This window comes from Myotis myotis, unplaced genomic scaffold (genome assembly GCF_014108235.1).
Source record: "Myotis myotis isolate mMyoMyo1 unplaced genomic scaffold, mMyoMyo1.p scaffold_m19_p_1, whole genome shotgun sequence".
Taxonomy (NCBI): Eukaryota; Metazoa; Chordata; class Mammalia; order Chiroptera; family Vespertilionidae; genus Myotis; species Myotis myotis.
This window is the reverse complement of record NW_023416313.1, coordinates 15,590,791-15,854,485: the sequence shown is the minus strand read 5'-3', so window position 1 is coordinate 15,854,485 and position 263,695 is coordinate 15,590,791. Positions and strand designations below refer to the sequence as shown.

The 263,695-nt window shown below is 42.7% G+C and overlaps 3 protein-coding genes across 4 annotated transcripts; 1 reads left to right on the top strand and 2 right to left on the bottom strand.

Moving 5' to 3' along the window:
- Positions 1-30,592: 30,592 nt before the first annotated feature.
- On the bottom strand, positions 30,593-149,687 carry TBC1D19 (TBC1 domain family member 19). 2 transcript variants are annotated; one of them, XM_036330711.1, is made up of 21 exons: positions 149,465-149,687; positions 119,694-119,766; positions 118,438-118,483; positions 114,192-114,267; positions 104,724-104,798; positions 103,500-103,563; positions 100,506-100,552; positions 98,117-98,227; positions 92,937-93,009; positions 87,300-87,338; positions 85,633-85,745; positions 84,127-84,201; positions 80,230-80,292; positions 65,851-65,935; positions 63,603-63,647; positions 45,657-45,689; positions 44,291-44,400; positions 42,032-42,123; positions 37,977-38,092; positions 32,896-32,966; positions 30,594-31,918 (listed from the first exon to the last, which is right to left on the bottom strand). In XM_036330711.1, the coding sequence occupies exons 1-21, from the start codon at positions 149,561-149,563 to the stop codon at positions 31,844-31,846; spliced, it is 1,581 nt and encodes a 526-aa protein (XP_036186604.1). In that variant the 5' UTR covers positions 149,564-149,687; the 3' UTR covers positions 30,594-31,843. The 2 variants fall into 2 exon arrangements, with proteins under 2 accessions (XP_036186614.1, XP_036186604.1); XM_036330721.1 differs by lacking the exon at positions 32,896-32,966 and having other exon boundaries at positions 30,593-31,918.
- LOC118665060 (F-box only protein 31-like) lies at positions 128,451-132,327 on the bottom strand. The gene is made up of 2 exons (XM_036325981.1): positions 130,829-132,327; positions 128,451-128,499 (listed from the first exon to the last, which is right to left on the bottom strand). The coding sequence occupies exons 1-2, from the start codon at positions 132,325-132,327 to the stop codon at positions 128,451-128,453; spliced, it is 1,548 nt and encodes a 515-aa protein (XP_036181874.1).
- Positions 149,688-226,979: 77,292 nt separating the features above from the next.
- CCKAR (cholecystokinin A receptor) lies at positions 226,980-235,535 on the top strand. The gene is made up of 5 exons (XM_036299382.1): positions 226,980-227,235; positions 227,948-228,199; positions 230,902-231,163; positions 232,873-233,000; positions 234,097-235,535. The coding sequence occupies exons 1-5, from the start codon at positions 227,124-227,126 to the stop codon at positions 234,621-234,623; spliced, it is 1,281 nt and encodes a 426-aa protein (XP_036155275.1). The 5' UTR covers positions 226,980-227,123; the 3' UTR covers positions 234,624-235,535.
- Positions 235,536-263,695: the final 28,160 nt, after the last annotated feature.

The window sequence follows — 263,695 nt, the reverse complement described above, 5'->3', positions numbered from 1 at the left end:
ATCATGTGCGTGTAGGTTCCCCTAAGCCTAACCTGCTATCAGGGCAATGTCTGCCACCCTGCGAAGCCTCAGACACTGCCGGCACCCCGAGATGCTCCAGAAGTCCCACCCACCGTGGGACCTATCAATGCACCTCATGGTGAGTCCAGTAGTTGGTCGGGATGCCATGACAGCATCACGACCACAGGCCTTTTATGATATAGACAATGTTAGATTTTTGTTTTCATTAATTTTATCTTCCTAGTTTTATTTTTTACTTTTTAAGGTTTGTCTTTTTAATTTTTAAAAACTTGATTTCAAGTTCCGAAGAATTAACAACAAAAAAAGCCCCCCACATAGGAATAGCTAAGCATAATAATTCTTGACTAAAATAGGAATTTTTTTTCAAAAGTAAATTGAAATTATTAGTGTAAAATTAACATCTACTCCTATGTAGATGCTATTGTTGCTCCTATAATATGAATCCCTCTTCTTTTTGTCAACAGAACATTAATTTCCTTCTGGGGACAATCTCTTCTCAACCTCAATCTATAAGATCCAAGCTCCAAGCTCAAGGTGGAGGCATATGACTCAGGCCTAACTAAGCAGAGTTCTACATCTTCTTGGCCACAGTCATTGGTCCAGGAATGGGCACATGACTCAAGATGGACCAATCAAATCTCTTTCCCAGCTGTGTTAGAACTATTGGGAAAGACACTCTGCCCTGAGATTTCAGGTGAAGCAAGAGCGTCTGGAGGGGCTAGAGGCTATCTTTGTTAGCACTTGAAAGAGCCTGTCAGAGAATGAAGTCAACACAGAGGAAGAACACAGAGATAAAGAGATGGATTCTTAATGACATCAGTTGAACCCTTGATCATCCTGTCTGCAGCTGAGTCACCCCCTTTGAACATTCTAGTTATGTGCACAAATTCCCACTTCTGTTTAGTGTGTCTGAATTGGGCTTCTGTCACACACCATAAGAGGAATTCTGATAGATACACTCCACGTCATGGCATTTTCCACAAGAAACAGGTTCCTGCAGGTCTCTTGGCAGAATGGGATCAAGTTACCACTGGCATAGTCACTCCACACACTTCAGGCCACGAATCTCTGGCTTTGCCAGCTGCAACCCTCACCGTTCCTGACCCCCTCCTTCTGGGAAACGCTCTTGCCCTCGGGCTCTTCAGCAGGCAACTTCCACATTATATGGTTCTCCAAGTCTCCCAGCTTCTCTGGATGGAACATGCATACATATCCTGTGTAGCATTTGCAGGGCAATAGGACAAATACAGCATTTTTTTAGGAGTGGTGGTGTCAATTTTACTCAAAGATTTAGGGAGGATAGATTACTTGTAAAGTAAAACATATTCTTCAGAATAAAAGGAAAAATTGATGTGAATCTAGAAGATTTCAACGAAATTTTATGCTTATGGCAGGTTCCTTTGTCCAGTGAGCCCTCAATTATCTGGTGACATATACTTATGAAGTAATTTCTCCCATTTTAAGGAAAACCCTCTCCTGACTGCATAGTCTCCTCCAGCTATGGCCTCTTTAATCAACTTCCCTTATAGCAAAACTCATTCAAAGAGTTGTGTCTAAATTGACTGTGTCTCCTTCTCTCCTGAACACACCCCAATCAGTCTTCTGCTCCCACTTTGCTCTCGTGGAGTCCGCAGTAGCTTCCATGTTGCTAAACCCAATGGTCAATTCCCTGCCTTCGGCTTATGTGACTACTCAAGAATCGAATGTAATTTATCAGCCTCTCCTCCTGGAAACACTCTTCCAAGACCTAAATTCTGCTCCTTGTCTCTCACAGTGGCCACTCCTTTTCCACCTCCTTTTCTGGTTCTTCTCATTTCCCAGATCACTTAGTATGGGGTGGGAGCTCCTAGGTCTCAGCCCTTTAATGTCTGCCCTATCCACGTGTCTGATGGGGTGATCTCATCCAGTGTCGTGGCTTTATATACCGTCCATATGCTGACAACTGCCAAATTCATGTCTGTGGGCCTTTCCCCTGAATTCCAGCTGCATGCTTGTCATCCCCACTTGGATATCTAATATGCATCTTGGACTTAACACACTGAATAAGGAAACACCTAATCTTCCCACCACCATCCTGCTCCTCTCCCATCTCATTGAATGACAATTCTACATTTTATTCTTTTAGGCTTCGTGCTATGGAGACATCATTGATTTCTCTTATACTCTTATACCCTACATCCAACCAGTCAGAAAACATCTTAGCTCTATGCCCAGAATTTCCACTGGTACCACCCTGGTCTAAGTTGTCACCACCCACCATCTCTTGCTTATATTACTATCTCAGGCTCCTTACTGGTCTCCTGGCTTCCATCTTTTCACACTCTAGGTGAGTCTCTACCTAGCAACTAGAGCAGTGATGGCGAACCTATGACACGCGTGTCAGAGGTGACACGCGAACTCATTTTTTTGGTTGATTTTTCTTTGTTAAATGGCATTTAAATATATAAAATAAATATCAAAAATATAAATCTTTGTTTTACTATGGTTGAAAATAGCAAAAAAATGTCTATATGTGACATGGCACCAGAGTTAAGTTAGGGTTTTTCAAAATGCTGGCACGCCGAGCTCAAAAGGTTCGCCATCACTGAACTAGAGAGATCATTTCAATACTTGTCAGATTATGCTATTCCTCTGCTTCCCATTTCATGCAGGGTAAAAGCCAAACTCCATCTGATGGTCTTCAGGTCTTCATTTGATCTAGCCGCTTTTTTTCTCCTCACTCATTCCATTTCAGCCACATTGGATTACTTACTGCCCCTCAAACACAACCGACCTGCAGTTGGCCCAAATTTCTTCCTTCTGCAATGCTCTTCCTCAGCTTTGCTCCCTCGCCTTCTTAGCTCTTGGTTTAAATATCACTTTTTAGCAAGTCCTTCACTGATTACCTTATTTTAAATGGCATTCTTCTACCCCACTCCTGGTACCTATGATTTAGTCATCCCCGACTTTTTAATTTATGCTTATCACCATTTAATGCACCATGACCTAACTTATTTATTCATTTAGTCTCTATCTTCCCAAACTCTACAGCAAGCTCCATGAAGCCAGAAATTTTTGGCCTGTTTTGCCCACTGTTATATCCCTGGTTAATAGCAAGTACTCAAAATGTTATTTGAATGAAATGAATCAATGATTAAAGAATGAATGACACCAGCTAGTTATCCTCTATCATGATGACTCTTCTCCAGAAAAATCTGAAGTTCTCTTCAGAATCAGCCCAGAGTAATGCAGGGTTAGGAGCAAGAGAGAAAGAGGTGATAGAAGAGGATTTAGGGCAATTGTCCTGGGGAGGGTATGCTGGATGGATTTGGGGCTGGACGGGGAGGCATGGAGAGGAAACCAGGGTAGACTGGCCAGTAGAAGGACATTTTAATAGCCAAGAAAAGAACTGATGATGACTTTGGGGTTTAAGCTTTATAACTGGGACAAAAAGAGAAATAACTAACATGTGGAGAGGAAGCTACCTCTGAGGCAGGATCAATTATGACTTCCCAAATCCCTCCCTCCCTCCCTTCTCACCCTTCTTTCCACTTTCCTTCTTATTCCCCATATAAGCAAATAATTTTAATAATTATTTGAGTAGAAAAGCAAAAATACTACTTTTGCTTTTGCATAAATACCATATTTAGTTGAAAAAATATTTGTCTGTCTCATCCAGGCTTGTCTCTTTGAGGGAAGGGGTAGTCTTTTGTTTTTCAAGAACCATAGGAATGTGCTAATAAATGTCTCAATGCAATGCCATCTTTTACCCCCAAATGCAAACTCTACAGCTGTATAGTAAGAGTGTATTTTTAATATTATCTTGGCAATAATCTAAGGAATAAAACTTTGGCCTAAGTGAAGTACTATATGATCTCACTTATATGTGGAATCTAAAACAAAATTCATAGAAAAAGAAATCCGATTTGTGGTTACCAGAGGTGGGGTTGGGGGTGGAAAGAGAATTGGAAGAAGGTGGTAAAAATATAGACTTCCAGTTATAAGGTCAGTAAGTACAATGATGTAATATATAGCATGATGATTACGGTTAACATTGCTGTGTGATATATTTGAAAGTTAAGAGTAGATCCCAGGAGTTCTCAAGAAAAAAAGCACACATTAAAAAAAATTTTCTATCTAAATGAGATGATGGATGTTAACTAAACTTATTGTGGTAATCATTTCACAGTGGAGGTAAGTGGAATTATTAGGCTATACACCTTAAACTTATACAGTGCTGTATGTCCATTATAGCTCAATAAGATGGGGGTGGGTGGGCTTCTGTGGCCAACTACCTTAGCAATCCTAAAGATAATTCTCATAGTCTCTCTCTCTCTTTCTCCATATCTATTTATCTTTCCACCCATCCATCTATCATGACAATAGCAATTGTGTATATAGCTCAGCTCATTTACATATATATGTGAATCCATGCACTGGACCGGAGGGGTGGGGTGGGGGGGGTGGTGACCCTCAGCCCAGCCTACACCCTCGGGGATCGGGCCTAAACTGGCAGTTGGACATCCTTCTCACAATCCAAGACTGCTGGCTCCCAACCGCTCTCCTGCCTGCCTGCCTGATTGCCCCTAATCGCTTCTGCCTGCCAGCCTGATTACCCCCTAACCACTCCCCTGCCATCCTGATCGACGCCTAACTGCTCCCCTGCTGACCCGATCGCCCCCAACTGCCCTCCCCAGCTGGACTGGTCGCCCCCAACTGCCCTCCTCTGCTGGCCTGGTTGCCCACAACTGCCTTCCCCTGCCAGCCATCTTGTGACCACATGGGGGTGGCCATCTTGTGTGGAGGGGCATGACAGTCAATTTGAATATTATTTCTTTATTATATAGGATATATTCTAGGACCTGTTTTAGGAGCTTTGCATTTGTTAATTCATTTAATTCTTACAACAGGCTTGTGAAGTAGACTAACCGCTGGCTGGAAACCCATCCTGGCAATAGTTCCATGCAGGTGCCTGGCAGGCGGCCTTCCACAGGGTGACTCAGGGTCTAGACTTCTTCTTTGGGTGGTTCCATCATCCCCCAGGACTTCAGAGTCCTCTGAGGCACCCTCAGCCAGCCGGTGGGATAAGAGAGGATGAGGAGAATCACTGGGGAAGTTTTTATGGCCAGGCCTGGAATTACTGCACATCACTTCCCCTCCCATTCCATTTGCTAGAGAATTCAACCACCCAGCAGACCTGAGAACAAGGGAGGCTGGGCTGGTGAGAACAGCCCAGATGTGTGTGAAGAGTTGGCACATATTCGTCTTTGCTGAACGTGGGTACTAGTATGCTATTTTACACACAGGAAAACGAAGGTCTAGAAGGTTAAAAAAACTTGCCCAAAAGTATGTCAGTAGTAAGTTATGAAGCAGGATTCAAACTCAAGCTCAGCCACCAGAATACGGGCTCCTTATTACCACAACTGTGACACTGTTCCATGGAAATTAGGCCAAAGCGACAACTGATCATCCAAATAAATGAAAAAAGAAAGTAGTAACGACTCCCAGGCCCCTAGAATGCTCCTATTTTCCTTCTTGCTCTCAACCTGCTGCTTCCCTGAGTGTACAGCCAAGAGGGCCAGAAACTCGGCCACAATCCTGCCGCCCGCCCTCAGGTGCGTTCTAATCAGGGAGCCATCCTCAGCCATCCTCCCATAGCCAATGCCTGCCACCCAGAGCACGTCCTCTTCACAGGAAGCCAGCCTGACGGGTAGGGGGCTGCGCAGGAAGGGGTTAACTGGAGGGGGGAGACGGGCTGGTGGCACAAAGTCTTTCCAAGTAGTCCTTTCTTCACACATTTTATTTCTGTCTGGGTGATCGTATTGAGAATACCACCGAATGGCGCCGTTTTTAAGGCTCTCTCATGGGCCAGGGCAGGGGAAAGGGCCCTGGCGACTGCTTCCACTCTCTTCTTGGCCACCCATTGGTGCAGTGAGTTCAGGCAAATCACTCAATCATGCTTTTTGGGCAAAGTAAGGAGGTTTGGGTGTGATGGAGACAGGTAGGGGGTCTTAGAACCCAAAGTATCTGATTAAAGCTATGGGTCCACTCCCACGAAATGTACACGCCCACCTAATTTTACAGGAGTTGACAGACTTCCTGAAGGGCATCCCTGAACCACTAGGTAGGGTCGGCTGGACCAGAGGCACCTTTTAGCTCTAATGCTCATTTGTTCCCGAAGGGCAGCACAGCAAAGAAAGAACTGCTTCCCTGGACTCTGCTGCCTCCTCTGGAAGGAAACCTTGTGGGCACCATCTAGGTTCCTGGTTCAGCCTCCGGAAGGTCTGCTCAGCCCTCCCCACAACCCGCCCCCAGACCTGCTGGCAGAAGGCCTTCCCCACAGCCTTATGAAAGCATGAGTCACGGCAGATCCCTCTTCTGACTCAGAGGCAGCTTGTATTTGACAAAGGAGGTTTAGGGCCTTGTTTCCCTCGGTGCCAGCTAATCTTTAAAACCATGTGCTCCTTAGTTCTGGGGGGAGTTTGTGTGCACAGCCTGCTGCTCAGCTGCTCCCGGGATGGAGGGAGGATGGAGGGGAGAGCCCTGAAGCTGTCCTGGGCACTGGAAACCCAGCGGCTATTGTCAAAGGTACGGGAAGGACAAATACTGTAAAAAAAGCAGAGCTTCCAAGTTCAAAGGAAATCCGGATGTTGTCAAGGTCGGGCTGAGGAAGGAAGGGGCCCCGAGGGAAACTTTCTGCTTCCTTCTGAACCTTGAGTATTCCCTCCACAGAAAAGCCAGGACTCCTTCGCCTTTCAGATCCTCAGAAGTCAGGCTCTGACTTGCCTTTCCAACCCCGCTGGCCTCAGGCTTCCGTTAGCCTCCCATAGGGACCCCAAGTGTGTCCCCAGCTTTTCTGGGTTCATGCTCCCATTATGCTGCTCTGTCAGAATGCCCTTTCCCTCCCTCCATCCGCCTCAGTTTCATCCTGCCTCAGGCCTGCTTCCAGCTCCACAGTCCTCCTGGAAACTCCTCTAGATCATGGCTAATATCAATAAGCATAATTGCTCCTTTAGTGCCTGCCACATGCCAGGTGTTTCACAAGCCCTAACACATTTCATTCCTTCAATGAGCTTGCAAGGCAAGTACTACCATCAGCATTTTACAGGAGAGGAAATTGGCTTTGAAGGGGTTAAGGAAATCCCCTGAGGTCATGCAGCCAGCAAAAGACACAACAGCAACTCTTGGCTTCAAACCCGCCAAGGCTTACCCTGTTTTTACCGATGGGCAGGCTGGGAAGCTGAAGGCCACGATCCGATCCGGAGGACCAGGAGCCAGGATGCCGTGTCTTTAGGAGACCAGGGGCAGGGGAGGCCTTTCAGGAAAAGGTCAACAGACGAAGGGCCTCTTTTCAGCGTCTTCAGCCAGAGTCTCCTAGAACCCAAAAGAGCCATGAAGATAATGATAATCATCATCACAATTCATTAAACAACTGCTTTGGGTCAGAATTCTTTCGAAACCTTTGGACAGGTACACACCGCTGTCAAGAAAACCCTGCGGCAAGCATGGAACTTCAGCCCTGAGATCATAATCACAGGAAACACAGTGTTCCGTTTCCTAAGCAACCGTCATTCTCTCTCTCCATCCTGCCCGGCCCTTTCTATTACAGTGGGACCCTTGATGGCTGGAGTACAAACCCAAAATGCTCTTCAGTAGCATCCAAAGTTGAGGGGCTATTTAATAATACCCCTGGCGGCCCTGGCCCTCTGTAGCATGAGCGGCAGGGAAGGGCCCAAGCAGCAGTTGTCTGAACCTGCTTCTGTTCCTGTTGACACTGCTGGGTGAGCAGGCCAGCTCATCCCATAGTCGCCCATCCATATGCGCACACGGACATCTGCGTGGTGACTGTGGTCCCACCCGCACCCCTGCCCCCTTCTAGGCTGAGGTCTCCTCTCTCCAGTCCTGGTCACTTTGTGCATTATTCTTACCTTGCCGCACTATGACCATCTGCTCACTTGAGTGCTTTGTCCACTAGACTGTGAACTCCTGCAGGGCGATAACCATGCCGTCACGGCCATCCTCATCGCGGTGATAGTTCACATTCTTCAGCACTGACTGTGTGATGGACCCCGTGTTAAGGCTCCACATGCATTGTCGGAATCCCGTCAGAACAACCCTGTGAGGTAGGTGCTCTTAGAGTTCCCTGGGGCCAGTTGATGCTCCGCAGTCCCAACAGGCATGCTCAGCAAGGTCTCTCTTATTATAAAAGCTCTTTGAAAAAAGCTATTTAGAAGAATTATTTTCTTCCTTTAGCAAAGGGACTTGTCTTCCTGAGATAGAAACTTTTTGAGAGGAATTTTTAAAGAGCTCCAGTGCAATGTCAAAATAATACTTAGGGAGTGTGTGGAGATAAAAGACAGGCAGATCTAGATACGAAATGGCCTCTTATGGGCTGCATGACCTTGGGCACGTTCCCTCACCACTCTGACCCTCAGTTTTAACAAAGGTGAAGTGGGGGCGATAAAACCTGTCTTATGGTGTTGGGAAAACTAGGGAGAATGTAGGCACAGTGTCTCAGTGTCTAACATGGTGCATGACCCATGGTAGATGTTTAATACATTGAGATTATCATCATCATGATTTTCAGGGTCGATACTCACCCTTTAATATTAGAGAGTAATTCAAGCTGGTGTTGAGACTGAATTTATGTCAAGGCAGTTTTCAGTTCTCTACAAATAATTAGCCAATGTTCCCTAAGGCAGAAAACTACTTCTCCCCTCATAAATTCAGAAATGGCTTAGTATTAGAACATGAACTTGCCATAATAGACAGATGAGGATGTTGGGGTCTAGGGTTAAGATCTTTTACGCCTTCAGAAGATTCACGGCACCCACTTTAGATTAGGGTCACCGTGAAAATTCCTGCTGTGGGTCGGGAGTTCTACAACCACGTGGAGCTCTTGGTCCACAGTGGCTGGGAGGCCTTAGGAGCTGCATGGAGGGAATCAGAGGTGGGCAGAGAGCCCTTGGGAATGTTTCCTGGGTAAATCAAAAGGCAAACTTTGGGAATGCTCATAAATAACTCCTGTTGTGTTTTAGGTTGCATCTGGCTGGTCAGCCTAGTCATTCCCGAGCCCAGGCATCTGCCTGTCGCCCGCAGGATGAACCCAGCCCCTGCCTAGGATTCCAGGCTGGGCTCCTGGACTCCTGCCAAGTGCCTTGGGCAGTCACAAGATGACTTGGGGGCTGAGAGATAAGAGGCTTAGACAAATGTCTTTAACCTCTCCCTGGCTTTCCCATATCAGATTAAAGATGCTAGCAAAGACACAGCCTCCAAGATTCTTTGCTGGGGGGACCACTTTGGGCTACAGGACTCCTGGGATTCTTGGAGATCCTTCTCTCCAGCTGGCAGTCACCACGCCCTGGGTCTTGGCCTGGGCAGAGGAGAAGGGAGAAGGTTAGTCTCCCTACCCCCACTTTAGGGGGAACAAGTTTACTCACGTTGCTTTCTATACCTGGTAAGGATGATGTAAGAGTTCTTACTGAGGGTGGAAAACAGGAGAGACAATTTGAAGCCCAAACCGTTGAAGAGCTTAACCTCTCAGTCAGGTTAGCAGCTGGGACTCCCAGGGGCAGGAGTGTGAGCTCTGACCTGGCTCCCAAGGACAGTGGTTGGGGAGCTTCCTGGAGATGGCAGCCCCCAGCAGGCACGCTCCAGGCACAGTTCAGCCATGGCACCTGGGCCAGGCCTCTCAGGCCAGGTCTGAGGAGCACCAATGTGTCTAAATTAAAATCTGTGAAGCGTGTTCCTTCTGTTTAATCACTCTACCTCCACCCTCCCTCCCATCTTATCTCTCACCCATCTAGCTATTATTTTGACATTGTATTGCCAATCTTTACACTTCAGTTCAAAAAGCATACCCACCTGATTTCTCAGGAATGACAAGTTCTTTTGCATTAAAGGGAAAAAATAGGATTGGTTGGTGTTTCTACCAAATAGGGTGTTTTTTTAAGTGCTTTAAAAAAAATCTCAGAATAAGATGTTCCAATTTGTTCTGATCTTCCTCGTCCATTCAAAATGTTTTTCAGACCCGGCCAGTGTTGCTGGGCGGTTGAGCATTGACCCACGAACCAAGAGGTCCCTGGTTCTATTCCTGGTCAGGACATATGCCTGAGTTGCAGACTTGGTCCCCAGTAGGAGGTGTACAGGAGGCAACCAATCCATGCCTCTCTCTCATTGATGTTTCTGTCTCTCTATTCCATCTCCCTTCCTCTCTCTCTTAAAACAAAACAAAACAAAACAATAAAAACATTTTTAAAAAAATGTTTTTCAGGGGCCCTTCATTCTGAAACCAGATTTTCTTTCCCCTCATACATTCAATAGAAGGTGTTTCTCTAATACGTGGCAAGTCATCTTCGCCTCTAGAATCAATCACTCCTCGTGCCCTTAATTAAATCTTCAAGTTGGAAACTATGCAGTGAGATCCCTTATTCAAAATACCAACAGAAAACGCAAGCGGGCTTCATTGCTCCTTGTGGTGATGCCAGCTTCCCACGACCTGACCCGCGCTGGACATCCGTGGGCCAGGACCTTTCTTCAAAGCCCTGCATATACGTTTATAGCCTGGATGCACCGGATGAGGACAGAGGACTGTCTCCGGTCATGAAAGATGTTGGAACATTCTTTATACAGATGGCAGTGAGCTCCGATTCCTGTTGGAGTCTGACTTGAGTTGTCTTTTGTTATCACAAGGTGTGGACTCCAACTGCAGGATTACAAGTAGCCCTGTTATTTACAATATTTGAAAGGAGATTAGCTGGTGACTCACGCGTCCTGCAGTCATATTTGGCAGAAGAGTGAGAGTCATGTGTGGTCATACAAAATGCAAATATTCTCACAAATAAGACTAACATCTGTACTCTCTTCCCTGAGCAAGCTGTGTTCATTTTCAGGGAAAACTTACCAATGCATTGCTTTCAGAATATATGCTATGCTTTTTCTTCCAGGACCTTTTTTTTTTGGTTTTAGAAGGGGAAAATATCAATTTATTTGTAATCAACACAGACTTCTGGAGTATAAACAAATAAGTGATAAGTTACAGGGAAAGCTGGTACTGCCACAAGATGCCTGTGAAAAGAAATTTGATAATGCCTTTGGGCCATCCTTACACATAGAACATGCAGTGCAAAATTTAAGACAAAGATGGGAAACGGTGCAAGTGATAGAGAGTCTAACTCCAGTTTTGGTGCTTGGCTGCAGACAGCTCTCAAGCCCACCGCTCCGCCTTCCCTGTCTGCCCCACATCTGGACCAGCCGATGGGAGAGCCCAGTGCCTCCTCCTTGGCACCACTGGGGCATCCAAACCATGTGAGGCTGGGTCAGTGTCCAGGAGGCCTTACCCAGCCCCACTGCTAGTCACAGTAACACCCCAAGCCCGCCTCCTTTCCCTGCTCTTTCCAGACTTTTAGGGAGCTCCTTGGAAGCCTGCCTTGGACTCCCCGGGAGCCTGGGAATGTGAGGAATCAACCTGTTCATAGCCTCTTGGCCTGTGTGGCATCATCGGTTTTGTGTGTGTGTGTGGGGCGGGGGGGGGGGGGAGAGGGTGTAGTCCACCCGCCTCTGAGGGGTGATCATAATACAGTATGATCCTATTAAAAAGTTTTTACACATGTGCACATATTAATAATTACAATTGTGAGCAGAAAACAAAACCACAGAGAAACACACTGGAACACTGACAGTGATTATCTCTGAGCAGTAGGAGGATATGGGTAGTTTTTTTCCCTCTTCATATGTCTCTGTATTTTCTAAAATTCCTGCTATAAATATGTACTATTTTATATGTAAGAAAAAAGTAGTAGCATGCAATCAAGGGCCAGGAATATCCTGCCTTGCTCTGGCCAGGTGGCTCAGTTAGTTGGAGTGTCGTCTTCTACACCCAAATGTTTCGGGTTCGAATTCCTGGTCAGGGCACATACCTAGCTTTCCAGTTCTCTCTCTCAAATTAATAAAAATATATCCTCAGTGAGGATTAAAAAAAAAAAAAAAGTCTGCCTTAAGTAAGAGAAAAGAAGAAAAATGCTCAGATCATTTTGATTAGTTTTGTTAACTTTACTAAATCCTGAAGAACATACACAGAAAAACCAAATCAAGCCTCCCATGATCAATTCTTCCCCTCTGTCTTAAAAAGAAAAAAAAGAAGCATAACTGCATGAAGTTAAGTTTCACCTTTTAAGAAAGTTTGAGTTTAATCTCTGAAACTATTTGGATGAAAATCAGCACATGAAACACCTTTCTGCTAACACACACACACACACACACACACACACACACACACACACACAAACAAGAACCCTTATCCTCAGCACTCAAAGGCTGAACTGAACCTTTGAACCCAGAATCAGTTGAGAATGTTAATTAAAAAGGTATTAACATTAGCATCCTGTACGTGTGTGGCCATTCCCTGGGAGACAGAGGCTGATCCTGAGAGAACTCGTCCAGTTACCACCTGGGACAGGGTCTTGGGGAGATTGTTGAACTACCGCCCCCCCCCCTTCCCCCCAACCCCTAACCCCGGGGGAGAGAAGCATTCCCTTGGCCATCTATCCTTTGGGGAACAAGGAGTTAATTGTGCTACCAGCAGAGAGGAGAACCCTGCAGTAGTAGATTTTGAACTACATTAACTCTTTGAGGTGCCAGACTGGATTTCTCTGAATCCCTGGTAACTGGCAGGAAATCAAAGAGTCTCAAGAACTGGGGAGGGGGAGGGAAAGGGGTGTTACTCCAACAGGCCAGATTCTGATGACTAGCTTTACATGGCTCGCGGTAAAATGCCTTGTAAGTGTGCTTAGGAAGTGTCAGCGCACAAGACCTGAATAAAAACCACGGTGATCCCAATGCAAAACTGAGACTTAAAGAACCGCCTACCTGCTGCCTTTGCATGGGATGTCCTCAGGTCTTCCTTTACCCTTCCCTTCCCAGGGTTCTTTTCTTCCTGCCCAACCTAGAGAAAGGTGAGTTCGTTTGCTCTGCTGTAGAGGTAAACTTTCACCTACTGGATTTCTGTGTGTTTCAACGTCTCAGAAACAGGGCCGGGTAAGGCTGTGGGGCAGGGGGATTCCCCCGCCTCCGGGCACCCAGAGGGAAGCCCTCGCTCAGCCTTTGCTTCACAAACAACCATCCCCACTCAGCCACAGGCCCCGGGGTTTTGAGTCAGAAATCTGGGCACCAGCTGAACCCAATACGAGCTGCCTCCCATTCGGCAAGGCCCACACAACCTGCTGATGGCAGTGGCTTGGCTCTTGCCAAGGAGAAAATTATGTAAATTAGAAGCTCGAGTGAGAACAGTGCGTGTTAAGTCCTGTCAAGCTACAGTTGTCAGACCAAGTCTTGCATGTCACCAATGGAGCCAGGGCGAAAACCAAGTCAGGTCCCGTCACGCCATGTCTCCTAGGCACTCATCCCAGTCCCCATTCTCCTGGCGGACGCTCCTCCGTGTTAGGGCCTGAGCTTTGCAGCTTTGGCTTAGTCCACAGCCCAAGTGAAAACACGGGGGACCGAGCAGTGCTCCAGGGACTGCTGGGGTGCAAGACTCAGGGCCCCAGGGACACGGGAGAGCAGGATAGAGTAGGGAAAGAAAGGGAGACAGGCAGCGGTGAAGGCACCGGCACCCATAGAGAAGAGTGTTCCTGCGAAAGCTCTTGTCCTGGGCCTGCAGTACAGCAGTCGAGCTGGCTGGCCCCTCAGCCCAGGACCCATAGGCCCACTCAGCTAATGGGGCCATGCAGCCCAGCACCAGGTGTGACGTGACCTGGGAGGCCTGGGAGAGTCTGCAGCGCCGCCTGGCTTCCCGCAGGCCAGGACTGTGCCTTCGGGAAGTTTGGGGAGTTTGCCTTGATTCTGCACTCTTTGTACTTGTTAGTATTAAAACGACCCCAAGTAGTTCATTTCACTTCAGAAACTCCCCAGGCCAGCAGCATCTGTCACTGGGAACTTGGCAGAAATACAGAACGCCAGGCCCCACCCCAGATGCACTGAATCAACATCTGCAACTTATGATGCTCCCAGGTGACTCCTGGGCACATTAAGGACTGAGCCAGGGCCTCAATCATTGGTTCTCAACTTGGCTGTACTTTGGGGGAAGTTTAAAATCTATGGATGCCTGGGCTCTGTCTCCAGAGATTCTGACTTCATAACAGGGGTTGTGGCCTGGGTATCAGGATTTTTAAATGATTCCAAGGTGATTCTAGCTGTATATTTTGAGAACCAATACCTACAGTATTTTCAGATCTTTCTCCTAGACCAGTGCTTTCCAAATTTTAATCAGCACAGGAATCACCAGGGGATTTTGTAAAAATTCAGATTTTCATCCCATCGTCCTGAAGGAACGGAGCTTCTGCAGTTCTGTGAGCCCCAAGGGGACACCAATGCTGAGAGTCTAGTCCAAGGACCTTATTTTGAGAAGCAAGATTTTAAGACATATAAGAGTGATCATTTGGAAAGAAACACAGTGAAATGAACACAGAAAAAAAAAAATCCAATTGTGCAATACCTGGGCCCAAACAGTAGGGTAGTGTGGGAGAAAGAACTTAGGTTCAGAAAAAATAAACAAATGGGACTATATCAAACTAGTTTTTTATAACAAAAGAAACCACCAAAAAAATAACAAGACAACCTACTGAGTGGGAAAACATATTCGCCAATGATACATCTGATAGGGATTAATATCCAAAATTTATAAAGAACTCAACACCAAAAAAACAATCCAATTAAAAAGGGGGCAAAGGACCTAAATAGATACTTCTCCAATGAAGACATACAGATGGCCAATATGAAAAGATGCTTAATGTCACTAAGGCAAACCATAATGAGGTCTTGCCTCAAACCTGTCAAATGGCTATCATTAATAAATCAATAAACAAGAGTCAGCAAGAAGGTGGAACAAGGGAACCCTCATGCACAGTTGGAGGGAATGCAGATTAGTGCAGGCACTATGGAAAACAGTATGGAGTTTCCTAAAAAACTGCCCTATGACCCAGTAATTCCATTTCTGGGTTCTTATCCAAAGAAACTCAAAACACTCATTTGAAAGAATATAAGTACCTGTATGTTCATTGCAGCATAATTTATGATAGCCGAGATATGGAAGCAACCCAGTGCCCATGAATAGATGAGTGGGTAAAAATATGCTGGTGCAACCCTGGCCTGTGTGGATCAGTGGGTCAAACATTGGCATTAAAATGATTATGTCTGTGAAAGAACTCAGGGTCATGGGTTTGATTCCCCATCAAGAACATGTACCAGGGTTGCAGGTTGATCCCTGGTAAGGACATGTGTGGGAAGCAAACAATCCATGGGTCTCTCTCTCTCCCTCTCTCTTTACACTCCCTCCCTCCCTCCCTTCTACTCTCTTTAAAAACCAATGGAAAAAATATTCCCAGGTTAGGATTAACAAAAAAATAACGGTGGTACATATATACAATGGACTATTACTCAGCCATAAAAAAAGAATGAAATCTTACCATTTGCAATAGCATGAATGGTAGGTGAAATAAGTTAGCCAGAGAAAGACAAATTCCATATAATGTCACTTATATGTGGAATCTAAAGAACAAAATAAATAAGCAAACAAAATTAAAACAGACTCATAGGCAGAGAGAGTGGACTGGTGGTTGCCAGAGGAATGGGGCATTGGGGACTGGGTAAAAGAGGTGAAGGGATTAAGAAATACAAATTGGTAGTTACAATATAGTCACAGGTTGTAAAGTACAACATAGGGAATATAGTTAATAATATTGCAAAAACCATGTATAGTGCCAGGTGGGTTCTGGAAATATCAGGAGGAACACTTTGTAAATTATATGATTGTCTAAGCACTATGCTGAGACTAATAAAAAATAATATTGGCCCTAACTGGTTTGGCTTAGTGGATAGAGCGTTGGCCTGCGGACTGAAGGGTCACAGGTTCGATTCTGATCAAGGGCATGTACCTTGGTTGCAGGCACATCCCCAATAGGGGGTGTGCAGGAGGCAGCTGATTGATGGTTCTCTCTCATCGATGTTTCTAACTCTCTATCCCTCTCCCTTCCTCTCTGTAAAAAATCAATAAAATATATATTTCAAAAAATAATATTGAAACTAAACTGTAATTGAAAATTAAAAGTTAAAAATTATACTACAAGAAAATGTTCTTGAAATCAAAAAAGATTTGAAATTATACGTTGAAAGAGTGCACCACAAACCTTAGAAGATCAACACAAAACAACCAATACCAAGACAAGTTTTAGTTAATTACTTGGCTTTAACGAAAAAGAAAAAATCCTTAGGAAATATAAACAAAAACAGCCAGTGACTTAAAAGGGAAAGACAATTAGATTATCATTTTATTTTTTTTTGACAAGAGAAAATAGTTACATATTTAAGATATTCAAAGAAAGAAAAGTGAACCAAGGATTTTATATCCAGCCAAACTTACTTTCAAGTAAGAATGATACCTATAAGCTGTTATCAACATGCAGACTTTGGATATTGTTTCTCCCATGAGCCCTTCTTCAAGAATCTACTAGAAAACAAGCATTGGACATCAAATGCTTGGGTTAAGTAAATAAATGATTATAGATATTTTATTTCATCATATCTGTGTCCTTGAGGTTATCCACCTATATAAAAGCCTAATATGCTGTGTCTGATAAATTAGTTGACTGCTCAACCAGTCACTATAACACACACTGACCATTAGGGGCAGACACTTTGACCAGTAGGTTAGCTTGCTGCTGGGGTCCAGCCAATCAGGACTGGGAGAGACCAACCGGACATGTCCTGGAGGTCTCCCGCGGTCCCTCCCCAGCCTGGCTGAGGGACCCCACTGGTGCATGAATCCGTGCACTGCGCCTCTAGTATAGATATTATATAAAAGAGCTAAAGTAAAAGCACTGTAGTCTGTATTTGAATTGGAAATCACCTCTGAACACTTGAAAGGCCAAGTAACAATGACAAAGCTAGTAGCAATGAATAGCCCTAACAGCCAGATGGTGGCTTTGAAATATTGCTTTCCATTAAATGATACCAGAACCTTTTGGAAAATTGGCTGATTTCGGGTTTGGTGTGGGAAATATACATAGTGCACCTGGAACATACCTAATAGCAAGCAGGCTTCCAATGATGACTAGAATCATGTCAAAAGTACATAGTAGCCTCCTTGAAGGGGTTCTCATTGACCAAAGATAGGTAACCTGAGCTAAAATAAGGATAAAAATGGCGATGGATTGAGATCCATAAAATACCGTATTTAAACCCATGATGTTCATAATGATATGTACAAAACAACTGACCATCTTTGAAGAATGATAAGGAACCAACCCATTGTCTTGATAACCGATAAAGATTAAAACTCACATATTACCTGGCTTTCCTATATACACTATCCAAAATGATTCAAATACGATTTGCCATATTACTCACTAAAAAAGCAAAACCATATGATTATTTCAATAGATGCACAAAAGGCATTTTATAAAACTCAACATCAATTCCTAATAAAAATTATCAGCAAACTTGAGCTAGAAGATAACTTCCTTAACTAGACAAAAAGCATCCATAAAAAAACCTACTGTAACATCATACTCGGAGCAATAGTGAAGCTTTCTTCCTAAAATTAGGAACAAGGGGATATCCACTCTTACAACTTATACTCAACATTTTATTGGAACTTTTTACTAATGCAAAAAGGCCAGCAGTAGAAACAGAGGCATCCATATTGGAAAGGAAGAAGTAAAACTGTCTTCTTTCATAGACAGCATCATTTACATGCAAAATCATAGGGAATCTACAAAAAAGCTATGAGAACTAATCAATGAGTTTAGCAAGATCACTATATAAAAATCAATTGTATTTCTGTAAACTTACAGCAACCGGTAATTGAAATGAAACAATAGCATTTATGATAGCGGTAAAAACTATGAGACTTAGAAAAAACTCTGACAAGGGATGTGGGAGACCTGTATACTGACAACAAATGCAGAGCTATACTGTGACAGCATTACTGAGCGAAATTTAAAAATCAGCACACTAAATAAATGGAGACATATATCATGTTCAAGGATTGGAAGATTAAATATTGATGTCAATTCTACCCAAATTGATCTATGGATTCAATGACATCTTGATCCAAATCCCTGAAGTCTCTTTTGTAGAATCTGACAAACTGATTCTATAATTTATATGTGTGAAGAGCTGAACTGAGCTGAGAGTACAGAGCTGCCAGGTGTCGAGTAGTGGATTAAGGTAACAAGCCAAAACCAAAGTAACAGTCCCTTACTGCAACAGGAATCAAGCAACTAAACTGGAAAAGTGTCACCTTCCTCTTCCATTTCCCCCATGAAACAGCTCCGGTTGAAGGGCAGGTGGATCAGCACAGATGTGGGGAATTGTCTGAATGCTCTGGGAGCCCCAACCAAAAGGCTTAGTATTGTGGGCCAGGAGGAGAGAGAGGGGGAAGAGATGGGAGTGGGAGAGTACTGAGTGCTGTGTCAGAGTGGAGACAAGTGTCTTCAGGTCCTCCGTACCACCGCCATCCTGAGGAAGACCTCTGTGGAAGGCCCGGGTGGAGCCCTCTCAATGGAGGGGCCTGGGATAGGAATGCAGAGACCTGTCAGCAGGGCCAACCCATCCGGGACTGCCACTCCTTTAAGGCTGCAATGCACTGGCTGTGCACCAAGTCGGGTGTGGAGAGGGCAGCTTTTCCCCATGAGGCCTGTCAGGTCAAGCCTTTGTAATCACGGATGGTCAGGCCTACAAATAAAAATTACAGGTAGGTTTTCAGCCAGGAGCCAGACTCCACAGTGAAAAGATGCAGAGATACCAGAATAGCCAAAACAACTTTGAAAGAGAACCAAGTTGGAAGGCTAAAACTACCTGACGTCAAATTTATGGACATAAAATGGTTTGTAACATTTCCTGTAATTAGCTAGAACATCTCTCTCATTTCTGATGTTGATAATTTTTGTGTTTTTTTCTTTTTTCCCTCATCAGCCTGGATAGAGGTTTATCGATTTTATTGATATTGTCAAAGAGCAAGCTTTTTGTTTTATTGCTTTTTCTCTACTGCTTTGCTTTCTATTTTCTTGATATCTGCTCTAATCTTTATTATTTCCCTTTTTCCACTTACTTTCGGTTGAATTTTCTCATATTTTTCTAGTTTTTAATAGAAGCTAAAACCATTGATTTGAGACCTTTCTCCTTTTCTAATCTAAGCATTGATATATAAATTTCCCACTAACTGCTACTTTAGCTACATTCCAAAAATTTCAATATGTTATGTTTTAATTCAGCTCAAATACTTTCCAATTTTCCTCTTCACTTATTTTTTGATCCATGGCTTATTTATCAGCCTGTTAGTTTCCAAATACTTCAAGGTTTTCCCAGGTAGCTTTGTTATTGATTTCTAATATAATTCCATTATAGTCAGAGAACATACTTTACATGGCTTGAATCTTTTTAAATTCATTGAGACTTGCTTTATGGCCCAAAATATGTCCTATATTTATAAAAGTTCTGTGTGCACTTATGAATGTAAATTTTGCTGTTGTTGGAGTATTATATAAATGTAATTAAATTTGGTTAATAATGTTGTCTTACTAGTATATTCTTACTGATATTTCTGCCTATCTTTTTTATAAATAATGGTAGAAAGGTGTTGAAATTGCTATGATTTTATATTTGTCTGTTTTTCCTTGCACTTCTATCAGTTTTGCTTCCTATATTTAGAAACTGTTATGAGTATAAACGTTTAGGTGTCAGGTGGATCCTTGGGAGTAGAGTCCGGAGGGTAATGTGCAAGGTGTCCCACACAGTGGCTGAGTGTTTATGTTGGTGGTAGAAGTCTGGAAGGTTAGGAAGGATGCTGTTCCTCCCCTTTGGATTATGGCACTGACCTTGTCCGAGGGCTGCCGTCCTGGGTCAGACTTCTGTGTTGGGGAGTCACTGTATCTCAGAGTGCCCCTTACAACACTTCTGTACTTAGCCACCAGCCTAACAATTTCCAGCCTCTGACAGAGTTGGGACCTCTCTCAAGATGGTAATCTATCAGTCTGGCCAGAGACCTAACTCTTTCCATACATGTATTCAGGTATTTTTGTTTTATTCTTTCTTTTTTTAAAAAAATATGTTTTTATTGATTTCAGAGAGGAATGGATAGGGAAAGAGAGATAGAAATATCAATGATGAGAGAGAATCACTGGAGTGCCTGGTATGTTGTGCCTTGTTGTGTTGTATTATGTGCCCTTAAATCAACGCAGCAGATCCAAGCAACAGCAGCCTCCTGATCACCACACCCTCTGAGGATCAACAGCTGTACGTGAAGCCTCCCCCCACCAGCCAGAAGAGCCACCAAAGCTGTGAACAGCACCCACCAGAGGAGCTGCTGCCAACTGAGGAGCAGCTGCTACTGCAACCGCCCGAGGAGCAACCACAGCCCAAGGAGCCACTGCCACCCAGGGAGCAGCCACCAAATGACTCAATGTCTACATATGTCAGTGAGATCAAACATGGGTAGACAAAGAAACCCCCAAAGGAAAGAAAAGGAGGATTCGCCAGAAAAGCAGCTAAGTAATACAGAGGCATGCAACATGACAGAAAAAGAATTCAGAATAAGGGTCCTAGAGTGCATAAACTGGATGGAGGAAAAAATCAACAACATATACAAGAAGCAAGAAGAAACAGATGAAAAAATCAACAACTTAAGTAAGACCCAAGAAGAAATGAAGAGCGATATAGCTGCAATAAAAAACACCATTGAAAGTATCAACAGTAGACTAGGAGAAGTGGAGGACCGAATTCGTGAATTAGAAGACAAGGAAGCAAAACACACCCAAACTGTACTGCAATTGGAGAAAAAAATTAAAAGACAGGAGGAGAGCCTAAGGGAGCTTTGGGACAACATGAAATGAAACAACATACGAATAATAGGAGTGCCAGAACAATAGAAAGAGGAACAAGGATTAGAAAACCTATTCGAAGAAATAATATCAGAAAACTTCCCTGAGGTGGGGAAGAAAAAAGTCACACAAGCACAGAAAGTCCCAAACAAGGTGAACCCGAAAAGACCCACACCAAGACACATCATAATTACCATGGCAAATGTTCAGGACAAAGAGAGAATCTTACAGGCTGCAAGAGAGAGACGGAAAGTTACATACAAGGGATCTCCCATTAGATTATCAAATGATTTCTCAACAGAAACACATCAGGCCAGAAAAGAATGGATGGAAATTTACAAAGTGATGCAAAGCAAAGGACTGAACCAAGAATACTCTATCTAGCCAGGCTATCATTCAAAATTGAAGGGGAAATAAGAAGCTTCACAGACAAAAAAAGGCTAAGGGAGTTTATCACCACCAAGCCAGCAATGCAAGAAATGCTAAAGGGACTGGTGTAAAAAGAAGAAACAAAAAGCTCAGAAAGAAAACAGCCACACACACAAAAAAAGAAATGGCTACAAACAAGTACCTTTCAATAATAACTTTAAACGTAAACGGACGAAATGCTCCAACCAAAAGACATCGACTGGCTGAATGGATAAAAAAACATGACCCATACATTTGCTGTCTACAAGAGACCCACCTCATTAGAAGGGACTCACACAGACTGAAAGTGAAGGGATGGAAAAATATCTTTCAGGCAAATGGAAAGGAAAAGAAAGCTGGGGTAGCAATACTTATATCAGACAAAATAGACCTCAAAGTGAAGGCCATAACAAGAGATAAGGAAGGCCACTTCATAATACTAAAGGGATCAATACAACAAGAAGATATAACCCTGGTAAACATATATGCACCCAATGCAGGAGCACCCAAATACATAAAAAAACTCCTGGAAGATATCAAAGGAGAAATCAACAACAATACAATCATAGTAGGGGACTTTAATACACCACTGACATCACTGGATAAATCCTCTAGACCAGGGGTGGGCAAACTTTTTGACTCGAGGGCCACAATGGGTTCTTAAACTGTACCAGAGGGCCGGAACAAAAGCATGGATGGAGTGTTTGTGTGAACTAATATAAATTCAAAGTAAACATCATTACATAAAAGGGTACGGTCTTTTTTTTTTTAGTTTTATTCATTTCAAACGGGCCGGATCCGGCCCGCGGGCCGTAGTTTGCCCACGGCTGCTCTAGACAATGATGAGAGAGAATCACTGATTGGCTGCCTCCTGCACACCCCCCACTGGGGATCGAGCCCACAACCTGGCCATGTGCCCTGATGGGGAGTCGAACTGGGACCTCCTGGTTCATAGGTCAATGCTCAACCACTGAGCCATGCCAGACAGGCTCTTTCCATTTTCTTGAGGCTCTCACACATGAAATACCTAATCAGTCAGCACTTTTCTCCTACACGAGGAGAGGAAGCCCACTAACACCAAAAATAGAAAGCCCTTCGTTGAGGGTGAGGCAGACACAGTCCTGACGAAAGGTGACTGAGAAAGAGGAAAACCTGCCTATTTCTTTCCATAGAATCTTAGCACTGACATCCCAACCCACTCATTCAAACGCATTCTTCCCCCCACTTCCCCCTCAGGGGTCAGGCCCTCACTGGGCCTGCCATGGGTACAAGCTAAATTGTATACTGGAGATAATTTTTTGCTTTCTAGTTCATGAAAACTTTGCAATGATTCCATTTATAAAGGAGGGATTCCCCCCCCTCCTTTTTTTTTGGGGGGGGGGGGCGGTCTGTAATTAAAATATTCTCCATCTAAGCCCTGAGTCAATTGAAACAATGAACCAATGAATAGGCAGAAGCCAAAAAGAGGGAGAGAGGAGAACCAAATTAATGTGAAAGAAAGAAAAAAAGCTAAGTCACCACACGAGTGCGGTGCTAGAGCAGAGACAGCCACAAGTCTGGGTGTCTGAGCAGCAGCTGATCTGTTAGATCAGACCCACCTCAGGCTGCCTGAGGGAGGCATGGGCCACCCTGGCAGCAGCACTGACTGCTCAGTCACCTCTGAGAGGCTCAGCCCGTAAATCCCTGTCTATCCCACTCTCCTCAGAATTCCCTGCTTCCAGTCATCAATTTCCTAAACTGGCTTCCCTTAATCTGACCTAATTCCCAGCCTCCCCCTCAACCCCCTCCCTAGAAAGCCATTCCCTTCTGCTGCTGGCCTTCCCACTTCCCAGTGAGAGGTCAATAAACCCCTGTATTTCCCCTCTCTTCTCTGAAGGGTCTAGTCACCTTCCCACTTACCTAAAAGCTGGCTGCGCCCCGGGGACTGGGTTTCTCAGCAGTCCTCTCCAATGGACAACTTCCTTTCTCCTGTGCCCGTGGTGCTCAGCAGCCTTACCTTACCCTCAATGCCAAGTTTAGAGTGTTACTCCCTCTCCCCTCTTGTGAACCTTCTGCTCCTTTTAGGCTCACACCATCTGGTTGCACCACTCTTCCTCCTCCAAGGTACGGCCCCCTCCTGGATTCAGGGACTGGGACATGAACATCAGTGGGGGGCCATTACTTTTCTTTCCTCCTCATTCTCAGTGAAACGAACTTTTATAAGCAACTCAGTTTTCTTCTTCATCCTCCTCCTATAGTCTGGGTTTGCTGTCCTTCTTGGTGGCTTCAACATGCACGCTGGCGGTTCACCCACCACAGTGGACTCTGGGTGTTTTGACTTCCCTGTATTTTCAGTGATGTTTCCTTCTGCTTTACCTGAGTTATCCACCAGGCCTTAGATCGTGGCATCCACAAAAACGGCACCACATTTTCGAATGCTAGTATCTCATTCTGACGGCAAATATGCTTCCAAGTTACTTGCAGAAGTATCCTTCCTTCAAAAGTGCTTCCACCTTTGTGTTGTGACCTTCAATCCATCCATTCTTCTTTACTCAAATCCATCATGACCCCTCATTACCCTCCGTTTCTCTTGTTTCTATCTTATATTCTATGACTCATCATGATAGTTTGTTCCTTGTAGCCCTAACGTCTTTGCCACTGAATGAGGCTTAGAGGTCTAATAAACAGCACCCTCCTTCCTGCCTGAGTTCTGAGTTGAGAAATGGAAATCTCGGCAGACGGAAGCAGGTGATGTCATCTCTCTTACTGGTAGATAATGACAGGGAATATGACTCAAGCATGGGCTTTTCGAAATCAAGTCTCCGACAAGTCACCCCCGTTACCTCCCACCCCATGGGGTCCAGACTTTCTAAAGCTCAGGGTGTAGAGGAGCAGTACACACCCTGCATGCTGTGAGCTGCTGCATCCCAAGAGAAAGATGAGAGAAAGGGGTTGGCTTTGCATGCTGCACACAGATCCCAACCTCACCAGGAGTATCATTCACTCCTCCAGGGAGGAGGGGGAGGAGCATGGCATCAGTGACCCCCTCTACATGGGAGGAAACATTAGGCTTGGTGATACATTTCCCCAATAACCCTCTTTCTTCATTATACTCGCCGTATAAAAAAGCCCAACTTTCTGGGGTCATTTTTCTATCAGCACCAGAGCCGTAGAAGGTAGTTTTCACAATACTTTTACAGATGTTCTCTTATTTAATCATTATAAAAACCACAGGAGAGAAACTGGACAGGTAGAATCACCTATTTAATAGGTAAGAGAGTTGAAACAATGTGAACTTACTGTCATATGTTACAGTTGATATGCCAAACGCAATGTATCTGAGAGGAGGTTAATTAACATATTCTTAGGATTCAGGGACTGGGACATGAACACCAGTGGGGGACCATTATTTTTCTTACCATTGGACATATGATGCCATTACTTCAAAAAAAAAAAGAGGTGTTAGTATTCTATTTCCATAAAAAGTCTCTTACCACATTTGTTACTGAAAAAGCAAACACACAAATATATATATAAACTATGAATTCCCAGCACACTATCTTGCCCAAAGAAAGCATTTGATGTTTGTTGAATATACATGTATACCACACACCTAAAAAAAAGTTTTAAGAGTAGAGAAGTAATACATAAACAATTACCTAATTAACATGATAAAGGCACTGATAGTACCTGAAGCCAAATGGTTAAATTACAAGAGTAATTTGAAGAAGCCCTTTGGATAATCAGCAACAAAAAAAATTACACAATTTATCTTGTGTATCAGTATCTCTCTGCACCTCATTCTGCATCTGCCCATCTCCTTTCCTCCCACTGTTTTATCCCTAAATTGGCCAAACTATTAAACTGCTAACTTTTAAAATATTTGTTGTACTTACTAAAAAAAGAAGTATATTTAATGGAAAATTAGCTGAACTGCAGCACTTCTGTATATTCTATTGTAGGTTCTAGTCAGTGAATTAAGGGGGGGAAAAAGGCGTATAGATTTGAAAAAAAAGTAAAATTGTCTTTATTTGTAGTTAACATTTTATGTGTAGGAAATCCTAGGGAAGCTACAAAAAAGTTTAACAAGGTCTCAGGACACAAAATCAGTATAAAAAAACCCATTATATTTCTACATATTAATAAACCATAAAAAAATTAAAAATACCATTTATAAGAACATAAATATGTAAACAATTAGGAATAATTTTAACAAAATATGTGCAAGACCTATACATGGAGAACTATAAAATATTGCTGAGTAAAATTTAAAAAGACCTAAAGAAATGGAGTGAGATACTATGTTCATGTATTGGAAAACTCAATATTGTTAAGGTATCAATTGCCCCCAAACTGATCTTTAGATTCAATACTATCTCAATAAGAATCACAGCAGCTTTTTTCTTTTAGTACAAATGGAAAATCTGATTGCAAAAATTATTTAGAAATGCAAAGAACTTAGAATAGTCAAAATACTTTTTACATAGGTAAAGAAAATCACTTGATTTCCAGATTTATTCTAAAACTATAAAAATCAAGACTATGTGGTATTGGAATCAGGATAGACATATAACCATGAAACAGAATGGAATCAAGAAATAAGCCCACAAATATGTGATGAATTGATTTTATAGAGGTGCTATTATAAAAGGGAAAAGACAGGGTGTGCTTTTTTCTTCTTCAGCAAATGGTGTCGGAATAATCATATATCTATAATGCAAAAACAGGATCCTCAACCTTTAACTTATATCACACACAAAAATTAACTAAAAAATGAAAGGATCAGAGGCCTAAAAGTAAGAGCTAAATGATAAAGTTTCTAGAAGAAAACGGGGGGTGTGGGGGGGGAAATCTGTGACTGAGTTATGCAAAGATTTCTTAGAGAGGACACACAATGTGAATCATTAAAAAAAAAAAAGGATAAACTGAACTCAACAAAATGAAAATGTTTGCTCTTTAAAAATAGTTGAGAAAATGAAGAGACTAGCCTATAGGCTGGGAGAAAAATTTACAACCTGGCAGTGTACCCAGAATAAAGAATTGGGCAAAAGATTTGAGCACTTTACAAAAGAATAATGTGTAAGTGGAAAATAAGTATGAAAAGATGCCCAACATCATTAGTAATTAAGGAAATGCAAATTGAAATCACCTATTGGAATGGCTAACATAATAGTGAGAGTCGGTGAGGACTTGGAGCAACTAGCGCTCTTTTGCACTGTGAGTGGGGATGTAAAATGGTAGAACTACTTCAGAACAAGTTTGGAGATCTCTTAGAAAGGTTAAACTTATGCTGAGATATGACCCAGCAAATTCACTCCTAGGTATTTACCCCAAATAAATGAAGATATATGTCCACATGAAGGCTTGTGCACAAATGTTTATAGTAGCTGTATCCATAATACACTGAAACACAAGAACAACATGGATGTCTATTAACAATAACATATAAACCAATTGTGAAATAGTCATACAATGAAATATTACTCAGTGATAAAAAGAAATGGACTACTAATTACACAACAACATGGATGAATCTTGAAACATTATGCTGAGTAAAGGAAGCCAAAAACAAAAGAAAAAAATATATAGATATATGTGATTCCATGTACATGAACCTCTAGCAAAGACCAATCTAATCTTTAGGGACAGAAGCATATCAGTGGTTGTGTGGAGTGAATGTGTATATGGGGGACTGAATGGGAAGGGGCATAACGGGAATTGATTTAGGTGATGAAAGTTCTGTGCCTTATTGTGATAGTGGTGGTGTGGGAATATACATTTGTCAAACCTTAGAGAACTGTATACTTAAAGTACATACATTTTATTCTCCATAGGCTATACCTTAGTGAAGTTGATAGAAATGAGAAATATTGCATGAGCTTAAGCATTTACATGTGTTTTGTTTTTTCACTCAAAATATTTTTCCCTTTTGGACCTTCCCAGACAACTCACAAATCTTTGTTGGTAAAAATAGTTGTGTGATATTGGACAAGTATGTTATTATTCGGAACTGAGCAAGTTTCCTCATCAGTAGAGTGAGTGGATTATGCTACTGGATGATTTCATCCATTCATTCAGAAAACATTAAAGCCCACCATGAGGCAAGCACTACACCAGGCTCTAGAGACATAAAGTTGAGAAAGGAACCATTTTTGCCTTAAGGAGTCACAGTCCAGTAGAAGAGAAAGACAATCACATAGTATAAGATTATGGTACAACTATGTATATTTAGGGTATGAGGGGAATTCATAAGAGAAGCAGTGTTCCCTGATGCAACACCTGAGTTGGGTTTTGAGGTACAAGTAAGAGTTAAGAGGAAAGAGAAGGCGTTCCACGCACAAGGTGCTGTATGGGCGCAGGGCCAACGCAGAGAGACCTACTATGTGTTCAGGGTACTTCAGGTAGCTTAGTAGGTGTGGAACATAGAATTTATGCTTGTAAGGTCAGGCTGGGTCTTGATTTAAAAAGTTAAAAAAGATTCCTCTTGCTTAAAATATATAGACATGGGTGCTACCAAATAATGATTCTCATGATACAATGAATCAAATAACTGTACTTCAGTTAGGATCCTCTCTGCTGCAAAGAGAATCTTTTGGCTCCTGTGATGAAACAGTCCAGGGTAGACTGGTGGAGTGTGACCTGGACATCAACAGGTCAACAGAACAGCTTTTCACCCTTTCCATTCCTAGGCTGCAGCAGATCCAGATCCTATATCCAGCTTCCCTGAATGATTAAACCAAAGCCTCATAATCAAGTTTCATTGGTCCTCATTGGTCTTAGATTTTGCACTGATCCTGAAGCAATCCCGGTGGCTAGAAGGATAGCATATGGTGACTGGCGTGGCGAGGACCCAGAGTCCTGGGGGTAGGAGTCAGCCTCACCTGAAATTCATGGGGCAGGGGTTAGATTACCAAATAAAAAATAGAGGAAAAATGATGTTTTAAGAAAAACAGATGCCGATAATTTTCAGAACAAGTCCTCGGATACAAACGCATAGGATAATTTTCTTCTTTCATATTCCATACTAGAGCTAGTCCATGAAAACTGACTTGAGAAAAAAGTGATGTGAGAATTAGAACATGTATACAAAAAGCGATCACTCAATATTCCAAGCACCACATGAGTGGGTGAATAGTTTTATGAGAACAAAGAGAAGGGCCTAATTAATTCTAATTGACAGCTCTGGGGTGTCATCACAATAGAGAAGGTGTTTGAGTGGGGCCTTGACAAAGGGAGTTCCTGACGAGACAAAGTGGATGGGCTTGGCTGGTTGAGGATCAGCGTGTAATCTGTGAGGCTGAAGTACAGGATCGTAGCAGTGTGGGAGCACAGCAACGGATCGACCGAGCTGTAGAGCATTTCCCTGCCTTGCTACAGGGTCTGGACTTTATCTGTTAAGCAGTGGGATCATTTAACTTACGCATGTAAGTGGCCCGTTGAATCTGCATAAACTAGTAGAGAGCTGCGGGAATAGAGTAGACATTTCCTGAGATAAGAAGGAAGGAGGTGAGTATAAGGGGGATAAAGCTAAGTTGTGAAGTGGAGGGCTGCGAGGGAGTTAAGGCTGAAGGGCTCTCTTTTCTCTACGAAATAGAAAGAAAGAGTACTTGCTGAGTGTCCGGGGGTCTGTGCAGCTATGATAAGCGGGAAATTTCAACTAGCCAGAATGCTGCATTACCAAGTGTTCTGATCAAGGAGACTGTTCAATAAACTCTTCTAAAAGGTCACACGTATTACATTAGTGGGGGAACTGAAATCCAGAAGAACCAAATATAACTTAGTCTCTTAGTCTATTTCACCATCAGTGCAATGCCGTAGGCAGAATGATTACATAAGCATCCCTGATCCCTCAGATCCTCCTGAGCTCTGGCAGAGCAGATGTGGGAGGTGTTCGAGGATGGCAGGAGACGGTGAGGAGAATGCAGAAGGAAGGAAGCCAACAGAGGTAGTGCAGGAGGTGCAGTTAGAGATGGAGTGGGCAAGACAGCCGACTGCCCTGAATGCGGTATTCTAACAGGCATCCGAGAGCAGCGCAGGGCTGAGGGGTTTGCCACAGCAGCAGAATGCCTGCAGCCTCCAGGACTGGCTGGAGTCACCTGTCCCAAATGCAAGGACCTGACTATGCCCTGATACGTTTGTTTTCTGTAGACATAGTCTCACATTATCAAATAAAGCCATCCAGAGGCTAATGAGGATGGACAGTCTTCACATATTAGCTTCTACCACTTGACCTCAAAATGCCATAGTTAAAATTAATTACCAACATTTTATATTTGCTTGGTGCTTTGCAGTTTAAAAAGTCCCTTTCAAATATATTTTCTCATTTGCTCTTACTTAATCCTGGAAGGTACACAGAGCAAATATGATAATTTCCTTCTGTCTGTCCTCCCTGCCTGCCCCTAATTGCAGATAAGAGAGTAAAATATTGAGGGACTTATAGGTAGAAACAAAACTATCCAGCCTAGTGTTTTTCTGCTAGACCATGAGACTGCTGCTTTGAAAAAGGCTTATGAACGTTCTCCTAAAGAAAGAGGCCAATGAAGGGAGTCTCTGTATAAATTTGACCATAGTCGTTTAAAATTCTCTCTCTTCCTTACATGTTATTTCTCATTTTCCCAGAGAGAGAAGGAGGGAGATAAGAGTCATAGGTGTGCGCATCATTATCCTCAGGGAGAGTGTGCATTTGCACACACAGAATGGCAAAGCATATGACCTAACTGCATCACCTGCAAAAACAATACAATGGGTTTATTAGGAATCAGCCGCTGAATAAATTATTTAGTCCTTAGTAAGTCAGTAAGTACCTGATGAATAAAAGCACATAATATTTTCAAATACCTAGCTATACCAAACTCCACCACACTTGCAGTATTGTGCTAAGCCTCATGTATTTCTTAATATATACTATATAAATAAATGTTTCATGAATACATTTGGATAAAACAATACAATTCTAGGCATTCAGTAAGAGTGTTGATATACAGTGAAACCTCGTTTCTCGAACTTAATTCATTCTGGCAGGTTGTTTGAAAACCAAATCATTTTTTTCCCATTAGAAATCATGTAAATTGAATTAATCCATTCAAGACCCCAAAATGATTCTGTTTTAACCTTTCTTATATACAGTACACATCTATGATACTGTTTATTCTATAAATAAGCACTTTAAAAACAAAAAAAGACATGAAGTGTAAATGAAAATTTAACAAAAAGGAAAGGAAATGTACAGTAAAAAATGAAATTTAACAATAATATGAGCAGCAACAAAAGCCAAAAAAAAAAAAACCCCAAAATATTCACAGCACAATATCCTGAGATTTTAACAGTGGTAAACTGACTCATTCGTGCATTCTCTCTTTTGCTTGTCACCCGAGAGATGTGTGACTGACCATACAGTATCAGCATGAAAGGGATGCCGGGTTGAGAAGCAAATGGTTCGAGAAACAAGGTTCCACTATATTGATTTAGAGTTTTGTTAAAATGATCAGCATCTTGAATTTGATCTGCAGTCAAATGCTCTACCCCTGAGCTATACCCCCTCTGCTAGCAGCATCTTGAATTTGAGCCTAAAATCAAAAGAATGGTTTTGGACTTCTTTTTTTCATACTATTATTCCAAATTACAGAAATGGTAGGCCTTTGGGAAGTAATATACAATAAGACCCTCCACTTATAATAAAGACCAACATAAGATTGAGCCTTGCATGACGTCAGTTCTGGAAGGAATGTCTAGTATCTATTGCTGGTCTTGCAGCTGCTCCTCCCTAGAAGTAAATCTCATTAAACCAACCATCAGCAAAAGCGAATATGGTTTTGATATTTCATTCCCTTCATTGAATCCTTAGGTATCCTCCAAAGTAACAGAATCTGGCAACAGGCCTCAGCAGTGTCATCTTCTAATCGCTGTGATATGGAAGGTTGAGAAGTTTGAACAGATCATGTCATAATTTTGACTTTCTCCCCCACCCCAGGAAATAATGAATACAATACTGGCAGGTGGACACAACTGTATTTGACCTCCCCTAGTACAAAACATTAAGTGAGAAATAAAGTGGAGAGAGATCTAGAAAATCTCTGGGGAAGGGAACATTGTTAAAAACACCAAAGCACATGTGAATTTCTACTTAAAAGCGTTATCTTTTTCAAGTCTTCCCACATCCTACCCCGCCCCCGGTTCTGGGTGAAGAGCAATTTATAAGATAAAACAATACATTATCTAGAGATAAATTTACAAACTGACATAAGAGAATTGTCCCAGAGGCTGCATTACCTCTTCAAGTTTATTACAGCATCTTTAGTTCTTATTGCATATGTTGTCGCATGCTTTTTACAGGTCAGGATTGTACCTATAGAACACTCAAGTCGCCAGAAGTTCAGTCTATTGCTTCTCTCTTGAAAATCAGCAGCATGCAGTGCAATATTTGGTGTGCTGAGTTCTTTTTTCAAAAAGCAAAAAATGACTTAGGTTTGTTTAACTGAGGAGGGAACATGATCGTTATTGGATTTTGGTTTTATGCAGTTTGCATAGTTCATGATTAGCTTCTAATGAAAAACTTTATGTGTTGTCAGTGACCTTGAAGAAGATCAGGTGACAGTAGCAAACAAAAAAATCTGAAGAAGAGGCATAACTTTTAAAGTAGAAAGGTCAGCAAGAACTGCCTGAAACAAAAAAACAAAAAGAATTATTACTGTCAGTATTCTCATCAGCAAAGAGAAGCCTATGAAATAAGGGGCAACAGAAACGCCATCACAATGTTATGCTGGCATCGACGCACCCTCTAAATTCTCCAGATGTGTCCTAACCTCTGTAATAAAGCTACAATGGTCCTTTTCTTTTCTGTGTAGCTTAATGTTAGAACATGTGCAAAATGCTAGCATGGACTTTAGCCTTGAGCCTTCTTCAAATATACAAGGTAGCATGAGTTTATAAGAGGTCTAACATTTCAACTTGCTTCTATAAATAAACGTACATTAGGATTCCTCATTCTGTTGTAGTAGTATAAGAAGTAACTGACTTCAGGAAATAATTTCGAGATGGGACTAATGTTTATTCAGTTGCAAGATGCATAAACATCCTCTTCCCTTTAAACAAAGAATGTAGGCGGCTATTTTAAGGATAAAACGTATAACAAATAGAGTAATATGGCAAGCCACTGTTTAACCATGTTTCAGGTATACTATTGGAAAGAAACCAGCTTTAAGTAATTAACTCACAATTAAAAACAACCAAGAAAGCTCATTTATCATTAGTATGTCGTCCAAACACATGCCCTTTAACTATCTCAGCTAGTTTTTCTTTGTTTTATGAACTTCACACATGGATGTAAACACTACTAAGGAAACACAACATAAGACCCAATAGTTTTTATTAAAATTACTAGGTATATTGTTTCCCATAATGATTACAATGGCTTTCTACAATAATCTTGTTTATGACTCTCTCACAAGATTATTTTCAAGTCATTAAGAAATTTTGAATACCTAATACTACTTAGCTCAGAACTTACAGGTTTTACCCACGTTAAAAAAACTAGGCTATGAGTAAAGTGTGTCTCAGGCATCTGAGACTCGAGTGCCCGAGGCTGGCAGGCCCTCAGGAGCTATTTCCATCCCTTCGGAGTGAAACTTATCCTTACTTCAGCTGCAGCCAGTGATGTCACCTCCATCAGGTTGACTGCTCGGAAGGCAAATACGGCAGCTGCCAGGACTGGAAGAGAATGCACACTATTTCAACTGCTGGCCACTCATCAGCCCCACCAGTCTACTGCTGTGCCCACAACCCAGCACGAGAGCTCAGAAAGGGCGCTTTGCACAAGCACACGCCTGCACTGAGCGAAGGTCCTGCGATGAATCTCCTGAGATTGTCTCTGGAGAACGGTGCCTGGTGGTTGATAAACTGTATCTCACAGTTTTGGGGAAAAGAAATAGTCAAAGGCCCTAAAAAGCCATTTTATAAATTGCTTCTTTCATACTTACAACTTAAATTATAACAGCTTTTAAATGGCATGAAGATCTAATGACTGTCTTGTAAATTAAGGTTTATTTGGATGCAGGTGTTTCTTACTAATGCAATAGAGAGGCTTCTAAAAAGTTACAAGGAGACTGGATTTTTTAATGTATCACATCGTGTTTCATATGTACTGAGGTGGCATCATGATCAAAATGTGGCAATAACACCTTTTCTTAAAAGTATCTTTACAATGTTTTGTTGTATTCGTATTGTTATACTGAGCATTGCACTTTCTTAGGTCACAAATGGACATGCCTATGGGGAGAGCTGCTGGGAGGCTGAGCCTGCAATTGGCTACAGGAAAAAGCTGAAACTGAAAAAACCATTATAGGACATCCTGAAGGTTAATGTTCTACTTTGAATAGAAAACAACCTTTGGGTTTTTGTTTTCATTAAACATAAGCATATGAAAAACGAGCAATGCTAACATGCACCACTTCTTATGTAACCTCCCATAGAACTCCATGTGAGAGAATGAGTCATCATGAACAACAGAAGGGCCCGTGGAAGAGGAAGGCAACCCGATAAGGAGACAGTACTCCCTGGAGATGATACTTGACTTCTCCCTCGCCCTTGTTTATTCCATCACCTGTGGTGGTAATGCATTCACTGTCCAACAAGTACTGAAGTTTAGGAAATGAAATCTACAAAATTATGGTGAATTGTGCTGCTATGAATATAGGGGTGCATATATCCTTTCTGATTGGTGTTTCTGGTTTCTTGGGATATATTCCTAGAAGTGGGATCACAGGGTCAAATGGGAGTTCCATTTTTAGTTTTTTGAGGAAACTCCATACTGTCTTCCATAGTGGCTGCACCAGTCTGCATTCCCACCAGCAGTGCACAAGTGTTCCTTTTTCTCCACGTCCTCTCCAGCACTTGTCGTTTGTTGATTTGTTGATGATAGCCAGTCTGACAGGTGTGAGATGGTACCTCATTGTTGTTTTGATTTGCATCTCTCGGATGATTAGCGACTTTGAGCATGTTTTCATATGTCTCTTGGCTTTCTGAATGTCCTCTTTTAAAAGGTGTCTATTTAGGTCCTTTGCCTATTTTTTGATTGGATTGTTTATCTTCCTTTTGTTGAGTTGTATGAGTTCCCTATAAATGTTGGAAACAGCCTAAGTGCCCATCAGTAGATGAATGGATTAGAAAACTGTGGTACATCTACACGATGGAATACTATGCTGCTGTAAAAAAGAAGGAAATCTTACCATTTGCAACAGCATGGATGGAACTGGAGAGCATTATGCTAAGTAAAATAAGCCAGTCAATGAAGGAAAAATACCACATGATCTCACTCATTCATGGATAATAGAGACCATTATAAACTTTTGAACAATAATAGATACAGAGGCAGAGCTGCCTCGAACAGACTGTCAAACTACAGCAGGAAGGACGGGGAGGGTGGGTGGGGAGGAGGGAGGGGTAAGAGATCAACCGAAGGACTAGTATGCATGCATATAAGCATAACCAATGGACATAAGACACTGGGGGGGTAGGGGAGGCCAGGGGATTGTCAAGGGCGGGGGGAAAAAAAAGGAGACATATGTAATACTCTTTGTAATACTTTAAGCAATAAAAAAAAAAGAGAAATCTACAAAATTATTGGAAGACTGGTTCCTAAGTACATTGCATAACTAGAATACACACACACACACACACACACACACACACACACACACACACACATTTTTACTATGGGAATAATGATAATAGTAATTAATTATTACACTAACTCTATGAGTAAAATACTACTATTGCCCCATTTTACTAATGTGGAACCTGAAGCACAGTGAGTTTGGGTGACTGTTTAAATCACACAGATATAAAACAGTAGCCTGAATACACCTGGGCTCTGGCCAGAGCATCTAATCACCATGTGATGACATTACTGACATGAGGGTTAGCAGTATCGACTTATTCAGTACTGTAAAGTCACTGAGCTTCTTTGTTTACAAGAATATCAAAGAAAACCATGTACGTGGACCAGCAACGTCTTCATGGTTTCCCAGTACCTGGAACCATGTTTGGCCAGGAAGACATTCAGAAGCTAAGGCGTGTGAGTATGCCTTCCCCTTCTGTGCATAATTTAACAGTCAGTGAGAGTTTGGCAGGAGGGTCAGATCTGCTGTACAGGAAAGAGTTTGCATGGCGGGAAATTGTTTTTCCAAATGCAGAGGAGGGAAGAAAGCGCAGGTCACTAAGTAAGTGACCTTAGCACCCAGAATGCTCATGTGCTCATAACCTTTATTTATCTTGGTGTCGCATCACAGGAGTTCCTCTCTGCCTGCTCTTGTTTGCTCTGCCCAGCCCTTCCACAGCACGGCTTTGTTTGCCCGGGAGAAAAGGTCTATACTTTAGGGTGTTTTCAACTGAAATCATGTTTCATCTGATATACAGAAATGCTAATATTTACTTTGGTCTTTTAAACTATTCTCATTACTGTAATTTTAAGCAATTCTATCATGAACATTAAGGCACCTTTGCTTTAAACTGTTCTACAAAAGGCTCTAATTAATTCACAACTAAAGCCAGTAAGTATTTACTTACTAAATACTTTAGTAAGTATTAACTTACTAAAATATCTCTAAGGACTATATTTAATAACTCATTTGAGCAAAAAAAAGGTGGATCCCAAATATTCATAACAAAAAAAATAAGAAAATATTTTAAATAATCAAAACTAATTTGATCCATCTACCTGAAATTATCTGCCCCATGGCTCTTGATTGGCATTCCATGGTGGGAGCACCCCTCAGTGTAGTGCCATTCTACATGGTCTATAATTCTTCCCTGTTGATTTTTAAAAACCACGCAGGAAGAGTAGATGGCTGCAACAGTGTGGACTGAATTTCTACCTATTCATCAGTAACTTTTTACTTAAGGTACTGAGTTCATAGCATGTGCCTGCTTAGAGCAAATGCAGTATTCAATATTAATTTATGCCGCTTTTACTTCAGCTTCCTGAAGGGCGATAAGTCACAAAAAGAGAAAATTTAAATTGGAAGAGACCTTGAAGGCCTTCTAATTCAGCATTTCTTTCATAGTAGAAATTTCAACCCTTCAGGTGACAATTAAAAAGCCCATTCTACTTTTGGAAAGTCCTAATTATTAGAGAGTACTTTCTTATACTGAACCCCTTTCATTAACACACTCTAATATCTTTTTGAAATGAGACAAAAAGCTATATACAATACTTTCCAAACTTAGGACCCAAACTGAGGAGAGTTATTTGGTGGAAAGACTAAAATCCTGATGCCTGAGCAAGAGGAGCAGAAAACAAGTCCATTTAGCCGGGAAAACAAGTCCATTTAGCTGGGAAAACAGAAGACTTTGGGGAAAGGAGGGGTTTCTGAGAGTAGAAAAACCATGCCGATGACTCTGGTTTACTGGTCGTACATTTTAGCAAGTCGTAACATCCAGAAATGAAATGGGCGACCTGGTAAGACAGGGACTACCCTGCACCAAAGTGTTCAGGGGATGAGGACTGCCGGAGAGAAACGCGTGAAAGAGGTGATACCTGAGGACTTCTGAGACCTCTTCTATCTTTAGTTTATATGTGTCCCTTCATTCAGCCAAAGGAGACGAGGGCAGACCATTCTTTCCTCCTCATATTTAGATGGGCTTTAAAAACCATTGAGATAGGAAACATCAGTGATATCTCTGAATACACTGGGGTAATATTTCTCCTTATGACATTTTATTATTACTCTAATTTTCCTTTTCAAAATGCCACCCAATTACTCTAGACCTCTCAGCAGTCAATAATATGTTAATATGGTCCCTAGAGAATCTTTGACAAGAAAAACATCTTCACTTAAGCATTATTTCCACAGTAGCCCAGAAAGGTGTCTTACTATCCTAGCGATATAATATACGGAAACAAAGCCTTACACAGGTTAAATAGTTTATTCAATATCACACAACTGGAGAAGGTTGGACCCAATACTCCGCCTACTTTTCTGCTTTCCATCCATTATTATAAAAACCTTGTAATATTTATTTGAATTTTCTGATAATACCAATGATAAAAATAACTGAGTCTACTTTGTACAAGAGAAGCAAAATAATATAATCAGTAAGAACCTGTGCTCTATGTGTTAAACAGCTGCCTTGTGTAATATCTGTTGTAAGAACTGCTAAATTATTAAATGAGAGGTGAATCTGACTTCCTGAAAAAAAACAACCATAAAATATTTTTGGTTTAAGAGAATACCTAAAAGGAAATTCTGCCACCAGGGCAGGAGTCAGAGACCATTAGCAAAAAGGAAAAGGTTTTGAATTCAGTGTAAGTTGAAGTCCAGAAGCGCAGGGACGCTCAGTGTCAGTTAGGATTTCAGGCAGGAGTTGAGATGGAGCACAGAACAACACTAAGACAGTCAGAGGAATCCAGGGTGGAGTGTGTACCTACACTGCTGCACAGGTCTGCCAGGTGCTGAGACGGTAAGCCCTGGTTGGACTGATAGTGGTGGAGGGGGAGAAACGGACTTTCCTGGGAGCCAAAAAGAAAGACTAGGAACAGACTGGTGTTGGGCAGTTACACAGAAGTATCTAGATCACAGAACCTCAGTACTTGCCTTCCATGAATTAACAATGACAGATAAGTGTAGACTTAAACTCGAATGACAGATGGTGAATGTTAGAAAGGAAAGGGGCTTTACTATATAAACAGCATGTATTTTACAAATAAGCACTTCCTCTTACCAGCAAGAATTTCTAGAGAGTTGTATCCTAGGATTCTATCCCACAAAAGCAAGAGTTGATCTGTAGCTAAGTATCCGGAGAAAGCTCGAACCATCCATTTAAATGATATGCGAAGTCTGTAAGCAAAGAAAAAATAAATAAATTTTACCAGTGGTTTTTTTCCTTTCTTTCGAAAAGGCGCTATCTTACAAAAGGTTAGAAGAGCCCAACCACTTCTGTTGTTAAATGAATCTCAGAAATCGCCTGGGCATTTATAACACCACGAGTCTTAAAATGATTGGTCTCAAAGTATTGAGAGGAAGAATTATATCTGCTTGATCCTCCTTTGTGCTACAGTTCAGCCTTTCGAAGACTCATGTCTACCTTCTATTTTTCAGGGTATGTACTAATTAGCTATCAGTGAATTGATCTTGGAGTATTGACAGTTTCAGGCAAGCCATGATCATTGGAATTTTTTTTTTCAAAATACTTGAAAGGGTGCTTGATAGCTGCATAATTTTCCTACTCAATAAATTACACTCCTACATCTCAGTCAAATGGCTACATAGGATGAATAAAAGGAATTGTTAAAGACAAAGAAAAATAGTTTTAAAGTTATAAGGGAATTGAGAAATAGATTTCTAATTTCAAACACTTCATTTTAAAGAGGAAGGGTTGTCAGAACTCTGAAAGATCGATCAGAAAACACAGTTAAATTCCACCGCCCCCCCCCACCCCCCGCAAAAAAAAAACAACACCCTAAGAGGATGAGAGCCCACTATTTATAAGCAGGTTATGTTACAACAATTTATCTCTGGAATCAGGAAATGAACTCTTTGGCTTGATCCCTTCTGTACTATCCATTACTATATAAACCTCATTTTTCTGCCCCTGAGAGGTGCTAGACAAACTCTTTGATGGAACTGTTATACTATTATGTAGGTAAATATCTGTGCTATTTTCTTAAAGCAAGAGAAAGGGACCCAGATATTGTCTTTGTTGGTGTCATATTAATTCTTGTAAGACTGAAAAAGACCCAAAGTTTCAGAAATTTCTCAATATGAAAGAGAAAACTATTGTTCTAATAGAATAAAATACAAAGTACAAAATAATATTGACAAATTAGGTGTTTTGGTTGGTTTTAAAATACTCTTTAGAGATGCCAAAGAAACTTCTGGCCACTGGATATTTAAAATTTTTAAATTCATTTGATTTTTAAGTCTAAATTATTAACTTCAACTAATCTCATTTTACTGGATCTCTCATAGCATCTTCTTAGAACTACCACATTGTGTTCTCCCCTCCCCCCAGCCCGCCCTGACCCTGATCGCCTCCCCCAACCTGATGGGGGCAGGGCCGGCTGGCCAACCACTTACAGCCCCCCCCCCCCCACCGCTGACTGGACCCCACCCGTGCATGAATTAGTGCACCAGGCCTCTAATCTATACAATAAAAGCCTAAGCGACCATTATGGCGGAACTACCAGAATGACCAGTCACTATGATGCACACTGACCATAAGGGGGCAGATGCTCAATGCAGGAGCTGCCCTCTGGTGGTCAGTGTCCTCCCACAGGGGGAACACCGCTCAGCCAGAAGCCAGGCAGTGCTCAGGAGCAGTAAGCTGAGCTGTAAGAGCAAGGGGTCCCAGACTGCAAGAGGGATGTCCGACTGCTAGAGGGTGCAGGTTGGGCTGAAGGACACCCCACCCCCGCCCCCCCCCCGCCCCCGTGCACGAACTTTGTGCACCGGGCCTCTGGTCAATAAAAAGATGATAGATTTTTATAAATATTTTGAAATTAAACAACACACTCTATATAACCCATAGTCAAAGAGAAAGTCACAAGAGAAATTAAGAAATATTTTGAATTAAATGACAATGAAAGCACAAAAATTTGTTGGACAGAGGTAAAGCAGTCTTTTGAGGGCAATTGATAACATTATTAGAAAAGAAAAAAGCTCTCAAACCACTGATCTAACTTTCATCTTAAACAAGTAGCAAGGCAAGAGCAAAATAAACCTAAAGCAATCATAAGGAAGAAAATAATAAGTAGAAGAGTGTGTGCTATGATATTTAAAGCAGAAAAACAATAGAGAAAATCAATAAAACCCAAAACCGGCTCTTTCAAAAAATAATAAAATTAATAAACCTCTAGGCCAGCGGTTCTCAACCTGTGGGTTGCGACCCCTTTGGGGGTTGAACAACCCTTTCACAGAGGTCACCTAAGACCATCCTGCATATCAGATATTTACATTATGATTCATAATAGTAGCAAAATTACAGTTATGAAGTAGCAAGAAAAATAATTTTATGGTTGGGGTCACAAGATGAGTAACTGTATTTAAAGGGCCAGAAGGTTGAGAACCATTGCTCTAGGCAGGATAAAAAAGAGAGAGAAGATATAAATATCAATCTCAGGATTGGGAGAGGTGAAGTCACTCTTAGTCTATAGATACCAAAAGGCTAATTGGGAATAATTAGGGAATATTATAAGTAACTTTATGTCCATAAATAAGATAACAGATAAAATGAACCAAATACCAAAGCTTAATCAAGAAAAAATAGGTAACTTGAATAGTTCTATATCTATTAAAGACATTAAATACTGAATTAAAAGCCTTCCAACACTATCAGTTTTAATTCATGAAAGCCTTTAAATAATTTATTTCTAGCTTGACAAATGAATTTTTATACTTTTTCCTGCATAAGTATTTTAATGTTTATCCTAAGTCACTAAAATAAATTTACTTTTAATGATTAAAGTGTATAAATAGGCTAGAAAAAATATCAAATATCAGAATTTTAGTTTCTAGCAATCAACTGTCTTCATTCTAGTAAAGTCTAGTTATATTCAATATACAATATTTCTATCACATTCTTGTTTTATAATCTTTATCATTAACAGATTCCTGTTTTTTAATGGCTACCAAGGAAAGAATATCAACCTAGTATTATCAGTGTATGATATGAGATGTTGTTTTTATAAATGGCAGTCCTAAGGTCTAAGAAGTCTGAAATTCAGTGGTGCTTTATAGAAAAAAACAGAGAGACAAAGAAAGAGATCTATATATTATCTATTTAGCTAGCGAGCTAGCTATCTAATCATTCAATCATGAAACAACTGCATGAGGTAAAAATTCTCTTGATTTAAAAAATGAGGAATATAAACTATCTTGATTTAAAGAAAGAAATTGAGACTTAGATAATTTAAATAACTTTACCAGGATTATATAATTTAGCAGAGTTAGAATTTGAATCTGGGTCTGTCTCTTAAACCCACCCACTCATCCATCCATCTGCTGTGGATTTAAGTGTGGAGAAGATAAACACTAAACTGTCCCATTTCTCATTAACGCCTTTTGTGGCCTCAGAGAGTTAATGCTCCTTTCAAATATGCCCTCTTGAATAGGGGGAAATAGTTGCACAGAGAATATAGTTAACAAAACATTGTAAAGTCATTTAGAAATTTCTGTTGCCTTATATACACTGTTATTTAAGAGAGAGAGAGAGAGAGAGAGAGAGAGAGAGAGAGAGAGAGAGAGAGAGAGAGAGAGAAGAGAACCAATAAAATTTAGGTACAGAGGTATCCTGCATATTCACTGATAACTCATATTGAGAAATATGAACAAATATTCCAACTTTTGGAAGGAAAAATCACAGTGTACAACCATTGATAGGTAACTGACTTAGTTTCCTTTAACAAGACAGCAAATTTTAAACTTACATAGCTCTCATAAAGTGCTCTCTGATCAATTTAGCCTGAACTGACTTAATTTTAGTATTTGCCCCATAAACTTTTGCTTTAGTTTTGGCCAACACCTTTCATTAGGAATAGAAATTAGTTCATTTTAGTGATTCTTGTACCAGGCACAAAAATCCTAGCAAATAATCCTTCCAAGAATTTTTGGTACAATGCAGACTTACAATTTACTACTTCATAATTGTTTTATAGGGAAAAATTGTTAGTTTAATTTCTCTGAAAAATTACTTCATCTTTGCAAGTGATTTACAATGATGAAAAGGAACCTTCTAATGTCAACTAATCTATTCTTCAATTAGGAGAGAAAAATACTCACGGTTGAGCCCCAATTTCTCGTAGATGATAAAAGAGTTGGGGGAGGTAAGTTTGAAGAAGAGTCTCAAATAGCAAACAGAGTGACACAATACCCTGCAAACAATAATAAGTCACAAGAGGAATACATATTTTAGTATTTAAAAATTAACTCTGCTGATAAATTATTCAAATGAAAACGAGAAAACCAGTATCAACATAAATATTTTTGTCAACATATTCTTTATATTGTTTAAGAGTCAAAAACAGGACATACACTAATGATTTCCAACATTGTATTTAAAGATACATTTTATCCCTCTTTACGGAAACCTACTCTTACAGATATGCAATGGAGCCTCCTTTTAACACAATAGGCTCCCACATAACTTGGGATGTAATATTCAGAGTCCAAAGAAAACATCATTTTATAGAAAAGCTGCCACTTTGTAAGCCATGCATTATCACTTAGGCCCAGCAAATTAGTTTTTTCTGGAAGCATGCCAGTTTCCAGGTATTTCTCTGGTGCCACGGCCACACCCTTTACTTTCTCCCCCCACACAGCTCTTCCCTGCCAGCTGCCTCACCCATCAGGGAAAGAATTTCCTGATTTTTTCCACTTTCTTTGAAATCCATCCACAGGGAAAGACTGATTGCTGACTGCTTGAGATTTGCACCAGAAAGTTATCAAACAAGATTTTTTATTTCATATAAAGATTATTTTTTACTGAAATCTACTTTCCTAAAAGGGCATTATTTGTAGAGTACGGGAAGTAACCAATTTAAGCAGATGGTCTTGCAAGTGCATTTTTTACTTGACAACTCTGAATAAAGTCTTTCTTGCAGCTCAGCATTCCTCAGGGTTGATTTTAGTAAGGAACTTTTAATCCTCTTTTTGAATTTCTAAAGAAAAAGGGCTGTAATGGTTCCAAATAATTCAGTCTAGCTGCAAGCCAGAAAAGGAGCCGGCCACTTCTAAGTCTTTATTTCATGGAATAAAGAAAGGGCAGAGGCAGGGCTGGCCCAATCAATTAGCTGAAAAAGGACACCTCCGGGTCAGTGTGGAGACAGAGGAATACCCAGACGGCTCAGTGTTGAGCTTCGGAGCTCTGCAGGGGAAAACCCATGGGTGTGTACTGAGCAGCCAGGTCAAAACTCTGAAGCATAAAATGGTATAGAATCTGAGTGGAAGAAATCTGATGCTAAGAATGAAGCATTAGAAAAGAGAATTCTTCATATATTTCAGAGGATTCTAGATTAAGCATTCATGTAAGATAAGCGCTAAGTCAAGGTGTCTCAGAGAGAAGAAACTAGGGTAACTGTGGTGCCTCCTTTGTGCATCGGTGACGCCCTGGTTTCTGTTATTTGCCAGCTGTCACTAGTGATGCATGAGAGCAAACTGGAGGTGGAGGAAGGGGATAAGAATACAGAGTTTGCTGGGGGGATAAAGGACAACCATGTAGTTTAGCAGCGGTGATGGTTGCCTCTTTGGGGAAATCTGGTAGCCCCGACACATTCCAATCTAATGTTTCTTCCGGAGAGTAAGTCAGGTTGTTCAAAACAGGCCCAGAGGTGGGAAAAAGTGGAACTGAAAATAAGCACTGCTTTTACTCAGGCTCATGGCAGGGAGAAGATACAACAAAGGACCAGCCAAAATAAGACAGGTAAAAATGCCCAATCTGCATCTCCTTGATTTTCATACTGAGGCCAAAGGAGCTACCTATTGAATAAATACAAGAAAAATATCTAGTATGATAACTGAGAATTAGCCAAACATGAAACTGAAAAATAAGTGACAAATACATTTTTTGATTTTCATTAACAACAAAGAAGAGGTGATGACGATAATCATAGCAATAAAAACAGCGGCATTTATTGGGCACCTGCCATGAGCCAGTGCCACCCGGTGCTCTGTCGGCTTCGCTGCAGCTCTGCAGGCTACAGAAACACAACTCCATAGGTGAACCTCATTCCACAGCTGAGGAAATCAGTCTTCAAGAAAGGTGGGCATTTTTGCCAAAGAGGATAATACAGACATTTCTATGTTTTTCTTTTAACACAGAAAAGATCATTTAAAAGCAATTGATAAAGGACTTTTCCCATTTTAATTATTACCAAAATATTTAAATATCGGTTTCTTCTTCTCTTTTGTTTATTTGATAGAACCTTGTTGGTGACATCAGAAGTGAAAATTTGTTGTTTTATAGTTTAATTGAGTAAGAGACTTTTTCTTGAATAAAAAACAGATTAGAGTCTGATTTGACCCAGTTTTTTATGAACTTACAGAAGGATGAGAAGAGATGGAATGAAGTCTGAAGAAAAAACGCACATACATCTCACGGAATATCTGATACAATTTGGAAGGTTCATTGTATAGAAAACAAAGTGGTGCAACTGAAAGAATAAAAAAAATCACTGGTAATATTGCAGAACTACTAAAATTTAAAAGATAAACTCATGAAAATGAAAGAGTAAGTCCATCTCTTATAGTAATATTCATTCATAGACAAGTTTAAATTAGAGGAAAGTTTTAATCAAATTTTAAAAGACATACATATTATAATTTGAAAGAAAGACAGTAACTAAAACTGAAGTGGTAAGGGACTAACTAGAGTTCCTGAGGGGGGCTGAATTTTGATTATTCTATTCTACTGGTTCTAACTAAATAAGTGCTGCGGCTCAAATATTTGTGGATGCTTAACATATTTTTCTAAAGTAGTATACTTAAAATCTATAGCATCATCTATTTCCTTAGCAAACATTTTCTCCCTGTGTGTATAAACCTTAGACTATTTCAATGACTAGAAATGTGAACAATCAGGAGTTGATGCATTTTGTGCTCTGAGAAGTGTTAGAAGATTTAAACTTTCTGACATCATTAATTTGCCTCCAAATCATTCAAGTACAAGCTTACAGCTGAAATTATTAAAATAGGACAAAAGGGCTAGCATTTTTTATTATTAGAAGTAAAATTTATGTCCTTAGCCTTTGTAGGTTTTCTATTTTACGTTCCTCACATATTTATCAGAGATAAAGCAGAGCGCCTTATAATCCACAATTTCCCCAGCCTACTGGTGTGCACAGCAACATTACATTACGGCATCAGTCACCCCAGCCACACCACCAAGGAGAGCATAAGGCAAAGGTCCTAGGCCCCTTGGCTCCGTTTCACTGAAGGCTAGTTTTCAACGTTTTGTGTTACATCATTCACCATGATTATCTGATGTAGGACTGAGGGCCTTTTTACAAAGAAAAGTATTAATTTACTGCTGATTCTTTTTACAACAGTAAAGCATTAAGGTATTTCTGTTTAGCTTAAAGGTTGGGGGCAGCAATAGTGGGGACAACAATCTTCTGTCACCATATATTTGGCCCCCTGTATCCTTTACTACCCTCCTTCCCTCTGGTAACCACCACACTGTTGTCTGTGTCTATGAGTCTCAGTTTGTTTTAATTCTAGTTTGTCAAGCAATCACCATCTGAGCAATTATGACGACATTGTTTTTTCCATTGGACATATAAACAAATACGAAACTCAATGTTTAAAATGTTCATGATCACTTGTGTGTGGTGATGTGCTATAAAGTGTGATCTTCATGTTTAATTTTCTAAAGTGTAATAAACAGTGAATATTTTTAAGCCCAACTTACCATACATTGAAAATCCATGAAAAGGGATTACACCTAAAAAAAAAAAAAGTATTTCTTTTCAATTAGTATGCCCACTGAATTATTAGGTAAACTTTAGAGGATTAAAACTGAAAATAGAAAGTTTTCCTATTTTTTATTTCTACTTTGTTCATGAATGTCAGAAAGACTTAGTGATGGTAACTAACAAAAATAAATGCTTTTTAATATCTTTAAAATAGCAAACTAGAGGTTTGCAATATATATCCAGTTAATTTTCTATTGATGATGTTGAAAAATTAAAACTTTGAATATGTACTACAAAAACAGGGCAAAAATAGAAGGCAGTTCTCAGAACTAAGTTAAAGAACTAATTATATGGTCTCAGAAAGTGAATAGATTATATCCTTCCTGAAACAAATTTATGCTGTAAATTTGAGTACAATCTGTTAAAAGAAAAGGGAGCATTCCAAGGTACCCTTGTATAGATACATTCCTCTGTAAACTTATCAAAAATTTTTATCGTAGAATGTGGTTTAGAAAAAGTATTGGCAGGAATATAGTACAAATTCAGTGTAATCTTTGGCAAGTATTATACACAAGTAAATGACATCCACTTCAGAGAAATACTCAAAGCCTAACTTGGTGTGCTAAACATCTTGTCACATTGTAAGTGAAAAATCAGAATTTGTACAACTTAGGTTCAAAACAGAAGTTCTGCAATATACACACCATTGAATATCTATCACTGTACCAAGTCAGGCTGCAAAAACAGTACAGGAGAAAGCTGAGAAGTTTACTGTTTTGAAAAATAGTCTAGAAATGCTTTAATCATCGACATGCTCAGAGGCAGGGCCTTCTGAGGTCATCTAAAGTGAGTTATAATACACTAGAGGCCCGGTGCACAAAAATTTGTGCACTCGGGGGAAGGGGGGTTCCTCAGCCTGGCCTGTGCCCTCTCGCAGTCTGGGACCCCTTGGGAGATAACGCCCTGCTGGCTTAGGCCTGCTCCCGGGTGGCAGAGGGCAGGCCCAATCCCTAGGTGCAGCCCCTGGTCGGGCTCAGAGCAGGGCCGATTGGGGAGTTGGGGCGCCGCCCCCTGTCATGCACAGAGCAGGGCGGATTGGGAGGTTGCGATGCCACCCTCAGTCACGCTCAGGGTAGGGCCGATTGGGGGGTTGGGGCACCGCCCCCTGTCACACTCAAGGCAGGGTCGATGGGGAAGTTGCGGCGCCACACCCTGGCACAGAGCAGGGCCAATCCGGGTGTTGGGGCGCTGCCCTGTCACGCACAGAGCAGGGCCCATCAGGGGGGTTGGGGCTCTGTACCCTGTCACGCACAGAGCAGGGCCAATCAGGGGGTTGGGGCGTTGCCCCCTGTCACGCACAGAGCAGGGCCGATCAGAGGGTTGAGGAGCTCCCCCCTGTCACTCACAGAGTAGGGCCAATAGGGGAGTTGGGGCACCACCTCCTGTCACACACAGAGCAGGGCGGATCAGGGGGTTGGGGTGCCGCCACTCTCACACTCAGGGCAGGGCCGATGGGGAGGTTATGCCTCTACCCTGTCACACACAGAGCAGGGCCAATCAGGGGGTTGGGGCGCCGCACCCTGTCACACACAGAGCCAGCCGCAGGGCGATCAGGGGGTTTGGGCGCTGCCCCCTGTCACGCTGATCCTGGTGCTGGGAGGCCTCGCGGCTCCACTGATCCCGGTGCTGGGAGGCATATTACCCTTTTACTATATAGGATAGAGGCCTGGTGCACGGGTGTGTGCCAGCTGGTTTGCCCTGAAGGGTGTCCTGGATCAGTGTGGGGGTCCCCACTTGCCGGGGTCCAACCCCAGCAGGTCCAGGGGTCCCCAAAGGCGTAGACGGAGTCGGCGAAGAAGGAATGACATGGAGACAGCGTTCAGTTGATCAGCAGGCTAGCCAGGATCTCCAGCCAAGTTCTGGTCTGGATCTCCAGAGAGGTTCTGCTTAGGATCTCCTGCCAGGGTCTGTGTCCATGTTCTCTTGCTAGGTTCTCCAGGTCCTCCAGCCAGGTTCTGTAGCCATGTTCCCTCGCTAGGTTCTCCAGCCAGGTTCTGTCCAGGTTATCCAGCCAGGTTCAGTCACCAGGTTCTAGTCAGGTTCTCTTGCCAATTTCTGTAGTCAGGTTCAGTCCAGGATCTTTTGCCATGTTCTCTCGCTAGGTTCTGTCTCTAGGTTCTGAGGCCAGTTTCTGTCCAGTATCTTTTGCCATGTTCTCTCCAGCGAAGTTCTTCTGTCTCTAGAGAACGTTCTGTGTAGGTTCTGTGCCTAGGTTCTGTCTCTCTTGGTTCCGTATTCTAAGTTCTGTGTCTAGCTGTCTTATTACATCTGTATTTATACCAGTTGATTCAATCCTATCAATCTCTATTACAAAGGTTAGGGCGTTTCTTATCTTCATTCCAGGGAGTAAAGATTATGTAGCTTAAGCATGATTGTTCGTAGTTAAAGTGATTAATTACCCACCTGGCACTAGTTAAGAGGTTTTATTCCCTCCCTAACTTCAGGGGAAAATCCCTACCTGGGGAAACAACCTTTCTCAGAGAGGAGACCTTGGTTAAAACACATAGTGCCAAGAAGGTGAGCAAACATATTAAGAACAATATGCCATATATGCCAGGTCCTTTGAAACAGCAAGGATGGACTGGCTCCCGGCAAATTCCCCCTTTTTTATTTTTTAAAAGCAGGCATTAAAAAGAAAAACCCCAAATGCTCTCTTGTATCCATTTTAAGAGTAGGAGTGGCGCTTTCCGCTATTACCTGAGTCCTGATCTATCACCCCAGGGAGAGCTTGCCAATCCTGCACTTTCCTGGGGTGGAAAGGCTGCAGTGGGGTTAAGGATAAGGCTCCTTGGGCCTACCCTCTCCCATGCCTTTACATTTACCTTTCCTTCCTCAGAAAAGCATGGACATACTTCTTGTATAAAATGTTCTGTCTGACTGGGAGTAACCTTAATTCCTCTGCTAGCAAGCATATGTGTTAAAAGATCAATACAGAGTCTTTTTTCTTTAGACTCAGTATGGCACATCTTCTTAGTCTAAAGATCAATACAGAGTCTTCTTTCTTTGGACTCAGTATGGCACATCTTCTCAATCTAAGTTCTGTACTATCCACCTTCTTACCCTACTTATCCTCTATAGGGGGGTCTGCAGTACCCTGGTGGAGTCCTATCCGTCCCGAATGTGGGGGTTCTCAGTGGGGGGGGCTTACCTAGGGGAATCCTGTTCCAGGGCTTCCCAAAGGTGTGGACGGAGTCGGCGAAGACTATCCACCCTCTTCCTACGGTGGAGTCCTATCCATCCCGAGAGTGGGGCTTACCTAAGGGGTCCCTGTTCGGGCGCCAGATGCCGGGGTCCAACCCCAGCAGGTCCAGGGGTCCCCAAAGGTGTGGACGGAGTCGGCGAAGAAGGAAGGGCACGGAGGCAGCATTCAGTTCATCAGCAGCCTAGCCAGGATCTCTAGCCAGGATCTCCAGCCAAATTCTGGTCTGGATCTCCAGCAAAGTTCTGGTTAGGATCTCCAGACAGGTTCTGTGTCCATGTTGTCTTGCTAGGTTCTCCAGCCAGGTTCTCCAGGTTCTCCAGCCAGGTTCTGTAGCCAAGTTCCCTCACTAGGTTCTCCAGCCAGGTTCAGTCATCAGGTTCTAGTCAGGTTCTCTTGCCCATTTCTGTAGTCAGGTTCAGTCCAGGATCTTTTGCCATGTTCTCTCCAGCGAAGTTCTTCTGTCTCTAGTTCTGTGTGTTCTGTCTTCTTCATTCTGTCTTCTGAGTTCTGTGTTCTAAGCTCTGTATTCTAAGTTCTGAGTTCTAAGTTCTGTGTTCTAAGTTCTGTCTCTCTTGGTTCCGTATTCTAAGTTCTGTGTCTTGCTGTCTTATGACATCTGTATTTATACCAGTTGATTCAATCCTATCAATCTCTATTACAAAGGTTAGGGCGTTTCTTATCTCCATTCCAGGGAGTAAAGATTATGTAGCTTAAGCATGATTGTTCATAGTTAAAGTGATTAATTACCCACCTGGCACTAGTTAAGAGGTTTTATTCCCTCCCTAACTTCAGGGGAAAATCCCTACCTGGGGAAACAACCTTTCTCAGAGACCTTGGTTAAAACACATAGTGCCAAGAAGGTGAGCAAACATATTAAGAACAATATGCCATATATGCCAGGTCCTTTGAAACAGCAAGGATGGACTGGCTCCCGGCACCCACTGGGGTGCCTGGCCAGCCTGGGTGAGGGGATGATGGCTGTTTGCAGCTGATCACACACCATTCAGGGTGGGGGTCCCCACTGGGGTGCCTGGCCAGTCTGGGTGAGGGGCTGAGGGCTGAAGCTCCCAACTGCTCCTTTTTTTCTTTTTTTTTTATTCTGGGCCAGCTTTAGCTCTGGCTCCAGCTCTGGGGCCTCTGCTGCTGAAAGCAGGTATCTGGTTTGTTTGGGTTCTATAATCGAAACAATGTATAACTCCAGCTCTGAGATCCCAGCTCGCTTAAATCAGGTTTCTGGGGTTTTGTTTAGCTTCTATATTTGTTACAATGTTTCAAACTGCAGGCTCAGAGGCCGGCAGCGGCAGGCGGGGAACACTGGTTTCCTCCGTCACTGAAGCAAGCAAGCTTCATGTTAGTTTCAAGCTGCCTGGCTGCCGGCCGCCATCTTGTCTGGCAGTTAATTTGCATATCTCCCTGATTAGCCAATGGGAAGGGTAGCGGTGGTACGTTAATTACCATGTTTCTCTTTTATTAGATAGGATGCTTGTTCAGTCTCCCTTTAAAACACATCCAGCAGCAGGGCATGCATGAGTTCCCGATGCAACCGGTTACAAATGTTGAACAGGTTTAACTCGGGGGAGTTATTCCTCATGCTGGGTTGAGCTCTGGCTTCATGGAAGCCTCACTTGTTATTCCCAGGTCTGACCACAGAGGTCACACAGAACAAGTCTAACTTGTCCTCTTTGAAAACGTTCAGAAATATTGAGGACTTTGTTCTACTCCCCTCTGCCCCCGCTCCCAACCCCCATTACCACCAGGTTTTTGTTTTTTGTTCTAAGACTTTATGAGTTTCTTTTTAAATTTTATTTTTCAAGCACAGAAGGCTTTATGGGTCTCGTTAGTGGTTCCCGACACAGTGGCCCTGAAGAGCTTCCTTACTCTATTTCCCCTGTAGCTCACCACAGTCCTTAAAGTGAGGTGACTGAAACCGCCAAGCATTTTCCCTCCCTGCGCACCACACAGCTAAGACACTGCACTTGTGCAGTTGTTTCTGACCTAGGTAAAGGATTATACTCTCTCCTCTGTCACATCTGTTCTTCAGTGAGCCATGCCAATTTGGGACAATCCTGTATTCCCTACTCTTCTGGACCCATAGTACTGAGGTATTCTAAGTATACCATCTACGTCCTCATCTAAAAGTCTGAACAAGGCAGAGTGACGATAGGACTTGTCACTAGAGACGCCTTCCACACTGATAGTAATTCATTAATTAGCACCTTATCATGGTAAGTTAAGAGCACAGACTGAGTGTCAGGCAGATTCGATTGGGTTCATCTAGCTCTATCATTTAACAACTTTATGCCTTTGGGTGAGATTCTTAACTTCTCTAAGCTTCAGTTTCCTCATCTGTCAATCAGAGATAATGCTAGAGCTTCAGGATATGATTAATGAGATATGGCTGTAACTTAGCCATTAATAAATAATCATCATAGGCCCTTAATAAAAGTTAATATTGATATGGTCATTCACAAATAAGCTCATATCCCTTTGTTTTTTCTAGAAGTAATTCTATCAAAGAAGAATATGAGGAAAATCCAATATTATCGGGAACAAGTGTGCCACCAACCACCTTTGGATTTTTACAGCATCACAAGCTGTAAAATGACACCCATTTCCTCTCATCTTCCAGAACACACCCCGTTCGTGTTGTCCATCTGTGGCTGAATCCTGGGCTGCTTATCAATGTTCTCTTCCCATCCGTTCTTCTAACCTCTCCTGCTCTTCACACCCAATGCCAGGCCTCGCTTTGCTCCTCAGAGGAGGGGGACGCGAGGGGGGATGCCATGAGCCCCCCGCTGCCTGTTCATTACCCCAGTGCCCCTCACATGTTTCAGGTTTTCTCACTTCCCTGAGGAGCTGACAGCTTCACTTGTACCCCAGGCCTGGTTCCCTGACTTCCCCGCGGCGGGCAAGCTAGTCAGGTCCCTGGCTTGTTTCTGTACAGCTCATGAGCTAAAAATGGCTTTTACATTTTAAGGGATTATTTTTTAAACGCAACAAAGAAGAATGTGTGATGGAGACTGTTTGTGGCCAGAAAATGTAAGATATTTCCCACCTGGCCCTTTTCAGAAAGAATTGGCCAACCTCGGCTTTGGAATCCTGCCCATCCATTCTCCCCTCCTCCCCTCATGTGCAACACTCGGCAAATATGTTTGAGCCTCTACATGTGCCGGACACGGTCCTGACAGTTAGAGCTTCCTTTTTATTGGGGATAGAAATATAATGAAATAGTGAGTAGATGCTGGACAGTGGTAAGTGCTATGAAGGGAAACCAAGGAGGGAAGGGGGAGGCCTCACTGACAAAAGAGCCACAGAGGCCATGGAGGTGAGAGCCCCAGGGTGGGGGTGGCCTGGAAGCCCGGGCTTCCGGTGGTGACAGACTGGGATCAGTCAGTGCAGATTAGCAGGGCTCCAGGCAGAGAGCGGGGCAGCTGATCTCTCTCCCCCTAATGGAGGGAGGCAGGGGTGGGTGGGTCCTAGCAAAGTACTCACAGCTCCAGTCTCTCCTATTCCACTGCAGCCTTTCAGCCAAGGATGTCATATGATATTAGAAATATCCTTAACACTGTCATCATTAAACATCCATTTTTTTCCCCGGGCCCCACTTTCCCATCAAACAAATCTCTAGTCTCTCTCCTTCCCATGAAGCCGGGCTTAATTTTCTGAAAATTAGCTAAGTTAACTTCCTTTATGTTCTCATTATATGTCCTCAACTCTTTGTAAACTGGTTTCTAGCCCTATAACCCCAACTTATACTGCTAAACCCAGGGATCTCCTCTCTGTGTGTCTTGGCCCAGAGCAACTAAAAGTTCCTTCTCCAGTTGGAGCCTTCCAGGCATTGATGCCCCTGGCCGATCAGGCTCCCTGCCTCCCAGAAACTCCTGCTGCTGTGCGTGTACACATGTGTGCGTGTGTGCATGTGTGCGTGTGTGCATGTGTGCGTGTGTGCGTGTGTGCATGTGCACATGCTTGTGGCTGGTTCTCTCTTCAGCCCACTCCTTGCCTGTAGCTACTTTCCCAGACATTCTGTCGTATTTGTTTTCTCTCTCCTTCCGCCAGTATGTCTTTATTGACCTGCAAGTCAAACTGGGAAAGCCCAGTATCACGTGCCTCATTCTGGATTCTCTGTTTCTGTAAAGGACTCCTTACCCCTTGGTCTTCAGGGAAGAAAGCTGTGAGCCATCTTTGCCTTCTAGTTCTCCCTCAGCTCTCAGCCCAAAATGTGACTGTGTTCCTCTCTGTCCCTCTGGGAAAGGACACTTCACTGTTCAGGCTTTGGCCAGAATTTAACATCAGCAGCCTCCTCTCTCTTCCCTAACCCTCAAGTACAACTCTAATCCTACTGACTTGATTGCCACCCCCTCCTTCAGCCTCGGTGGGTGCAGGACAAGGGCTGCAGGCAATGCTCTCCTCTACCTCCAGCCCCGTGCTGGACCCGCCCCTTCAAGGTTTTAAAATCAACACTCCTCCGCAGGTCTCCCTGAGAGTCCCTGCTCCTTACCCCCAGCCAATTCACTAATCATACCCTTGTATCAGCTCACTTGCCCTGGCTGATTGAGGTGTCCCTTCTCCTCTATGCACACAGAAGTCGGCATGATCTTGGCTACCCCACTTTCCACCACGTACGCTTGTACCAGTTCATCAACCTGTTTCCTCCTCGGGTACTACTCAGACCAAGGCAGGAGCAGGGGAGGGGGCATGGAGTAAAGGTGGGCCTGCTCTGGCCCACTTCTAACTGTACCCCTCAGCCAGAGTCCATGTCCCTCCTTTCAGAACACAACCCAGGTGCCCAAGCCTGAAATTCCCAGCCCAAAGGCCCCTGGCCAGCTTCCAGGCTCTGCCTGGCCTCTTCGGTGGAGCTGCCCTCTGGGTGGAGAGGTGGCCAAAGGGGGCTATTTGTGGAAGGTGTGAACAGAGTGTGCACCTGCAGGCTGGGAGGTCCACGTGCACAAGCATGAAGTCTGTCCAGGTGTGGGATGGAGCCATGCCTGGGAAGGGGTGGGGATACCACAGCTAGGGACTGCTGAGGAGCCTGGGAATCTGAATTTGAACCTGATTTCCAAATTGCTATGAAGGAATACAGAGATGGGCAAAGTAGGTTTACAGTTATAATACAAATAAATAATACAATAATTAATAAATAATAATGTAAGAATAAACTCTTTTGTGTACTCACAACTCTACACCTACTTTTGCCCAGCCCTTTATCTGTTAAGACAAGAAAACAGAGTAGACTTTATCAGTTTATTAGTTTGACGTATAATGTTTAAATATCTAGACTTATGGTAGGTGGGCCTCTGTTTGCACTCCTGCCCTGAGCCCTACAAAGGTTAGGAATAGACCCGTCTTCACCTTTAATTCTTCAACCTTATTGGATAATACCAGTGAGGTTGTGAGGATTAAATAAGGTCATGTATGTAATGTGCTCAGCATCACACTTGATGATGCAAAGTCTATACTTAACTGTTTCCTTCTCTTATCATAGTGTACTGTAATCACTTTTTTTTTTGTTTTTCTCTCTCCCAACAGAATAACTCTCAAAGCAGATTGCTATTACTGTATACAAAACTCCTATAATCTTACTGCAAAAATGTTTTCCTTTCACTAAGTTATTGTAGAAACATTTGCAAAAGCAGATCAAGGTAGTCAGAGATGAAGATCTTACTATTATGATTTTCATCTTCTACAAATATTTATTAAGAGTCTGCTAAGTGTAAGAACACCTTAGTCAGGACAAGGCACTTTTAATTAGAAACTTACAGTGAATGAAGTGGTGAACTGCCAAGCAGCAGAAAGGGATGCATGTATTAAGACAACTCGCAGTTAATCACACTTTCATTACATATCCCCCAAGTTCTGAAATCGATAATTGCTCTTTAAGCACATAAGGTATAAGCTATATGAGGCAATGGCCACAATTCACCATGCAACACAGTATCTTCTACGAGTAAGATGCTCAATTTGTGTTGTTAATGATAGAAAACTGAGCAATTATAAATATAATCAAGGCTTATAAATAAAATATTAAAGTATAAGAATAATTTATGAATGAGCAATCACCATATAGAACAGGAAACTCTCAGTAGCTAAGTGTTGCTTCGAAATGGCCAATGAAGTCACATGGAGATGGAATTTGTGACTCTGGGCAAACTACCAACACTCCGCGTCTCCATTTTTATTCCTGAAAATCACTGGCCAATAAGACCAACTTCACTGGGTTGTACTAAACACCAATGAGTTAATATATTTAAAGTACACAAGTATAGTGTTTAATACACAGCAGATGCGTCAATAACTGTAGCTATTTTATGCTCTCAGATTGGAGAGTACCACATTTCAGCATCAGCTTAAATGTAAGAAAATCTTGTTCTGTGTTAGATAAGGATTCGTTTCAGCTTAATCAAGATTAACCAGGGCTTAAGACTCTAAGAAAAGGTACACAGTCCACTCTGTTGAAGAAGGACAAAGTCAAGATTCTGGCAAACAGAAGTAGGAGGCACAAGAAGCACTGAAGAATCCATTAACACTCTAGGGCACATACCACCTAGAACATGTCTTTGATCTTAGAGGCTGTCATGTTCTTGGCCAGTGTTTTAAAATACTTTCCTTTGGCTCTCATTGCTTCAATGTTTCAAGGGTTGAGTTTCACCCACCTGGCCATCGTCCAGGAGTATTACTTCTAGCAGACATTGGGATGTGAGACACCATCTCTTATCTAGCCTAAGAGTCTGCTATGAATGATTATTTTAAGATCCTAGCCTTCCCTTATCAATCTGAAGAAAGTCTTAAATATTAATTGCCTACTCCATTCAATAGGAATAATGTCACAAAGTACAGATTTAATGGGCTTTTGACAAAACTCAGAAAGGTAAACATTGTCAACAAAAATAAATCCTTAACTAGATGAGATATAAATAGTAAATATGACTCAGAGATACCCCAAATATTAACATGCTTTGCACTTTTTAAATATTTTCCCTTCATTTCCTCCCTGTCTCAATACTTAAACATTTATAGTTGTACCATAACTCTCACAGCTGATTCATTTTACCATCACTCCAGTTAAAAGCAAATTTTAACACTCTTTCATTTGGGATTACGTAGTACAGTTTATTTAATTCATTTGTTGAAATAATCATTTCCTCTGTTTATCCTCATTCCACATGAACCTACTGGTCAGGAAGAATAGGGATTAGGACAGTAGATAAATTGTGTTCTAAGTATTTCCATGATCTTCCTGAATTCGAAATTCAGAATATGACTTTGTTACTTTTAGTACTTAAAATTTCCCTAAACATCAGAACATATCTGTATTTAAATATCGATCTAAAAGTCATACTTGATATAACCTTTTAATTAGGTTTACAACTTATGTCTCAAGGTACACATCAAATGAATGTTAGATTATGAGATGTTTTGAATTTATTTAATTAATATAGATGATAAAGTGCATTGCTATTTATCAACTGGACACTTGCAAGCAGATTTAAAATGACCTATTTTCATGATTTCTTCCAAAAACCTTCCCTATTCTTTACTGCAAGGAGCTGTCCTGTGCACTGTAGGACATTTAGCAGCATCATGAGATACGGGTGGTACCTTCTTCCCCCTGGTTGTGATAATGAGAAGCATCTTCAGACATTGCTAAATGTTCTCGGAGGGTTGGAAAGTGGGGTTAGAATTGCCCTTGGTTGAGAACCACTGCTCCAGAGTCTTAAAACTCTTCTACTTGGAGAAAACCAAGACGGCAGCATAGGTAAACACTGGATATTGCTGCCTCCCACAACAACTTCAAAAATACAACTAAAAGACAAAACGGACATCATCCAGAACCACAGGAAGGCTGGCTGAGTGGAAATTCTACAACTAGAAGGAAAGAGAAAAGCACTGAGACTCAGAGGAGATGCGGAAGTAAAGTTCAGAGGTACAGAGGCGCACGGAAAGGGCTGACAATTGAGGACGCGGCTGTCTTTTTGAATTGGGAGGGAGTCTCAAGCCCCCGACTGCTCTGAACTCCAGTTCTGGGAAGTCTCTGGGGACCCAGACTCATACGGGGAGAAACTGGACTGTCTGGCAGCAGTACTGGGACACTGAGACGCTCGTCCCCTTAGGGCAGGGCTGAGGATCAGCCATAGCTGCTTGCTCTGCCCTGTTGATCCCCTGAAACCCCCGCCCCACCCAAGCTGTGGCAGAGGCTTTTGCATATGAATGCCCTGGCCCTTTGCAATCTGAAAATTACCTAATAAACTGCAGCTGGGTCAGACAGACCCAGAACTTCCAAGAGAAGGCCCAAGGCCCCACAGCAGCTTGCATTGCTTCACAGCTTGGCCTCATCTGGGCACCTCCAAACCCCAAACAAGGAAGGGGAATCTGCAGATCTCTTCGTAGCTCCTGCTGGGTAGCCTCAGGCAGAGGCTAAATTAACATCTCCTTAGATCCAAGAGCCAGATTACAACTCCTCAGATCCATAAGGGACACACTCAGGGGGCAGACTCAGTGAGCACCAAAGCCCCACTGAAGCAAGTCTTGCCCCAGAAGGGTGTCTTCAGCACAGAAGTTCTCCCACCGCAGACACAGCTGATTCTCACAGCCAACTGGCCTGGAGGTCAATTCCTTCCAGTGATACCTACAACAATCAAGGCTTAACTACAACAAGACTCTGCACAAAGCCCACAAAGGGGTGCACCAAGAGTGTCCACCTCAGGTAATTGGAGAGGCTGAGTCACTGGGTCCTATAGGACACCTAGCACAGAAAGCCACTCTATCAACACAGGGAGGCATAAAAAAATGCAGAGACAAAGAAACAGGACACAAATGACAGAAATGGAGGAAAGAAAACGACTGGATATAGAGTTCAAAACCACACTTGTAAGGTTTTTCAAGAACTTTCTAGAAACCGCCGATAAATTTAGTAAGACCCTCAAAAAGTCTGGTGAGACCACCAATAAATGTAGTGAGATCCTTAAGAAATCTAGTGAGACACTCGAGGTTATGAAAAAGGACCAACTAGAAATTAAGCATACACTAACTGAAATAAAGGATATTATGCAGAGTTCCAACAGCAGACTAGAGGATCGCAAGAATCAAGTCAAAGATTTGAAATACGAAGAAGCAAAAAAACACCCAACCGGAAAAGCAAAATGAAAAAAGAATCCAAAAATACGAAGATAGTGAAAGGAGCCTCTGGGACAGCTTCAAGCATACCAACATCTGAATTATAAGGGTGCCAGAAGAAGAGAGAGAGCAAGATATCGAAAACCTATTTAAAGAAATAATGACAGAAAACTTCCCCTACCTGGTGAAAGAAATAGACTTACAAGTCCAGGAAGCGCAGAGAACCCCAAACAAAAGGAACCCAAGAGGACCACACCAAGACACATCATAATTAAAATGCCAAGAGCAAAAGACAAAGAGAGAATCTTAAAAGCAGCAAGAGAAAGAAAGTCAGTTACCTATAAGGGAGTACCCATATGACTGTCAGCTGATTTCTCAACAGAAACTTTGCAGGCCTGAAGGGAGTGGCAAGAAATATTCAAAGTGATGAATAGCAAGAACCTACAACCAAGATTACTTTATCCAGCAAAGCTATCATTCAGAATTGAAGGTCAGATAAAGAGCTTCACAGATAAGGAAAAGCTAAAGGAGTTCATCACCACCAAACCAGTATTATATGAAATGCTGAAAGGTATCCTTTAAGAAGAGGAAGAAGAAGAAAAAGGTAAAGATACAAATTATGAACAACAAATACACATCTATCAACAAGTGAATCTAAAAATCAAGTGAATAAATAATCTGATGAACAGAATGAACTGGTGATTATAATAGAATCAGGGGCATAGAAAGGGAGTGGATTGACTATTCTCGGGAGGGAAAGTGGTGTGGGAGATGCGGGAAGAGACTGGACAAAAATCGTGCCCCTATGGATGAGGACAGTGGGGGCGGGTGAGGGCGGAGGGTGGGGTGGGAACAGGGTGGAGGGGAGCTATGGGGAAAAAAAGAGGAACAACTGTAATAATCTGAACAATAAAGATTTAATAAAAAAAAAAAACCAACTCCTCTACTTAATGTCCCCTGGTAATGAATGACCTTCTCTGTCTTATAGGAATCAAATGGTACAGCAGATTGGGAAGTTTGCTTCGGTCTCAGCCAGCACTGTGTGTCAGTGCAACTCTTGCCTTCTTGCTTCTGTTCCTGCTCGTCCATATTCTTCTACCTTCATTCCCTCATTCATGTGTGAATGCTGACTGACCAGGGACCCTCTGCCATGCATGACTCCAGGTGCTGGATACCTGCTGGGCACCAGAACTATTCCGGTCCTTGTCCGCTTGGAGCTTACATTAGAGTGACAGGAGGCTCCTTTCCTGACCATCTTCCCTAAAATACCCATGCCCCCCCACTCCCTACCTATAATCAATTTCTTTGCCCTTTTCTTGCTCACGGCTCCCTGAAATTATTTTCGTGAGCTATTTATTTACATGTTTACTATGTCTTCCTCATTAGAATGTAAGCTCCTTAGCAGCAGGCACTTTTACTGCGGGTCACTCACCTCGAAGAGGGAGCCAGAGCAGTACCTATTTATTAAATGAATAAATACAGACAAGTTATACATGTTGAACAAAGAATAAAAACAAGAAAAGCATATAAAATTCCTGTGCGGAATCTCCCTCAGCTCAAAATGTTGCTCACCAGCTGTTTAATGAACCTGCAGTTCCATGGAAACCTGCACATTGACAAGGCCTCTCATGAAGTAAAGAGGTGACATTTGACACCACGGTGGCCTGTCATGTCCACGTGGGAAAGGGGGTCATGGGTGGGTGGGCAAGTGAGCAAATATCCACCCTCTTTGAGCACCTGCCTGGCCAGGAATGGAGTGTCAGTGAGCTGCAGGCACACCCTCTGTGTGGGCCACTGAGGCCAGGTGAGCAAGGCTGCCGGGGTTCTTGTTCTGGCATTAAGAAGGGTTCAGCAATCTGGAGAAGGGCTGTGTGTAACTTAATAAAGAGTCCAGGGACGAAACATAATTTTGAAAGGCATTTGGGGGTCAGAGGAGCCTAGCTAAAGAAACTAAGATTTCCTTGTCTCAGGACCCCATGTTTTTTATTAACACAAATTGTCCTGAGGGGAGGCAGGACATCAAAGGGTCAGGTTTCATATTACAGAAACATTGTCAGAATTGGGAAAATGCCTACAGCTGTTCAGGTATTTGGCCAGTAGGAGGCAATAATATGTAGATTAAGATGCCCTGAGCTGTCTGGCAGCCAAGCAATCATCCCTTTTCAGGTTTAGGGAAATGCCGTCAGCCATTCCAGATGATTCAGTCCTTGCTGACATGCTGGAATTGGCTTCCGGCACAAGGCCAGTTTTGGAGGTGGTGGTAGGAGAAGTGTCCTTGAGATTTCAAAGTACTCCTGTCTTTGGCAGAGGTTGAGAAATGTTAGATAATATAACAACGTTGCGGATTATCATCTTGAGTAAAAACTAAAGGGATAACAGACCAACTGGTCTTTGCCTCTTCCTCTTCGGCCGCTGTGTACTCACTGCCCAGAGAAGCGTCCTCCCTGAGTCTGGGAAGGTTCTAAAACAACCCAAGAGAAGAAAGATCCTGAAGAACTGGCTTAGGAACAGCTGTGGGGCTACCCCACTGAGCATTAAACTATTTTTATTCTGGATGAAAGTCTTCCTAGAACCTAGTATATACATATTTTACTTTTCAATACGTTAACTGCTTTCTTTTCTTCTAAAAGACGCTGTAACAAACTCAGTAATGCTTTCTGAGGCATTAAGGATGTTGTCAGAGAGCTTGGGTTCAGAGCCTGGCACTACCCCTCACCAGCTGGCGAGTTAACACTCTGTGCCTCGGCTTCTTTATAAATAGGGATAATAGATAATATTAGCACCTGCCTCAGATGGTTCTTGTAAGGATTAAATGAATTAATACATGTAATGGATGCAGCACTCTGCATGGTGCGTAGTATTGCTTGGAAAATGTTAGCTACTGCTGCAACTACTATTACTGCTACTATAGCAATATTTTTTTTCTGGGTACTTTGTGCTCATTATACATGTCTTAACTTACTATAACATGCTCCAACCCAGAGATACCTTTTTAAAGGCACAGTTACTGTCTCTTACATGAAACAGTCCTGGACTGACTCACTGCAATGTTCTAACGTGCTGTTTTATAGTTTCCTATTTTCCTTTGTAAGGTCTCTGATTTTCCACTTCTACTATTGCCAGTCATTTCTTCTATCTCTGTCAGCCTCTTTCCATGCTTCCATTTTTACAAGGGGGCATAAAACCAGTAAACCAGGTTTGTTAGTCCTGTGTGTTAGTAAGAGCTGTATGTTCTAAACTAGGTTGGCAAAGCTCTCCGAGGAACAGAAGTAACCTCACTCCACAGACATCTCTTTTGGCTCTTCAGAGGTGTTTTATCTCCTGATTAGACAAATATAAAAAGTCATATGAAAATTAAGTCTCTGGTGAGACAGATATAACTATGGTTATATAGACATGTTAAAATTAAAAAGCCTCTAATTAGTTCAAATAAATGATCATTAAACTCTTTCTAGAGCTAGATACTGGGGGGAAAAAAAATGAATGATATAGTCCTGAACCCCATGAAATTTGCAATCTAGAGGGGAGATAGAGCATAAACAAACACTGTCAAGCTAATACAGCACAAGACACCCAGGCTTTGTACACTGGGTGCTGTGGGCGCCCAGAGAAGGGCCCTGGGTGATCCTGGGGTGCAGGGCAGCTTCCTGAGGAGGAGGTGCTGAGCTGAGACGTGGCAGCCCAGTGAGCAGAGGCTGAAGGGGCTGTTCCAAGCCTGGGAACTGAGGCGGGAACCAGGTAGGAAGCAGCGTGGTGCTTCTGTGAGAGAAGGTGTGTGTGTGTGTGTGATTAATAGTTTGATATTGATATGATAAGAAAATGCCCTCATGTGCCATGCCAAGAGGCTTGGATATTACTTATGAAGAGATGAGGAGCCATTAAGACACATCTAAGGAAAAAATAGCCATTTTCCTTTCAGATGTGTAAAAGGAGAGCATTGTGAAAGCTAGAGCAAGGCAAGGAAAGACTGGGAGAAGAGAGGCCAATGGGGTGTCTGGAGCAGTTAAGGCCCTGAGGAGGACAAACAGCAGTGTAGTGAGGAAGCGAGGGGTCCTGCATGTATTTTGAAGATAAAAGTGGACGTTTCTGGTGAATTACCAGATGAGGGGTCCAAGACTGAGAGGACGACTGCCGGGCTTTCGGCTTGAATTAGTGGTTGGATGAGAGGACAATTAACTGAGAGAGAAACAGCAGTTCTTTGTTTTGTTTTAAAATTTAATTTTGTTTTTCTCTTTTGAATAGTGGGCATAGGAAGATAAAATAATGAGTTCAGGTTCAGTTTGAGTTAATTATTATAGAGATCAGAACTGAAGATATAAATGTTAGAGTAATTAACAAATAGAGCCAAGAGAGCAGATCAGAAGGCCCTGAAACCGTGTGAAAGGAGGGCAGCAGAACCAGGTAGGGTGGGCCCAGAGGACACCAGTGCTGAAGGGGGAGCAGGACGGTGGCCGTGAGCGGACCGGGGACACACACGGAGAGGTGCAGAGACCAGTGAGTTGTACATGGAGTGGGCAATAAAGAAGCTAAACACACTGGTAACAGCTGCATTTTCTGAGGACTCACTACATATGCATCAGGCACTGTGCTGTGTTATACCTTGTACCATCTATTACACTCTACATGGCGAATCTGAAGTTCAGCGAAGTCATGTCACTTACCCAAGGTCACAGGGGGAGCTGGCAGAATTGGGATCTGAACCCAGGTCAGATGGATTACAAAGCCCATGTTCTTAACTTGGAGCAAAGACCTTCTTCAAGATGCAGCTTAATATTATCATAATGAGGACTGCTGTATATTGCTTTTCGAGAAGCGTAACTTAAAAACTATTTAATCATCTCAAATAAATATTTAATAGGTAATGAGGTCATTATACAGTTGATCATTTTGTATAATGAAAATATATTATTTCAGTGATATATTTCTTCATAATCTTTTTATTTCGTAAACACTATACTTATCAAATTGTGAGGACATGCCCTAACCGGTTTGGCTTGATGGATAGAGTGTTGGCCTGCAGACTGAAGGATCTTGGGTTCAATTCCAGTCAAGGGCATATACCTTGGTTGCGGGCACATCCCCTGTGGGAGGTGTGCAGGAGGCAGCTGATCGACATTTCTCTCTCATCGATGTTTCTAACTCTCTATCCCTCTCCCTTCCTCTCTGTAAAAAATCAATAAAATATATTTTTAAAAAATTGTGAGGACAATAAAGTGCAATACAAGGCAACTTCTCATTAGAGCCCTGCTCCCGTAAAGCAAAGGGGAGCTCCTGGGTGGACTAGTCATGTTCTTCAGAGAAAAACTCAGTGCCCTGGGCTTAGACACCTGTCTGCTGAGTTTCCCCACAAATATTACCTCTGGTCTCAAGGAAGACCAGAAAGGGTATCACAGTGTGCGCAAACCTGCTACAAACATGGAAAAGCTCATTAAAAGCGGTATCCTGCAGAAAGTATGCTTTAGATGATAATTATCTATTTAAAGATAGAGAATAAGAAAGTCATTCCTATTATAAAAGTTGTAATCTTCCTATTTCCCACTAGAGGAAGCAACAGCATTACTCTTACCATTTGGTGGGTAAAAGACAGCATATTCTTCTATTCCTAGTTTTCCTAGAAGAGAAAGCCATAGAGGATTTTAGTCTGATTAAATAAACAAAACAAAAAAATTAACTCACTTTGTGAATGTACTAATAATTAGTGGAATTTTAAAAAACTACAATAGTAACACTGACAATAGGGTGGTGAAGGCCTGGGGTGGGGAGTAGAGGTGGGCTAGAAGGGGTCAATGGGGAAAAAAGAGGGACATATGTAATACTTTCAACTATAAAGATTAAAAAAACAAAACTACAATAGTAAAATCTCATTTCATTTTATGGTATGAAATTAATTTGAAAATATGCCAGTCAACCTGTTGATATTATAAATCCTTTCATCAATTGAAATCAACAGTATAAACTTAAGTAGAAGGCAAGTGATACAAAATAATTAAAAGAACAAATGCTTTCAAGCTTCTTGAGCTTAGAATTGTTTTTGCTAACTAGAAACAGCTCTAATCTATTCATTAAAGCAAGTCTTAAGCTTTGCAACGCCTCATTAGTTTACATTTTTATAGAATGTGTTGAAAAGTTAAAAATTAAATGTCTTTAACTATATGGTGGTAATACTTTCTGAATCCCAAAACAGTTCATATGTTCCAAGGCTAAATATTTGAAATCAAAATTGTCTCAAAATATTAAAGTATATGCATCATATTCAAATGTTTAAAAGAGTCTTTAAAAATAGCTTTTCCTCAAAACTTTTAAGGTTCTGAGTTTTCCCCCACCTTCTGAATATCTTTAGGAAGTTTTTATGTTTATATTGATAGTCTTTCTAACACTTTGAGTCTATGGAAAAGTCACATGCAATCTTGCTCTAAACTTTAAGGTAGTATTTTTAATTAATTCTAAAAAAAATTTTTTATTCTTGTAGGGGGTGGTGGCAAAGAGAAAATGAAGATTAAGAACCATGACTAGTTTAAGTGAAGGTGGAGACAACAGGATGGATCGTGTGTATAAGGAGAGAATGGAATAAGGAAAAATAGATGATTGACAGATAAGAAAGAAAGAAAAGACCACCTGGTGGACGCTCAATACTGGGTTAGATGTCAAGAGGCAAACAAAATAAAAATATAAGGCCAGTCCCTCCATCATGTGGCCTATAATCCAGGCTGGAACATGAAACACTGAGGATATGTTTGCGAAATTTTCTGGCACAGGCTTTAAGTGTTTTAGAGGTTGAGAGGAGAGAGAAATTGATGATGGATTGATGGCTCAGTGGGATACAGGCTAGTTCTTCAAGGACATATGATTTTGGGGGAGGAACAGTGGAAATCCTTCCAAATGAGGGGAGCATCTGGAATATGGGGTAATGTGGGGTAATCAGGAAAGCAAAATTAGCTAGGTTAAGACAGGAGCAACTGATGGACGGCCTTAAAACTTGGCTGAGTTAAGAGGTGATTCCATTAGACAATTAAGTTGTACAATCAGGTTTTTAGCAAATAATGTTAAAGAAACAAGCAAACAAAAGGCTTCTATAAGTTCAAGGTAGGAGCAATGGAACAGAGAGAGCCCCCAACTTGGGTGGGGTAGCCTGATCCCAGCATGTGATGGGGCTTGTCCTAGGGCAGGGGTTGGAGGAATCAGGCAGACACTCAGACTTAGTAGGTACAGGAGAAACTGTTTCTTTATGGGGACAGCAGAGGGGCCACACAATAGCTTTTAAGTGCTGGGTGTTTACCACTTAACAAAAGGAGAAGTTGGGAAAGGGTTCCAGGTGAAATTAGTTCAGTTGTCAGGTGATGCAGGATTTTGAAATAGTGATACTATCTTGTAGGCAGCTAGTGATAAAGAGGAGAAAAAAGCACTAAGAATTACTAGCATACAACTTATACCAAAATTTTAAGTGTTGTAGAACATTTTGAGAGAAGAAATATAGAAAATTAAAAAATTAGAAAAGCAAATTCATGTGGTAAACTTATAAAAGGGAAAATAGAAGTCAACAGGTAAGACAAAAACAGCAATAGAGAGAGCAAATAGTCTTGCTATGATAATGTAAGTGTTAAAAAATATGTCCTTGCCCTGGCCAGTGTGGCTCAGTTGGTTGGAGTGTCATCCCATACACTGAAAGGTGGCAGGTTTGATTCTGGTCAGGGCACATACTCAGGTTGCAGGTTTGATCCCTGGTTGGGGTGTATGTGGGAGGCAACGGATCAATGTCTATCAAAAAATAAAATAAAGCCATTAAAAATACTTCCTTTATGTTACTAAGATTTTACCTCTTATGTATGATCTTGGTGGTGAAGCACTGTTGTATGCAAAGTGACCCAACACAGACGTATCCCGGGAAAAACAAAGTAAAACCTGGGTATAACAATAGATAAAACAAACAATTAAGCACTGTTTAATTTCTTGCTATTTCCTGGTTGGGAGGCACTGAGGTAGAGTCTTTCAAGTTCAGTACCATGCTTAGCAATGGGAGGAGTGCCCTCTATTGGTATATCCACGGTAAGTGCAACCAAAAATGCAAGTTGCTGACTACCAGTTGATTCTTTTATTGTGTTTTGTAGTTGCAAATAGAAAAACATGGGGAAAAATTAACATGAGAAGTGTATGAAGACCTAAGGAACTGCAGTGATATAGAGCAGCTTGGAAAGTGCAGGAAACTAGGATTGCTGGGACGCAGCAGCAGGCGGCTGGGCATGTCAGGGTGGGAGGGAAGGCAACTCAAGATATTTAGAAGGAATGGCAGGTGCAGTGGAACAAGAGGCAGCCCAATGCATGTTAGAAGCTGACCATCCTACCAGTAGGTAGAGGGTGGGAGTACACCTGAATCAAGAATGTCTATTGGGAGGGACCGGGTTGCTGACACCAGCCTGGGATTTTGGGGCAGGGGGCCAATCTTCAGGAAGGCAATTAGTGACAGGAAATCTGGGTCTTCGTATTAGAAGACCTGGGGTTCAAGATGTTACTAAGAAAATAAGTTGAAAATGACTGGAAAAGGCAAGGCCAGTTCACAGAACAGGAACACAGAGTCAGGGCTGGACCAGAGCAGGAGTGAGTAAACAGGGGAACTATGGGTTCAAGATACAAGAAAAGGGTCAGCTTTAGAAAAATGATAAATATGAAGATTGAGCAGCAGTCAGGCCTAAGGGTGAAATGTGTACCAACCATTGCCACTGATTAATTTTATTATATTTTAAAATACTAAGAAATATAGATAATCAAAATAGGAAAAGCACTGATAATCCAAGCATTGTTAATATTTTTATGTATATTCTTTCAGACTCTTTTTATACACACATATAAAATTTTCAAAAATAGGATTATAATACTGTTCTAGAACCTCTTTTCTATCCATCCTATAAAATAAATATTTCCTACCCATATTTTAATGTGTATAATATTCCACTATATGGATCAACAAGCTTACTTAACCTATCTTTTTTATTGATCATTTAATTATCTCCAGTTTCCCCACATTATAAACAATGTCACAGTGAACTTCCTTATATCTAAACTAGAGGCCCGGTGCACAAAAATTTGTGCACTCAGGGCGATCCCTCAGCCCGGCCTCTGCCCTCTCGCAGTCTGGGACCCCTCGGGGGATGTCCACCTGCTGGCTTAAGCCCACTCCCCAGAGGATCAGGCCTAAGCTAGCAGTCAGACATCCCTCTGGCAGCCTGGGAGCCCTTGGGGAATGTCCACTTGCCAGTGGGGAGCAGTCCTAAGCTGCAGTCGGACATCCTTAGCACTGCTGAGGAGGCAGGAGAGGCTCCCACCACCACCGCTGTACCGGCAGCCATCAGCCTGGCTTGTGGCTGAGCAGAGCTCCCCCTGTGGTAGTGCACTGACCACCAGGGGGCAGCTCCTGCATTGAGTGTCTGCCCCCTGGTGGTCAGTGTGTGTCATAGTGACCAGTCATTCCCAGTCGTTCTGCTGTTAGGGTCAATTTGCATATTACCCTTTTATTATATAGGATACTTATGTACACATTAAACTCCTAAACCCAGACTAGATGTCTTGTCAAGTGATGGACATTTTAAATCTAAAGTTTTTGATACACATTGCCATATTGCCCTCCAGAAACCAACAGTAAGATAATACTAATTTTCTTTTATTCTCATCAAAATGGGTTATCATCATCTTATAGGTAAAATATGGCCTCCTGCTTTAATTACACTCTTCCATTTGCATTTCTTTTATTTTACAACTAGAGGCCCGGTGCACAAAATTCATGCGGGGGGGTGGGGTGCGGGTGGCGGGGGGGCATCCCCTCAGCCCAGCCTGCAACCTCTCCAATCCAGGACCCCTCGGGGATGTCTGACTGCTGGTTTAGGTCTGATCCCCGTGTCTGACTGCTGGTTTAGGCCCAATCCCCAGGATCGGGCCTAAACCAGCAGTTGGACATCCCTCTCACAATCCTGGACTACTGGCTCCTAATCGCTCACCTGCCTGCCTGCCTGCCTGGTTGCCCCTAACTGCCACCCCACCCCCCCCAGCCTGATCACTCCTCACTGCCTCTGCATACTGGCCTAGTTGCCCCTAACTGCCCTCGGCTGCTGGCCAGGTCACCCCCAACTGTCCCCTCCCTGCCGGCCTGGTCGCTCTTAACTGCCCCCCCCACTGGCCTGGTCACCCCTCACTGCCCCCCCTGCCAGCCTAATTGCCCAAATTGCCCCCCCTGCTGGCCTGGTCACCCCCAACTGCACCACCCCCACCGACCTGGTTGCCCCTAACTGCCCTCCCCCCCCCCCCACCGGCCTGGTTGCCTCTTACTGCTCACCCTGCCGGCCTGGTCACCCCACACAGCCTGCTGTTCAGTCATTTGGTCATCCCTCACTAACCCCCCCTGCCAGCCTGGTGATAGGCAGCCATTTTGTGAAGGTGTGAGGGTTAATTTGCCTATTACCTCTTTATTATATAGGATTTGTCATCTTAGTCCATTTTAAAATGGATGCTTTTTAAATTATTGATTTGTTTAAATTATTTGTATTTTAATGGTTCTAATATTTCATTTAATTATATATTACAAATGGCTTTGTTCAAATAGTTTATTTTTGACAGAGATATTTTTAATACTTATATGTTCAAGTCCATCAATACTTTTTTTTCACACTTAAAAATTCCTTACCCACATTTATAACACTCTCTACATGTCCACCTAAATTATGAAAGTGGTTGGTGATGTTTATCAAATATTTCAGGTTCTTCCCCTTTGGGAACATATATCAGCTTATCTTTTCTGGCATGCAAATTTCCATCTGAGTCTACTCCCCTGGGAACCCATATTGCAACATAGTAGAACTGGGTGGAAATGGTCAATTCTAAATACAATGTAAAGGCAGGACCAGTAGAATTTACTAACAGATTGGATGGTGTGTGCAAGAGAAAGACAGGAATCAAGGGTGAAGCCATGTAGAAGGATGCTTGATCTGAATAAATGAAAAGATGGAGTGCCCTCAACTGAGACAAGGAATGTTGAGTGGACCAATTTTGGGAGTAAGATCAGAGGTTCAGTTTTCAACATTCTAAGTTTCAGATATTTACAAAATATCTAAATAGAAATGTTGAGTAGGTAATTGGAGATACTAGTCTGAAGTACAAGAGAAAGGTTTGGACTGAAGATGTGAATTTGAGAGTTCTCAACATATAAATAGTAATGAAAGCCACAAGATAGATGAGCTTGGTGAAATCACCAAGTGAGTTTAACTAGAGAAAAGAAGGCTAAGAACTGAGATCTGGACTACTTTACCATTAAGATCTTGGGAAGAAGAGAAGGAACCAGTTTAGGAGACTGAGGAGTAACCAAGAGAGGTGATTGCACCTTATGTGTCCCTGTGAGTGCTGTGAGTTACTGGGAGATGTAGTGTGCTTCTAAGTAAGAAGGGGAAGTCAGGTTGTAATAAAAAGCGTTTCTATGTATGCATTTCTAGTAAACTGCCTGATAAGAGTTAAAAAAAAAAAAAGAACCTGAGAACCTGTATCTCCATGGTTCTAATAAGTTATTATTTTTCCTCTTACTCTAAACAAGTATACATCAGTTCTTTTTTTTTTTTTTTAAAATATATTTTATTGATTTTTTACAGAGAGGAAGGGAGAGAGACAGAGAGTTAGAAACATCGATGAGAGAGAATCATCGATCAGCTGCCTCCTGCACATCTCCCACTGGGGATATGCCCGCAACCCAGGTACATGCCCTCGACCGGAATCGAACCTGGGACCTCTCAGTCCGCAGGCCGACGCTCTATCCACTGAGCCAAACCGGTTTCGGCACATCAGTTCTTAACTGAATTTATATTTGTAACATTATATTCTTTTTCTTAAAGAGAGCCCCCCAAATTGTATAAGCTTTAGGTCCCCAAAATGTTGAATTTTCCTCTGGTGACCAATAAAGTAAGAGAGAAAACAAAGAGTGTGGTGTCTTGAAAGCCAAGTGAAGCAAGGGCACAACTGGATCAAATTCTACTGAGACATTAGTTAAGATGAGGATTGAGCATTGGTCATTAGATAAATGGTAGGACACCATATGCAATGTTCAGTACCTTATTATTTTTTAACAATGTATTTTAGCAATCTTTTAATACCGGTATCTATACCAGTGATGGTGAACCTATGACACGCGTGTCAGAGGTGACACGCGAACTCATTTTTTTGGTTGATTTTTCTTTGTTACATGGCATTTAAATATATAAAATAAATGTCAAAAATATAAATCTTTGTTTTACTATGGTTGCAAATATCAAAAAATTTCTATATGTGACACAGCACCAGAGTTAAGTTAGGGTTTTTCAAAATGCTGGCACGCAAGCTCAAAAGGTTAGCCATCACTGATCTATACTAATAAAAGGGTAATATTCTAATTAGACCAGGTTGACCGGACATCTTCTGGATGGCCGACTTCCTTCCAGACAAAGCCACAGTGGAGGGGGCTGAGGCAGAGGCGGTTAGGGGCGAGATCAGGCCAGCACGGAGGAGCAAGCAGTTAGAGGGCGATCAGGCCGGCAGGGGAGGGCAATTGGGGGAGATGAGGCCGGCAGGGGAGCAGTTAGGCGGTGATCAGGCAGGCAGGCAGAGGCATGATCGGGCCTAAACTGGCAGTAGGACAGCCCCCGAGGGGTCCCAGATTGGAGAGGGCACAGGCCGGGCTGAGGGACATTCCCCCCATGTGTGAATTTCGTGCACCAGGCCTCTAGTCCTATCTAATAAAAGAGAAACATAGTAATTAGCGTACATCCGCTACCCTTCCCATTGGCTAATCAGGGCGATATGCAAATTAACTGCCAGCCAAGATGGCGGCCGGCAGCCAGGCAGCTTGAAGCGAACATGAGGCTTGCTTGCTTCAGTGACGGATGCTTGCAACGTTCTCCACCTGCCGCTGCCGGCCTCTGAGCTTGCAGTTTGAAACATTGTTACAAATATAGAAGCTAAACAAAACCCCAGAAACCTGCTTTCAGCCAGCCAGAATCTCAGAGCTGGAGTTGATACAGTGTTTCGATTATAGAACCCAAACAAACTAGATACCTGCTTCCAGCAGCAAAGGCCTAAGAGCTGGAGCCAGGGCTAAAGCTGGCCCAGAATAAAAAAAAAAGAAAAAAAGGAGCAGTTGGGAGCTTCAGTCACCGCCAGCCTGAAAACAGCCATCAGCCCCTCATCCAAACTGGCCAGGCACCCCAGTGGGGATCCCCACCCTGAAGGGTGTGTGACCAGCTGCAAACAGCCATCATCCCCTCACCCAGGCTGGCCAGGCACTCCAGTGGGGACCCCCACACTGATCCAGGACACCCTTCAGGGCAAACCAGCAAGCCCCCACCCATGCACCAGGCCTCTATCCTATATAGTAAAAGGGTAATATGCCTCCCAGCACTGGGATCAGCGGAGCCGCGAGGCCTCCTGGCACTGGGATCAGCGTGACAGGGGGCAGCGCCCAAACCCCGATTGCCCTGTGGCTCTGTGTGTGACAGGGGGTGGGGCCACAACCTCCCTATCCGCCCTGCTCTGTTCGTGACAGGGGAAGGCGCCCCAACCCCCTGATCGGCCCTGCTCTGTGTGTGACAGGGGGTAGCTCCCCAACCCCCTGATCGGTCCTGCTCTGTGCGTGACAGGGGGCAGCGCCCCAACCCCCTGATTGGCCCTGCCTTGTGTGTGACAGGGGCTGGCACCGCAACCTCCTCATTGACCCTGCCTTGAGTGTGACAGGGAGCGGTGCCCCAACCCCCCAATCGGCCCTACCCTGAGCGTGACTGAGGGTGGCATCGCAACCTCCCGATCTGCCCTGCTCTGTGCATGACAGGGGGCAGTGCCCCAACTCCCCAATCGGCCCTGCTCTGAGCCTAACCAGGGGCTGCACCTAGGGATTGGGCCTACCCTCTTCCACCCGGGAGCAGGCCTAAGCCAGCAGGGCGTTATCTCCCGAGGGGTCCCAGACTGCGAGAGGGCACAGGCCAGGCTGAGGGACCCCTCCTCCCCCCCCGAGTGCACAAATTTTTGTGCACCGGGCCTCTAGTCTATATAATAAAAGCCTAAGTGACTGTTATGGCAGAATAACCAGAATGACCAGTCGCTATGATGCACACTGACCACCAGGCGGCAGACGTTCAATGCAGGAGCTTCCCCCTGGTGGTCAGTGCGCTCCCACAGGGGGAGTGCCTCTCAGCATGAAGCCAGGCTCACAGTTGGTAAGCACAGTGGCAGTGGCAGGAGCCTCTCCCATCTCCACAGCAGCACTAAGAAGCAGTAAGCAGGTAGGCAGTAAGGAGCGAGGGCGTCCCAGACTGCAACAGGGCACAGGCCAGGCTGAGGGACCCCTCCCCCCAGTGTATGAATTTTGTGCACCAGGCCTCTAGTATACTAATATACTACAGCTTCATATAGAGCTGCTTCATTTTAAGGGCTGTATCGTATTTCATAATTTATTTAATAGGTTAGTCCCCTCAAAGTGAACATTTTAATGATTTCAACTTTATGCTATTTCTGACAATGCCAAAAAGTGAGCCTTTTACTGTATCATTTCACACATATATGAATATCTCTGTAGGAAAAATATATAGAAATAGAATAGCCAAGTCAATGGGTATATGCATTGAAAATGTGATGAATATTTGGCTAATCGACTAAATTCTTTGTTATCTTCCCAATATCTACCCAATATTTCTTTATGTTTACAGTGGAAAGGGGGCTATTGAGTGAGCTCAGTCTCTTATGTTTCCTGGCTCTTTATTTTCCATTATATATTCTAAATGATTATTGCTCATATTTAAAACAGTAAGTTATTTTAATATTTTATTTGGTAAACAGGCATTTAACTGAATTATCTATTAGTTCTAATGGTTTTCAGTTAATTTCCTTGAATTTTTATAGATCTATACTTGATAATTTCTGATATCTATAACTCTGATTTATTTTTCTCATCTTATGCATTAGTGAGAAATTAAGAAATGACTCATATTCACATTTTTGTGCTTTAGTGGGAATATCTGTAGTATTCCTATATTTAGTAACATTAAGTTACATTAAGATAGCAAATATTGGTTTTATAGAAATATTATTTATATGTCAAGAAAGTATACTTCCATTCTAGTGTATAGAGTTAGTAAAAAATAGGATGCTAGGTTGCATACAATGTGAATATACTCAGAACAACTAAACTGTACACTTACAAATGGTTAAGATAGTAAACTTCATAGTGTTTTTTACCACAGTTTTAAAAAGTAGATACTATCAAATACAGTCTCAAATATGTTTTGGGCATCTATTGACAATCATATCATTTTAAAACAGATATAATTGACATATAATAGATTAGTTTCAAGTATACAATATAATGATTTGATACTTGAATATATTGTGAGATGATCATATCATTTTTATTTTTAGACCTGTGATGAATATTTGCCAATAATTTAGTAAAATAAAATCATTAGGCTCTAAAATATTCTATATCTATAAAATGTTATCAAGCCAGTAAATAATAATATTCTCTTCTCTTGGGAAACTTCCCTGTATCACCATGGTAGGTAGAATAATGCCCCCCTCTCTCTCCAGCCAAGATATACATCTGAATCCCTAGAACCTGAGGACATTGTACCTTACATGACAAAAGGAGTTTTGCAGAGGTGATTAAATTGAAGTTAGTTAGTTCAGAAGATTATCCTGAATTTCTTGCTAGGCCCAATGTAATAACAAGGGTCCTTATCAATAAAAGAGACAACAGGGCAGAGTCAGGGAGAGATCTGAAGATGCTGCCTGGCACTTCAAAGACGGAGGAAGGGGCTGCGAGCCACGGATGCAGGTAAACTTCAGAAGCTGGAAAGGTAAGAGAAGGAATTCTCCTCCAGAGCCTCTGTAGCAGCGGTTCTCAACCTGTGGGTCGTGACCCCTTTGGGAGTCGAATGACCCTTTTACAGGGGTCGCCTAAGACCATCAGAAAACACATATATAACTACATATTGTTTTTTTGGTTAATCACTATGCTTTAATTATGTTCAATTTGTAACAATGAAATTGGGGGTCACCCACAATATTAAAGGGTCTTATATTATAGGAACTATATTAAAGGGTCGTGGCATTAGGAAGGTTGAGAACCACTGCTCTATAGTAACACAGACCTGGCAACCCCTGGGTTAGCCCAGTGAAACTCAATGCAGACTTCTGACCTTCAGAACTACAAGAGAATATATTTATTTTGTGGTAATTTGTTATAGCAACAATAAGTAACTAATACAATTAATACAACTAATAAAGTAATACAACTAGTACAGTAATAACTAATACAATTCAAGTAAAATAATGCAAAAGGAAAATTTACTTACAAATATCTTTCTACTGTTGCCTAGAGAGAAAACAATTCCTAAAGAAATGTTTGTATTAACTGTCCCTTAGCAGGCTGTTGAGAACACAGTAATGTTAGGAGAAATTCTGTGCTGAAATATATCCCTCTAGACTCCCTGATGCCCTGGAGAAGACTAGATATCTGAGACTGCTCTACAGAGAATACTTGTGCCTGTAAGGTGATAATGCCAGAGGTGATATGTGAGACATTACATATTGAAATGTAAGCAAAGAGCTGCCAACTCTTATTAGGATGACAATTTCAATCAAATGAACTAGAAAATTTAACTTTGATTACTTACTAATAAATAAAAATTAAACTGTATGAGGATGAGGCTATACATGGTAATGATTTACTTTATTTAGAAGAGCTATAAGAAACTGGACATGTAAGTCTGAACTACGCTTGCGATAGCAGAATCATTTCTAAATTGTCCACATACAGCTGCAAACGATTTATTTGGGCTGATGGTTTTCTCTAGTCTCTTGAATATATATTTATGGTGAATGTTTCAGAGAATAAGTTACTTATGTAATAAAAGGCACGTAAGAAAGGATGGAGGCCAAATGGAGAGTCACTTTAATTTACAACTCTGAGACAAGTTTTTCATTGTAGTGCCCTTGAATTTTTATCCAAATTTGGAGAACTCCAAATGACAAATTTTCAAGGATGACTTTTTTAAACACTCTGCCATAATTCACATTTTCATAAATTAAAGGGTACTGGGGCTTACGGGGCTTTGAAACGGAACAGACTCGGCCTGGCCTTGGCAGCTGTGTGAGCTTGGGCTCAGCCTCTGCTTCTCCATCTGTAAAATGGGAATAAAGTTACCTCACAGGGTGTGGTAAGAATTAGTGATAAAGTACGTGAAGTGTCTGGAGCAGATCCTGGCACCTAATAAGCACTCTCTAAATACCTGATGAAAATAGTGCTGACAATCTCACTCGCAATGACTGGAAAATACTGGGAGAAAAATTAAAAAGAAAGGCTTTTATTTCTGTTCCAGTTTCGTGCTTAGGCATGGACTCTCAGATATTTTTCTTATCACATTTTTATCAGGAAAAATACACTTGTAAAATTTGTCCCTTTTCTGTCCCCCTGACTTCCAAACTATACATCTTTCATGTGTTTCTAATCTTAATTCCCAGATCACCATGCCTGGAGCTATCCAAAGCCTGAAAACTCATTCTTGATTCTTCCATCTCTCTCCACTTGCATATTTATCCAGCCACCAAAATCCCCCTGGCGCTGCTCTGCCTTTGATAGCTCCCTCCTTCTGTCTTTCCTTCCAACAGTATTTACCGAACACTTACTTTGTGGCAGCCACTGTTCTGCAAACTAAAAATACAGCCATGAGTAACAACAACAACAAAACCCCAAATCCCTATCTTCATAGTGATTATGTTTTTATGAAGGGATACAGGATAAAAAGCACAATGTATTATATGTCATTTGGTGTTCAGTGCCATGGAGAAAAATAATGCAGACAAGAGGGATAATGCATGCGCGCGCGCGCGCGCGCGCACACACACACACACACACACACACATATATATATATATTGGGAGAAGTTTGCTATATCAGTTAGGGTCAGGCAATCAGCTTAGGTTAAAAGAACAGCTCCCCAGGAGCAGGCAGGTAAGCCTGGAGTTGAAGGGAGAGGTCCACAAAGAGATAGAAAAGTGAGAATTGTTGGTGTATAGGTGGTATTTAGAGCCATGAGAATAGATGAGATCACTAAGGGCAAGGACATAAAAATTGAAAGAGGTCCAAGGACTTATCCTTGGGGCACTCCAACGCAGGACAGGGAGGTGAGGAAAAGCCAGCAAAGGTGAATGAATCAGAAGGAAACCCGAAATCATGATGTCCTGGAAGCCATGTGAAGAAATCAAGGAGAATCAAGGAGAGGGTATGATTAATTGAATGACCAAATAGATAAAGTAAGGTCAGAAAGTGGGGACGGACTATTGGATTCCGCAATATGAAGTCACTAATGACCTTTGGTAGAGCCATTGAGAAAAAGAAAAAAAAGAAGAAAAAAGATAAGAAAAAAGGATTGCTTTGGAGGGTTCAAGAGAGAATAGGAGGATGGAAATTGAAAACAGTATCTATAGATTTTTAAAAAGGAGTTGTGTTGAATAAGGAAACAGAGGGTGGGACAGTATTTGGAAAGGATATAGGATCAAGAAAAATTTTTGTTTCATTTTATCTTGCTTTGATTTTCAGATAAGAAGATTAATGGCCTATCTGTATGAGAGGAGAAATCTGAAGATAGGGAAATTGACAATGGAAAAACTACAATTGCACTGCCTATGAATACCAAGGGGAGATGAGTTTTGGAGTCCAAATGCAGGGACTGGCTTTATCAAACATAAAAGCAAGGGCAGTGCCTCCATAATAACAGGGAAAGCTGAGTAGACAGTGCAGACGCGGGTAGGTGGAGTACCTGCAGTGGTGGGAGTACATGTGGGTTCTTTGTTGAAAGCTTTTATTTTTTTCAGAACCAGACATTTCTTACAACATTTCTATTCTGAAGCCTAAACTGCACTATTCCCAGAATTTATTTCCCCTTTAACTGTGTTTGTATGGAACATTACAAATTACAGAGCTGTCAGAATAATTATCAAATTATAACTATGTATTTGCCTTTCCCCTCATTTTCCACTATAATGTGAGCTTAATCTTCTTATGCAGCACCTGATACAGTGTCTGTATCAAAACAGACACTCACTAATTTGACTAAATGGATACATGAATAAAGCATATCTGCTTGCATCTGGTTCTTTCTTAAACTCCATTAAATGGCATTAAAATATTTGTAATCAGGGCATACTCTAAATGTCAGTACTATTATTAAGCATATGCAACATAAGCCAAGCATATGATAGAGGATTTGTCATACAACAGAAAGAGTAAAGAAATTCTTCCCCATGAATATTTTATACACTTTGGACAAAAAGTTAACTTGCAGGTTGTCATGATGCCATTAAGTATGGAACCTGAAAATGACAGTCCCACTACCCACTGTACTTCCATGGCATAAGGGGCATGTTCTATTTGAACACATTTTAAAACTCTCACATCATTTAGGGCTTTCAGCACCAGGAAGTATTTTTAAGAATTTCAAGCAAAATAAAAACTAACTGAAATTTGGAATGATAAAAAGTTGACTTATTACTCAAAACATTATTTCTATATGCCCTACCTAGTTTAGCTCAGTGGATAGAGCATCAGCCTGCAGGCTAAAGGGTCATGGGTTTGATTGCAGTCAAGGGCACATATCTCAGCTGCAGGTTTGATCCCCAGCCCTGGTTGGGGCAAGTGTGGGAAGCAACTGATGAATTTTTCTCTCTCACATGGAAGTTTCTCTCTCTCCATCTCTCCCTCTTCCTTCCACCCTCTCTAAAAATCAATGGAAAAATATCTTTGGGTGAGGATTAACAAAAAATATATATAATTTGTATACTGTTCAGTGTTGTTACCTATAAAATTTAGGTAACTACCATGAGCCATTCAGAAACAATATCTGTGCATCCTTGTAACATAGGCCCAGATTTTCCTTAAAGAGGGATTGCTGAATTTTTCTCATCTGTATACAGACACGGCTGTGCCACATGCCGTGGCACATCTAATTCTGTAATCTAGTCACAAACCCAATAAATGGGTTAGACCCAGAACATGACCAGAAACATTAAATTCACTCCATTATCACCAACTATTTTCCCACAGAGCACTTATGTTGCTAGGCAGTTCTGCCAAAGGAAAGCTTGTAATTAATGATAAAAATAAGGCTTTCTTTGGTCTTATCTCACATATACACACGCACACACACAAATACATGCATATATGAATAATTTTCCCAAGACAAACTAGAACTCAATTTTTGATAATAAAATATTGTTTTTAATGTGTACATTTTTATTATTTAAAATCAACTTCTCTCCAATAATTCATATAAATAATTAAGTTATGATCATGGAGTGTATTCTTAGTAACTATCCACATGAGGAAAATTTAATTCTGCATAATTCCCAAATACAGAGCTTAGATGATATAATTATCCTTTTTCTTATGTTACAGGGATAAATATCCACAGTAAAGCTTATTTAGTGCCATTCCAAAGTACTATAAGCAGCAAAGGCCATGAGATTGTGACTGAAAAAATTATATAACATTTAAAATTAATACAAGGTAGATTAAAATATTGATAAAAATGAAAAATAAAGTTAAATCACACTCCTATAGTATTTACTGTCTATGATATTAATTTCTCTAATATCCAATGCTTGACATAAATACTTTCAATTTTAAAAATATTTTAATGCCCATGTCTTGTCTCCTTAGCTAGAATAGAATGTAAACCCATAAAATGTGGTATATAAATACAAAGGAATATTATTCAGCCATCAAAAAGGAGATTCTGCCATTTGTGATGTGACAACCTGAATGAATCTTGAGGGCATTATGCTAAGTTAAGTAAGTCAGACAGAGAAAGAAATAATGTATGATATCACTTACATATGGAATCTTAAAAAAGAAAAAGAAAAGGCCAAGTCAGAGAGACAGAAAGAGTGATGAATAACAGGGATTGCAGGCTGGGGGAAATGAGGAGATATTGGTCAAAGGGTACAAAGTTAAAAGATTATAAGTTATATGATTAACAAATTCTGGAGATATAATGTATAGCATGATGATTATAGCTAATAACACTACTATATACATGAGTGTTGCTTAGAGAGATCTTAAATGTTCTTGCTACAAAAAAGAAATGGTAATTATATGACAGATTAGAGGTTTAGCTAATGCTGTGGTGATAATCATTTTGTAATAATTAAATGTATCAAACCAACATATTGTTCACCTTAAATTTACCCAGTGTTATATGTCAATTATATCTCAATAAAGTTGGGGGGGGGGGTGGAGAAAAAGAATTTTCCTTCAGCAACTATTTGTCTATCCTAGAAAAAAATGTGTACAGAAAAAGCAAGATATATAGGATATAGAATATCTGCTTGATGTTTTCCTTTATTTATCAACTAGAGGCCCGGTGCATGAAATTCATGCAGGGGGGCGGTGTGTCCCTCAGCCCGGCCTGCACCCTCTCCAATCTGGGACCCCTTGGCGGATGTCCACTACAGGCAGTCAGACATCCCTCTCACAATCCGGGACTTCTGGCTCCTAACTGCTCACCTGCCTATCTGCCTGATTGCCCCTAACCGCTTCTGCCTGCCGTCTGATCGTCCCCAATTGCCCTCCCCTGCTGGCCATCTTGTGGTGGCCGTGTTGTGGTGGCCGTGTTGTGGCGGCCATCTGGTGATGACATTGCGTGAGGGCACTGCACTGGGGCGTGATGCCACCTAGGCTTTTATTATATGGGATTTTTAGAATAAGTTGGTGCTCTAGAAAATTCTAAAAGTGACAAATGAGATTTTGAAAAAGATATCAGTAATGAGTTTTGGATTTTAATGTAGTTGATGTGTATGGAGCCAGTCATTATACTTTTTGATGCTCAAATTGTTGCATCTTTGGCCAACGGAATCTGTTTCAGTTTCTATTACTATATAACAAACCACCCTAAAGTATAACTGGTTAAAGTAACAAACAAACAAAAAGACCATTCTGACTTCATTGTGCAAAATATTGTTCTCCCATCTAATCCCACATGAGAACAAAGCTAACCTTATCCCAAATTTAGAACATTTAATTTGAGATAAAATAAACATGGCTTGGATTTCAGGAGGATTCATTTAACAACAGAGATATCCCCCAAAGTATCCGAATTAGAGAACTTAACAAGAACATTATATATTTTAATTTTTCAACTTACCTGATATAAATAATCTTCAAATACAAAATAATAATCATCATTGCTTGCCGTCAACTTCACATCCTAAAATTAAAAGTAGAGACTACTGAAAACAACCTAAATAAATATGTCTATAGTGCTAAGACATAAATGTAATATCTGGAAAGAATACTAAAATGACTTTACTACTTTATGTATGACTAGAGGTCTGGTGTACGAATTCATGCACTAGTGGGGTCCCTCAGCCTGGCCTGCGGGATTAGGCTGAAACCGGCTCTCCGACATCCCCTGAGGGGTCCCAGATTGTGAGAGGGTGCAGGCCAGGTTGAGAGACTACACTGGTACACGACTGGGGCTAGGGAGGGACGCGGGAGGTTGGCCAGCAGAGGAAGGACCACAGGAGGGCTCCAAGGTGTGTCGGGCCCATCTTGCTCAGTCCTGATTGGCTGGACTCCAGCAGCAAGCTAACCTACCAGTCAGAGCATCTGTCCCCTGGTGGTCAGTGCACATCATAGCGAGCAGTTGAGCAGCCTTAGCATATCATTAGCATATTATGCTTTGATTGGTTGAACGGATGGCCAGACACTTAGCATATTAGGCTTTTATTATATAGGATTATAAACTTCTCCTTTAAATTTTATCACTGCTCTAAGTTTACTTGACTAATATAGAATGTGATATATTATTTGACATTAAATTGCTGACACTTTTAAGGTTTCATTAGTAATTCCTTAGTATTTATTTCAATTCTATCTCCTTTTAACCCGATATTTAGGCATCTTAAACAGTGGAAAAACAGATGTCATCATAATATCCAAAAATAATCATAACAATTTGGCCCCAAATTACTGCTCCAATCTCACCCTCCACTGTTCAGGTCCACATTCTTGCCATACTCTCAATATACAAAAAATCTTCCATGCCTTTGCAATCATTCACTTGCAAGGCATCACTTATTACAAAAATCAAAGTTAGACAATGTTTATCTTTAAGAAGTCTACAACCTCATCAGCAAGAAAACATACAGAGTAGAAGAATGGGAACAATTACAAAGAAGTACTGAAGAAATCCTTGATAATATTGGTCAGTCTATAAAATTCAAGTGAGCTGTTGAGCAAAGCAGCAAAAAGAAGATGAAATGAGTATGGATGACGCTGGAAGTGGCTGAAAGTGTGCTAGGTCTGGAAAAACTTAAATACACCAATTAAGAGAGAAGAAAGGGTCCAGTCTGCTATATCAGAAGACAACATGGGCAGAGAGGGAGATCCACATTCTCCACAGGGTGACATGCCCTCAGGGGGTGACAATTGGTTCTTGGGGGCCAAAAAGTTTACATATTACAATGGTTTGTGGACCTCCAAAGCTCATCCTTATGCAACGAAATCTTTTCTTTGGTATTTAATTTTTACATTAGAGAAAAATTAGTTATCTTAGGGGATAATAAGGGAAAGGTTGGCAAACACTGCTATAAGCTGTCAGGTCATAGTAAGTGATGAGAAACTGTAGACGATGTGGATAAAACATACATTTGTAAAAAAAATTCAGTCCAGAGAGAAACATTTAGTAATTTAGCTTAGTGAGGGTTTGATGATGTTCTATATTTAATATTGCCTTGTTCCATTCATTCCTTTAACCACTAAAATAATTGACTTTATTTTCAGTTAAATTAAAAATGAGTCTTTGCCAATGGGAGCTGTAATGAAACTTCAAATAATTTTTTAAAATGCTCATTCCCTCAAGGAATGATTTTAATAACATTTGGAGTTGTTTCAACAAGATCAGCAGAGATCAACTAACACAAATAAGGATTAATCAGTGACAGATTTCTTCCTAAAAACACTCATGTTGTGGACAGTCAGGATTGATTCTGCCAAAACTTATATTCAATTTGTCAGACACAAATTGTTTACCTCTTTCTCACAGCAGATTTTATTTACTGATTCAAACTGAAATTCATCCTGGCAGTAAAGGCAACTCTCCCTGATTTTCTGAACTCCTCTTGTGAGTCTTCTCTTATTTGAATAGGAAAGGGGTTGAAGGTCTTAGAGCCAAAAGATCTCTTGCACTCTTGCTAAAATAAATCGCCTGAGCACAATCATAACCTCAAAATTAACAGTGGTATCTCTGATCCAAATCTATGTAAAAACTCTGAGAATTGAGACTTTTCATCAAAAGACTCTCCCTCTTAACTCTGCTCATCTTTGCTCCCTGAGAGCCTAGTGGTTAAAAGTGTGGCCAAGAAGTCAATTTATCCAGATTCAGATGTTGTTTTTGCTACGTAATATGTAAATTAAAACAAGTTTCTTTACTCTCCCTTTACCTTGGTTCCCTCAGTTGTAAAATGCTAAAAATAATAGTACTTCCTGTTTTGTTATAACCCGTGCCACTATTGGCTGGTGAGTAAGGGAATGAGGTCAGTATAATATGGAAATTGTGCTGGTCCATATGCAATTTTTCTTTCAAAAAGGGGAGCTAAAACAGCAGGAGTAGAATTGCAGTCATGAAAGGATGATCCCTATTACTGTATTTAAGAATGTTAAAGATGAATGACTGCACTGGGTGCTCCCTCTCCAGAAAGGCACACCCAGCCTTCGTTGCTTTACTTCCTCTCATGCCCACCTTGCAGCAGCCTCTATAGCCCAGCCTACCACTTCAATCTACATTATTTCAGCATTTCTACTTTATTATTTTTGTACATTTTTAATAGCTCCTGAAGGAGCAGCCTGCCTGAGCTATCCAATTCATCTGCCAAGCTACCAATCATTGTCCTTGTTAGTACTCTGGTTAAAAAATGCAAAAGCTACCCAACCCTCTTTTTCCCATAAGCTCTATTTTTAAAAAAAAATATATTTTATTGATTTTTTATGGAGAGGAAGGGAGAGGGACAGAGTTAGAAACATCGATGAGAGAGAAACATCCATCAGCTGCCTCCTGCACACCCCCTACTGGGGACGTGCCCGCAACCCAGGTACATGCCCTTGACTGGAATCGAACCCGGGACTCTTCAGTCCACAGGCCGACGCTCTACCCACTGAGCCGAACCAGTCAGGGCAGCTCTATTTTTTTAATGCATGATTTTGTAGAATGCAATTTTTCCCAAGAAAAAAAAATACATTTATAACCTAAGTGCTGGTATCTGCTACTCTTAAGGTAGCTGTCAGAATCAAATGACAATCTATGTAAAGAGTTTGGAACACTCTATGGCACATAGTAAGCAGTCATTACTCATAGTTGTCATGTTCTCCCAGACAAATCTTCAGGTCCTCACTGTGTAATCTTCTCTTCCCCATTTCTGAGACCTGAAATAATATACCCTTCTCTTCTATCTTACAAGTTCTAAATTTAAAATACAACTGTTTTAAATAGCCTAATTATTAATTCAGAGTTAGTCATACTCTCTATCATGCTTGTAGCATCTACATCTCAACTTCTTATCAGATACCTGGAGACAAAAACTCAATGCATCCCTATTATAACACTTGAGACGTGCTTATCCATGTCTAGAAGCTAAAAGAAATAAAAAATAAAAAATGACTTCAATACAAGATAATAAACAAGTAGATCCACAAGAATGAGATAAATAAGATAAAAATATCATAGTCTGATATTTCTTTCAGTTGCTTTTTAAGTTTGTGCCATAAACTTGAAATTTTAAGGATAAAAAATGGCTATCATTCTCTTAATTAAAAAAACTGGGAGGACCAGGAAAGGCTCATGAGGACAGGTTCAAAAGGAAAGAAGATAACATTGGATAGATACTGCGAAATTTGAAGGTCAACCTTAATTTTATAAGTATAATGATCACTTAGAATTATTTTTCAAGGTTAATGTGTATCATTATACATAGTGCAGGCCCTGCATGTTAAAGACTCTCAAAAAAAATTTAATGACAATAATGAAATGAAAACTTTTACTTACTTTATAAATTAGACTGTCCACCAAAAGGTCATGTTGTATCACATTGGTCTTAAGCTGTTCATAATACAAGATATCCTAGAGTTAAAAATAAAACAAAAAAGTTAAAGGCCAATCACATTTACAAAGTCAGCCTCAAACTTTAATAATAATCATTAATCTATATATATATAAAAGCCGAAGCGATTGTTATGACGTAACAACCGGAATGATTGGAACAACCAGTCACTATGATGTGCATTGACCATCAGGGAGCAGACACTCAATGCAGGAGCTGCCCCCTGGTGGTCAGTGTGCTCCTACAGCAGGAGTGCCACTCAGCCAGAAGCCAGGCTCACAGCTGTAGAGCGCAGTGGCAGTGGTGGAAGCCTCTCCCGCCTCAGTGGCAGCGCTAAGGAGCAGTGAGCCAAGCAGTGAGGAATAAGCAGGTGGGTGGTAAGGAGTGAACAGGCGGGTGGTAAGAAGCAAGCAGGTAGGTGGTTAGGAGCAAGCAGTTGGGCAGTTAGGAGTGAGCAGGTGAGCGGTTAGGAGTGAGGGGTCCTGGATTGTGAGAGAGATGTCTGGCTGCAATATGTCCAACTGCAGGTATCGGGCATAAACTGGCAGTTGGACATCCCCCTGAGGGGTTCTGGATTACGAGAGGGCACAGGCTGGGCTGGGGGACCCTCCCCCCCCCCCGGGGCACAAATTTCATGCACCAGGCCTCTAGTCTATCTATATAAAACCCTAATATGCAAATTGACCAAACAATGAAACAACCGATGGAATGACCAGTCGCTATGACATGCACTGATCACCAGGGGCAGATGCTCAACGCAGGAGCTGCCCCCAGCCCGCAGGCCCCGACTGGCAGTGGCAGTGGGGGCAAGGCTGGTGAGCAGGCAGCGCCAGGCCAGCTAAGGCAGGTGTGAGCAAGGGCCCCCTCGATTGCCCCGCGGGTCACCCCACAGATTGGCCCTGATCGCCAGTCAGGCCTAGGGACCCTACCTGTGCATGAATTTCATGCACCATGCCTCTAGTAGTAGTATAAACACTAAGAGGATAGGGGCTATAATTTACTCACAACTACATTTTCTACACCTGGCCAATACCAGAGTCTCAATAAATATATCTCATTTACTTACACTGAGTTGCCATCTTTATTTTTCCTACTGTAACAACCCATTTCTACCACACATCTTCATGAACTAAATTGACAGATGCCATTTCTTAAAAATTTACTGATTGTTCTGTTGTATGGATAAGTACACATTATCTAATTATTAATAACAAAGACTTCTATGTTAAGAACAATGATTAAATTATATAGGGTGTCCCAAAATTCACCCCATATTGGGTGAATTTTGGGACACCCTATATTAATCTTGTCAGATAACTCAAAACTACAGTGTTTTAAAATAAAAAAGAAGGTAAATAATAGACAAAGAACAAAAGTATTTCCATTTTGAATAACTGGTCTGAAAAATAAAAATCAATAGTTCAAATTTGGCTTATCCTTTTCCTTCTTACCTCAGGTTGACTGGAAATATTCAAAATGAGAGCCCATAATTCAGCCCTCAGTGCTGTGGGGCTTCCTTGTCTGACATACTGTTGAGCAGCAGCACTATCTTGTTCTGCTAGAACTGGCAAAAGTAATATAGTTAATTAAAGTTTCATTAGAAATTTCATAATTTAAAAAATAATAGTGGAATCTTTAATTAAAAATCTTTTGGGAAGCCAACATCTAATCTTTATGTCCAATATATTTATATCACATCATGACAACCTTCTTTTGGTCTCTGTATTTTGATGTGGCCCTATTTACAGCCCTACAAGTTTTAAGCCTTCAGCTCCTCCACCTCCTACCCTGCCTGGTAAAAACTGTTAATGAAGTTACCTTGAGATAGCTTTGCTTTAATTATAAGCATGGATCTGAAACTAGTGTTGCATATATACAATAATTTTGAGGTTCCATGATCAGGTAAAGTCATATCTATAGAAACCCTAAGTTTCTTATGCACATTCTACTAAGTCATAAATGTTCTAGTATTTGGAGTTAGTATGATTTTTGAAGTATTTGGCTAAAAATTGTAAAGGATATAAGATAACCATTCTATTAGGTGACTTTTTAGTTACTTTCCAAAAACAACAGAAAAGAGGGTTTTTAAAAGAAAATACCCCAAAAATGTGCTAACCTTTTAAGGAAGCCAAAATTTTTCATAAGCAGCCAAGTTCACAAAATTGATATATTATACTTTTGCTTTTTTTTCTTCATTTTTGTGTGTGGGTCTTTTTAAATAAAAATACCAGCTATTAAGTCTGGAAATAAAGCCCCCCCGCCCAAACAAAACAAAACAAAAATAAAAAGAGATATTAGATAACTGCTGACATTTATCTAACAGTACTGTTTCCTTATATTTTCTTCTTAAGAGAAATCATATGCTAAATGAAAATGACAAAACCAAACCAAACAAAGAAGTATGAAATTAAAAAATAAAATTTTAAATTTGCAATTGTGTTTAATAAAAATGTCAACTCATACAAATGAAGTTTTAAAAATAAATATGATTTTGAACAATTATACCAGGGAGTTTAGAATATGACTATATAATTGCCATAGAAGGGTCATTCTGACACAAAGACTTATTTGTAGTTCATATTTCAAAGATAAAACAGGATTTACAAAAACAAAGAACTAATCTTCAGAAGATGGGAACATTGCTTCCCAGAACACTAGGCGCCGCTCCAGCTATTAAGTCTCAGCATTATGAACAGTCCCGGTAAGTGTGATGGTTACATTTTCTCCTGATGCCAGAGCATATTCCCATTAACATTAATGGGAAGTGTGTGGGCGCATCAGAGAGAGAACCTACCTCTTTGATTTTGAAATTAAATTCTATTGCTGAATGGATTAAGCTAACATCCTTGAAGAATATGTGTCTGCATTTATTTCCTTTTTAGTGAACCATCTGTGTATGTCTTTATCTGACATTTATTGGTGAAGCCAAAATGATGCATTTCCCTTCTTTAGAAAGATTCTCATTATAGTATCTATGCAGTTAAATATTACTCCTTTTTAGGGTGTTAGCTCTTTAGAGATTAAAATTCAGTTGGGGGTGGGGGGTATATGACACAGACATTTACTTAGGATTGTGTCTCATTTTCAGAAATTATCATAAGTATAATCAAAAGCTTACCTTTTTGCCCAATACGTACATGCTCATTTTCAAAAAGTTCTAAAAAAAAAGATAAAATAAAATAATTAAACATAAATATGATCAGCCACATTTAAAATAATTATGGGTATATTTTTCTGGTATTAATACTTTTAATTATTTTAAAGTTGAATGGCTCTATAGAAAAGTATAAGAATATTTATATTTATATGCATAAAATCATTTTTCTAAATTTTTTAAAGTTTGTAGAAATTAAGAGTCAAGTGCATTTAATTAGAATAAAAAAATGACAAAACTACTTTCCTTTTGTTAAAAGAGAATATCTTCTAAAAACACAAAAATGTTTCTGCTCATTCATCTTTGATTTTATCCTTAAAAAAGCAAAATTTTGCGTGATTGCCAGAGGTTGGGGTGGAGGTGGGGGCGAAATGGGTAAATGGAGCCAAAAGATAAAAATTTCCAGTTATAAAATAAGTCATGGCATGTAGTATACTCCATGGTACCTATAGTTAATAATACTGTATTGCATATTTGAAAGTTGCTAAGAGAGTAAAATCTTAAAAGTTCTTATCACAAGAAAAAAATTCTGTAACTATGTATGGTAAATGATGTTAACTAGACTTATGGTAATCATTCTGTAATATATAATAATACTGAATCATTATTTTATACTCCTGAAATTAATATAAAGTTGTATGTAATTATACTTCAATTAAAAACCATGTTGATGTATCATTGGCAATTATATTCTCCCATACAGTGGGTTTCCTTTTCGATTTAATGCTGGTTTCTTTTCTGTGCATAAGCTTTTTCTTTTTATATAGTCCCATTTGTTTATTTTTTCCTGTTTCTCTTGCCTTAGGTGTTGTATCAGTGAAAATTCTGCTACGTGAGATGTCTGATATTTTATGCCTTCATTTTCTTCTAGGATTTTCATGGTCCACAACTTACATTCAAGTCTGTTATCTATTTTGAATTTATTCTTCTATATGGTGTAAGTTGGTGGTCTAGTTTCATTTTTTTGCATGGACCTGTCCAATTACCTCAACGCCATTTATTGAAGAAACTGTTTTTACTCCACTGTATGCTCTTGCCTCCTTTGTCAAATATTAATTGAGCATAATGGCTGGGGTTGATTTCTGGATTCTCTGTTCTATTCCATTGATCTATATGCCTGTTCTTGTGCCAGTACCAGGTTGTTTTTATTACAATGGCTTTGTAGTATAGTTTCATATCTGGTATTGTTAGCCCTACAACTTTGTTGTTTTTTTCTCAAGATTGCTGTGGCTATTCATGGTCTTTTTTGGTTCCATATAAATTTTTGGAGTATTTGTTTTAGATCTGTGAACTATGCCATTGGTATTTTAATAGGGATTGCATTGAATCATAGATTGGTTTAGGTAGTATGGATATTTTGATGATGTTAATTCTACCAATCCATGAACACGGTATATTCTTCACTTGTTTATATCTTCCTCTATCTCTTTTTTCAACGTTCTGCAGTTTTCTGAGTATAGGTCTTTTACCTCCTTGGTTAAGTTAATCCTAAGTATCTTAATTTATTGTTTAATTTTAATTAGCTATTATTGCTGAGACTTAGTAACCAAAGAATCAAAGGTTGTCAGCCAATTCTTGTCTCTATAAAAGTGGATGATACTACCAGGTGATACACTGAAAGTAGTACAAAATAAAAATAAAAAGACTTTAGAGAAATTATTTGATTATATAAAATACAATAATTTTTCTTTCCAAGTACCATACTCTGGTCTAAGAATAAGAGCCCAAAGAAGTCAGAACCAGAATTTCCAATCTGTAATCTGTGTTTCTCAAGGAATGCTCTGAGGATCACTATGTTAACAGATGCATCTACATTAGGAGATCTTGATTGGGGAAAAAAGGTTCTCTGGTGAAATGTAATTAGAAGATGCTAAGATCTAAGTTTACTTAGGACTTCTCACAGTGTTTAAGATGGTAACACACACTGTAACTGTATATCTTAAAATATGGCCTAGCCTTTCCCAAACCTTATTTGAAAACAAGATCCTCTTTTTCACAGGGCATATGGTGAATGTTTCATGTAACACACTCGGGAAATGCTGTGCCAAATGAAGATGCTTTTTTGTTTCCGAAATAACAACCTGAAAAAATGTCTATTTAGCAGAACCCCCACCTAATAAGATTCATTATTATGTATATTCAGACAATAATATCAGAAATATGAGCCCCCTTTTTCATGAAAGAATGCTGGTTCTGCTCATCCTTTCCCCTCATCGCATAGGTCTTATCAATGGTTTCCATAGAAAGTATGTGTGTGTATATTTAAAATAAATGCATATTTATGAGAATTTACAGAAATAATAAATGTCTGATTTATGTTATTATTATTAAATACGGATTCTACATTACAGTGATAAGGACTCTTCTATCAACTCTTATATAAACCTGATAAGTTAGTGAGAAATGCACTTCAAATATAAAGATGGAAAAACAGTATGGGTAAAACATAGGTAATTCATGATTTTAAAGATAAGTAGGAAATGAGGGGACCACTATGTAAATTATATGATTGTCTAACTACTTAGCTGTACACCTGAAACCAATACATAATAAAAAAGTAAAATAAAATTAATTATATATTTTTAAAAGATGAGTAGGAAGGATATCGTTTCTGTAAATCACACATAAACTTAATCCTAAATATGAAACTTGCCTCTAGCCCAGTAGTTCTCAACCTTCTTAATGCTGAGACACTTTAATATAGTTCCTCATGTTGTGGTGACCCCTCAACCATAAAATTATTTTTGTTGCTACTTCATAACTGTAATGTTGCTACTGTTATGAATCATAATGTAAATATCTGATATGCAGGATGGTCTTAGGCGACCCCTGTGAAAGGGTCGTTCGACCGCCAAAGGGGTCGCGACCCACAGGTTGAGAACCGCTGCTCTAGCCAAATACTATTAGCAATATTTTCAAAATATTTAGCATTACATTTCCAATTTAACCAAAGCCATATACATATACTAAAAAATAAAAAACTATTTTTCACTCAGGCAAGAGTAGTTTTATATGACCTCATTTTTCTTTCCAAGTAATTCTGTTGCCTAGCAATTCTCAACACAGGCAAAAATTTTAGTACTATACCACTAAAAACAAGCTCATTGGATGAACACTAATTCAACCCCCCTTTCAGCAGTCCTGCTTTGAAAAGACAAGGGAGCAAAAATAACTGCATCAACTAACAAGATTTTCAACTCCTCCAGCCGACTTAGGTGCTCTCTCTTCTGCTCCAACTACCCCTTGTATATAATAATAGCCAAAGCCAGGTGAGTCTTATCTCAATCTTATATCTTCCCTGAAAACAAAAATTATGTCAAATTATGTATTCACTAGTCACTGGCCCTTATCAGGATCTCACCCACATTTGTTGTATTCTGAGTGAATCAAAGAACTATACTCTAGATTAAGAGAAAAATTAGGTTTTCTAAAGCATAGCTATTATAAGTTTAGAATGATTTAAAACAATTCTTAGGGATTTTTTTTTCAAAAGTGAAAAACATAGATATCATTCAAGGTTATATTACTAGTTCTTTCCCCTTTTGTTAGTTATATATATATGACTAGAGGCCGGATGCATGAAATTTGTGCAAGAATAGGCCTTTGCAGCCATGGGCGGCTGCCTGGATCCCTCCCTTGCAGCCATGGCGGCTGCAGCCCTGGCTTAGTCCAGAAGGACGTCCAGAAGGACATCTGGTCTAATAGCATATTATGCTTTTATAGATTATCATTTTCATGAACAGAAGTATAAGTTAAGATATCTGTCTCAGTCTGTTCAAGCTACTAAAACAAAACTAAGTAGTTTATAAATAACAGAAAATCATTTCTCACAGTTCTGGAGGCTACAAGTGTAAGATCAGGATGCCAGGATAGTCAGTTCTGGTGGGGATCCTCTTCCACGTTGTAGTGTACCGACTTTTCACTGTGGAAGAGGCTGGGGAGCTCTGTTGGGCATCTTTTACAAAGAAACCAATTCCCATTCAGGAGGGCAGACTTCTTAGTTTTGAATCTTGGTTCTACCACTCACTAGTATTTGTGACTTTAGGCAAGTTACTTCACATTTGCACTTCTTCAACTTTAAAATGGTGGCATTACTTCTATCTCACATCACGGAAAAAAATTAAAACCATCATACAATACCACTATTTACCATCAGGATGACTAACACAAGAAGAGGGAATCCACCCAGCATAAGCAAGCATACAGAGCAACTACTGTTCTCACACATTGTTGATGGAAGTGTAAACTGGTACTGCCACTTTTAAAAATTTCTTTGGCAGTTATCTACTGAAGCTGAACTTATGCCAACCCTAGGACCGAGAACTTGCATTCCCAGGTGTATACTCAACATATATTCACCAAAAGACACACATTAGGATGTTCATAGCAGCCTTATTTGTAATAATCCCACACTTGAAACTTCCCAAATACCCATCAACAGTAGACTGCATAAATAAATGTGTATGGTATGTTGATACAATGGACACTATAATGCAAAAAGCCCAAAATATTTATAAATACACAGCAATTTGGCTGAATCTCACAAACACAACAGTGAACAAAAGAAGTCAAATATCAAAGAGTACATAACAAAACTTTATATGTTTTAATTCATATAAAGTTCAAGAACTGGCAAAAACAATCTATGCTGGGAGGAATTAAATAGTGGTCTTTGACATGGAGGGTAAAGATTGAAGGAGGTTAAGAGGGGGATTCAATTTATTAATCTGTATTTGTCCAATTAATAAAAATTCCCTGAACCATTTTCTTATGATATACACTTTCCCCAAGGCATTAAAAACTAGTAATTTTAAAGGAGGTAATAAACACACCTTGTAGATTGCTGAGAGCGTAAAATGAGACAATATACATATAACACATGGTATATGCTCAATAACTGTTTGTTATTATTATTAAGAATAATAACTATCCAACTTCCTTATTTTATAGAGGAAGAAACAAGTGCAAAGATGTAAAGCGATTTGTCCAGGACACACAGCGAGCCAGTGGCAGATGAGGGTCTACAATAGTTCCCTGACACCTGTCTAGTATTATTTCCACTACAATACAGGCCTCCCGCATTTAAAGCAATTTTTACTTCCTTTTATTATAGCTAAATATGAATCAGGGCTTTTATAAAAACCATATTGTACTTATACACAAAAAGAGAAAAGTTAGGGAAATTTTCTAGATGATTAAGGTTTAAGAGATAGTAATTTTAAAGCCTGAGTTTATTCAAGGTGGAATGTCTGTGTTTGTGTAATTTGGTGCTATGAAAAATAATAAAAATAAATAGTGAGGGCCAGTAAAGGGAAATATGAGTGCTGCCAATGAAGATTTTGCCAACAAAATAACTTGTGTATGTCCAGTGACTTAACAAAATTATATTGGGCTTCAAATAAAAAGACAACATCAAGTTGTACTCTGATCATTACAATATACAGAATTCTATTCAATAGTTAGTAGAAACAAAGGAGAGGAAAAAGCATGCTTTGTTTTCAGATATAAAAATGTTACTAGATTCATTTGGAAATAACATGATAAATTTTTACCTCGTTCTCATTTATCATTGATCAAATGCCATATGGGAGAAATACTAACCAGGAGGCACTTGTGTAGAATCATCTATACCTAGTTGTCCTGTAGTTAAGCCGAGTTCTACAAATAATTCTTTCTGAAAAACAACACACACACTGAATTAACATACATCTCAGACTTTGCTACATGTAAAAAAATAATAATTTTCACCTAAACATCAGTGTAAATAAAAATCACAATACAAAACGAATCTTTGCTTCCTTCAAACATCTAAAGAAGAAAAGGCCTGCCCTAGCCGGTTTGGCTCAGTGGATAGAGCGGACAAAGGGTCCCGGGTTCAATTCTGGTCAAGGGCACATACCTGGTTTGCAGGCTCCTCCCAGCCGGGGCCCTGGTCAGGGCTCCTGCAGGAGGCAACTAGTCGATGTGTTTCTCTAACACTGATATTTCTCTCTGTCTTTCCCTCTCTCTTCACTCTCTCTTTAAAAATCAATGGAAAAATATCCTCAGGTGAGGATTAAAAAAAAAAAAGAAGAAGAAAAAGAAAAAGCCATTATTTTTTTTTTAATACTTAATGGGAACTTATATTTTTATTTATTTATTTTTTAAAATATATTTTATCGATTTTTTTTGACAGAGAGGGAGGGAGAGGAATAGAGAGTTAGAAATATCCATCAGAGAGAAACATCGACTAGCTGCCTCCTGCACGCCCCCTATTGGGGATGTGCCCGCAACCAAGGTACGTGCCCTTGACTGGAATCGAACCTGGGACCCTTGAGTCCGCAGGCCAACACTCTATCCACTGAGCCAAACCGGTTAGGGCGAGAAAAAGCCATTATTGAACCTTTAAATAGTAATTCACTGATTCAATATTAAGGACAACCATGATTTTTTTTTTACTACAGTATTGCTATATAACATTTACATTTTTTATTTTCATGAGAAAAAAGCATGAATAGAAACGGTAAAAGCTGTTAGGAAATATCAATATGTAATGAGAAAAAACTTAAATATATAATATTTCTCCAAAGGTAGAGCTTTTAGTAGTATTTTTCTTTCTCCTAATTTCTTTTACCTAAGAAAATTTTTTCCTTTGATGCCAATGTTTTAAAAAACTATTTTAAAAATAGTTCTTGATTTTTTGTCTTTTTAGGTAATAGGCTAATCAGTAAAGTAAGAAATGAATTATCCTTTGAAAAAAGAAATATTAACATTCAATTCTTTCCTGAAACACACATCTGCACACACTATATGCAACAATTATCAACTTTAATGTCATTGTCTAAAATTAGCAATATAATTCTGTATCTATGCTTTCTATGGTACTGTACTTCACTCAGCTCTTAATCAACTAAGCAATGAAAATATCCAAAACAACTTAAATTAATTTTTAAGTAAGATTAAACTATCAAGTGCTCTGCTAAAAGAAGAATAAATTAGATTTATTCTCCAGACTTCCTCTACTTATCTAGTAATGTCTAAGGAAAGTAATCATGTTTGTCTGTTATTTTTAAAATATATAATAATCCCATGTTATTTGTATTATTTTTCTTCCCTAAGTAATTAAATATTTCTATTAATATTTAATTGACTCAGTGTTTTGTTACTATTCAATTGCTAAAACCAAACTTCCTTCTTCTTTAAAAAATAAAATTAATTTTAATACTTCCCAATTATCCATTATTATTTAAGTTCATAATTACTAGTGTCCCTCACAAGACAGTTATTGCACCTAATATGCACACACATTTCATTTTTGTATTAATTTTAAATAACTACCATTATATTTCAATTCTTAACTAAACTTGATTTTCATCTGTACTTTAAAATAGTACTGCATCGTTACCAATTTTTCAGAGTAAAGAGGTAAAAATTTAATGTTATTCTTCCATTTTCAACCATTGTCTTACATTTATTTTAAATTCTTCCTTCATTAAAATCATTACAATTAATGATAATGTATTTGATTTTTTTAAAAATAAATTTGATCTTCATATTACAGAGGGACTTAAGTCCAATAAACATTTCAGTATTAGGTTCTATAGTCACAATGGGGAATTATACTTAAGCTAAGACATGTGAGGAGCATAAAAAAAACTCTGGACATCGTTTTCTATTTCACTGCTCTGGACTATTTTTTATTCAACATCAGTACACCTGGCCCCTAATCTCAGATTTCCTTCAAAAACTCCCCTAAAATATTGTGCCTTCTGGGATACCTTCTTTGATATTCCAGGCTGATTTGGGTAACTCTATGCATATGGATTACCTTTTTCAACCTCTACCAAACCAAATAATCACATCCTATTAAAATTATTTTTTTACTTGTCCATCTTCCCACTACCCCGAAGTTCTTGGAAGACAGAGTGGCTCATACACATCTGCACTCCCAGAACTTGGATGGTGCTAAGTGAGCCATAGCGGGGCTCAGTAACATTAAACCACACCACGGAGCTCTAGTTCCACCCTGCTGCCTCCATCTGGCTGAATTAGTAAACAGAAGTTAGTGTCCGCAACTTTACTTTACAGGAATTTCCTTTTAACACGGATGAGTCTACAAAACATGGTGACCTAGATTTAAGGGCCATCCAGTATGTACCTCATGACTCACTGAGTCTCACCAAGTTCAATACTCATACAGACAGACCCGGGACACAGATAAACCATGCATCCTGCAGTCAGAATCATTACACATCCAGGCCATGTGATTCAGGAAAGGCAGAGACAACTATCCCTAATGACCACAGGAGGAGAAGGACTAACATATTGTCAGCAGGTATAGCCACAATTTCTGAAAAAATTAGTCACAGGCTTTTGTTCTTCAGTAACTAAGAATGAATCCACATCAGTTCCAGGTCTCTTCAGACAGACAGATGACATAATTAGTCCCCCTCACACACATGCTAAACCTTTACATACATGATCAACTTTCCCTGCTTCTTTCTAGCAAACTCCTTCAAACTTGTTCAAATGGTAGCACCTCTGAGAAGACTTCCCACCACGTCCAGAAAAATCTGCCACTTTTTCTTCTGTATAGCCATCTCATTTTGTACAAACCACTACCAATATAAAGCTTTTAACACTTTTTAAAAATTACCTCTTAAAATTTAATTTTTTATCAAAGTTGTAGTATTTGTAGTAAATAGTTATATATTGCTTTCCATTTTCCACTAATTGGGTGGCTTTAAACAACAGACATATATCTCACAGTTCTGAAGGCTAGAAGTCCAAAATCAATGGGTTAACTGATGCTCTCCCTGGAGGCTCTGGGGGAGAATCGTCGCATGCCTTTCTCCTGGCTCCTGATGCTGCCAGCAATCTTTGTGTTCTTTGGCTTATAAATACATCACCCCATTCTCTGCATTCATGTCATATGACATTCTTCTTGAGTCTCTCCCTTCTGTGTCTCTTCTCATCTTCCAATAAGGACACTAGTCATATTGGATTTAGGGCCCACCTGACTCCAATAATCATCTTCTTAACTTGATTGCATCTGTAAGGCTCTATTTCCAAATGAGGTCACATTCACAGATACTGGAGGTTCGGACTTCAACATACCTTTCGGAGGGCTCAATTTAACCCATAACTTCTATTTTAACTTATTGATCTGCACACCACTCCTATGAGAGATTATCATCACTATCCTATATAATAAAAGCCTAATGTGCAAATCGACCGAACAGCTGAACGACTGGTGGAATGACCAGTCACTATGATGCACAGTGACCACCAGGGGGCAGATGCTCAATGCAGGAGCTGTCCCCAGACCGCAGGCCCCAGGCCAGCCAAGATGGGTGCAGCGGGGCCCCCCGATCGCCCCACTAGTCACCCCACAGATTGGCCCTGATCACTGGCCAGGCCTAGGAACCCTACCCGTGCATGAATTCTGTTCTCCAACCGGCCTCTAGTTTTACAAATAAGAAAACTAAAGCTCAAGGTAAAAAAAACTTGCTCAAGATCACACAGCTAGTTAGTTAGCTTCAGAATCTAATCACCTACACTGTCTCTACATGCAGCAAATAGTTTAAGAGGTGAAATCCACTAAAAGATTTATTACAACAACAGCATAGCAGTTCTCTATCTTATACACTCCTCCACATACACACACACTCATACTGGCCCACTATCCAGGGACAGCTGCTTTTTTTCTGGTATATATCTCCATATTTCAAGTAATAAGTGTATACTTCTATTTTTAATTTACCAGTTTCAGACATTTACTGGGTTTGTTTGTTTTTATGGAAAGTGGGGATTTTTCGCTCATGTACTTCTCACCATCATCCTATATAATAAAAGGCTAATATGCAAATCAACTGAACAGCAGAACAGGCACTGGACGCTATGACACGCACTGACCACCAAGGGGCAGACACTCAACACAGGAGCTGCCCCTGTGGTCAGTGCATGTCATAGCAACCAGTAGTCCTGCCGTTCAGTCGATTTGCATATTAGCCTTTTATTATATAGGATGATGCAAGAGCTGCCCCCTGGTGGTTAGTGCACTCCCACAGAGGGGAGCGCCGCTCAGCCAGAAGCTGGGCTCATGGCTAGTGAGCACAGCAGTGGTGGTGGGAGCCTCTCCCACCTCTGCAGCAGTGCTAAGGATGTCCCCCGAGAGCTCCCGGACTGTGAGAGGGCACAGGCCGGGCTGAGGGAACTCCATGAGTGTATGAATTTCATGCACTGGGCTTCTAATTTCAATATAATTATACATAAACTAGAGGCCTGGTGCACAAATTCGTGCATGGGTAGGGTCTGGCTGCCCCCCCCCAATGGGGGCCAATTGGTCCAGGCAGACAGGAGGTTGGCCGGCCAGTTCCGCCCCCGATTAGGTGTGGGGGGTCAATAGGGGGCAGGGCTAGCTGGGGGGAGGGGCCAACCCCCAATTGGGCTGGTGGGCCAGCCGCAGTGCACATCATAGCGACAGGTCATTCCAGTCATTCCGGCATTCCCGTCACTTGTTTACTTGTCTTTTCTATATATATATATATATATATATATATATATATATATATATTCTTGATTAAATCTATATTGTTTGCATTACTATGACAATTTAAATGTAACTCACTGCTGAGCCACATAACATATGTTATAAATGTGTTTCCTTTCTTATACTTTTAAAATTAAATTCATTTACCTCTTCCTATACCCTTGAACAATCTGAAAAGATCTTTCTCAATACAATTTTGCATGTGGCCAAGCCTGTACTTGCAGTGTTTTTCTTGGAGGCCTATACTTACCAATTCAGGGATGTCTTTTACTTTCAGAGGAATTTGGATTAAACCCAAATGAGTCCTGAAACTAGGAGAATCACCATTTTCATAATTTGGGTTGCGAAGATTAATTAATACCTTTAAAAACAAACCCAGCAAAATTGATTAGTTTTTTATAGAATGTTTACACTTCTAAAATTGGCAGTGATATTCTTGCTGTATCACCACAAAATTAAAAACTATTTGGGGTTAATCATATACTTCAATAACATTCTAAAATACTGTAAAATTGTACTAAAATGTTAAAATACCATAAACATACTTTTAATTAGGATGGCTTAATATTCCAACTAATGATCTATCATTTAATTATAAAAATTTAAGAATTTAATTATAAAGAAAACTTTTTGATGGTTGAAAAAATAAAAAATTGTTTGATTATAACTATTTACCAGGAAAGGTGATAGAAAAATAAAAATTACTCGACTAATATTCACCAAGGAAAATTTTAGAACCAACTCTAACCCTTTTAAAAAACAAATATTGACAATGTTTTTTAGAAAGATACTAAGGCAATATTGGAAGGTCTCGCCTCTAAATCAAACCCACATGGAAAAACAAAAAAATTTTTCAGAAGCCAAGCTAACAAAAAAGACTTTACATACTTTTCAAAATAAGCATATAAAATAATTCATAGATATTTTCATATCCTTTAATCTAGGAATCTCATTTCTATGAGTATAGTTGTGGAAATAATATAAAATATTTTCAAAAATAGTGCAGGAAGAATGTTAATGAAATGCTGTTTATAATGGAAAAACATATGACAACTTACACAACCCACTCGAGGGAATTACTTAAATAAATTATGATCAATTCACATAATACAACACAGTATAATAAGTAATTTATGTAGATAATAACATGAAAAATATAATATATTACATTTTAAAAATTATGATAATTGTGTCTATTGCTATATGATGGTATTATGAGTAATTTTTATTTAAAATTTTCTTCTTATGTATGTTTTCTTATTTTCTATCAACATTCATTTGGGGGGAAAGAATTATCATAGTTTTTAAAATATTTTAAAGTTGAAACTCTTGAAGGAAATCAACAATCAAGAATCCAGGGAAGGAAATGATGATGACAGAAATGCTATCGTATCTGAGGAAGGCATTGAACTGATAACTAATAGTTGATAAAACGGAATGTGCTATAATGCTCAAAGTTTCATAATATTGCAAACACTAAATTGAAACTGAAAAAAATCAATGACATTTGTTTAAAAAATAAAAGATTTAGCAAAGAATCAACCATGTTAAATACAGACTAATAGAGACCAGCACAATTTCAGACTAATTACACAAATACTGCATGGGGAACTCACTAACACAGACTGGGAAAGAAAAAGAATCTATGAATACATGGGTGATAGGAAAGAGAAAATATTAAAAATGCAGACACTATATTAGTAACTAAGGAAATAACTATAGGAAGTGTTCTTAAATTAAAGAAGAATCCCAGCATAAATAAGAAAAGCATCAATTCGGCAACAGTTCCTAAGGAAATGGAATATATGACTATTAGGGAGAAAACATAGTTAAAAATAACCATATAAAAATTACATGAAATTTCAGCCCTTAGTGCAAGAAAAGGAAAGGGTTTAGAGGAAACCTTTACTAAGCTAAGAGAAACAATACCATCGCTATAAAGGCGGTTTCTGACCAACCTAACTTCTCTTTAAATTTAAAAAGAGACTATTTATACTCCAAACAACCTGATAACATTTCTAACAATGTTTAATGCTGGTAAACTGGTATCAGAGACTACAGGTTCAGAAAAGAAATAAAAATAAAATGTGAAAGATTCATTCGTTCATGTGACAACTATTTATTGAGCAAGAATATGCTAAGCCTTGTTCTACCTGTTGGAGATAGAGCAGTTAAAGATAGGAAGAGCTTGCAGCTGGTTTTCTATCTATGCCTATCTCCAGGGATACCTGGGAGTGTGGTCAAGATGGGATGGAATGTACTAACTTGTCATTTATAATGTGCTATGTAATAGCCCCTGTGTTTACACTGTTTATTGGTTGGACTAGAACAAGGAGGGAATAAAAAGGGAAAAGATTCCCTGACACCTATACCATGGTATGTGCCAGGCAGCAGGCAACATGACTTAGAGTCGTTATTTTTTATGAAAAAATCTTCCTAATGGATTTACTTGCCTCTAATCTTTCCATATTCCAATATATTTTCCAATAGCAATATCCAAACACAAATCTGATCATGTGCTTCATTGACTTGGGGGCTGTTTACATGGTGATTTCCTCTGCCTAGAGATATTCCTGTATCATCATTTCTTTCATACTTTCCCCTCATTATCATACATATATTTAACCAATAGAACGTACCTCAAGAAAATCTTTAGGTGCATAAACAGGTCTGAAATGGCTTAAATCTAGAATTAAGAAGACAGATTACAAACAAAATTTCAGTTAATAGTAGTACATGTTTATTAATAATAAATATTAATGATTCCTGCATTCATTACTGTGCAGCTAGATTAATTAAACATTTGTAGAGTGTTGGTTATTTGCCATACATTGTGTTAAGTATTGGTAAAAAAATAAAAAGGCAGTCCCTCCCCCTTGACAGCCTAGATGGCATATTCTGAAAGAAACTGAGAGTCTCCCACTCATATATTTGAATAGATTATAACTGAATAAACAATGTCAATATAATATAAAAGTTCTATATGAGAATTCTCAAAGTGCATAGAATACAAACAATACATTCTCAGTGAATTCCTCTAGTTGTACTGAACTGTCCTCTCTTTTGAACTTCTGTGACACACTGCTTCCTATGTTATTTCTTGCCCAGGCCCCCACACTTATTTTTTTTTAAATACATTTTATTGATTTTTAACAGAGAGGAAGGGAGAGGGATAGAGAGTCAGAAACATCGATGAGAGAGAAACATCGATCAGCTGCCTCCTGCACACTCCCCACTGGGGATGTGCCCGCAACCAAGGTACATGCCCTTGGCCAGAATCAAACCTGGGACCCTTGAGTCCCCAGGCTGACACTCTATCCACTGAGCCAAACTGGTTAGGGCCCCCACACTTATTTTTAAGGAGGATAGTGAGTAATTATGTAGGTGTGCACTTAAGCCATTATATATATTATCATAGTAAAGTATATATAGTTGTGACTAATTATCCTGTATATAATAAAGAGGTAATATGCAAATTGACTATCACTCCAACACACAAGATGGCTGCCCCCATGTGGTCAAAGATGGCCGGCAGGGGAGGGCAGTTGGTGGGGGCGGGGGGGCCAGGTCAGCAGGGGAGGGCAGTTGGGGAGGGGACCAGGCCAGCAGGGGAGGGCAGTTAGGGGTGACCAGCCCAGCAGGGGAGGGCAGTTAGGGGTAATCGGGCCTGCAGGGGAGCAGTTAGGAGTTGATCAGGCTGGCAGGAGAGTGCTTAGGGGATGATCAGGATGGCAGGCAGAAGCGGTTAGGGCAGCCGTGGGCAAACTATGGCCCGCCGGGCCGGATCCGGCCCGTTTGAAATGAATAAAACTAAAAAAAAAAAGACCGTACCCTTTTATGTAATGATGTTTACTTTGAATTTATATTAGTTCACACAAACACTCCATCCATGCTTTTGTTCCGGCCCTCCGGTCCAGTTTAAGAACCCATTGTGGTCCTCGAGTCAAAAAGTTTGCCCACCCCTGGGTTAGGGGCAATCAGGCAGGCAGGCAGGTGAGCGGTTGGGAGCCAGCAGTCCTGGATTGTGAGTGGGATTACAGATTGGAGAGGGTGCAGGCTGGGCTGAGGGACACACACACACAGACACACATACACAACCATGCACAAACTTCATGCACCAGGCCTTTAGTATGTTTATAAAATTGATTGACTCAGTTTTAAACATTAAAATTACCCCACAATAAGTTCTTAAAAACATTTTAGAAGTCTTAGAACTTTACACCAGTTGACCTATCTTTAACATCTCAACAGAAGTAAAGCTTGAAAAATATTTGCCTTAACTATGAGTCTAATAAATTCAAGAATGATTTAATTTACTTTTTTATAAAAATGTTTTCAAATGCTGCTTTAAAAAAGGATAATTGCCTTAAATTGCCGGGAGCCGGTCCATCCTTGCTGTTTCAAGGGACCTGGCATATATGGCATACTGTTCTTAATATGTTTGCTCACCTTCTTGGCACTATGTGTTTTAACCAAGGTCTCCTCTCTGAGAAAGGTTGTTTCCCCAGGTAGGGATTTTCCCCTGAAGTTAGGGAGGGAATAAAACCCCTCAACTAAGTGCCAGGCGGGTAATTAATCACTTTAACTATGACCAATCATGTTTAAGCTACATAATCTTTACTCCCTGGAATGGAGATAAGAAACGCCCTAACCTTTGTAATAGAGATTGATAGGATTGAATCAACTGGTCTAAATACAGATGTAACAAGACAGCAAGAGACAGAACTTAGAAGACAGAACCTAGACACAGAACCTAGACACAGAACCTACACAGAACCTAGAGACAGAAGAACTTCACTGGAGAGAACATGGCAAAAGATCCTAGACAGAAACTGGAGACAGAACCTAGAGACAGAACCTAGCGAGAGAACATGGCAAAAGATCCTGGACCCAACCTGGCTACAGAAATTGGCAAGAGAACCTGATTAGAACCTGGTGACTGAACCTGGCTGGAGAACCTGGAGAGAACCTGGCTGGAGAACCTATCGAGAGAACATGGCAAAAGATCCTGGACAGAAACTGGCCACAGAACCTAGAGACAGAACCTAGACACAGAACCTAGACACAGAACCTAGAGACAGAACATGGCAAAAGATCCTGGACAGAAACTGGCAACAGAACCTAGCGAGAGAACCTGGCTGAAGATCCTAGAGACAGGACCTGGCTACAGAACTTGGTTGGAGAACCTAGCCAGAACCTGGCTGAAGAACCTGGCTACAGAATCTGGTGTCCGAACCTGGCTGGGGAACCTGGGGAACCTGGCTGGAGAACCTAGCAAGAGAACATGGACACAGAACCTGGCAATAGAACCAGGCAAAGAACCCAACCATGCCGATCAACTGAACGCTGCCTCTGAGTCTTTCCCTCTTCGCCTACTCCATCCACACCTTTGGGGACCCCTCGACCTGCTGGGGTTGGACCCCAGCATTAAATGTTCTCAAAATAAGAGAGAACACTGACCAAAGTTAGGAATTTTCAAACTGCAAAGCAAACAAAACAAATGATAGAAAATTAGTGGGAAAGGAAAGTTGCTATCTGTCCAAAAGTACTGTTAATATTGTTACTTAGGGTCCACAATGACCAAGAATGCAATTTCCCCCACTACCACATTTTGGAAAAAGCTATTCTTGTACCTGGTTCATCAGTTCCCATTTCATTCCATTTATTGAGAAGTTCTTTCTGATCTCCAACTGGCCTCTAGAAAAGACAATTTAAAAATTGGTTTCATTTTGTGAAGTTTAGCAATGCAGCTGAAAAATAAGAATCAATAACTCATCTGAAAGTTTAAATAAGGTACTATAACATAAGAAAAAATAATTTCATTACACACAAACTTTTTTAGAATTACACTTAAATTATTATTTAACTATTGTATCTAGTTTCAGTGGCTCAGTTAATGAGTCCAAGAAAAGAAGGTAAATAATCTGTACTGGCCAGTAAATTTTACACACAAACACTGCTGCTCAGCCCACATACTACACCTCTTACCCCCTCCAGCAATCTCAGAAATGCACTGCAAAGGGGACTGGCCAAGAGAGTGTGACTGAGTCAGTGGCATCATCTTCCTATACAAAAGATAGTAGTATTACACAATACTACCTATTTAGACAGCTTTTAGTATAAATTTATCTTTTTTAGCACCATCCTCTGGTGTCTTCAGTGACTTGTCCTTGGATATTATCCAAAGTACATCCACTATATTCTGTTCAACAGCAGGGAACAAATAGCAGGTAAAAAGAACGAAGTGAAGAGAAACTTAATTCTCTCCTACTTGGGAGCAGCTAGAAAGAATCCAGAACATTCCTCATGTGGCTTTTCTCTCCTTTTTCATCTCTCCCCGCTCAAAGCCCCAACTGACAGATAAATGTTGAGTACTAGATCTAAGTAAAGCTAATACTATTCCATCTAAATAGTTCTGTAGAGAGATAACAAATCATTCTTTTCATTGCCTATGTTAACACTGAAAGATGGCATCATATTTGCTATTACAAGATGATAGTATGCCTGAACTCCATGTCTAATTAAAAAATATGGCAATTTTGCTAATTAACCAGAAAATAATGAGTCAACACGTTAATGTCCACCTATAACCTTTACAGCCAAATCGCTAAATAATCTATAATATAGATTCTATACTTTATTTCTACTTATTCTCAAGTTATAGGTTTATTATAAAAAACATTACAGCATATATAACAGAAATCTATATAGAATACACCCACATAATTAATATTTTATATATTTTTTGTTTTAAAAAAATTGATATACTAGTAAAAAAGATAAATCTGCCTAAGTTATAAATTCATGATACTTTCCAGTGCTTGATTTACAATAAAATATTTAAATATTAAAAGTACCTTTCGTGCCAATGGGATACTCAGTTCAGTGCACATACTATTTAAACTCTTCAAAATCCTTTTTTCCCAACTTCCCTGAAACATAAAGAACAATCTATTATTGTTTCTGGTTAACAATACTGAAACTGATTTTTAAAGTAAGTAAAAAAAAAAATTAAAGATATTATGAGTTATACAGAAATGGTGAGGATGGTTGAGATTGGTTATCTTCATACCTTAGTTCAGTCAAAAAATATGGATTACAGCCTACTATGTGCCAGCTTTTCCACTTGCAAGAATTTCAACCAGATGGTTAAAGAAGTCATTTCCATAGACACCAGAAACAGAAATAGAATTTCCTGACAATGAAGGGAAATCCAAGAAGAAAGTGGCTGCTTTCAAGCTGGGTCAACCTTTAGGTTCCCTCAAGAACTCTAATCTCAATTAATTGGTATTTATTCATTCCTTTGTTTACTCGCTGGCTCACTGACTAACATATATTGAATGCTTTCTATATATATATATATGCTATGCACAAAACTAGGACCAGTGTGTAAAGGTAATAAGGAGCCTTTGACTAGGAATTATAAGAAAGAAACTCCCCCAACAAGTGGAATGACTTAACCAAATGGCTTAAATCCATGACACTGTGAGTTCTGTTTCCAGAAGTACTTGAGCAAAAGGCGATAAACTCCAGAGGTTGCACTGGGTAAACCGGAAGGTCTATTTCAGCTCCAGTTTTATAGATACTTAATTTTTCTCAGGTTGTATTTGTAAAAGTGACTAAACCAGGGGTGGGCAAACTTTTTGACTCGAGGGCCACAATGGGTTCTTAAACTGGACCGGAGGGCCAGAACAAAAGCATGGATGGAGTGTCTGTGTGAACTAATATAAATTCAAAGTAAACATCATTACATAAAAGGGTACGGTCTTTTTTTTTTTAGTTTTATTCATTTCAAACCGGCTGGATCCGGCCCGCGGGCCGTAGTTTGCCCACAGCTGGACTAAACCCTAACTCTGAAAAATAAAAGCTCAAAAAAATCATAGTTATTTGTGTGCTATTAAATTAAAATTTTAATATACACTTAGCATTCCCAAAAAAGCAAATAAGCTCTTGAAAAATGATAGTTCATTAATACAAAATAAAAAGAAAGTAATGTTTTCTACCCAAAAGACTTATAAAATAAATAAAGCTTTAAAATGTTATTTAGAAGGACAATAAATGGCCTTTTACATTTAAAATGTTTAAATAGGAAGACATTACCTCTTACCCAAACTCATATCCTCGCCAAATGAAATTATTGTTGGCTTCAAATCAGTTTCCCTAATAATTGGAATGTATGATATTAACTCAAAGGATTTCAAGAGTTTTATAAATAAGGCAATTTCTAAGCCATGATAGGCAAAAAAATTAATAAAAGAATCATAATTGTATAAAAATCTTTAAATGGGTATTAGCTATCACCATGCTATATTTTTATAACAATGTAAGTAAATAAAAAGTCTTTTCAAATTGTATAATATTTTGTTTTTAAAGATTTTAATGTTGACATTATTACAGGAGTCCCACTCCCCCTACTGTATAATAAATGTGCAGCATGTATAAATAAATGACTTTGAAACTATGAAATTAAAAAATTATTTTCTTTATGTTGACAAAAAATAAAGTAAAACAAAACAGTAATAGCTCAGGTACTTAATAAAAATATTTTAGTAATTCTTTGATTACAAATATAACACATTTATTTAAGATAATTTGGAAAACAGAATATGTAAAGAATAAAATAATAAATACATATCAACAAATTTCCATCATCCAAAAATAACCATTGTTAACATTTTATTCTCTTTTATTTTTTCTATGTATGTATATATAATTGATATATATATGTATGTATACACATATATACTCATGTACATTCTTAAAGTGGAATTATATTGTCATATCTTTTTATTTTTCCATTTAAGATTATATTCTATGCACTTTCCTATTTTGTAATTTCCTCAAAAATGATATTTTTGATGCCTGTATAATATTATCTTTTGGAAATGCCATGCTATATTTCAGCAAGCCCTATTGCTATTCATTTAGATTCTTTTAAAGTTTTTACTCTTATCACGAACATAAATTTCTGTGTTTCTCTGATTCCTTTAGATAAGATTCTAGATGTGGAATTATACTAGGAAAAGAGGTATAGATATTTTTAGGAGGGAACATTTTCTTTTTTTGTTTATTCAATTCATTCAACATTTTAAGTAATATGTATTGAGCATCTACCGTGGGACAGACACTGTGCCAGATGTTGGAGATACAGCTGGGAAAGAGAGACTGATGCTGTTTCACAAGGACTTCAGAACCTAGTAATAATACAAACGACCCAAGTATTTCACAAGGACTTCGGAACCCAGTAATAATACAAACGACCCAAGTATTGTGGTAGGAAGTACAGGGTGCTTCCCATGTGGAGGACTACAGACATGAAGAGTTAACTGAGCATCTGATAACTGGGAGGTCAGAGAGCCTTTCAAAAGAAACTACCATCTAACCTGATCCCTGAAGAATATGCATAAGTCGGCTAGAAATAGATGGGGAGTTTCAGGTAGAAGCAGCAGCATAAGCAATGGTTCTGCTGGAACAACTGGGAGAGGTCAAGTATGATTAGACAGAGAGAATGTACATGTGTGTGGAAGTGGGGAGGGGAGTGGGAACATGGGGAGGGGCAGTGTGAGTAGGCAAGAGATGAGACTTGAATCATAAAAAGGGGCAAGACCAGTTACAGCCTGATAAGCTAAAGTAAAGGGTTGAAATTATATCCTAAAAGTCTTAGAAGTTTTAAGAGGTGGAGTGACAATAAGACAAAAAGACCAACTAGATAGGGAATGAGAATTGAAATAATATAAAACTAACAAACTTCCTATTTTTGCTTAGGTTACTAGATTGATAGAAAACAGAGTAAATTCAGCCACATAGCATACCTTAAGTTTGCCTGAAGGTTTCTGGACTGTACAGAGAAACAGTCTGAATACCATCTGGAACCAGAATTCCAGGTTCAAATCCCAACTCTTTCACCTACTAGTTTTGTGACGTTGAATGAAAGATCATAAGAATAACTCACCTCAAAAGCTTGCCATGATGATTAAGTGAGTGAATACTTGTAAAGCCCTAGAATGGCACCCGCCACACGATTAGAGCTCCATGTGCTTACTAATATTATTTCACAAGAAAACTCCGGAACTTGTATTTATCATGCTGTGTATTCTTTTCTTCATAATGCTTTCTCTGAAGGATGTAGCAAAGTAGTTCCCAAGGTATTTTACATGGAAATGGGGTTCCATGGTCATGTAAGTTTGAACAACACTGGACTAAATCAAAGTGAACAGTTTCTTTACTGAAGAAGTTTTTGAGCCTTTAACATTCAGAACAGATTGTAAGAAACAAAATTAAGAAGTTTTCAATTAAAACCCAAAGTATAAAGTGAATATCCATGAGTTTATACTGATATAAATAATTAAATAAACAGAGTGTGTGTGTGTGTGTGTGTGGGGGGGAGAGAGAGAGAGAGAGAGAGAGAGAGAGAGAGAGAGAGAGAGAGAGAGAACTCTTCCATAAGGAAAAATTCAAAATAATTTGTTGATACTCCCTCCTCAAGGAAGTAAGAGCATAACTACCCCTCCTTAAGTGTGGACTACACACAGTAACTTCCTTCTAAAGAGTAAATTATACAGAGGGGGGAGGGAGTAACTTTACAGTGATGAAACCTCACAAATAGTACCTCTGCCAGATGATCAAGGTCAATATTAACAACACTTCCTAGCCACCTCCCCTAGAGCACACAACCTTACATTACAACTACCTATGTCCAAATCTTCTTAAACCATGAAGTTATCTAAAGGCAGAATCTAAGTTATTTCTGAATCTCCATAGCACATAGCAGAGTGTCTTCTCCTACTAGGTATTTATTTAGTAAATATGTTTTAAATGAATATTGTAATCATTGGTAGAAGAGATTGCAAATGCCTTTACTATTCATTCAACATAAACTTACTAAGATCCTGCTATATAAAAGTTAGCATACTAGATATAATGGGCATACAAAATGTTTTTACAGCATTACTGCTTTCAAAAGACATAAATTTCAGAATAATATGTACAGAAATTACTATAATGGAATGCAATTGGTGAAAAGGGCCATGAAATGATCGGGTGCTACAAGAGTGCAAAGAGGGAGCGACACTTTTCAACAGTGGTGTAAATCAGAGATGTCATCTGAGCTGATCCTCACAAAGCAAATAGGATTTTCATAATGCAAATCAGACAGAAAGGGCTTTCCATGATGATAAAAAAATAAGAAAGGTATTAAAGATGCAAGAGGGAAAGACAAAATAATTCACTTGGATGGGCACACAGGACAGTTATAAGACAGCAAATACTGATAAAGTGAAAGGGGACACTAGAACAAATAGTAAAAATTCTTAAATGTTGGGCTTTGGAATAGGAAATTAATTTGTTAGGCAATTGGGTGGGAGTCACTAAAAGTTTGTTAGAAGGCAGTGAGATACATTATAAGGGTTCATCTGCTTGTAGTTCAAGTTCATTGTGTTGAGATTACATAGGGTGATAGACTCATTGAAAGGTAAGTGGTGTAAGAATAAGGCAAGGATGCTAATTAATGTCTGAAGCCAAGTAAGCACTCAACAAGAGATAGTCATCATGGTCATCATCATGATCATTGTGATCACTATGGTAATAATGACGAAAAAGAATAGAAGGCTCTCTAAGACTATGGAAAGAAATCATTTATAGAACTTAGTGAGTATTTGGATTTGGAAAAATGAGGTCGAAGATATTTCATGTCTACATTAGTATAATAATGATGGAAACCAATCATCAGAACTTGGGAAGGCAGAAGATATACTCATTTTAGAAAAAACATCAGAAACTCGGTTTTAGACATGCTGAGTTTGATCTAACAGAAGAAATGTACAGTAAACAGTTGATCATAGAGGAATGGATCCAAAAATGGTGTAGCAGCAAAGCAGGAAGCTATGGAAGCTTGAATGAGATGACCTAAATATTCTCAACAAAATAATTGGCAAATGTTCAAAATGAGTGAGATAGAGGTAGAATTTCAGGCTACATACGCATGGCAAAACTTTGGGAAAATCTAACCAGAAACCAGGTAATAAATAATCTAATATAATAAAAGAGAAACATGGTAATTGGCGTACGACCGCTACCCTTCCCATTGGCTAATCAGGGAGATATGCAAATTAACTGTCAGCCAAGATGGCGGCCGGCAGCCAGGCAGCTTGAAACTAACATGAGGCTTGCTTGCTTCAGTGATGGAGGATTCCAACGTTCCCCACCTGCCTTGCCGGCCTCTGAGCCTGCAGTTTGAAACATTTTAACAAATATAGAAGCTAAACAAAACCCCAGAAACCAGCTTTCAGCAAGCTGGGATCTCAGAGCTGGAGTCAGAGCTGGAGTTATACATTGTTTCGATTACCTACTTTCAGCAGCGGAGGCCTAAGAGCTGGAGCCTCAGAGCTAAAGCTGGCCCAGAATTAAAAAAAAAAAAAAGAAAAAAAACGAGCGTTGGGAGCTTCCGTCACCCCCAGCCTGAAAACAGCCCTCAGCCCCTCACCCAGACTGGCCAGGCACCCCAGTGGGGACCCCCACCCTGAAGGGTGTGTGACCAGCTGCAAACAGCCATCATCCCCTCACCCAGGCTGGCCAGGCACCCCAGTAGGGACCCCCACCATGATCCAGAACACCCTTCAGGGCAAACCAGCCAGCCCCACCCATGCACCAGGCCCCTATCCTATATAGTAAAAGGGTAATATGCCTCCCGGCACCGGGATCAGCATGACAGGGGGCAGCGCCCAAACCCCCAGATCGCCCTGCGGCTCTGTGTGTGACAGGGTAGAGCCATAACCTCTCCATCAGCCCTGCCCTGAGTGTGAGAGTGGCGGCGCCCCAACCCCCTGATCGGCCCTGCTCTGTGGGTGATAGAGGGCGGCACCACAACCCCCACCCCTCCCACGGGCCCTGCTCTGTGTGTGATGGGGTAGAGCCATAACCTCCCCATCGGCCCTGCCCTGAGTGTGAGAGTGGTGGCATCCCAACCCCCTGATCAGCCCTGCTCTGTGGGTGATAGAGGGTGGTGCCCCAACCCCCTGATCCGCCCTGCTCTGTGTGTGACAGGGGGCGGTGCCCCAACTCCCCTATCGGCCCTACTCTCTGAGTGACAGGGGGGAGCTCCTCAACCCCCTGATGGGCCCTGCTCTGTGTGTGACAGGGGGCAGCGCCCCAACCCCCGGATTGGCCCTGCTCTGTGCGTGACAGGGGGCGGTGCCCCAACCCCCCAATCGGCCCTACCCTGAGCGTGACTGGGGGTGGCATCGCAACCTCCCGATCCGCCCTGCTCTGTGCATGATGGGGGCGGCGCCCCAACTCCCCAATCGGCCCTGCTCTGAGCCTGACCAGGGGCTGCACCTAGGGATTGGGCCTGCCCTCTGCCACCTGGGAGCAGGCCTAAGCCAGCAGGGCGTTATCTCCCGAGGGGTCCCAGACTGCGAGAGGGCACAGGCCAGGCTGAGGGGCCACCCCTCCCCCCCGAGTGCACAAATTTTTGTGCACTGGGCCTCTAGTGAATTATAAAAGGATTGACAGGCAGCAAAATGAATCCACTGGAAGATGAATAAGTGGATTTAGTCAAAATTAATGGTCAGGCCAAAACCAGTTTGGCTCAGTGGATAGAGCGTTGGCTTGCGGACTGAAAGGTCCCAGGTTCGATTCCGGTTGCGGGCACATCCCCAGTAGGAGATGTGCAGGAGGCAGCTGATCGATGTTTCTCTCTCATCGATGTTTCTAACTCTCTATCCCTCTTCCTTCCTCTTTGTAAAAAATCAATAAAATATATTTTTAAAAAAATTAATGGTCAACACATATGATTTTCCTCCTAAGTGTTCAGCAGTTGGGAGAAGAGAACGAGTAGACAGTAGAGGTAGCCTATGCTGAAGGACATGTGACAGGAGTTATTTTCTTTTTTAACTGCTTTTTGCAATTTTTCTGCTTGAATTATTTTATTCTTTTAAAGTGATTTTTAGTTGTTTTCAGCCCATTTATAGTGTATATTCACTTGAGTTCTGCAACAGAACACAGTGAGTACATAACAGTCTGCTATGAGAACAAATATATTTCAAATATATTCTGCTTCAAAAGCCAAAATTTTAAGGGGACAGTGCATCAGTTCATCCCCATTTCATTCCTTTAATATCACAGAGCAAGGGGAACTTCTATCATATTTTAAATTTCAGACCTGTATGGTACATAGTATTTTTTTTCTACGCAGTGTTTTCAGGATTAGTTTAAGTATGTGTGATCCTTGGTTACTGAAAGTAAAAAGAAGAGTCTACAAGGAGAACCAAGATGGCGGCATAGGTTAACGCCGGAGTTTGCTGCTTTGACAACTACTTCAAAAGTGAAACCAAAAAACGGAAGGGACAGCACCCAGAACCACAGAACGCCGGCTGAGTGGAAGTCCTACAACTAGGAGGAAAGAGAAACGCATACGGACACTCAGAGGAGGCACAGTGCTGAAGTCAAATTCTGAGGTGCGGAGTGCGCGCAGCGGGCTGGCGGCGGAGGGCGCGGTTGGCGTTTTCAATCGGGAGGGAGTCGCAGACTCTGAGCTCCAGATACGGGAGAGTCTTTACGGACCCAGACTCAAACGGGAGAAGCGGGACTGTCTGGCTTCGGTCAGAGCGAGTGCAGCTTTCTCTCTGAGCTTTGCAGCGGGTGCTGGGACTCAGAGAGGCAGAGCCCCTGGGGACAGGACTGAGAGCCGCCATAACTGCTCTCTCCGGCCCACCCTGTTGATCCTGTTCGACCTGCCCCGCCCAAGCCCTGCACACAGGCATTTGCCGGATAGCCTCAGGCAAAGGCTAGATTAGCACCTCCCTAGAGGACAAAAGTTCTCTCACTGCTGACACAGCTGATTCTCATAGCCACTTGGCCTGGAGGTCAAACCCTCCCTGGAATTAGCTACAACAATCAAGATTTAACTATAAGGCTGCGAACAAAGACCACTAGGGGGTGCACCAAGGAAGCATAACAAAATGCAGAGACAAAGAAACAGGACAAAATTGTCAATGGAAGATATAGAGTTCAGAACCACACTTTTAAGGTCTCTCAAGAACTATTTAGAAGCCGCCGATAAACTTAATGAGATCTACAAGAAAACTAATGAGACCCTCGATCTTATATTGGGGAACCAACTAGAAATTAAGCATACACGGACTGAAATAACGAATATTATACAGACTCCCGACAGCAGACCAGAGGAGCGCAAGAATCAAGTCAATGATTTGAAATGCGAGGAAGCAAAAAACACCCAACCGGAAAAGCAAAATGAAAAAAGAATCCAAAAATGCGAGGATAGTGTAAGGAGCCTCTGGGACAGCTTCAAGCGTACCAACATCAGAATTATAGGGGTGCCAGAAGATGAGAGAGAGCAAGATATTGAAAACCTATTTGAATAAATAATGACAGAAAACTTCCCCCACCTGGTGAAAGAAATGGACTTACAGGTCCAAGAAGCGCGGAGAACCCCAAACAAAAGGAATCCAAAGAGGACCACACCAAGACACATCATAATTAAAATGCCAAGAGCAAAAGATAAAGAGAGAATCTTAAAAACAGCAAGAGAAAGAAACCCAGTTACCTACAAGAGAATACCCATACGACTGTCAGCTGATTTCTCAACAGAAACTTTGCAGGCCAGAAGGGAGTGGCAAGAAATATTCAAAGTGATGAATACCAAGAACCTACAACCAAGATTACTTTATCCAGCAAAGCTATCATTCAGAATTGAAGGTCAGATAAAGAGCTTCACAGATAAGGAAAAGCTAAAGCACCAAACCAGGATTATATGAAATGCTAAAAGGTATCCTTTAAGAAGAGGAAGAGGAAGAAAAAGGTAAAGATACAAATTATGAACAACAAATATGCATCTATCAACAAGTGAATCTAAGAATCAAGTGAATAAATAATCTGATGAACAGAATGAACTGTTGATTATAATAGAATCAGGGACATAGAAAGGGAATGGACTGACTATTCCTGGGTGTGGGAGATTCGGGAAGAGACTGGACAAAAATTGTGCACCTATAGATGAGGACAGTGGGTGGGGAGTGAGGGCGGAGGGTGGGGCGGGAACTGGGAGGAGGGGAGTTATGGGGGGAAAAAAAGAGGAACAAATGTAATAATCTGAACAATAAAGATTTAATTAAAAAAAAAAAAAGACCAGATAGTAAATATCTCCCAAAAAAAAAAAAAAAAGAGTATACAAATACTATTCACATCACTTTATTGGTTCTTACCCAGTTTTTCATACAGTGAATAACATATACTCCTGACATCAATAAGGACCTTTCATTCTGCATTATATAACCTGACATGGAAAATAAAAGTAAGCAATAGCCAACCTGTGCTTTCCTCATGTATACCAAAGGCTCTTTAAGATGTTCCGGAGGCACTGCAGGGTGACTAGGTAGAGGAAACCTAGGAACAAGAAGAGGCAGCTTAATATTGTACCTTACTCTTGATAATTAACTAATTCTCTTGGTTAGAAATTACTTACCTCTGTAGCCCATGTTATGAATGAAACAGACTACTTATTAGCAGTGTATGTGTTGACACAAGGTGCAACAGCCTGACAAACTTCAACTCTTACCCGACCAGTACTGTAGTTTTAGATTAGTAATTTAATTACTTGTTAAACTGCATAATTATCTGGGTTCATAAATTGAGGTAATTTAAAATATTATTTGGCTCTGTAAATGCTTATGATAATTGTCCTATTAATTTTAACACAGAAATATAAACATTTAGAGGAATCTTTTAAGAAAAAAAATCCATTGACATATTAACATATCAACTCTTATCCTTTTTCACATGATTATATATTTTTATACAGTTGAAATAATAATAGAAATATTTATTTGAATACACAGGTTTTACTATATAATACATTCATTTAAAAATTTAATAAAATTTTAAAGTTTTATGAATTCTTTCTGTTTTCTAAGTCACTTTACATTTTATATTCAAAATGTATTGTTTTTATTAAGAAAACATTTATTTAGTCAATAGATTTTTGAGCCATTCTAGGTACTAAATATATGATAGTGATTAAAACAATATCCCCTGTTCTCATATATCTGACATTCTAGTAAAGAAAGTGAATAATTATAAAAACAAATAAATGCATAGAATAACACCAGATAGTAATAGGTGTCATGAGAAAATGAGAGCAGGTAATGGGATAAAAGTGCTTTGGAAGGGTAGAGAAAGCATCTAGGGGAGCTAATATTCTAAGACATAAGTGGGAAGAAGCAGCCTATCATACAAAGATCTGGGGCAAAGGGAAAGCAAGCATAAGACCCTGAGGTGGAAACATTTGGAATGTTTAAAAATCCTTAAAAAACAACAACAAAAAAAACAATAAACAGAATGGTTGGGATATAATGATCAAGGCACAGAGTGATGTGAAATCACATAGAAGGCAATGGGATAACATGATACTCCAATCGTTTACGCCAATCTCTTTCACACACAAAAAAGGTTATTTATAGGACCTGTACCTACAGCAAAGCAACTATGTTGCATAGTCAAGAACCATACACCGAATTCTCAAGAAATTCCTCATCTGAAGTGGGACATCAGCATGTGAAGGGTTAATGACATACGAAGCCACCAGTACCTATCCCAGAACCTAAATGCGAGAGGCTCAAATGTCCATAACAAATGTTTCTAGAATAGAAAAGAGTACCCTATCCTACCTCATTTAAAGAAAGCTTCACTTACTGATTATTTCTAGCTCATTGCTTTTCCCACTAAAATCTACATTCCATATACCTGAATAAATCACCTTTCACAAAGGAAAACATGATAACCTCTAGATACCTCAGTATTTCTTATATGCAAGATCATTTTAAAAACCATTATTTCATGGTGCTCAATGTGTCATTTGTAAAGGGACATGTGGTTTAGAATTAAATATCACTCTAAAATCCTTCCACTTTAATAATAATTACAGTACTTCTAAATGCAATAAAACTTAGAAATTTAGGATTGAAACTGGGTGCACTTACTGCAGAGAGAGGGTTGTAAGATAGAAACCTGTGCATCATTCTTGACTCCTTCCTCTTCCGATCCCCTGAGCCCCCACAAATAGTTCTCAGCTTTTTCCTCCCCACAGACACTGTTTCAGGGAACCAGCATCTCTGGTCTGCATTCACCCGTCAGACTGTCCCTGCTTCCATGCCATTTTCAACCTATTTGCCAATTTGCCTGGCTGCTAGCCAGGAGCGATGTCTCCCATGTTCACCAGTGCTTGCAATCCCAGTGTCTAGCTAGCGTAATGCCTGGTGCACACTAGATAACCAGCACATTGTTGAATGAATAAAATGCAAATATGGTCATGTCGCTACTCTGCTTAAACTTTTAAATTGACACCCAAATGCTATTAGGATCCAGTCTACAACGCCTTGAGTATGAGGCACATACGTGGCTAATATCATCCTTTACCATGGCCCTTCCCCTATACCAGTGGTCGGCAAACTGCAGCTCGGCAAACCGCGGCTCGCGAGCCACATGCGGCTCTTTGGCCTCTTCAGTGTGGCTCTTCCACAAAATACCACATGTGGGCGCGTACGTACAGTGTGATTTAAACTTTGTGGCCTGCCGGAAGCCGGTCCATCCTTGCTGCTTGACACAGTCGCTGCAGGAAAGAAACATCTGCACAGCATATGTTTCAAGGGACCTGGCGTATATAGCATACTGTTCTTAATATGTTTGCTCCCCTTAGCGCTGTGTGTTTTAACCAAGGTCACCTCTCCGAGAAAGGTTGTTTCCCCAGGTAGGGATTTTTCCCTGAAGTCAGGGAGGGGATGAAACTCCTTAACTAAGTGCCAGGCGGGTAGTTAATCACTACAAACAATCATGCTTAAGCTACATAATCTTTACTCCTTGGAATGGAGATAAGAAACGCCCTAACCTTTGTAATAGAAATTGACAGGATTAAAATCAACTGGGATAAATACGGATGTAACAAGACAATAAACAGCAGAACTTCGCTGGAGATCCAAACCAGAACTTGGCTGGAGATCCTGGCTAGAGATCCTGGCTAGGCTGCTGATCAACTGAATGCTGTCTCTGTGTCATTCCTTCTTCGCCGACTCCATCCACACCTTTGGGGACCCCTGGACCTGCTGGGGTTGGACTCCGGCAGTGGCCCATGCGCAGAAGTTGGTATTTTGTGGAAGAGCCGGTATTTTGCGGAAGAGCCACACTGAAGGGGCCAAAGAGCCGCATGTGGCTCGCGAGCCGCGGTTTGCCAACCATGGCCCTATACCACCCAGCCATTCAACTTCTGTTCCTTCACTGAGCCACAGTTCCCCCTCCAAGTCTCTGAGCCCACTGTTCCCTTCTGCCTACAGCACGTCTCTTCGCATGCTGCACTGTATTCCCAGTGCCCAGAGCAGTGCTGGCACATGGCAGGGACTCAGTAAATACCTGAGGAATGATGAAATAGTAAATAAACTACAAACGCTAACATTCTAGATCTACATTTTTTGTAATGACAAATAGTTCTATAAATCTCAATGGATGCTGAGGGCAAGTCCACATACACAAAGAAGTTAATTTTTTGTATGATGTTCTTAATAATATTAATAAAGAGAAAAAGGGTAATATCCCAAATGGTAACAATAAATAGAACGTTGGTAAGCTTCAGTTTTCTGAAATAGTAACTTACAAGAAGCCCTAATTACACTGAATAAATAAATTTGTAATATAAATTTTGGTTGTTGTGCCCAGATTTCATGATTCCCAAGAACCCACAGGGAGCCAGCGAGTCCGATGCAAAAGCAAAGAGTCATTCATTTCAAACCTAGGTTTGGCTCCCCTGCCACACTCACCGATGCAACGGTAAGCTCCAGTGGCCGGAGAGAGAGAAAACTCTGTGTGGAGAGAGCTTTTATAGGGGGTTGGGGTAAGGGGAGGAGAAAAGACTGTGGGCCCTGCCGATTGGCCAGGCGCGAGTCGGTGTCTCATTACACAGGATGTGGTCATAGTGATGGCGTGCACTTCCCTTGACTATCTTCCGGGAAGAAGCTTGCTGAGCACATGGCCAAGTTAAGATGGAGGGCATAGCCCTTACCCTGGGGCAAGGTGGAGGGCGTAGCCCTTATCCTGGGGCAAGGTGGAGGGCGTAGTCCTCGCCCTTTCATGGTGACATATGAAAACTCTATATAGTTACAGCAGGAAGGCTGGGGAGGGTTGGGGGGCTGAAGGGGGTGGGTGAGAGATCAACCGAAGGACTTGTATGCATGAATATAAGCATAACCAATGGACATAAGACATTGGGGGATAGGGGAGACCGGGGGAATGTCAAGAAGGGGGAAAAAAAGGAGACATATATAATACTCTTTGTAATACTTTAAGCAATAAAACAAAATTTTTTTAAAAAAAGGAAACATTCAAAAAAAACTATATATAGTTAATATTCTCAGGCAAAACTGTAATTTTTAAAAGTATTAACTAATTTTAAATGCTATATTAATATTAATAAGAAATAATACAATGAGTATACATAACAATACTGTATTCAGCAGTTACAAAGTAAATATAGCTAAACATAGTATTTCATCATAGGTAGGAAAAACTCACACACTCAGTTCACTATAAACAGCATTCTGAAGTTTCTTCTCCCAACCTGTTTTAAAAAAAACAAAATATATAAACATATTAGTTTCAAAGATAGATATACATTATAATTAATGTATCTCACTGTAACATTATACTCATTTGTGAAAGCACTTTATCAGCTGCCAATTGCTGTGTAGTGTTATTAAGGATTAGTTCCTATGCATTCATTATATCCCTTGGCAAACACTGAGTAGCCAAGTTGTCAACATTATATTATTTTTTAAGTAAAACTATTGCACCATTTCTCAAGATGGGAGAAAAAGTTCCTTCTTCTACCATTAAGTTGCTCAACAAATGCTGAAATCTCTAGCCATTGCACTACTAGTTCAATGATGACTGTGCCTAGAGAAAAGCAAGAAAGAGCCAGGCAGCCCGGCCGGTGTGGCTCAATGGTTGAGCATTGACCTATGACCCAGGAGGTCATGGTTTGATTCCTGGTCAGGGTACATGCCTGGGTTGCAGGCTTGATCCCCAGTGTAGTGCATGCAGGAGGCAGCCGATCAATGATTCTCTCTCATTATTGATGTATCTACATCTCTCTTCCACTCCCTTCCTCTCTGAAATCAATAAAAATACTTTTTTTAAAAAAAAAGAAGAAGAAAGAGCCAGACACTTGGAAAATGCAGACCACAAGTAATCAGTTACATGAACTAGTCAGTAAACGCCTACCAGCAGAAGTGGATTATTATAAGGTACCTACCACAAGTCAGATCAGTTATCTTGGCTGATAACTACTTGAACTTTTCTGGATAAGTAAACCACTTAATATCTCAGTTTCCATGTACAAAGGTTAGAATAGGGAACCTCTCTTCTTGCTCTAAAAAGGGGGGGAGGGGGATTTTTGTTGTTGTTTGTTGAAAGGGTAGAAAGAGGAGGGAAAATAATTGTAGAAGGAAAAAAATATATACCAAAAAAAAAAGGAAAAGACAAGTTCCTGAACGAGGAGGATTTTTCATATATTCAGGATGTATTTGATCAGGAAGGTAAACAGTATTTAAAACTAACTGATGTAAAGCAGTCATTTCCTTAGTGACCCTAAATTTTTACAGCATTTATTGAAATGTTTGAAAGTTCTAATTCTACCCAAATAGAAATATATCCAGCCACTGTTTCACAAGTTTGAATGAGTAATTAGATGGGGATGAAATATTTCCTTCAAATACAGTATTTCCTTATTTTGCCTTAAAGAATTAGGGGGGGGAAAACAACTTACAAACCTGATGTTTTAAAGAATCTCTTGATATCTTCTTTTAGAGATTCAAGTTTAATATCAGTTCTCTGAAGACTGGCCTAATTTTAGAAAAAAGAAAAAGAGGTCAAGATAAGTCATTGGGTTGATATTTAATGTTAACGGAAATTTTTAAAAAGTGTGTCCAAATACACAGACTATTTAAAAACCTCGCTCTGAGGTCAGAACACCTGGGAATTAACTAGATGAGCTCAAAAGACAGAACTCTTTTTCAACTACTCTGAAATAGAGGATCTGTGATATTAAACATTTCTACTCAAAATGTAAAAACTTGTAGCTCATAGCTATCTAACATCATCTAGTGTTTTTATCTTTATGAATACTTAACATCATTTTTCCAGTAGAAAAAATACTCAGACTTCATAAGTTCATTCTCCTAATATTATACCCAACATATACAGCATCTACACCTAATGACCAAAAACCCAGTTGCATCCTTAAAATGGATTTTTGATTAGTATCTTCCTCTTTGGATTGCTGCTCAATGTGAACCTGCATTTGTTGTGCATATTTATGGGAAATATATAAAACTACTATTTCACAAATGCTTATTAGTACCTCTTTCCTCTTCAAGCACAAGCTTTTTATTCTACTGATATTTCATACTGTAATTTTTACCAAAAATATAATTTCTCGAACCTATAACGGCTTCATGACTTTCAATGTGTTTATCTTTCATCACTTAGCTCTCTCTATCAAATTCCAGAAGTCTACTTCTTAAGAATTATTTCTAGTAGAGTATCTCATAAGCATTTCAAACCTATGAAATAAAAATATTAATCTTATCTTCCATTTACTACATTGCTCCTTCTCTTCTATTTTTTAATCTTCATCCATGCAATTACTATCACCAGATCTTCCAAGTCAGAAACATTAGTTACTCTCAATTCCATTCTAACTCTTCTAAGATTTGACCCGCTTCTGGAAAGGTTGCATTGGTGACAATGAGTTGTTTTTGCTTTTTTTAATCTCCCTGATTTCCACATAAAAAGAGACCAAGCAACTCAATACCAAAAGCAACATCCCATGGAAAACATGTGCAACAAAACTTGATGATAAGATATCCCCTACAAGCCTAACATACAAGCAATAGGGGACATACCAAGGACACAAAATCTATAGTGTATGGTAGTAGCATCTGTGGAGGGGAAGCAGTGGGTATCTGATATATGTAAAAACAGAGAACTCCAAAATAGCCAACAAGTTCACTGGAACATACGATAAGCCAATTTTAGAACAGGAGCTGAAACTGAGAGGGGTTTGGCCTAATCCAGTCAAGCGGATTAGGTCTGAAGAGACTGGAGCAGCCTTCCACTTGTGAATTCTTGAAACTGACCAACCAGTGTACCGCACCCTTTTCAGACAAGGCCACCTTGAGGAGAAAATACTACCGATAAAGTAACAAGAATTGAGGATTACAGTGAACCAATTTATTACCTTGAAAACTGGTAAATAAAGGAAAAGTAATTTATCTTGCTTTTCCTATGGGAACTGTACCACTGGGCAACCAAATAGTAGATAAGAGGAAATGTCTCTTTATAAAGGAATTTCAGCTAATAACTAAAACAGATATGATATAATTAGAATATCACCATTTTGCAACCCCCAATAACTTCTAGGCATTGAGCAGAAACAGCTAATAACATTGCAAAAGACAGACACAATGTGCTTCTCGATGAAATAACATTGCTGCCAACGTCGGCGGCCACCTGCGTCTGCTCAAGCCACTGGGTCCAGCTGTCAATTTACAAGTCACACAAAGGACAGAGGAACATGTTACACTTCACCATGGGTGTGCAATCAGAAAAACCCAGGATGTGAGAAATTATAAAGGTCAAACGGCCCAGTTCTTCAGCAATAAATTATAAGGAAAAAGAAGGGAAGGAAAGGAAACCCATAGATTTTTAAAGATTTTAAAAGGCACATCAAAAAAATTTTTTGGAGAAACCAAGATGGCGGCATAGGTAAACACCAGAGAGTGCTGCCTTGCACGACCACTTCAAAAATACAACTAAAAGACGGAACAGACATCATCCAGAACCACAGGAAGGCTGGCTGAGTGGAAATTCTACAACTAGAAGGAAAGAGAAAAGCATACCGAGACTCAGAGGAGGTGTGGTGCGGAAGTAAAATACAGAGGTACAGAGGCACATGTGGAGAGGGTTGGCGGCTGAGGACACAGTTGTCTTTTTCAATCGAAGGGAGTCTCAAGCTCTGAGCTCCAGTTCCGGGCGAATCTCTGGGGACCCAGACTCATACAGGAAAAACTGGACTGTCTGGCATCGGTCGGAACTCGAGGGCAGCTTTCTCTCGGGGGTGCTTGCAGCGATTGCAGGGACACTGAGAAGCAGGGCCTCTGAGGGCAGGACTGAGAGTAGCCATAACTGCTCGCTCCACCCTGTTGATCCCTTGGGACCCCGCCCCTCCCAAGCCATGCACAGAGGCTTTTGCATATAAAAGGCCTGGCCCTTTGCAATCTGATAATTACCTAACAAACTGCAGCTGGCCCAAGGCCCCAGGGCAACTTGCATTTCATCACAGCTGGCTCCTGCTGGATAGCCTCAGGCAGAGGCTAGATTAGCACCTCCTTAGAGATCCAGGAGCCAGTGTGCCTGGTGATCAGAGTGGGACCATCCAGATTGCAGCTCCTCGGATTCATAAAGGACACATTCAGGGGGCAGACTCAGTGAGCACCAAAGCCCCATTGAAGCAAGTCTTGCCCCGGAGGGGTGTCTCCAGCACAGAAGTTCTCCCACTGCAGACACAGCTGATTCTCACAGCCAATTGGCCTGGAGGTCAATTCCTTCCAGTGATAGCTACAACAATCAAGGCTTACCTACAACAAGACTGTGCACAAAGACCACAAGGGGGTGCACCAAGAGTGTCTACCTCAGGTAATTGGGGAGGCTGAACCACTGGGCCCTATAGGACACTTAGCACAGAAAGCCACTCTATCGACACAGCAAAGCATAAAAAATGCCGAGACAAAAAATCAGGACACAAATGACAGAAATGGAGGAAAGCAAACTACTGGATATAGAGTTCAAAACCACACTTTTAAGGTTTTTCAGGAATTTTCTAGAAACCGCCAATAAACTTAATGAGACCCTCAAGAAATCTAGTGAGACCCTTGATGTTGTGATAAAGGACCAACTAGAAATTAAGCATACACTGACTGAAATAAAGAATATTATACAGACTCCCAACAGCAGACTAGAAGATCGCAAGAATCAAATCAAAGATTTGAAATACGAAAAAGCAAAAAACACCCAACCAGAAAGGAAAATGAAAAAAGAATAAAAAATACGAAGACAGTGAAAGGAGCCTCTGGGACAGCTTCAAGCATACCAACATCTGAATTACAGGGGTGCCAGAAGAAGAGAGAGAACAAGATATTCAAAACCTATTTGAAGAAATAATGACAGAAAACTTCCCCTACCTGGTGAAAGAAATAGACTTACAAGTCTAGGAAGTGCAGAGAACCCCAAACAAAAGGAATCCAAAGAGGACCACACCAAGACACATCATAATTAAAATGCCAAGAGCAAAAGACAAAGAGAATCTTAAAAGCAGCAAGAGAAAGACAGTCAGTTATCTACAAGGGAGTACCCATACGACTGTCAGCTGATTTCTCAACAGAAACTTTGCAGGCCAGAAGGGAGTGGCAAGAAATATTCAAAATGATGAATGCCAAGAACCTACAACCAAGATTACTTTATCCAGCAAAGCTATCATTCAGAACTGAAGGTCAGATAAAGAGCTTCACAGATAAGAAAAAGCTAAAGGAGTTCATCACCATCAAGCCAGTATTATATGAAATGCTGAAAGGTATCTTTTAAGAAGAGGAAGAAGAAGAAAAAGGTAAAGATACAAATTGTGAACAACAAATACACATCCATCAACAAGTGAATCTAAAAATCAAGTGAATAAATAATCTGATGATCAGAATAAATTTGTGATTATAATAGAATCAGGAGCATAGAAAGGGAGTGGACTGACTATTCTTGGGGGGAAAGGAGTGTGGGGGATGCGGGAAGAGACTGGACAAAAATCGTGCACCTATGAATGAGGACAGTGGTGGAGGGGTGAGGGCGGAGGGGAACCTGGTGGAGGGGAGCTATGGGGGGGAAAAAGAGGAACAACTGTAATAATCTGAACAATAAAGATTTAATTAAAAAATTTTTTTTTAATTGGCAAGACCAAGTTAGTGTCTATGGATATACATTTGGTTAATAAAACTATCAAGAAATGCAGGAAAGTGATTACCAAATCAGGTGGTTGGGGAGGGAGGGATTCGTGATGGGGATGGGGCAAATGAAGGGGTTTCTGGTATGGCTGGCAAAGTTTCCCGCTTTTTTTTTCCAGTTTTTTTTATTTCAAGAAAAATGATTTTAAATATAATAGTGTTACATGCAATAAACTTTAATATTTCAAGAAAATGATCTTAAATAATGTTACATGCAATAAACAATATCTCAATAAAACAATTTTAAATATGATAATGTTACATGCAATAAACAATTATTCAAGAAAAATTATCTTACATATAATAATACTGCAGGCAATAAACATTAATATTTCAAGAATAAAAGGGTTTTAAGTATAATAATATTACCAAAACTGTACTAACATATTATGATGTCACAAAAGTTGTAGGAAATATTAAAAATCTGCAAATAACAGAATTACTTCTATTATATTCTACAATATTTTTTCCCCTCTGGCTCTACTTTTGTTCATCAGTTTATGTTGTTCATTATATTCCACAAATGAGTGTGATCATATGATATTTACCTTTCTCCAACTGGCTTATTTCACTTAACGTGATGCTTTTAAAATCTATTTTGTTGGATATGAGTATTGCCACTCCAGCTCTTTTTTTTCTTTTCCATTTGCATGGGAAAAATTTTCCATCCCTTCACTTTCATCCTTTGTGTGTCTTTTTAAAAAATATATTTTATTGACTTTTTACAGAGAGGAAGGGAGAGGGATAGAGAGTTAGAAACATCGATCTGTTGCCTCCTGCACACTCCCCACTGGGGATGTGCCTGCAACCAAGGTACAAGCCCTTGACCCCCTTGACCGGAATCGAACCTGGGACCCTTCAGTCCGCAGACTGATGCTCTATCCACTGAGCCAAACCGGTTAGGGCAGGGGTGGGCGAACTTTTTGACTCCAGGGCCACAATGGGTTCTTAAACTGGACTGGAGGGCCTGAACAAAAGCATGGATGGAGTGTTTGTGTGAACTAATATAAATTCAAAGTAAACATCATTACATAAAAGGGTAAGTTCTTTTTTTTTTTTAGTTTTATTCATTTCAAATGGGCTGGATCCGGCCCTCTGGCCGTAGTTTGCCCAAGGCTGGGTTAGGGCCTGGGTATGTCTTTTGTTTTGAGGTGGGTCTCTTGTAAACAGCATATAGTTGGGTCACATTTTTGTATCCATTCAGCTACCCTACACTTTTGATTGGAGCATTTAATCCATTTACATTTAGGGTCATTATTGAGAGGTACTTATTTATAGCCATTTTAATTCTGTGTGGCTAGGTTTCTCTCTGTTTCTTCTTCTCAGCAACAGGGTGGGGCAGTTGCTTCTGCCTGGAGGCTAATTGTTACTTTTACTCTCTTAAGTGGCCTCAGGCAAGGTGTTTTCCAATAGGGTGTGCTGACTAACTTCCTCCGAGGCAGGGCAGATGTCTACGTGGGAAAGATGTCCTCTGCTGTGTGAGGGGATGACTCAGCCCAGGAAACTTGGGTGTCTGCCTTCTGAGCTCTAGCCCCCGAGTCCCCAGTCCTGGGTTCTGCTCTCGCAGCTCCAGTCCATTTCTCCCTCCCTCAGGCGGAACACAAGGTGGGTGGCTCCACAGGAAATTTTTGTGTGTTAGCCCTTTAAGAGGGTGCCTGAACTTTTAGCTGCCACTCCCTGGCAGACAGCACCCCACTGCTTTTCACAGCTAGATGTTATGTGGGTACCCTCCTCAGTTGGGTGCTTTCTGCTGGGGAGCCCAGCTTTGGGATTAGATCCCAGAGTTCTCAGTTGCTCCCCCCCGACAGCTGAAATCTCTCTCTGGGACTTCAGTTGCCATCTGTGAGTGCCTGGCCAGCCCTGACGCTCCTCCACCCCTCCTACCAGTCTCTATGCGGTCTCCATCTTGGGTATCAGGGTTCTCTCCTGTGAGTTTTCCATTGATTATTCAGGAAGCCTTCAAAGTTTCCCTTTTTTACCAGAGTAGGTTTGACAAGGTAGTTCATCTTATAATAATTCATTATATCATAGATTTGTGTAGTTTCCTTTTGTGTTTTAGTTTATGAATAAAAAAGGGTAAAAAAAGATTGAAAAAGGGTCAAAAAAGATTAAAAATATATATCTCCCAACCTATTCCCTGTCGCCATTCTAAAGTCCGCACTTAAGTCCTCCTTGTTTCTCGTTTGGATCACTGCAACAGCTTCTGAACTGGACATCCTGACGCCTTGTTAAATTGCAACTACCAACCACCCCAGCCTCACACCCCCTTATTCTGCTTTTTCTTCTTTCTTAGTATTTATCACCTCTAATATGCTGTGTGATTAACTTACTTACTATGTTCATTGGTATAGTGTCTATCTCACTTCACTGGAAGTGGTGAGCCCCACTGTCCCCACCCCACAAGGTCCCAAAAAATAAGCCTAAATCCTTTTCCGTGAGACAGCCTCACATATTCAAAATAGTTATTGTGTCTTTCCTAAAAGCCTCTCATCTTAAGCCTCATATATCTTCAGGTTCTCTAAATTCTCTTCATATCATAGATTCTTCTTACTACCCTGACCATTCTTCTCTGAGCCAAGTCCAATCTAACTTGTCCTCTACTGTAGTCACTTCCTCACTGACCTCTCTACTTCACTAATCCCACTAGACCAGGGGAGGGGAACATCCGACCCACAGTCCATATAAGGCCCAAGAAATCATTTGGTCTGGCCCTGCCAAGGCAACCACAGCCAGAACTCAAAATTCAAAAAATCTAGGAGCTTTGTTCATAGCAACATAAATTTATATTAAGTGAATGATGTTATAAATATCCAAATGGCCCTTGGCAGAAAAAAGGTCCCCTGCCCTTGCACTAGACCCTTGATTCTCAAACATCTAAGTCTAAGGATCCTCTTAAAAATTATTAAGACTCTAAGAATGCTCTAAGAATGCTTTTGTTTATATGGAGTACATCCATTGATATTTACAGCAATTGAAATTAAAACAAATAGAGCCTGTTTGCTTTTTAGTATGGCAATTTCTCAAAAAAAAAAAAAAAATTACCATATGATTCAGCAATCCCAACTCTGGGTATATACTCAAAAGAACTGAAAGCAGGGACTCAAACACATCTTTGTACACTCATGTTCATAGCAGTATTATTATAATAGCTGAAATATGGAAGCAACCCTAGTGTCCATAGTTTACCTAAGGTTTGGATAAACAAAACTAGTACATACATACAATGCAACAGAATACTATTTGGCCTTTAAAAAGAAAGAAAATTCTGAAACATTTAAAACACTGATGTGCCTTGAGGACATTATAAGTAAAACTAGAGGCCCAGTGCACAAAATTCCTGCACAGGTAGGGTTCCCAGGCCGGGCAGGTGATTAGGGCTGAACGGGGCCTTCTGGCTGCTGTCTGGGGCCTGCCTTCATTCCACACCACCCCCTGGTGGTCAGCACACGTCATAGAGAGTGGTCAAATTCCCAGTCTCCTGGTTGAACTCCCGAGGGGACACTTTGCATATTAGCCTTTTATATACTAGTATATAGATAAGCCAGTTGGAAAAAAAAAACAAACAAACATAGCAGGTCACCAAAAAACATCATTTCATTTTATGCCATTTCATTATAACATTGATGAGATGCCATAGGAAGTTAACTCTTGTTTATACCAATTAGCCTAAATTGGTTTCATTATATGTCATTTCACTTAAAGTCACAGAACCTATCCATGATGTTAAGTGAGGACTTACTGTACCATATGATTCCACTTATAACATAGTGAATCAAATTCATAGATGCAGAAAGCAGAATGGGATGATGAAAAAGTTCTGGAGAAGGATGGTGGTGATGGATGGATGCATGACAATGTGAATGTACTTAATGCCACTGAAAAACATACATTTAAAAATGGTTAAAACGCCCTAGCTGGTTTTGCTTAGTGGATGGAGCATCAGCGTGTGGACTGAACGAACTGGAGGGTCGCAGGTTTGATTTCTGTCTCGGGCACATACCTTGGTTGCAGGCTCACTCCCAGGTCTGGGTGTGCGCTGGAGGCAACCAATAGATGTGTCTCTCACACACATCAATGTTTTTCTCTCTCTATCTCTCCCCCTCCCTTCCACTCTCTCTAAAAATCAATGAAAAAAATATTCTCAGTTGAGGATTAACAACAAAGAAAGGTTAAAATGGAAAGCTTATGTATGTTTTACCACAATAAAAATTATTGGACTCTTAAAATAACAATATAAATCCATTCATTGTTTTTTGTGTGTGTTGCTTTCCTCACTCGAGGGTATTTCTCCATTGATTTCTAGAGGGTGTGGAAGACAGAGGGAAAGACAGAGAGAACTATCGATGTGACAGAAACACATCAATGGGTTGCCTCCTGCATGAGCCCTGGCCAGAGCCCAGGCTGGGAGGAGCCTGCAACCAAGGTACGTGCCCTTGACCAGAATAGAACTCGCGACCCTTGGGTCCACAGGCCAACGCTCTATTCCACTGATGTGGCGAGCCGATATATGGTTAAGCCTCGGACTGACCTGTTGGCAAAGTCACAAACAGGTCTTCCAAGTCTTAAACAAACCAATCCGAGAGGTGGCCGCTGATTTACACGCGCTGTCATTTAAAAAATAAAAATGGGGGAATTTGCCGGAAGCCAGTCCACCCTTGCTGCTTGACACAGTCACTGCAGGGAAGAAACATCTGCACAGCTTATGTTTCAAGGGACCTGGCATACTGTTAATATGGTTTGCTCCCCCTCTTAGCGCTATGTGTCTTAAACAGGACCACCTCCCCGAGAAAGGTTGTTTCCCCGAGTTAGGGATTAACAGGACTAAGGAAGAGAATAAATCAGTAAATCCCCCTAGTGTTACAGAAATACCATGTACTACTTATGAAGAACTTGGACTAAGACTTGGCAAGAAATTTGGGACTTGTTGGGCCCACATCCCCAGGGGTCTGCCCACCAGGGAAAGCACCAAAGCCTATACCCCTGGAGATCCACCGACACAGGGCAGTCCCAGGGAAGGCAAGCAGAGAGGCTGGGAGGATATAACCTTTACTGTATAGGATAATCTCCTTCAGTCACTTCCTTGTAGCCTATCAGTAGAGCAGTGACCTTGGAATAGCCCTTGTAATGGAACACAAGATTAACCTAGACAGGATTAAACTCAACAAAACTAGATAGAGACAGGATTTTTGGCAAAGGTCAGATAAGAAACAAGGAACTGTAGAATGTTACCCAAAACATACCATGATGTGATTATAGAGGCATGCTTATAGGATCAAATGGTATAAATACAGATGTAATAGGACAATAAAAAAAGAACCTGACTATGATGATCAACTGAACGCTCCCTCTGTGTCATTCCTTCTTCGCCGACTCCGTCCACACCTTGGGGAACCCCTGGACCTGCTGGGGCTGGACCCCAACACACTGAGCCAAACTGGCTAGGGCCATTCATTATTAACATAAAATAATTTTATTTAAAAAATACACCCTGTATTTTCAGAAATAAAACTTAACGAGAAAAAGAGGCACTGTCTTAGATTTTTGCAAACCTGATGTTTGGCTTAATAAAAGGCAGCTGGATTCTGCAATATTCTGTGATATTCCAACCCACCATGTCGTTTCCATTGATACATAAGAAAAAAAATCAGTGTCACACAGATTGTAACTGGAAAAGGGGAGGGTAATGTAATATCCTTTTCTAATAATGTTGATATTCTCCTTTGATAGTACACCAAAATTTGACAAGTAGTAGTTTCAATTAGTTGCAATTTTGAATTTGGTTATCAATAAATTTCATATTTTATTACATAAACATGTATTATAGATCTGCCTTACACTTTGAATCAATCTCCTATTTATACATAATTTTGTAACATTAAACATTGATCATTTCAAATATATTAACTAAGTGATTCAGTGGACACATTTCATTAAACAATATCAAAAATTAGCATTCTTTAACATCACCATCAATATAATCGAAGTCTTTAAATATTGGGAAGCCATCAAATTCACAGTGGTGAACACAAGCTTTATAGAATCTAATTTTTATTTAAAGCATGAATTTTATCATTGGTAACACATAATGGTTTTCTTTGAAATGAGGCTCACTTTATTCATTTAGAGAAAACATCTGCAAATCAACAATAGCTTGTCAATCACTCTGAAGTAAAAACGGTGTTTCAGTAAAAAAAATAAAAAAATAAAAAAAAATAAAAAAAATAAAGCAGTCCCACTTGTAAGTCAATGAATTAATTGCAGGCGTGCTTTTCCTCTTTTTTTGTGATTAATCACTATGCTTTCATTATGTTCAATTTGTAACAATGAAACTGGGGGTCACCACAACATGAGGAACTATAGTAAAGGGTCGCAGCATTAGGAAGGTTTATCTCTTAGAAACTGGTCTAAGGTTTATTTCTACCTCAGTTTCTGGCTCCTTACCCAGCCTGGCCCTGGTCCGGGCTTGGGCAGGAGGCAACCAACTGATGTGTTTCTCTCACATCGATATTTCTGTCTTTCCCTCTCTCTCCCACTCTTTCTAAACATCAATGGGAAAATATCCTCGGGTGAGGATTAAAAAAAACAAAGGTGGGTAACTTGGTCAGAAGGTCAAATCTGCAAGCTTCTCCTCCCAGGGGGTCTGGAATGAATGTCCTTTTTTTTTTGTTTTTTAATATATTTTATTGATTTTTTACAGAGAGGAAGGGAGAGGGATAGAGAGAAACATCGATGAGAGAGAAACAAAGATCAGCTGCCTCTTGCACACCCCCTACTGGGGATGTGCCTGCAACCAAGGTACATGCCCTTAACCGGAACCCTTCAGTCCGCAGGCCGACGCTCTATCCACTGAGCCAAACCAGTCAGGGCCAGAATGAATGTCCTTGAGCATCTCCAGGAAGGCCTGAGGGGATGGTGCCTCCACATTCTGGAAGGTGTTCTGGACTCTGCCCAACAGGACGAAGTATTTCAGCTCCAGCCAGATGAACCCGAAGTGGTTCTCATCGAACAGGATGAAGACTCCAGGGTAGCTCCTGGTGCAGGCGAAGCCAGGTAAGGTAACACTAATAGTTTCCACGCCATAGAAACACATCCTGCAGGTTCGGGGGTAATTCTGGTCTCGGTCTCTTGAGCCCACGCCCACAGGCAGAACAAAGGGAACAGGCTGCTCCTCCGAAGCTGCAGCGGTGGACTCCCCAACGCTGGGCTGGGCAGGGCTCTGCCAGCCATGGCCCTCGCTTTCCTCCGTCCCGTCTTCTTGCTGCTGCTGCTCCCAGATCACCTGCTCGTCAATCTCCTGGACCACGCGGGAGAGCTCGTTGAAGTTGCGGAAGATCTCGCCATCTGGCTGGTGGATGCGGCGCATGAGGTGGATCTCTAACTTATCCATGGAGTCCAGTCCCGTGATGTTCGTGACCCTGGCATACTTCCCATGGAAGCTGAGCATGGCAATCTTTAGGCCGAAGGCATCGTAGTTGCATTGGAAGAGGCCTGGCCTGATGAGGTCGTCCGGGTGGCTCGGCGGGAGGTAGAGGCGGCGGTAGGCCAGGCAGTCATACTGATAGCTGTCCTCCCGCACCGGCACCAGTCCCAGCGTCAGCACCAGCCCCCGTTTTTTCCTAAGTCTCGCTGTTAAATCCTTTCGGTGGTCTGTCTTGTTGCACTGGAGGGTGAGCCTGCCCTTCTGAATCTGCACGTGGCGGTGGTGGGGCCTGATGTGGCGGCCTTCCATGCACTTCACCGTGGCTGATTTCCTCCCCGTCAGGCGAATTCTGAACGAGGGCTTGAACTGAACTGGGCCATCCACATGGGTGTTAAGGGAAGGCCCGTACGTCCAACCAGTAATGCATAAGCCGTCCACCACGACATTAAGCAGTGTTCTATAGTCCTCAGTATCTAGCTGCCACAATCCCAAAATGTGTCTATACGGGTGGAGCAGCTTCGCATAGACTTCTCGATAAGACATACCTATCATCTCCAGGTTCTGCAAGTTTTCACGAATGCCATACTCCACCCGGCAGCGCCTTCTCCAGATGCTGTCGATGTGCAGGATGTGGTGGAATTTGGTGCAGGCCTGGGCCAGGCTGGGCAGGTCGGTGCCAGGGAGCCAGGCGAAGATCTCCACCAGCATCTCCACAGGCAGGTCCTGCATCGAGCAGTGCAGGGGCGGCATGGGGCTCGCGATTCCTCCACTCCCCGCACAGCACCATGCTGCCGCGCCCGCCTCCATGTGCTTTTCTTCCGGGGCCGGGGCCGGCTTGCCCTCAGCCGCTGCTGTCTCAGCTGGGCCCTGGCACTGCTGACGACACCAACATCCCCGCGAAGAGCCCACGCTGCAGAGACCAGCGCACTCCTCCATGTCTCGACGCATAACAGCCACCACTTGTGGGCTGCTGTGCCTCAGCCAGGCTTTAAGCTGGCTGGTCCCGCCCCAGAATCCAGCCACGCCCCCCAGGGCCTAACCACGCCCCCTCAGAGAGGAGCCAATTGTAGGACTTTATTTTTTTTAATTAAATCTTTATTGTTCAGATTATTACATTTGTTCCTCTTTCCCCCCCCCATAATCCCCCTCCTCCCAGTTCCCGCCCCACCCTCCGCCCTCACTCCCCACCCACTGTCCTCATCCATAGGTGCACGATTTTCGTCCAGTCTCTTCCCGCATCTCCCACACCCCTTTCCCCTCCAAGAATAGTCAGTCCATTCCCTTTCTATGTCCCTGATTCTATTATAACCACAAGTTCACTCTGTTCATCAGATTATTCACTTGATTTTCAGATTCACTTGTTGATAGATGTGTATTTGTTGTTCATAATTTGTATCTTTACCTTTTTCTTCTTCCTCCTCTTCTTAAAGGATACCTTTCAGCATTTCATATAATACTGATTTAGTGGTGATGAACTCCTTTAGCTTTTTCTTATCTGTGAAGCTCTTTATCTGACCTTCAATTCTGAATGATAGCTTTGCTGGATAAAGTAATCTTGGTTGTAGGTTCTTGGCATTCATCACTTTGAATATTTCTTGCCACTCCCTTCTGGCCTGCAAAGTTTCTGTTGAGAAATCAGCTGACAGTCATATGGGTACTCCCTTGTAGGTAACTGACTGTCTTTCTCTTGCTGCTTTTAAAATTCTCTCTTTGTCTTTTGCTCTTGGCGTTTTAATTATGATGTGTCTTGGTGTGGTCCTCTTTGGATTCCTTTTGTTTGGGGTTCTCTGCGCTTCCTGGACCTGTAAGTCTATTTCTTTCACCAGGTAGGGGAAGTTTTCTGTCATTATTTCTTCAAATAGGTTTTCAATATCTTGCTCTCTCTCATCTTCTGGCACCCCTATAATTCTGATGTTGGTGCGCTTGAAGCTGTCCCAGAGGCTCCTTACACTATTTTCGTATTCTTTTTTCATTTTGCTTTTCTGGTTGGGTGTTTTTTGCTTCTTCGCATTTCAAATCTTTGCCTTGATTCTTGTGCTCCTCTGGTCTGCTGTTGGGAGTCTGTATAGTATTCATTATTTCAGTCCGTGTATGCTTAATTTCTAGTTGGTTCTTTATCATAACCTCGAGGGTCTCATTAGATTTCTTGAGGATCTCACTACATTTATCGGCGGCTTCTAGACAGTTCTTAAGAGACCTTAAAAGTGTGGTTCTGAACTCAATATCCTCCATTGACAGTTTTGTCCTATTTCTTTGTCTCCGCATTTTTTATGCTTTCTTGGTGCACCCCCTAGTGGTCTTTGTGCGCAGTCTTGTTGTAGTTAAGCCTTGATTGTTGTCGGCAATGCTGGGGGTGATTTGACCTCCAGGCTAACTGGCTATGAGAGTCCGCTGTGTCAGCAGTGGGAGAGCTTCTGTGCTGGATCTCTAGGGTGGTGCTAATCTAGCGTTTGCCTGAGGCTATCCGGCAAATGGCTCTGCGCAGGGCTTGGGCGGGGCGGGTCCTCGGGGATCTACAGGGCGGGCCGGAGCGAGCAGTTATGGCTGCTCTCAGTTCCGTCCCTAGGGGCTCTGCCTCACAGAGTCCCAGCAACCACTGCAAACCTCGGAGAGAAAGCTGCCTTCGAGTTCCGACCGAAGCCAGACAGTCCCGCTTCTCCCGTTTGAGTCTGGGTCCCTAGAGACTCGCCCGGATCTGGAGCTCAGAGTCTGAAACTCCCTCCTGATTGAAAACAACAACCGTGCCCTCCGCCACCAACCCGCTCCGCGTGCACTCCGCACCTTAGTATTTCACTTCAGCACTGCGCCTCCTCTGAGTCTGGGTATGATATTCTCTTTCCTCCTAGTTGTAGAATTTCCACTCAGCCAGCCTTCCTGTGGTTCTGGATGATGTCCATTCCATCTTTTAGTTGTATTTTTGATTGGTTGTTCGAGGCAGCAATCTCCAGCGTTAACCTATGCCGCCATCTTGGTTTCTAATCTCCATCTTCCAATTGTAGGACTTTAGCAACACTTCCAAAGAAACCCATACCCATTAACAGTTGCCTCCCTTTTTCAGTGCCCCCTCCCTGTCCTCCAGCCCTAGCCCCAGGCAGTCACTAATCTGCATTCTGTATGGATTAGCCTCCAGGGATATGCCTATGGGGGCAGGGGACATTTCACATAAATGCAGTTATAATAGCTGGTCTTTTGTGACTGGCTTCTTTCACTTAGCATAATATTTTAAAGTTTTATGTATACTATATTCTAGTGTATGGGTATACCACATTTTGTTTACCCATTCATTAGTTGATGAATACCTGGGTTGTTTCCAGTTTGAGGCTCTTATGGATAACGCTGCTATGAACATTGTGTACAAGTTTTTTGTGTGAACATGTTTCCATTTCTTTTGTGTATGTACCTAGAAGTGGAACTTCTGGGTCATCTGGTAACTCTATGCTTAGAATATTGAGGAACTGCCAAAAACGTTTTCCAACATGGCCCCACTATCTTACATTTCCACCAATGTACAAGGGGTCCAATTTTTAAACATTCTCATGAATGCTTTTTAAAAAAATATAACCATCCTAGTGAGTGTTGAGTGGTATTTTATTATAGTTTAGAGCAGAGTTATTGACTGTAGGTTGACTTGACCTTGAACTCCATAAGGGAAATCTCTTCTATGCTCAGCCTTCACCCAGCCTCTGCCAAATCTCTCAGGCTCGTAGTAGGAATGGGCTCCTACATGTGAGCAAGGATGGACTTGAGTTCTTCACTTTCAGTTGACCTTGAGCTCTTCACTCTCAAGTGACTAACCTTGCTAGTTCCTTCAGTGAATGGATGCCCTCAGAAAAAAGTTCACAGGATCTTCCCACTATGAACATAATTTTCCTATGGGCTGAGACGGCTAGTGAAGAGGTTCAATCATCTTTTCTCTCCCAGGATTGAGAGAGCCAGACACACCACTGCCCTAGGAAGAAATCTGTGTAGGAAGGTCAAAGGCAGGTCCATATATCAAAGGAGAGACAGAGGTTGCTGCTATGATGAGAGTGAAAAAAAATAGAATTTTGGGGGATTAGTTATGGTTATGGGAAATACTAATTGTGCTCTGTTAACCACGACTGCCTTGTGTTGGTTCAAGAAAGGACATTCTGACCTGGCTAGGAGTTGTATGCCCCTGGGACCTGGGAATCAATCTTAAACCAGGGAGTCAGCCTTGGAATGTGGCCCATTCTCATTCAAGAACAGCCTATTGTCATGGAAAGATTAACAACCTTGTTGCCCAAAGAATGGAGTCCCACCCCAGCCTTCTACTTCCCCATGCCTGTAATCCCTACTTCCCCATGTAATCTTTGTTTTACCACATATAAACAGCTGGCTTATAGGGGGCTGCAAAGCAGATTTTTGTGGATGACCTGTTGCTCTCCCATTCTGCTGGCATTATAGGAATAAACGCTCATATATGATTCAACCCTGTCTCGGCTGAATTGGCTCAAGTAGTGACAGGCAGCCCAGACCCTTTGATTGTCCTGTTACACTATCTCTGAGCCTTTTCCCGTGCTGTTCTATCTGCTTACACAGCTCTCCCACTCCATTCACCACCCAAACCTCTACCATTGTCCTGGGACTCACCTACTAATGGCACATGATCTTGGTCAGGAAGCATCCTGTGAAACCCCAGGACTTGCCAAGTGCCTCTCCCTGGTATTTACAAAGCACCATGGGCTTAAGTGCCCATCAGTAGATGAGTGGCTAAAAAAGCTGTGCTACATTTATACCATGGAATACTGTGCAGCAGTAAAAAAGAACAATCTCTTACCCTTTGAGGTAGCATGGAGGGACTTGGAGAGTATCAGGCTAAGTGAAAAACGCAGTCAGAGAAAGACAATATCACATGATTTCACACATATGTGGAAGATAATTAACAAAATAAACTGATCAACAGAGAGGATCCAGAGGCATGGAAGCATGGAACAGAGTCTGCTTTTCCTCTTGAAAAACATCTTATTTCAATATATAGCAGAAGTGCCTTATACATACTTTCCATTTTCTCAAACAGAATATTAAAAAAAATATTTTCAAGAAATTAGATTTAATAAAACTAATAATTGTTTGCTGTTTCATCAAGGACACTAAAATAAAACTGGCTTTTTCTTTTACTATAAATGTGTGGTGATGAAGAATATAGTGACTACTAGTACATTTTGGTACCAGGTCCCTGATTGGTGCTAAGACACCAGCAGTTAACCCACTGCCATTGTTTTTTATCATCAGCACAAATGTTAGCACAGTGAAAATTTTTTTTTAAAAAAGGTATCATTGTATTATACATTATATATCTTATGTACTATCCTATGTAATCTAATAATAGACAAACATGGTAATTCACCATACCTTCGCTATGCTTCCCATCAGCTGATCAGGGCGATATGCAAATTAACTGCCAACATAGATGGCGGTTAATCACCAACAAAGATGGCAGTTAATTTGCATACGTAGGTGCAATGCTGGGAGGTGAAAGGGGAAGGACAGAAGAAGCCGCCTGCCGCTGATGGTGATCAGATACCCAGGCGGCAGGCAAGAGCCGGGAGGCAGGGCAAAGGTGGCCCCGCAGGCTGCCTTTGCCCTGCCCCTTGGCCTATGATCGGAGAACTGGGCTGCCCTTGCCCAGCTGGTGATCGGAGAAGCCAGGCGAGGCAGGGAAGAGGCGGACGCCAGCAGCCGCCTCTTCCCTGCCCCCCTACCCCTCCGCCGGTGTTCGGAGAAGAACCTGTATATTTTTTTTCAAAGTTCCTGTATTTTTAATAATTTCTTGACATGGTAAAAGAATTTTACATTATGATCCAAGGGTGGTAGGGTGAAGAGAAGGAGCAGCAGAACAATCCAAGAAACAGAAAGGGAAAAAGAAATGCATGGTGGAAGGGATATGAAGGGTGGGTAGGGGCATTGCCCAACTAAAATGCAATTGGTTTGTCACTGAGTACTATTCATGGGAAGACAGCATCCTGACTCCTTCTCTATACAGCATATTGGGAGTAAAAATGATGCATCCAGGTAGAAATATGATTAGGGGTTGGAAGACAGACAGGGAAAGAAGAAGTCAGAAATAGATACTGAGAGAGTCACTGGCTGGCTGGCTGCAAATACTGACTCTCCAGTAGAGATACAATAAAAAAGCGGGGGATATCTCTGGAAGATTCAAGAGATAGGGGGCAACTCTTCTATGGTTTTGACTTTCCCAGCAGATTTCCACATACACACATGTACACGCCTATGTTTGCATGCACGCACATATACACATAACTGACTGTCCCCCCTGGAAGCACAAAAGAAGAAGAAGCTGCCAAAACAAGAAGCCGCCCACCTTTGGTCCAGGCACCAGCACCTGCGGCTGGCTACAGCCCAGGAGACGGACAAGGCACCTGCCCGAGGTCCCAGGCTGCAGCCACCTGGAGAAGCTGTCAGCCCTGTGGTCCAGGGCGCCAGTGCCTGTGGCCAAGGAAATAGGTTCCCTCTTCTCCTACTGCAGTCATTACTTCAGTATTCCCCTTCTGAATTTCTCTCCTGTGCTGCAACCCAACTCCACTTTTCATCTGAAGGATACGGAACAGAGAGAGCAGTGTTATTTTTAAGCAGGTAAGGTTGGTACTTAAACATATAAATGGAAAACTAGAGTCCTTAAGGTAACAAGGGCTACAAAGGACAGGGACAGCGCATGACCTATTATATCCAGCAATCCATATGGGGACTGAAAACTTTGCAATGATGACAATTAGTGAAGATATGAATCAACTAAAATAGTTGACAGGGACAATTCTTCCATCTTTGAAAATATCTACATCAAATCTGTTTAAATAGATTTTCATCTGCATAATATAACACATTCTGACAAGACCACCACCACCACCAATGTGGTCAGTGTTGTGCCGATAAATGTTTAATAATTGAGGGATACCACCCCCACCCCGAGTGCACAAATTTTTGTGCACCGGGCTACTAGTTTTATATAAAATACTTTTAACCTGAAAGGATCCTATAGACCACCAGGAATTCACAGATCATACCTTGAGAATCACTCTACTAGACTATAGGCATCTGGAGGACAAGTGTCTTCCATCTCTGTACCAAGTTCCAGCACAATAGCTATCACACAGTAAGTTCTTCATAAACACGTATTTAATGAATGCATTTGCACTACAGATTGCTTAGATCTACACCAGCAAAACTCCATGGAAAACTCAAAATCAACAAGACCTTATCCTTGTTCTCTGGAAGTTTTAGTCTGAAAAAGGAAAGAGCCGATTTAAAAAAAAGAAAAGAAAGAAAGAAAACCAACTCCACTATAAGAAAGAAAATGTTACAACAGAGGTATCATTCATAGACAAAAGGAACAATTCATTCTAATGCAAGAAACTGGAAAGGGGAGCAAAGAAGTATAGGCTGTGTGGACGGACTGAGCAAGGGCATGGGGATGCTCTTGTGCACTGACAGTGCATGGAACAGCACAAGGTCCAATAGAATGTGGGAAGGAATAAAGAGGAGCATGAAGCTGATCACCCTCCTCTATTCCTATCTATCCTGATCACCAATGTCAGATTAATGCTCCTAAAAACTACTTTCATGTCTCCACTCTCCTCAAAATACCCCCAATGACCCCATTCAATGCCTATAGAATAAAGGCAAATTTGTTTTAGTGTTTACAATCCTCTAAAAGCCTAGTTCCACCCCACCTATATAATCTCTCTCTCTCTTTCTCTCTGGAAGTACCCCACAACAGAAACCCTTTGCTCAGCCTGACTGCTGTTGCTATATTGGGAATGCATTCCCATCTTTTCACCTTGAGTGCCATCCAAGACTTCTTCTTCCCCAGACTTTTCCTTTCAATATATCCATACCTTAGTATATGCCTATTCATTTGCATTCTTCTTTCAATAATTAACTGGACACTTCCTATGTTCCAGTTGTTGGGTATAAAAAGAAAGACAAGACATAGTCCTCCCTCACTCTTGAGGAACTCACAATGTACTGAAGAACATAAACAAAAAACAAAGAGAGAAAAGTGTGATCAATCCCCAAACATTCTTTGATCATTAACATAATTTTGGACTTCATCTATTTTCTGTTAAGAGCCCATCACCACCGTAGAAGAGGGACTCGTTAACGACAATGAGATACCACCTCACACCTGTCAGAATGGCTATCATCAACAAATCGACAAACAACAGTGCTGGCGAGGATGTGGAGAAAAAGGAACCCTCGTGCACTGATGATGGAGATGCAGACTGGTGCAGCCATTGTGGAAAACAGTATGGCATTTCCTCAAAAAATTAAAAATGGAACTCCCATTTGACCCAGTAATCCCACTTCTGATATCCCAAGAAATCAGAAACACTGATCAGAAAGGACATATGCACCCCTATGCTCATAGCATCACAATTTACAATAGCTAAGATTTGGAAACAGCCTAAATGCCCATCAGCAGATGAGCGAATTAGAAAATTGTGGTACATCTACACAATGGAATACTACGCATCTGTAAATAAGAAAGAACTCTTTCCATTTACAACAGCATGAATGGACCTGGAGAACATTATGCTAAGTAAAATAAGCCAGTCAGAGAAAGAAAAATATCACATGATCTCACTCATTTATGGAATATAATGAACATAAACTGATGAACAAAAATAGATCCAGAGACATAGAAGCTTCGAACAGTCTGTCAATCCTCAGAGGGAAGGTAGGGGAGGGTGGGAGTGGGGGGTAAGAGATCAACCGAAGGACTTGTATGCATGCATATAAGCATAACCAGTGGACACAGACACTACAGGGGTGGGGGCATATGCTGGGGGGTGGGAGCGACCAAAGGGGAAAATGGAGACATATGTAATACTTTAAATAATAAATATTTTTTTTAAAAAAAACACATTGAATTGGATATTCCCATTGCTTCCTAATAGTTTTGGTTCTTTCTAAAATTGTACACAAGATTTGTTTCTGTAATCCTAGTAGTCCGGGTAGACATGCATTACAGCCAGGAATGAGTTTTGGTTTCCGATTGGGAAGTCTGGCTCTGTGCGAGCTGACCATGCCTTCTACTCAATCTGTGTTATGTAATTGGAGCCCTGCTCCGGTTTCTCTCACCTGAGGATGGAGCCCTCACTGGCTTTCTTTTGCTGACACCCCCACGCTGGCCCTCTTCTCTGCCAGCACTGGCTGTCTTATCCTCCCCTTATGCCACAGCTTCACTTCTTAGCCTCTTTTCATAACCTGTTTTGTGCCTGAAACAGTCTAAACTTCTCCTTTACTAATCAATCGTTTCCCTCTCATTTCAAGTTGGCTTTGCCTAATTCAAGAATCTGACATGACCGTCTCTAAGTAACTCATGGCTGAAGTAAAACACGAAGAGATATCTTACTCACACAAAGCAAACCTACATTTTAATAGGTATCTTATCCCTCAAGTACATAAATTCTATGAAGACAGGGGGTTACTTATTTTGAAATCCTGTACACCATCATCCACTTCTTCACTGTCTTACTTTCCAGGATTAAAGGGTATGACAGCAGTTAAGGTAGATATGGGTAAGGCTAATACCACTTCCAGATTCACACCAAACTCAATCTGAGTCCCTGAATTATTCATATAAATATATATCCCAGCTGCGCTAGTCCAATCAGGAGCTCCCCCTAGTGTTTGCCAATCCCCACCTTCGAGAGAAAAAAGAAAGACAGATGATAGAAAGCTCTAATCATGGCACAGGCTTTTAAATACCAATATATGTTCTATCTATGCATGCCTTACATAAAATATCTTTAATTAAAATCGATTTAATTAAATCCATTTAATTTGCATTTTCCTAAAATAAATAATAAAGGTCATATTCTTTTCTCTTTTTATGATCTCTAAATTCTGGTACAAATTTCTGGTAATGAAGAATACAAAAACAGTATTTGAGATACAATCTCATAAGATTTTTAGTAGAGACACTAGCCTTGAGATGCTCTTGGGTTCTAGACTTATGACAATATCCTATCATTTATATTATTTCTTCTCTCTCCAAAACCTATCTTCTTTCAGATTCCTTCCTTTCACAATTCTATTATTTATAATAATAATCCGAACAACAAGACCTATTCAATATTTAATGGAATGGAAATAACATTTGAGGTTTTACACAACATCCATTTTAAGTACAAATAATGCATGATACAAAATAATAATGCTGATTTGGTGCTAGGCATCTAATGTGGGTTTAGGCTATTATCCTAGTGTCTAGAGAGGATGAGTGAGCAAATGTAATTTTAAGATGTAGGTTGACTTCATAATAAAGTAACTCAAGAAACTTAGAAAAAAACAAAAACACAACATAACACCTTTCTAGAACCACAAAAATCCATGTTATCACCCTAATATCTTAAATAATTAAACTTCAATAAATAAAAGGATACATTAAAATAAAGTCAATGTTTAATCATAATACTAATAGAGAAGCAATAGTAGGGAAAAGGATCTAAAACCATTTATATTGGTTTAGAAATGTGCTGTGTGGTTTTATTTTTCTAATTAATTTGGGCCACACTGCTCTAGACCCTCTGGGTAGACACAAACAGACAAAATGGAAGCAGTTCAGAAAATGCCCTCTAGATTAAAATTTTAAAGGCATGTAAAAAATACACAGCCAGATGTATAAAAGTATGTTATCAAAGCTGGTTGTAAAGTTGCCTCTAAGAGTTAGTTGATTTATATTGAACTAGAGGCCTGGTGCATGAAATTCATGCACTGGGTTTGTGCGTGGGGGCGGGGGTCCCTCAGCCTGGCCTGCAACCTCTCGCAGTCCGGGACCCCTTGGGGGATGTCCACCTGCCGGCTTAGGCCCAATCCCTCCGGGCCTAAGCCAGCACTCAGACATCCCTCTCTCAGTCCAGGACCCCTTGCTCCTGACCGCCTGCCTGTACTTGCCAGCTGAGCCCAGTTTCTGGCTGAGTGGAGGGGGAGGGAGGAGGAAGGGGAGGAAGGGGGGGAGTGCTGCTCAACCAGAAGCTGGATTGCTGCTCCTTAGCACTGGCCCCGCCACCCACCCACTGGTTGTGGGGGGGGGGGTGTAATCGGGGGCCGGGCCGGCCGGGGGAGGGGTCAGGGGAGGTTGAGGCACTGTGGTTGCACCCTATCCTGTCTCTGCGAGGTGCTGGGACCGTGCATCCCCTCTCCCGCCACCTCTGTGGAAGGGGGGTGCACCGGGACCACTGTGGCTGGCCTGGTGGCGCAGGCTCACCGGCCCTGCCCCCTGCCCACTGGTCATTCAGGAAGGTCATTCTTGCCTCAGCCCTTGCAGCCCTGGCTTCATCCGGAAGGTCATCTGGAAGGATGTCTGGCTGTCTGGTCTAATTAGCATATTAGTTCTTTATTATATAGGATGTCTGAGCCAATGGATACAAATTAAGGCAAAGTTGTTATCACATTTGTTTTCCAAGTCCAAAACTGCACTACTTTTAAAAGATCTGTAATTATATTTTTATGAATCTATAATAGTACAGGTCTGTTAATTCTTTATCTTAAGAACTAGTCAAATACATGTTTTGAGTCTCCTTACATTGTTTTATCTTTCTATTTCCTTGCCCTACTTTTTTACTAACTGTTAAATGTTATAGGTGTAGATACATAATCCTTTACTTGAAATTCCAGAATCTAAAGAGCTTTGAAAACCAGTTTTTGTCTAATCGAATTGTGCCAAAATCTGCCCTGATTTGAACTCATTTAATGGCAAAATCTGATCTGACCTGAATTGACATGAGATTATTTATAGTTCTTATTTATCACACCAAGTATGAAAATTCATACATTTTGCCACATAAATATTAATCTATGTAATTACTGGGTGCTGAAAGACGTTGGTAGAGATATTAAAGAACATACAGGATATGCATAAATTACCTTTCTAAAATTTGAAAAACATCTGAATTTTGAAACACATCTGGCCCCTGGTTTTTGATAAGGTATTGTCGACCTGTACTTATTTTTAACACTATCATCTCTACATGAGGGAGGTACTTTATCTTATTCACTGTTGTATGCCCTGGGCCTAGAATTGTGCCTGAGGTAACAAATACCCTTAAAACACAATAATAAAAAAACATACAATTTTAAAAGGGGCAAACGATCTGAACAGACATCTCACCAAAGAAGACATACAGATGGCAAATGAATATATAAAAAGATGCTTAGGTGCATGTTATTAACCAAAGAACTTATATGCATATGTGCATAACCCATGGACACAAACTATAATATGGTGAAGGCCTGGGGCTGGGGTGGGGTAGAGGTGATCAGTGGGGGGGGCGGGGGGGGGGGGGACATCTGTAATACTTTCAACAACAAAGATAAATTTAAAAAACAGAAACAAAACAAAAGAAATTTCAAATTAAAACAACAGTGAGATATTACAACATACCTATTAGAATAGCTAAAATCTAAAACAGCAAATGCGGTGAGGATGTGGAGTAACAGAAACGCTCATTCATTGCTGGGAATGCAAAATGGTACAGCCACATTGGAAGACACATTGTCAGCTTCTGATGAATCAGTTAATCATAGTCTTAGCCATATAATCCAGCAACTACCCCCTTGATATTTTCCCAACTAAGTTGAAATGTATGTTGATTTAAAAAAAAAAATCTACACAGGAATTTTTATAGCAGTTGTCTTCATAACTGCCAAAACTTGGAAGCAATTGACATCCTTCAATAGGTGAACTTATAAGCAAACTGATACATTCACACGAAAAATATTATTCAGCAAAAAACAAAACAAAACAAAAAAACACCCACATAGAAGAACTTAATGTATATTACTAAGTGAAAGAAGCCAGTTTGAAAAAGCTACATACTGTATGACCCCAAGTATATGACATTCTTAAAGGCAAAACTATAGTGACAGTAAAAAAAGAAATCACTGGTTGTCTGGGTCTCCGGAAAAGAGAAGAATGAGTAGGGGGGAGCACAGAAGATTTTCAGACAGTGAAACTATTCTGTAAGACAATGGAATAGCGGACACATGACATTATACATTTGTCAAAACCCACAGAGCTACACAACATAAAAAGTGAACCCTGATGTAAACTAAGGACTTTAACAATAATGTATCAAGATTGGTTCACTAATTGCAACAAATGTACCACATTACGCAAGATGTTAATAACAGGGGAAACTGCTCAAGGGGAAAGGGGATGTGTGGGAACTCTATACCTTCTGATCAATTTTTTCTGTAAACCTAAAACTATTCTAAATAATAAAGTCTACTAATAGAAAAATAAACCTCCCCAAAGAAAATGAAGCCTGAGACACAGGCTTCATTGGAGAATTCCTCCAAGCATTTAAGGGGGAAAAAAACACACACCACAACAACCTCATAACAACCTTTCAGCAAATAGAAAGTAAAAAAAGAGGGAACACTTTCCTATTCATTTTATCAGGCCAGCATAACCTTGATATAACACTTGTCAAAGACATTACTAAAAAGGAAAATTACAGACCAATCTTTCTCGTGGGCATAGATGCAATCTTTAAACACTTGCTAATAGAGTTTTGATAATGCATAGCATGTAGAAAGCCAGTACAAGATGTGTCGCTCCCATCCTACCAAATGAGAAAAAGTGGTATAATCTACAAAATCATAATTTTTGAACCCACCAGAAAATTGAAGATATAAGACTATCCAGTGAACTAAATTCCAAAGAGTAACAAGCCCCGCCAAGGACAGACGGGACCCTAAATGTTTGACAGAGAACAGGAGGAAAAGAAGGCTACCCTACAGAAGCGAGAAAGAAGAATTTGGCTAAGAATTCAGCCATGACAGATTAGAGGTGGGCTAGCATGTCAGTTTAGAATAACTGGGAGCTCAGAACTCAAGGGGGAGTCACACTCCCTTGCATGCTCTTTCCCATGGGTCTACACCAGGTGTCCACACGAAAGACGGAGGGCAGAGCATGGAGCTGCAGAGAGCCCCCTTCGGTGGCACAGGTGTGCACGAAGGGACAGGCTGCCACTGCAGAACAAGCATGAGACCATGCTACCTTGCCCAAACTCTCCTCTCATGTGAGGAAAATGCCTTAAACCTCTAGGGGAGAATTCAGAAACCAAAACCACGCTGAAGACAAGGCGATAATTCACTGCTTCTGGGAGTAAGGCAGATGCAAAAACCATCTTCCTCACGGAAAGGTAAGGGAGCCTTTGGGCCCAGGATCCCACACCAGGCTGAAGCAGAGGTCAGCCAGCACTAGGGAGGGGCAGGGATCTCTCTGTTACCCATGATCTGCCACGGATACAAGGCAGAATTCGGCTGCACAGGGAGAAGAGGAAGGCACACTGAGGAAGTCCTACCCGACACACATGGGCCAGGGCCAGGAGAACGAGAACACCTGTACCTACCATGAGCTCAGGAGGGTAACAGATGGCAGACTACTGCCGAGGAAGGGATAAGAGCATGGAGAGAGGCTTCCCTCTGTGCACAGGCGAGCAGGGACAGGGTCATAGAAACACAGAAAACCCCTCCAATGCCCCCAGAATCCTTTCTAAGGACAAAGTGTATAGCAGCCCACCAAATCTGAAGCCTGTGGTACAACTGAAGCTAATGGCAGTGATAATAAAACGTCTGACGGTGTTGACTGAGGCCTCTTCCTAGTAAGATACAGAACACTTGAACAAAATGGTCTATGTGACCTCATTGACATTTATAGAAAAGTAAGAGCAGAACATTCATGCCTTTCAAGTACACATTCAACCAGAGAAACAGCCCAAATAGCCCTGCATATATTTTAAAAATTAGATTTTTTATTAAAAATGTTCCCACAAAGAAAACTCCAGGCCCTAATGACTTTACCCGGAACTCAACCAGTCATTTAAGGAAGAAATAATATTAATTCTACACGAATTCTTCCAGAAAATAGGAGAGAAGGGAACACTGCCCAAGTCGATTTCTGAGTTCAGCATTAACTAATAGCAAAACTTGACGAAGATGTTAAAATAAAACTACAAACCAATATTATTATGGAAATATTCACATCTTCAACAAAATATTAGGAAATTAAATCAAGATATATATAAAAATAATAATAATGTATTGTAACCAAGTGAAATTCATCTCTGGAATGCAAAAAACAATCAGTGTTGTTCACCATATTAACATATTAAAAATAAAAATCACATTGAGAATCTCTACATGTACAAGGAAGGTACTTAACAAAATTCAACATCCATTCATAATAAAACTCTCAGAAAAACAGGAATAAGAAAGAGTTTCTTCAACCTAATAAAAAAGTATCTATACAGCATTGTACTGGAAGCAGTAGCCAGTATAATAAGGCAAGAAAAATAAAAAATAAAAACATATATATTGAAAAGGAAAATTGTCTTTGTTCACATATGAAATATGTACTTGAAAAATCATAGCAATATACAAAAGAGGAACTATAATAAATAAGTTTAGTAAGGCTGCAGGATACATGGCAAATAGACACATATCTATTGTATTTCTACATACTAACAAGAAACAATTGAAAATTGAAATGAGAAAAAAATCAGCATTTATAATGGCATAAAAATAGTTAGGGGAAAATCTTAAAATATGTGCAAGATTTGTATATTGAACTGTAAAAACACCAACAATAGAAAATAAAGCTATAAATAAATGAAGAGATAAAGTGTATTCATGGGCCAGAAAATTCAATATTGTTAAGAGGTCATTTCTCCCCAAACTGATCTATACATTCAACAAAACCCCAATCCAAAATCCAGGAAGATTTTTTGTAGTAATTTATAAAATAATTATAAATTTTATATGGCAAAGCAAATGACATAGAATAAACAAAACAGTTTTTAAAAAGAACAAAGTTGGAGGACTAATTACCTGATTTCAAGACTTACTATAAAGTTACAAAAATAAAAAATGTAGCATTAGCATACTGGTAAACAAACAGGGCAATGGAACAGAATAGAGAGCCAGACAGAGTCCTCTGTATGCGTGTGTGTACTAAAGGAATTTTCAACAAAGGTGTCAAGGAAATCGGCAAATAAGCAATAGAAATAGGTGTGGTATTGGGCATCTACGTGAAAAAAAAAAGCTTTACATAGTAACATACACAAAAATGAACTGGAAATGATCTAAATTTAGAGCTAAAACTATAAACTGCTACAACAAAACAGGAAAAGATTCTTAGGTAAGGCACAAAAAGCACAAATCATAAAAGAAATTGATAAAAACGTATGTCATCAAAATTAAAATGCTTTGCTATTTGAAACACCCAGTTAAGAAAATGAAAAGATAAGCCACAGACTGGGAGAAAATATTTGCAAGAGGAGTATCCGATAAAGGACTTGTGTCCTTTATATAAAGAATCCTTACAATTCAACAATGAGAGAACAAACTATTTTTTTAATGGGCAAAGGATTTGAACAGATTACTTCACCAAAGAAGATGTAAGCATGATAACATGCTTGATATCATTGGTATTAGGAAAGGCAATTAAAGTCTCAATGGGATATCATTACTTTCCTACCAGAACATTGTAATTAATAAATAAAAATTAATTAATAAAAAAAACTGACATCAATATTAGCAAGGATGCAGAGCAACTGAAACTCTCATAATTGCTGGTGGAAATGCAAAATGCTACAGCCACTTTGGAAAAGTCTGGCAGATTCTTATAGAATTAAACATATACTTATCATACAACTTAGCAATTCTACTCCTAGGTATTTATCCCAGAGAAAAGGAAAATATTCAAACAAAACCCTATACCAGAATGTTTGTATCAGATTTATTTATAATCTCTATAACCAGAAACAACCCATAAGTTCATAACTGAGGATGCCCAGCAATCAATGAACGGATAAACAAATCATAGCCTATCCAAACAATGAAATATTACTCAGCAATACAAAGGAACAGAACATATATGGGAACCAGACCTATTGGGGTATACAGATATCTAATCAGTATGCTGTACACCTTATACTAATAGTAGAGGCCCAGTGCACAAAATTTGGGCACAGGTAGGGTACCTAGAGGCTGCCAGCCAGGCCTTCCTTCGTTCTGCGCCGCCCCCTGGTGGTCAGCGCACCTCATCACAAGCGATCAAACTCCCAGTGGGTCCAACTCCTGAGGGGACACTTTGCATATTAGGCTTTTATATATGTAAATAATACTGTATGTCAACTGTCATTGAAAATTAAAAACAATTTTTTTTTCCCAAAAGAAATTGAACTACTGAAATACCAACAACATAAGTGAGTCACAAAAGCATGATTCTAGTCCTAACCGGGTTGGCTCAGTGGATAGAGCATCAGCCTGCAGACTCAAGGGTACCAGGTTCGATTCTGGTCAAGGGCATGTACCTTGGTTGTGGGCACATCCCCAGTGAGGAGTGTGCAGGAGGCAGCTGATCGATGTTTCTCTCTCATTGATGTTTCTAACTCTCTATCCCTCTCCCCTCCTCTCTGTAAAAAAATCAATAAAATATATATATTTTTAAAAAGCATGATTCTAAATGACAGAAACCAGGCACAAAAATTGACATACTGTATAACTCCATTTACATGGCATTCACACATACACAAAGATCCCTTAATCAATCTCTGCATCAAAGAACCCAGCACATTGGGAAAATGCTCAATAAATGCGAGGTGGATGGGTAGAGGGAGGATGAGTGCAGGGAGGGTAGAGGCAAGGAGGTGAGTGATGCTAAGGCAAAAAAAAACCCCCACATTTAGAACAGAAAAAGTGAGGGAAGGTGTGGTCCAAAGACCTAAGGTGATTTCCAGCAGTTTAAAATATTAGACCCTGTAAAGGACGACGATACGATGAATAAATAGCTTTAGCGATTCTATGTCCTAAGGAAGGCATGATGCGCCCCACCCTCCTTCAAAAACCTATTACCCCACGCGCGAGGCTGAGCGTGGGGACCTGGAAGAGAGGGTTTTCCGCGCACAGGAGCGGAGGTGCAGAGACCAGAGGCGGCTGCAGCCGGGGTCCGAGGGGCTCCCACAGACCGGGAGGCATCGCCGCAGCCCCGGCCCCATCCCTTCCCGCCCGCCTCACTTACCCAGGCCTGACGTTCCAGCTGAGCGTACAAACTGGAGCCCTTGAGTTTTTGGACTATCTGAGCGATACTGAGAGACAGATCCGACTCCTCCTGCCACATTTCCCCTGCCCTAGCCCGCCAGGCGGCGGGGACAGGCCGCCGGCGCGGAGACAACGGGCTATGGGGTCCCGCTCAAGGCTAGTGACACTTCTCCCGGACCTTATTACGCTGGGACGCCTCAGCGGGCGTTACCAGGCAACCGCTCGGCGTTCGTCCGTTCCTCTCTGGTGCCCCCCCGCGCCTGACGGCCCCAGCACCTGCGTTCCGAGTGCAGAAACGGCACCAGAGGGTAGATCTTTATTGCTTTGTTCCTGCTTAGTCGGTGGTTGAAAGGCGAGAAGAGCTCTTTCCTCCAGAGCCACAGCGCCTCCGAGGCACAAGGGGAACTCGGAGAGTTGCTTATTCTTGTGTTTTATTATAAAGGATCCTTCCTCTCTCACCTTCCCATCTCTGCAGAAACGGGCCGTGCACACACAGACATGCAAATTACTTGCAAGAATAATCAGACTCTGACCCTAGCGATGTGAACTTGGGCGAGGTGCTTAAATTTCAGAACTCAGTTTCTTCCTCTCTAAAATAATACAAGCTAAATTGACGTTTCTCTCTCGTCAATGTTTCTAACTCTCTACCCCTCTCCCTTTCTCTCTGTAAAAAATCAATAAAATATATTTAAAAAATAAAATAAAATAATACATGCCCAGTTCATAGATGCTGTGATGAGCTGAAGTAACAATTGTAAAGCTGTCTAGCACTATACTTAGCTCTCCCTCTTATCTGCATTTCTCCTGCTTCTATTCTCTGTGGTTTTATGCCAGGAATAAACAAACAAGGTCTTCTCATCCAACAACTTAACCAGGACGTGTTTATGTTTTTTATGTATATTTTATTGATTTTTTACAGAGAGGAAGGGAGAGGGAGAGGGATAGAGAGTTAGAATTTCCATGAGAGAGAAACATCGATTCAGCTGCCTCTTGCGGGCACATCTGCCCGCAACCCCAGGTACATGCCCTTGACCGGAATCGAACCTGGGACCCTTCAGTCCGCAGGCCGACACTCTATCCACTGAGCCAAACCAGCTAGGGCCAGGACGTGTTTATTGATAAGTTTTCTGGGAAGCATTGGCAATTCAAGGATGACTTAGACATTATCCCCGTCTTCAAGGAATATACCATCTATATTCCTCCTCTTTCATGTATTCATTTATTCAGTCACTTATTCAGAATTCACTCCGCTTTCAACTTACTGAGCATTCGCATACAGGAATCTGTGTGCCCACAAAGTAAAACATATTTCTTGCCTTCAAGGAAACATAAAAGATTTTTAGAAAAACTAGAAATAGCTGATTTAACTAATTGAATGATATCACCAAAGGCAACTAGAAAAAGGCGTATGGAATAATACACAAACTAGAATAATATTGTCAAAATAACAAAAACTTTATTTCAAATGTGTTTATGCATATATATTTTTAATTAAATTTTGTTGGGGTGACATTGGTCAACATGAACATATAGGATTCATGTGTGGATTTCTAAGTTACAAAAATCTGTTTATAGCACCATGTGTCCACCACCCAAAGTCAAGTCTTCTGTCACCTCATATTAGAACCCCTTCTTCTTCTCTCTCCCCCTGTCCCTGCCCTGACAACCACCACACTGCTGTTTGTGCTCATAAGTTTCAGTTTCATATCCCACATATGAGTGAAATCGTATGGTTCTTAGCTTTTTCTGTCTGACTTATTTCACTTAGCACAATGTCCATCCATGTTGTCATAAATGATGCTATTTCATCCTTTCTTATGGAGGAGTAGTATTCCTCTGTGTATATGTACCACATCTTCTTTATCCAGTCCTCTATTACAGGGCACTTTGGCTGCTTCCACGTCTTGGCCACCGTGAATAATGCTGCAACGAACATAGGGGTGCATATATCTTTGCAAATAAATGATTTTGAGGTGTGTTTTTTGTTATATACCCAGGAGTGGGGTTGTTGGGTCATGTGCTTGCTCTATTCTTAATTTTTTGAGGAATCACCAGGCTGCTTTCTTTTTTTCTTTTATTTTTTTTTTTTTTTTTTTTTAGCATATTAGGCTTTTATTATATAGGATAATAACAACACTTTAGTGAGACTTACTGCCAGGCATTAAGTACTTTATATTAACTCAACTAATCCTTACAACAACCCCATAGAGCAGTTACTACTATTATCTCCTGTTTTTCAGATGAAGAAACTGATTAATCAGAGAGGTTAAGAGACTTTCCCAGGCTTAGCTACTGTGTTATGTGCCTGTCCCAGACACATGTGCTGTTGTGGTTGATAACTATCACAGACATGAGCATGACCTCCTGAAATGTACAGTGCTGTTCTGTGTGGGAGGTGTTTTCACATATGTAAGTGGAGTTTGCAATTCTAGCGCACCGATTCTGGCTGTGGCGTGATGTTCCTTCCACACGGGGCACCCATCACAGTTGACTGATCCATTCTCCCTGTTTGTGGTGCCTTCAACTGCCTACCTCCACAGCAGTGCTCCAAGGAGCATCTTTCTTTTTTTTTTTTTAAATCTTTATTGTTCAGATTATTACATTTGTTCCTCTTTTTCCCCCCATAACTCCCCTCCACCCAGTTCCCACCCCGCCCTCCGCCCTCACTCCCCATCCACTGTCCTCATCCATAGGTGCACGATTTTTGTCCAGTCTCTTCTCGCATCCCCCTCACCCCTTTCCCCCGCAAGAATAGCCAGTCCATTCCCTTTCTATGTCCCTGATTCTATTATAAGCACCAGTTCACTCTGTTCATCAGATTATTCACTTGATTTTCAGATTCACTTGTTGATAGATGTGTATTTGTTGTTCATAATTTGTATCTTTACCTTTTTCTTCTTCCTCCTCTTCTTAAAGGATACCTTTCAGCATTTCATATAATACTGGTTTAGTGGTGATGAACTCCTTTAGCTTTTTCTTATCTGTGAAGCTCTTTATCTGACCTTCAATTCTGAATGATAGCTTTGCTGGATAAAGTAATCTTGGTTGTAGGTTCTTGGCATTCATCACTTTGAATATTTCTTGCCACTCCCTTCAGGCCTGCAAAGTTTCTGTTGAGAAATCAGCTGACAGTCATATGGGTACTCCCTTGTAGGTAACTGACTGTTTTTCTCTTGCTGCTTTTAAGATTCTCTCTTTGTCTTTTGCTCTTGGCATTTTAATTATGATGTGTCTTGGTGTGGTCCTCTTTGGATTCCTTTTGTTTGGGGTTCTCTGGGCTTCCTGGACTTGTAAGTCTATTTCTTTCACCAGGTAGGGGAAGTTTTCTGTCATTATTTCTTCAAATAGGTTTTCAATATCTTGCGCTCTCTCATCTTCTGGCACCCCTATAATTCGGATGTTGGTATGCTTGAAGCTGCCCCAGAGGCTCCTTACACTATCTTCGTATTTTTGGATTCTTTTTTCATTTTGCTTTTCCGGTTGGGTGTTTTTTGCTTCCTTGTATTTCAAATCTTTGACTTGATTCTTGCAATCCTCTAGTCTGCTGTTGGGAGTCTGTATAATATTCTTTATTTCAGTCAGTGTATGCTTAATTTCTAGTTGGTCCTTTATCACAACCTCGAGGGTCTCATTAGATTTCTTGTAGATCTCATTAAGTTTATCAGCAGTTTCTAGAACATTCTTAAAAAACTTTAAAAGTGTGGTTTTGAACTCTATATCCAGTAGTTTGCTTTCCTCCATTTCTGTCATTTGTGTCCTTTTTCTTTGTCTTGCATTTTTATGCTTCCCTGTGTTGATAAAGTGGTTTTCTGTGCTGAGTGTCCTCTAGGGCCCAGTGGTTCAGCCTCCCCAATTACCTGAGGAGGACACTCTTGGTGCACCCCCTTGTGGTCTTTGTGCACAGTCTTGTTGTAGGTAAGCCTTGATTGTTGTAGCTATCACTGGGAGGAATTGACCTCCAGGCCAATTGGCTGTGAGAATCAACTGTGTCTGCAGTGGGAGAACTTCTGTGCTGGAGACACCCCTCTGGGGCAAGGCTTGCTTCACTGGGGCTTTGGAGCTCACTGAGTCTGCCCCCTGAGTGTGTCCTTTATTGTTCCACGGAGCTACAAACTGGATGGTCCCACTCTGACCTCTGGGTTTCCTGGCTCCTGGATCTCTAGGGAGGTGCTAATCTAGCCTTTGCCTGAGGCTATCCAGCAAAAGCCTCCCTGCAGGGCTTGGGCGGGGCGGGTCCCACGGGATCAACAGGGCGGGGCTAGCAGTTATGGCTGCTCTCAGTCTTGCCCTCAGAGGCTCTGCTTCTCAGTGTCCCGGTAATCACTGCAAGCCTCTCAGAGAGAAAGCTGCCCTCGAGTTCCGACCGATGCCAGACAGTCCCGCTTCTCCCGTTTGAGTCTGGGTCCCTAGAGACTCGCCTGGAACTGGAGCTCAGAGCCTGAGACTCCCTTCCGATTGAAAATGACAACCGCACCCTCAGCTGCCAGCCCGCTCCACATGCATCTCCGCACCTTAGTATTTTACTTCCGTACTGCGCCTCCTCTGAGTCTTGGTAAGCTTTTCTCTTTCCTTCTAGTTGTAGAATTTCCACTCAGCCAGCCTTCCTGTGGTTCTGGATGATGTCCATTCCGTCTTTTAGTTGTATTTTTGAAGTGGTTGTTCGAGGTAGCAAACTCCGGTGTTTACCTATGCCGCCATCTTGGTTTCTCAAGACTGCTTTCCATAGTGGTTGTATCAGTCTACATTTCCACCAGCAGTGAATGAGGGTTCCCTTTTCTCTGCAACCTCTCCAACACTAGTTATTGCTTGCCTTGTTGATAATGGACACTGTAACAGGTGTAAGGTGATATCTCGTTGTAGTATTAACTTACATTTCCCTAACTTATGCATATATTTTAAGTAAAGCAAAGTTTGTATTCCAAAAGAACAGACCAAGGTTGCTGCAAAAACTCTAGTCTAACTACCTTAACTTTAATGTGTTTAGGAATCACAGATTTTTTAATTCAATAGGCCTCTAGTGGGATCTGCTAATCTGCATTTCTGGAAACTCCCAGGAGATTGTGACCCTATTGGTCCAAGGGCTACCTACTAAATTGCAAAGGACCAGAGCAGGTGAACAGTAGGAATTTAAAGGGACTGGATTTCTGGCATTTATGCACAATACCCTGACATTCATAACACCACTGCTCAGAATAGTGTAATGGGAAATGCAAGATTCCAAGTAACCTATTTGGACAGGTTTATTTATTAAAACAATTTTGGAAAGAGGCAGGCAGGGAAAAACAAAGTACTTAAAGACAATTAATGACAGACTCTACCCAACATGCAATTTCTCTACACAACATGTGATTTCTCTACAAAACATTCTCCCACAACTCAAAATTTCTCAGACTTGCAGATGAGTGAATCTCAACTTTTTACCATTTCTTCATCACAACACCCTACCCATTCATGAATCTCCCAGCACAAACCTCACTTTAAACAACATCAAAAGAAAGAAAACGATGGAGACAGTTCTTTTGAGATTGAAAGAGGTGAAGTGATTAATCATTAAAAGGATAAGGATGCTTATGCTGAGAAGGTTAGAAATCACAGGGGAAAGAACATGACGCTTGGAGCAGAAGAAAAGGCATGGTGCCTGGAGTAAGAGAACAGCCTACGCCGCTTCCTGCTTCATGAGTCCCTTCCCGCAAGAGGGTTTTGGCTTCCTCATTAGTAACAGGAGAGTAAAATACCCACCTGAGGGGATATTATGAGAAACAAATGTGCCTCGCATGAAAACATCAATAAGTATGAATGAAATGTTAAAGTTGAGATAATAAAATGAATGCTCTGTGCCACTGACAAGGGAACGAATGAAATAAATGTAGCAACATACATGGAAGTGCAGAGAGTCTTTAAAAATGACTTTTTAAGAAGAGAATAATTTGCAGTCTTCAAAACAACAACTTTGAAGTTTGGATTTGATTCGGAGGCATGCCCAAGCAAAAAAAAAAAAAAATTTAATTTCAACATTTAAAATTTGTTTCTTACATAGATAGAAGCAGGTGTGTTGGAGTATAATACAATTCGAGGATGCCCTCAGTTCTCTTTTTCCAATTCAATTTAGCAAAACTTTTCAGAACAACTTTTCCGTGCTAGAAATAGCAGAAACACAAAAAATGAGTAAGAAATTGTCCCTTCTCTCAAGGAATTCTCAATCTCCAATGGATGATGAAGCCAGTACACACGGAGCTATAATGGTACACAGGCCCCGTTAATCTCCCACCCATGTATCTAGAAATTATATGATGTACTTTGAAATCATTGTTGCATAAAAAAACAGAATGTGTAGGTTCCAATCTCCATCTCACAAAGGGGAACTTTGACTTGGAAATTCTGACTCTACCCAGAGTGGATAAGGATTGGGAAAACATTCTATTCCTGACATTTTGGAGTAGACCACGACTCAGCCTAACAGATTAATAGAAAAAGGGATCCAAGCCCATCTGAGTAGTTGAAACTATATAAACAGAGACAAAAGACAGACAGAGGCAGAGTGACATCTCCTCAAAATTCCCTCCAATTCAGAACAGAGGCATTTCTGGGCCAACAGTGTGTAAGGCTCTGGGCCCAATCCTGCCTTTATCAGGCCTGCTCTGCTTTGATCCATTTCCATACCACGGAGCATGTTCTTACTCTATTCACATGCGAGTGGCCTGCATACACTCTACAATCTGCAATGGAAAGTATTTTCAGCTCTTGGCTTAGAAGGAGACACTTCTTTTAGCAGGCTGTGTCTGCTGAATAGACTGAACTGTGTGCTCCCTGGAACTGACTTTAAAAATAAAAAGTATGATGTGTGTTGTATCATGAATGTCACCGGCCTCCATGTCTTTGGGAACAAATGAGCTCACAGTGATACCAATGACCTGCCACTGGACCATTAGCACCTTCCTCCATGCGGGAACAGGGCCTCAGGCTCCTTTTCAAAATCTCCTCCAGTTACTTTGGGAGTCCTCAGGAAGTGGCACATATGAGGTTAAGAAAAAGTCTGCTTGTGAACTGCTCTGCCTGCTTCAGTGATGTCTGATGCCCCAAAGCCAGTGTCCAGCCTGAGTATCAGACTGTGCCCTCCTACACTGCCCCATCCTTCATGGCTCTCAATAGGGAGAACTGGACAGCTGGCTCCGTGAGCAAGCTCAGGACTGTGCTGACTCACAGTAGAAATTCCAAGCAACGGCGATTTAAATCATAGAATATTTATTATTACCAACAAGCCTGGACCAGGGTCCCAAGGTTGGCTCAATAACTCAGCTGTGTTTGTCTTTCTTTTCCATCCCGCCATCTTTGGCATGTTGGCTTCCACTCTCCAGTTTATTGCCTCCATCTCAAGGTGGCTGCGGTTCCAAATATCACTCTCTCCTTCCACTGCCTACCAAGGCAGGCATGAAGGGGGGGTGGGGGAAAATAAAAGAGTTCCCAAATGACTATGTATGTCTCTTTTTTGAGGAAAGACTGCTTTCCCAAGAAGACTTACCCATACATCTTATTGCCCGAAGCTGTGTCACATGACCATTTCTAGCTGAAAGAGAGGCAAGCAAGGAATGATCTGGTATTTTATCCTCAATCCTGGGAGAATGATGAAGGAGAAGAATAGCTTGTAGGTTCTCCAGAGGGACAAAACCAATAGAAGGGACAGGTATAGATATAAATTATAGATTAGATATAGACATAGATGATAGATATAGATATATAGATACATAGATAGATTTATTTTTTAAAATTGACTTACATGATTGTGGGGACAGGAAAATCTGAAGTCTCTAGGGCAAGTCAGCAGGCTGGAAATTCAGATAAGAATTGATGCTACAGTCTTGAGTCCAAAATCCATAGGGCAGCAGAGTGAAAACTCAAGCAGAATTAGTTACAGCCATGAAACAAAATTCTTCTTCTCCAGGAAATCTCAATTTTTGCTCTTATAGTCTTCAATGGATTGGGTGAAGCCCATCCACATTATGGAAGGCAACCTGCTGTACTATAAGTCAACTGACTGCTGATGCTAACCAACTCCACCGAAGATCTTCAGAGCAACACCTAGATTGGTGCTTGACCAGACAACTGGGCACTTCAGTCTAACCAGGTTAACATATCAAAGTAGCCATCACAAGCGGCATCTGCCTTCTTAGCATAGTTCTTTAACAGCCTTGTCCTCGTCCACAAAGTCCCATTCTACTTGGACCCCTCTTTGTCTCCCTGACATTCTGACTTCCTCTACAGCCCTTCAATTCTGATTTTCTGTCGTCCGGGGCTCTTTGGCCCCTTACACTGCTGCATGTTCTTCTGTTCCTAGTTTGTCCCTGTTAAATTGGCCTCCACTCCTGAGACTGAACCCTTGGGCTGGGTCCAGAGCCCCTCCCAGAGTGCCGCTTGTCAGGCATGTAGGTCCCCTCGTCCATTGTGCTGGATCCCAAACAAGGCGTGGTTTTCCTCTCCAGGTTCCCAAAACAAAGTTTAATTCATGAAATTAAACATGAAATACCTGTCAAATAGTACTTTTGTTAAGGGAAAGGGAAGGTGGCAGAGTCAAACCACAGCTTCTAGCGAAAAGGGAGGCAAGTGGTGGTTATGATTCACCATTAGTATTTTAGTCAGATTGTGTGTGTGTGTGTGTGTGTGTGTGTGTGTGTGTGTGTGTGTGTGATGTTTAATATCAAAACATGCTGGAAACAATTTAAAAGAGTGTCATTGAGCCCTAGCAGGTTTGGTTCAGTGGCTACAGCATCAGCCTATGGAGTGAAGAGTCCCGGATTCAATTCTGGTTAGGGGCACATGCCCGGGTTACAGGCTCAATCCCCAGTAGGGGGCGTGCAGGAGGCAGCCGACCAATGATTCTCTCTCATCATTGATTTTCTATCTCTCTCTCTCTCCCTCTCCCTTCCTCTCTAAAATCAATAAAAAAATATATTTTTAAAGTGTCATTGACATCCTATATGAGATAAATAAATGTTTCCATCTCAACTGAGCTGTTTGCAATTAACAACTTCACTTGACAATACAAATAAAGAAGGGGGCAGGGAATGTGGAGGATTGAAAAGCATACTTTAAGGTTTTCAAGATATAAGCCAAGGTGTAAAATTCTTTTTATCAATTTCAATTTTTATGTTCCTGCCACATGGACTGCCAGAATTAGAACAAACCTGGGAAGATCAACAATTCATTTTCCTTTTGACAAGAGTGAAATTTGCTCTTTCTGAGAGTAAAATTAATGGAATTGTTTCAAGTCACACAACAAGATGGAGGCAGACCTCCAAGTTCACAGCCAAGTCTTCTGATGATTTGTCCCATGCATTCCCACAATTCCAGAATGCTTATTTTTGGTGTGCATGGTTTGTTGTTGTCAGTGTTTATTTTCTTTTTCTTTCTTTCTTTCTTTCTTTCTTTCTTTCTTTCTTTCTTTCTTTCTTTCTTTCTTTCTTCCTTTCTTTCTTTCTTTCTTCTAAGCTTAGAGATGCAGAGATTCAACATGGAGGGGAAAATATTATCACATTTAACTCTTGTAACACCTTCTAAGGTAGATGTTATTTTCTTTAATTTTTACAGACCATCAAACATTATATAACTTGTCAAAGTCACAATAAAGTTTATAATAACAGAGCTGGGATTTGAACTTGGCTTATTTAGCATCCCATTTCCTCTCTGGGATAGATGGGGGTAATTTTTGCCTCAAAAATGTTCAGGTCCCACCTTTGCCTTACAAACACAACTAGAGATAAAAATGATCATTTCAGACATTTTCAGAAATCCCTTCTCTTCATGATGATAAATTTAAACTTGAGAAAGTCTATTTACTAAACAGGTTACAAAGTCTAAAATGGGAGAGTGTTTCCTTTTATTCATTGTGCATTTCTGCACATCCCTATAAAAGTTCCTCTGGACATCTAATATCTCGCTCTACATTATTAATTTCTACACATTAGAAAAATAGTAAGATTTTATTAAATCTTAGAGATGCAATCTTGAAAATGTAAGGAACAGGATTAGTGAGAAAAAAGGAGCGTGGGACTTTGCAGCTAAATAATACTATTTTGGTCTATTCTTCTTGAAAATGTATAATGTTTTCTCTAATAAATGGATAGACCTAAGGGTCATTTTTTCTATTCTTCACTTCAAAGATAATAACAAAATTCAGGGAATTATTAGTTTTGTATCTGAGAGCAATTATTCCTCTAGCTAGTCCTTGATTTAAGTAGGCTTTATTAGACTTTGAAGTATGTTGGCATTTACCCAAGGGTCTATTGTTTTTCTCAAATGAGTTTTGTTAGCCAAATATTTTTTAGTAACTAAATCACCTGATCAGAGACACTGGGATATTATTTAGTTTAAAAAGACTTATTTGGAGGAATTTGATTTAAATTTAAATGAAATTCACTTTTAGATTCTGCAAAGAGAAAACATCATCTGAGCAGAAGAGTATAGTGATCATGAACTTGGGGCTCATGGTCTAAGCCAGTGGTAGGCAAACTCATTAGTCAACAGAGCCAAATATCAACAGTACAATGATTGAAATTTCTTTTGAGAGCCAAATTTTTTAAACTTAAACTATATATGTAGGTACATTGTTATTAACTTAATTAGGGTACTCCTAAAGCTTAGGAAGAGCCACACTCAAGGGACCAAAGAGCCGCATGTGGCTCGCGGGCCGCAGTTTGCCGACCACAGGTGTAAGCCATTGGTGCTTGGGTTAGATACTAGGATCAACCATTTACTAGCTGTGTGATCTTGGGTACTTTTCTAAGGCTCTCGATGCCTCAGTTTTCTCATCTATAAAATGGGAATAATACCACTTCCTACTTCATCTGGCTATTATGAGAACTAAATGAGTCACTGAGTGTCAAGTTCTTAGAAGCATGCCTGGTTCCTGGAAGGCCTTAGAGAGTGTTTAAACCAGAGCTTCTCAGACTTGGGTGGGTATTAGAATTTCCCAAGGAAGTTGACAGAAATACAAAGACTAGGGTTCTAGTCTACCTCAATGAGCTTGGGCCTTTATCTTTTTTATTAGCTTTCCAGGTGATTCTGGTACACATAAAATATTAAGAACCACTTGTTTAAACAACAGCAATAAACACTAGTTTATCTTTTACATATGCCAACCGTGGTGTTCAGTAACAAAGACACAGGAAATGCCATCTGTCAGGATTCAGTTACAAATTTAAAAAAAAAGGCTCTAGCATTCTTAAACAGAAACAGATTTGATACTGACCATTGAACACTTACAAAGTAGTAGGAAAGCTTTCAGGAGCAAGTTTTAGAGCAGGGCTCCAGAAATGACTCTCAGAACAACACTGCCAACGGGGGCCCACTGAGGTGACGGCTACCTTTGCCACAATCAGGGGTGAGGGAATCAGTACCTTCAGGAACTGCTGACTTTGAGGATACAATACCTTAGCTGCCATCTGGCGATCAGCAGGCTACCTCAACCACCACAACTGCCTCTCAACACCCTCAGAGCCCGGGACTTGATACCAGAATGCTGCTGCAGAAAACCCCAGAATCTTCTTGTCTGTGTTTATCTCAACAACACCCACACCAGCCTAAGATGGCCCCTGACTCACTTCTACTTTCCAAATCTCCCATGAGAGCATCTAATTGTGGAAACTAATGCACATTTGTAACTAAAAGAGAACATTTTGAGCTCCTGGCCTCCACGGTACAGGAAGACACACTGGAGGGAGGTTGAGTGCCCATCTACTGCTTCCACGTAGACCAGTGGCTCTCAGCCTTGGCTGCACATTAGAATCACCTGGGAATCTTTTTAAAATCCTGATTTCTGGGCCTCATCCTCCGGAAATTCTGCTTCTTTGCTACTAATGTTGTGGCCCCACCCCATAACAAAGAAGCAGAATTTCCGGAGGATGAGGCTCAGAAATCAGGATTTTTTTTTTTTTTTTTCTTTTTTTTTTTTTTTTTTTTTTTTTTTAGAAATCAGGATTTTAAAAAGATTCCCAGGTGATTCTAATGTGCAGCCAAGGTTGAGAACCACTGACGTAGACCAATGTATTCGTTGGCTAGGGCTGCCATAACAATCTCCCACAGACTGGGTGATGTAAGCAACAGAAATCTGTTTCTCACTGTTCTGGAAGCTGGAAGTCCAAGGTCAAGTTGTTGACTGGTTTGGTTTCTCCTGAGGCCTCTCCTGCTTCCTGCTGTGTCTTCACCTGACCTCTCATCTGTGTACCCATCCCTGGTGTCCCGTCCTATGGACACAAGTGTCCTGTTAGATTAGGGCCTTCCCCTTGTGACTTTGCTTAATCATAATTACCCCTTTAGAGGCCTCGTCTCCAAATACAGTTACACTGGGGTTAGGGTTTCAACATATCAATGCGGGGGGGGGGGGGGCATAATTTAATCCAGAACAATGAGTAAGACAGACCTCGCCCTAGAAAAATTTGCTCTAGAAGAAAAGTTATAAACACAGTCGCAGGTGCTAAGTGTAAAGAAGCAGGCAGAGATTATGGTGACCTTATAGCACAGGACTGGATGTAGGTGTCTTTGATGATGAGTTATATGTGTCGGTATAGAGCTTATAAGTAGAGTCCTTATCTGTAGTCTTCGTTTCCATTCCATTCCATTCTAGTGCAAAGTCGAGTGCCCAATAGTGAAGCCAGGAGATGGTACAAGATGCTGCCTGAAGGAGGTGGCTGACATTTCGGCATAAATCTCCACTCCTTGGACTTCAGGGGCAACCTGGTGGCCGTGGGAAGGGGGAGACAGAAGATTTCTGGTTAGCACCCATTTTATTGACTGAAAATACATCATAAAGGTGACAATTTTGAGAAGAAGCAGATACAGGGCTAAGACCTTGTGTGTGTTTCCTCTAAGTCTTGTCTCAGAATGAGCTGCATTTCCCAGGATTTATACCTGAGCTGTTGCCAATGGCTAGCCTCTTATTGTGGTGCCAGGAAGACCGGATGCTCTGCCCTCTGACCCCTGCAAGATGGCATTCCCGAGGGTTACTGCGGGAAGCATCCCAACGCTGCAGTTCAAGCCCTCTACTCACTATCATCCTTTTTTGGGGGGTCTAATTTCTGCTCTTTAATCTTTTTCCTTTAAAATTTTTACCTGTAAAATCATTGAAGTTAAATAAGTTCATAATAACCAATCAATAATCATTTTACTTTTAATGATCTGTCTCTGTGCGTTTTACTCAGTCATGTGTTTTAGTGACTCCTAACTTTTTCCAATTACTCCGCTTGTCTTCTAGGGCTTTTGCATGGCAAGTTGTAACTTAGTTTTCATCCCCAAGGAAAGAAAGAGATGTAATTAAGGAACTATGCCTTAGGCTTTCAGATATTCATTTAACAAATGTTTATTCCGTGTCTTCCATGTGCCCGGCTCCATCCCAGACACTGGAGGTCCAGCAGTGGACCAGAATCTGGTCTTACAGCACTTATACCCCACAGAGGAAATGCATGGTAAAGGCGTAACCAAATTATCTTTTTAAAAGGATGGACGATGTTAAATAATCCTGATTGGTTTAAAGAAAATGAGACACTGTGATGGGTGGAGGTGTCTGATGTGTAGATTGGGAGGTCAGAAAAGACATCTCTAACATTTGACAAGACTGACCTAGTTTACTTAGTCACCGACATCGAACTATGCTAATCATCTAAACTAATCATACAAACTTAGAGGTAATTATTGTTGTGCGACCAAATGAAAAGCAAAGGAAACAAAGCCCGGGCTGCTGGCGGTTGGAAATTTGGTAGCTCTGAGCAGTAAGGTTCTGTGGGCTGATGAATAGATGTGGGTGAGAGCAGACCTCTCTCATTCAGCTCAGTCTCCTGCTTTGGTGTGTTCTGTCCCCCACGTCCCTACTGTTTTCTGGGCACCAGGAATTTCTTTGCTGAACTCAGATGAGTGTGAATCCTTGAAGCTGCGAGTTATGTGTAGCTGGTCTTTGCCGTTAGTAATCAGCAGAACTCAGGGGTTAGCCTTCAGAGACCCTGCCATTGTACTGAAACTTTTCCTATCATTGCCGTACTGAGCACTTACATTGAAAATACACCTTATCATGCCAGCGGTATGCTGGCTTCTGATTACAAGTTGCAGCTCGATTGCTTCAGTTCTTTCCCTTACATGATATTTTTCCTTCAACTAATTTTTGATTATATGAGTTGTGCTGTTTTGTATCCGACTATGTGATATTCATTCATTAAGCTAACAATCATCCAAATCTGTGCCTTAAGTTTGCAGTTATATTCCAGGTAGAAACACATTGACCCTTGACAATAATGCAGGCTTGAATTAGATTGTGTCCATGACTGTAAATAAGGATGATAAAAAATTTAGGCAGCCCGGCTAGTGTGGCTTAGTGGTTGAGTGTCGACCTATGAACCAGGAGGTCATATTTCAATTCCCCGTCAGGACACCTGCCCAGGTTGTGGGCTTGATCCCCAATGTGGAGCATGCAGGAGGCAGCCGATCAATGATTCTTTCTCATCATTGATGTTTCTATCTTTCTCTCTCTTCCTCTCTGAAATCAATAAAAACACTTTTTTAAAATATAAGCAGCCATAGATACTTGTGAATAGCTATATTGTCATTATGTAGCCAAAATGCCTAGACAATTGATTATTTGGAGAACCCCCCCCCACACACACACTCCACCCAATTTTCCTTCAGATGATTCAGTGTACATGCAGCCTAGGAATTGTAAATGCTCAGTTTAACAGCAGATTACAATGTGCCAGCATGAGGCGTCAGGCTTTCCTCAGGAAGAACGGTTTCTCCACGGACCAGTGTGGCTTCTTAGGAATTCTTTGATGTTAATCTTGAATGTAACCTTTGCTCTTTAAGATGAGCTTCTGAATTTTAAACACAAAATGGGAGACAGTTAATGACATATAACAAACAGCCAGTTCAGATTTCATTGGCTTTATCACTCAGTTAAATTATTTCCTTCCTTGTAAGGCCAAGCAAAACAGAAGGATGTTGAATGGAAAAATCTTGGAGACAAACAGATCATCTCAGAACGTTTTGAGTGAGCTCATGAAGCCTGGGAAAAGAATAACCTCTTCTAGTCAAGAGTTGGATTTACTCCAGAGGCATGCCAGCTAGCATTCTCTAGGTTTGAAGTTTATGGAATAAATGTCTTTCTGGAGCCACCAGAGGCCTCGGGGCTTGTAAAACGCTACCATGTGGTATAGTGGACAAAAACCAGGCTCTCATTCTAGTTCTGCTACAAATTAGGTGTGAGGCTCTTTGGGTCTCAGTAACTCATCTGAAAACATGATCTCTAAAGATCTTTCATCAAAAATCTATGATGGTATAAAGCTAACAAGGAGTCCAGCCGCTCAGCAATGCTGTATTTTAAGGAAAGATATCTTTGGTAAGGTGATGAAAGAACCCAGAATTAAAGAGAATCTGTTAACTTTTTAGTATTTAGCTAAATATTAAAGTTCATGAATATATACAGAATTATAAACTAATAATGATTAACCTAGAGACAAAAGTTACTGATTATCATAGATCAAAACAAAACATTGATAGGCACTGGAATAGTGACATCTCCTATTTCTCAGGTGTACTAGTAGTTCAGTTGTACTTATTGAATAACAACAGCAGCAGCAGCAACAAAAAAGTCAACATACTATACCTGGCCTGTGTCTACATAACAATACATCTTAAGAGACTTTCTTAGTCAATTTGATGGTTAGTCCTCACATCATCAGCTTCCTTAAATTAAAGCATTTTTGTACATCAAAATTACAACTAAACTACAGAACAACCATCATTCAGAACCGCCTGAAATCTAGCTGAACAGAAGTCCTACAACTAAGAATATAAAGAAGAAGCCACACTGAGACTCGTAGGAGGGGTGGAGACGTGGAATGTGCTGGTCTCACACTCACATGTGGCGGGTAAAAATCAGGAGGAATATCTTGGCTGCAGAGTTCCCCTCTGAGGAGCAAGGTGATCCAACCTCACACAGGCCCCACTCCCCACCCCCCAGCTTAGGGTTCCAGCACCAGGAAGAGCAGTCCCCATAACTTCTGGCTATGAAAGTTAGTGGGAATTGTGGCTGAGTAAGAGTCCGCTGGAACCGCTGGAGTCCCAGGCAGTTCCTCTTAAAGGGCAACATGCAAACTTACTTGGACTCACTCCCTCTGAGTTTCAGGTCTGGGGATGGTTGAAAAGGTGAAAGAATTAAGAAGTACAGATTGGCAGTTACAGCATAGTCATGGAGATGTAAAGTATGGCATAGGGAATATAGTCAATAATATTCTAATAACTCTGTATGGTGTAAGATGGGTATGAGATTGATCAAAATGATCAGTTAGTAAGCTATGTAATGTCTAGGCCAGGGGTGGGCAAACTTTTTGACTCGAGGGCCACAATGGGTTCTTAAACTGGACCGGAGGGCCGGAACAAAAGCATGGATGGAGTGTTTGTGTGAACTAATATAAATTCAAAGTAAACATCATTACATAAAAGGGTACGGTCTTTTTTTTCAATAATTTTATTCATTTCAAACAGGCCGGATCCGGCCCTTGGGCCATAGTTTGCCCACAGCTGCTCTAGGCACTAGGTTATACATATGAAACTAACATAATATTACATGTCAACTATAATTGAAAAAGAAAAACTGATTTCAAAGAAAAAACTTTTTAGAAAAAAGTAAAGCATTTTGATCTGTGGTTCTAATTAATCAGAATAATTTCTTGTCCCTAATTTTTTTTTATCTATAAAATAGAAGGTTTGGCCAAAATAACTCTAATATTCTCCCCACCTCTAAAATTCTGAGTCTATATTTTTGGATAGTTTGGAAATTGAGACTTTAATTCATTAAATTCAACCAAATATAAGGAATGTATGCTGAGCTTTGCAAGACCCCAAGAGAGGAATACCTTACCAGGAAGCAAAATGGTTTCCTAAACAGTTTCACTTCAAAAAGGACATTTCAAGTCATATATTCTCCTTTTCCTCCAGAACACCTCTCCTGCTGCATGACCTGAATTACAGATTCATGTGTTTAACTTCAGACCTTATCGTCTGGTAAAATACAAATGCCTCTGGAAAGGTCACACATTTAACATTATCAGTCATTTTACCTTTGTTTGAATGAATTTTTTTTTTCAGTCTGACCCTGTCTGCTTCCATAAAAGATTTGACACTGCTTCCTGAGAATGAGTTGAGATCAGATTTTATGAAAGCCCAAAGGGGACAGGGGAGAACACAGGAAGGAGGGTTCCACCAATAAGAAAAGCTCTACGTAAATTGCAAAGTGCTATAAAAATATTAGAAGTTGTTATTAATAACAGGGAGAGGCTGGCTGGCTAAAGATAAGCCTTGCTCATTTCCCAAATGATTCAGAGTCTGCTACTTCAACGTGTCAAATTGTTCTTTATTCTTCTATGAGTCTTAATGTTCCTTTTGTAATTCTTTGAACACTTTGTTTGAAAAAGAAACCCATTCATAATTTGTTCTTTACCTTGCTCATGTTGCTTTCCTATTTCCTGCATGGCATGAAGTTCTCTTAGCCGCTGCACAGTCTGGGACCACTATTTGCAGTCTCATGATCTTCTTTATTTGCTGGAAATGCAAAGATCTTTTCTCTGTCTTTGCAGAAATAGGTATCTATTCAGCTCAGGAAGGAAAAAAAGAATGACTTTAATTTGAAATGACTCTCTCAACATGACCAGAGCTGACTGGAGCAACACTAATAGGTCTGTCAGAAACAACAAAGACATAGGCCATTTTCGAAGACACAAACATCAAGACATTTCTAGATTGTACTGTAAGGGTCAGGTCTCAAAGATAACATAACCTTGAGAAAGAAAGAAAAAGAAATGCTTAATCCCTGAGAATTAGACTGACACTATGTCAACTTAGTAGAAGATGCCAGTGCAAGAGGAAGAGCCAGGAAAGAGAAGCAGTCCTCTGGGGGTAGCCTTTCTGACCCTGCCAGCAGAACCTAATATTGAATAAACAATTAAAATATCCTATTAAGGAACTGTTTTACCATTATGTAACTCTTGGCCTGAATTTGAATTCTCTAAAACAGGATTATAAGATCAAGTTCTTTTTATATGCATTTATCTTATAAAAATAAAGTTAAACTTCAGTGTTATGTACTATTAGGACTGCCCATATTTAGTCACTGGCCGTATTGCACACCAAGCAATGGGAAGTACCCTGGCTGAAGGGTTTCAAGAAGGGCTGACCATGGTTGTCTGACACATTACACTTTCAGCAGTGTGGGACACATGGACTTGAGCAGGGGGAAGTGGCTTTAATTCTGTGCTCATGTTTCAATTAAATCAACCCCCCCTAAATGGGTCAATAACAACAACAAAAAGATACCTGCAGAGAAAGCATCAACCCAACTATATTGTATTAATAATCAAAGGACACACATGCAAAATAGCAAAATTGTATTTTGCAACTCTTGGTACAAGCCCTTTGTCAACCACATGACAATGTAAGACATTATAAAATAAAATGATATAACTAGACGTTGGCCATGTTCCTTAACAATTTTAATAAATCTATGTAAAATATAGGTTCACATCCACTTTTTTAAGTGCTTGCCCTCACTTTAAATGTACCTTGTAGTTTAGATATTACTTATTGATAGTCTGGAGACATCACCATTTTTAAGTCCCTTAAAATCAAGCAGGAAAGGATTCTGGGAAGAAAGCAGAGTATAAAGTGTCAGGAATCCATCTACCCACTCAGGCAACAATCACACTGACAGAATCTGTCTGATATAACAGTTTTTGGAACTCTGGAATCTACTGAAGGTTTGCAACTTTCGGGGGAAGGCTTGGATGGTCAATGTTGGTCAATTTCAGCTCTTAACTCAGCATCAGCTACCCGTCACCCACTCTGGAAGCAAGGAGCTGTGCACATGTTCCTGGAGCCACTTGCATGCAGCCTGTGGGAACCAGGGTAGGCAATAAAAAACATGCAGTACTAGGGATCTGTAGTCTGATTCTGATGGTGGCTTCTGATCGCAGAGGTACAGACACAGAGGTGGCCACTGTTGTCGCACTTCCCTGCATTGTGTTAAGCCCCTGTTTCTCCAGGTGAAGTGACTTCCAGCAAGTGTAAAGGGCTGGAGCCTTTGTTTTCTCCCTTCACTTTTTCTTTATTTCCTTTATTTCTTTTTGGATTCCAACATTAAAGACTAGGACATTCAAAAGCAACCACACATAAGGGGGAATTAGAGAGTCACCACATGCCGAAGGAAAGGCGCAGGCTCAGAAAAGGCCCAAAAAGGCACTTAATTTACAACTCAGGTCGACTCTTGGCCAAGACACGGCCCGCAGCCATCAAAACTAAGCAAGGCAAAGAGCAAAGCAACAATGGCAAAAACCCAGCGAAACCTGGGCAAAGGGGAGAATCTGATTTCCAGTTACCACATTATTAGACACAAATGTCCAGTTTTCAACAACAACAAAAACTCACAAGGCATACAAAGAAATAGAAAAGGGAAAAATGTACATATACAAAGGGAAATATATACATATACATTTAAAAACTATCTCCAGCCCTTGCTGGTTTGGCTCAGTGGATAGAGAATTGGCCTGTGGACTGAAGGGTCCCAGATTCGATTTGGGTCAAGGGCACATGCCCTGGTTGTGGGCTCTATCCCCAGTAGGGGGAAAGCAGGAGGCAGCCAATCAATGATTCTCTCTCATCATTGATGTTTCTATCTCTCTCTCTCTCTCCCTTCCTCTCTGAAATCAATAAAAATAAATTTTAAAAAATAAAAATAAAGTAAAAACCGTCTCCAAGAAAGACCTGGTGACCTATTAGGCAAAGAATTTAAAACAACTGTCTTGATGGTCAAAGGTGGAAGAAAGACATAATGAAACTCAAGAAAATGATGTATGAATAAAACTGTAAATATCAATAAAGAGAAAGAAAGACTTAAAAATAAACCTAAAAGAAATTCTGAAGCTGTAAAGTACAGTAACTGAAATGAAAAATTTACTAGAGGGATTCAAAGGTAGCTTTGAGTAGGCAGAAAAAGAAACAGCCAACTTGAGGATAGGACAATAGAAATGATCAAGTGTGAAGGACAGAAAGAAAAATAGATTTTAGAAAAGTGAACAGAGCCTAAGGGACCAGTGGGACACCATCAAGAAGAAAAGGAGAAAGGGGTAGAGAGAATATTTGAAGAAACAATGATCAAAAACTTCCCAAATTTGATAAAAGACATGAATATAAACATCCAAGAAACTCAAAAAACTTCAAGTAGAATGAACTCAAAGAGAACCCACACTGAGATACATTATAATCAAACTGTTGAAAGACAGAGAAAGAATCATATTAGTTCACTGCAAAATAACAATAACACACCCATTATATATTAACCTAAGTATTTTCATTTAAAAGAACTGTATTTTTAGAAACAAACATTAGTGGGTAAAAGAGATTTCTGCAAATCTCTCTGATGTGTGTCGGGCTTAACAGAAGACAGCTGGGTTCTTCATTCTGCTGTGGTATTCAACCTGTGGTGCTATGTTGCTTTGGTTGATGAAAGCAATCCAGTGTCACACAGCTGTGTAACCAGAAAAGGGGGAAGTGTTTTGATATCCTTTTCAGATACTATGGATATTCTCCTTTGATAGCACATCAAGTCACATAAAGAAGTCAAGTAGTCAGCCCTGACTGGGTGGCTCAGCTGGTTGGAGTGTTGACCTGTACACTAAAAAGTTGTGGGTTCGATTCTGGGTCGGGGTGTGTGGAGATGGGGAGTGTGAGAAGGGCAGGGGTAGCAATCTATATTTTTCACTCTCTCGCTCTCCCTTCCTCTCTCTCTAAAATAAATTTTTTTAAAGCATATCTTTGGGTGGAGATTAAAAAGAAAGCAAGCAGGCAGAACATGAAAGACCCCCTACTACTTTTCAGCAATATTTAAAATCATATGCTATCAATCTAGCACTTCACAAAATTTAGTTCAATTGAGTGAGAAATATTTGGAATACTCATAGTCAATGCCTTAAGACTGAAACCAAACAAGCCACATACCACCGGTGGAAACACTAGTTCCTGCCAAGGTGGTGAAAATGGCTAGAACAACACATTGAAAACAGTATGATTAGAAACACATACTCATGGGCCAGGAAATATTGTTGGAAGGTGTCAAAAATAAACCCTTAAAATTTGAATAAATTAGTGTTAGTTAAGTGGTTTGGGAAGTTTGTTATTGTGTTGGAGGAGAACACTGATGTTGCTGGCATGCTTCACTCGATAGAGTTTTTGGGGTTCTGTGTCAGTACCCAACAGAGGAAGCACTACTGTTTTGTGTTTTTTAGAACCTCAAAGGAAAGGAATCTGATGGAAGACTTCAATAGTGAATTCAATAGGGTATGACTCTTCCATTAAAAAAAGTCAGAGCCTAGCCGGTGTGGCTCAGTGGTTGAGCATCAACCTATGAACCAGGAACCCATGGCTCAACATTCCTGGTCAAGGCACATGCCCAGGTTGTGAGCTGGATCCCCAGTGTGAGGCATGCAGGAGGCAACTGATCAATGATTCTCTCTCATCATTGATTTTTCTATCTCTCTCCCTCTCCCTTCCTGTCTTGGGGAGAGGGGGATATAGATAGAGATAGAGATAGAGATAGAGATAGAGATAGAGATAGAGATAGAGATAGAGATAGAGATAGAGATAGAGATAGAGATAGAGATAGATAGAGATAGAGAGATAGATATAGATATAGATATATATGTAGATAGATAGATAGATAGATAGATATGAAAAATTTTTAAAAAGAAAGATGTTTTTAGTTAAAATCTGTGTTAGTCTTACTCCTGATGGGGCAAGAGTACTGGTAGCAATAAATAAATACATTCCTGGGGGAGATTGAAATATAGCACTGATGGTTTGTGTAGCATTCTAATGACATTCCCTTGTCATCACAGAAAAGGCCAGCAGATTGGTAAGATTTACATGTTTTTGGTTTGTGAGTAATAAAAAATAGTATTATCTTTAAATTTCACAATGATTTTACCATGAGATAACTGCTTTGTCTGTGGGGTGTGCCACATGTTTCAACAAGATGAGAAATGACCACGAAACCCTTGGGGACCTGTGGTGAGCTGAGTTATCGGCCTCGGTTATTCATTCTCCTGCTATAAAATTACACTCCAAACCCTTGACGTGGACGCGTGGTGAGCAGAGTGCTCTCTCTACTTTGGATTCTGGATTTAGCCTGTGACTCATTTTGGCCAAGGGGATGGGATGTTAGAGCAGAGGTAAATTACACTAGCCAGTCCCTGAGAAGAACGCGCCTGGGTTGCTCTGCCTGCCAGCCTGGGCCCTGGAATGCGCAGCCCAGAGCCAAGTCCATTAGCCCCAGCCAAAAGCAGTCACCCCAGACCTGGAGCAAGAAAAAATGCTTACGCCAGAGGCCACTGAGGTCGTCTGGTGATTTCTCACCCAGCATCGTATCAGCAACCTTAGACACTCCACAGACAAAGCAGTTACCTCAAGGTAAAATCGTTGTGAAACTTAAAGATAATACTCTTTTTTTATTTTTATTTTTTGTACAAATAAAATGTAAATCTTACCAATCTGACCTTTTCTGTGATGACAAGGGAATGTCACTAGAATGCTACTTTACAGATGTTTTTGAAACAAGTAAATACATTTGATCTGTCACTTCAAGGTAAAGGTAATTTTTAAAGATGAGTACAAAGGTCATTGCTTCTTGCTAATATATTTATGTAATGGAGGGATTATTTTGGAAACTGGTGCTGGGAATTTTCCACAATTATTTCATGTTACTGCTCCAAAGAGTTTAAGTTTGTTACCTGTAAAAGCAGCCATATGTGCACACTTGAAAAACATGGAAACTGAATTTTCTGCTGTTTAAAAACCCTCTATTGAGCTTAAGATCAGTGTATTTTACTATGTGTAATAATTCTTTTTACTAAATAATTTCTTTTTTTAAATATTGTTGAAAGTATTACACATGCCCCCCATTTTCTCTCATTGATCCCTTCTAGCCCACCCCTGTGCTCTGCCCCAGGCCTTCACCACCCTATTGTCTGTGTCCATGGGTTATGGATATATGCATACAAGTTCTTTAGTTTATCTCTTCCCACCCACCCACCCTCTCCTGCCTTCCCTCTGAGTAAATAAAGAATTGCAATGGGTTTGAATTCCATTTGTTAAAAATATAGACAGAACACCTTACAATTAGTTTACAAGAAAAAAAAATGATTGACATCAGGGAAGATGGAAATTTCCTAGCTGGAATTCAGTAACAGCCCTTGCATAATTGATGGGTGGGAATGAAAAAATGAGTACCATGATTTGGCAAGCAAAGCAAATGATACACTAGTTTGGTCCCATCTACATATCTTTGTGAAGCATCTTTTTCAGCTATGATGAACATAAAATCAAGTGTCAGAATAAGCTGAAATTAGAACCAGACCTTTGAATTGCCATAATACAAAATGGTAAATCAAGACTTTCAAAAATGGTGAAGCACATTCAATGACTTCGCTGCTACTAAAAACATTGTGATTATTAATAATATATAGTAATGGATACAAATAACATATTGAGTACAAAAGATTTATGTATAATAAATAATAAAGCTATTTTAAAATATCTTATTTTATATCATTTTAAAATATCCAATTTGAAAATTTTATAATGATAAAATTATGGCACATATAATAAGCAAATCATAAGTAAGTAAACAGACTTGAATTCAATGTAAGCCCTCAAAAATATTTTACCAATAGGTATGGCACAATCAGAACATCCAATACCACTTGAGAAAGAAGAAGGAGGAGGAGGAGGAGGAGGAGGAGGAGGAGGAGGAGGAGGAGGAGGAGGAGGAGGAGGAGGAGGAGAGAGAAAAAGCCTATTTCTCTATATCTGTGGGCTCACACCTATGCCCTCACATCTATGCTTCTTTAGTCCCTGTTGTGATTCTCCCTTTCTATTCAAGCATGTACTATTACACCTCCATCCTGGTTTGAAATAAAACACATAAGAGCATTCTCACTTGATCCTTTAACTGCAACATGGTGGCTGCCCAGGTCTAAGGAGGTAGTTGCCAATATTGATGTCCCCTCGGTCCCATTTCTTCCCTCCTTCCATGAAGGGCATAGCCAGTGAATTCTAGGATTTGTAGTATCTGATTTATGACTGATATCATGTTTAACATTTTTATACTATGTGATAATTCCTCACAGTAAACTTGTGTTAGCAGGGCCATGGAGAATTAGGAAAAGGCTGTGTTGAAACTTGGGCAAGAGTGTCAAGATGGCAAGAGGTGCCCGACCATCTTGAGGGAGGCGACACGCATCTCTCACCCGGTTAAGGTTAAGCTGTATCCAGCAATACACTGGATTTCCCGCAGAAATGCAGAGTGGGTGCAAAAGGTTTTATTTGAATATAGTTTGTAAAAGTAAAGTGAAAGGGCAATAAACTTGATTGGAGACAAGAGGTCAAGGACCAAAGAAAGACTTAGATTTGATGTTAAGATCTATGGGAACATCAGAACTACCAGTTTCAGAAGTATGGTGTCATATTTGCAGGGTCTTATGAGCAGGGTCTGCACGTGAGTGTGTGTGTGTGTGTGTGCGTGCGTGTGTGTGTGTGTGTGTGTGTGTGTGTGTGTGTGTGTGTAGTGAGGACCAAACAAGCTACATTGGCACCATTTATGACCACTTACTCCATGTTGCAGAGGGCCCACTCCTGGATCAGATCAAAGACACCCTCTCTTGTTCTGTCTCTTCCAACTCCCCATCTCTAGCGCTCCGCAGAGAAAGCTAAACTTCCAAAAGTCTCCTGCATGCTCTGCCCCCAAGAAAGACCGCGCTTTCACCTCATCACATAAAATAGTTTAGTGGTGGTTCTCATTCCTAGCTACACCTTAGAGTCACCTGGGGAGTTTTTGAAAAAATCCAGTGGTTGGATTGCTCCTACAGATTCTGATTTGTGTATTTGGAATCGAGGCCTAGGTATGATCATGTTTTCAAAGCTCCCCATGTGGTTTAATGTGCAGCCAGAGGTATGAAGTCCCAGCTGCCCTGCTGATGGTCTCAGCTCTCGATGCCAGTGTAAGAGTCTGCGTTCCCTTCTGCCTCGCTAAAGACTTAATCACCCCTTTCTCCCACCAGACGTGAACATGAATCCCGTCAGTGACGTTAACAAAATCAATAACAAGCAGAAGCCTTGAACTTATTCATTTCCCCAAAGGCTGCAAAGACACCCCCCCCCCCAGATCAAATTCATAAACTGGGCTCAAGGCCAAGTGCTGAGGCTTCTTCTAAGCCCCAGAGCTTTCCCTAACCCTTGGGGAGCCAGTTCCAATTTGGATCAGGAACAATTGTGGTGGTGAATTGAGTCTCATCTCTCTCTTCCAGAACAAACCTGGTGGCAAGGGAGCTCTGACTTTTAAAAAATGTTTTTGCCCTGGCTGGTTTGGCTCAGTGGATAGAGCATTGGCCTGCGGACTGAAAGGTCCTGGGTTTGATTCCAGTCAGGGGCACATGCCTGGTTTGTGGGCTCGATCCCCAGTGGGGGACATGCAGGAAGCAGCCAATCAATGATTCTCTCTCATCATTGATGCTTCTCTCTCTCTCTCTCTCTCTCTCTCTCTCTCTCTCTCTCTCTCTCTGCCTTCCTCTTTGAAATCAATAAAAATATATTTTTTAAAAATGTTTATAATTTTCTGATTCACTGCAGGAAACGCTGCCTTCTTGCCATTTGCATTGACACTTAATCCTATCTTGGCTACAGTGGAGCTTCCTAAGCCAGATCTCACTTCCCTGGCTCATCTCCGGTCTGTTCAGCATCCTCCTGGCCTTCCTCTCACTCAGTTCTCCAAGGCTCAGTTCCTGGTTCTCAGCTGCGCTTTGTCCCCACACTTCCTCCAACAGGTTGTCCATGATGATATCTTCAGCAGTGACACGTGCTCAGCGCTGGGGATACAACAGAGAGCTTAAACCAGCATGGCCTTGCCTTCTAGGGTTTACACTAGTGGGAGCACACCTGACTCAACAAGGCATGCAAGCAGATGTATAAATGCAAGTTGCCTTGAGGAAAGGGACAGATCTCGATAAAAGGGGGAAAAGGGATGCACCTTGTTTTAGAGATGAGGGAAACTGACATTCGAACTGAGATTGGAAGGATGAGAAGGTGAAATCAGCATGTTCAATGGCCGTGGGTCTTCCCATTAGGGAACTCCTTAAAGAGACAGTGAATCTCAGACTATTGCTGTGCCTGACATTCAGTGTCAAGCTTCAGAAGCTCAGTAAATATCTATTGATGGAAGATTTATTCCAAACTAGAGGCCTGGTGCACAAATTCATGCACAGGTGTGGTCCCTTGGGGTGGCCTGCAGATCAGGCTCCAGCTTGCACCCCCAGCCTCACAGCCCTGCAGCCCCACCTGGCACCCCACCTTGGCCTGGCACCACCCCCTCACCTGCTCCACCATCCCGCCGTGATCCCACTCTCATCGGGCCCCTCAGGGCTGGCAGTGCTTCCACTGCTGCCCGCTGCCATGTTCCATGCTGCCTCCTGGTGGTCAGCGCACATCATAGCAAGCAGTTGAACCCCTGGTCTCTTGGTCGAACTCCCCATCAAATGATCGCCCGAGGGGACAATTTGCATATTAGGCTTTTATTATATAGGGTAGCAAAACATTTCTAAAGTGACGGTTATTTTTGCCCATTTAACACATCCCCTCCAAGCAGAGAAATGGATTTCTCCTCCAATTGAGTGATTCCTCTGTCCTACCCCCACCCCGGTCCTTCAGCCATTCCTCTGTGGAAGGCCACAGTGTCCCATTCACCTGGACTTGGGAAAGGGTTCAAAGGTGAGAAAGTGACCAGGTTGGGATTTCTCCATTTGCAGTTGAGGGGACAAGGAGATCACAAAAATGAAATGGGGCTGCTGGTGGCCCTCTTCCCTACCACATCGAGAAAGCTCATCTTTAACAGGTGAGAATACGCAGAGAGAGACCGACAACATGGCAGGCAGATGATGTAGCGTTCTGGAGCACTGGGGCTCAATTCCACTCCCAAGTGACCCTAGAGCTGCCATGGTTTCTGCAAGATTGGCATTAAGTTTGTGAACTACCCATTGTAGGATTCACAATGAACTCCAGTTCACAATGAACTTGAGTCACTTTGAGTTAAAATTCTGTCTCTTACAACGGACAGAGTCCTGTCTAAGACATGCTGGCTTAACTCAATTTACTAACAGATTTTAGGGGAGTTAATTTGTCTTTAATTAATATTAAAAAATTATGCCCATTACTTATTACAAGTAAAATCAACAAACCATGTGGCACTGGAACTACAGGGATGAAAAAAGAAGTGGCACAGCCAGCATGGCTCAGTGGTTGAGCATCGACCTATGAACCATGAGGTCATGGTTCATTCCTGGTCAGGGCACATGCCTAGGTTGTGGGCTCGATCCCCAGTATGGGGGGTGCTGGAGGCAGCCAATTAATGATTCTCTCTTTCCCTTTCCCTTCCTCTCTAAAATCAATAATATCCTATATAATAAAAGGCTAATATGCAAATCGACTGAATGGCGGAATGATCAGTCGCTATTATACACACTGACCACCAGGGGGCAGACACTCAATGCAGGAGCTGCACCCTGGTAGTCAGTGCACTCCCACAGAGGGCGTGCTGCTCAGCCAAAAGCTGGGCTCATGGCTGGCAAGGGCAGCAGCGGTGGCAGGAGCCTCTCCCACCTCCACGGCAGCACTAAGGATGTCCAACTCCTGGCTTAGGCCCACTCCCCACAGGGAAGGGCCAAAGCTGGCAGTCAGACATCCTCTGAGGGCTCCCAGACTGTGAGAGGGCACAGGCCAGGCTGAGGGACCCCCCCCGCAAGTGCACAAATTTCATGCACCAGGCCTCTTGTATATACTAGTATATATAAAAGAAGTGGAGCCACTGTTATACAGTCAACAGGGGAAACACTCAGCAAAGAGTTACAATACAGTGTGAAGAGAGAAAAGACAAACTATAAACAGGATACAGTGATCCTGCACCTACAGGACCATTCCAATTTCATCTTGTCATTTAACATTTATGGAAAACTAATACTTAAATGGTATTTGACCCTGTCCTCTGACTCCCCAAAATGTGTAGGTGAACAATTTATATAGAACGCAATGCAATTTTTTTAAATCTTACAATTACCCTTTCTTATTCTATTGTATGACCATAAGTTTAAATCAAGTAGCCAGTCAGCATGCCTTCCTCTCAGTTGCAAAGTAAGAAATCGTTTTAGAGCAGGGACATTTAGGGCACATCTTTTCAACCTGTTCCCTCCTTTACCATGAATAGATAGGCTTTTATGCTTTCTTCACACATTTCTATTCCTTTAAACCTTGTCTTGGCTCCTTATCAGGTTCTGTCAAATTCTGTCTAAAATAGAATTTGGATCCAAAGCTTGAATTTAAAGATAAAAGGAGCTTCCTTGGTTTGTTTGTGACTTCTCCTGGGCATATATTCAGGGGTGGTTTGGGGGTGCCTCATAGAGCCTATGGGGCAACCCAGGGCAAGTTACTAATCTCTGTGAACCTCAGTTTGCTTATCAGTTAAATGGGGGGTGATAACATTACTTCTCTTATAGGATTCCATAGAGCCTGTCTCTTTAAGAGTATCCAACAAATGCCAGCTGTCATCTCTCTGTAGTGTTGGGTCCAGCGTGAGTTGCACTAAGAGCTGATTCTCCATCTGTCCTGTGTACACCCAAGTCTTTCACAACCTGAGTCACTGCCATTCATTTCCCCCCGAAATTACCTCACTTGTTCCTTTTGAAGTTTATTTTTATTCTTGATGGATCATTTTCTCTTTGGTAAAGGTGACTTTGAGTTACATTTATTTTCCCCAATGTGTTAACAACAAGTCTCAGTGGAGTAATCAACAAGCAATATAAACAAGCCTTCACATGTTTTCATTCCCATAATAAGAACTAAATCATTTTTGACCTCTATCTCCTAGGGTACCAATCAGCCTGAGTCTCCAGGGTGACTCCCAGCCACCTGTCGGTCTACTTGTACCACATCTTCCTGATTTAATGAGGAAAATCATTATCATCATCAGATTTTCATTAACCGCCTGAAGCAGTGCTAAGGGGAGAGAGAGACAGACACAGCGAGAGAAACGTCAGAAAGACCTGATCTTGCTTAAAGAGAGAGATATCTGAATACAAAAACTTGAATAGAGCATGTGTTCACTACGAAACAAACAAAAGATAACATATTTAACTACATTTTAGGGCTGGAAGACAAGTTTAGGTATATTAGCTCTAAGATATTCCAAGTCAGATCCTGTTCGAGGAACTTGGGATATAAGACTGACTAATAGAAACTGCTTGCCTTCATGGAGTTATAACCTAGTGAAAGTGACAGATAAAACACATAAATCAAGATACGGTGATTCTGCACCTATAGGAACATTCCAATTTCATCTTGTCATTTAACATTTATGGAGAACTAATACTTAAATGGTATTTTCCCAATTTAAGGGAGAGGGATGAATGAATATATTGCATTAGGCGGTCATTGGTAATTATGAAGAAAATAAAACCAGGTGATAGGGTTAAAGAGAATGAGGGTGGGAAGTGGGGAAATTCTATTATTTAAAAAACTAGAGGCCTGGTGCACAAAACTTGTGCACTGGGGGGTGGGAGTCCCTCAGCCCGGATTGTGAGAGAGTGCAGGCCAGGCTGAGGGACCCCTGCACTGATTGGGGCAGGGGAGGGACGCAGGAGGTTGGCCAGCTGGGGAGGACCATGGGAGGGCTCCAGGGCATGTCTGGCCCATCTCACTCAGGCCTGATCGGCCAGACCCCAGCAGCAAGCTAACCTACCTGTTGGAGCGTCTGCCCCCTGGTGGTCCCTGAATATCATAGTGACTGGTTGACCGATTGACTGTCTGCCCCCTGGTGGTCAGTGCATGTCATAGTGAGCGTTTGAGCGACCTTAGCATATCATTAGCATATTACACTTTGATTGGTTAAACGGCTGACTGAATGACCAGACACTTAGCATATTAGGCTTTTATTATATAGAATAATGGTCAAGAGGCCTTGTTTTAAATGAAGTGATATTTGAAGCAGAGATCTTAATGGAGTGAGATACCTGGCCATGCAGGTAACTGTGGGAATACTTCTCAGGCAGAGGGACACAAGTACAAAGGCCCTGAGGCAGGAATGGCTTGACATATTGGAGGAACAGTAAGGACAGTGCAGCTAGAGCATGGTGGCAGGGTAGGGGAGAAGGAAGGAGGAGGAGATAAAGTCAGAAAGATGGTGGAGTAGGGGTGTGGGTGCCTGGATCATGCAGGATCTTGTAGGATACAGAGCAGCTTTGGATCTTGTTCTGAGTGAACCAGGAAGCTGCTAGATGGGAACAGCAACAGGCCTGTAGAAGCTTTGTCAGTGCTATGGTTGAGAGACAATGGTGGCTTAGACTGTGTGGGTAGTGCTGGATAGAAGTGGAGAGAAATGGTCAGACTATGGCAGTAGAATGATCAAGATTTACTGATGGATTAGATATGGAGGATAAGAGAACACAAAGAATCAAGGGTGTCAGCCTGAGCAACTGGGAGAGTGAGTTAACATGTACTGAGGTGAACAAGGAACGAGTTTGAGACTTGGCATGGGGTTGTGAATTAAGAGTTTGGTTTTGTCATATCAAGCAGGGCCAAGATCAGAATAAAGAAAGCATCATTCTTGCCTTGGGCAGAAAATTTAAAGGGTACCAAAAAATTCAATTATGAACATATTTTAAATATAAAGTATTGCAAAAAAATGTTAAAGAAAATATCAGAATTTTAAGTGAAGACAGGGTCTTGTTTGTTTGTTTTATGACCCTGCATTATGATGCCACAGGAGCAATCATTTGCATCAGCTTGTGGTCCTGGTGCCCTCTCTATGAGAGCTGACAATGGCACTAGAACAGATCAGACCACACAGGGTTTACATATAGTCATTTTTTAATGTAGCACTTTTATTTTATTTATTTATTTATTTAATATATTTTGTTGATTTTTTTACAGAGAGGAAGGAAGAGGGATAGAGAGGTAGAAACATTGATGAGAGAGAAACATCGACCAGCTGCCTCCCGCACAGCCCCCACTGAGGATGTGCCTGCAACCAAGGTACATGCCCTTGACCAGAATCGAACCTGGAACCTTTCAGTCTGCAGGCCAATGCTCTATCCACTGAGCCAAACCAGTTAGGGCTAATGTAGCACTTTTATTACCTTTTCCCACTTGGTTTATAATCCTGGAATATCCTATCTAATAAAGACAGAATATGCAAATTGACCATCACTTTGCCACAAAGATGGCAGCTCCCACAGCCAATAAGGAGAGAATATGCAAATTAATGCGACAAAGATGGTGGCGGCTGGCCAGGAGTGAAGGCGAGAGGCAGCAGCCAGAGCAAAGACCCGGGTCCTGAGTGCTGGAGGGAAATGGGTGCCGGCAGTCAGGGGAAGGAAGGCCTATTCTTGCACGAATTTTTGTGCATTGGGCCTCTAGTATGTTGATAAGCGTACATAGGGGCTCCCGTGTTTGCTTTTTCCTCAGGCTCCAATGTGCTCAGCACAGCACTGTATCCCAGCAGAAAGAGTGAGTCTGGACAGAGAGCCTGGAGTAGAGGAGAAAAGTGGGAGCAGAAGTCTAGAGCCTGAGCACATGGATGGGGCACTTAAAACCACAGAACTGGTTGAGGTCAGATGGAAGGAAAGCATGAAGACAGAGGAGGTCAGAGGTCTGAAGGGCACACCCGGGGAGGGACAGGAGGAGGCAGGAGAGACCAAAAAGAGCAGCCAGGAGAGGACTCCAGAGGGATGTCCCTGAGACCAAGCAACAAGAGAATTTTAAGAAGGAGGGGGTATAAAACTATACAGAGATATTATCTATAAGATGGGTAAAGACTTTTTATGAATGAAGGTTTAGGGATTTTATTTTATTTATTTATTTATTTATTTATTTATTTATTTATTTATTGCCATTTAATCATTTTTTTTATTTTTCAATTACAGTTGACATGCAATATTATATTATACTAGAGGCCTAGTGCACAGATTCATGCACCAGTGGGGTCCCTTGGCCTGCCGGTTTTGGCCCAATCCCCAAAGGGCCTCTAATATGCATATAAGATCTTTGGTTAAGCAATTCCCGCCCTCCCCACTCCCCCCTTCCCTCTGAGATTCAACAATCTGTTCCATGTTTCCATGCCTATGCGTTGAGCGCCTGTCCCCTGGTGGTCAGTGCACATCATAGCTACTGGTCAAACAGTCGTTTAGGCATATATATATATATATATATATATATATATATATATATATAATAACCCCCCATGATTAAGATGAGTAATGATTTTTTAAAGTTTTCATAAACTTGTAGTGGGTTGAATGGTGGCTCCCAAAAAGATATGTCCATTAATAATGAATGTTCCATTATTTGGGAAAAGGGTCTTTTGCAGACATAATTCCATTGAGTATTTTGAGATGAGGAGATCACCCTGAATTATCCAGGTGGGCCCTAAATCCAATGCCCAGTGTCCTTCTAAGAGTGAGGTAGAGAGACATTGCACAACCAGAAGAGAACAAGGCCATGTGAAGATGGAGACAGAGACTGGAGTGATGCTGCCACAAGCCAAGGAAACCAGTGGGTGCTGCGAATCACCACAAGCAGGAAGAGACAAGGAAAGAATCTTCCCAGAACCTTTCAAGGGAGCATGGCCATGCTGACACCTGGATTTTAAACTTTGGGCTTCTGTTGAGTTGTTCTAAGCCACCAAGTTTATGGTAATTTGTTATAGCAATTCCAGCAAATGAGAATAAAACTCTAGATTTAAGGTTGTGGGGGAACCAATTCTCTCACACATTAGTGATGGGTGAGGAATTACAGGGCAACTTTTACAGAGAGCAACTAGTAATACTTATCAAAATGTCAAACCCACACATCATTTGAACCAGTAATCCCAATTTCAGGAATTTATTATACAGCTATGCTCACATGCCTATAAACATTATGTGTGTGCAAGGTTATTTATTGAAGCATTGTAGCAATAGACTGGATATAATCTAAATGTGTTGACCTTTGTGTTAAATGAGCTTGATTCTATAAGGTACAATAAAAACATAACTTATTTTTTCTCTCAATGGGGGGCTGGCTTTTTTCTGCCCCAGGATGAAATTGCAAGCTATTCTAATATTTTATTTCCCAGTCATTTAAGATAATAAAAATGCCTTTGGTAATTTTAATTATAAAATTAGCCCCTTTATTTTAGTCTGAACATCCATCCCAGGACAATATTAAAATTGTCATATTTTTAACCTACTTAAGGATATCCCTTCCCCACAACCACAGGCTGGAAGTCTGCCATGGGGAAGGGGCATGGCTGGCTCCTTTTTTTTCCTCCTTCTTTTGGCTCCTCTCTTCTCACAGAGTCAGACTCTGACTTCTCCCAGGTTACATGGGGTTGAGGCAGTGGTGGGGAGAGGAAAGAGAGGTTAGGGTCAAATATAATCTGACCCTATAATGTGTACCAGTGAGATTTACACTAATGTAATAACAAACCATCCCAAATTAGAGTGACTCAACAGGAACATTTATCTCTCACCCATGTCACAGGCAATGAATCAGCATTTGAGCCGGGTTGGGAGGCAGAACTCTGATCCACAAGTCATGCCAAGCCCCCCTCCTTCCAGGTTATGGTTTCTCCATTTTTCAGAGCCTCATCCTGCTCTGCTGTTGGTGGGAAAGAGAAGAAGCAAAGGATCCCTTGGGTGCACTTTAGTTGGGAAGGGGTCTAGCATGCCACTCCTGCCCACACTCCATTGGCTGTCACTCAGTCACAAGTTCCCACCAAACTGCAAGGGCAGCTGGGAAATACGCTCTGTGTGCCCGGGAGTCGCAATGCATGGCATCGTCTCTACTATATGGAGGTTCCCAAAACTTATTCTTTCTCTGGTGGGATGTTTCCATGGATTCCCCAGAGATGCCCCAGGAGATGGTAGCTTCCTTAATGTGGAGGATCACCTCTCTCATTGGCTACTTATAATTCCTCCTAAGCCGGAGGATATCTGGCTGTCCCCTCCCTCTGTTGGGGTCACATTACCCTTTCAGAAAAGTTCTCCTGGATGGAGTCCAATAGAACTCCAAGCTGAATCCTTCCAATTGGTCACCAGTTGGTCCTGCAGGAAGCATCTGTGCTCTCCATCAGTGAACTACAGTTTGCTTCCACGCAGCCACCTAAGGCTGCATCGCCAGCCACCTGCCTGCAGAATTTTGCAGAAGTAGGTCAAATCCCAGTGCTCCTTCAACTCCCGGGAACACGTGACAAGCTCTCTTGTAGCCTGCAGAATTTGGGTTAACATGGGAAAGCAGCACTCTCCTCTGCGCCCTCGTCAAAGGAAGACAGAGCACACGCAGAGAAACTCTCTTTCCTTAGTGACCTCTCCAGGTCATTCATGTGGGGGCCACCACATGGGTTTTTTAAAATATCTTTTGTAAACCCTGCAGAGATGGTCCAGCTTCTCACTCTGGAAAGTAGAAGCTCTTGACATGTTTTCTTGCTTATGGTAGTTTTGCCACATAAAAGCTCTTTGTTGTCAATTATTTGTTTAATGCAGTCAAATTTCTCATTCTTTTGACCCTGGGTCAAAAAAAATTTTCTTATCCTACTCCAGGTCTTAGAAACTTGGATTTTCCTTCAGTTCTCCCATTATTAGCTGAGCTGTTATGGGAAAATTGCATTATAGGTTCGAACCTTGGTTTCCTTAGCAGTAAAATGGAGTCATAATATGCAAGTCACAGTCATTGTGGAGGTCAAGCGTAGTATGACCTGTGAAAGCACTTAGTACTATGCTCAGACAGACTAGATGTTCAACGAGATCTGCCTTCATTCTATTTTAAATGTTTTTTAAATATATTTTTATTGATTTCAGAGAGGAAGGGAGAGGGAGAGAAACATCAATGAGAGAATCATTGATTAGCTACTTCCTGTGCGCCTCCTACTGGGTATCGAGCCCACAACTTGGGCATGAGCCCTGACCAGTAATCCAACAGTGATCTCCTGGTTCGTGGCTTGATGCTCAACCACTGACAGAGTGATTTAAGGTAAACTTTAGATTTTACTTTATTTCAGCCACCCCAAAATAAACATTGCTAAATTGCAAAAACTATCTGCTGCTCTCTGGTAAGCTCTTTCTGAATATAAGATGCCCTGGAAAGACCGATGATATGCTCTGAAACAAAGCAAAGGAAGGATGTATCTTGTTTGCAATAGACATGTGGGTTTCTGTACAGTGTTTGGGTAACATGTAGTCCTGACATTACCAGGGAGCCCTGGCAAGTTTGCACACACCAGGGCAGTGATGTGGGTGGTCTTGATGTGTGAAGTCAACCCTGGCGTTTGCAGTTAAAACAACGAAATCACAAGCCAAGCCTGAAGGGTTACTGTGACCTGCTGGGTGTCTGTTCTCACAGTTTGCTGTATAAGGCATCTCCCATTTCTGGGAAACTGGATGGGGTTGAAAGGGGGCAGCTCCAATAATTTCAGGAGTCAGAGATGAAAATTTTAGCTGTTCCAGATTCCAGGGGCTTTGATCAAGCTTCTACCATGCATTGGGGTATGTACCAGGGCCCAATCAGTTCTGAAGTAATTGAGGAATAAGACAAAGGAGTTCTTTTTAGCAAGCATGTGCATTGGCTCTTCTGCCGCCTCCCTAAAGTGGGGAGGAACTCAACACACGTCCCCAGCTGAGGTTGAAGTAGGCAGTGCTCCACCTTTTGTTTCAGCTCTCAAGCTGGAAACAAGTGTCCTTTCTGCAGTCTCTTTAGGGCCACCTTCTGCATGTCTGTGCCTTTTGTCGGTGATTTCTCTGTTTAACACAGTCCCCGTGTGTAGTGGTGAAGTGCTGTCTACTGTTCCTAAGTGCAAGAAGGCTGTGCCACACCCTGTAGAGAAGACACAATTTAGATCAGTTTCATTCAGGGATAAGTTATAGTGCTGTTGGCCACTGAGTTCAATGTTAATGAGTCCACGATATGCTAACTAAGGTGGTTTTAAACAGAAACACACGTGAAATAAGGTATGTATTGATCTATTGATAAACATGTTGTGACAATAGGCTTGCAGGTACCTATCCTTGTATTTCCCCTTGGAGCAATGGTTCAGTGTCAATTAATAGAAAGTTCTTGGCAACTCTGTAGAACATTCATTACTGAAAATCATAAGAATCAACTGTAATAATAGCAATAATAATAATAATATACCAATGTGGTGATTTTGTTATTTTTAATGATATAATCATTAGAACTATTATTATAAGACAGAAAAATTGGCAATGGAACATTCTGGTCCCTATGTCTCATGATAACAGAAATTAAAGCCTATACCCACATAAGATTTGCAGTAACAACTGGAGATATAGCTGTGATGTAGGCACTGCTGGAGGCCACCAGGGACCTATTTAGTCACTGTACCTTATTTAGCCCTTTCTTTCAGACTCTCCAAATGCCTGTTGCAGGATGTGGTCAACCTACTTTGATGGAGATCACTAAATGTAATTTTTTCACAGTTGGTGGGGTTGCCAATAGAAAGTGTTAACAAGATGAAAGGGTTGAGAAAATCAGCTCTAGGAAAAAGACTAACAAAATTGGTGTTATTTTCCTCAAGGAAAGAGGAAGAAACATCATAAGTGGAGAGACCATCATTAAGGGCTACGAGCAGGTATTCTGTCTAAGGACAAATAGGTTGGGCTGGGAGCACAGCAAAGTTTGTTAATGGAGTTGAGACTTCTTGGTGCATCCATAAATCCCAAGATAAAATGAGTTCTGAGCTACCTTTTTTTTAAAAGGGCTTTCTTTTTTTCTATTGACAACATTTTCTTAATCAGAAAAGTATAATGAACAATATTTAAGCCTGCTGAAATCCCATCAACAAGAGATGGCTACTGTCAAATTTTTAAGACATTTTTAGAGCAGTTTTAGGTTCTCAACAAAATTCAGAGAAAGATATAGAGATTTCCTATATACCTGCTACTCACGCATGCACTAACCTCCTCCATTATCAGCATCACTCACTAGAGTGGTACATTTGCTACCAAGGATGAACCTACACTGACACATCAGAATCACCTAGTCCATAGTTGACCTTGTGTTTCACTATTGGAGTACATTCTATGGGTTTGGACAAGTGTATAATAACATATATCCATCATTATGGTATATATATATATATATATATATCATTAGACATTTACAATGATTAAAAATCCTCTGCGCTCTGCCTATTCATTCCCTGCCCCCAAAACAACTCTGGCAACCACTGATGCTTTACTGTCTCCATAGTTTTGCCTTTTCCAGATGTCATATAGTTGAAATCATACAGTATGTAACCATTCAGATTGGCTTCATCCCCTTAGTGATATACATTTAAGAATCCTCCTTGTCTTTTCATGACTCCATAACACATGTCTTTTTTAGTGCTTTAATACTATTCCATTTTCTGACTATACCACAATTTATCCATTCACCTACTGAAGGACATCTTGGTTGCTTTCAAGTTTTGGCAATTAAGAATAAAGTTGCTGTGAACATCTGCATGTAGGTTGTTGTGTAGACATAAGTTTTCAACTTCTTCGGGTAAATACCAAGGAGCATGATTGCTTGATTGTATGGTAAGAGAATATTTAGTTGTGTAAGAAACCATCAAACTATTTTCCAAAGAGTCTGTTTTGGTTTCGCACTTCCACTAGCAATGCATGAGAGCACCTATTGCTCCACATCCTTGCCAGCATTTGGTATTGTCAGTATTCTATATTTTGGCCATTTTAATGTATAAATGGTATAGTGGTATCACAATGTTGTTTTAATTTGCATTTCCTTGATGCCATATGGTATGGAGGATCTTTTCATTTGCTTATTTGCCATTTTTGTATCTTTTTGGTGAGGTATCTGTTAAGTTCTTTGGCCCATTTTTTTTTTATCAGATTTTTTATTGTTTTGTTTTAAGGGCTCTTTTCATATCTTGGTAGCAGTCCTTTATCAGATGTGTCTTTTGGAAATATTTTCTCTAAGTCTGTGGCTTGTCTGTCATTTTCTTGACCTTGTATTCTGCAGAACACAGGTTCTTCTGATACATATTTGTCTCATTAAATTATTGAAAAGCTTATTTCTTTTTATCCCAAATAAAGAAATAAAATTTAAGTGAACTACAGTGGGCATCTTGAGATGGAATTCCCTCTCCACTCCCCAGTGACAACCTGACCACTTCAGGGAGAGGCAGTACAGGCTCACTTCAAGGAGAGGGCATTCCACCTCTCGTCTCCAATACAAAACAAAAATACTAGCAATAAAACCCAGAATTACTGAAAAAAAAAAAAAAGAATTTCCCATCTTCCAAAAGGTACTGAAACAGTGAGGGTTACATAATCACAATAGCTAATATTTGTGTAGTATTTATTACATGCTAGGTACTATTAAAGAGCTTTAGGCATTCATTCATTGAAAATCCCCACCTAACTCAAGAGCCAGAAAACATCATTCCTAGTTTACAGACAAGAAAACAGAGGCATATAAATGTTAAGGAACTTGCCCAATATTACAAAGTCAGTAAGTGACAGAGCTAGGCTTTGAACCAAGGCAATCTGGCTTTAGTATCTTTGGAAGCAATAATTAGATTAATAGCCTCTATTTGGGCATTGCATTTGTAGAGAATAAAAGGCTTGAGAAACTGAGGTATAAAAGGCCTATTCAACCCTTGGTTAAGTCTTGAAGTTTGCTTATCTGGACAGTAAGAAATGAGAAGAGGCACAGAAAGCAAGGTGAAGTGGAGAGACTTAAAGCAATGGTATTAGAGGGAACTGGGTGGGAATCCTACTGCTGCCACTTCTAGGCTGCCTACTTTCAAAACAGTACTTCACACCTCCAAGCCTCAATTTGCTCATCTGCCAATAAGCTCAATGATACCTCACAGAGTTGCAGACAAGATGATGTGCTGCTTAATGCCTGTGCTCTGAGCTATCCCTCTTGTTCCCTGACTTCTGAGTAACTGTGGGCAGCCACTGTGTCTGATTGCTCCCCACTTGCCCACATGCAGAACTCAGACAATGTTTTAGTTTTCCCCAAAGAATAAACTTGTACAGAAGCATTTGTAAGTAATGTAGACTTTCCTGAAGATGTGTAGGGGCAATGAAGCTTCGCCTATCACCCACCATAGCAAATGACAGCATTTCTTTCTCCAACTCCCTTTTCTTCTAACCTGCCATGAGAGGGGATGGAGTAGGATGGGATGGTCATTTGAGCTCCTTTCTCTTTCTCCTGTTTTATCTATCTATCATCTATCTATAGATTAATCTATCATCTGTCAATCATCTATCATCATCTATGTTTCCCTCCTCTTGTCTCTTTATACAGTCTCAGCTTTTAGACTCCTTCCCCTTCAAGATCTTTCACCCCAAGAAACTCCATCAAAGTTTTACTTCCATGTGACGGGCTGACAGCCAGCTCTGAATTCTACACCAACACATGCAAACTCAATCCACTGGTCAGCGAACAAAGGGCCCAGTTATTTTACCAGCACCCACTGTTTTGGTTTTCTATTGCTGCATTAAAAAAAACACCCCAGAGTTTTGAGGATAGAGGAGTAAACCAAGATGGCAGCATAGGTAAACACCGGAAATTGCTGCCTTGCACAACCACTTCAAAAATACAACTAAAAGACAAAACGGACATCATCCAGAACCACAGGAAGGCTGGCTCAGTGGAAATTCTACAACTAGAAGGAAAGAGAAAAGCACACTGAGACTCAGAGGAGCTACAGAAGTAAAGTGCAGAGGTACGGAGGCCCACGCGGAAAGGGCTGGCAACTGAGGACACAGTTGTCTTTTTCAATTGGGAGGGAGTCTCAAGCTCCTGACTGCTCTGAACTCCAGTTCCAGGTGAGTCTCTGGGGACCCAGACTCATATGGAGAGAAACTGGACTGTCTGGTATAGGTCGGAACTCGAGGGCGGCTTTCTCTCAGAGGTACTTGCAGTACCAGGACACTGAGATGCGGGGCCTCTTAAGGTAGGACTGAGGAGCAACCATAGCTGCTTGCTCCGCCCTGTTGATCCCCTGAGACCCAGCCCCACCCAAGCTGTGCACAGAGGCTTTTGCATATGAAAGGCCTGGCCCTTTGCAATCTGAAAATTACCTAACAAACTGCAGCTGGGTCAGAGGGACCCAGAACTTCCAAAAGAAGGCCCAAGGCCCCACAGCAGCTTGCATTGCTTCACAGCTGGGCCTCATCTGGGCATCTCTAAACCCCAAACAAAGAAGAGGAATCTACAGATCTCTCCATAGCTCCTGCTGGGTAGCCTCAGGCAGAGGCTAAATTAGCACCTCCTTAGAGATCCAAGAGCGAGTGTACCTAGTGGTCAGAGTGGGACCATCCAGATTACAACTCCTCAGATCCATAAGGGACACTCTCAGGGGGCAGACTCAGTGAACACGAAAGCCCCATTGAAGTAAGGCTTGCCCCAGAAAGGTGTCTCCAGCACAGAAGTTCTCTCACTGCAGACACAGCTGATTCTCACAGTCAATTGGCCTTGGAGGTCAATTCCTCCCAGTGATACCTACAACAATCAAGGCTTAACTACAACAAGACTGTGTACAAAGCCCACAAAGGGGTGCACCAAGAGTGTCCACCTCAGGTAATTGAGGAGGCTGAGCCACTGGGCCCTATAGGATACCTAACACACAAAGCCACTCTATCAACACAGGGAAGCATAAAAAATGCAGAGACAAAGAAACAGGTCACAAATGACAGGAATGGAGGAAAGCAAACTACTGGATATAGAGTTCAAAACCACACTTTTAAGGTTTTTCAAGAATTTTCTAGAAACCGCCAATAAATTTAGTGAGACCCTCAAGAAATCTAGTGAGACCCTCGAGGTTATGAAAAAGGACCAACTAGAAATTAAGCATACACTGACTGAAATAAAGAATATTATACAGAGTTCCAACAGCAGACTAGAGAATCGCAAGAATCAAGTCAAAGATTTGAAATACGAAGAAGCAAAAAGCACCCAACCGGAAAAGCAAAATGAAAAAAGAATCCAAAAATATGAAGACAGTGTAAGGAGCCTCTGGGACAACTTCAAGCGTACCAACATCCGAATTATGGGGGTGCCAGAAGAAGAGAGAGAGAGCAAGATATTGAAAACCTATTTGAAGAAATAATGACAGAAAACTTCCCCCACCTGGTGAAAGAAATACACTTACAAGTCCAGGAAGCGCAGAGAACCCCAAACAAAAGGAATCCAAAGAGGACCACACCAAGACACATCATCATTAAAATGCCAAGAGCAAAAGACAAAGAGAGAATCTTAAAAGCAGCAAGAGAAAAACAGTCAGTTACCTACAAGGGAGTACCCATACGACTGTCAGCTGATTTCTCAACAGAAACTTTGCAGGCCAGAAGGGAATGGCAAGAAATATTCAAAGTGATGAATACCAAAAGCCTACAACCAAGATTGCTTTACCCAGCAAAGCTATCATTCAGAATTGAAGGTCAGATAAAGAGCTTCACAGATAAGAAAAAGCTAAAGGAGTTCATCACCACTAAACCAGTATTATATGAAATGCTGAAAGGTATCCTTTAAGAAGAGGAAGAAGAAGAAAAAGGTAAAGATACAAATAATGAACAACAAATACACATTTATCAACAAGTGAATCTAAAAATCAAGTGAATAAATAATCTGATGAACAGAATAAACTGGTGAATATAATAGAATCAGGGGCATAGAAAGGGAGTGGACTGACTATTCTCGGGGGGGGGGAAAGGAATGTGGGGGGTGCGGAAGAGACTGGACAAAAATCGTACACCTATGGATGAGGACAGTGCGGGGTGGGGTAAGGGCAGAGGGTGGGGTGGGAACCAGGTGGAGGGGAGCTATGGGGGGAAAAAAGAGGAACAACTGTAATAATCTGAACAATAACAAAACAAAAAAATAAAATAAAATAACAAAACACACACCCCAAAACTTACTGACTTAACATATCAACAAGCATTTATTATCTTTCTCATGGTTTGGGGGTGGCTGGGGTGAGCCTGGTGGTTCCTCTGTTCCACGTGGTGTGACAGTCATCAGGAGGCAATCACATGACTGGCAGTGGGTGCTGGCTCTCTGCTAGGGGCTGAACTAGACCAACTCAGGTCTCCTCCATGTGGTCTGTGCACTTGCTTGGGCTTCTCTAAGTGTGGCCACTGGGTGCCAAGAGAAAACACTCCAATCATTTGGGAGCAGAAGCCGCAGCTCTTTTAAGGCACAGCCTTGGAAGTTCTACAGTAAAAACTTCCACCACTTTCTATTGGTCAAAGCTCAGATTAAGAGGAGGAGGGGCAAAAAAAAAATTGCACCATCTTTAATCCTCCACACCCAACAGTTTAAAAAAAAGGGTTTTCAATAGCAAAATGCTTGGCATATAAATGCCAGAATGAGATTTTCTGACTTTCTCTGTTTCTTGCAATGAAATGGGTATACACTGGTAGATTTATGGGGTTGGGAATGCAAAGGGTGGGAAGTATTGGCTGGAAATAGATCCTAATTTTTATATCTGCATGCAAGTCCCCTCTTTTGCTTAATCTTAGATTACAAACTCCAAAATAATTAAGCTCACTTCGATCAGCTGGCCCTTCTTTACCTCCTCCCCATCTGTGGGATATCATTTATCCCTCCCCACACCCTAGAGTGGGTCAGAGTGGAGGGTATGCCCCTACTTCCACATTGTTCTCAGCCTCAGACCAGCACATCTGTATGTCAAGACCCTAAATTGCTTGTCTTCTTCTTTTTTTTTTCCATTTTCTTTGCAAATTGTTTATTATCATCTGAATGACACATTTTAAATCTGAGGGGAAATCAAAAAGCAATATATTTTATGTTGCCAGTAAAAAGCAATCGTTAGGCCCTAGCTAGCCACAAGAGCCAAATCCAAACATCCTCCAGTGGCTGTAATGAAAAAGAATAAAGTGGGTTCTTTTTAACTGCCCTGCGTCAGCCTCCACTTCAGCAATAAAACATTCAGCAATACCCTTGTAAACAGAGCTGAGGGAACTGGAGGAAAAATCTGCATTGTGACCCAAGTCATTCCTCTCCCTAATTAAAAGAATCTCATAAGTCTAGACATGGATTAACTTAAATTCCTCTAAAAGACAGAAAGTAATTTGGACAATAAAAATAATTAAACTTTCCAAATATGTAAGAGCAATTTTTAAGAGACCGAGAGAGACAAAAGCAATATAAGTAATCGTCTGGAGCAGAACAGAGCTGGTTTGTCGGCAATTCTGAGAGGACTGAAATAGCTTCATTTGGACTCAAATTGTGTGATCTCTGATGACCTTCCAACTCTACTTTATTCAGTTGACTGTGGCTTTATGCGTGTGCATATTTTAAAGGGGGCAAACACCACTGTGGGGTTGATCAGTCAAGTTGTTCATGGTTTCTCGAGGCAAAAGGGATTGGATTGTCAAGCAGCTGAACCTATCGATCTGCTCCTTTGCAATTTCTTCTATTGCTTTTATGCTCAGAAAGTCCTTCCTTCTCCAGAGATCAGTTCAATATTTGCTTTTATCTTCTTCCAGTCTTTTGAGGGCTCCCTTTTCTACAGTTAACTCCTTAATCCCTAGAGCTTATGTTACAGGATTGTAGTAAACATTTATTACTTTTTTGATTGACCATCAATTTGGACACATCCTTCAAGTGTAGGTGTATCGGGGAGGGGGTGTTCCCACCTATAAACTTGTACTTTCCCCAGGACAGAAACTAGAAACTCAATGTTCCAGCTGCCTTTGAAAATGGGGCACAAACATGTGACCAAGGCTCTACAATCCATGGAAAATTTTAATTTAGAAACCAGTGATGAGCAGAGTAGGGGCCTCCAGAAGTCCATTCTGGGGAGGGGGTGGCACAGGCCTCCAGATCTCAGATGTAGTGATGGCAGAGCTACGGTGGCACCAGCTTTTTTCTGGCTATTGTCTGGAGGTTGGTACTCGGCAGGGGAGCAGTAGGGTCTCCAGGAGAGCTGGGGCCTCATTCCTGGCCTTCTTAGAGAGGCTCAGGGTCACTGAATACCCTTTAATAATTTCCTTTTCTGCTTAAATCAGCTAGAAAGAGTTCTATTGTCTGCAATCAAGAACACTAATTCAAGTATGCTGTGAGGCAAGAACAGAAATTAACTTTTTTTCAAATAGATAATCAATTGCTTCTATATAAATTGTTGAATATAATAATGATCTATTTTTTAATCCTCACCCAGGGATATGTTTTTATTTATTTAAGAGAGAGAATGAGAGAGAGAGAAATATCAATGTGAGAGAATCATTGATCAGTTGTCTCCTGTACTTACTCTGACCAGTTATCAACCCACAACCTAGATAGGTGCCCTGACCAGGAATCAAAACTGTGATCCTTCGATGCACGGAACAGTGCTCAACCAATTGAGCCACATGGGCCAGGGCACTAATGATCTATTTTTTACCCCAACTAAGTTGAAATGCCATCTGCTATAGATTGAATGTTTGTGGTTCCCCCAAGATTCATATGTTGAAATGCCAATTCCCAGGAGATGGGCCCAATGTGTTAGGTTGTGGGGAAGCATGGGACTTGGTTGGAAAGTCTCTAAGGAGGGTTCTCCAAAAGGTTGGGGGCCTCCAGGGGGACCTTGCCAAAGGCAACAGCCTCTGCCTTGACTTTTCCAAACAAGTCCAAGCCCCCAGATGTTTTACTGGAATCTCTATGTTTAGCCTTTAGACATGACCTTGTAGAAGCATGTGCTTTCTCAAGGATACTTACCCTGCTGATAGTATCTAGAGGTTAATTTTAGTTCAAGCTGTTGCTACAATAAAAGCCTAAGGAGGCAGGTGAGTGGGGCTGTCTAGTTCCTTTAGCCAGGTAGTCCCTTAGCCCTCTCTTTCACAGAAACGTGTGTCAGAGTCATCCATTCATCTGTCTCTCACGGTCTGCTGGTCAGTCCCAGCATTAGGTCATGAAGGAGAAGCCATCATGAATAGGATTAGCTTATAAAAGGGGCCTCAGAGAGCTCCCTTGTCCCTTCCATCATGTGAGGACACAGAGAGAGGATGTCTGTCTAAGAACCAGGAAGTGGGCCCTCAAGGGCACTGAATCAGCCAGCCCCTTGATCTTGGACTTTCCAGCCTTCAGAAATGTGAGAAGTCAATTTCTATTATTTGTAAGCCACTCAGTTTATAGTATTCCGTTAGAGGAGCCCAAACAGACTTAGATACCATCTTATTTTCCCAAATACACTGGGTTTGGTTTCTGTGTTTGATTGATCAACTGTCAGTTAAATTGTCTGGAAGAGGAAGGAAAGCAGACAGCACAAACGGTGTCCTGGACTGTGACAGTGACTCTCTGCTTTCTGATTCCACCTCCAGATAATTGTGTTCTTGCCGAGACTGCTATTCATATCATTTAAAGTAATGTGATTTTTACATTCTGAGTCACCACTCTAATTATTTTCCTTCAACAAAGCCGACTGTGGAGATGTCTAGCCCTCCCCATACTTGTGCAGGCATCCTAATGGCAATTAGAGAATGTTGTTACTTAGCTGCTGAGAGTAGCAGATAAAAATTGGGGTGACGAACAGAATTTTTCCATGTCGTTGTATAGATAAAACAGGTGATGAAGAAAGCAGGGTCAGGAGAGATTTAGTAACTTGCCCTGTGCCACACAGACTTTTGGGGGCATTATTTGACAATATCTATAAAAATATTCATGTTTAATCCATGTAAGTAAGTGGTATAGCCGGAATTTGAACCCAGGCAGTCTGATTTCAGATCCTGTGCTTTTAACCACACAGTACATGTAATGCATAACTTAGAGCAGAGATATTCTTCAATGCTGGTTCAGGGTACACAGATATATTGTTGTTGGAACAGAACAGGGAATCTAGAAATTAAAGAGAGGTTTAAGAAATCATCATAAGGGTGGCATTTCAAAATCAAAAGAGTGTGTTGGGATAATTGGTGACCAACTTATTAAATTAAAATTAAGTTCATCCTTCACAGCATGTAAATTAAAAATAAACTAAAAAGTGATAAATATATAATGGATAAAAACCAGTTACTGATTGAGGTAGATTTTCCTAATGATGAAATGAAAGCAAAGAAGAAAAACTGACAAATTTGACTATATAAAAATAGAGAGAAATTTTCTCTTTGGCAAATTAAGGTAAAATGAATTAACATAGATCAAAATATAAAGACTTCCTACAGAATCAATAAGAAAAGTCAAACAACTCAATAGAAATAAGGTCAAATAATTTACAGTATTAAGGAAATTCACTGAAGATATATTAACGGTTAGTAAATAATAAAAAGGAGCAAACTCCTGCTAAGAGTAAATGAAATAGGTTTAAAATAATAACAAGACTTCATTTTCTACCTGATGCCCAGCTAAAATACTAAATATTGATTTCCTCTGATGATGGCAAGTTGTTGAGAAATAGAAATTCCCACTTGCTTTGATTTTAGTGTAAACTGATAAAGACTTTTTGGGGCATTATTTGACAATATCTATAAAAATATTCAGGTGTTTAGTCCATGACCCATAAACTCCACTTTTAGAAACTGAACCTTCAGAAATACGTGTGTCCTTGTGTAAAGATATGTGGATGTAGATGTTTATGGCTTTATGTTTGTAATCACAGAAAATAGATACAATGTAAGTGCTCATTAATTGGAGAATGATTAAATACATTATGGTATAAATAGACTATGAAGTATTATGTAGCTTTTGGAAACAATAAAATAGAACTATAGGGTATCCCAAAAGATGTATACCCATACATTTTTTATAGCTCAATTGACATTTCTTTTCAGATGTAACCCATGGGAATTAATAATTGTTTAAAGTGTGTATACATTTTTGGGGACACCCTGTATATGTGTTGGTCTGGAAAGTGTCCATTATGTATTAAGTAAAAATAAAAACTGTTGTGAAACAGTATAAAATAGTCTTAATTACTACCCTAAGGGAGTGAAAATGGAGAACAGGGAAAGGAAATATTTTTTATGCATATATATATATATATATATATATATATATATATACTTTTAATTTTTTTCAAACAATGTTTGAAATGCATAAAAAATTATCTGGAAAGATTCAAGTATAATTGATTAAACAGTCATTATTTCTGGAGAATTGGCCTGGGAAAAAAGGTAGGTTAATGGAGGGTGAGAGTATGTTTTTCATTATATGTTCTCGATTTGATGTTGTTACAGGAAGTGTGCATGAATTTTATAATAAAAATCAGAGAAAAACAAAAGAAAATGGAAAAAAAAAAAGCACTGTCACTATGGCCGGCAGCTTTTACTGTTTCCTCTCTAATCTCGCTCTTTCCATGTAGAAAGAATGACTGAGACTATTAAGAAGCTGAATATACTCTAATCAACAAAGCTGGATGGCATTTATCCTAAGGTACTCAGGGAAAGGGAAGCTATTACTGCAAGCCATTAACCATTATTTCTCAGTTCTTCAGAAAGAGAAAGGAAGCTCTCCATAAATGAGAAAGGGTCACCCTTCTACTCAACATGAAAAAGGGATGACCTTAGGTTTGCAGGCTGGACGTTTTTAACTCTGTTTTTGTCACTGGGAAGATACTGGGAATCTAGAAACGACTTCGAGGTCGTTGGCCGGAGCCTCCCAAGATGGGCAAGACAGTTCGCGGCACTCCAACGTCCACTTTGAGACAGAAGAGGCCGACCGGACCTTTCTCTCAGGGATCAAGACCATTTTGAAAAAGAGCCCGGAATCCAAGGAGGACCCCGGTCACCTCTCCGACTCGTCCTCCTCCTCCAGCTCCATCATGTCCTTCAAAAGCGCCGACAGCATCAAGAGTCGACCAAAGATCCCACGGCCGGCCGAAGGGAGACAAGGGAGAGCGAACGTCGCCCGGCAACAGAGAACCGGGGACGGGAAGGAAAGACGAGGACGTGGCAAGCATCATGAAGAAGTACCTGCAGAAGTAGTAACCGGCTCAGCCTCCTGAGATGCACTGCCCTCGAAAACTTCCGACTCCGCAGAGAGAGACTGGCCTGGCCTCCCCGTCGGGGCCCTCAGTTCCACTACAGTGAGCGTGGCCGCCCTCAAGAGGAGAGAGGGGTCCAGCAGAGGCCTATCCCGCGGGGCGTGGGCCTCCCAGCGTGCTTGGTCTGCACAAAATGAAGTGTTGGCTCCTTGGCAAAAAAAAAAAAAAAAAAAAGTTTCTTAGACAAATTGAAGTGCAGCTGCTGAGATACAGAGTTTAAGGGGTAAGGGTGGGGGCAGAGGTGATGTCACACTCAGATGGGGGGACCGCTGGCCCTTGGAAGGCGTCTCTGAGCAGCAGCGAATACACCAGTGGTGAAATCAGGTGGTCCTGGTCACATCCTCTGAGCCACTTGGAGCATGTGGGGTCTGATCACAAAAACCCAGCTCACCTAGCTTGAATTAGAAGGGGAGTGACTTTTCTCTTTTAACCAAAACTTCCAGCTGGATCTAGGTTATATAGAAGCTGACTATCTTCAACTCTTCATTCTTCTGTGTCACCTCCATTTCCAGTCACCTCTTTTCTCTTATGGCCCCTCCTCAAGCTTCAGTCAAAAGAAGGCTCTTCTTCAAGTCACTCTCAGGATGAGCCTGGGTTGGCAGTGAGGAGGTCACTGACCAATTTCCAAAGTTGTTCAGGTGGTGTATTAACCAGTTGTGGAACCACTGGGTGACTCAGCCTCACAAGGACCTCACATCCAATGGGGGAAGTTGACTCCAATAAAAACTGGGTTGGGCCCGGCCAGCGTGGCTCAGTAGTTGAGCATCGACCTATGAATCAGGAATTCATAGTTCAGTTCCCAGTAACAGCCCATGTCCCGGTGGTGGGCTCAATCCCCTGTGTGGGGCATGCAGCCAATAATGATTCTCTTTCATCATTCATATTTCTATCTCTCTCTCCCTTCCTCTCTGAAATCAATAAAAAAATATGTATTTTTTAAACTAGTGTGGTATTAGACTATTGGGAATGGATGCTGTGTGAACAATAAATATCTTACAATCACATTGGACAGATCACCAAAAATACCTGAGTCTCAGTTTTCTCATCTGTTTAATGAGTATAAAATACCAATCCCATGAAACTATTAAGAGGATTAAAGTAATGTAAACAAAAGCCCTTGTCATTAAGAGAGCACTATTCAAATATAGGGTATGAATATCACTATTGACCTTCAATAATAAAAAATAATTAAATGGGCAAAGAAAAAAAAGTAGAGAGAAATGAATTCATAAAAAGGTATGTCATTCACAAGAGAAATGAATATGGCAGCAGAGAAAATTAACCTAAGCCTCAAATTTAAAAATAAAGGCGTCTCCCTGGCTGGTTTGGCTCAGTGGATAGAATGTTGGCCCTCAGGCTGAAGAGTCCCGGGTTTGATTCCGGTCAAGGACGTGTACCTGGGTTGCAGGCTCAATTTCCACTGTGGTTGTGTGTGGGAGGCAACCAATAGATGTGTCTCTCTCACATGGATGTTTCTGCCTCTGTTTCTCCCCCCTTCCTTCCACTCTCTCTAAAAATTAACAGAAAAATATCCTCGGTTGAGGAATAAAGACAGAAAGAAGTCACGTGGCAGTTTGCTGAAGAATGAGTCCGGACATTGGCAGGGGGAAACTCTGTCTAGGATTGGGAGCAAGGAAAGTCTGAGCATCCCGAGGATGAAGAGAAGCGCTCAATCTCGGCAGCCAAGGGTTGGGAGCAGCAGTAGCAAACAGCAGTGGGAACCCACAAGGAGCTCCAAAGACAGATGTTAGCGTTCTTCTGTAATCAAGAAAAATGCTGAGCTCTCCTCTCCAAATGTAAATAAAGGCTTTCTGGGCCTACCTCTGTTCCCTGGCTCCCTGGACGGCCTTGGGTCGGCACTACACACAGTTGGAAAGATAAAGGCATTAAGGTTTGTTTTATGGAAAGCAAACATTTGTCCAGCATTTAACTTGGTAAGGGCTGCGTGGGCAGGGTCATTAGATAATGCTTATTTCTCTGGAGGGAATAGGCCAGTGGGAGAATGGTGGGACAATGGTGCCTCCATAGAGTAGCAGTTTTGCAGGCCAACATCTGACTTAAATCTCACCTCTACCAAAACCTTGTTAAGCACGTCCAAGACTTCTATGCACCATTTTTCTTGTCTTTAGAATGGGCTAACAGATACGTGCTTGATCTCCTAATCATAAATGCCCCCAGAGATTAAGAAAAGGAAGATAAGATAACCTCTTGTTAAGATCCACAGGGCCAGGACTATATCTGCCTGTTTATTGCTTCGTTCCCACCGCACAGAATAGTGACAAGTACAAAGTAGGTGCTCAGGGTGTTGTGTGTCAAATAATTCTACATGAATTGCTTTGTTTATTCCTTGTATTAAAAGGCAGATGTTACTTGTCATTCTACACGAACCCAAATAAAACAAGACCACCTTAAAAGAAGCACAAATCTAACCTGATGGCAATGAAAAGCAACAAATACGAAGGTTGTACTTCGGGGGTGGGAGGCAGGATGATGGTAAAGAAGAAACCGCATTGCACAGCCAGAGCAGACCTTCCTTCCCGAGCTCAAAACTCCACCTCCCCAGGGACCGCCCATCTCACGTCTTCTCTCCTCAGTGCTCAACACTCTCAGCCCCCAGAGGTTCGAGAGCCCTCTCTCCTCTCCACTCTCAATTTTTTCTCTCCCTGCGGCAGTCTAATAGCTTTGCTTTTTTTCTCCCCAAAACATTTTTGTTTACACATTAAATTTATTTCAACTGAAGCAAGAACGTAATTCCATATTCTTTTTAAACATTTTTATTGATTTCAGAGAGTAAAGGATAGGGACAGAGAGAAACATCAATGATGAGAGAGACTCATTGATTGGCTGCCTCCTGCATGCCCCACACTGGACTGAACCCGCAACCCGGGCATGTGCCCTGACTGGGAATCGAACCGTGACTTCCTGGTTCATAGTTTGACACTCATCCACTCAGCCACGCTGGCTGGGCCCATATTCTTACGTTCATTGTGCATTAAATACCAGTCCTGCTGCAGTCTTCCCAGAACCCACTGGCCCCTCATTCCTAACTGCCTTGGTCACACTTGCTTCTCTGCAGAGCTTCTGACACTAAAGGAAACATTTTGCTTAGATTCTACAAATCTCCATCTTGACTCTTGTCTTTATGTTTTTCTTCTCAGCGTCCATTCTCATCACCACCATGACTCCACTACCTACTCTAAAGTCACAGGTTCTTCTGTCTCCTCCTAAGCGTCCTGTTTCCTCTCATGCTCATAAAGTGGATGCTGAGCCCCAGGACTGCTCTCATCTGGAAATTTTTTAATTCTAGAGAAATTAATTTGTCAGCATCTCCTCAGAGCCATTTAGAATAGATTCATAACTTTATCCATTAAAAATGCACTCATTTATGATCCCTATCATACACATCATCTATATATATAAAAGTCTAAGCAACCAGCCGACCAGCTGACCAGCCGGTAGCTATGACATGCACTGACCACCAGGGGGGGAGATGCTGAATGCAGGAGCGGAATCCACAGGCATGGGAACAGGAACAGACTGATGAATCTCAGAGGGAATGGGGAAGAGGGGGGAGGGCAGGAAGATCTTATATGCATACTAGATGCCCGGTGCATGAATTCATGCACCAGTGGGGTTCCTTGGCCTGGCCTGCGGAAATCAGGTAAAAACTGGCTCTCCCCCTGAGGGGTCCTGGATTGCGAGAGGGTGCAGGCTAGGCTGAGGGACCCCACTGTGCACAAATCTGTGCACTGGGCCTCTAGTTAGAAGACAAGCCCTTTAAAAATAAACTGTGGATCTATAACACAGCAGCTGGCTCTCTGCTCATTACAGTAGGCACCAAGGTTAATGTTTAACCACAGCCTCAATTAACTTGGACTTCAAGACAAAAATCCTCAAGATCCTCACTGTTAGGCTTATTTCCCAATCTTTTCTGTGAACTGGTAATGAAAACCATTTATTTACATAAATAAACGGATTTCTTCACATTTCTTGTGCTTTGTTCCCTGTGTATTCATTTGCTCCATGATTTGGATTTCCCCTCAGTAAGAAGAATTCCCTGATTGTCAATAAATTAGAGCAACAGCAAAAGACATTGCCAAATTCAGAGGTTTCCCACCGCTGAAATTTTTTGATGTTACATCAATGAAATTTATAACTAAAATAAATTCCACTTCCATTCCCCATTATGAATTCTCTGAGATGAGTAAGAGTAATACTGGCTGAAGGCGTTCCTATATTCTTTACATGTATAGAGTTTATTCAGTGTATGAATTGCGGATGTCTACATTCATTACATACATGGGGTGCTACTCCTGTGTGAGTTTTGTAATGTTGAGAGTTGTTTGGGCCTTGCCCAAAGGACTTCGTACAATCGTTCCATCCATAGGGCTTTTCTCCAATCCTCACTTTAGGCAAAGCTAGAGTCATGGCTGAAGACTTGGCTTTCTCACAGTCTTTCTATTCATAGGTTTCATGTTTATTATTAATTCTTTGGTGTCTGGTAAGGTCTGAGTATTTGCTAAAAGCCCCATACACATTACATTCGCAGACTTTCCCGCAATATGTGTTCTCCGACAGAGTAAACATTGAGCATTGGCTGAAAAAGCCTTTCACATTTATTATATCCACAGCATCTTTTCTCCAGCATATACTCCTTGATGTTGAGTAAGATAAGAGCCATGGCTAAAGACCTCCTACATTTATTATATTTACAGATTTTTATTCCATTACGAATTCTGTGATGTTGGTAAAACTTTGAACATTGATGAAGGCCATCCCATAATCCTTACTCTCAACAAATTTCCTCAAGATGAAATTACTGCTCTTAAGCAAAAGAATTAAATAATTTTCAAATTCATTACCATCTCAATATTTTTTCTTCTTTTATAACCAGTTTTATGCTTTATGGTAAATATGTTTCTTTAAAACTTTGATCACGTGGCTGATGTTTGTGTGTTCTCTATCAGAAAAGGCTGTTGAACAAAAACAAACAACAAATAAAAACTAACTTCAGATGAAAACATCCCCCAAACTTGTTATATTTGCGTGTGTTTTGTTTTTTTTTCCACAGAACGAATTTCTATCATAGCTACCTCTGTCCTCAAATTGTTCATCCCTCCCCATTTTTGCTTGAACAAAACATCTCTAGGATATGGCTTATATGATTTTCCCATCATTAACTTCCTGTGTAGCTCTTGGTAAAAGTCCAACTTTGGACTTCACTTCTTTACCGCACAATCAGATTGCTCCCCTCTCTATCGATGGCTGGTTCTGTGGAATACATTTCTGATGGGACACATGATCAGAAGTGAAAACTCACAGCCACTATGATGAGGAAATAATGGCTCCCGAGAACATGCGCATGTCCTCATCCCTGGAACCTGTGAATGTGTTACTTTACACAGCAAACAGGACTTGGCAGATGTGACAGGGTAAAGACCTTGCAATAGAAGATTAGCCTGAATTGCCCAGGTGAGCCCAATGTGATCACAGGGGTCCTCAAAAGTGGAGGTGGAGAGTGGAGGCGGAGGGTGGAGGCAGAAGAGAGGAGAGAGGGAGGCAGGGAGATGTGACTGCAGAAGAAAGGTCAGTGATGGGATGTAAGAAGGACTCCATCTGCTGGCTTTGAGGATGGAGGAAGGGAGCCATGAACCTGAGAAAGACAAAGAAACAGATTCTCTCCTACAGCCTCCAGAAAGAAGCACAGCCCGGTGATACTTGCCTGTAGCCTACAAATTCGCTTTTCAGACTCCTAACCTCCAGAATTGTAAGATAAAACATGTGTGTTGTTTTAAGCCAATGAGTTTGCAATAATTGTTATAGCAGCAATGGAGTACCAAAGCATCAAGTGGACTGCCATGACGGCACATAGGGTCGAGCCATCTCTACAGGTTGTCTATGGCGGGCAAGGAAGCGTGCCTCTCTCATCTCCCTTCAAGAGAGAAGCTGCTGTGAGGAGTATAGTAGCTGACAGCCTTGTACTGGAGCATCACAGAATTGTCAGTAAGAACCACCTTCTCGCCTGGGCTGCCCCCAGCCAGTGAGGATGGTGCGGGTACCAGAGCCTGGCCATTCATATCCAACAGGGGGCTCCTCTAAAAGGAAATCTTTGATGTGGCCTCTCCATCAACCTGGCCAAAGACTTCCTCAGAGCTGCACTACAGACAGACACTCTTCTTACTAAATTCTCCTTGCCTCCCACTCTTTCTTCACAGCTGTCAGATTTTCCTCCTTCTCCTTCTGATTCCTCTCTCTTTTATCCTACAGGCATTTCCTCCAATAAATCTCTGCACTTTTTTATTCCATCTTGGTGTCTGCTTCTCAGAAAATAAGAAAGGAAACGTCTAATGCAATGCCTGGCTGGCATTGCTCAGTGATCGAGCATCGACCTATGAACCAGGAGGTCAGGGTTTGATTCCCTGTCAGGGCACATGCCTGGGCTGTGGGCTCAATTCCCAGTAGGGAGTGTGCAGGAGGCAGCTGATCCATGATTCTTTCTCACCATTGATGTTTCTATCTCTCTTCCTCTCTGAAATCAATAAAAATATTTTTTTAAAAAGAGCCGGCTTCTTGAACCATTCACTCGGGGGAGAGGCAGCATCAGTGAAGATTTGAGGAAAGACACTGCTCTCAGAGACCTTTTGGGTGAGTCAGTAAATCACGGCTGGATTGCACTGGTTCCTAGATTTTCTTTCCATCCTCAGTGTCAACTTCTATCTAGGCCTTTTCTTGACACCACCTCTAATTCAGTGGACACCAAAGTGAGTATGCAAAACAATTCATTGATGGCTAGGAAGTTCTTTTTTTTCCATCTTATTCTTTAAAAATTCTTCCATAATTTATAAGTAAATCAATAGACCTATAGTGGGGGTACATGCACAAAAAAGTTTGGCTGATGGGTGAACAGTGTAAAAACTTTGGACACCAGTTTTTAATATCTCATATTTCGAACTTTCCAGATCCTTTAAGGTTATTCATTTTTTAATCTTTCACTCACCATATATTTACTGAGTGCCTACTATGGGGTACCTGTTCTCAGTGTGGGACTACATTAAGGTGGAAAATTTCCTTGCCCTTACTGGGATATATAGACAGTAAAAAATTATTTAAAATATTTATGATTATATCATAATAAGTACAATTTTTTTTATTTTTAATAAAGTAGGTAATTTATTTACATTGTAGAAAATTTATTTTTTAACATGAAAGAAATATTTTTAATAAAGTAGGTAATTTATTTACATTGTAGAAAATTTTTTTTTATTATTATTATTAGTTAAGGTATTACAAATGTTTCTAGAGATGATGTGAGGTGCTGTTTCAAATGAGGTGGTGGCATTTCCTCTCTGAGAAGGTGGTATTTAAGTACAAGTTTTAAATAAAATAAAGGCATGAATCAAGCAAGGATGGGATAGGCTGCTATGACAAACAGACTCCACAATACAGCTTCCCAAACAGGGTCAATATTTATTTCTCTATTGCCTAACAGATTAAATAGTATAAGTAATGCAGAGCTAATATAATAGGAGCTGGAAATTTTCTTTGTCTTATCTGCCATCCCCTTGAGCGGGATCAGCAAACTTGGTCCACTGTCTGTTTTTGTCAATAAAGTTTTATTGGAACACAGCCATGCCCATGCATTCACATGTTGTCTTGACTTCCTTCATGCTCCAGGTAGAGTTGAATAGTTGTGACAGAGACCACATGGCCCTCAAAGCCAAAATATTTACTATGGGCAGTGCCCTCTGTATTGCCAGGATTTGTCTCTTGCTCCAACAGTGTCTGGACAGAACTGACCTGGGATGCCCCTCTTCCAGCCTCCGACCACCCTCCAATCTCTTTCCCAGTCACCACCTTTAGAACCACCCCAGCCGTCCTCAGCCTCTGAGACCAGCCAATGCTGGTTTTTTTTTACCTTAACTCCTTATTGCAGAGCAACCATGAGCTCCCAAATTCGTCAGAATTATTCCACCGAGGTGGCGGCTGCCGTCAACCACCTGGTTTCCCTACACCATGGGCCTCCTACACCCACCTCTCCCTGGGCTTCTATTCCACACCTACCTCTTGCTGGGCTTCCATTTCCACCATGAAGATGTGGCCCTGAAGGGCGTGGGCCACTTCTGCGATTTGGTGGAGAATAAATGTGAGGGCACTGATGCAAAACCAATGCGGTGGCCACATTCTCTTCCAGGCTATGAAGTCTCCCCAGAGGAGTGGGGCAAAACTCAGGACGCCAGGGAAGCCGCCAAGGCCTTGGAGAGGAACCTGACCCAGGCCCTCCTGGAGCTCCCTGCCCTGGGTTCTACCCACGCAGACCCTCAGCCCCATGACTTCCGGGAGAACCACTTCCGGGGTGAGGAGGTGAAACTCGTCAAGAAGGTGGGCAACACCTGACTCACCTCTGCAGGCTGGGCAGCCCCCAGGCTGGGCTGGGCGAGTGTCTCTTCAAAAGGCTCACCCTCAAGCATGACTAGGAGCCTTTGGAGCCCAGAGGCCTTTGAGGGGCCCCTCTACATCCACCTAGAGTCTGGCTTCTGCCTGAGCCTCTCCCTGAAACCACTAGGCTTCCTTGTACCAACCTGGAGCTCTCTCGCATGGGCCAAATGGGAACAAGAAAGCTCTTTGCAGGGGAAGAAACATTTTTTTTATTATGCGCCACTTTTCTGAAATTCCTGCTCCGAGCTTTGGCTCATTGTTTGGCCTGGTAAGCAGTTAGCTTCACTGAAGCAGGAAAGGCCCAACAGAGAGAGGCAGGGGCCATTTCCCTGGTCCTCACTGTCCAGGTCACTCACAAAGGCTTGGGATTACAAGCACATAGTAGGATATGTAGCCCCATGCCCCCTCCCCCCCACCCCCCCTTCCCCCGGCGCTCCCATAACGGGATTTTTGTGTTGTGACCCCACCAGACTCACCATCCCCAGAAATACCCTAATCCCACACACTGGCCCTCCCTCCTCACTGCTCTCTGGGGGCAAAGAGTTTGTGGTGTGCCTGTCACCAAGTGTAGGAGGAGTCACAGTATGGAGGGTGCTTGGAGCTGTGAATCCTTTGAAGAATTTGCTTCTTGAACTCAGGAAATCCCAGCAGGACAGTTAGGAAGTTGGGTCAGAGATAGGAGTGGGTCTACCTGAAACACGACCTCCACTGGGCAAGCACCAGCCCACCCTTCCCCGTGGCCCTCCCAACTTCAGAGAGACTGATGCTATCTTGGGCCTCCCTGATGGATTGTACCACCCAGGGGCTGGCCAAGGGCTGGTTAGAAGAATGTGGATCTGCATTGTGTCAAGATTTCACAAAGAGGGGAAGACAAAGAGAACCCCTTCTTTCCATCCCTTGTGTTTGTGAAGTTTGTCAAGATTGAAGCAACTCAAATAACATCATGATTTGTGGCTGTGAGGCCTGACATCATCCTACTTCATTGCCAGGGCTGTGTTTAACTCGCAGATAAAATAAAGAGCAGGAGACTTGAAATATCATATCAAGAGATGCTGGTGCCTCTTCCAAAGTTTCGAAGGGCAGGACCATCTTCCATCTTATGGCCTGTGTTATATCAGGGTTCCCCTGCCCCACTGGATGCATAATTAGATCCAAAGAAAGAAGCCAGGACATGAGATGCCATTGTATTGGGGGCTTTATAATCAATCAATCTAAAATTGTGAGATTATTATGCTAAGCGAAATAAGCCAGTCAGAGAAAGACAAGTACCAAATGATTTCACTTATATGTGGAATCTAATGAATGAAAGAAACTGACAAACAAAATAGAATCAGGGGCATGGATACATGGAACAGACTGACAGAGGTCAGAGGGGAGGGGAACTGGGTAAAAGAAAGTGAAGAGAATAGCCAACGAACACATATACATAGCCCATGAACACAGACAACAGAGTGGTGAAGACCAGGGGAGGGGTTGCAGGGGCTGGGTGGAAGTGGGCAAGAGGGCAGGGGTGTGGGGGGAAAATAAATAAATAAAAGCAACTCTTTTAGATTGGTTCTCTGTGCTAATCAGAATGGTATGAAAGGTTGGGTGAAAGGTTATGTGGCAAAGTGAAAGGGGTGAACCAATAGAAGTGTGCAGGAATGAGAAGGGGTAGATAGTGGGTCACACTGACCCATTACCAAGAGTTAGCATGTAAGTGAGCAAAACTGCCTCAGGAGAGACTAACAGGATCGGGCACCCTCTGCCTTCCCTAAGTCCCTCCAAAGGCCCAACCTCTCCTGGTTGCTCCATTTCTGGTACCAAGTCCTGAATGGGGTTTGTGCTAAGGAGAACATGACTGGTAAGAGCCCAACATGGTCCCAATCCTGCCCATCTGCTTGTTAACAAGGATGAAAGACGGACTCTGGTGCTGGCATTCCAAAGCCAAAAGGGAGAGGTTTGGAGAGGATGCACCTTCCAAGGCCTCCTACTGCACAGCCAATGAATGGGTGCCTCCTGGGCCATGGAGTACAGGGAGGCGCCTGGCTTTCTGAAGGGTACCGGGGCAGTGGGGGCGGCGGGGGGTGGCGTTGGGGGAGTTAAAGGAACGGAAACCTGGGAATGGCATCCAATCCCAAGAGAGGAAACAAAGGAGAGTTAAAGGTTGTATGGTATGAAGGTAAGAATGCTCCATATCACCACTCTGAAAAGCAGTTTGGCAATTTCTTACAAAACTAAACATATACTTACCATAAGGCCCAGCAATATCATTCCTGAAAATTTTCCCTAGAGAAATTAAAACTTAGGTTCACACAACAACCTGTACATGAGTGTTTATAGCAGCTGTACTTGCAGTTGTCCCAAACTGGAAACAACCTAACTTGTCTTCCATAGGTGAATGGGTGAACGCTCTGTGGTACAGCCACACAAAGGAATACTGCTCAGCAATAAAAAGAGAACATGCCATTGATATACACAACAAACTGAGTGGGCCTCCGATGCGTTGTACTGAGTGAAAGAAACCCAGTGTGATTCCATTTATATGACATTCTCAAAAGATGAAATGATGGTGGAGAACAGACCAGTGGTTGCCAGGGCTTGGCGTAGGGGAGCCTTTGTCTCTAAAGGGCAACGTGAGGGAGTTTTTTTGCTTTGCTTTGTTTTGTTTGTGATAATAAAACAGTTCTGTCACTTGATTGGAGTAATGAGTACACAAACCTATACATGTCCACAAATTCATAGAACTCTATATACACCCGCCCTCCAAATCAACTGTACTGTATGATCATTTAAGACATTTAAAAATTAATAAATCTTTTTTTAAAAGTGCCTGGTATAGCTTATAGAGATTTGAGTACCAATTCTTAGCAGATCTGACATCCCTCCATCTGTTCATTCACCCATCATTCATCCCTTCATCCATCTATATATTCATTTATCTATCCATCTATCCATCCATCCATCCATCCATCCATCCATCCATCCATCCATCCATCCATCTATCCATGGTGGACAGATATTAAGGATGCACATACAGAAAGCTGAGTTTCTGCTCACAAGAAACTCATCTAATGGAGAAGACCAAAACATATGCACTACTGAACATAGTTTGATAGAGTTGTGTGCATGGTGGGATGGCAGTGCCTAGGAGGAAACCCTAAGTCAGACTGAGAAGAACATAGATGGCTTTGCCCTCAAAGGATCTGTCTCCTCATTTGGAAGTTTGGAGGAAATAGGTCTTTCCTCCTCAACTATTTTACAGGTTTTTTGGGGGGGAGGAATCAAGTTCATAAAAAGGTCTGTAACATGCAGAGCATGGTCATACAGAGAGCCTTATGATCACTCAGATTCAGAGGAGCTGTTTGGTCTCTCAGATCAAATGGGTGGATTTAAGAAAAATGACTTTGTAGGTGATGTTACAGGGGGAAGAAGACAAGATGTCTCTGCAGCTTTTCCAGGCTGTTATGAAAAATGTTTTTATAAATTTGTTTTTAAAGTTTTTTTCAATGAAAACTGAATTTTACTTCTATTCAAGCTTTCCCCTGCTGTGCTAACAATTTGATTTCTACAAAACTGTCTGGAAGTGAAAATAAAATAGACCTATTGTAGGAATTATAAACTAAAATCATATGTGATGTTTTTTTTCTAGTATTCATCCTAAAAGATCTCTGACTTCCATTTGTTTTCCTGTAGAAAGTAGATCTATAACCGATGGGTATAAGTTGAAGGTAGACATTATTTTGGCTCATACGTAGAAGAATCTTTTAAAGGGTAGAATAAATAATAATTTTTTTAGTACTTATTATATGCCAGGCACTGGACTGAGTATTTTATAGTCATGATCTCATTTAATTCTAGCAACAACCCTGAAGGTAAATGCTTACTTCCATTTTGCAGGTGAAGACTCTAAAGCTCAGAGGGGTAAGTACTCATTTAAGTCTTTCAGAGAGTCAATGTTAGTGCCAGGATTCCAATACAGTGTGTAAATTACAAGCACAAGAGAGAGATTGAGAGTAAAAATATATTTAGCATAGTTAATAAGTGTTTAATACCAGAATATAATAGAGCTCATAAGTCAATGGCAAAAAGGAAGTGCATGGAAAATGAGAAAAAAATGAGTGGGTAATTCACAAAAGAAAGAATACAAATGATCAATAAAATCCAAAAAGATGTTTAATATGACCAGTAATCAAAAATGCAAAATAAAACAAAATAGCATTTTCATCCATCAGATTGGGGGAAATTGAAAACATTGATTAAAGTAATGGATGATTATGGATAAAATATGGAACCTATACATTGTGGGAGGGTTAAAATCTGGCACTTCCATTCCATTGTATTTTTTTGAATGCACATATTCTCTGACCCAGCAATACCAGAGTTCTGGTGTTCTTCCAACACCTGCTCATGTGCTTGAAAAGTGTGTGCAAAAGTGTGCACTGGGGCCTTGTCTGCAACAGCAAAATTCTAGAAATGAACTTAAGTCACTTAGTAGAAAATGATAATAGTGTGGCATATCCAAAATATGGAATACCACACAGTAATTTAAAAGAACATGGTAGATTTATATGGGCTGAAAAACCTCCAAGATAATTCTTAAGTGGAAAAAGAGTAAGTTGCAGGAAAAAAGATACAATAGAATATCCATGGGTACATAGATGGGTATTTAATGTACAGAAAAAGGATATAATATAAAATAACAACAATGAATACTTCCAGGAAGGATCCTGGAAATTGGTGGTCAAGTTTCATTTTTTTGCATGAGCCTGTCCAATTTTCCCAACACATTTATTGAAGGGACAGTCTTGACTCCATTCTATGCTCTTGCCTCTTTGTCGATTTCTGGGTTCTCTGTTTTGTTCCATTGATCTATATGCCTATTCTTGTGCCAGGCTGTTTTGATTACAGTGGCTTTGTAGTATAACTTGATATCTGGTATTGTGATCCCTCCAACTTTGTTATTCTTTCTCAATATTGCAATAGCTATTTGGGGTCTTTTTTGGTTCCATACAAATTTTAGGAGTATTTGTTCTAGATCTGTGAAAGTTGCTGTTGGTATTTTAATAGGAATTGCATTGAATCTACAGATCGCTTTGGGTAGTTTGGATATTTTAATGATATTAATTCTATCAATCCATGAACATGGTATATTCTTCCACTTGTTTATATCTTCCTTTGTCTCTTTTATCAAGACACTGTAGTTTTCTAAGTACAAATCTTTTACCTTCTTGGTTAAGTTTATTCCTAAGTATCTTAATTTTTTGTTGCCATGGTAAATGGGATTGTTTTTTAGTTTCTCTTTCTGAGGGTTCATTATTGGTGTATAAAAACATCATCGGTTTATGGGTGTTACACCATACACAAGAATAAACTCAAAATGGACAAAAGACTTAAATGTAAGTCATGAAGCCATAAAAATCCTAGAAGAAAATGTAGGCAGCAAAATCTCATATAGCAAAATTTCACCAATACATCGCTTAGGACAAGAGAAACACAGGACAAAATAAACAAATGGGACTACATCAAACTGAAAAGTTTCTGCACAGCAAAACGAACAAGCTTCAAAATGAAAAGGGAACGCACTGTATGGGAGAACATATTTGCCAATGATATATCTGATAAGGGTTTAATTTCCAAAATATATAAAGTACTCATACAACTCAACGAAAGAAAGACAAACAACCCAATTAAAAAATGGGCACAGGAGCCTAATAGACACTTTTCCAAAGAGGACATACAAATGGCCAAGAGACATGAAAAATGGTCAATGTCACTAATCATCAGAGAGATACAAATTAAAACAATTAGATACCACCTCACACCTGCCAGAATGGCCACCATCAATATATCAACAAACAACAAGTGCTGGTGAGGATGTGGAGAAAAAGGAAGCCTCATACACTGCTGGTGGGAATACAGACTGGTGCACCTACTATGGAAAACAGTGTGGAGTTTCCTCAAAAAATTAAAAATGAACTTCAATTTGACCCAGTGATCCCACTTCTAGAAATATATCCTAGGAACCTCAAAACACCAATCAGAAAGAACATATGCACCCCTTTGTTCATAGCAGCATTATTTACAATAGCTAAGATCTGAAAACAGCCCAAGTACCCATCAGTGCATGAATGGCTAAAATAACGGTGGTACATTTACACAATTAAATACTATGCAACTGTAAAAAAAGAAGGTTCTCTTACCATTTAAGACAGCATGGAGGGACCTTGAGAAGATAATGCTAAGCAAAAATAAACCAGTCAAAGAAAGGCAAGTATCGTATGATCTCATTTATATGTGGAATCAAATGATTGCAATAAACTGATGAATAAAATAAAACCAGAGACATGGAACAGACTGACAAATCTCAGAGGGGTTGGTGGTAGGAAGAGATTAACCAAAGAACTTATATGCATATATGCATTGCCTATAAACACAGACAATAGGGTGGTGAAGGCTTGGGGCAGGGTGGGAACCTGGTGATGGGAGGCTAGGAGGGGAAAGCAGGGTCATCTGTAATACTCTCAACAACAAAGATTTTTTTTTAAAAAAGAATGATAATGTGACATTAAATGACATCGATATTCCCATCTGTTCAGCCCTCTTTTACCTAATAAACATTTAGCGAATGCTTCTAATGCACCAGACATCGTAGGAACAGCTGGAGTTGAGTTGTAATTGCAGCAAACATGGCTGATGGAGCCGTGCCCTCCAGGAACTCGTGCTCATTGTGGAAACAGGGACTGTGAGTTACAATACCACAGTGTAAGCTCTCAGACTGGGCACGTAGGTGCTGCAATTACTCTGGGGCCTGTTAGTGCCTTTCTAAGATAACTGAATTTCAAGTCAAAGGTTTTATTCTTGACTGGCATATAAATAATCATTTTTTTTTCCTTACATCTGACATTTCTCCTTCCATTTTATTGGTCCATGAAGGGGGCTAAGATCAAGAGTTTCACTCTGACCCTCCCGTCCGCAGTAATTAGGCCAGGTCAGCATTATGGTGCTTAAACATTTCCATGCACTTGTGCTTCCAATTGCTTTCACTTTTAGTCCAGTTAATGGATTCGGGAGCTGTTAATTTCCCAAAATAGCAAGAGGACACGTGGGTGGATCAGATGCCAGCTGGGCACAACTCTCTAAAAGGTTCCCGTAAGAGCAGTGTTGCTGGCTCCCCACACCTCCAGGCATGTGAACCTCAGGTTTTTAGTGACCTAACAGTGTGCAGCAGCCTCTTCCTGGCCTAATCGGAACACATTACTGAACGATGATAATAATGATGATGTTGTAGGACTCTTGGCTGGCAGAGGTGAGATGCAGACCTCTCCACCATCCCCTGAGATGTTCTTGGGGAATTTCGTCCTTTAATTTAGGGAGGAGAAAAGTGTTGGATGGGGCTGTGCAGCAGGACAGCAGGGAGAGAGGGGGACAGGAGGGCCTTTGGATGGAGTTTGTGGAGTAGAGCAGCTGGAACTCTTTTCACAGGAGGTTCTGGCCCAAGTGGAGCCATCTGGGTGCTCAGTTCCCACCTCTGCTTGCTGGGGCCCACAAACTGACCATTGTGGAGATGTATGGAAACAGTGTTCTTTCCATGGACTGTAACCTACAACCAAGATTACTCTACCCAGCAAAGCTATCATTTAGAGTTGAAGGGCAGATAAAATAGTTCCCCAGACAAGAAAAATCTAAAGGAGTTCATAGCTAGCAAACCAGTATTACAAGAAATGTTAAAGGATCATCTTTAGGAAGAAAACGATAAAAAATATGAATAATAAAATGGCAATACATACATATCAATAATTACTTTAAATGCAAATAGATTAAGTGTTCCAATCAAAAGACATACAGTGGCTAAATGGAAAACAAAACAAGACCCTTACTGTCTACAAGAGACTCATTTCAGATGCAAAGACACACACAAACTGAATGTCAAAGAATGGAAAAAAATATTTCATAAAAATGGAATCAAAAAAACAAGGCTGGAGTAGCAATACTTACACCAGATAAAATAGACTTTAAAACAAAGACTATAAGACAAAGAATGACTCAGCAAATCCACATTTGGGTATTTACTCGAAGAAACCCAAAACACTAAATGGAAAGACATATACATCCATATGTTTATTGCAGCATTATATGCAATAGCCAAGACATGGAAGCAACCTAAGTGGATAAAGGAGTGGTGCATATATACAATGAAATATGATTCAACCATAAAAGAAGAATGAAATCATGCCATCTGCAACAACATGAATGGATCTAGAAGGCATTGTGCATAGTGAAATACGTCAGACAGAGAAAGACAAATACCATATGATTTCACTTATATGTAGAATCTAAAGAACAAAATAAATGAACAAGAAGAACAGAGACAGACTCATAGATACAGAGAACCTTTTAAAGATTGACAAATGGGGGGAGGGGGTTCGTGAAAAAGGTGAAAAAAATAAGTACAATTTGGTGGTTACAGAATAATCATGGGATATAAAGTACAGCATAGAGAATCCTATCTAATAAAAGAGAAACATGGTAATTAGCCGTACATCCACTACCCTTCCCATCGGCTAATCAGGGCGATACGCAAATTAACTGCCAGCCAAGATGGCGGCCGGCAACCAGGCAGCTTGAAGCGAACATGAGGCTTGCTTGTTTCAGTGATGGAGGAAACCAACGTTCCCTGCCTGTCTTGCCGGCCTCTGAGCTTGCAGTTTGAAACATTGTTACAAATATAGATGCTAAACAAAACCCCAGAAACCTGCTTTCGGCCAGCTGGGATCTCAGAGCTGGAGTTGATACAGTGTTTCGATTATAGAACCCAAACAAACCAGATACCTGCTTTCAACAGCAGAGGCCTCAGAGCTGGAGCCAGAGCTAAAGCTGGCCCAGAATAAAAAAAAAAGAAAAAAAGGAGCAGTTGGGAGCTTCAGTCACCCGCCAGCCTGAAAACAGCCATCAGCCCCTCACCCAGACTGAACAGGTACCCCAGTGGGGACCCCCACCCTGAAGGGTGTGTGACCAGCTGCAAACAGCCATCATCCCCTCACCCAGGCTGGCCAGGCACCCCCATGGGGACCCCTACCCTGATCCAGGACACCCTTCAGGGCAAACCAGCTGGCCCCCACCCGTGCACCAGGCCTCTATCCTATATAGTAAAAGGGTAATATACCTCCCAGCACCGGGATCAGTGTGACAGGGGGCAGTGCCCAAACCCCCTGATCGCCCTGCGGCTCTGTGTGTGACAGGGGGTGGGGCCACAACCTCCCTATCCACCCTGTTCTGTTCGTGACAGGGGAAGGTGCCCCAACCCCCTGATCAGCCCTGCTCTGTGCTTGATGGGGGGAGCTCCCCAACCCCCTGATCGCCCTGCGGCTCTGTGTGTGACAGGGTGTGGCGCCCCAACCCCCTGATCGGCCCTGCTCTGTGTGTGACAGGGTGTGGCACCCCAACCCCCGCCCCCCCCCCCCACACACACACACACCCGGGCCCTGCTCTGTGTGTGATGGGGTAGAGCCATAACCTCCCCATCGGCTCTGCCCTGAGTGTGACAGGGTGCGGTGCCCCAACCCCCTGATCCGCCCTGCTCTGTGTGTGACAGGGGGCGGTGCCCCAACTCCCCTATCGGCCCTACTCTATGAGTGGCAGGGGGGAGCTCCCCAATCCCCTGATCGACCCTGCTCTGTGCGTGACAGGGTACAGAGCCCCAACCCCCCTGATGGGCCCTGCTCTGTGAGTGACAGGGGGCAGCGCCCCAACCCCCTGAGCTCTGTGCATGACAGGGGGTGGTGCCCCAACTCCCCAATCGGCCCTGCTCTGAGCCTGGCCAGGGGCTGCACCTAGGGATTGGGCCTGCCCTCTGCCACCTGGGAGCAGGCCTAAGCCAGCAGGGCGTTATCTCCCAAGGGGTCCCAGACTGCAAGAGGGCACAGGCCAGGCTCAGGGACCCCCCTCCCCTCCGAGTTCACAAATTTTTGTGCACCGGGCCTCTAGTATAGTCAATAATATTCTAATAACTATATATGGTGTCAGATGTATTCTAGATTTATAGGGGTGATCACTTGATAAGTTTACAAATGTCTGACCATGGGGTTGTACACCTGAAACTAATATAATATTGTATGTCAACTGTAATTGAAAAATAAAAAAAATACTTTTTAAAAAAGTGTGTGCAGTGTCACTTACAAAAGCAGAGGCTAAAAGTAATATCAAAATATCCAACTGTATGTAAGTATTTTAGTAAATTAAAGTACACACTCTTAGTGGAATAATAGACATTGCTAACATGTTAGAAAGTTATTGAAATGTGATGATGAAATAATGCTAAGCGAAAAAAATGAGTATGCAAAAGAGTAAGCATGTCAAACACATTTTAAATTACCTAAATGGTGAGGTTATAGAGGTTTTTACTTTCTTCTAACTGTTTAAAAAATAAACACTTTTTTTTCAGAATGCTACTGAAGCCATACATCTCATTTTGAAAGAAAAATTAACTTAAAAATACATTTTCAAAAAGTTGTAAAGTGAATATTATATATAGAGTATGATTCCAAATTTGCTTTTTCAAAATATGTGTTCAGAGGAAAAGGCTGGAAGAATATTCACCAATATCCTATATAATAAAAGGCTAATACGCAAATCAACCAGACGGCTGAATGACCGGTCACTATGACGTGCACTGACCATCAGGGGGCAGACACTCAATGCAGGAGTTGCCCCCTGGTGGTCAGTGTGCTCCCACAGGGGGAGTGCTGCTCAGCCAGGGGGCTCATGGCTGGCAAGCACAGCCTCCGCGGCAGCACTAAGGATGTCCGACTGCCAGCCTGAGGGCTCCCAGACTGCGAGGGGTTGCAGGCCGGGTTGAGGGGACCTCCTCCCCCTGAGTGCACAAATCTAGTGCACTGGGCCTCTAGTTAATAACTGTTATTTTGAAGCATTTGTATTGAGGATGATTTTAATGCTCCTACCAACATGAAACATGGTAAATTCATCATCATCATCATCATCATCATCATCATCATCATTTACTGAGCCCAGCTGGGTGCTTTGCACTCGTGACATGTGGTGTCCCAGCAGCCCTCTGAGGTGGGTGTTACCCCTGTTGGTGCATTTCCCAGGTGAGGCGATGGAGACAGAGAGGCAAAGCTACCTGCGTGAACCCAGCTGGGGTTTGCTAAGTGACAGCCTTGTCAGACAGACATGGAGCTTGCCTTCCTCTGTAGCAAGGAGGGGTGTGTTGTTGTTGTTTTTATTCATCAGAAATAATCCATTATAATTTCTCCAAAAAAGGCAGCCATCTTAAGAAATAATTGCTTAAAAACACCTACAAGATCGACATGTATTTTTTCCTCATTATAACGTGAATCACATGCTCACTGAAAATCTCTTCTGAAATGAAGAGACGTAAGTAAGTGTAAAGATAACACACATTTCAGAGCTCCACCTGACTTATGTGTTTTTTTTATTTTATTTTTCAGCTACAGTTGATATTCAATAGTATTAGGTATATGGAAACAAATATTAGTTTGTATTCGTTTCAGGCAGCCAGTGGGAGAACTCCAGGGGGCAGTTGCACCTAGTCCTCCGTGGGGCAAGGGGGCATGAACTTCAGCATGCCCCCCTCCAGACTAACCCAGCGTGGCCAGCACAGGGCAGGAGGTAGGGAAGTCCGGCCAGTCCCTTCCAGAAGTCTGAGACAGAGGAAGGAAAAGAGGAAAATGCCAACATCCACAGTGTTGGGGGGGTCCGGGAGGAGAATGAGGAATAAGGAGCGTAGAGATGGGCTGTCTGAAATTCCGAGGAGAATTTTTAAAAATGTCAGGCTGCCCTGTGATGTGCGATTTCCCATTAACTTCCTCTGGCTTCTGGACTACGTTTCTCTGAACGTGGCACCACCTTAGGAACAAGTCACGTGCAGCGTGAATAGACCTAGAGGGCATTATGCTGAGTGGAATAAGTCAGGCAGAGAAAGGCAAATGGCGTATGATTTCACTCATATGTGGAATCTGAAGAACAAACTAAACAAAACTGAAACAGACTCAAATGCCGAGAACAGACCAATGGCTGGCGGAAGGGAGGGGGCTCCCGGGACTGGGTGAGAAAGGTGAAAGGATTCAGAAATACAGATTGGTAGCTACAGAACAGTCCCGGAGATGAAATTACAGCGTAGGGAATCTAGTCAGTAATAGTGTGATGACTGTGTAAGGTGCCAGGGGGGACACTGGAAATATCAGGGGAAACACTTTGTAAAGTATATGATTGTCTAACCACTCTGCTGTACACCTGAAGCTAATACAAAATAATACTGAATATCAACTGCAATTAAAAAATGAAATTAAAGCCCTAGCTGGTTTGGCTCAGTAGATAGAGTGTCAACCTGCAGACTGAGGGGTCGCAGGTTGGGTTGCAATCAGGGGCATGTGCCTGGGTTGTGGGCTCAATCCCCAGTGGGGGGCATACAGGAGGCAGCCAATCAATGATTCCCTCTCATCACTGATTTTTTTTTCTCTCTCTCTCTCTCTTTCTCTCTCTCTCTCTCTCTCTCTCCCTTCCTCTCTGCAATCAATAAAAAAATATATTTAAAGAAAATGAAATTAAAAATATAAATCAGGTGGAGCCCTGAAATTTGTGTTATATTTACACTTATATACTTTTCTCCACTTAAAAAAAAAAAAAAAAAAGTGCCGTGAGCATGTGATTCATGTTATAACTGGAGGCCCGGTGAATGAAATTCATGCACTGGGGGAGGGGAGGGTGTCCCTCAGCCCAGCCTGCACCCTCTCCAATCTGGGGACCCCTCGGGGGAAGTCCAACTGCCAGTTTAGGCGCGATCCCTGTCAGGTATCCCTCTCACAATCCAGGACTGCTGGCTTCCAACCGCGCACCTGCCTGCCTGCCTGATTGCCTCTAACTGCCTCTGCCTGCCAGCCTGATCACCCCCTAACCACTACCCTGCCAGCCTGATCAACGCCTAACTGCTCCCCTGCCAGCCCGATCACCTCCAACTGCCCTCCCCTGCCAGCCTGGTCACCCCTAACTGCCCTCCCCTGCAGTCCTGGTCACCCCCAACTGCCCTCTCCTGCTGGCCTGGTCACCCCTAACGGCCCTCCCCTGCCAGCCATCTTGTGGAGGTGGGCACCGCCATCTTTGAGGGCATGGCAGTCAATTAGCATATTCCCTCCTTGTTGGCTGTGGGTGCTGCCATCTTTGAAGGTAGGGCAGTCAGTTAGCATATTCCCTCTTTATTAGATAGGATGAGTAAAAACAAATATCGATCTTGTAGGTGATAAGATGGAGAATGGTTTGGGGAGCAGCTATGGATTTCCTTAGCCAGGAACCCACCAAGATTGCTCGTGTTCCGTCCTCCTGGGGCAGTAGTTGCCAGAGATGAGTCCCCAACACCCAAAGACTGGAGGAGGCACCCAGGCTCACACTCAGCCCAGCACTGTGTGTCTGGGAGTGAGAGGCAGGCCTTGCACCGTTTCACCTCACTTTAGTAACTTAATATCAATTTGCCAGGAACGGTGCCCAATCAGAGGATAGGGCTCGAGGCGAGAGGGGCCCTTGCATTTCACCCAGTCTATTTATTGTCTGTCTCCCGGGGTGGACTGAGAATTTCCATCTACTTGGCTCATGGCTTACCCTCAGCACCTGGCACAGTGCCTGGCACTTAGAAGGTATCTAATAAGTGTGTGCTGAGGAATGAAATGAGGGCTACCACCCTGGAAAACGCATCACCTCTTCCCTTGAAAGCCCTCACGTCTCTCCTTTGAATTCTCTCTTTTTTAGTTTAAATCTATGGTAACCCTGGCTCAGAAACTCAGAGTGAAAGATCCAGAGTGGGCCAGGAAAAAAACCCCATGCAACAGAGCTATAAAAGGATATAATAAGCAAGCAAGTATTGGCTCTCCTAACGTTGTGCTCTTTATGCATGTATTTTCCCAAACACATACTATATGCCAAGCACTGTGCTAGGGTACTGGAGATACAGACCCTTAACCTGGCCATGATCAAGGGAGTAAATAGAGCATCCCTGGAATTAATCATAATGCACTAATAATAAGCAAGTGTTCAGTGCAGGGGTTCTCAACCTGTGGGTCGCAACCCCTTTGGGGGTCGAATGACCCTTTCGCAGGGGTTGCCTAAGACCATCGGAAATCACATATGTAATTAAATATTGTTTTTGTGATTAATCACTATGCTTTAATTATGTTCAATTTGTAACAATGAAATTAGAGGTCACTGAAAGGCGCGCCGCCCGCCTCTCCGGGCGGTGCGGGAGGAGGAGTCTGGCCGCTGGGCTCTGGGATCCCTCCGCAGCCGCCGGCCTCCCCGGAGCGGGTCCGAGTGTCCGGACTGGCTGCGTGGTGGCCGGCGGCGGGCCGAGGGGTGGGGCCGGGCGGCGACCGACCGCGGGGGAGGTCATGGGAGCGGAAGGCCTCACCGCCTGGCTCTTCCCTCCCTTCCCCCGTGGTCGGCTCCCCGCTTGCCCGCGCTGGGGCCGGGGGTCCATGCGGCCCTTGGGGCCCGGTCGGGGGGGCCGGGGCCTGCGTGGGCCGGCCGCTGGGCCCCATGGGGGGGGCATTGGCTCCCCGGCCCACGGCGGGAGCCCGGCGTGGGCTGCCGCCCGCCCGCTGCCCCCCGGACCGGGCCCAGTGCAGCAGCGGCGGCAGTGGAGTGGGGCGCGTGCCCTAGCTCGGGGAGGCCGCCATGCTGCAGTGCACCGGCCCCATGGGCGGGCCTGCTCCGAGCGGACGCCGCTCCTCCAGAGCTGGGCCGCTCCACCGGCCGCACCCCGTTTGCTGGGCCTGTGCCGCCCAGACGCGCTGGAGTCCCAGTCTGCCCGCAGGCCAGCCGCGGGTGCTGTGCGGGGGGGGGGGGGGGGGGGGGGGGGGGGGGGGGGGGGCATCCTGCCTTGTGGTGAGTTCGAGCGGCAGCGGCAGGAGCCGGACAAGGACTGCGCCCTCCATCTTGCCTTGGGGCCTCCATCTTGGGACAGAGCCACGTGCGCCCTCCATCTTGCCTTGGGTCCTCCATTTTGGGACGGTGCCGTGTGCTTCCTCACGGGAAGAAGCCGCTGCTAGCCACACCCAGGATTTCTCTGGACTAACCAATAATAATCAAGGGAAGTGCACGCCATCACTATGACCGACTTGCGCCTGGCCAATCAGCGGGGCCCACAGTCCCCTCTCCTGCCACAACATGAGGAACTGTATTAAAGGGTCATGGCATTAGGAAGGTTGAGAACCACTGGTCCAGTGCTATGTTCCAGGTGTTGTTCTACTAGTAAGTGCTCTCCCAGTGTGGCTTTTTGGTTTTTTAATCCTCATTTGAGGATATTTTTCCATTGATTTTTAGAGAGAGTGGAAGATAGAGGGAAAGACAGAAATATTGATGTGAGAGAAACACATCTATAGGTTGCCTTATGCATGAGCCCCCACCAGGTCCCAAGCTGGGAAGGAGCCTGCAACCGAAGTACTTGCCCTTGACCGGAATTGAGCCCAGGACCCTTTGGTCCACAGGTCGAGGATCTATCTACTGAGGCAATCTGGCTGCAGCCGTGGGCAAACTACGGCCTGCGGGCCGGATCCGGCCCGTTTGAAATGAATAAAACTAAAAAAAAAAAAAAGACCATGCCCTTTTATATAATGATGTTTACTTTGAATTTATTTTAGTTCACACAAACACTCCATCCATGCTTTTGTTCAGGCCCTCCAGTCCAGTTTAAGAACCCATTGTGGCCCTCGAGTCAAAAAGTTTGCCCACCCCTGGGCTAGGGCCTCCCCTGTGTGGCTTTGTTTACAGGTAGCATTGAGTTGTTATGCACATTCCGCAGCTGAGTGCGCTGAAACAGAAAGGTGAAGTAATTTGCTCATGTCCCACAGCTGGTGGTGAAGACCAGGCTTAGGTTCCTGCAGTCTGACACCTGTGCTCACCCTCATCATGCCTTGCAAGGAGCTTCCTGAGAGGTGGCCCTGTGATCACTGGCCTCTGTCTGAATCGCCAGGGATGCAGGATAAAAGTGCAGACTCCCAGGCCTCTGGAAGGGAAGCCTGTGCCGGGAGCCGGTCCATCCTTGCTGTTTCAAGGGACCTGGCATATATGGCATATTGTTCTTAATATGTTTGCTCACCTTCTTGGCACTATGTGTTTTAACCAAGGTCTCCTCTCTGAGAAAGGTTGTTTCCCCAGGTAGGGATTTTCCCCTGAAGTTAGGGAGGGAATAAAACCTCTTAACTAGTGCCAGGTGGGTAATTAATCACTTTAACTACGAACAATCATGCTTAAGCTACATAATCTTTACTCCCTGGAATGAAGATAAGAAACGCCCTAACCTTTGTAATAGAGATTGATAGGATTGAATCAACTGGTATAAATACAGATGTAATAAGACAGCAAGACACAGAACTTAGAATACGGAACCAAGAGAGACAGAACCTAGGCACAGAACCTACACAGAATGTTCTCTAGAGACAGAAGAACTTCACTGGAGAGAACATGGCAAAAGATACTGGACAGAAACTGGCCTCAGAACCTAGAGACAGAACCTAGCGAGAGAACATGGCAAAAGATCCTGGACTGAACCTGACTACAGAAATTGGCAAGAGAACCTGACTAGAACCTGGTGACTGAACCTGGCTGGAGAACCTGGACAGAACCTGGCTGGGGAACCTAGCAAGAGAACATGGACACAGAACCTGGCTGGAGATCCTAAGCAGAACCTCTCTGGAGATCGAGACCAGAACTTGGCTGGAGATCCTGGCTAGGCTGCTGATCAACTGAACGCTGTCTCCGTGTCATTCCTTCTTCGCCGACTCCGTCCACACCTTTGGGAACCCCTGGACATGCTGGGGTTGGACCCCGGCATATGGCGCCCGAACAGGGACCCCTAGGTAAGCGCCCGGCACTCGGGACGGATAGGACTCCACCATAGGAAGAGGGTGGATAGTCTTCGCCGACTCCGTCCACACCTTTGGGAACCCCTGGAACAGGATTCCCCTAGGTAAGCCCCCCCCCCCATTGAGAACCCCCACATTCAGGATGGATAGGACTCCACCAGGGTGCTGCAAACCCCCCTATAGAGGATAAGTAGGGTAAGAAGGTGGATAGTACAAAACTTAGATTGAAAAGATGTGCCATACTGAATCCAAAGAAAGAAGACTCTGTATTGATCTTTAGATTAAGAAGATGTGCCATACTGAGTCTAAAGAAATAAGACTCCGTATTGATCTTTTAACACATATGCTTGCTAGCAGAGGAATTAAGGTTACTCCCAGTCAGACAGAACGTTTTATACAAGAAGTACGTCCATGCTTTTCTGAGGAAGGAAAGGTAAATGTAAAGGCATGGGAGGAAGTAGGCCCAAGAAGCCTTATCCTTAACCCCACTGCAGCCTTTCCACCCCGGGAAAGTGCAGGATTGGCAAGCTCTCCCTGGGGTGATAGATCAGGACTCAGGTAATAGCGGAAAGCGCCAATCCTACTCTTAAAATGGATACAAGAGAGCATTTCGGGTTTTTCTTTTTAATGCCTGCTTTTAAAAAAATAAAAAAGGGGGAATTTGCCGGGAGCCGGTCCATGCTTGCTGTTTCAAGGGACCTGGCATATATGGCATACTGTTCTTAATATGTTTGCTCACCTTCTTGGCACTATGTGTTTTAACCAAGGTCTCTGAGAAAGGTTGTTTCCCCAGGTAGGGATTTTCCCCTGAAGTTAGGGAGGGAATAAAACCTCTTAACTAAGTGCTAGGTGGGTAATTAATCACTTTAACTACGAAAAATCATGCTTAAGCTACATAATCTTTACTCCCTGGAATGGAGATAAGAAACTCCCTAACCTTTGAAATAGAGATTGATAGGATTGGAATCAACTGGTATAAATACAGATGTAAGAAGACAGAACGGAGAGAGACAGAACCTAGGCACAGAACCTACACAGAACGTTCTCTGGAGACAGAAGAAGTTCGCTGGAGAGAACATGGCAAAAGTTCCTGGACAGAAACTGGCCTCAGAACCTAGAGACAGAACCTAGCGAGAGAACATGGCAAAAGATCCTGGACTGAACCTGACTACAGAAATTGGCAAGAGAACCTGACTAGAACCTGATGACTGAACCTGGCTGGAGAACCTAGCGAGGGAACATGGACACAGAACCTGGCTGGAGATCCTAAGCAGAACCTCTCTGGAGATCCAGACCAGAACTTGGCTGGAGATCCTGGCTAGAGATCCTGGCTAGGCTGCTGATCAACTGAACTCCGTCTCCGTGTCATTCCTTCTTCGCCGACTCCATCCACACCTTTGGGGACCCCTGGACCTGCTGGGGTTGGACCCCGGCAAGCCTGGAATCCACTCACGTGTGGTTCAGATACGCACTAAAGCCTCTAATGCACAGCACTCACATGTGCCACATTCACTCCTGTGAGTTTACAAAACCTCTAGCACCTGCCCTCCTAACCCCCTCCGCCCCCATGCCTGCCCACTCATCCCCAGAATGGAATAGGAATGTGGAGAGAGGAAAGGGAGGGAGAGAGAAAGGAAGGAATGAGGGGAGGGAAGAAGGGAAGGAAGAAGCTTGTCCCAAATTGGGCTCTGTCCGTTTCAGGCCAGGGCGGTCAAGCCTCGCCCTCTGCACCTCTGCCTTGGACATAGCAGCAGGCTCCGCACAACTATGGGGGCAGCAGGCTGGATGACCCTCCGAGGGAGGCACCTTCTGCCCAGGGGAAGTACTCGGGGCAGCCAGCCAGTGGGGCCCGGCAGGGGAGTGGAATGTAGCTGTACCTGATTGTTTCTGCACTCTGTCCCATCCGAGGGTGGGGTCCGTCCCCATCCGCACCCTGGGAAGAGCCAGCCAGCAGGACGAGTGGCTGGGAGGAGGTGCAGAGACAGGCATCCTGGCTCCAGGGGGCTGCAGGGCACTAGGATAATGAAGAAAGCTTCATGCTACAGGAAGTGGTGCAAGGATGGGCTGCGGGTCCACTCGGGGGGTATCCACCGCTGGTTCTCTCCAGCAAACCACGTGGCCACTCTGAGTCTCAGTTTCCTTGTGCATAAAATAAATAATCGTGATTGTTAGGTGGGTAATAATACTACCTGTGCTTTACTGAACCGTTCTGTGTGTCAGGTAGTGCCTGGAGGCAATCAGTCCATCTCCATAACAGATATCTTTGAAGTCATTTTCTTCCCCATTTGACAGAAGAAGGAAATGAGTCTTAGAGAGGCTAAGAAGCTTGCCTACCCAGCAGGCATGGCTCAGTGGTTGAGCATTGACCTATGAACCAGGAGGTCATGGTTCGATTCCTGGTCAGGGCACATGCCCGGGTTGTGGGTTCGATCTCCATTGTGCGGTGTGCAGTGTACAGGAGGCAGCTGATCAGTGATTCTTGCTCATCATTGGTGTTTCTATCTCTCTTTCACTCTCTTTTCCTCTCTGAAATCAATTAAGAAATATATTTTTTTTAAAAGAAAGAAATTTGCCTAGTGCCCAGCAGGTACCCAGTGAGACCAGGATTTGGTGTTAGGCCTGTGATCATGATCACAGGCCTAACACCAAAGCCTCTTAATAGCTACTGCCTGCTTCTCCAATGTTCCTGCCACTCCTGGTGTCCATGAAAAAGTGCCTGAAACATGAGATGGTCATGGTTTCAAAGAAAAGAGGTGCCACCGTCTTCCCAGCCCCACATCTGAGCCTTGATGGTAAAGATGTCTCATTGAGTTCATCTGTGTCCAGCAGGGTTCAGCAGGACAGAGTGTGTAGCTCTGTTGGCTGAGAGATTGTCAGTACATAAGGGGACCCAGAGGTATCTATCTAATGGACCAAGTTTCAGCCCAACCAAGCAGATGTCAAAAACAGGGGTCCTGCTGTTGCCTGCTTTCCCGGAGGTCTAAACTGAGGAGCCCTCTGCGTGATGGGGATTAAGGGGCTTTCAAAACCACAGAGCTTCATAGAAAACCCAGACCTCCCAGTCCATCCCCCTCTCTAATTCCCCTCCCCCTGTGTGACCCTCAATCACTCCTGCTTCCATCCCTTCCTCAAACAAGCCAAGCTCCTTCCCACCTCAGGGCCTTTGCACTTACTGTTCCTCCTGCCTCATTGCTTTCTCCAGGTCTTCACCAGCTTCCCCCTCCTTGTCACCGAGTCTCGGATCCGGGTTCTCTCCTCCATCAGCACCCTCAGTCCATTCCTCTCCACCACGTCTTCCTGCCTTACTTCTCTTGTGGTGCCTAATGCGATCTGACATAATCTTGTTCATATTTGCTTATGGGCCTAGAAAAGTGCCTGGAGAATGGTGACTCTCAACAAATATGTGCTGAATGGATGAACCAATACATACATGAATAAAAGAATGAGAAACCTTGCAAAAAATTTTTGTAATACGGTTCCAGGAACCTCTATTAAAAACTACCCCCTCCTTTCGGTTAACAAGGGCAGAGAGCACAGAAATAACACTGTGGTTGGTAACAACCAGCCGGCAGTTATATGCACACACATGGCTGGGCATGGTTCCAAAGCTAAAAAGGCACTAATTGCTTTTCTATAAGGAGGCAGAAGCACAGCCCCTCCGTGTCCTTTAGTCCTGATGGTCTGCATTATCATATCTGTTACCGCGTTAATTGTTCCTGTCTCACACAGCCAGTTTGGGCCTCGTTCTGCCTATGTCTGGGATGGTGGGCAGGTTCTTATGCAGAGACCAGAGGGACTGGGGGAGTGTGTGTATGTGCGCTTGTGGCCGTGTGTGTGTGTGTGTGTGTGTGTGTGTGTGTGTCCACGTGTGTGTGCATGTGTGTGTAAAAGCAGTGACACTTTGGGAAGGGTTAACTCCCGGCCAGGCTATGCTCAGGGCCCCAGGGCTGGCCCAGGAGCGGGAGGGGTGGGCCTGGAAGGTGGAGCGGGCTTGGCTTGCATTGGCTGCCTTTTCCAAGACAGGAGTGCAAATGCTTGCCCAGCTGGCCTGAGCGTAGTGAACTCAAGTCTCCTGGAGGAATGGCTGGAAAAGCCCACACCTGGAGGACCCTCCCTCCCTGCCCCTCCACGGCAGGTCGCATCTGGGAGACGCTGGGGTCCTCAGAGGCTTGAGTGACAGTGAGCAATTCACCGGCTCGCCAGCACTGGGTGGAGAGCAGCAGGCAAGGATGGATGCGATCGACAGCTTCCTGGTGAATGGGAGCAACATCACTGTGCCCTGCGAACTAGGCATCGAGAATGAGACGCTTTTCTGCTTGGATCGGCCCCGTCCGTCCAAAGGTAGGCGGCAGAGACTCCCCTTTTAATTCAGAAAACTCGAACGGAGAGGGAGAGATCAGCAAAAGGCGAGGCTGGCAGAGAGAGCAGGACCACGTCTCCCTGAGGCAGGGCTGGGAAAAGTCGTCTGGGCAGAAGTTTGGCCAAGAGATCAGAAAGCAGAACAGAGTCAGATATTCTCTGTTGCCCTCAGTCAGGAGAGTGGGGATTAACGGCCAGGACTTGGGGGAACAAAAGCAGTGGGAGGAGGCGCTGAAGGCAGTGGGAGCGAGCCAGTGTAGACGCTCCAACTTACCAGCGTCACAGAAAAGGTGCTGTCAGGAGCCAGCTGTCCCCTTTTCTTGGGGCAAATCCGGCATGAAGAAGTGATTAACGCTCAGCGGCTTGGAAAGAAAGCCATCCCTTCTCCCTGGGGAGCTTTGTTCTTAAGAAAAAGTGGTTCCCTGAGTGATCCTTGCACAAACCAACCTTTAGGAAGCAGCAGAATCACTCTGCTCGCCTCCTCCCCCTCCCCCTCCCCACCCCCCACCCCCCAGGTTGTCTCTGCAGAACATTGTCAGTATGGGGATCGTTGGGTTCAATGATCACACCCCTGTGTGTGTGTGGGGGGGGGGGGTGGCGGTGGGGATCAGGAGGAAATAAGCATGTGCTGAGGTTTTAACATTCTGCTCTGATCACCTCCATCTCTCCGTCTTGTCCCTGCTCCCCCCTGCAGAGTGGCAGCCGGCCGTGCAGATTCTCTTGTATTCCCTGATATTCCTGCTCAGCGTGCTGGGGAACACCCTGGTCATCACGGTGCTGATTCGGAACAAGAGGATGAGGACCGTCACCAACATCTTCCTGCTGTCCCTGGCCGTCAGCGACCTCATGCTCTGCCTCTTCTGCATGCCTTTCAACCTCATCCCCAACCTGCTCAAGGATTTCATCTTCGGCAGCGCCGTCTGCAAGACCACCGCCTACTTCATGGGTGAGTGGCTGTGGGGGATGGGGGGCGCATCTCTGGCGCTCGCCCCCGACCCCACTGGGCCCCAGAGCTTCCCAAACCCCTGACAGCCTCAGCGGAGGGGCCCTGCTGAGTGTGAAAGACAGAACAGCCGGCTGAGGTCACAGGTGCTGGCTTCAGGGTGGCTCGGGCCTCACCACTCCCCAGAAGTCCCTCCCAGGTGTATGTTTCAGAGGTCAGTTTCTCGGAGTGGGATAAGTTGATAAGAAGCCACAGAAGAGGTTCGTTTTGCTTGTTTCTGTTAGAAAAAGAGGTGCAAGCTGCTCGCTCACTTTCTGGAAGCTGTTGATTGTAGCCTGAGCTCTACCCAGCCCCAGGCATGGTTTGGGGTGGCGAGGAGGGGGAGGAGGGTTCTTGCCTTTGCTGCTCTGACTTTGCCAGGGAACAGGGGCTGTGTGAAACCCCGGTCATCACAGCGCTGGGTGCCCGGCTCAGGACTCACTTCCCAGTCGGTTCCCCAGAAAGCACGGCCTCCACATCTAGACGATGAGTTGAATTTGCTCGTGGGGGCTGTGGGGTCACTAAGTCGACCCTGAGATATGCAGCTCCATGCCTGTGCCAATCAAAATGTTGATGAGGAGGAGCAGGATAAAAGTCACAAGAGCTAATATTTTGTAGTACTTGTTATGCACCTGATGTTATGCTAAGTGCTTTTACTTCCATGATCTCATTTTATAAACCAAACACCCTAAGCGCAGTTAATTTTCGCTGTCCCCCAGAAGAGGGAGCAGAGGCACAGAGAGGTTAATAATGGGCCCACAGACACACAGGCGGTGAGCCGCAGAGCTGGGATTTGAACCAGGATCAGCAGGCACCCCACAGGTATGAGCACACTGCCCGCCGCTGTGGCCCTCCTGGAGCTGCACAGAGTCATGTCTCTCCGTCCCCTTGTCTGCACAACTGCCTTGTCCCTGGCCTGTTCTGAGCTCTAGTTTGGAGGAAGAGGAGAGGTGGGAAATGGACAGTCTTCCATGACCGGAAGCTTTAAAAGCCTGGGTTTCTCCCCACTGAAGAAGCGGGATCCAGCACTAAGGAGAGTTTGAGGAATTCCTGGCCTGTGTGGCATAGACCAATGCCCAGGAAAATGCCGTGGGTGTCCAAGTCCTCGAAAATAAAAATAGGCTGCTTTACCCTCAGAGCAATTAAACAATGAAGGAATCATGATAACTAGCATCCCATGGTTCTTTAGGCTTATGGTAATATTATTTAAGAATCTTAAGCCAGAATACATAAAAGGAAATCTAAAATTTGCTAAGCACCACAAAATGGTTAATTTTATGTTATGTGACTTTCGCCTCAATCAATAATGTCTTTAAACATAGCTAAAATGAAAAGCAAGATAATGCTGCAAGCGCTTGCAATAGTGTAATGGTGTTCTGGGACTTGTGATTTCAGTCACTACAAATCTCCCCTTCATTTGAGTTCCCTTCAGTGCTATTGCTGGCAGCCAACAGGCATCCAGTTCCTACTATATGTCGTCAAAAAGGGAGGGTGGGTCTACAGTTGCTGTGGCCCCATCACGCTGAGGAGTTTGGGCTATCCTCTCTACTCCAAATGGCATCGCCTCCTTAGGTCCAGGGAAGCACAGCAAAGCTGGTCTCAGAACATGAGTTTTTATTTCATGGTTATTACAGTTTTCTTTAAGTCTCTAAGAAATACTATGCATATTCTCCCTAGAAAAGGAACATGTTTTTATACATGGTCTCAGAGGAATAATTTATGTCCTCAGGCTAAGAACTTCTGCTCCCAAACTCAGATAAAGTCTTAGGTTTAGTATATCACCATAAGATATAATCAGAAGAAGTGACAGAATTCATGGGTGAAGAATGAAGGGAACTTTAAGGGGATACAACATTATAATAAAGTAGACGCACACAAAACACCAAAGTTAAGGGAAATTAAGCTTTTTTGACTCTACTTCCATACATCATCTTAAATGAGTTGTTTTGATGTCTTTCTCAATTATGTTACATACTTATTCTACAGAATACAGAAAAACAAAACATACAAAAAAGCAAGAAGAACAAGAAGGAAGATGCTAGACTTCCATGCAGAGAAACCTGTAGTTACAGGATGGAATTTTTCCTCTTCACCTTTTTTATTATGGGTGGGGTTTATTTTCAACAAACTACATTTTGAAATTTAGAATGTTTCACTCCTATAAATAGTCTGTACTAGAAATTTTCAGAAAGAGTTTTAATGCCCTTAGCTCAGTGACCTTTTGGGGTCACAGTCCTTGAGAATGCGGGTGATCAGGTCAACTTCACTAGGCAAATGGTGTTCAAAATGAGAGCTTTTCTGTGGGTTACTCCAAAGTCTCCTCTATGGCGTAGGAACATGTTTCGTTCACCTGGTTATTAATTAATGAGCACAGTCATCCTGAGAAAAAGTGAGGTTGTAATCAAGGTCCTATGTACTTATCTGAGCATTTGGCAATAAGGTGTATTTGCAAATACATTTCTTTACTTGCTTCCTTCGATCGTTTTTGGAACGAAGCTGGGAATAGACCATTTTTCAAAGAAAACATATACATATATGAGATTGCTTTACTCTCGGAGCAATTTCCTTTGATAGCAAACCCATGCAGAGCAGATATGCTTAAGCAAATGTGCAAATAAACGTTGGATTTCAGAGCCGACAAAACCGACCGCTTTGTTCCTCCCCAGGCACGTCTGTGAGTGTATCCACTTTTAATCTGGTCGCCATATCTCTGGAGAGATACGGTGCGATTTGCAAACCCTTGCAGTCCCGGGTCTGGCAGACGAAATCCCACGCTTTGAAGGTGATCGCCGCTACCTGGTGCCTCTCCTTTACCATCATGACTCCGTACCCAGTTTATAGCCACTTGGTGCCTTTTACCAAAAACAACAACCAGACGGCGAACATGTGCCGCTTCTTACTGCCCAGTGACGTGATGCAGCAGTTCTGGTAAGGTTACCGGGTGTCCATTTGCTTGGTACAACTATTGAGGTTTTTATAAAAACGTGGATGTATTGTCCAGAGTGCCTGGGGTGGGGGGCGGGGGGGTCAGTTTCCTGAAAACATTTGGAGAAGAATCATTCTAACCTCTTTCTAGGACAGCAGTGATAGCAGACACGAAGTGCTCCGTTTTAAATGCCATGTGTATGTTAATTCGATTGATCCCCTCAAAACCTCGGTACTATTATTGTCCCCATTTTACAGATGAGGAAACTGAGCCGCAGAGAGGTTAAGTAAACTGTTCAGTCCTCAGCCTAGCTGAGCCAGAGCCTCTGTGCTTGTCCACTGTGCAGTGTGTTTCCGGATCGCCTAGTGGGGGTTCAGGCTTGATGATTGGGCGGCTATGATTCTCTAAGAATGAAAGATAGAGTGAGGATGAGTCTTAGACCCCGTGTGGTTTTCTTAGAGCTGCAGGGATGATACTTGCACAGAGCACTTGACTGCAAATAAAAAGGCAAGATTCCAAACCTGTTTCTTTGCTGGGTGACGTGGGACAAGTTTACATAAGCTCTCTGAGGTAGAAGTTCTTTATCTCTACCAGGGTTTCGTGATACAGATCTTTTTTATCTACCTCATCGGGCGGCTGTCAGATTCCAATAAGAGCGTGTGTATAAAACTGTCATTAAATATCTTTCAAAAGGCTACACAAATGCAGTGTATTATGCTTACTTATTCAAAGCATGTTTTACAAGCAGGGAGCTAGACATTTAAAAATGCTCAGAACTGAGATAATCTGCTTTATTTGCCTTCTTTTTTTTTTTTTTTTTTTTTTTTTTCATTTCAACTCAGTAACACACACAAGAATTATGTTGCAAATGAGAGGGACTTGAAAAGAAATCTTATCAAAACATGTCCAATTGAAATGAGAAATGGCTCGGCCACCATGAGCCTCTGACAATTTTATGGCTTCGTCACGTAACCTTACACATGCCAGGCTGCAGTGACTGAGGGGTCAGACTCATAAAAGAGGAGGCCATGACATTCAGGAAGCAAACGTGTTTAGAGAAAGCACAGCTGTGCCCACCAGGCACCCAAGTGGGCATACCCCGTGCCAATGTGCCACAGCCAGCCAGAATGCCATATTTTGCAAAACAAAGTAGGCTTGCCATGATCCCTACCTGTGCTGGTGATTATTCAGTTGTCACAAAGTCAACAGATGGCATAGTGATATGCTTAAGATCACAGGTTCTAGAATCATATTACTTGGGTTCGAGTCCCACCTTTGCCACTAGCTGTGTGACTTGAGACAAGTTATTTAAGTCTCAGTTTCCTTACTGTAAAGTAGGCCTTATAATACTCCCTACCTCAAAGATTATGATGGGATTAAATGTAACAATAGCTATAGAAAATGCTTACCTAGTGTGTAACACATTTAATAAGTCCTCAATGAATGTAAGCTCATATGTAGACTTGTCTCAGGCACAAAACATTTCCAATTTAACAAGTCCTTCTTAAGAGACTTTATCAGAAAAAAAGAAAAGAAGTAAATAACTTCTAATGACTGAACCTCCAGGCATGGAATTTCCAAGGCTAAGAAATGCTGGTAATGACTGTGTTTGCCCCGACTAGATTGAATAGAGGTGAACCCTATTGATTTCGTCCCATCTTCGCTGGAAATGCTGGATTGCCGGTTATTGGATTTCTTTTTATCTCATTAGGCACACGTTCCTGTTGCTCATCCTCTTTCTTATTCCTGGAATCGTGATGATGGTGGCGTATGGATTAATCTCTTTGGAACTTTACCAAGGAATAAAATTTGATGCTAGCCAGAAGAAGTCTGCTCGAGGTAACTGTCTTGCAGCTGTATGTTTATGCCAAAAGATCACACAGCTTGCTTTCTGTAACTTAACTAGACATCCCCACAGTCAGTCTCAAGATGAGCATCTCTGGTTCCTCATCTGAGCAATGGGGAAATCATTCCTCTCCCAAGGGCGCCGAGTGGAATAACAGGAGATAATACACACAGCCCCCAATGGAAAGCCGTGGCCCACATGTCCCAGACTTTCTGTAATGTCGTATTCAAACGGACCCCCTTCAGCCACTAAAGCTCATTGTAACCCCAGTCCTCCAGTCTTGTCCCCTCCCTTCACTGTCCCATAGGAGTTGCCACCAAGCCTCACCCTGTCCCCATCCATTACAACCCACTATGAACTGGAATTCACCCCAACACCTTTGCTGTCATAACTTTTCCCCTTGCCCACTCCACCTCTTCGCCTCGCTCTTTCCCTCGTGTGTGACTTGGTCTCTCCGGCCTCTTTGGTTTTCGTTGATGGTTGCTCACTGTCTAGATTCCTCATGTGAAAGCGGTCTGGAGGCTTAGCAAGTGAGCAACAACCTTTCCACCAAGGAGCCCGGGAAAGAAGGACAAGAGTGTGAATATTCATTCTTCAATCATTTTTTAAAATATATTTTTATTGACTCAGAGAGGAAGGGAGAGGGAAAGAGAGAGAGAAACATCAATGATGAGAGAGATCATTGATAGGCTGTCTCCTGCACGCTCCCCACTGGGGATGGAGCCCACAACCCAGGCATGTGCCCTGACCAGGAATCCAACTGTGACCTCCTGGTTCATAGGTCTATGCTCAACCACTGAGCCATGCCGGCCCTGCCTCTTAGGTTGTTTTTAAGCCTTAGAATCTACCTATATAAAATGCTGTTCTATTTTGTATATTATGTATTAGTATGCCATATATCGCATACGTTGTTGTATTAGTTTTAAGTGGCTTCTCATTGGTAGGAAAAGGTAGTATAGATCAATGCTGGCCCATGTTGCCTGCCCATCCTTCCGTTCAAGTTTGATCGGCCCCCTTGTTGGAGGGGGTGCTGGGCCGCTGGGCGGCATGGCCCGACCTGAGCAATAAGCGGTGTCCTTGCCCACGCAGAGAGGAAGGCGAGCACCGGCAGCAGCAGTGGCAGGTACGAGGACAGCGACGGCTGCTACCTGCAGAGGCTGCAGCCCCGCCGGCAGCTGGAGCTGCAGCGCCTGTCCATCGCCAGCGGCCGCGGGGCCAGCCGCATCCGCAGCAGCAGCTCCGCCACCAACCTGCTGGCCAAGAAGCGGGTGATCCGCATGCTCATGGTCATCGTGGCGCTCTTCTTCCTGTGCTGGATGCCCATCTTCAGCGCCAACGCCTGGCGCGCCTACGACCCGGCCTCGGCCGAGCGCCAGCTCTCGGGGACGCCCATCTCCTTCATCCTCCTGCTGTCCTACACGTCCTCCTGCGTCAACCCCATCATCTACTGCTTCATGAACAAGCGCTTCCGGCTGGGCTTCCTGGCCACCTTCCCCTGCTGCCCGCACCCGGGGCCCCCGGGGGCGCGGGGAGAGGCGGGGGAGGAGGAGGGCAGAACCACGGGTGCATCTCTGTCCAGGTACTCCTACAGCCACATGGGGGGCAATGCCCCCTGAGGGCAGAAGGAAGCAGGGGTGCTGAGGGAGGGAGAGAAGAAGAAAGCAGGAGCCAACAGGAGGCAGGCAGTGAGAGAGAAGGGAGGCTCCATTCCAGGGGGAACTAGCCATGGTTGCTCCTCATCCTGCCTCCTGGTGCTGGGATGGAGCCCTGGCTTGTTTTCTTGAGTTCAAGGCAGGACATTTCCCTAACATCCTCAGGAGGAAGCCTCAGCAGGTGGGGCACTGAGTCCAGCAGGGTTCATGCTGCCAATGTAATTGCCAACACAGGTTCCACCTGCGGGGGGAGGGGGCCTCCTGAGCTTTAGAAGATTCTAGGCTATCGAAGGTGGGCTCTCACTCATGTGACACACTTCTAGACTGCTGATGAGTTGGGGTGGCTGCTTTGCCCCTGGGGAGTCTATTCCTCATGTGCGTTCTCTAGTCACCCCCTCATCGTGACCACAGAAGGGAAGAGGGAGCAACCCCTCCCCTGGCTGTTTTCTGTAGTAAGAGAGCAGCGTGACTTTATCTTCTTGAGGTCTGTCTAGGTCTAGGACGTGCAGAGACCTAAGTGTGTGCCGTCATCAGAATAGCACAAGAAACTGTCTCAGAGATGGAATTTGGAATTCCTGTTTCCCAAGTGAACAGAGAATACCAGGCAAAGCAGCTGGATCAAATGGTACCCTGCGATAAGGAGTGGTGAGTGCCAGAAGGCGCGTAGAATTTTTGTCCATGTTAATGCTATCTATTGCTTAACTCCACTTTCACATGGTGAATAGTAAGCCCCGTGGCTTCTTTGCCTCAAATTAATTTTTCTTACTCATCTGGCACTTCAGAAAGTTCCAGAAAGACCTCCAGGTTACGAAGGAGAGTTGTACGCTCCGCGTGCCTGGCCCAGCGTGGAGACACGCGTAGTCGGGCCCAGAATAAAAACTGGCATCCTTGGACTCCGTTAACAAAATAGCCTTTGACTGTCGAAGCTGCCTATGCCTTTAAGTGCAATCTACCCATTTGCTAATAATTGTATTGATTTTACATACATGTATAAACTGAACATATATGTTCTTTATATATAAGTATATTCTTTGGTGTGTGTTTAAAAAAGAAAAGTATATGGATGCTGGAATTCAGCAGTGTTATAATTTTACATTTCTGTGCAACAGTTGGAGTTTCGTGTGATCATCTTGTCTTTGCAAAATCAGTGTTGAAATCTCTCTTCTCCAATTTACAAATCTCAAAAGATAAAGATGTGAGCTCTACATTTAGATAACAAGAAATGCCTTTCTAGACTAGAATGTGTCAGTCCAGCCTACCAGCACTTCTTTCTTTTGGGGGGTGGGGGCAACATTGTCCTGTCTGCTTAAATAAATTAACAAGCATTTTTGACTAAAACAAGTTTACATGCCAGCGTAGGTAAAACAAAACACAAAGCAAGCTATAGCTTCCATGGTTCTGAGCATCTAACAAGTGAGTTTTTTTTCTTTTTCTTGTTTTCATGGGGCCTGACATGTTACTTCATAGCACACAAGGGCCAGTGGTTTCAATTATTGAAAAAAAAATCACTGTGGAAGAGAGAAAGGGGAGGAGAATGGCAAGAAGTGATAATGAATGGGGGTAGGGATGTTGTCTAATTTAAGAAGATAGGAGTGTCACCATTTGTTTTTTTTGGGGGGGTGAGGGGGTGGTCACATACTAATGGACAAGAAATTGGAGGATGTAACTATTTATTATAGGAGACTTTTCAAGTCAGATGTTCGTTTTTCTATTCCTCAGACTGCAATAGAATGTTAATATTCATAACCAGTCATCTCAAAGATTTCAAAGTAAAAATTCAGCTGCTAAAATGGTAATTATAAAAGGAGTAAGAAATTGAAAATGTCTACAATATTTGAGTAAATCCTACAAAATCTACAATTTTTCTACTAGAAGAAGCTTTCCCCTCTGACAGTGTTAGCATATAAATGAAGATAAATGAGGCCCACCCCCCCATTCTTGGGAAACTCTGGAATTTCCAACGGTGTAATAACCTAAGAATAGGTTGCTAGATTTAGCAAATAAAAATACAAGATGTCTGATTAAATTCTAATTTCAGATAAAGTACTCATGCTAAAATATTTTTTAGTGGAAGTATTCATGTCCCATGCACTAAACACATTCCTATAAAGTAATTTTTGACTCACATAAAAATATAAACAAGATTTCCCAGATATAGACCAATAAAATAGCCCCTTCACTAAATTTCTTGGAAGGTCTTTCATGCAATAAAAGCTTTTTTAAAATAAAATAAGAAAAATACTATTAACTTTCTGAACCTGTGCCTGACCTTTGGGAATGGTAGTATCAACAGGCTGATTTTACTGTTAAATTTATTTATTTATTTATTTTTTAATCCTCACCTGAGGGTATTTTTCCCATTGATTTTTTAGAGAGAATGGGAGGGAAGAGACAGAGAGAGATATACATCGATGTGAGACGCATCAATTGGTTGCCTTCCACACGCACCCGAGGGCTGGGGACCTAGCCTGCAACAGAGGTAAATGCCCATGACAGGAATCGAACCTGGGACCCTTCAGTCTGCTGGGCGATGCTGTAACCATTGAGCAAGCCAGCTAGGACTCTTAAATTAAAAACATAAATCTATGCTAGTATTTTGTTGAGTCAGCTGCCTTTATTTTATGCCAAAGTGGATTACCAATTTGAATTTGAAATACAGTGACCATAGAGTTAAGAAAATAGATTCACGAAGTTTCTGGTATTTTCTAGTGTCTTCTGGTAGCTCCCACTCGTCGGCAGAGTGGCAAGTTACAACTTGAATGTATCTTTGATCTTGTCAAACCATGTGTCCCAGTGGCTTCCTCACCCTCGTTACTGCGGTGATCTCTCACTATAAACGTGTCGTGATGAATGCACAGAGCATGCATCTATGTGGTTAGTTACACAGGTTTGTGTGTGCTTAACACCTAGCTCCTCCATTCGGTTAAAATGTCATATTCATGAGGCCAGTGACAGTAGCTGCTAAACCCCCACTGTATTCCCTTCCAGTGTTTTGCCCGGTACTCTGCACAAATAGTACTGGGTGCTCAATAAATCTTGTGCCTGAGTCTGCTCTGCCTCCGGTGCTTTTGGGGGGCTCTCTTTCCATCCACGGTGGTGATTCTCGGCAAGGAGGGCACATTCTTGGGGCGGGGGACAGCACCAGGATTTCTAGAGGGCTTTTCCCAACTCCGCATGTATCCCCACTCAAGATTCGGCTGTGTGAGCATTTGCAGCCATCTCTCCCTCCCCTTTTTCTGTGTAACTGGAGCTGTTACTAATGGGAGGGTGTTGTGCCTGTGAACAGTGTAAGACACAGATAAAAAAAAAAAGTGTTGGGGAAAAGGACAAATACTGTAGATTCCACTCAGACAAAATATCTGAAGTCATCAAAATCATCAAAACAGAGTGGAAAGGTGGTTACTTGGGTGGGAGGAGGTGGAGGGGAGTAGTTTTGGTGAGCACTGTATAGCGTTTCAGTGTTGCAAGATGAAAAACCTCTGTTGTTCAACAATGTGAAGATACTTAACACGAGTGAACTCTACACTTAAAAATAGTAAAGGGGGTAAATTTCTATATTTTGTGTTTTTAACACAATTAAAAGGGGGGCGGGAGGCAGGAGGCGGGAACCAGGAGTCTGTAGTATCCCTCTGCTTTGCTCCTCCCTGCCTTTTCCCTTTGGGACAGCATTAAAACACCATGACCTCCTTTGCTAACCACAAATGCCTCCTCTGAGGGAAAGAGGATGTCCTCTAGCCTGGAAGTCCAGAACTCTGTGTCCAAATCTTAGCCCTGTCACTACCTTGTTGTGTGGCTCCAGGCAAGTCACACACCCTGTCTGGGCATCTGTTTCCTTGTGCAGAATGAGAGGTTGTTGCTTCATCTCTGTGTGATCAGTGGATCAGAATTTGCTACGTCCCTTGATTATCCCACAGCTTCCCTTAGTTCCATGGGCATCCCATCAACTTTGCAATCAGAGAGGCCCCCTGACCCCCAAGCACATAGCCATCTCTGAGGAGGACTTGACTTCCAGGAAGGCTGTCAGGGCAAGAAAGGAGAGGCCCACGGAGGAACCTGAGGGCTCTCAGCCCCTCGGCCACCGCTGCCCAGAGCAGCTTCTGGGAGGCTAGTCTCTGGACCACCAGCTGCGTGCCTGTGGAAATGTGGGCATAAAACTCACTCCCACAATGAATGTGGCCTAGGTGAGAGGGCAAAACCGTTATTAAAGCCGGCTTGGTGCACTGTGCAAGTTGCTGGTGACAGCAATCACTCATAGAAGGGATGGATGAATGTCTACTCATTATAGTTTCTGATTTAATTCTCAACATGAGGCATCATGTTCCACATCTCACAGGTAAGGAAATTAAGGCTCAGGGGAGCTGGTAAATTCCAAGGTTAGGGAGCTAGGAAATGACAGAGACAGGATGGAGCCCCATTCTAATGCCAGCAGGCTGCCAGCAGGATTAGGTGACACTTAGCAGTCTACGGAATCAATAGCTGGCAATTTCCCTTCCTGCGATGCTTCACAGCTCCTCATCCTCCGCTACAAGGACCCCAAGGAAGAGATACCCGTCTCTGTTCCCACCTTCCCCCTCCCTCCAGGACATTCGGTCCCTACCTCACCCCCCCTCCCCGCACCCCCTCCCAGCTCCTCTGACGTGGAGGATTTCAGAGCAGGCTTCCTGCACGTGTGCCCTCCCTGCTTCTATCCCTGTGTTTATTTTTTTTTTCCTGTGTTTATTTTTAGAAGGAAGATAACAAATCCTTTGCCACCTCACTGGGAAGCCAAGAGATACTATCAGTCAACAAGCTTTCACCTCTTTGGCAAATTGTCAGTCTTGTTAACGTAGATCTATTTTCTCAGAATCATCAGAGGAGAGGCAGATACAGGCCAATTTATCCATCAGCCTGAGGACTAAAACTCCTGGCCTGCTTTGCCAGCAGTACCTTTTTATCAAGTCCCCCTCTCCCGGGAAGTCTGCAGATTGTTGCTACCTGCAGGCCACCACTAGAATCCTGGGATGTCCCCCAAACCCCCAAACCCGTCATATCTGAAACAGAGCTACTATCATATCCCAAGTCGCTTCTCCTGATTCTCTCTGCCTGCTTGTGGTACCCCCATTCTCTCAGATTCTCAGGCATTAAAGTCTGGCTCATCTTTTAAAGGATGGTGTCAGGACATGGTGGGGAATGCCGACTTTGGAATCGGAATGACCAGAATTCATATCCCAGATTTGATGCTCGCCAGCTGTGGGCTAGCGGCTGTCACTCAGCCCCCCAGTCTTAGTCCTCAACTTAGCACTCACAGGGGTCTTGTGAAAACCAAATTATATTAAACAATATGAAATAACATTACATTTTCAGTGATATTTTCAAAGATATTAAAGGGGACTTTTCCAGACTCAGTTCGTACCTGTGGACAGGTGACTGGAAAATGCATCACCTGCTTGAGAAAGTCACACACAGGGAGGGTGAGGGCTATGAAAACCTACAAAAGTGCCCCCAAGGGGAAGAGCCAGCATTTGCACATCAGCGATGATAAAGGGCATTGACCAATGAAGAGGAACCACAGGCATCACCTTTGTCCTTTCACCCCTAACCCTCCTGCCATCCTCAAGATGAAACCAAGCAAGGGAGGGAGGGGAGGAGAAAGGGAAGGAGAGAGAGAGAGAGAGAGAGAGAGAGAGAGAGAGAGAGAGAGAGAGAGAGAACTTTATCTCTACCATAGCTGTCTTGACTGGGACCTATCTGACTTAGGGAATAAAAAAGAAACTTCAAACTGGATGTGAGACAAAAGGTTTGGTTGCTATCATACTGAACACCGAAGATGAAGGTGTTCTAACGATCAGATGGGGAAGCTATGGCTCTGGGCAGGGGACAGGAATAACCTAACAGACAGGGATTGCAGACAGAGGTAGGAGAAAAGGAAAGCTATTCCCTAACTGCTCTACATCTTTGAATGAATGTGTCGCATGCAAACAGACTCCGGCAGACAGTAGGTACTTAATGAATGCAGCCATCAAAAGCAGTGTCTCAGTCATTAACCCCGTCTGGCTGGTCTTTTCAAGTTTTACTGAGAACACGCTCATCAGAATCATTTTTGTTACTTATCACCTAGAAAGTCAAAGGAGCTTCTCTGGCAACCCCCAATTCTCTCTCACCTCAATTCACCCCTCACTCTGGTGTCAGATTGGTCTCACCGATATGCGGTCCAAGTCCTCTCACCCCTGCCCAGGAATTCTCAGTGGCTCCCCATTGCCTAAAAGCCCCACTTCCTTAGCTTGGCACCAAAGTCTCCAGCAACTGGGACTCCACCTTCCTTGCTTGTTGGTCCAGGTCCTCTTCCTTTCAGACCAGAAGGAGTTGCTCTTCCCCAAGCACTTCCTTGCACACCTGCCTCCCTCAGCTTGGGATGTGCTCTTGAGCTCTTCCTGATAAACCCTGCTCTTTCTTCCTGGCTCAGCTCACATGTCATCGTCTCCATAAAACCTCCCAAATCCTTCCCTGAACTCACATAACACGCCCCTTGTAAATTTCCAACAAATCTGCCCCCCCATCCCCGTCCTACTTTTTATCATTTGCATTATACACAGGCATTGAAGGTATTATGTTTAGGAAGCAGGGCTGGGGGAGGAGAGTCTAGATCTGAGGAATCAATCATAGTGAATCTGTGCTAGACATAACAACCTCATTCTCTTTGGTTAGTTTTTTTGTTTAGAGGTAAGTGGTTTTCACATTTTAACACAGAGAAACCTTATTTTTCTGCCCACCTCCTGCTCCCCACCGTGCCCCAAGCAATTCTGTATGGATGCCCCAAAGGGGAGAGAGAATAGCCTAGTTGTGCGAGTTGAAGGAATGGGGCTTTGAGGTCGTGCCTTGACGTCTTTGTGGAATCCCGTGGGTTCTCCAGAACATGGTTCAGAAGCCACTCACTTAGCTCCATTAGGGCCACCATCTGTGAGCCTGGAGCCTGCAATGTCAGCCTGTTTTCCCTCACGACTAGTCGGGAACTTCAATTAAGCGTGGCCTCCCCAGTCAGGACCTTCCCTTCCACTTGCCGTGCCCTTGGTTTTGAGGAAGGAGCAGGTCACTTTCCATTAGGCTGTCAGTGACAAGCACCCTCATGCATCATTCAGGCGCAGCCTACCAGACCCTCCCTGTGTGGGTTCCTGCCCGCAGTGCACCGGCCCGGGGAGGGCCAGCCAGAGTCGGGGGTTGTCTCCTGCCCCATCCTGAGAGTCAGTCTTTCCCAGACTGGCCTGTCCAAGCAGTCCTGGCAGGGCTCCTACCACCAACCTTTCCGGTGAAAAAATAAAATCCCAGCTGGGCTCTACCCCTGCACTAAAGGGCTGTGATTTCCTAGATTCCAATCTCCCCTAGGGGGATAAACCACCTCTAACCTGAGGTCTGTCCCCAGCTCCCACCACCAGACTCCTCAGCCCTGATGAAAGCTTGCGGAAGGCCTCTTCCCACTGATGTTATGACAGCGGTTCAGCCTATCAGCAACAGCCACGGTGCCCTTCTGAGATTTGGTGCAGCCAGGGCCTCAGTTTACACAACTCATCTACACAAATGTCATTTACTGTGTGGAGGGGAAGGAGTCCGTGGCCCAGGAGAGGGCCTGTCTGGAGGAATGCACGAACCTTCCCCATGGACCTCAGCATCTAGCTGTGAGCAGACCCTGGGACAGGAGGTCCAACATGTGTTACAAATTGTGTCTCTCCCCCCACCCCCCAAATTCCTATGCTGAAATCCTAACCCCCAGGCCCTCAGAATGTGCCTATTTGGAGGTAGGTCCTTTAAAAAGGTGACTAAGCCCAGCTGTTGTGATTCAGTGGTTGAGCGTTGACCTGTGAGCCAGGAGGCCAAGGTTCGATTCCTGGTCAGGGCACATGCCCAGGTTGTGGGCTCAGTCCCCACTGTGGGGCATGCAGGAGGCAGCCGATCAATGATTCTCTCTCATCATTGATGTTTCTGTCTCTCTCCCTCTCCCTTCCTGTTTGAAATCAATAAAAATATTTTTTAAAAAGAGATGATTAAGTTAAAAAGAGGCCATTACAATGGCCTAATCCAACTCGGCAAGTAACCTCATAAGAAGAGGAAATGGGCCACACAGGGATATGCGAGCACAGAGCGACAACCATGTGAAGAGGCCGCAAGAGCGTGGCCCCAGCAAGCCACGGAGAGGCCTCGGGTGAAAGCAGCCCTGCCGGCACCGGACCTGCAGCCTGTAGACTGTGGGGAGATAATTTTGCTGTTTAAGCCCCCTCGTCTGTGGTATTTTGTTGTGCGGCCCTAGCCGACACCCCCCTCCCTGAAGGATGCAGGGCTCAGGGGCCACTGTCACTCCTCAGACCTGAAACCAATCCGAGCTGCTCAGAGAAGACAGAGCCTCAGAAACACCCGGTCCGTGGCGCTACCTGGAACCCTGAGACCACAAGATGAGTGCTCCCACCTGCTCCTACACCCCTCCCCCTCCGCTGCCTCTGTCTTTCCCTCTGTCTCTAGCTTCACCCCGCAAGCCCAGAGCAGCAGCTGCGATAAGGAAACAATCAGTCAGGAAACAAATAAATGAGATGGGCGGGTGAGAACACGAATGGTGGCTGGGGAGGTTTGTGCTGAAAAATTCCCCGCGTGGGGCCGGCAGATCCTGGGCCTCATTCTGCAGGCGTTGGTGGCCACATAAAATACCAGATGCCACTTAGGTCTGAACGTCAGATAAGCAAGGAATAATGTTTTCGCAGAACACGTCCTGAGCCATGTTGTGTTTTTATTTGCTAAATCTGACGACCACACCCAAGGGCTCACCGGGGCAGGTGCTGGGGGCGGGGAAGGAAGGCCAGGGAGTGGACAGAGAGGTGAGAAGACATGGTCCAGAGCAGCACACAGGGCGGGCGGGGCCTGGCACACAGCGGGTGCTGAGCAGTTAGGAAGAGGGAAAGCACGCCTCTGGGTGATGTGTCTCTGGCCGGGGCTGACGGGGCCGGACACTGTCATTGTCCCTGCAGCCCCCCATTGGGAGTCAAGGCAAAGAATCCCAGTTGTGTTTGTTTCCTGTTGTTTAAAACAGCACAAACGTGTGATCTTCCAGCTGTGGAGGTCGCCTGGGCTGAAATCAAGGTGTGAGGAGGATTGTGTTCCTTCTGGAAATTCTAAGGGAGAACCCATTTCTTCCCTTTGCAGTTTCTTGAGGCACCATGGCCTTTTCATCTTCAAGGGCAGCCGTGTAGCCCCTTCAAATCTGTCTCTGCTGCCTCTTGCTCCTCCCCTCTCCTTCTCTCTTTCTCTGCTGCCCCCATCCAGCTCCTTCTGACTGGGGCCCTCCTGTCTCCCTCTTATCGGACCCCTGTGATCCATGCTCCACCTGGAGAACGGTGTCGTGCCCACAGGTTCTGGGATTAGGGTGTGGACGTCTTTGCAGGCCATTCTTCTATCTACCACCGGGTCTCTCCCCTGTGACCTCCGCCACCTTGCCAAGGCTTGTGAGGGGGACACAGAGCCTGACCAGGATCCATGGCTCCTGGCTACACAGCAGGGCAGCGCTGGCAAATCCAGGTGCTGAGCTCTGTGGGCTGGGACTCCGGCAGGGCCATGAAAGGTGTGAGGGGAGGGCAGGGGTCCCGGCAGAAGGAATGTGGATCTGAAGCTGAAATAAACACAGCAGGCTCATCTCTTCTGAATACGCTCCTCGGCCTGCCCTGTGGGGACGCTTCTGATACTCGAAGACCCGCCTGAAATATTGCTTTCAACCAGGTTTGGGTGGAGAGAGCACAAATCCTTTCTCTCAAGGTCACAGCCCTGGGGCAGCCTTGGGCCCTGCACCTTCTCAGCCACCGCTCCCCTGGCAGGCCCCCGGGAGAGACTCTGGCCCTTTAGAACAGTGGCTGTTCATCTGTAACGAAGCAGCACAAACTCGGAGGCTTAAACAACAGAAATTGATTCTCATACAGGCTGGAGGCTGGACGTCCAAGATCACGGCGTGGCAGGGCTGGTTCCTCCTGAGGGCTGGGAGGGAGGATCTGCCCCAGGCCTCCCTGCATCCTGGTGGTTTGCTATAAACCTTGGCATTGCTTGGCTTGTAGATTCAACACCCCATCTCTGCATTTCTCTTCACATGGCGTTCTCCCCGTGTTTGTGTCTCTGGGTGCAAATTTACCCTTTTTTACAGAGAAGCCAGTCATAGTGGACACAGCCCATCCTGTTGACCTCTTTTGAACTAATTACATCTGCAATGACCCTGTCTCCAAATAAGGTCACATGCCGAGGTGCAAGGGGGTTATGGATTCACTTATGAATTTTGGGGGTACACCATTCAACCCATAACAGCAACATAGAAACTTCAATCTCCTGATGTCACAGCGCTCTGTGAAATGGGCATGAATAACCATGTCCATGAAGTAGTCACCCATCTCTCTCATCGTTTTCATAGAATGCTGACCCCTCTGGTCCTCAGCTCACGTCAGAACACACACTGCCCCATCCTCACGGCTCCTTGAGGTGGGTTTTATTACCCTCCTTGTACAGCCAAGACTCAAAGAGGTGGAGAGACCTGCCAGGGCCACGTCACTCATGAGGGCAGAGCATGTATCATTGGCCCCTTCAGAACAGGGACCAGGCCATCAGGCTCAAGAACTGGACTCGCCAAGGAATGTCCCCAAAAGGGAATTGAGTCTCCTGTGGGGAATCGAGCAGGTGCCTGGGCCTGAACGGTTCTGGCAAATTCTCTGTATTTGGGTGCAAGAAGTGCTATCAGCCACGGAACAGTCACCTGCATCGGTACATGGGAAGCGTGAGCACGTGGGGAGGCCAGCCTCCAGAGACAGAGGAGTCTACACCGGGGCCTATAGAAGGAACAGGGGGTCTCAGGCCACACTCACACGGACGCAAGGACTGACATTTGCCATTCAGTGCTCACAGACACCACTCCACCCTGCCCTTGGAGAGTGCAGGCAAACAGAGCAACTTCCCCAGCCCAAAGCAGGACATCCTGGTAAAAAGCAAACGGAAGCGAAACCCAGTTTTCAAGTTCGGGTTTGCAGGAGAATGTGGGAAGACTTGAATACAAATTCGGGTTCCTGGGCCTTGTCCTGACGGTCTAGTGCGGGGCTCAGGGCTGCGCATGGTTAACAAACCCCTAGGCGGTCTGTTCGCAGGTGGTTCTTGGGGATGCACTTACAGAATCTCTGCTCTGAAACTTTCTGTACTTTAGAAGGGTTTATGGTGCAATGGATCTTACCACAGCCCCTGACCGTGAGCCACAGGTGGGACTGAACAAGAAGCTACGTGGTCCAGGGCAGGGAAAAGAATTCCACAGACATTAGGGAATAAGCGAAGAGCTTGTGGCATTCCCAGGGAGAGCCATGCTGGCTGACTTAGCACGCCCTGGCTAATTTGGAGAGCACTCCTGTGGGAGCAAGCAGAACGGTGCCCGGTGCTGTGTAGCATTGCAAGCAAGACTACGAGGGCACATTTAGGACCCTTCGCCTTGCTAGCTGTGAGCCCTCGGGCAAGTGAACAACCTCTCTGTGCCTCAGAACTCTAGTCTATGAAATGAGGGGAGGGGGGCAATGTCCCCCTCAGAGGGAAGCGCAGAAAACAAAGGAGGTCATCCTTTTAAACAGCACTTACCATGTCAAGGGTGCTCAAAGGTGTCAGCGAACACTGTCCACCAATGAGTCTCTGTTGGAATCCTTGCTGCTGCTTCTGAAAGGCTCCTAAAGAGGAAAGCGCACACATGCGATGCTCCATAAACACGTGCTGGATCCCAAGACACGTGCACCCACCACCATCTGACCGCATTGCTTTGCATTTGTAAACCTCGCCCAGGTGCTGCTCCTGTCTCCAGCCTTAGGCCCAAAGCACCTGAGGGCAGGCCTCGTGCCCTTGATCCTCTCCACGGTCCTCCACCCAGGGTCTGCCCCAGGTAGGTACCCATGACACCGACCAGTCCCCAAGTCACTTGAACAAAAGCCCAGATAGAGATGGATCCCTGGGACAGTTATATCATTTCCCTAACCCCTCCTCTCATCCTTGAAAATGGGCTCACCAGGGCTTCATTGCCCACAAAACTGGAAAGGCAAGGTTACTGGTTCCTCATTCTGAGGCTCCTTCACTACCCTGATGACTTACTGATAAGCACAGGTGGCCCTCATCCACCTTTCTCAGAGCTATGCACAGCTGCTCTGGAACAGGGGGAGGTCAGGGAGTGAGCCCGGCCCCTCAGGCGCCCAGAGGCAGGTTTCCCTGGGTGGTTTTTTTCATAATGGGAACGGGCCCTGTGCCTGGGATGGGCAGGAGGCGGCAGCAGGCACTCCGCTCTTGCCCACTGCACTCAGGAGCCAGCACCACCAGAGGAAGAAAAAATGCTGCTGTCCACAGCCCTTGACATTCCCAATCCTTTTGTTTATTGAGGTGGGTGCTGCTGAGCTGCCAGCAAATTGCAAGATCCAAGCCAAAGGTGAGAGGCTCTGCGCATGCGCGCTGCAGAGCAAACGGGAAAATGTGTTTAGGTCTGCCCTTGTCAGTTCCGATCTGTCAATTTCTTATTTCTAGCTCGGCAATGACAAAATACGCTGATTAACTATGAAAATAACCAGATATTGAATTTCCTGTGCGAAAGATAATCTCATTAAGGCGAGTCTGAAACTCTAGGTCCTGGCCCCCTTACCCCTTGTTCTTACAAGGGGAATTTAGAGAAATTCAGGTATACTGGACAGTGGCTGGGTTTTTATTGGGAAGGGTGGTGCTGCCTCTCCCCTCTCTCCCCCCACAACCCTCGCAGTATCTGAACCAAGAATATAAAGGTCCAGAGAGGGTCGTAGAATCTGATCAATTTTGGCCCAAAGAAGTAAAGTGAGTGGAGCCTGGAGCCCTGAAATTTGGGGTGAATGATGGAAAATCCTTCACAGAATAAAATTATGGTGCCTGAGAGGGTAATATGACCTACAGACCCTGGTTCCCATTTGAGCTTCATTGTCCTTATTCTGTGAGGACCCAATAAAACTGAAAGGGATGAGTTCCATGTGAGGCACCGTGTGAGGTTGGTAAAGGTGGCCTTCGACGCCCAGGCTGCCTGGGGAAGATTAAATTACTGTTCAGCAAAAATTACTGTTCCTCTTGACACCAGCACCTCTCCATGGGAAGCATGTACTTCCCTGCCCAGAGTTATTGGATTGATTGTGTGACATCTTTGGCCAAAAGGATTTAGATTTAGAGGAATAGGGGGGTGGGAGGGATAGGGAGCAAGTTTTGAGCCTGGAACTGAAAAGACATTAAATGCTTCCATTCACTCCTCAGTTTACATCTGGTCCTGATGTAACTGAGAAACACTTGGAGCAGATTGGGGACCTTACCCGCCACTTAGAACCAAGACCAGCAGAGCCTCGCACAGAGCAGCTGAACCCAAGCTGACCAATAGACACTTGAGCCAGAAATAAATGCTTCAGACATGTCACTGAGTTTTCGCATGATTTGCTGTGCACTGCCCTTCTCCTCATTTCCTATTACCTCTCTCTGTCTCCCATCTTTACCTCTGTCTTCTCCCTATTAAAATCTTTCAACCTAAAAGGTCTGAGGTCAGCCTCTTACCTCTTAGACTGAATTTTAACTACCAACTTTTCCCTCCCAAATATATGTGCTTTTTAAGTCACTTGTGTCTTTGCATAAAGACAGACATTGCTTTTAGGACTTCAGCAAGTGGGAAAGGCAAGTACAGACTGGGGACATCATTCTTGGGTCTCCTGATTTCATATTCCTAGCAGTCTAGGGTGAGGCAGACCCCAACATATAGATGATTTTTCTGGAAAACTCCAAATTCTGACCGACTGTGGAAGAAGGGCTCAGCAAGAGCCATGCCTCTGTGTCATTCTATCACTTGCTTTGGAAAAGTTGAAGAATGGGCTGGCAAGTCTCGCTGGGTGTATAAGGACTTCCCCACCTCCCCACCCGTCCCTTACAGTTTGGCCAGATCCCCAGTCCAAATAGCAGTGTGTGCTCAGAAGGATGATTCATGTTAGCAGAAGGCTCCAGAGAATCTCTCAGGGCCCTTTTGTTTATTAGATATAAAAACCCATGTTTAAATGCAATGTCAAAGGTATGACACGGACCAACAGGATCCAAGACAGGCTGTTGGCTCTAACCTTCAATAACTAGATGTTCTTCAAGTTTTGATTTCTGGGCTTACAGCCTCTAAAGATTTTCCGAGAACCTCATCCTACTCAAGGAAGAGGTCAACAGAGGCCGACAATGCCTATCTTTTTCTTTCCATCATCTATTCTTAATGGCAGAGGCTGTGACCTTCATGTTGGAGCAGAGTCCATAGTTGGGTCAAAATTATTGTCCATAGAAGGCAGTCATTCCTGACTGCCTGGCCTGGGCTAGAGAACACCACTGTGTCCTCCCATAGAACCCCGACTTCAGGTTATTCATTCATTCCCTTAATAAAGAGATACTGAGAATCTGCTGTGTGCCAGGCTCTGCTCCAGGACCTGGGGGCACATGGAAGATGGATAATGCCCAGGTGCCCTGGTTAGATTGTGGAGGTAGAGAGACAGACAACATACAAGTCAATACGTGAGCGATTTGGTAACCAGGACTTTGAAGAAAATAAAACAGGGTGGCCCTGACCGGTTTGGCTCAGTGGATAGAGCGTCGGCCTGTGGACTCAAGGGTCCCAGGTTTGATTCTGGTCAAGGGCATGTACCTTGGTTGCAGGCACATACCCAGTAGGGAGTGTGCAGGAGGCAGCTGATTGATGTTTCTCCCTCACCGATGTTTCTAACTCTCTATCCCTCTCCCTTCCTCTCTGTAAAAAATCAATAAAATATATATAAAAAAATAAAACGGGGTGATGTGATACATGTGAATGAAAGGGGGTGCCTCACAACTAGGTAGGGTGGTCAGAGAAGAACAGGAGCGGAAGCTTCCATGCTGCTTATCCTGTGACAGACGTATTCTAAGTACTTCATGTGTATTACCTCTTCTAATCCTTACACCAATCCCATGGGGTGGGTGCTGCTATCACCCTTATACAGATAAGGAAACTGAGGCACAGAGAAGTAAGGTAACTTGCCCTGCATCACACAGCTGATAGGGAGAGGAGCTGGAAGGCAGGCTAGGTGTTGGTTCCATAGTCCATACTCCTATCTAATATGCAAAGTATTGATTGCCTCATGGAGCAGGTCACATTGGAGCTGAAGTAATAAGTAATTGAAGTAATGGGAGCCTGAGTAATTAGAAAGGGTCAGTCATGTAAGGATCTGGGAAAGAGTGTCCCAGACAAGGGGTCAAGAAGATCACTGTGGTCTTCTAGTCAAGAGATAAGGGGGGTTAGAGGGGGGAGGTGTGGACCAGAGGGGCAGCCGCAGGCACAGAGAGAAGTGGCAGCTTTGGGATCTGTGTTCACTCTGTGGTGTTACTTCTCGTTGAAATGTCACCTTTCCTGCTGAAATACAAGCTCCAGGAGGGCCACACCTCACCTGTTCTGCTCACCTTATGTCCTAATGCCTCATATAGTCCGGAATTCATAGGTACGTTTAATAATTCTTTTTTGGGTTAACGAATTAGTTAAGTAAATATGGCCTCGACCAGTCTGATGTTGGTTTGAATCCCCAACCCTTCACCTGTTCCTTGTTCATCCCTGAACAAGTGACCGAACTCTGCTCCTCATGTTCATTTCCTGGGCCACGGGGATAATAAGACGACCACAGGATTGCGTGTTGAAAGAATGAAATGAGATGTCTTGTAAAAAGTAAGGTCACCGTAGAGTAAGTCCTACAGGAATGTTGGTGTCTAACTTTCTTTCCCTACTACATACAAACCACAGTTGTTCCAGTGACATGAGCCCATTGTAGACTCTAGAATTTAAAGGGACTCTGAGCCCTGTTACTCACAGTGCAGTCCAAGGACTAGGCCATCGGTCTCCCATGGGAGCTTCTTAGAAATACAGACACTCAGGTTCCACTCCACTGAATCAGAACCTCTGTGGGAGGGTCCTGGTTATTTAAGAAGCAAACCCTCCCTCCCAGGTGATTCTTATCATTATAGAGACAATTAAGATAAGTTGAGCCTGCTCTAGGCCAGGGTACCATCTATTTTATATTGTTCCAGCTACATGGACCCCAACCCACTACCTTGCTGCCTGGCCTCTGAACATCGCTGCTAACCCACTCCCTAGCTGCAGTGGCTGACACCTTCCACTCCCAGCCGAATTGACCACCTGACTCGATGTCCATGCTGGACCCGTCAGCTGAGCTTGGGAGGGTCCAGTAGCATCACACACAACAGGACAACGAGCCTGGCTGGCTGGCTGAACAGTGTCGCAGCTCCGGGGAGAGGTGGCTTCTCTCTGACAGGCCTCCTGCCTCACCTGCTGAACCTGAGGGGCTCTGTCTGTTTACCCCCTGGGACCCCAGAACCACTGACTGACTGTGGAAGGCAGCCTCAATTCTGAACCATCAACCACACGTTTGTTTAAACCCTGAAGACAGAAGTCCAAGAGGACAGATTCTTATTAGCCTATCCAACAGGTCCCAGGTCTGTTTATGTTCACAGCTTATTAAGCAACTCTAAGCCCAGATGTCATAAAATGTTGTTTTCATTTCTAAGATATAATCAGACCTTCCGGAAAGAAACTTTTCTTCTCGGTGCAGAACTCACCTTAGGAAGGCGTGGGACCGCTTTGCATTCTCGGTGAATGTGCTCACTCGGGGTTGCTGGGCAAGCTGACATAAGAACGCCTCGCGGAGCACCGGGCCACCTTTGTTTTGCACCTCGATGCACCTGCTTGGAAACATCACTTAGCGACCATCTGTACTGGGATGATGACAGTAATCAGGCTAACACATTCCTTCGTAAGGGCGGAGACCCTGTCCGCCATGACTGCCCCACTGGGCACAAAGTGGGCATCCAATTCCTATTTCTTAATACGTGCCATGAAGCACGGAGATGTAAACGGACTTTGCGGAGAGGCTCATCAAGATGAGGAAGGAGGCCACCTACAGTGCGAGTTTTCATCCAGAGCTGTTTGCCTGGGAGCCTTACCTGTGCTGCAGCTGACTTCCTGCCGTCGCGCCAACTATTTCCCCGCCAAGTTCAAACCTGCTGCCATCTACTGGCCAACACTGAACATCACCTTTACCTCCGTGTACTTCCACTTTAATTAAGCCTCCGTGGAACTTAGAGCATTTGTGGGTGAAGGGTGCCTTTTCCTTCCTACTATGAAGATGTGTAGAAGAGAATCGTTTGTGAGCAAAACAAGGACCTAGAGTGTGTCTCTGTGTTTTCTCTTGTATGACTATGAGGAAACTTAGCGTATCGTTTTAAATGCCTCTCGACTTAGACTCACGTGTCCTAATTACCAGCCCATCTGCAGAGCCTGAGGGCTTTGTGCGGGCCCATGGGTCATGGGGAAATGGAGGGACCCTCACATCCTTGTGTGCCCTGAGCAGGTGAGAGCAAGGCAGCACAGATGAAGAGGGTGTGGTTCTGGGGTCCCAGGGGGTAAACAGACAGAGCCCCTCGGTTTTCCTTCCCAAATGTCCTGAGATGGTGCCTGGGCTGTCCGTCTCCTCCTAGAACTCAAGGTTCCTGAGATCATCGGCCTCGTCTATCTCCACTCTCATCTCCCGGCACCCAGCACAGGTCCTGGCAGGTCGCAGGCGCTCAGGAAACAGATGCTCTGTCACATCAACAGGCAACGAGTTTATTAGAATCTTCTGTTGCAAGGAGAAGACCATTTCTGGGTTAAGCCAGAAGAAAAGTTCTTGACCTGGTCATGGAAGAACTGGGAATCTGATATGGCTTTTCAGCCAGTGGGCCTGGGGTTCCCCTGGTGAACCCAGAACCCCCATGTCTGCCAGGTCTGATCCCAGGCTTTCCCTGTGTTTGTTTCATTCTCCGGGAAGAAGCTGGCAGCAATGCAGTCCCCACCCAGCCTCCCAGGTTCACACGGATCAGCGAGGAGAAAGCCAAGTGGGCTCTTGCCAGATTCCCGGGAATCACTCTGGTTGGACCAGCTTACCTCACGTTACCAAGCCTGAGCCCATCTCCGTAGGCGGAAAAATGCAGTGTTTTCATTGGCTCATATCTGGGTCATATGCTCTGCCCCAAATCGCTGAAATGCTTCCCTCACTGACCACGAGGTTGAGCAGAGAGTGCGGAGGAATACCTCCTATGAAGATCTGTTATGCTATTGAGGAGAAAAGGGGACAGATGTTGAGAGGAAAACACAAATGGTCCCTCTGTACCATCCATGTCAGGGAGATGGTAATAAGAGCAGCAGCATGGAGGGCGGACTTCTCCTGGGTACCACTCTAGCACTTTACAAGCATCTGTGCAATCCTGCTGACAACCAAATGGCTGTATCCTTAGTCCCCACTTTACAGGTGAAGCGGCACAGAGAGGTTAAGTAACTTGCCCAGCCCAAGTTAATACAGCTCCCAAATGGCAGAACCAGGACTCAGACCCAGGCATCCATTTTAAGCCCATACCTTTTTTAAAAAGTCCATACGCGGAAGTACAGCAGATGTAAAAACTGCCGAGAAAGCCCAGAAAGGGGACAGCTGACACCCAGTGCCAAGCAGAACCCTGACACATAGTAGGTGTTTTGTACCTATTTATCAAATGACCAAATGGTGCACTGGTTCCACCCACGTGCATGGAATGTCTTCACACTGCAAGTAACTGCATTTCTGGGAAAGTACTTTCTGCTACTTCTGTATCCTCCCTGGCTGGAGGCTCGGGGGGGGGGGGGGGGGGGGGTGGTGCCATTTTTACTTTTAGGGGGAAATGAGGAAGTGAGTGTGATTAGAGGAAATATTCTCTCCTCCCGCCCTGGCTTAGGGAGGATTCTCATTCTTTCTTCCACTTTGATTTTCACCCTGGGCAGTAATTCTGGAAACGGCTTTTCTGGGTGATCTTGATGGCATTCCCGCACCTGCTCTTCTGGGAAGCCTTCCTCAGAGACCACACCTACGCCACCTGCCAACAGTGGGCAGGGCCTGCCAGCTCCCAATGCTGTAGACTCACAGATCTAAGCGAGCACCTGCCGGCAGAGTGAGGGCCTGGGATCCTGGTGGGGGGGTGGGGGGGTGCAGAGAAAGCCATTGGTCCAGAGCTAGTCCCTCCCCTGGCCATGGTGTCTGCAGGGCACCAGGTGAGCATTTCCCAAGATTGAAATGAGCAACTCTGCGGACTGATGCTCCTCCTCTAAGTAAGCTCTGTGCTTGGGTCTGAGCTGGACCTCCAGGAGTAAGAGACACACACAGCATTCACTCATTCATCAATCCATTCACTCACTCACTCACTCACTCACCCACTCACTCATTCCCTTAGCCATCATTTCACTGACTTATTTGAGCAATTACTAAGTGCTGTCACTCTTTCAGGTTCTTGGGTTTGAAAGAGAGGGACAACGATCCTCCTCTTCCCCATACCCTTGTGCCATAAGACACCCGCTCATTCTATGAAGCTGAGACTCTCTGGGGATCAGCCATTAAGCAAATAATCATGCACAAAGGGACAGGGAGCCGATAGCGGGAGGCCTGGCAGTGGGGGTGGGAGTGACAGGGAGCAGCTCCCAGAAGAAGTGATGTTGGGACCGAGCCCGGCAGAGTGAGCTCCAGGTGAGGGGTGTTGAGGGGAGAGGCATTCAGGCAGAAGGAAGAGACACATGGACAGGCCACCATCTCTTGGCTGTTCCATCAGTTGATGAACACTTGGGTTGTGACTAGTTTGGGGGTATTACAAATGCCGCTGCTTGAAGCACCCACAGGACTCGGCCCAGACCTATGCTTTCATTCCCCTGGGTGTGGGAGTAGGGGCCGTTGCTTTACTTGGTAACATACCAGGTGCTTCAGAAAATGGAAGTGGCCCGTCCCTCCCTGTTCATCTCTGAGGGGCTGGGCCTGGGACCTCCCCAGCTCTCACCCCACGTTGCTCTGCCCTGTGGCCCTGTCCCTTCCCCACACCCCTGCACTTTGAGAATCCAGGACTTTTATAGAAATGGATTTTTAGAGAGGAAGTGCCTGGGCAGGGAACGGGACTGAATCTCATTTCCAGGGGCCTGGCCCCCTTGTGCGCTGGGCTCGGGGCTCGGACGTGGCAGTTGCTCATTCTGTCGCAGGCCCGGGCTCAGGAGCCCGTGGTGGCCCAGGGAAGCCGCAGAGAGATGGGCGTGCTGGGGGCAGGCCCTGCCAGTCCGCTCCAGGGTCACAGCCCCGCTGGCCCAGACAGGCTGGTGGGAGACCTGCTGAGATGCAATTTTATAATCAACCTGTAATTTGTTATCTCAGAAAATAAATGAACAATCAATACTGCTACTCCCCACGCCCTGCCCCCGCCAGGACAGGAGCCAGCTGAGCCTGGCCTGTTTGCCGATCCATGTCCTCCCGTTGGTTCAAAGGAGTCTTCCGTTTACTGTCAACATTTGCTTTTGAACCCTTTTATTTTTCATTATTTGCTTCTGCTTGGCCTTGCCCGGCGTGGGAACACCCGGATGCCGGGCCCTCACATTCTAGCTGTTGGCATCTGTGGGATCCTGCACACCTGCGTGACCCTCAAACACCGGCTTATCTCACCTGACCAGGACACCTTCAGGCTCCCAGAGGTTGTGCAGAGGAGTGGCTGGCGGTGACCTCACCCGCTCCCCCCCGGGAAGGCGGCCTCCCACCCTGTAGGAGAGCAGGTCCTCACTGCTGGCCAAGGAGCCTGATTCAGCCTCCGCCTCTCGGTCCACCACTGACTCCAGGCTCTGAGTTCTATGCCCTTGACCTTCGGGCCCTCTTGCCAGCACTAAGCGGGCCATTGCTGTGCCTCTAGTCTACTCGGAGGTTCCCCTCCCCTCCAGGGCTCATCCCTCCATCCAGAAGCCCCTCTCTAGCCATCTCTAGATAGACGTGCCTCTGGGTTTTGCAGAAATCCCAAGTCCTGGCACAGCTTTCCTTAAGAGGGCCCGCTTCTATGGCAAGGAGGGAGAACTCTGCCTACCTCCTCCCAGCTCCGCCTTTATATTCTCTGCTACCCCGGCAGCTCCTGCATTTTTTGAAGCTTAGTTTGCGATGACAAACAGTTTCTGGGCGGCTGGGGACAGGGAGCATTCACCTTTCTTACTAGAGAATTCCCAATGCCTCTCAGGCATCCGTGAGACGCCCCTCACCTACTGTATGCCAACCGCTTTACACATTCACCTGCATTTTTATCTTTCTCAACAACCTCAGCGAGGCAGACACCACTACCCGCCTTTCACAGGTGAGGATTGCTATTTAAACACCGAGCAATGATTTAAATGAAAACTGTATCGTAATTCTATTTGGAGGAAAGGAAGAGAGAAATGGGCGTGAAGGTACAGACAAGCAAAATGCTCATCTGCCATAATAGCAAGAAGCTGGCGGAGAATATTGATATGTCAAGAGACAGAGGATATGCATGTTAATTAGAAACACAGGTAAGTGCCAGAAGGGAGAACTGAGTGGAACGCAGCCAGCTCTGGGGAAGTGGAAAGAGATGAGGAAAGGTAGTGCGATTTGCATTTGCGCATTTTAGTGCTCTGTGATCGTCCTTAACCTCATGGTTGCATTACTTTGCTTAAAAGAATAAAATAAAAACTTTTAAAATTGGGGGAGAGGTCCTGATTTAACTGAGTAGCAAATACTGGGTTAACCCAAGGAACTCAATTCTTAACCCCAAGGGCAGAGGTTCCCAAACTCCCTTGACTCTCAGCACCTTGAACATCTTGCTAATTTTTTCATGGCTTCCCTGGGCTACAGGAAACACCCGACTGCTCTGTTTATGAAGGAATTCTGTAAAAACAACTTAGCAGTCACTTACACAGTGTTTGACAGATGTCACTATGTGTCCCACAAATTTAAAATATCCTGTGCAGCCCTAGCTGGTCTGGCTCAGTGGCTAGAGCGTCGGCCTGAGGACTGAAGGGTCCCGGGTTCAATTCCAGTCAAGGGCACATGCCCGGGCTGCTGGCTCAATCCCCAGTGGCAGCTGATCAATGATTCCCTTTCATCATTGATGTTTCTATCTATCTCTCCCTCTCCCTTACTCTCTAAAATCCATAGCAATAAAAATAAATAAATAACTATCCTGTGTAAAAAAGTTCACCTCATGGCTTTCCTATTTATTGTCTGTGCCCTGAGCCCATGTCTAGCATCTTTCTCTTTATATTGGTGAGGATTCAAGTTGAGAATAAACACCTTGCTGAGTGTCTGGCACGTGGTACACAGACTCAGCACCATGAGGAATATAAGAAAATTCTGAATTGTACCACAAAGGGCTGTGGGGGCCACCTCCTCTGAAAATATTTACAAACCCTACCCCCCATATTAATTGCGAATTAGCTAATATCCTAACAAACTATCCCCCAGTGAGTGGACAGTCCTGCCCATTTTGACTTACCTAATAACAGGAAACCTCATTGACAAAAACACCAAATTGTTTGTTTACCATCCCATGTTCTTGGCTGCCAAGAATCCCTCACTCACGATGTTTGTCTTCTTGTCTCTGCATTGCCTCTCTGGTCTTGCACAGTTCCTGTGTCTTCCAGATGCTCGTCACTGGTGTGCCATTCTTTTTTTTAAAAAAAAATATATTTTATTGATTTTTTACAGAGAGGAAGGGAGAGGGATAGAAACATCGATGAGAGAGAAACATCGATCAGCTGCCTCTTGCACACCCCCTCCTGGGGATGTGCCCGCAACCAAGGTACATGCCCTTGACCGGAATCGAACCCGGGACCCTTGAGTCCGCAGGCCGACACTCTCTCCACTGAGCCAAACCGGTTAGGGCAAAGGTGCATTCTGTATCAGCTTCTGAATTAAGGCAGGGATCTGGGTGGTCAGGATAGACTGGACACACCATCCAATGGTGTGACCAGAAAGCACTTAATCATCCATTTGGCAAGTACTTACTGGGTACCTACTATGTGCCAGGCTCCTTGCTAGGCTCTGGGGACAGTGAGGAATGTCCCAGGTCTCAAGGAGCTTTCAAGCTGGTCGGAGGAGAGAGAAATAAACAAATGGACAAGTAAACACACAAAATGCCAGGTGGCAGTGAGTGCTGAGACGAAAAACAAAGCCGGTGGAGGGGACAGAGTGTGACGGGAGCAGGAGCACAGTGTTGCACGAGGTGTTTAGGGATGGCCACTGGCAGGAAGCGAGGGCAGCATGGATGTTGGGGCCATCTGATAAGACTGTCCCAGATACCGGGAACCGCCAATGCCAAGGCCCTGCGGTGAGAGCCTATTGGTGAAGTCAAGGAAAGACAAGGAAGCAGTGGAGCACAGTGGACCGGGAGAGGGGGGAGATGAGGACTTTGAATTTTACCCAGAGTGAGACGGGGTCCCTGGAGGGCTTTCAGCAGCAGAGGGATGCATTTGCAAAGAATCCCTCTGGCTGCTGCGGAGAATAGGCTCTGTGAGGGCAGGGAGGCGGCTGGAGGAGCAGATACAAAGCTTCTGTAATAATTCACGTGAGGACCGTTGGTGGCTTGGCCCGCGGTGGTGGAGGTGTAAGTACTCAGGGTTTAAATGCACGTTTTGAAGGAGTCACTGACGGAAAAGTGTGTTTAGGTCTGTCCTTGTCAGCTCTGTTCTGTCAATTTCTTACTTTTAGCTCGGCAATGACAAAATACACCGATTCAGTATGAAAATAATCGCTGATACTGAATTTCCTGTACAAAAGGTAATCTCGTTAAGGTGAGTCTGAAACTAGTTCCTGGACCCCTTACCCCTTGTTTTTATAAGGGAAAAATTTGAGAAATTCAGTATACTGGACAGTGGCTGGGTTTTTATTGGGGAAAGTGGTGCTTTCACCACCACCACCACCTCCCCCCCCCCCCGCCCCCGCCACCCAGTATCTGACCCAAGAATATAAAGGTCCAGAGAGAGTCATGGAATCTGCTTTTGAGGATTATGCCTAAGCAATTGAAGAATGGAGGTTCCATTTACCAAAGGGGAAGGTTGGCTGGGTAAGGGGAGCCCATGGGGTGAGGAACAGAGGAGAGGAGGGAGTTTTAGATCTAAGTTTGAGATGCCGGTTAGCCTTCAGACGTTGAGTAAGCAGTTATCTCTCCAATTCTGGGGTTCAGGTGAGATCTCGGCAGGAAATATGAATTGGGGAGCCAGCCCCATAGAGACATGCGATGGGGAGAGCTCACCATGGGAAGAGTGAGGTTGGGGGAGAGGAAGGGCCAGGCCTTTGCCCTGAGGCTATCCAAGATTAGGAGGGTGGGGAGGTGAGAAGGAACCAGCAAAGCCTACTGAGAAAGATCATCAGGAAGCGGGAAGCAGGAAGCTTGGTGTCCTGCAAGCCAAGGGAAACGAGTTTCAAGTATCACATGGTCTCACTCATATGTGTAATCTAATGAACAAAATAAAGTGATGAAGAGAATAGACCCAGACATAGAAGCATGGAACAGACGGATGAACCTCAGAGGGAAGGCAAGGGTGGGAGGGGAGATATTAACCTGGGAATTTATATGTTTACTAGAGGCCCGGTGCACAAAGTTCATGCATGGTGGGGTCCCTAGGCCAGGCAGGCGGGCGATCAGGGCCGATCAGGACCAGACTGATTGGGGCCCAAAGGCCCTGGTGGGATTGGGAGAGGTGGTGACGGTCGGTCACCGGGCTGGGTGCACAAGGAACAGATGTCAGACCCCGATGCTGCCCTCACGCCCTGCCACCCCACAGTTCCCTGGCTCCTCCCCTCCTCCTTCCCTCAGTGCTGGTTCCGGTGCCTGCCGTGCCTCCACCAGGGGCCTGCTGGCCGGGGGAGGAACAGGGGAAGGGGCTGGGGGAGGTTTCAATCCCCAGTTTGGAACGTGCAGGAGGCAGCCAATCAATGATTCTCTATCATCGTTGATGTTTCTATCTCTATTTCTCAGAAATCAATCAAATATATATTTTTAAAATGCAAGGTTTTTAGAGGAAGAAAGGTAGGGCAAGGGAGCTATTGACAGGGGGGCATTTGAGATCTTGCTCACATTTCAGACAAGATAACACAAGGTGGTTGCCGGGGTCCAACCCCAGCAGGTCCAGGGGTTCCCAAAGGTGTGGACGGAGTCGGCGAAGACTATCCACCCTCTTCCTACGGTGGAGTCCTATCCATCCCGAGAGTGGGGCTTACCTAGGGGTCCCTGTTTGGGCACCAGATGCTGGGGTCCAACCCCAGCAGGTCCAGGGGTCCCCAAAGGTGTGGACGGAGTCAGCGAAGAATGAATGACACAGAGACAGCGTTCAGTTGATCAGCAGCCTAGCCAGGATCTCCAGCCAAGTTCTGGTCTGGATCTCCAGAGAGGTTCTGGTGTTTATTGTCTTGTTACATCGGTATTTATACCAGTTGATTTTAATCCTGTCAATTTCTATTACAAAGGTTAGGGTGTTTCTTATCTCCATTCCAGGGAGTAAAGATTATGTAGCTTAAGCATGATTGTTTGTAGTTAAAGTGATTAACTACCCGCCTGGCACTTAGTTAAGGAGTTTCATCCCCTCCCTGACTTCAGGGAAAAATCCCTACCTGGGGAAACAACCTTTCTCGGAGAGGTGACCTTGGTTAAAACACACAGCGCTAAGGGGAGCAAACATATTAAGAACAGTATGCTATATACGCCAGGTCCCTTGAAACATATGCTGTGCAGATGTTTCTATCCTGCAGCGACTGTGTCAAGCAGCAAGGATGGACCGGCTTCCAGCAGGTGGTCCTCAGGGGTGACAGGTGAGGAGTGGCAGGGGGTGGAGCAGGGCACTGCAGGCTGCGGAACGAACTGTAGTAACTGGGAATGTCTGTGATAGTGACACCGAGCATGTGTTGGGGCCATCGCTGGGATCATTCATCCCCAAGAGGTTTTGATTCCGGACGGGAGGAGAAACATGGAGATCAGCAGGCCTTTCTTAGCCTAGACCAGTGATGGCGAACCTATGACATGCGTGTCAGAGGTGACACGCGAACTCATTTTTTTGGTTGATTTTTCTTTGTTAAATGGCATTTAAATATATAAAATAAATATCAAAAATATGTCTTTGTTTTACTATGGTTGCAAAGATAAAAAAATTTCTATATGTGACACGGCACCAGAGTTAAGTTAGGGTTTTTCAAAATGCTGACACGCTGAGCTCAAAAGGTTCACCATCACTGGCCTAGAAGGTGACGGGGGCGGTAGGAGTAGGTGTCCCGCTTCCCTACAAATGTAAGTACACAGTGTAACTGCACATGGACGTCAGTCAGCAGCCAAATCAATGCCCAGCCAGCCCTGGTGGCTGTGTCCTGCCACCCTCTGGCTGTGCTGCGGCGCTATTGGCCGGGGAGGCCGAAGCCACGCCCCCAAGCGCAGGTAGTGTCAGAGCTGTCCGCCACGGAGCTGGACGGGGAGCAGCTGTCCGTGTGACTGGCTTTGGAGTTGGAGGGGCTGTGCTTCCTGCATGTCACCAGTGAGTCCCTGTGAGTTCGCAGTGCGCCGGGCGGGGCCTGGGGAGGCCTTTCCCTCCTGGAGCTGCTCTTCTCAGGGTGGCGGCATTAGCCACTTTTTTTCCCCCCCAATTTATTTATTTTATTGGAAAGCAGGCTCTGGGCTTGCGGTTCCTGAGATCCCTGGGCCATAGCATGCACCTCCAGGCCTCACTGCGCCCCCCTCCGCCTCCTCCTGTATCGAGCATCTGGCACCTGGTGGTCAGTGGGCATCATAGCGACTGGTCAACCGGTCGTTCTGGTCGTTCCGCTGTAATGGCTGCTAGGCTTTTATTATATAGATAATGCATGACCCACGGACACAGACAATAGTGTGGTGAAGGCCTGGGGCGGGGGCGGACTAGAAGGGGCCAATGGGGGCGGGGCAGGGGGGGTCAATGTAATATTTTCAACAGTAAAGATTAAAAAAAAAACTGGGTGGAATCAGCTGTGTCAACTGGGTGAACGGCATATGCAACATTTCAAAGCAACACTGATAAAGCACTCTGCACCTAGGTAGTGAAATATGGGCTTGCCAATATTTTATAAGCAGCTCAGAAAACAGAAAGTATTTCCTATGCCTTCACATGCTGCTTCAAAATACTGTTGCAAACATGCTGTTGCAAATGGCAAGAAGGAAGAACTAAGAAGGCGAAGCTTCCGGTGGCCTGGGCTCCAGCACCTACCTACAAAGTCAAGCTCTGCGGAGAAGCTGGGCGGGTTTGAGGGCCAGGCTCCCACACAGACAGCTGGTTGTCTGTCTGTGGCATCTCAGTGCCCACGCCTCTCATTTAGGTTTTTGTGATAGTCTCTTGAACTTTGTAGAATTGCTCTCCTAAGTAAGGGAACCCAATTAAAAATGACGGTTTGGGGTTTGCTTTTTTCAAACCAGTTTTAAAACTCAGGAGCTATTCGATGTGCCGGTAATTTCTGGGCGCAGCAATTTTGTCCTGGATGCTAAAAGGCTCTCAATTTGATGCATCGTTACCTAATGCAGGCCTCTGCATCGTGACTGTAATTGTATGTGAGCATTTCGGCTTTCACACCGGCCACCCTCTCAGCTTGCTTGTGACTTGGTATATAAGGCCTTCCCAATTGTAATGAGAAATTTTAATTCTGTGCCTAAAAAAGTGAGGCTAATTCTAAAACCATTCTTACTGAGTTAATAATGACGTGGAACACAATGGCGTTAGCTAAAAACAATCACCCTTATGGACTGAGGACACAGACCCTCGCTACTCAGCGGGGTTCGCTAAACCCACAGCATCTGTCACCTGGGAGTTAGAAACTCGGACATGGAGACCCACACTTGCAGGCCTACTGTGAGCCAAGGCTTTTTCACACCCACTTGGGGGAGCCTACAAGCAGCCGTTTGAGAAGGGCTGTTTACAACAGGCACTGCCCAGGGCTCAGGCTTGGACCTCTTTTCTACCTTCTCACCTCCCTCAGGCTTGTACAGCCGTATCACTGTTTCTGGGAATGAACAAAAACCAGGTCCGAGCAAAGCTCACATTGACCCGGGAAGACCCAAGCCACAGCAAGTCCTGACCCGACTGAGGACAACCTAAGCAGGTGCCGGGGCTCTGAGGCTGCAGAGCCAGGACCACAGCTAAGGGCTTTACGTTGAAGCTCCTTCCTCCTAAACTGTGTGCCGGGTCTCTTCCCCCCGCATCGCATCCCCCCCCTCCCCTACAAATGCCTAGTGGAGAGCTGCAGAATCAGCCACCCCGATGAGAAAGCAGCCTGAGCACCACCACAGGTGGCTCATTCCTTCATACTCTGGTCTCTGAGATCTGGTCCCCTGAGGCCAGCATATGAGGTCCAGAAACGGAGCTCGTTAGACTTGGCTATGAGGGTAAGAGATAAGACCCATTATTTTCACCTGGAAGCTGGACAAGGCTCGGAAGTATCCAGGATGATTCTATGTAGATATGTGTAATTTGGCATATATATATGGCTTGGCTAGGGGGGTTAATAACATTATCCAAAAGGTCAGGGCACTAAAATCATAACTTAAAAAAATCCAAACACCTGGCATCTGGACACTTTCAAGGTAACATTAGGAGATTAAAGTCAGCAGGGACTACATTCATATGCTAGAAGGCTGGCTATACACCTTTAAATTATTTTTTAGCACTTTTAAAGTGCCACCTATAAATCCCAAGTTAATAAAATAACCTATTTGTTTAGTATGAATGTTCCTTGTAGTCAAAACCTGTCCCATTTCTGTATTAGAGTATCTGTCTGCCTTTTCTATAAACCAAGATGAGTCATGATTTCTACATGTGCATTAACACCTTTATCTAAACTACTAAACACCTATGTGCCAGGCACACAAACCACCTCACCTCCTCCTCAGCACAGAGAACTAGGTGTGTGACTGTCGTCTCACAGGTCCTGACAGGGCCTGTGGCATACAGCTCTGTCTCTTGGCCTTAAGCTTTTAGGACCTAACTTACAGTAATCAAGAGGAATCACCTCATTTGTACTTTATACACATCAACTTTACTTGCCTCCCTCAGGGTTTTCTAGTACTAAACCTTTTTTTAGGGTTTCTACTTTGTACCTTTCTAGTTTTTGTTTTTTGTTTTTTTTTTTTTTTTTTTTTTT

What these genes read in the sequence shown, in the direction of transcription:
- LOC118665060 (XM_036325981.1), bottom strand. Translation starts at nt 132,327, where the DNA reads ATGGAGGAGTGCGCTGGTCTCTGCAGCGTGGGCTCTTCGCGGGGATGT. An exon ending in ATTCATTCTGGCCCTGACTG is followed by an intron (nt 128,500 to 130,828) that starts GTTTGGCTCAGT and finishes CTTTGCCAACAG; the next exon opens with GTCAGTCCGAGGCTTAACCA.
- TBC1D19 (XM_036330711.1), bottom strand. Translation starts at nt 149,563, where the DNA reads ATGTGGCAGGAGGAGTCGGATCTGTCTCTCAGTATCGCTCAGATAGTC. An exon ending in CACCTAAAGATTTTCTTGAG is followed by an intron (nt 98,228 to 100,505) that starts GTACGTTCTATT and finishes TTGTTTTTAAAG; the next exon opens with GTATTAATTAATCTTCGCAA. An exon ending in ATATTTCCAGTCAACCTGAG is followed by an intron (nt 84,202 to 85,632) that starts GTAAGAAGGAAA and finishes TTTTAACTCTAG; the next exon opens with GATATCTTGTATTATGAACA.
- CCKAR (XM_036299382.1), top strand. Translation starts at nt 227,124, where the DNA reads ATGGATGCGATCGACAGCTTCCTGGTGAATGGGAGCAACATCACTGTG. An exon ending in GACCACCGCCTACTTCATGG is followed by an intron (nt 228,200 to 230,901) that starts GTGAGTGGCTGT and finishes GTTCCTCCCCAG; the next exon opens with GCACGTCTGTGAGTGTATCC. An exon ending in CCAGAAGAAGTCTGCTCGAG is followed by an intron (nt 233,001 to 234,096) that starts GTAACTGTCTTG and finishes TTGCCCACGCAG; the next exon opens with AGAGGAAGGCGAGCACCGGC.